The 288358-nt window shown below is 40.2% G+C and overlaps 5 protein-coding genes across 19 annotated transcripts; 2 read left to right on the top strand and 3 right to left on the bottom strand.

The window, feature by feature from the left end:
• Window positions 1-82330: 82330 nt before the first annotated feature.
• On the bottom strand, window positions 82331-88464 carry COX18 (cytochrome c oxidase assembly factor COX18). Of its 2 annotated transcripts, none has more exons than XM_074823376.1 (6): window positions 88160-88464; window positions 86771-86871; window positions 85877-86040; window positions 84690-84802; window positions 83572-83679; window positions 82331-82799 (listed from the first exon to the last, which is right to left on the bottom strand). In XM_074823376.1, the coding sequence occupies exons 1-6, from the start codon at window positions 88430-88432 to the stop codon at window positions 82626-82628; spliced, it is 933 nt and encodes a 310-aa protein (XP_074679477.1). In that variant the 5' UTR covers window positions 88433-88464; the 3' UTR covers window positions 82331-82625. The 2 variants fall into 2 exon arrangements, 1 of the variants encoding a protein (XP_074679477.1); XR_012623170.1 differs by lacking the exon at window positions 82331-82799 and adding an exon at window positions 83876-84136.
• Window positions 88465-90359: 1895 nt separating this feature from the next.
• On the bottom strand, window positions 90360-187108 carry ANKRD17 (ankyrin repeat domain 17). Of its 9 annotated transcripts, none has more exons than XM_074823366.1 (35): window positions 186574-187107; window positions 148068-148172; window positions 141665-141818; window positions 140925-141081; window positions 138409-138556; window positions 137986-138133; window positions 136688-136921; window positions 134607-134701; window positions 129171-129408; window positions 128414-128605; window positions 127932-128041; window positions 127048-127135; window positions 125890-126017; window positions 125085-125228; window positions 124401-124503; window positions 122106-122861; window positions 114345-114493; window positions 112532-112643; window positions 112213-112358; window positions 110024-110166; window positions 109070-109283; window positions 107849-108024; window positions 106274-106436; window positions 105380-105475; window positions 103706-103822; window positions 102707-102878; window positions 101439-101886; window positions 100907-101062; window positions 100523-100672; window positions 98361-100009; window positions 96555-96752; window positions 95232-95480; window positions 93185-93360; window positions 92673-92837; window positions 90360-90946 (listed from the first exon to the last, which is right to left on the bottom strand). In XM_074823366.1, the coding sequence occupies exons 1-35, from the start codon at window positions 186928-186930 to the stop codon at window positions 90887-90889; spliced, it is 7896 nt and encodes a 2631-aa protein (XP_074679467.1). In that variant the 5' UTR covers window positions 186931-187107; the 3' UTR covers window positions 90360-90886. The 9 variants fall into 9 exon arrangements, with proteins under 9 accessions (XP_074679467.1, XP_074679468.1, XP_074679469.1 ...); XM_074823367.1 differs by having other exon boundaries at window positions 114345-114490; XM_074823368.1 differs by having other exon boundaries at window positions 128414-128503.
• Window positions 187109-187323: 215 nt separating this feature from the next.
• Window positions 187324-226253, top strand: ALB (albumin). Of its 5 annotated transcripts, none has more exons than XM_074823361.1 (17): window positions 187324-187576; window positions 191945-192109; window positions 213437-213480; window positions 214989-215049; window positions 215878-216010; window positions 216936-217150; window positions 217868-218000; window positions 219091-219188; window positions 220248-220377; window positions 221247-221461; window positions 221999-222131; window positions 222963-223060; window positions 223217-223355; window positions 223860-224083; window positions 224618-224750; window positions 225764-225820; window positions 226061-226253. In XM_074823361.1, exons 2-16 carry the CDS (start codon window positions 192078-192080, stop codon window positions 225812-225814), a joined length of 1839 nt encoding a protein of 612 aa, XP_074679462.1. In that variant the 5' UTR covers window positions 187324-187576; window positions 191945-192077; the 3' UTR covers window positions 225815-225820; window positions 226061-226253. The 5 variants fall into 5 exon arrangements, with proteins under 5 accessions (XP_074679462.1, XP_074679463.1, XP_074679465.1 ...); XM_074823362.1 differs by having other exon boundaries at window positions 187324-187583; XM_074823364.1 differs by lacking the exon at window positions 213437-213480 and having other exon boundaries at window positions 187325-187576.
• Window positions 226254-248232: 21979 nt separating this feature from the next.
• On the top strand, window positions 248233-260766 carry AFP (alpha fetoprotein). Its single transcript, XM_074821465.1, has 14 exons — window positions 248233-248317; window positions 249768-249828; window positions 250055-250190; window positions 251150-251352; window positions 251898-252045; window positions 252943-253040; window positions 253615-253744; window positions 254367-254581; window positions 255504-255636; window positions 256266-256363; window positions 257555-257693; window positions 258492-258715; window positions 259612-259744; window positions 260722-260766. The coding sequence occupies exons 1-14, from the start codon at window positions 248233-248235 to the stop codon at window positions 260764-260766; spliced, it is 1848 nt and encodes a 615-aa protein (XP_074677566.1).
• A 3729-nt stretch (window positions 260767-264495) lies between these two features.
• Window positions 264496-284456, bottom strand: RASSF6 (Ras association domain family member 6). 2 transcript variants are annotated; one of them, XM_074823359.1, is made up of 11 exons: window positions 284320-284456; window positions 279664-279753; window positions 273429-273507; window positions 272075-272226; window positions 270005-270096; window positions 269350-269534; window positions 268890-268991; window positions 267583-267634; window positions 266574-266692; window positions 266388-266485; window positions 264496-265626 (listed from the first exon to the last, which is right to left on the bottom strand). In XM_074823359.1, the coding sequence occupies exons 2-11, from the start codon at window positions 279732-279734 to the stop codon at window positions 265551-265553; spliced, it is 1026 nt and encodes a 341-aa protein (XP_074679460.1). In that variant the 5' UTR covers window positions 279735-279753; window positions 284320-284456; the 3' UTR covers window positions 264496-265550. The 2 variants fall into 2 exon arrangements, with proteins under 2 accessions (XP_074679460.1, XP_074679459.1); XM_074823358.1 differs by having other exon boundaries at window positions 284272-284423.
• Window positions 284457-288358: the final 3902 nt, after the last annotated feature.

Here is a 288358-nt window from a genome sequence, read left to right as displayed (position 1 = left end):
TACAGCTCAGAATCAGCCCTACCACATCCATGCTCTCCCTACATTCAGACATCAACAGTAACAACTTACTATCATATTCCAATAATACTTCCAACCGTACAAATAAGAGTAGACAAAGAGCCTGACTTACTCCTCTCTTCATCAAGTACAGAAACATTCTTGCTGTGAAGTTTGGTTAAAGGCCAGTTCTTTCAGACTTTAAGAAGAAAAAAAAAAAAAAAGAAAAAAGAACCATTATCTGACTATAACTGTAGGAACATACTGAATGCTAAACATTTTGAAAATGTGCATCTTAATAGCAATAGCATCTGCTCTTTATAAAGTGATATTTTGTGCCAACAATGCAGAAAATGAATACTACACTATGATAGTGCTACTAGTTTCAAGTTGATTATGGAGAGCCTCATGAAGTCCTAAATCCTCCAATGAAACCAATGCTCTAACGTCTTTATTTCTGACTTCAAGCAGTCTGGCTTTTAACCAAAGAATTGCAACTTTCAGATGTATGACTTAAAGGATCCATATTTTCATCTTTTGGGAATCTAATTGAGCTACTGGAAGTTCTTCTCTGAATTTTCAGATCTGTCTGCTTCTTCTCAAAACAACACATCTCATCTAGTACTGCAGTCTAGTTCTGATGCAAAACTCATTGGCAACTGACATAAGGGTGGTGTCTGTGGGCAGGTTAATGAGACTGACTGGTAGAAAGCAATAGCTGATCATGATTTCTTTTGCCTTCACTAGGCTTTCTCATTTCTTTTACTATTCCTAGTACGAGTAACTCTAATCAACACTGCTCCAGCACACACCCAAGAAAACCCAGCAGCATTTCCTTCTTACCAGTTAACCAAGGTGAAATCTCACAGCTTTGCTAATGATGCCCTCCTACAAGGCATAAATCAATTGGATGGAAGAGTGATCCCAATGGATAGATGTATGAAAGAACTACCATTCCAGACCACTTCACATTTCCTTTCAATAGCTTTTGGATAGCTTTTCTTTCTAAAATGAGGATTCCAACCAAGGGGTGTAATCAGCATATGAAATATATATTTGGATGTCTAGAAGATGATGTTGATCAAACTATGCTGCAGAACAAAATGTTGAAAGTTTCATTTCTAAGAAAGCTTTCCCATGGTATTATTATAAATCTATCGATAGCACGAAATAATAAAGACACTATGGGGAAAGAAACAACATCTTTTACATATATGCTAGATCCTGTTAATTTACAAGGACACATTAACATTAAGCCATTTAAAATAAAGCAACCTACAGTATGATGCTTCTACGCAGATTTTACAGTATCACAGCTACATTTACTCAAAAAGCCTTGATGCACATGGTCTTTAGAGACAATGTCCTTAGCATCACTAACATCCCTGGTATCAACAGGGGAAATAGTCCAGTAAGTTCATCCCAAGCAAAATTGTGTCTGGGGATGCTCACTAACTCCAAAAGAATGTGCAGTTCTTGATTTGCATTTTTGAAGGCTGTAGTATTAATCTCTCATGTCTGAAGGCACCTTAAAATTCAGGCTGATGCTTATAAAACTTGGCAGATTTACAGCTCTGTAGCCTAGCACCTTCCAGTGTGAACTTGACCCCTGACATTACTGCTACATCCCACCCTACACCCACCAAAATATGCAGAGGTAGGATAACTAACATTACAAGCCAAATAATTTTTCTGTTTTTTTCTCTTCCAATTGCCAAACACGATGGGTGATTTCCATGATATGCACACTGTACTACCAGGAAAAGAGTCTGGTGTTTCAAACAAATTTAACAAGGCCACAAATCTCTATCACTGGCTATTACTGCAGGTAGAACTACAGGGGTCACTGCCAGTCAAGGCCCTGGGCTTCCCAACAATTTCAGCGACCTCTGAAGAAGATTCCCAACTTTAACTCAAGTAATGACAGCCTCAGATACCACATGATATCCATTAAATGTCTTAGCATATTTAAAATATTTGCAGGGACTGAAGTTTATGGGTAGTTTAAAGCAGGCTGCAGACTTCTGATCATTCTTGTGATGCAGACCAGGGTGGTGCATACATGAAAATGTATAGTATTTGCATCTCCACGAAATGACCAGTTATGGCTAATTGCGATGACTGTTCACTGTAACATACAATGGTTACTTCATTAAGAGTCAAATCCTGACCATGCATTTTTAACAGTTAAATAGACTTCCCTGTCACCTACATGACAGGAACCACTCAGCAAACCTGTCTGAACTGTTGCGTATCTTTTGGGAAAAAAAACCAAACCACCTTCTCTTTTGATAAACTGTTCCAACAGGTATTAAGACAGAACAGCAAGCACAGTGAACCACCCCTGCACAAGAAGCTGCAGGATTGAAGGCTCCCACCCGCCCTTCTCTAATGAACTACTGCATTATTACACATATGAACCCAGCAGAAGTGGGGTGTAACCTGTGCTCTGTGCCAGCAGGGTTTTCTGTTTCCTTTTAATGCTGTGGAACTGCCAAACTACTCAGCAGCCTATTGCCAAGCGTCTCATTCAAGGTATAGAAACATAAAGCTGCCTCCTGTCTTCAAACCATCTGCCGTGCATATGGAAACCTGACGTACGGTGCCTCTAAAAATGAGCGTCGCTGTCCAGGCTCCATGGAATAAACATCCCAGATGCAGAAGCCTCAGACGAGCCTATGAGAAATGCGACACAAAGGAACAAAGACACTCATTGAGGTCTCTTCACAAACAAACATAGTGAAACAACACATGCAGAATAGCCTTAAACTCATATAGACCAGTGTAGTGATGCAATTAAATACCAGCATTAAGCATGACAAGTGTGCATACTACTAATGTTTGTCAATGCAAGGCTAACTGCTCATCTCATGGGTGCCAGTGGCAAAGCCTGACAGCATTTTTTTAACCTTATTTGCACTACAAAATATAAACATCATTTCACTTATTATAAATTAACTTGTTTCATTTTTTTTTTTTTTTTTTACGGTTGACATAGTGCTTAAGGATATGGTGAAGGATAAGCAGAAAGGAAAAAAAAATTTTTCACAGAAAGAGTGGTCAGACAATGGAATAGGCTGCTCAGGGAGGTGGTGGAGTCACCATCCCTGGATGTGTTTAAGGGTCGTTTAGATGAGATGTTGGGGGATGTAGTGTAGGGGAGAACTTTGTAGAGTAGGGCTGATGGTTGGATTCGATGATCCCAAGGGTCTTTTCCAACCTGAATGATTCTGTGATGCTGTGATTCTGTGGTGTAGTTGAGAATGGTCAGTGTTAGGTTAAGGGTTGGACTAGGTGATCTTCAAGGTCTTTTCCAACCTAGATGATTCTGTGATTCTGTGAAATTGGCTGATAAGAAATGAGATTTCTTACTGAGTGCCATGTAAACAGCAAGTCATGGATTTATTTTATTTTTTTAATAAAAAAAATATAACTTGTTTTCCTCTAATCTGTTTAATTCTTTTCTGTGTTTATACGGTTCTTCAGCAGGGAAAAGGCCAGAGAAAATGAGATTTAATTCAGGGAATTGGTTCATTCTCACAGAGCATTTTACAGAATGGAGCAGAAAAAGATTGAAATGGTTATTCCCAGAGGACAGTGATATAATCTTCTTGCACACATTGATAGTATCTCAAGAATCTAATCCTTAGGAGGAAATAATAATTTTTTTCTGGCTAACCTTAAGTGGTTACTCTCTTGAGGACTATGACATCCATCATTCAAAATGAGATTTTTTTTCATGCTGATTTTTCTTCTTTTAAAGAGAAGAATGCAAAATAAATATTTAATCTCTGTTGGACTAAATTATGTCATTATTTGCAGGGTCTCCTATGTTCACCAGCATGCTTCTGAACCCATGTCTATCACTTAATGCTAACCCTTGCAAAATTACTGGCTAAGAGGCAACCCAGCTTGCTCACATGCCTTTGCTTCAGCCCTGAAGACCGTGTCTGATTACTCACTAAGGGAACAAGAATTAAACTACCATGCTTTATTTCCTAAGAACACAAATTTATTTCAAGCAGGGTGAACTTATGGCATGAATTCCCTGTAGAAGGATGATTTAATTTACAACAAGCCAGTGAAGATGAAATCAGGATTCTCTATATTCCTTCGTTGCAAGAAGTGAGAAAAAGGCATCCCTGTAGGATGCACTTAGGGCTCAAAAATCATCCCCATGGACCAATCTCTTACTTCTTGCAACAATGAATCCCTAAATTCTCCTGTGTTCCAGCAAATGGTCCCAGATCCATTGGCAGTGCTTACCCTCTGCTCTTTCAACATCAGTTCTTTCCTATTCATAAAAGAGCTCAATCATGTTTTAACTTTTTTTCCCCAAACAGGAGACTCCCAATCACACATTATTTCTAGTCTTCTCTCCAAAAGAAATGATACTTATGGACTATGATGCTGGTCTGTCTGGGCTCCCACTCCTACACTCCTTTTGAACCCACTGGTTAATCTTAATCAAATTTAGAGTTGGAATCAAAGTCTTTAAGTTCTGATTTATTTTGTAAAAATTAGCAGCTGACACAGCAGAGACCCTATTAATTCCTCCAGTCCTTAATTTACATAGATGTAAGAAAGCAGCAATTTTTCCTTGTTCCTATGACTATGAACTTCAGAAAGATTCAAGCAAACACAGTAAAGTTGCTCAGCATGGGACCCTGCCCCGCCAGGTTAGGTTTCATAGGGATCCTCTAAGCAGCCAATAACCAAAGCGGTAGTGTCAAAACGACTTGTTTTGCATTTATGCAGCTCTTCACACATTTCAGGGGAACGACCTCTGATTTCAAAGCAAGAGAAGAATCAGGTTTAAATCTGTTTGATTTGCTGTTATGACTGCTGGCAGACAAAAAAACTAGCATACCTGCAGAAGCACTCATGTCCCTAAAACCAGGACATTTCCAAGTCACGGTGTTCATTCAGAAGATACTCTGAATGTTCCCATTCAAAACCTGAAAGATGGGCAAATATGTTCCATAATTGTGAAATGATAAAGTTTCTGTACTGAGAGACCAAAGGAGATTGGAAAAGTTAACAAATTAAACCAATTTTGCTCAGGTTTGCTAGCCATACCTCCACACTGCTACCCTTTCCAAGAAACTTCAACACATTGTAATGGGAGGAGGTGAAAGAAAAACCTTGATAAAAAACCCAAAACCCAAAAAAACCAAAATCCAAACAAACACACACCCCCCAAACAAAAAAAACTAAAAAACCCCAAACCACCCCCTCAAAACCCAAAGAAAAAAAAAAAAAACAAAACAAAACCAAGCTGCATTTTAGTCATGAAATACACTGAAAATATTTTGTATACTGGACTTGCCATGAACAGCCATGACAACTCAGTGTCTGTTCACCCCTGTGCAAATGCTGAACCACCACCCCGACTACTGATGCTTTTGTGAAAAAGAGTCAAGGATATATTGCAACCGTGGGCAAAACCACTGCATGTGCACATGCTTGTCTGCCTCATTACACTATCACTGTACCGATCTGTTTGGGCTGAGGGTTTCCAGGCCTACTGAACCCCCACCAACACACTAAGAGAAGAGCCCTCCTCCTGCCACTCCCGACAATCCCATAAACAAGCAGCTGGTGCAGCGCAGCACATTCTGTTCCTGAAGGGTTCCCATCTCCCAGATTGTGAGATCCATGACCACTACGCAGCAAAGCACTTGTCTCTCTTTTAACAAAACAGCAGATCAGAAATAATTATCACAACATTGCCTTTCAGCTGCTTTTACTAAAAATGGAAAAAAACCTGGACATCTCTTGTGAAAGTTAGTCACTGAGAAAAAAAAAAGTCATTTCCTCACTGATAACCTGCACTCACACCCTGATGTGATTATAGGTCTGCAGCTCCCCATTGCCCTTGAAAAATGGACACATCTGTACTTTCTGGTAGAATTCTTTCCCTTACAATTTGGCAGGAAGATACTCAAATTCAGGAAAAATAAGCCAGTTTTATACTTCTGAATATAGTTCCAGAAATTCTGAAATTTCTGAAATGAATAAAGCTGGATTTGTTCTGTGGTTCCTACAAAAACTTCTTAATTTATTGCTCTTAAGTTCATGTACAGATACTGGTAAGAACAACATAACTCCTCCATCCAAACAACAAACAAAACAGGTAAACTCTTAATTGGAAAAAAACTTATGATTTGAAAACAGATGAGGTCCTTTTAAACAACTTTGTGGGTTGTGGGTTGTTTTTTTTTTATATATACATATACATATTACGAACAACCCCAAAATAACAGCCTTTTCAATGTAACCTGATTTAAATATCAGTTTAAGCTAAATCAGCCATGTGTCCTAGATATTAAAAACGTAATTTTAATCAAGATGCAGGAAATACAGTATACTAATACACTCAATATTTTTGGCTCCAATGTTACAAACATTTGTGTATATTCATGAATTTATATGAACGGATAAACCACTTAGTACAAGCCATCATCCTGTACAAGAGTCAGAAACTGCTCCAAACTGAAAATTAAAGTACACCTTTGGGGCACTTAAGATTGTGGGAGAGCATCTTTGTGAATTGTGTAATACTCAAGAATGATGACCAAACACTGAAAACACCAAGTCTGTGCACGCCTCTTAACAAGGGAGATTTCTCTGTTGTATGAGGGAGTCTCTGCAAATTGGATTTAGCTGCAAGAAATACATAGAGTATAGTTGCTTATCTTAGATTGTCCAGACTTTAATGGCCCGGAAATACACAAAGCAGTTTTGCAAGATCAGATTTTTCAAATGAAAATTCCAGTACTGGTTGTGTTTCAACCTGGCTGGAAATCTCTCCAGCACAGATTCTTTTATACTGTTTTAATAGTTTGAGTTTCAGCTGAAATATGGAATTTTAAAAGCATATGCAGACTTTTAAAAATTCTGCTTTAAAATCATAAAGCACTTGGATTTGTGTGTGATTTGAGCAGTGACAAAAAACATACAAAACAACTATTTGCCAGCACTTTTTCCTGTCACAGTCACTTAGCTTCCAAAGTATGCTTCAGGACTGAAGCATTATCTAAACACTGCAATGCCATTTCCCACCATAAATACTTTCAACAAGCTGAAAATATGTCAGACCTCAAGACCTATCAACAGAATGACAATCCTTTTAAGGCAGGTCTGATAAAAATTGACAGTCCTCAATGTAAAACCTCTTTAAGTATCCTTAACAGTATTTTTTTTTTCCCAGAAAATAGCATACTACAGGGTCAGAAGAAATTATTTGGAAATTATATGATATCATAATAAAATATTTAATTCCTATAATAAACTTATTGTACAACTTCTGCAGATTATAGACTGGTCAAACCAAAAGCCCTCCTTTCCTTACCTTCTGCTTAGATGCAGAGTTTCTTGTGAAGTGATTTCTAGTCAAGTAGTATTGCATATTCAGTAGTATTGCATATAAACTGGTGTGAGAAATGTGATGGACCGAGGAAGCTACTTACATACATCTTGTAAGCTCTTTTTAGTATCAGGGTCTTTTCGTACAGAAGTGAAGTTCGCTGTGAAATGGGCTTGGCTGCTTTCTTGCATTCTGTGTAAAAATATCATTAAGGATTTGGGTATTTTAATGGTCACACATTTAAATAAAGCATTCTTGCACAGGACATGGCTGCTAATGAGTTTTTAATTTTGAAACCTAGGCAGACAGCAACTAAGAACAAAGGAAGATCTCCTGTCACTAATCAGAGAGGAGTAGGTGAGAAAAAGGCATCTGGGGCAGGATTAAAGAGGCTGGGGAAAACAGTGAGTAAACTTGTGTTACCAAACGTAAGTGGGGCTGAGGCATCATCTAGCCTACCTAAGGAAGTCCAGGAGATATGGAGAGGCACAAGAGGGAGGCACAAAGGAAGACAGGATGGGGGGCTTCAGTATTCAAAAGCAGCCATGATAAAAAAATTACAATGTGCTCAACTTTACAAAATCTTCATGGCAATGACTGCTTGTCACTGAATATATTGCCCAGACTAAAATATTAATTGTTAAAAAAACTAATGAGCTTTGAAAGAAGAATTTGTATTTTCCAACAGCCTTGACTTGAACTTGATTTTTTTAAGGGGTGCCACACTTCTGTGAAAGTAGAGATATTTATATGTTGGAAAAACGTTATTTGCTGGGCCAGAAGAGGTTCTTTAGTAACAATGAATTCTTGGCAGAAAATAGCAATGCACCATCCTAGAGATCAGAATTTAACTCTTAGCACTCACATTTGGGACAAGCAGCTATGGCTGCTGCATTTGAAATGTACCGCTTCAAAGACATTGGTGTTGCTTTCTGAGACATACTGTCCTGTATTTTGAGTTTAGTACCTGCTACTGTCCCCAAAATGCTTGACCCTTACTTAGAATCCTCGTCAAGTGTAAAGGTGTTCAAGAGCTTTGGTTTCAAGGAAAATCACCAAAGACTCTGTATTGTATGTTATATCATATATATAGAGGGTGCTTTTTGTTAGCTGTTGCCACTCACTGAGGTGGTGGCCCAACTCTGAGTTGTTAATAAAGCAAGCCTAGAGATACCCACAGTCTGGTGAAATCTTTTAACAATGAGCCCTGCAATGGAAGCTAAGGGCTACAACTCATTTTCTAAAACCTGAATCATGTTTAGCTGTTCTACATAAGTTCAATTGAAAATCCTGGAACCAACTATGGATGCTTAAAGCTTTTGAAAATGACACTCCATAATGCTGGTTTGGCAAAATGGCAGACAGATTATCTGAATTCAGGTCTTCCCCCAAGCCTTATAAGAAACATGGGACACTGGAACATGGAATTTGTATTCTATTTTTTTCCAGCTGTCCTACAGAAATTTAAAAGTGCATACCTGAAGACAGGATTGCTGAAAGAAGAACAAACTCCATTGTTTGCTCTCACACTTGTAGCTAGCACAGACAACCCTAGCAATAAAGACACAGCAGCACGGACTTCACCGCTGTGCCTCCAGAGCTTCCATCACACTTCTGCTTGCAGCACATATGTAGCCCAGCACTAGTGACCTTGTAGTATATATCCCAAAATCTTTTGGAAGTTGACTCCATTTTCTGCTCTCATAAATTGCCTGAAGGGCTGAGTTTGACTCCTTGGCTAAATGACATCTAGCAAGATATCCAAGAACAGGTATAGGGAAGGAAGACAGGAAAATTAGTGCTTTTCCCCTCTTCCTTTCATTTTAATCTTACAAATGCTACTATTTAAGCAATGAAATCAGTATCTCAACTTGATTTTATTAAGATTTACAGCCTATTTACATTTTATTAAAACTAGTACCTGTAATATTTCAATTGGGTGTCAGAACTGCAATGTTTTGTAAATTCTCCATGTCCAGCGAGCCATTTCTGGATTTGTCCCCATTAAAACCTCAGTGTCAGTGGACATAGAAATAATCTCTTCAGGAACTAAAAATTTTCTGCCCACAACTAAGCCTTAGCTAAGATTACATACTGCATTTGCTTGCTTCACTTCCTAGTAATTAATAACTTCATTTTTTCATTTATAAACCAAAACACTGCAAAGCTGCAAATCTTAAGAAAGGAAGAACATGCTTGCTGACACTGATCTGTCCTTGCACTTTTTCTTTACCACTCTTAGACACATTTGTCGAAAGATAAGGAGTCTTCCAACATCAGAGAGTAGCTCCTTTGGCCCTGCTAACTCCTTCCTTCCTTCCCTCTGCCAGTTGAGCTACCAGAAGGTTGCCAAGGCTTTGAAAAGGGCTGGGATTTAAAAAAGCACATCCAGAGAAAAACCTAGTATTTCCCAAACATAAAGCACAGGCTTCTGAGAGACACCACAGTCTCAGCATCACAGTGCTAAGTCTGTGAAAGCGAAGATCTGGTTAAGTAATATGAATACATGGGTGGACTCCTAGGATTTTTAATCTATAATTTGATTCTGGTTTCCCTTTTTTTCTTTTCATAATACTTTAAGACAGCAAGGACAAAGGAATATTAGATTATTTACCAAGAAATACTTTTAACTAGCTGAATTCTAGAGGAAGGATTATAACCATCTATTATTCTTAATTATACACTCCTTATATGCAAAACTAGGTAAAGACAATTACTAAAAATAGCAGCTCTTGCCTCAGCAAAACCGTGTCAGTGAAAAAGATGTCCACAAAAAAGCTTAAAAAGAGAAGAGAAACTCAGAAAAAATTGGCCTTGCTTTTTGAACTGCAAAATTAACTCAGTGGACAAACCAACAGACATAGAAGATTTTTTTAATGGTCAAATAGAGCATTGCTAGCACCAGAACTGTCTTACCTATCCACAACTCAAAGAGGCAGTTTAGCCCATGTTTATGCCTAATGTGTATGCCAGTTTATTCCTAATGAGTAGTAATAAAAGACACTTACTATCTGAGCAATATTGTTCGTACTCTTCCCCTCTAAGAAAATATTTGACTTGCTGGAATTGAAAACATTGAAACATCCATGGGAAAGTGGGAGGTTTTTAAAAATGCATACATTTCAGTGTATAAAATATAAATAAGAGAATTTTAAACTCTTGCACATTTCTGAACACACTTTCCCCTGGTAATTCCGTGTTGGCTGATTTTAGAAGGTGACAGCTGTCCAAAAGCAACCATGTGGCCAGTCTCATACACTGAATGATTTGTCCCTTTTGACTAGCCCATGAACAAATTTTGGACAAACATATACAGCCAAGCTCTTTAGTGGACACTTGTACACAAACAGAATCCCAGACCATGTTTTTTTTCCATGATTCATGAAAAAAAGGTCAAAATGAAAATAGAGTATTTTTTGAGTCAGACTTCTCAAAAATCCAGCAGGAACCAAAAATGTTCTGTACCAAAAAATCCAACTATTCTCTTTGGTGCAAAAATATGAATTGGTAGTCTTTACTGATAAGGCAAAATAGTCCATTTCAACACAACAGCTAAAATTTTAGTGTGCCTCCAGAAAAAACTGTTTCAGTTCCACAGAATTACTGGCCAGGTCCTTTCATCTCTGACCCAGAAGGCACAATTCCACAATGTGGCATCTTCCAGAAAAAACTGCAGAAGCAGTAAATCAGTCCATCAGGATTCCAGGAAAATACATTTTACTCAGTAAATAGCACCTTTTGCAAGCCTTCTTTTAAACTATGAAGTTGTACTCTTTGAAGACACATAGCACATACAAGTTATGCATGCATGTACCAGGAGAAGTGTTCAGAAGAACCTGGCAAATTGTACTAGAAAATATAGCTGACAATTATTGAGCAAAGCCATCTTTAAACAATCTTTGCAGCATACTGCATAGAATACATCCAGTGTCTTCTCTGTGCATAATCCCTCCACCTGCTTCTCATCTATCAGGGATTCTGCATATTTGACAATATAGGAAACAATGAATAGGAGCTAATACAGGCCTTGTTTTCAGGCATCTTGGCAATCACAGTAAAAACCCAGGCCCTCAAGACATGTTCCTTTGTTACAATTTGAGGACCACTATTAATCTGTAAATCATGAGAAGATGAACTGTGTAACAATTTCAGAATGTGTTTTAAGAATCTATTCCTGCATATGTGAGCACCAAAGTAGCAAAAAGTAATAAATTACTATTTAAAGTTAATAATTTAGAATGTCAAAATTTTTCCAGACTTTGTTCTACTATCACTTAAAACTTCGTATCAGCTAAGTTTGAAATGTTTTGTTTGAGACTGCAAGGCCCTGACAAAAGTTCAGACTGCTTGGGATCAAAGGGGAGAAGGGAAACAAAGTTCATGCTCATATAAAGGACTGTTAGTGAGATTTGCATAGAATCATAGAATAGATTGTGGGGGAAGGGACCTTAAAGATCATTTAGTTCCAACCCCTCTGCCATGAGCAGGGACACCTTCCACTAGACCAGGTTGCTCAAAGCCTGAATTTTGTTAAGTCTTTGCTAAATATTCCATTAGGCTGGATTTTATTGTGTTTAAAATAATACTATACCATTAGCATCTATTGTTTGGCTATAGAGACTAGCTAGGCTAGGCCTCATATAAAGAGATAATGACTGAAAAAACTCTTAAAGGCTTGACACATCTACACAGCTTTTCTCTGCTCAGGACCACTACAGAGATTTTACATGATCCATCCCTTGTGCTTCAGAGAAGATCTGACTTCCAAGCTTCTCAACTCACAAGAGGAGGTCTTCACTCCCACATGACTGCACAGCTCTAAGTAACAAAATCACCAGCATAAATTTGTCTGACAAGCAAAAAAAGGTCTCTGTTAAGCAACAGGGCCTTTTAGACCGACCAGTTAGCCAGTCTGTCCACAGAGAAACAAGCACTCAGCTAGCGTTATAGGTGCAATTTTCCACAGGAATACAGGTATTGCTGGCTCATGGCAGTGAAAGAAGATTAATACACATCTTACGTGGTGCCTGGCAGCTGCTAGAAAGCACACAAGTATCAACTCTCGCTGATGCAAATGGTTAGAGAACACAGAAGGAAATGTAAATAAACCATCCTTGAAAAGGTACCCTAAATGCAGCAAAAAAATTTAATTTTTCTTAATGCACAAACTGCTGCCAATCCACAAGAGTTCCCCTTTCAGCAGATGCCAGGATAAATTTCCCCTTTGGGCAGACAGTCCGAAACCTGAGCCCATCATGAATGAGAATGTGCAGCTTTACTTGAGCACACATTAAAAAAAACCCCTAGAATTCTGTCCAGGGAAATTAATCATTCTCAGCACCTTCACAGATACAGTCTATCCCTTTAGCACTGACCTACATACTGCACTGACTATGTTTCAAAACAATCTGACATTTAAATCAAAAGTGCCCAACTTCCCGCTCCCTCCCTTCATTCCCAGTGCATGAACGACCAATTGACCGGTTGCTCTTAGAATAACGTTACTTAGCAGTGCTCCAGGACACTCGTAGTCTCCTCTGGATTTTTTTTCACCATGATTTAGGATTGTCCTGAACTGGAGACTGTAGCTATCATCCAGCGTGGAGTTTCAGTTACACATCAACTGCGTCTGAAAGAGTACAGGCAAGGTGGTGGGCAATGCTTTTTTTCTTGACAGGGAATATTTTCAAATAATGCAGTTATAGTATGCGCTGTCATTTTAGAATTCAGAATCAGACTTCTCAGACTGTGATTTTCCAAACAGCTCATGGAAAATGAAGCAACTAAACCCCAGTGACCATCACTGACAGCTGGGCACTTATGAGCCACCTCTGCAACTCTGGAGATACCCCACTGCAGACGGTGTTGCTGCTGCTGCACAAGCGGTACACTCTGCTGCTCCTCTGGGCATGGCCCAGGTCAGCAAAAAACGATGAGCTGGACTGAGCTACACCGTCATCACCTAAACCTTTTGGTGAAGCACTCTATTTCCAACCAGCATGTAAGCTCCTTGTAGCAACCATGGCTGCTGCCGCTGCTCCGCAGCACATGGTGCTGCTTTCAGGGAAGCTGGCACTGCAAACTCTGCTCCTTTCTTCTAGCAGGCTTGGTCCTTGCCCTCTGCAGAAGCAACAGGTGAGAGGGTCCTGCAGACCCACTCAGCTCCAGAAACGTCTCTTGCACCTCTATTCCAGCAGCATTACTACAGCGATGAGATCATGTTAGCAGATGAAACATTGAGTCCTGACAGGGCCCAGGATGACGCTTTACCAATGCAGAGCTGAAATTTGAGCTATGCATCATCTATGAAACCAACCCTGATAAACCCCAACATTCTTGAAATGCTCCTTCACAGCAGAGATGGCCATAACTGGAACCCTTGCATATTTGGAAGACTTAAGCCCAGACACACTGTTTATTGTCTGGGTTCTTCATTACCTTTTAGCCAAATGTTGCATTCACTATACATTCAAAAGCTATTGAGACTTTCAGGTGTTTCACAAGAAAGTACTGTTGGAGCCCCAAATACTTTTTTGACTTCTGGGCAAGCAGGATCAGTCTGCTACCCATTTAAAGCAAAAAAACCCCAAACAACCAAAAACCAAAAAACATTCTGCCATCGCTGTTTTTCTTTTCAGAGAAATCCCCAAATCATTTACAAAATACACTTGTTACTAAAAGACAGTTAATTCCAAGACAGGCCTTGTAAGTTGTGTCACACATTTTTTGAAAGCCCAGTTCCTACTAATTTCAATTTAACTTATGTTAGGGACACTGATGTAAAAATAAATACCCCAAAGCAACCAAACACAAAAAAAAAAAAAAGATACAGACACAAATGAAAATTTATGTAACACCAAAAAACACTACACTAGTATTGCAATGCATACTGTACTTTACGAAACATTCATTAAGCAAAATTCTTTGATGAACAGCTAAAAAAATAAACCACAAAATCTGCATTAATATCAGATGAGCGTAGCACTGCCCAGGCCAGATCCTGACAAACAGAATCACAGAATCACTGGGGTTAGAAGGGAGCGGTGGAGATGATCCACTCCAACCCCTCTGCTCAAAGCAGGGTCAGCTAGAGCATGTTGCTCAGGACCGTGTCCAGTCAGGTTTTGAATTATCTCTGACAATGGACACTCCACAACCCCTTTAAGCAACCTGCTGTGAGAGTGTTCAACCACTCTCGCAATATATTTTTTTCTTACATTTAAACATAACTTCCTGTATTTCAAGTTGTGCCTATTGCCCTTAGTCCTGTCTCTGGTCACCACTACTAAGTGTATATAAATACCTGATGGTATTATACAATGGTAGGATCCTTCTGAGCCTTCTCTTCTCCATGCTGAATAGTCTCGGCTCTCTCAATCTCTCCTCATACAACATATGCTCCAGTCCATTGGACTCTTCCCAGTATGTCCATGTCCCTCTTGCACTGGAGAGCCCAGGACAGGAAACAATACCTAGGTGTATCTCACGAGGGCCAAATAAATGGGAAGGACCACCTCCCTCAACCTGCTGGTGATGCTTCTCCTAATACAGCCCAGGATACTGCTGGTCCTTCTTTGCTGGGAGCATGCATTGCTGGATCACATTAAGCTCCTTGTTCTCCAGGACATCCATATTGCCAATTGTCATGGAGAGCAATGAAAGTTAAGAAGCAGGCTCTAATAAAATGACTTCTGTTTTTTTTTCTCATGTAATTTATCAGTGTGAATTTGAATTCGTCCAATTTTTAGGGGCACCATGTCCCTATTTCAACTGAGAAAATGCTATGAAAAGCCCCAAACCTTCAGGGTAACTCCCAAACTAGAATCTCAAAAATAAAGATCTAAAAATAAGTTGCTGGTCCTAAAAAACTGTGATTACAGTATGATTTCATTGTAATAGCCCAGCAGGCAGACCCATCACAAGAGCAAAACAAGAGTCACAGAGAAGAAGCAAGACAGCAAGCCAAGAAGAGTTTCCATTATAGAATCACAGAATCATCTAGGTTGGAAAAGACCTTGAAGATCATCTAGTCCAACCACTAACATAACACTGACCGTTCTCAACTACACCATATCCCTCAGCGCTATGTCAACCCGACTCTTAAACACCTCCAGGGATGGGGACGCCACCACCTCCCTGGGCAGCCCATTCCAAGGCCTGACAACCCGTTCTGTAAAGAAATGCTTCCTAATATCCAGTCTAAACCTTCCCTGACGCAACTTGAGGCCATTCCCTCTTGTCCTATCACTTGTTACTTCGTTAAAGAGACTCATCCCCAGCTCTCTCCAACCTCCTTTCAGGTAGCTGTAGAGGGCAATGAGGTCTCCCCTCAGTCTCCTCTTCTCCAGACTCATCAACCCCAGTTCCCTCAGCCGCTCCTCGTACGACATGTGCTCCAGACCCTGCACCAGCTTCGTTGCCCTTCTTTGGACACGCTCGAGTAATTCAATGTCCTTTTTGTAGTGAGGGGCCCAAAACTGAACACAGGAATCGAGGTGCGGCCTCACCAGTGCCGAGTACAGGGGTAAGATCACTTCCCTGTGATAGGGAATAGCTGGCCACGCTATTTCTGATGCAAGCCAGGATGCCATTGGCCTTCTTGGCCACCTGGGCACACTGCTGGCTCATGTTCAGCCAGCTGTCAATCAACATCCCCAGGTCCCTCTCTGACTGGCAGCTCTCCAGCCACTCCTCCCCAAGCCTGTAGCGCTGCTGGGGGTTGTTGTGGCCGAATTGCAGCACCCGGCATTTGGCCTTATTGAAACTCCTACAGTTGGCCTTAGCCCATCGCTCCAGCCTGTCCAGGTCTCTCTGCAGAGCCTCCCTACCCTCGAGCAGATCAACACTCCCACCCAACTTGGTGTCATCTGCAAACTTACTGAGGGTGCACTCGATCCCCTCGTCTAGATCATCAATAAAGATGTTAAACAGGAGAGGCCCCAAAACCGAGCCCTGGAGGACACCACTCATGACCGGCCACCAACTGGATTTAACTCCATTCACCACAACTCTTTGGGCCCGGCCATCCAGCCAGTTTTTTACCCAGCAAAGCGTGTGCCCATCCAAGCCACAAGCAGCCAGTTTCGCCAGGAGAATGATGTAGGAAACAGTGTCAAAGGCCTTACTAAAGTCAAGGTAGACAACATCCACAGCCTCTCCCTCATCCAATAAGCGGGTCACCCTGTCATAGAAGGAGATCAGGTTTGTCAAGCAGGACCTGCCTTTCATAAACCCATGCTGACTGGGCCTGATCATCTGATTGTCCCGCATGTGTTTCCCACATCATCTTTCTCAAAATCATTTTAGATACATAAAATAATAACCATGGAGTATATGTTAAGTAAGAAGAGGTCAACCTGGTTACATTTTCACCAGATAAAAACTGCACAAGACAAGGCTCCAGGGTGACATTATTGCAGCCTTTCAATACTTAAAGGGGGCTTCTAAGAAAGATGGGGACAGACTTTTCAGCAGGGCCTCTAGGGATACGACAAGGGGTAATGGTTTTAAACTAAAAGAGGGTAGATTTAGATTAGATACAAGGAAGAAATTTTTTCCAATAAGGTTGCTGAAGCACTGGAACAGGTTGCCCAGAGAGGTGGTAGATGCCCCATCTTTGTAAACAGTCAAGGCCAGGTTGGACGGGACTTTGAGCAACCTGATCTAGTGGAAGGTGTCCCTGCCTGTGGCAGGGGGGTTGGACTAGACAATCTTTAAAGGTCCCTTCCAACCCAAAACATTCTATGATTCTAATTCTAGTACTCTGGAATTAACTGCAACTTCTGTAGCTTGTGGCTTTAGGTGCCTGTTGCAAGTATCTTATTAAAGTGTTGTAACTGCATAGAAACTAGATCAATACACTGGATTCGATCAGTTGTGAATGTATTATGGTAGTGTGCATATAGTCCAAATTTTTGGTTTGCTACAATTGTGTTACTCCAGTGAAAGCTGTCTTAAGTATCTCTAATAACCTATCCTTAGGTACATATCCAGTCCCTGTGGAGGCATACTGAGGCAGTTATTTCACCCACACCTCACACAGACTTCTATATCCTTCTGCTTACAGCTTCACATTTGTGCTCAAGAAGGGAAGGGGGAATGGGTCTGTAGCCACATACAACTCACCACCCAAACATTTTCCCTCTGTTACTTGCATAAACCAGTCTCCTCTTCCAGGTGTTGGGGGGTTCTGGGAACAAAGCCACCCACACCGCACTTGCCATCTGCATGGATGGGCTAAGGAAGAAAAGCCCCATGACTTTCCCCCCACTCCCCTACTTGGCACTGTCCCTCAGGCAGTCTTAATTTACCTAACTAAAAAATCTACTGCTACCAAGGCTTCTGGTATGAATTTCAAACGAGGGGCCAGTGGTTCCTGTAAAGAGAATCCACATAGTTTAGTGCGAGCTGATGTTCAACTGCCTCAAACGGCAGACTCAAGCTAATGTTAAAAGCAATGGTGTCACACCCACCTGCTTTTACAGCGCTCCTTTCAGAAAAGGGGTTTCTCAGAGAAGAACTTCACCATGCAGCACAGAATCACTGCAAAAAAAGAACAAATTTTCCAGTTAAGTCAGAACAAACATGATTAAGGAAGCTTTTTCTGATGAATAAGTAGAAGATAATGGGCATAGGCCAAGGTTAATTAAGTTAACAGAAAGGCTGCAAAGAATGACAAGTATCAGCTTTTTATTTTTCAGTTTTTCAAACTAACACATAAAAGTTACTACTTTAAAAAGCAAACACAATGCCTTGAGCATTTTTGAACAGTAAGAGTGAGACACAACATCAGTAATCGGTCCTCCAAACCAACAAGTAACAGTACTTATAGCTGTGGTTATACCCACAGATACAGATGATTTATCACAACATATGTAGTCATTTTTTTCTAGGGGTCTCTTATGAACAATGAGACAGTAAAACTTTATAGATTTACATTTTCCAATATGTCCACATGCAATATGAAGCAAATATCATCCTAGCAACAAGAAAAGCAGAAAGTGAGGAGAAAGGCACAGTCCTGGTAAATCACTTCTTTCTCCTTTCAAACAGTTAACTGCAAAATACATAAAACTGAAGCACATAAAAATGGCATGTAGCAAACAGTAAAACATAATGGAAGTTTAACTGTTAAATGAATAATAACTCTAGCCAATATGGCTATGATTTCATGCTTTTCCACTGTAAAAGAGAGAGGAGTCCGTCCACATTTCATAACTCCAGAGGGAACGAGTTCCATGTTTTCAGGATTGCCCAGAGTCGTAAGCAAGTCCCCCTTGCTTGAGGCACTCATCTCTGCAAGGAAAAGCTACAGTGTGCCACAGCTGCAGAGTCTACCAGACTGTTTAGACAGTGGCACTCAGGAAGCAGGAAAAAAGTCATACCATGCCACAATCCTAGGGCTAATGAAGAACATCTCTTTCAAAGCGCTTGTGCAGAAGCTGGATACAGCATTGCATAGCATGGCATAATGTGTGGCTCTGCTTTCAGATTTCCAGAAGCACCAGATTAAGCAACCCCCATTACTATTGCTCAGATCCTCTCTTTTTGCACCATGTTCACAGCATCAATCCAGCTACTGGACAACCACACCTCATCAAGGAGTTGATCTGGCTGAAATATCTTCCATGAATTTCTGTGAGGAGATATGTGGAGAGTGAAGGGATGGAAACAAGGAGACACGATGATGCCAACACCTGCTTACAAGCAATGCTCCCAAATATTGACATGGCCATTGTGGTACCAAGGCTTGTCCAGAACAAACAGGCCCATGCCATTTTTGGCTCTGGAGGTATGCAAGCTGTATCAGCATGGTGCTGCAGGGATCTAGATGTCCACTAGCAGTTTCCCTCCTTTCTGCTTTTATGACAGTTTGTCACAGAAACAACCGCTGCTGCACTGGAAGCAAGCAACAGCCAACTTCTCACAACCAGTTGAGTAGGACGGAAAGATGTATTGAAGAAACGAAGCCTTGGGAGAGCTTTTGCTTCAATACAGCTTAGCATCCTCCCAGCTCCTTGCACATGGATACACAGAAAGGAAAGGATTTGGTCTAACTGACCTACCGAGAGAGGAGAATCCAATATGGAGTCTCTGTCTAATGCTCTGATCACCCACCCTCTCCCTCTTGGTTACAATTTTATTATCTATCTTTTTATTACACTACTGCTTTTGGATTTGTTATGAAATAATGCCCACTCCTTTACCCTTAACTTTCAGAGATAACTGCTAATAGGCAAAAATTTACCCTACTTGAGGAGACTGTTTCCTTTCTTGTCCCACACTCTCCTTCCACAAAAGGAAAGCAATAATTGAAGCCCTAGCAGTCAGACCAAGAGTAATGTTTTGGAAAATTATTTCATTCCTTTTGTTTAACTACTATTAAAAAAATGTGTGGCACACTCCATCTGCAGTCCCACAAGAAGCTCTTTTATTTACTACCCTCCCCCAACTTTTGTACAATGAACATCACCGTGAGAGCACGGTATTTTCCTGATGTAGGGAGAGTGAAGATGCATGGTTGCATAGACCTAGTGCATATCACAGATTCCTGAGTCACACAGTGAACTGTTCAGAGCAGTGTACCTTGATAGTGGAACATGCTGTAAAAATTGCTGTTAGTCGTACAAACAGCGACCTTGCAGATAAAGCCTGAAAAGTGTATGACATCCTACGTGTAATGTCTTCTATTAAATACTTTAGGAAGAAAGCATAATAAAATGAAAATTCTATAAAACTTTATGATTTTAATAGTTTCAGTTTTTAATAGTTTCAGTTACTAAGTTCAGTTTTCTGGAGACTTGGCAAGCTTTCTTGGAACAGACTGTGATATCTGAAACTTCTTTTGTTCCTTTTTTTTTTTTTTTTTAAATGTAGCTATTTACAACCGTCAATGAATAGTGGCAAAATAGGACATTTAGAATTAACCCTGAAATTCTGGATCTGTCCAATGATCAAAAAACTGAAGCACAATGCTTCAGTCTTCAAGCCAGAGTATCTGTAATCCTGTTTTAATAACTGGATTTCACTGTGTTAACATATTATATTGTATCAACCCACTGATTGCTGACACATTCCAAGAGCACAACAGAAAGGATTTTTACTGCAATATTTCACAAGAGTTTCATATGGGCTGTAAAGTGTTCTCGCCATCTACATCAAAACATTTAGGTTGGTGTTTTCATTCTATTGCTGTCTGCATGAATATTTTTCATTAATTGCAAATTATCTGCTCATTGCAGGGTGTCCAAATGTTTTTGACCCCACAAATCCAGAGCATTTTAATTTAAAATAAAAACTGCACAATGCCCCTGCTTTTTTTCACAGCAGTTCAGATGTCCGGACCAACTGCACATTCTAACACTTTTGAAAGGAGAATCTGCCTCATGTAATAGCTAATGGAATGTTCCACTGTCGTTGCTGGGGAGGATGCAGATGGCTGTAATGCATTTAAAAAACAACCTGAAAAACCTAGCTCTGTATGGTTTTTCATTAAGTCACCTAAAAACCTCATGTGTTCTGGGTATGTTTTAATCTCCAGTTCTACTTAAACTACTTATAGCAAAATCTCTGCAGCAGCAAGAGAGACCAAATACTGGATAAATTAACATGAACCATTATAAACTCGTTAAAATTCCCCTTGTTAAGAACTCAGCTTCTCATTTTCCTGAGCCGTTCCTTGGTCAGCAACATAGAATAGCAGGCTAAAAGTCTTCCTGAACACAACATGAATATTCACAGCACTGCGTAAACAACTCAGCAGAGTAACTTGTCACAAATGCACGGAAGGTATTGCAATTCATGCCGTACTGCTCACGCAGCCAAACTGCAGGGAACTGAGTCCAAAGCCAAACTCAACCCCTAGGTTTTTAAGTTTTCCCATCACCAAAACATGTAAACATAATGGGATAGAAACTCTGCCTTCACTCATCTGACATTAGATATTTCTGGTCTATCTAGTACAGCCAACGAGTAAATCCTAAGAAAACATGCATGCAAATAGGACAGAAAAATGAAAGAAATAGCTTTTTCCTCCAAGGCAGAGCTGAATCAGCAACTAAGCATGCACAGTGCTCCTGAAGCTGCTATACATTTTGACAGAGGATGCAACAATGATGAGCAAGAATTTCTCAATGGGCCACGTTTGGTTTCGGAAGTCTAAAGCTGGTCCTTGTTTGCTCTGCCAGGCTCACTTTAAGACTTTTTAATTTTCTCTGGTAGCGGAAAGTTCACAGGCAGTACACTGCCCACAAGCCGCAAACCAAAGCCCTGGTTTTCACTCATGTGTTGCAGTATTGTGGCTGAACTTGGTGACTGTGCTCCATGAGATCCACTTCAGAGGTGGCTGCAATCAGGAGCTCATGAAGTAAAGATAACCCTTTTGATATGGAGTTCACTGTGACTTAGAGAATCATTAGAATTGGTCTTTCTTTTTCTAATAAGGAAGCATGGAACAATCTTGAGTTTGTGTTTTACAACTTCCCAGAAATATGCTTACAGCTGGTTATCAAAGTTGCTCCACCTGTTTCTCACAATTATTCTTAAATATTTTTTCTTGAAACGTGCTTCTCATTTATAGTAAAATGTAGATGATCTGAATAAAATATGAAAAAAATCAAGCTAAAAATCTGAAAATGTGTTGCTTAAACTGTGAAATATCAGGATTTTTGTTGCATTCTGTTTTTGTCATATTCTGTTGCCTTTAAATGCCAACATCAGTGTAAATTGTAAAGTATAGCAGTTGTAACAGATTAGTTCATTTTATCATTATTAGAAATGCATAATAGGACCTTTTCAAGAGACATATGTAGTCTAAGAGGAATAAAACCAAGATGTGGTTGATGAGATTTAATAAAGCTCTGTAGAAATTATAAACCTTGACAAATCAAATAATGAAGGTTTGAATACCATTCTGCAAAACCTTATCCCTAAGGATCTAATTTCCTGCTAAATTTGCTCCAGTGATGACCATATGCAGGAAAGGTTATCAATTTCTCTGAATGCTAAAAACCTTCTCAAATGAGAATCCATAAGGAAATGTGCTATAAACTGAAGTAATGCCATTTTTTAGGGAGGATGATATTTTAAACTTACTTTACAGACTCCTTTATTGAGGAACAAAGAAAACAATATGGCTATCAAGGTAGCTTTACAGGCAGTTCCAGGAGCAAGAGCATCCACGAACAGTTGTCATTTCATACCTGAGCCAATGGCTCTGAGAACTTCTTCCCTATTCTCTCATCACTATTACTTTCCTTTCAGTAACTGCTTTTGGCAAGGCACTCCCATTAGCCTGTCTTACAGACAGTGGAAGTTGCAATGGTTTCAGTGAGATAAATGAGGTCATTTTCTTGTGTGCAGGGATGCTGTACCCTGCTGCAGCAGCTATCGATACAAGTCACATAACCTTCAGACCCTTTACCTTCATCCCAGCAGGCCATTAGACAGTGGCAGCTGGGTCTTAACTATGTGCTGCCTTCAAAGAACAGGATGCAAGAAGTCTGCAGTTTCCATCCTGCCTGGATACTGTACTGTCAGCATCCCACTAGTAGGAGCTTCTTTCCCCTGCTCTGCTTCAAACGCTACTCTCTTCACAGAGGGCTCTGGTCAATTTAAATTCAACCACAAGGCTTATGTGATGAAAACTCAACAGTTTTAATGAGACAGGAAAAAGTAACAAGGTTAGCCTACCTACCCTACACACTCATCTACAACTATACCACCTGCCCTGACCTCTGGCGTGAGTACACTGAAAGGCTCAAACCCCTCTCTGGGATTAGTTCTTCACTATCATGTTTTATGAACAAGTAATGTCTAATTTGATGAATTTGTGCAACAAGGATAAACCTCCAAAGGCAGCTCAAAGGGCATCTAGTCTACTACAAGCACCAGAAAATGCTTTTCAGCATCCCACAAAAGACAAACAGAAAAAGACCAAAAGCTGTAACTACAATGTTCCAGAGAAGAAAGCTTTAAAGATGGTTACAATCTGCAGCACAGCTCACCAAAAATGGGAATCTCAACAAACCAGAAATGAATATCAAAATCTCCAGCCCTGTAGAATTTTGAAAGTCTTTTAGCCATGCCTCAGTTTATTCAACACTATACAGTTCACCATATAGGACACATGATGGCTGTGTTTCAGAGAGCACCATCGTAAAATATTCTCAAGCTACGAGGAGGCATTGGGTCTGAGAACAATAGCAGCACACACAAGAGAGGGGTTGGCAACACTTTAATCCATATTTGATCTGCCATTCAAACTCCTGTTTCTCCTGGACCAATAGGAATAATGTTAGAGAAAAGCAGGATTGCTGATAGCTCACATGTTTGCAATACTTTTACTGAAAAGGGCCTTTTAGTGAGTAGCTGGGGATGTGGTTTTAGCAAAGACAAGCAACATGTTTGTAGATGCTGGAAGCTAACATGTCTCTCTGTAACATGGTTCTCTGTACTCAGAAGCAAGACTCTTTCCGGTTAACCACTCCAAATAAAATACAGAGACTGCTGTGTAGAAATCTCTCCCAAGCGTAGCAAAAACCCCAAAGACTTTGGTTATAGGGAGACGAGATGAAGACTATACTAAGCATGTGCTTCATACTCCAGCAAAGACAGTAATAACAACATTATGGGTCAAAGCTTCCTGCTTGTGTAGTTTGCTACGCTGAGTGCTGTGCAACTTTGTCCAGCAGTATCCATGGGTTGGCTGCTTTCGAGTTGGCTGCACAGAGATTTGCTTCTGTAGTTCTCCAACAAAACTCCCACCACCTTGGCTGGGACTCTGCTCCGCATAAGGAACATGAATATGCAAAGTCTTCAAATGTTACTCTCTAGCTTTATGGGAATTTATTAATTCACATTGTGAATAAGGACGCTGAATTTCTAAAGTATCAGAGAAACAAAATATTTGTATCGACTTGTGAATAAACTCCATTATCCCCTTAAGGATATAATGTGAGTGTGATTGTTAAAAAGCAACCCTTCGGTCTTGAAATATTTTTGAAGATCCTCACCAGTTCACAGATCTGTTCTAGCTTCATCACTGATCACAAATAAAAGGCACTCTTTGACTCAGTGCAAGTGTGTGTGGATAGACTATAGACCTATCAACAGAGCTGGAATCAGCTCTGCCCTGATTTTCCTCCCATTTCCAGCAGTGCAATCAGACTCCATATGATTTGGTAGTGTGTGCTTCTGGGCACTGTGCGTGAAAGCATGGTGCCACCTGGGCTGGCCCAGTTTTAACTGTGTTATGAAAATATCATTATCATTTTTTCCAGCTTTAATAGAGCTGATTCTAAGAGCAGCTAAGTTTCCACATAAAACAAATGTTACTTTTCTTTTGTATACTGCCAGTCCTTGCAAATCGTACAACTGAAAGCATAAGTGTTTAACTGATAGAGAGTCATTCACCTAAATCAGAGAAGAAAGGCATAATTTGCTGTAAACCTTTTAATGTTTTACCTCATGTTCGCGTCAGTCTCAGGATAAATAGATGCATCAATCTGCCTAAATATACAAGTAGTTTGCACGAAAGAAGCTTTTTTTATAGCTGAAGCCTGTCAAGGAAATTACTATTTATAAAACGACAAGAGGCATTTTTCCTGTATACCTGAGAGAAATCAGGAAGAAATAAAGACCAGCCCCTCAGTACCTACTTACTATTAGTATGTTCCTATCCTATATGAGCACAGACCAAAAATAAGATACATATGCATAACTTTTGTCAGTTTGTCTCTTTAGCTGCCTTTCAGACCTTACTCCATGTGTGCAAGTCAAGTGAATATGCTGAAAAACACCAGCAAAAAGAATGGAAATATGGCCTCAAAGAAAAAAAGGGAACAAAGCTTCCTATCAGACCCATATATGAAAATTTAATCTTTTCTTATGACAAACAAACAAACAAGCAAACCCCAAACAATTTCCCTATCTCCTACCCTGGCTATATCTGTAAAAATTTCACAAAGCATTACACAGTCCAAAAAGGTTGTCTCAAGTTTTCATGAGGGCAAACTTCCAATCATGCAAATAACATTAAATAACAAACCCAAAGTCATTTGATCTGATATTCACTAAACAGTGACCTTGCCAAATGCTGCTATTCAGAGGCAGCATAACTTGGTTTTGTAAACAAGAGAAACATTCTCTGAATATTAAGTTCAGGCACTGACCCTCCAAGCCCATCAGGTGGGATAACAAGCACCTGAAGTTTGAAGGTGGCACCCTGAAAAGCATGGCCCTGCTCACTCTGAAAGGAGAATGACTTATTCCTTTACAGCTGATTCTACTCTCTAAAGGTCACATTCCCAACAAACCTCCAACTTTCGGATGACTTGACTTTTTGGAGGATGCTAAGTTCGGGAAGCTTAGGTTTTTATTTTAAACAGTGCTTAAAACAGCCATACATCCCATTAAAACAGAGTGGGAGATTGCTGACCTAGGGTGAGATAAACCAGCAGTTTTCATCATGTTTAATTGCCGAGGAACATCTTGCACTTATCAAACAGAGAGGGGAGGGAGAGGTCAGCCTCATATTGCCCCATCTTCGTTTTCAGAAGATTTCTACTCCCTCTCCCAAAGCGCTGTGTAGTCTCACTTTCCCACTGTGTCCCAGCCCTAATAAGCGTGTTGAAGAAGTGGCCGCCCTGGTGGAAACACCACTGGCCACATCAAAATGTCTGGGCCAAGGAGGATGTGATCCAGTATATATAGTTCGGAACGTAAGCTGGAATCTTTCAGGGTGAAAGTTGCTACAGAAATGCACACTACCATGGCCAGTGCTTAATTTCAAATGGAACATATTTTTCTAAGAAATAACTGAATCACTGGGGAATGCTGGAATTAAGTCAGAACATGAGATTCCTGGAATGTTTGCCAATCCTAGTAGCAATCGGAGTGAGGGCCAGGTTTGGCATATAAAAGGATTGTTTTTCAGTCTGATAATAGCAGTGAAAACGAAAATTGGTCCATCAAGTCAAAATCTGGCAATGGTTACCATGGCCCTGGTAGAACACAGATTCTTCATAGTCTGTGAATGCAACACATGCTGGAAAAAGACAAACAAGTTTACATTTTATCCCATCTCTAGTTCTGATGCAGAAAATTAAAGGCCTCCCATGTTGTTCTTATTTGAAGACAGAAGGGAAGGCAAAGGACTGAAAAAACTAGGTACAAACAATATCAGGCCCCATTATGAGTTTAATGGATTTAGAAATTGAGTATTTTGCAGAGATGAAAAGCATACCACTAGGTTACCTAATGTTTAGGTTGATGTTATTTCACTGGCATCAGACTGGCAACGACTGAAGCAGCCATGCAGTTTGTTACCGGTGTGTAGCAGAGCAGATGAAAGACTCAAGGGAAAAGTGTTCATCACTTCCCATCTGGGTGGCTGCATGCAGTATCAGAGGCATCTCCATGCAGCCATGGGACAAATTCACAATGGATTTTACAGGTTCTGTTGAACACTGGTTTCACCAAAAGCATGGAAAGAAAAGAACACGATATGGACTTGGGCCATGATGGAAATCCTGCTTCAGTTTGGATCAGGCTTCCTGGGATTGAGTTTGCAATATATGAAAGTGAACTACAGAAAACAGTAAGTAGGTGTAAGAAATGGTAACCGTTTTTTTTTTCTATCAGAAAGCCGACCAGTGCCTGTCAGAAGAGTCTGTCAACACTCATAGGAATTAAAATCAGGTCCATCTCCAACTATTTACAAGCAAGAAATAAACACCTGGTTCAGAACCAGATATGTAGGATTTACAGACACAAGTCTGGAGGGATTACTGCATATTTACAGGGAACTTTATGAGGACATCCTAAGAGTCTATTGCCCGCAGGTGAGACATGATAACCATCAATATAGACATTCTCATTTTGTTACAAATATCAACTTAAAAAAAAAAATTAAAAGCAAACTAAAACCCATTCTCTGTTTCAGTCTCTTCATTACCCAGAGTGTGGTTTAAGCAAATATCTTTTACTTTGTAGTTACCATGAGCTAGGAGGGTGCATGCTGTGAGTTCTGGCATTTCATTCTTCTCAACAATTCCTCTTCTCTGTTTTAACATGAGTATTCCCCATGAGCCTCCTGCAGTCAGACACCTTGCTTTGGAAATAAATGTCATGGTAAAACGTGCCACACTATACAGTTCCTTTCCAGGCATTTTTGTAGCCTCGCTATGTTAAACTGAATACTTACTTGTAAGGCCAGGCACAGGAGTGCCACATGGCTGGCTCATAGACTTTACAACCACATTGTCTCACTTGTGTCGAGTTTCCAAGATGTGGACAGCCAGGTTTCTCTCTTGCATCTTTGATCTCCTTTAGAGAGCTGGAAGCATGCCTGTGAAGTGTAATGACACTTCAGGTATGGCTGTCACTGACAGCTCGTTCTTTTGATCTCAAAGACCTAAGGCAAGATTGAAGTGGGAGCTGCCAATGCTACTAAACAACATTTTGATCTTAGTTTTCTGTTGTATAGTCAGGGTAATGCTAGATTCCAATGACATGTGGCCTTGTCCAACTCTACATTCCCTCAGAGATAAGGCAGGCATTAACTTTGGCTTTCCAAAGGCACTGTGAGGAAGAAAGCATGAATAAGACAGAACCAAATTCTGTTTGTTCATTCACATCCTAGCACAAGAAAACTCCCTATCCAGACATACTGCCTATTAATCTGGAACAGACAACTGTGATCAGAATGTTATTTCAGTATTCAAAAAGGGATACAGCACAAATGATTTACAAAATGAGATTAATGAACATTGGCCACAGCTGCTGCTAAGACTAGACTGGAGGGAATCCAAAAAACAGGAGAAAATGAGAGCAGTAGTTAAATTAGAAGGGGAGATCAAGAGCTTGCTTCTGTAAAGAAATCCCAGCCTTGAAATCTAAAATATTTAATCCCAACTACCAATGACTCTTCTAGACCAATGGAAGTCATCTGTGGAAAAAAAAAAAATCCCAACCTGGAGTCTTTGCAGACCAGCAAAGAGACATCACAACTTTTCTATGTCATTCTTGAATTGAGCCAGCAAATAAAGGAAGTGCTCATGGTGACTGCTCACATTATCCACAAAAACTTCAGAGCTGGGTATACTCAGAAAATTAGAGACTTTTTAGAATGAAGAGGAATATTACTTACTGAAATTTGTACAGATGGAGCACTGCATGTCACGTGTGGGAGGATTGGGGTCAATCTTGTTAGACATAATAGTACTTTATTCATTATGGATGAAAAGATTCAGATCTCACTATTGTGCGAGAGGATCAGTTCAGCTGTGGTTTAAGAAAAATTACAGGACTTGCAGAAGAGCGAATTAGACTACTGAGACAAACTAGTTAGCAAATTTCAAAAAGCTGCTGGAATATTTATGATTCCACCTCATCTGGTTGATATCTGCAAAACATAAATATAAGTTCTATCATGAAAAGGATTAAATATCAACTGCTGTTAGCTTATATAAAGAATTATTGGGGCTATCAATCCTTATCACCAAGGCATAAGCTGATCACCAGCTGGGATCAGAAAGAAATCCTCTCTACTCCAATCCCACCATGGCTATAGTGTTAGATAATTAACAGTAGTATATTGAGGAAAGGAAGATTAACACCTCTCTTTAAAGCATCCAGAACTGATATATACTAGGCCAGATGGACAATTATCTGTTCTACTAATGCAACCCTTCTACTCCTAAAAAATATAACATTTCTCAGCAGAAATTCCAAATTATAACTGGGTCTGGTGCCATATGAATCACTAACCACTTTAACCACTGACATTTAAGTGGGTTTACTATGGTCTGTAGCTCCTGGGATATCTCAAAGTCAGGCTCTCTTCTGCCACCATCACTAATCACCACTGCCTAAGTAGGGAATAGCCATCTCTGTTTGCCATGGTGAAGCAGTAAAAAGATTCCTGAGCCACAGGATGTATAGCCTTGGTCTGAAGCCTTCAGAAATCTGTCTGGATTACAGCACGTTACAGTTGCTGCCATTATGCTCCAAAAAAAGAGCCTGAATTGTCTAACAGATAAAAGTTGCCCTTTTTTGAGATGAGATGCTCAAGTCAAAAAACTTAAAGAGAATAAGAGAGAGCAAGTATTCAGCCCACATTAAATTATTTTGGCAATGAAACTGATGAAGAAAAACACAATAAAAATGCTGCAAAGGACTTTTCCAAATGTTGCTTTGAAACAATTCGTACACAGCCAAAAAATTCTGGTTCCACACCAGAACCCTATGCCAATCTTTTCTTTCTTTCTTTTTATTTTCTGAAGATTTTATTGGTACCTTTAAATTTTCAAGTTTTTTATAAGACAGAGAGCATACCTTGCCAATGACTTTCCCTCTACAACTCTGAAAGGTTTGTTTTCAATGTTTTGTCATTATTTTAAAGTATTTTAGGTTGTAAGATCTTCAGATTTGTATGACTTAACAGCTGCAAGATTCTACTAAATGCCTGATGCAGCAGTGAAACTGTTAACAACTTAATTAAGGGAAAAGTCACCCTGGTAGAAATGAAAAACATTTATCTGACAGTCTCATAATTACTCATCTGCACTCCATACTAAGGAAATCAACTGCAGCCCTTGGTTCCTAACATATAATAGAAATGTTTTAAAAATTTCAATTCCACATTTTTAAGATAGGAAAAGCTCTGGTAAGGTTGATTCTTTTAAGCATCATCTCACTGAAGTTATTGCTAGTTGTCACCTATTTCCTTTATGTTCCATGAATTTTAGACAACTGAAAGGAGCAATTAGAAGTTTTAAAAAGACAAAACTGAAGCCAAACACTAAAACTTTCAGCTTGCTTTCAGCTGCTGAAATTCTTCTTGGATGTTCAGTTGCAATGAGAATCACTTATGATACTTCTTTTGAACTGTACTAAAACTATGGTTCATTAAGACACTGGTTAGATTTTGTCCTAATAATGTTTGCCTTTAATTAACGGGACAGGAGTTTTCAGACTACATTTGCTTCTGGGAACACTATTTTCTTCCATTTAACACAAAATAAGTATCTGCTTACTTCTATTTAAGTTTTCAGAAAAATGCTTGCGAAATGTTCAAATAATGCCATGTAACCCAAAACTTTGCTAGGATATCCTAGTTGTTTTGGAAACCTCCAAACAATTCTGAGTTACATAGTCTACAGTAGACTATGAAATGTACACAATACTGGGAAAGACATGTTAGCTTTTAATCAGTGTGCGAGACGAGTACAGGACAAGCAAAAATTAATTTCAGAAGATGAAGAGAGGAAGTCACACCACACTTCCTACATACTGAACTTCATAAACACAAATCAGTGCCACTAGGTTTTAGCTAAAGACGAAGTTCCTACAGGCATTGTTAAGATGGGGGCTCCCTGCTAGTCTCACAGTTCATTTTATGAATTGTACGGACAAAGCAATCCTCAGGTAGTCAGGAATGTCTTGGCTACCAACTTTGAGGCACTTGTGAAAACTACTTTTGGGATTTGAATTTACCAGTCTGTAAATCTGTCCCAAGCAACTGAGTTTGCCTTATCCGAAACAGTCAGTCATCCTGCTTCAGAGGACAAAAGACAAACGTTCTTATGTTCCCTTGAGACTGGACTCAAAGCAGTGGAATTCTCCTCCCTCCCCATTAATCTCTGAAGTACAACAAATGACATCTTTCAGGGTTAGGAAAAATCTTTTTTACCCAACAAATCCTATTGTTTGTTTGACTCTTGTGGTTTCATGATGCTGGCTGGAGTCTGGGGACAGTAATAATAACGTAGGCTCTAAATCAGCGAGTTGGCTGGTTTTGGGGCTGCTCTTGCAAGGACACTGAGAAGCCTCTAACCATGCATGCCTTGCAAATAAAGATGGCTATTGCAAAGCAGAAACTCTTTCACAAAAAAAAAAATGTCAAAATTCAAGAATGCTTTCATTAACCCTGTGCATGCCACTTTGAATTCAGGCTCTCTGTAGGACTAGAAACGCTAGTGCAATTCCATAGCAAATGCTGGAAACCACTCCAGAAGCCTCCCTGTTGCAAGTTTATACAGTAATACTGTAAATTCAACAAATCTAAACCCCAAACTTTAAATTATGCAACAATATAAACTGCAGAAATGCTGTATAAAACTTGCTGTTTACATCTGATAATTTTATTGATTAGCAGGGGTTCTTCAGGCAAAAATCACCCAAGTCCCTAAGCAAACAGATGCTTTTTGAAGAGTCTTGGTTTTTTTAAAATACACTTGTGCTTCAGACAGCCTATTTGCTAGTTCTGCAGTTTATAAAACACAGAAAAGGCCAAAAAGTATGAGAAGCAGAGAAAAGCTCCTAAGCAACAGCCCAGCTATTATCTACTTGGATGTAAAGTGGAAGTAACACACAAACCACCCTTTCTCAGGTCTTGCGTTCTTTGCTTCTTTGGCTTTTATTACAATTGTCCAAAAATGAAACTTTCTGACCTGGGGGAAGCAAAATAGCCACTTCAATTCTACTATTTGCATTTCCTTGTAAGTTGTGTTTCAGCACATACATCATGAATGAATAAAGCAATCAAAAAATAACACCTAGTAAGATCAAGTCCGTTGGCTCTGGATCTACTATGAGAATACTGGAAGAGTACTGACACCCTCTGAATGTCATGACCTCCAAAGCATCTTCTAGGGTAGGAACAGGGATAGCCTTTGCCTAAACCATGCCCACACAAGCTTGCAGGATGGGACGGTGGGTCGAGTCAGAGGCAGCACTAGGTGCAGACTATGAGCAGCCAGCCAGGAACGGTGGCACTGCTGAGTGTGGTAACACACCACCCTTACGGACCAGATAACCATGTGGTCCCGCCACACAGGCGAAGGGAGTTAAGGCTGGTGCACGCTTTGTTCTCAGCAGCTAACCAGGACCTCCCTTGAGTGTCACCTTCCCGAAATATGGAATTTTTAATGGAATATAAGGCCATAGAAAAAACATTTAAAAAAAAAAAAAAAAACAAACAGAAGAAGATGGTATATATTTTATAACTAGTTGGCACAATAAATATTAATGAAATTAGTAACAGTCACATTATGCAAGCATTAGACTAATAAAGAGTTCGAGTCTGCTACTCCCCAGAACACGGTTATTTTTCTAACAAATTGTTAGTTTTGGAAGCATTTACCATGCCTGTTGTATTTTCCTGAAACAGAACAACGTTTATTCTACCCTTTATTGGATGAGACATAAAATAACAATCCTAAATAGGTGTGGCCATTAAAAATCATCTGCTATCTTTGGCAAGAGAATGGAAAGCCAGTTCCAGCAATCAAGCCAGGTCCCTAGTGTGGAAAGAACCCTCTCTCTTATCCACTTCCCAGGTTATTTCAGATACTGAGTTAAGTATTCGGCTGATGTTAATTTATACTCTTCCATTCATGATGTGGCTACACTGCTGTATCTCTGGTTCTCTCTCACCTTAAACAGCAGCTTCAATGACTGGCTGTACTAAGCAAGGGCAGGAATTATTTCAGAACGCTACTTTATGCTGCCTTTCCAAATAGTTCTGCTTAGCAGCGTTCGACAAACAAAAACTTTCCAAACAGTTTCCAAACTTTCAGTATGCTACTCAATACTGCCATTTTACAGGCACAGAGATAAAACTTAAAACACCAGGTCTCATTTGGTATTTTATCTTGCTTAATGGTTACTTACAGAATTAACACCATTCTGTACATGTTCTTTCCCTGATCTGCCAGAACACAAGACCAATACCTATGGGCTGTGATAGTCTGGGAAAAGAGCAAGTTCTCCTTCTATCCACTATGTCCATTTGGACACTTAACACTAGCCCTTTTAAATATGTCTTCTAATTTCATCACCTCAGTCTCAGAGAGAGAACTCGTTTCAGTCAGTCTGATTAAGGACAGCACAACCTCTGTGGTCACCAGGAACATGCTGTGCTGGACACTTTTATACACAGTAAGTTAACTTGTGTGGACTATTCTTTTACACATGTCATCATGAACTTCACTCAAATTTACTTTGCTCAGTTTCCCACCTTTAAATCCATTGTTTAATGGATTTAGCTAATCCCAAATCAGTTATTTCTCAAACACTAATACTTTTTTTTTTTTTTGGGGGGGGGAGGGGGGATGGGTAGAGGCTACTAAAATCAAATTAATCTGAAATTTTCAAAAGTGTTCAAAATCCTTCTGAAACTCAGTGGGTAAACTGTATCAGGCTTTGAAATTTCCTTCCTCAAGCTGCAGTCAAATCCATATTCTTATGTGTGGCCTCATGAACAAGGTTAAGTAACCACCTTTAATTAATTTTGTGTGTGTGTGTGTCAAAACGGACAAATGCCCAAGTTTTTCAGAAGCAGAATTCCCACCCAAACGTCAAGATTTACAAAAGAACCACCCAGATCAGGAAAAAATTCAAGAAAGGAGAAGTCCTGGGGTAAAAGCCTTAACCTAGGACCAGGTAACTGACTGATATGATTGAGAGGATACATTAGGTCTTGTCTAACAGAAGTCCCAGACAACCAGTCATACAGTATGGATATGAAAAATCTCTCCCTGTTGCACTTAAGGCAGAACTACCTACCTGGTCATTGCCCACCTTCAGAAACATATCTTCCAGTCAAACGATTAACAAGACATCAAAAGCGCCCCTCAAGTATACCAGCTCAAGCCTGACAATAAGCAGTAGTCAGTCTTCTGGCCCCTGGAAACTGTCCTACATGTAAAATTACAGATGTGCTCATGGACAGACACTGAAAGTGCGTTTTAGGTATGCATTTATACTTCAAGCTGGCAGGGCTTAAACCAGGTCCAGTTCCAGCCTGGAAATCAGTGGCTTTGCCCTAATGAGAAAATCTTGATGCTCAGATTAAACACAGGTAGATAGAGTATATAACCGCACTTGATGACACTTGTATTTCTGAAGCCAAATCTTCTCTCTTTGCTACATCATATCTCTCCTTCCATAGCAAGGGGAAATTCTTGACTATATACTGACATCTGGCATTCACTTCTAATCTATGGGCACACATAATGGTAGATCTTAAGAATGAGATGATTTAATACTACAGAAAATTACTGCTATTAAAAAAAAAAAAATCAACAAAATCTCTCTCTGAAATCTTCACTCAACTACGGGCTTATGCTAACTATTGGCCTACCAGACAAAACTTGCTAAATTAATTCTAATTGAAGCTTAAGAAAAGTCTGAAATAGGTACTGAATTTTTGGTGATAATTTTAAGTCTTGAACTGTATTCTACATAATTCTGAGATACGTAAATGATTTAAGCTTGACATCATCATATATTGAAACAAATACAGAGCGCCTTGTACCTACTCATGATCTATTTGCTCCCTTTTTCATACATATGAAACTGCTGTTCTTTACTTCCAACATTTATCATCTCCTCTCCTTCCTTCTCTTTTTCCTCCTCTGGCCACAGATTTTTTTCATACTATCTGTAAGTCTAACTCTCAGGCAGATTCTTTGTCCTGCTGACCTGGAAGTCGAGAAATACACTGACTAAAAGTCACTTTCCAAGTTTCTCTTTCCTTATTAGCTGACATAACTTTCTTCCCAAGATATTAATTTGTTTTACAAAGACTTGTGAATGACAGCACTTCAGAGAGTCCCCTTTCACAGTAAAGTATCAGTGCTTTAAATAATTGTTACTGAAGAAACTTTAGCTAGACAGAAAGGTAAAACTTTCACTGCCTGTTCGACCATTATATAGTTTTGCCTCTTGCAGCAAGATTTAGTTGCTGTGTTCTTTCTGGAGAGTGGTAAAAACACTGTGCTGTGGAAGGATGAAAATATCTTTTCTGGCTGAGGTAACTGCTTCTGTAGACTGCATTTGCTAAATGTTCTAACAGAGGTTAGAAAATTGCTTGGAATGGCTTGGAAATTTTGCTCTAAATTAGAGACATTAGGTAAAGAAAATAGATTCACGGTAATCAGAAAAGTGTTTACATCCTTAATACATGAAACATTACTTGTTAAGAAATAAAAACTGCAATTTAAAATTGACTGACAGATTTACTCACATGATGGTAAGAGACGGCATATTTTTATTGCTTCATTCACAGTCAGGGATGCCTTATGAAGTAATGAATTAATGTATATCCAGTGGCAGAGAAAAATCATTAAAGCAACACTTAAGTCACACAGATATTTCTGTACTCCAGAAAATGGGAGTAGATGGATTCTAAACATCTGCAAACCAAGGCAGTAGGGAGGAAGTAGAGCAAACACCAACATTATGTTACCCCTGCTTTAGTGATATCATGATCCCATCCATATCTCTCATATTATCCTGTTCTCTGTAGTCAGTGCTCAAACAGGATAGAGAGATGATGACAGCCATGGAACTGAATCTAATTCCTCCTTATGCTTGCAAATCTTGCATTTACATGAGCTGCACTAAATAGGATCCGCTTGCACTAGCCTTGTAGCCAAAGACAAATCGTTCACCCTGGGAGAAACTCCACCTCTCCAAAAGCATACTCCCCATCTGCTGTAATGTAGGCTGCCATTTAAACGCCACTCTCCCTATGCCAAAGCTAAGTCCAGCAAACGCTGCTCCAGATCCACCCTCTCCACTAAAAATCAACCTGGCAGAAACTCTCCCATACACCAATGAACGGTGTACTGAACATCAGCACTGAATTAGGGCTACAGATCCACTAAGATTTAAGCACAGTTTGCCCTTCTTCAGATGGCTCTGATGGCTAACTTTCTTGTCACAGTCACACGCCACCACCACCCAAAACCAAAATCACTCTTTATAAGGGCTCACAGTGGTTCTGTTAAGTCAAAACATCAGCCAACACAGTACTTAGCACAGTTAAGTTCCATGGAGCAAATTAATCAGAATAAAACTCCCCTTCTCTCCATCAGTTCCTGTCTCCATTGCTGATCACACAGAAGAGAAGAGGACATGGGTGCAAGTGCTTCACCTCCAAATGTTCTCTGTCATACTGCTCATTTCTTGCCTGGCTCCCGCCCATCTCCTCATTCCCTGAGACAACCAGTCTCTCTGTTGCCTTCTGCTGCATCTTCTACTCTACCCCTTTTCCACCTGAACAAACTTCAGCTGGCATAATTTATTTTCATTTTGGAAACTGTCAGAATATCTACTGACTTACCTACTTGTCTAGAGTGACTCAGACAGGAAACTGATCTTGGGTGCACCACAATATCTCAAGAGAAAGACTACAAATCACAGCATCATTTTCACAGCTAAAGAGCAGGCAGTACTGAATCCTTCTGGAACTAGCTTGTTCTCACGCTTCTCATCTCAGCATGAAGGTTTCAAAGATCTGGGTTATAATCTGTATAACTGGATCAGTACCTGAAAATTCCACATTTTAAGTGGGGGTCAGAAAATGATTTTCAGATTTGCCTATTGCTTATTCATGCGTGATGTATGTCTTCTACTTGAACAGATATAAATAGATATTTACTTAGGAGGATATTCTTCAACACAATTTTACCCACCTACTTTGTTCTTCTAATGATAAATACAACAGAAAGCAACCAAAGAACGACCACAGTAGTTTTAAAATCAGATCAATTCCATGAGTTAGCATTTAACATATTTGGGAGGCATGGGAAGATTATTACTAACAAGTTAAGCCTTCCCTTCCAACAGCAAACTTTCCGCTGAGTTTTGAAATAAATCAAATATAATTTCTCATAGGCTGTTCCAAATGAGGGAATATTTATTCCTATATGCACATAACAGAGACTCCATTTCAATGCACCACATTTGAAAGGTCTTGGAGAAAGTGAGTTACAACAGTGCTTCCCATTGGAAGCAACTGTTGCAGGCAGGCTTGCCTGATGCTTTATGTGTCGACAGCATGTTATTAATGGCACTATTACTACTTTTTATACTCTATAGAACCAGTACAATAGCTCCATTCATGTCAGCATTTCAATTAAAAGTTCTAATAGAGTATATTCAAAAAAGAATCAGTAAATAAATATTTTAAGAAAGAAGCAATCTCTTACGTTTATAATTCTTTAGGAAAAGCAGAAGACATTTCTAACAATTTTTTTTTTTGTCTTTCAAGACATCAAAAGGGCCAGTCATTTCCTTCATATTTGTGCACCATTAATTTAATGTGGATCTTTTCTTTCATAAATATTATACACACCAAAATTTATTGAGTGTGCTAAATATTAAAAGATTAAATACTTAATCAGTAAACCTACAGATCAGATCACACTTAGCTCAAGATTGGCCTACTTAAATGAAACAATTCTGATCCTTCAGCTCAGTTTCTTACTTTCATAAGTCACTCAAATTAGTAACACCCTTGCTAGTGATACTTGCAGAAAAGCTACGAACATGGATGAAAATGAGGATAAGAAGGTTCTCCTGTTTTCAGGTTCTTCAGTTCAGGGCTCGGGCACAGAGATGCTGGGATTTCAATGGACATCTGGGTACCTTTGGCAAACCTAACCAGTAGGAAATGGACTCCAGTTTCCCGGGATATCCATTCAAGCTAAAACTTATACCTAAGGAGTAAAGTCTAGCACAGCCTGGATTGATTAGTGTGAATTCATTATCCCAAACCAAAGACAAACAGGAAGTTAAAAAGAGACAGATAATGTAACAATTACAATCACAGTAAGCTATTACAGCTTGATTGCACAAAGTATCCCTGCAATACCAAGGAGGGACCTGCAAGTGAAAAGGAGGTGACACAGAGATAGTACAGAATCAGATCTGATGCTGGAATTTTCATTCTCTTCGGATGTGGGATTGCTAGCACCTGCAAACACCTGCTGCAGAGACAAAGGTGTCCCTTTGCTGAGGATTAACTTCTACTATATGACCAGTACTCCAGAGTTTTACTAAAGGATCTATTATAGCTCATCACAGATTAAAACACCATTTTCATTCAGAAACAAGGAACTTTTCTTTAGAGTGAGGATTTAGAGCTTGGTTTGTATTTGCAAATTTTATTTATTATCACAAAAAAGTCATTCATCATTTGTAACCATTAAGACATGCAAATAAAAGCTCTGAAGTGAGCTTTTCAATAACCAGAATACATTATACAGCCATTTTAGTATCACATAATTAATAAGGTTCTAAATAAATTTTAAACTGAATAATTACTCTTTTAATAAAGTATATTGAAAAACTTAAAACTGCCAAACCTTAAGACTGTTAAAAAAAAGCTGAATGCACAAGACCTCTTAACTATGTTTTGCAATGGAAAACTGATTTATTAAATAAAGCATTGTCTGTAATCAGTGAACTAAACACTTTTTATTGTTCTGTTTTTCAGTTTTAGCACTGGTACATAACAGCTTGTTTTTATTCCTAGAGTTGAACTGTAAAAGCAGAATCCCTACTTTGCAAGCTCCCTCTCCTCCATTTGGTTTCCTCAACTGTGAATGAACCAGGTTTTTGGACTAAACTGAATCAACAGAATAAATCAGGTGAAGGAAACACTCTGTTCCTGCAGAGGAGACTCATGTCTAAAAACTAATACATCACTAGCAAACACCAAGTTTGGGTGATTAGCCAGAGACCTGCACCAATGCAGCAGTTTGACTTTCTTGAAAACTTGTCAGCAGACACGGACTACTCAAATATTGTTTCTACTCAGAATACACCAAGGGTAGGTAAGGCTTTGACAGTAGTTAATTTTATCTTTAATTCTAAATTAATTTCTTAAAATAAACCAACAAACAAAACAAACTGCAACTCGATCTCATTGAAAGGAAAGAAATCTCATCTTTTAAATGCCTCTTGAAAAATTATTGCTTTTTATGCCACTGTATCAGGTACATCATTCCTGGCTCACTTTCAGCATGAGAAAGAAAACTTCTAATGCATTGCTTGGGAAACCTACCTTCAGGCTGCTTTGGGCAGGAGGGCCCTCTTCTGGGCAGTGACTCTGCACCTCAAAGCGGAGCTCTCCTCTATTGCAAAAGCTCCCCAAACCCTGCTTCAGGAAAAAAATGGCAAATCGTTTGCAGCTGGCTCAGAAGGGTATATTAAACAGTAAAAGGCACTTCACTGTGTCAGTGTTTTTGAGCAAAGGTGCGCCAGGGTGCCACAAAATATTTGGAAAGCTGCTTGTTTCAGTTTGAAAAATACTGGAAGCCTGACAGAACTCTACAGATGCATGCACATGGCAGGCACAGCGTGCAACTCTGCCTGCTAACATACATACCTGTGCTAGCTTAGGCTAGCTAGAGTCGATAAAAGCAGCAGTGGAAACTGTGCAGCAGCAATCTTAATGTGCTCAGCCAGCATCTTTAGCAAGTTTATATACTTTATTTAGTCTAAAAAGATGTAGTTTTCTTTTTTTCTTCAAGAACCCAAATTCCCTCACCATCACTGTAAGAAAACTGGAACTGACCCACCCAGAAAAATGGAAACAACCCTTTCTTCAAGGAGCTACTGAAATACAGAGAAGTGAATGGTGTCTGCAGCAAGCCCCCCTTTTCCCCTCCATCTCTTCCCCCCCCCACCCCGAACCTCAGAGGGAGAGCTGTACAACCCGCTGGAATGAACTGAGAGCAAATCTGTTTTGGGAACTGGTTACAAATACTAAACTCAATCCAAACCACAAAGAGGACCAGTGAGGGTATAGGTTGGGCTATGATGTTCTCTCCTTTTTTTTAATTTCAAATTAAAACTTTCCTAGTTGGTATTTAGAAGGTTTAACAGAGAAAGGTGAAAAACACTATTTTTATAGAGAAATATTGTTATTGAAGCTGCAATTTACCTTTATTTACAAATAGCATTTTACCTTGTGATTCTGGATAGTGAGCATCCTCTCCATAGAACAGCAAAGTTCAGATGAACAACAGCAACGCACCCAACTGCTATTGATTTCTCCGGCCTACATCTAGGGAACATCTGCTGAACCCAAACTCAGTGGAGCTGCACTGTAAATTTCTTTGCCTTGTTCCAGATTGATGTTGGTATAAATGAAAGAAGTTTGCCTGTTTTACTCAAAAGTACATCATGTAAGCAAATAAACCATCTATAGCATCCAACGAAATGGTTTGGAATTGCAGAAAGGCGATTTTTCATAAATCTCTAGTATCACAGCGTGTTTCTATTGTATGTTAGTGTCATTCACTAACAAAGTAACCATCTGGCTTAGCTGAACAGTGAACTCAGTAACTGAAAAGTGAACCCAGACAAGAAAGATGCACTGTAAGTCTCATAGTTAAACCACAGAAAAGATCTGGTGGAAGATACAGTTGAGCAGGTATTCTGGTAGTCAATGTTTACTGTTAAACTTCTACAGAATAAAGCTAAATCTGCAAACAAATGCCATGTGTGGTATCAACATAAGTTTCTACTACAGTACAATTAAAAATAATTTTTCCTTTTACAGACAGGAATTCACTACCAGATCAGCAACACACCCACAGATTTTCTCAAAGCTAGCATATATATAGGGCAACCAAACAGAGCTAGAGCCTTTCTTCATAATAACCAACAGATTTCATGACAGCCCTTCAGATGACAGAGGAGAAGAGAGCCCAGCAGTTTACTGCCTTCTGTATATCCTGTGCATAAAATATTCCTTTGTGGGCTCTTTCTCCCTCTTCTCCTGCCAAAGGCACTCAATGCTCTAATAATATTTCCAATCACTTCTAATGGGATGTCATTTTGGTAACAGAATCACTGATACACACAAGTACAACAAAGGGATGGATGGGAGGAGTCATTTTAACAGGTGACTGAGATTCCATTTGCATAATCCAGATATGGATTTCAGTATCCTTTTGGAATTCTGTTTCTTTGAAAATATCATGAAGAGAGTGTCAAAGGAGGGAGAAAAGCTTTCAGTTAGAGAATGTTGATGACAAAAGAATAAAGGGGTATAAACTAGCCAGGAATAAAAGTCATGCTGAAAATCAGAATAAAGCTTCTATACATAAGAGGACTGAGGCTGGAACTCATGTCCCAACAGCACGAGTGGTAAGGGCAAACATTAATGTTGCCTTAAGGTAGCACTCAATAGATTAGATGAGGATTTTCATCCTAGAGACAGAAGATTATAATGTACGGGCACCTTAGAACAAACACTATGCCCCTTCCAGTTGTAGGTCCCTATGACATCTTTCCTGATTTGCACTGAAGTCTTACAGTAGATCATCTCCATTTCACATGGTGTTGGCTTGACACGCTGTGATTCATCTGCAGCATTCTTTTTTTGCAGCACAGAGACCAACGTAACTGTAGGAAGAAGCGGCAAGCAGGCAGAGTCAGAACACCTGTAAGCGTAGCAGACGCACTCATTGTTTGCACACCAGTTCTCTGTACTTGGGCGCACTACCTGATCACCCCTACTTCCATCTGGCACATACTCCATGCACAGGGAGAAGGTGCAGGAAGCACTCACATCAAAGACAGCTCTCCCAGTTCATGCCGCCTCAAGGTCTGTGCCTGTGGGTTTGGATTAGCATGACAGTCACATTTGCATATTTTAGTTATATATGTGAAACTGCAAAGCACTTTTAAGTTATTTGCAAACCATCAGTTTCCACAAAGTTTGCTTATTCCTACAGTAACACGCAGCTGCTGCACAAGGCAGCACCTTTCTTCAGAATGGAAATGCTCCGGTTTTACAGAACACACTGAAAGAAGATTCATAGCCATTTTTGTGTGTAAGGTACATAAACACAAATCACAAGCAGCCATCAGTAGGTCTGGAAACAAATAGCAATGAACAAATACAATTCAGAATTCCAAAAGGAGGGAGAGAGCCAAGGAGAGCATAGACACAGGTCTGTCTATATGCATATATAGTTAGGCACTAGAATATACTTAATACACTAGTGTTTTTAAACTTCATTGAAAGCCAAAACATGCCTTTCTCAGCAGTGAAAAGATTTAGACACCCACTGGGATGTACTATGAAAAATGGTGACATCTCTTTGCATAAAAAGACTGTCAGAATGTTCACCCAACTGAACAATACATTTACCTGAGCAGTCAGACATAGCGAACAAAGAGATTAATTCACCCCAGGTATAACTGCAAGAACTGTAGTAAGATACAAAAGGCCAAACATATTGCAAGGTCAATGCAGATTTTTTCAGAGCATTACAACTTTTTCCACCACCCAGGGCTTCTCTCACACAAAAAGACATCATCTGCTATCTTTTTCTTTCCTTTTGTTGGGTTTTTTTTTCCCTCCTTCCCCAAACAACTGCAAAATACAGCAGTTAAAGCTCTTACAGGTAAAAGGTACAACATACACGGGAAAAAGACAAAGCAAGTAAAAAGAGGGAACATAGCTAGGATAAAGGACTGCCAAACACCTACACACTAACTGCCAGGGATAATGAAGCAAGGAGTCCTGGCAAGCTTGTCAGAAGAGATTTTACAGAAGAATCACTGCAAGCCTGTGAACCGTTAGTGCTGACCCAAAGGAGTGAAATCCTAACACAGACTTGATGAGAAGTGCAAGTCAGAGGTCTCTGCGGCAAGACTGTCTCTGCAACAAGACTGTCTCTGCAACATTGTGCTCCGGAGCACAGATGGCTGTGGTCACTCAAGTCTGATGCCAGGAGGTTTTTCCTTAGAGGGATCTTCTGCCTCAGGTATGAATGCACCGTCCTAACTCTTGATCTCTTGCTCTGTATTTGCCACTTCCATGTGTCGTGATTGGTTTGGAACAGCAACTGCCTGATGATAGAAATCCTGATTTGACTTTGACCAGCCATAACAAAAACCAAAACTGAAATACTATGCTGCTGCCCTAAGAAAGGAAAGACAACTTCTTTTCCAGGTTGATTGTGAGTTTCTAATCAATATAACCATTCCATGTCATAAGTTGCATTTTCAATTAAGCATTGAATTTTTCTCAGTTTCAGCAGTTAATTCTACTGGGATAAAGGATAGAACTGGCTGTTTTCTGAGTAGTGGCTATGTTGAATATGCATCACTGCTGGCTCAATTTTGAGCAGCAGAAATGGCTAAGGTTCTAACACTACTGAGGTGCCCAAGAAATTGATTCTCACTACTCTTGGTCATAAAAATCACATATGGGTAAAAACCATTACTCCTGAGAAAGAAGCAGCAGAATGAAAGAGCTGACCAAATAGTCATTTAGCATATTGCTTCATAACTAGTCTCTTAAATCCAGGCATCTCAATTCATTTTTTTTTTTTTTAAATTCAGATTCCCTACTCCTCCTGTCAATGTGGCTTCCAACACAAGAACATGAGAGCATGCACTGCCTCACTGCCCAGGTGATCCCTCTGAGAGGATTACCCACATAGTGTTTGTGAACCTTGGCATGAAAGCCAAGTGCACACACTTGTATGCTTCCAGTCATCTTTGAGTGGCTCCAGGGGCCGGCAGTGGACCCTTTGCACCCTATCACTTTCCAAAGCAAGGTATTGCAGGCTTCACTCTCATGCTTAAGAGCTCTCTGTTCACTGATGCCAACTGAAGAAGACTATATGAACAGATAAAAGATGCTCAGCTATATATTATTTCCACTGAACTGACAGGCTTCTGTCTCTGCTTGTAAATAAAACAGGGGCAAGGCTCTGACACAAACGCTACCACACGGTCTTTCATCCTGGTTCTTTCTCACTCCCCAGCACAATTTTTGCCCATGTCAACTATCACATAACATTGCAGTAGGATTCAGGAAAGCTCTCCTAACAAGGCAGCCATTCCGATGCAACCATTCTCTTCTAGGTAAGAAGAGTTTGGCTACAAACTGCATGGATGCAAACTAAGCAGGGACATATAACCTCTGAGCCAGAGCAGTATCTGTCTTGTTTTCTTTACCTGCATAGACTCAGCTGAAAGGTGTTACCTTCCCAGCTAAAATCATAGTTTGTGGCAAGGCTAGTTTTCTGAGTTTCAGTCCAGGTAACAGGGTAATTCTGGCAGCAAGCTAAGCTGGTAAGTTTTCTAGCCATACCTGCAACACAAGCTAGGTGTTTTACGTAGGCATTTACATATAGAGACAGGATTATCATTGTTTAAATCCCAGGGTCAGGAAAAAAAGAAAAGCAAACGTACATGAAGTGTATCATTCCATAATGAAATACACACTTTTTTTTTTTCCCAAACCACAGTTCACATTTGCAGAACACAGGATCTGTCGATACAATGGGATACTAAAACAACAAATGTAATTCTGTTTCAAGAGAAATGGCAAGAAGGAGGAAGAGAAAACTAAGAGTGGCTTTCCTTCCAGTGTTTCTACAATACCTGAAATCCTTCTGGTAACTAGCAGCTAATGAGGACGCTGGGGATCTCATCCTGCTTCTCGGCAATGCATCCCCAGTTTTCCTCCTCCTTCAGCTTTACATAAACCAAACACGAATTCCATTCACACAGTATGAAACAACTGCATATGAAGTGGGAGGAAGAGCATTTAACATCTAAGAGGACTCTGTGGACAGACATTTGCTTTTTCTATTACTTGAAGTCACATGAGGAAGCTCAGGTAAATCACCCTTCAACTCGCTTCGCTGCACGTGACAGAAGAGTGAGTCTATCTTTCTGAGGAAAGAAATCAGTTCAAATGTTTCCTAACCTGATGGTTTTAATCTGGAATTTACCAAAGAGTGTTTTTGTTGTGGTGTTTTTTTTTTTTTATGAACTTGAGAGAGGCAAATGCTTTGAGCATTTGTACAGATGGCAAGTGTAAGAGAAATACAGAAAACGCCAGAATACTATGGATTCTTCAGTGAAGAGAAGCAGCTATACAGGTAGAATATGGGACCTTCCTTCACATCTGCTATCTCCAGAATGTTTCAATGCATGCAAAATCATAACAGCAGATAGCTGGACTTAAGGAAGCTTAGACAAATCTTACCTTTGTATACCATTTCAGCTAAAAACTCTGAGATACTGTGCTGGGGTTTGGGTTAACCCTCGTTAATAGGGAAGTAGGGGGAAAAAAACCCCAATGGAAACTAATTTATAATGCACATCTCTTTGTCTTTACATGATGCTGTCTTCAGATTTTAAAAGCAATTTCACTGTTTGGTTGGAAGTCAAAAGGATCCATGCAAAAATTTAATACTCGAAAGAGGAGAAAAACTGGCGCTGTGCTTCTTCAACTTGCCAAGTTAAAGGAATGTTATTGAAGACTCTCTTACATAAATGTTCCTTGACCTCAAAATGAACCAACAGGTCTTAAAAACTGCATTAGCCAAAGCAAATTCCCATACCAAATAAAACATTTAGCCGAGTGCATCAGATTCTTCTCTACCCAGCACAAAGAACACTCCAAGACCAAAAGTGGCAAGTTTGCATTTCCTGTTTGGGTCTAAATGAGTCCAGTAAAACTGTAGTAAGCAGTTGCTAGTATCTAGTTAGCAGAATTGGAATATACCATACTGACTCCTCCTGAGATCTCTCACAGCTAGCCAACAAAATTTTCTACTATTTTGCCTGACAGTAAGGATCCTTAGGTCCTTCTTCCTCTTGACAAAGATCTCACCATACATTGTAGCCTAATGGATTCTGAACAGAGTTTGAAAAGGCAAGAAAAATAAACTCCAGAGCTTTGGCTAAAACAAGAGCAAGCTGTGCTGTCTCCAGCCAGGCCTCAAATATGAAAGAGAAGCATCAACAACAGGTACCACTGAAGACAGATATGCTTGACACAAGGAAATGCTATATTTGTTCAAACACTATTAATTCAGTTATCATGCATATGACCCCAAAACCACATGTAAATGCTATGGACTCCAAAGTTTGAGTCCAAATTTAAAGGACAAATCCTATGTAAAATGTAGGTAAAGCTAATGGTATTGTGGGAGCAGCTTAAGACAGGTATGGAATGCAGTCCAGATTACTGTTAAACGACCTTTCACTTCTCAAGCCAGTCAGAGAGCATTAGAAAAGACATCCCACAAGCCCAACCTGGCTATGAGCACGTGCAGATGCTGCTTACACATTCCATGTTTCCAAGGCTTGCCTATTATCAGTGTTTATCTGTTCACACAAAGCAATAATATAATAGAGCAATGTATACAGATACACAAACAGCTCAGGCACAGAAAAGAGACCAAACACCATACCCATCAGTGTAAGGGAGTTCATTAAATGCATTTTAGATGCCCTTTTGAACATAAGTATATGCCATACCTCTTCCTTTGCAGGAAGTCCTATAGCACATGCTATTAGTGTGCTGCAGATATGTTTGGTCTTTCTAGAGAGATTTCTGTACTATCTTCTAAACAGCCCACAGAAAAAATACTAAAACCAGGGGAACGTTCACAGCCACCTCAGCACAAACCCATCCTTTCTGCTGTGTAACTTCCTGACCTACTCACCAGGTTCATTTCAACTTCATGCACTATAGCATGTCCAAGAGCCTCATGCAGTACATAAACCCCCAAACATCAATTATCCTGTGCACTGAGGCAGAACTGCCAAGAATAAAACAGTCTGTGGTCATTTAACACTGCATCGTAACATATATATATACAGGGATGAAGAAAACTGCACAGACAACTTCAATTCTTCAAGCTCTGCAAACCAAGGATTTTTTTACAGTTTTTGGCAAATATATGTGTATCCTTAGGACACATTTCCTTTTCAGGTCTTGAAGTAAGATATATATCAATATATAGTCTATTAAATACAACTTTTTTTAAAAAATCGAAATATTTGCAGGCATTATATATATTGTGATTTGAAGATCACTTCTTCGTTTCCTTTAAATAGTACGGTGGTAGAAAAACAAATATAGGTTATGCTGAGAAGGGAATTTTTATGTGAACATTAATTGTCTAGGTTTCTATTATGACATGCCAGAGTAACAGCCTGACACAGAGGTTTCACCATTCAACCTTCATGCTACAATTTTATCAGCAAACCTGCAGTCAGCCAGAATGGAGAGAGAGTGGAAATGATACAATACTAACCTTTTGACAAAATGTCTTGAGCAAGTCTGGGAACAGGAAAAAGCTATATAAATCTAAGGAAGCTTTATACCAATTTAATGTTGTTTCCGGTGAATACTATACTTTCATTAAAAAAAACCCAAACCAACCTGTACCTGAATCAGTTGTAAACATACAAAAACTGACTGACGGCCAAGCCTCACATTAAAATCTATGTGGATTTGCAAGAAGAAACAGCTTCTAACCACTACAGCAAAAAAATAATAGTATTTCTTTTTATTAGCAAGCCTTCCTTATTTGCTTTTTTTGTGAACAACTGTATGAAAACACATTTGATTCAAAGAACTGTTGGAGGGTGTCCCATTAGAGAGAGCGCAACAGAAGGGTTTCCTGGTTTAGCAAGGTAGAGAGTGACTCTGACAAGCAATAGGAGCTGTGTAAAAGTCTAAATTTGCCCATGGACTAAAACGCTTAAATGAGCCAGGGAACCACTGCTGCTAACAAATGTGCAAGCCTGCTCATGGATACTTCTCTGACCAGAAACGTGCTTGGTAACAGCAGTAGTCTTCAGTTTTGCTTGCTGTCTCTGACCCGTTTCTGACTGGGGAATATTGTGGCCAGAGTTATTGTCCTGTGGGCCTAATGAAATTTAAAGATGAGTTTTGGTAAGACACAAAGTATCATAACCTGGATTAAATCTGGGGTATACCCTAACTGAAACTATATTTAGGTGAGATGTGACAGAGAAGGGAAGCATCATGCCAACAGTATTTAAATGATGCAAGTTCAAATATTTGCTTCAGTCCAGTGAACAAGTCTCACTGGCATTAAATCCAGTTTTTGTCACTTATGTTACCTCTTGTGACAAGATTAAGCTATATACGTTAATACATTATAAAATCATTTTGCAATCACACAGATGCACCAATTCAGGGTGATAGTTGCATGTCTCAGGAGGTGAACTCATGTCACATATAACATTAATGAAGTTCCCTGACTAAATTCCTTAGAGCAAAACTGTCTTCTGTACTTAAGAAAACAGCTCTTTGGAGTCAGATTCTGTTTTGAGGGTTCAGTGGACTCCTATGACATGCAATAGAAAAACTTACGGCTGTCCTCATGGCATGAAGGAGCACAAAAACCACAAATGAAACTTGCATTCCAAAATTCCTTAATTAGTTTTGTTTATACTCCCCCTACACAAAGCTTTCATGGCATCAGAATCAGGCCTTTGACAAAGGCTTTTTAGTAGTAAATGCAAAAGCCAATTTATTGGTGTTTTGTTTTCATTCACTTGAACAGTTAGCTTAATGGTGTGAGTCATATATCAGAATGGCACAAGAAAGGGTTAAGCAGCTATGGTACATACACTCAGATAACTGGAGGGTTAAAATGACTGAACATATGCAGCCAATTGGAAGACTTACATTAGAAAACAATAGCAGGGATAAATTACACACGCAGCTTCTGAGCACACAGTTCCCACTTGGAAGTCATAAGCTTATTTACTCTGTCTGTTGCACCAGCATGAAATGCATGTCAAATATTACTCAAGGAATACTCCAAAGGAAACGCTGACTACTACAAAACTACTGTCATGGCATGTATGTTTCTTCCCAACACAGCATATATCACATCACGCTGTGACTTGAAAGTTAGGAATCCTGAACTGTCTTTATTTCTTCAAACTGTATCTAAGAGCAGAGAAAAGTGGGATAGGAAGAAAGCAAAACTCCTCATTTGCTAGCTTATGTCAAGCAAACACAGTTCTATTTATTGTTCGTACAAAGCTGCATTAGGGTTACACTCTAGAAGTATTCACACCTGGAAAATAGAGTGTTTTAAACTATGAATTAACTTGTATTAAAATCCCACTGTGAATAACTATATTGTAATTTTAACATGGATTGATTGGCCAAAGTGAAGTGTAAATCAGAGAAAGAACAAGAAAGCAAGCAGAAACCCAAAAACTTAGCCACCGTTGAACTTAGGGAAGTAATCACTGAAGGTCACACAGCAGCAAACCAGAAACACAGTGAAGGTCTCCCAGCTCTAAGTCTACACAGCAACATTCTTCCTAACTCCCCCATCTTGTTCAATACAGGCATTATACAGCATGTGCATAAATTCATATTTAATGCATACATTATTAACTCAGTCAATCTTACACATAAAAATTTTCCCACTTTTCTTCCCTATCAGTTGAGGGACTACTACAGATCCTTACTTGAAACTACTGTTTAAAAATGCCACATACAGATATAAAGACAAAATTTTGCAATCGTTCAGCCACTCATTTAATTCTAACAAACCTACAGTATGTCCAGACATGAAACCCACAAAAGCTAACATGCAGTCTATAAAATGATGCTACTGAAATGTGTTTTCTGATGTGGGATGTGCTGGCAAAGAGATCCCTACACCCAATCTGAAATGCTGGTTTAGGCCCAAAGGGAGGGGAATAAAACTATCAGTGTTTCACAGTTAGCCAATGAAATCTAATACCTCTCCTTCTAAACAATACATGTCTGATATCACAGTCACCTGTGTAATACCTGCAGATTCTGAAACAAAGACAAGTGCCAGTCATAGCCACTTCACCCTCCACTTTTATTTTGGTAACCAGGATTTTTCTTTTTTTTCCCTCCCTGCTGAGAACAGACCTGTGGGGAAAAAAAAAATAAATTAAAAAATCAGAAGAAGATCCTAGCAAAGTCTACCTGGGAAACAGCACAGCTTTGTTTTCATGTATATATTATCGCAAGAAGATTGTTACATGGGTATGCAGCACAATCTTGTCTGAATGTAGTATTCAGTGATTTTTTTTCCACTTAATCTCTAGCAAAGAGAGGCCTAGATTGCAATTATACAGTGAAGAAATACACTCTTCAGTACACATTAACACCTTTCAGCCACGCCAAAGGGTTAGTAGCAATGTCACATCACCCCTTTTCCAGAACTATTAGTCTGCAGTCTCCACTTTTTCATATGAAATGATCAAGTTGTTCTCTGCTTTAATTACAAACACATTTCCCTTTTCTTCTAAACCAAAACACTTCTAAGGTTTCCAGTCCCTCTCAAAGAGGCACAATGTTGGAGAAGAGGAGGCTGAGGGTAGACCTCATTGTCCCCTACAACTACCTGAAAGGAGGTTGCAGAGCTGGGGATGAGTCTCTTTAACCAAGTAACAAGCGATAGGACAAGAGGGAATGGCCTCAAGTTGTGCCAGGGAAGGTTTAGGCTGGATATTAGGAAGCATTTCTTTACAGAACGAGTTGTCAGGCCTTGGAATGGGCTGCCCAGGGAGGTGGTGGAGTCCCCATCCCTGGAGGTGTTTAAGAGTAGAGTCGACATAGCGCTGAGGGATATGGTGTAGCTGGAAACTGTCAATGTTAGGTTAATGGTTGGACTAGATGATCTTCAAGATCTTTTCCAACCTAGATGATTCTGTGATTCTGTGAGAGACAGTCTTTGTAGCCAAAGATTTGATGAAGATGTTGCATAATTTTGTCTTGTTTAAGGTAAACAGGGCCAGTGGAAAACTTTATGCTGAAGCAGTTATTTTTTCTTTTGAGCATATGAAACTACTGCGAGGCTCTAATTACCTAGATACTTCTACAAGTCCAACAAGTGCCAAGCTATAGAAGTCTAACAAATATCTGTGCACCTCTCGTTTTACATTGATCTATAAATTCCAAGACCCAGAATCACCCACATGCAAATGAAGCACATATACGGTCCACGAAGCAAGCCACCACATTCAGAAAACATTATTCAGAAATGTATGCATAACTGTTGCTGGAGGGTTTTCTTTTTCCCGGTGATAATGTAAGCTTACTTGATTTTATATGACTCGGTTCCAAAATCATTTCAATAGCTGAATCAAAATGCAGTATACAATAGCTTGCATACATGCCATTATCTAGAATCAATTTGAAATTTTATCTCAACACACAAGAACTATGTGAATTATAATTTGTATTACAGCATCTGCCTTGGAACACTAGCAGTGGTCAGAGGAATTTTCTAGTAGGTGAAGCGTGTACACACACTACAAGATGATGTCCACCATGAAAACCTTACCATTTGATATAAAATCTGAGAATTAAAATGATCAGTAAGAAGTGGGGGAAAGGTACAAAGTTAACCTTTGCTTTGTTAGCTTCAAGTCCAATGACTTTCACCCTCAGTGGCTGTGTTCTCAATGGTTGTCCCAACTTCGAGGCAGCAGGGGAGGAGCATTACCTCGACCAACCACTACATTCGCCACTGCCTCACACTCCAGATATCAGAAACCACCCCAAGTTTAACATGAGGACTTCACCTCTGGGGCAGGGTTTCAAGAGTTGCTGTGCCTGTGCTATTAAAGCCTCCTATGTCCTACCTGTTGCTTTTGGCAAGGAAAAGAGCTGCAGAGATTCTTGTACAGAAGTCAGAGAAATGTGATTAATGAAGCATAGCACATGCTCAGCTTCCTTGTCCCAAGGACAGAGCTAAGCACTCCAACAAGATGGCCACTGGGCAGACGGTATTTGGTGTGAGTAGTTAGTATGTCAAATATTTCTCTCACAGTCCCAAGGAATTGATTTTAAAGGTGTACAGCTCTTTCAGGTAGACTAGCAATTATTCACTGCTTCTCTGTCAAGGCAAGACCAATGCCTCAGTTTCACCAAAAGCCTCAAGCATACATATGTCCCTCAGGTAAATGCATAGAAAACCAGCATACTTACCTGTATTGAGGGGGGTTGTTGACACTGGCCATGATGGTGAGCAGGCAGAAAAGGTACGCCAGCGTGGATATTTCCTCTGAGAGCTCTTCTGTAGTGTTTGGGGATGGGGACCCCAGACTGATGGCAGAGGTCTTTCTCTTGACAAACCCTCCCATATGACAACTCTGGAACACAGGACATGGATGTCAAAGTGGGAGCCAGTACTTGGAGCTTCATGGAAGCTACCTGTCCACTGTGGTAAATGAGGTCTCTTTACTTACAGTTGGGTTTCTTTAAATAAAATCTGTTGATCAACAGTATCTTGTTATGGCTCTGAACTAACCAAAAATACATCTGATTTCACACCACCTGGAAAAAAGGACCCCATACATGTGACAAATGGGACAGCTATTTACAAATGACTGGAGGCATCAATGCAGTGCCTGACTGGTGGTTACTACTAATAATACCATATTACTGCCATCCAGTGTTACAGTCAAAAGCCCACTTTCTCTGCAAGTCATCTGCTGAATTTAGTCATAGTCAGTGGCTGTGCAAATACCAGCATGCCAGCAGAGTCCTGCAATGACTACACCAAAAAAATCCCCCAAACTACCATTATTTCCCATCATATATTTAAAAAAAAAAAAAAAGAAAGAAAGAAAAAAAGAATTATCTGTTGTCGTTATTCTACGTGTGTTATCACATTCAGGAATACCTTCTGATATTTGCATTTGAGTTTGTCATTCTCTCCTGTTAAGACTGAATAAATAAAAGGTGTTTCCATGTGTATGGACACCTACACATGTTCATGCAAGCAGAAATACTAACATATATGTAGTTTCACATTAGGAAACAGTCTTCTGTGAAAGCAGTACATTTTCCTGCTTCTACTGTTTATAGGTTAGTTTATTCTGGAGTTTACAAATATATTCATCATCTCAACATCAAATTTCAGCAATAAAAGATAACACAGGCTGCAAGCTTGGTATACTAATTGAGCTTAAGGAGAAAAACTGTTGCAGATTGGCAACTTCTGTACCCAGCACGACACAGTATCTCCAAATAGGTTTGGGACAGACATACCAATAGAACGGCCATTTGACCCCAACATGAACATTCCTTGCTATCCCAATTTCTATAGAGAGCATCTTGAAGAACAGAGGTTCCCAAAACAAAGTAAAAAGCCTTCCTAAAATAAGCTCTGGAGTTTTAATCTGTGATAAACTTCAGACAAAGCTAATATAGTTGACCTTTCAGAGCAGTTCTTTTGCAACTTGGATATTCTAAACTTTGAGACAGAGCTATGATGATGAGCAGTTTATTTGCTCAACTTCCTTCCATAAACCAGAAATATTTAGATAGAAACAGTAAGAAAAGATTCTACCAAGAAAGCTGGAATGCTTAGCCATAAACTTGAAGTTATGGATAAAAATAAAGGTTTGTTGCTAAATCATTTAAATATTTTTGGCAGTCGTTATACAGATACAACACGAGATGTTTCTTTTCCATATACTCTTCCAAATCATAGCATAATCAGAAGCATGAAAAAAACCCTAATCTTTGTATCGTTCAAGCGCTTCAGATGCTGTATTCATCCTGTTTGACAAATATTAGTTCAGCTTCTGCATGGAGGGCTTTTTGGTACCAATAAATATTAAAAAACCAAAGGTGTAGTAAGGGCAGTACTTATCTCCAAAAAAACCAGTTCACTATTAGCACTATGCCGGCTCCTAGCCACTATTAACATTCCAAATATCGGTCCTCTGCCCTACACACTGCTCTCCAGACAATCCTCCCTCCCCTTTACATTCAGCTGACCAGTGGTTGGAATACTCTGACCCACATTAAACATTTACATGCTCACCTAGCAATAGAAAATAGATCCAGAACCTACCGCAAGTGCTCTGAACTCCTTCCACACGATGACAGCCAGTGAGTGGTATAGCTGGTGGAACATGACGATGGTCCTTTACAACTTTTTCTAGAGTTGATCCTACCTGGACAGAAGCCTGCAGGGTTCTCTGGCAGTGTTACACTTCAGTAGGGTGCACATAGCTACCACAAGCAGACTGTTAAAGAAAGATACTCATGAGCCCTTGAGAAAGAAATACATTGCTCTAAGGTCTAGAGGACAGAATTCATTTAGTCACACACTTGAGCCTTCATGCTTTGCATCTCTGCACTTCACACCATGCATGCACCTTCAACCCCCCACATAGATTATGCACATCAAAATCACTCAGCATCACAAAGGATCAATTTTCAAATGACTTAAAATCCAAACCGGCTTTGTTAGCTTGGATAGGATACCATCCCTAAGGGAGTGCCAGAATACCTCCTCTTAGGTAATCACAGACACAGGCAGGCACTGACAGGACTTGAGAGATCAAGCCTGTGGAAAAGAAGAAATGTGTATATGAAATAAGTATCAATACAGGAACTGAACCACCTATAGCGGGTCCTGCTTGAATTACTTGATATCCTCAGAAGAACAACTGATCATTTTCAAAATGGAAGTAAAAAGCCTGCCCAGTGAAATTACTGAGCTTTAGATGAAGAAAAAAACCTTTTTTTTAGGTATTCACAACTGAAATGCACACTGTTCACCACGTGAAAAGAATAACAACTTTTGACCAAAATTGAATTTTTAAATTAGTAAGCTAAATCTATATTATAGCTTGGTCCAGCTCTGCTTGCTTATTAGGCAGAATCCTCTTTCCCAGGGTTTTCAGACTATTTGAACATACTCAGTTTCCACTGGAAATTATAACTCGCAGTGAACATTCAACATGTTGTTTGAGACTCTCAATCACTAACTTGTAAAACCCTCTCTTAATAAAATTCCATCTCAAACAACTTCAAAACAATACAGAATTAACATCCTAATCTATGCAAACTACTCAATAGTAACATAATATATAATTACCTACACTAAGATAGCAGAAATTAAAGACAATGTTCTAGGTGAATTACCACATAGAATATTGAGAAGTTGACATAAAACTTCATAAATCACAGACCATTCTCAGCATGTCACCGGTATTAATCTGGAGATGCGTCCTCATCTCTCAGTGCCCAATTCAGCACCCCAGTGTTACAGCCGAGAAGACCAGCATGTTCCACAGAGGACTACCACCCAGGCTTTAACCTGTCTTATTAGAAATATAGAGAAAAAGAAAAATAAAAAAAAATAATTAAATCCTTATCCCACTGAAATCGGTCACAAAATTCCTGCTGGCATCAGCAGGTTAAAGATTTCAGAGTCTCTGGAAGGATGAACGCAATCAAGCGAAGCATAAAAATCAAGACTTGGCCAGAATCCTTTTGTAAAAACTTTGGAATTGGCTCTAGACTCAATTACCATACACCAGTTTAGCTAAGGAAAGGGTCTGCATTTGTACATGTGGGAAAAAGTTTAAGTTAATGCACCTTCACTTCACTGTCGTCTCCTACTGCAAATGAAACTGAGTTAGATCATATTGCATCTTCTTCAGCCCCAGAGTTACGTATCAAGGGCATGCAGTAACCGATCATGATGCTGCATGCTCATTTGGGCAATCTGCCTTCATTTTTCAGGTCAGAAAATGAGTGAATAGTAGGAGAGGGAAAAAAAAGTGAGTAATTATTTGAGAGAGGACCACAAAGCTTTCACAACAAGAAAATGCTGTTTGACTATAGGCCCATAACAGGTCATAGTGATGCTCAGTCAAATAGCAACAAGGAAAGTCAGAAACCATGACAACCCAGGGATGCTGAGAGCCATCATAATGCCAGCACAGTAACACAACATCTCCTTTGCTCAAGCCTGCACCTCAAATCTGTGTTTTGCCTTATTTAACACTATAAGAACATCATCTCACCTCACAGAACTTGAAGGATAAATACTGTAAAAGCCCAAAGTACTAAACAAATGTCATTTGGCCAGAATATCAGAATTAGCTTTCCCTATATTTAGGATTTTTAAGACTATATTGTGGTCAAGTCCTCACTTCTGCATTTCAGCACCTCCCAAACTTAAGCCCAATTTTCCACAGAGATCTTCAATCCAAACTTTGAATTGTCACAAGAGCAAATAGCTTGTGACAGCAAATAACATGATATATACTTACTCCCAAGCCAGACTGTTCTTATTTCAGCTCCATTCCTTAAGGGGGTTGGCTGCGTTGGAAAAGCAAACACACCAAAGCTCCAAGCTCTCGCAGTCTGTCAACTACACTCTGTTCCGTTTTGACATGTTCATGTCAACATCTCCATGCTGCAGCAAAGCGAAACAGAAGTACCTGCAGGACTAGCTATTAATAAGCAGGTATGCTGCATTAAAATATTTTAAATCACTGCTGCTCCCATTTTCTCCTGATTTCTACAATTAGTTCATTCTAGATAATCTGCATCTGAAGGGCAAAAGGTCACTGTATATTTTTAAAAAATTATAGTCATGTGTACAGTCAATCTCTTGGGACTTATTGCTGAAATCATTATTCTAAATATCTCCAAATAAAGCTTATCTCTCAGCCTTCCAGTAATAGCATATAAAGTGGAAAAATGCAAGCATAGCAAAGATTTATTATCCAATTAATCAGAGGTTGTTTACTTTGTAAAATAAAAGAATTATTAGTTGCACTCTCTGGAGCAAGCACTTATTCAGGCAGTAACCAAATAAAAACCATGAACTGCACAGCAATTACAGACAAAAAGCAGTGCTGCTTTGCAAATGGCACTATTTTGGAATCAATGAACCTAGTTCCAGTCCCTCACTATTTTCCTTCTGACAAAGCTGGATCTTCTCCATTTTCAAAGGCTGATAAGGACCTAGTGACTCAACTGCAACTCTGGCAATGTATTAAAGAAATTCCTAGAAATAATGAACAGAAATATTTTCAAATAGCAGAATGTCAAAAGTGTGTTGTATTGTAAATAGCAAATAACGTGAACCACATGAACATCTACAGAAGAGGTAAAAAGCCCAATTCCTGGCTTGAACACCGAATAGCAAGAGAGACAGTTTTAAAAAAACAAAACAAAAAGTGTTTCAAGAAGGCTGGCTTTCTGCAAAAAAACCCAACACAATGGTATGACGTGAAACTCATGGGAAGAATGGTGTTGTAGGCAAATTTAATTGGAATTTGACCAAGAATGATTCTTAAGTTTGAATAATAAAGTTACATTTAGGCATAAATGAAAACTTTTTCAGAAGCTGTCTCATGTTTTAAGTTCCTCTGCTTTACAGTACCTTAAAAAAAAAAGATAAATCTTGTTTCATTAGACAGACTGGCCAGCTAGACTTTAACAAAATGCACAAAGAACATGAGTGCTCAAAAAGGCAATTCCCTTCAGTTGAACCACAAGATAAAAGGCAAGGTTTAGGCTACATCGATACGAAACCTCTAAAAAGTTCTTCTTTGCCAACTTTCAATTTCAAACTCTTCCTCTAAGCAGAAATAATGTGCCTACAGAGTACTGGCACTATTTGTATTTTATTAGATACATTTCTAAGCAACTGATTTTCCCTATTAGAAGATTTTATCATTTAACCGTTTTCTAGACAAAAAGGGCTCAAGTTCTTGGCCATAAAGAGAGTTCAACTTCCAGGTTTCTTTTTCCTTTCCTAGCCTAACTGTTCAAAAATTCATACAGAAGAGAATTTTATCTGCCTGCAGCAGCTCCCATTAAAACACACTATTAGCTGCCCAAGGTTAGACCACATGGCATTTTTACAGTGCAGACCCTCTGACTCTCACTTCCTTAAGAAAGTATGTTTCCTGACTTACATAAATCCGTAGTTAAGCAGATGGAAATCATATTGAGCATATGTCAAGCATGTAAAACAAAAAGGGCCTCAGTTTTAATTTGAGCCCTTAAGGGCAATTATGTCTATTATTCAAAACAGAATTCCTGCATCTCAACTTTCTTCCAGCCAGGGTCACATTGGAATACAGCTGGTCTTTTTTTGGCCACTTGCGTTTTCGACACGTGTTGAGTACGAGAGGACCCATGACCTGGCAAGTGGTACTTTACTTTCTCCTTAACAACAGGCTGGAAGTCATACCTGAGCATCTCTCTTCCTAAGGCAAGCACAGAAATTTCAAACAGTTTCTGAAGCTAGTCAATCCCACCCGATAGACACAGAATCTAAATACAGAGCCCCAAAATACAAGACTCAAACAAACTGCTCCTTGTAACATAACTTATATGCATCAGTAAGGTGTTCTGTCAAGTACCTACAAACCTATCCTGCTATCACAGAGTCGACTCAGAGCTGCCAGCTCTGCCACAAGCATTGCTGCTGGAAATATTTCTGAATGCAGGATTGCCCTATCCACATCAATTCAAGCATATAAATAGCATCAATCACCTTACATCATTTGTTACATTCCTGCCACATTTGCTCAAATCAAGCTACTTCAGTCTTAAAACTAACAACATACTTTTCTGTAACATACAATCATATTAAAATGAACATATCATCCCCTGCAGTGTGTCCTGGTCACTCATTTTAAGTGAAGCTGAGTGCCATCTGGAGTCTGCAACACCATCCAAGTCTTTGAAAGGACAAACCCATTCCTGCTCCTGGCTAGGAGACTGCAATTCCTGCCTTCACCAATGTGGTGGTTTGACCTTGGCTAAATGCCAGGTACCCACCAAGTCGCTCTATCACTTCCCCCCCCCTTCCCCTTTTTTCTCAACAGGGCAAAGAGGGGAAAGAAAATAACCAACCCTTGTGGGTAAAACAAAAGCAGTTTTAATATAAGCAAAGTGAAGCAAAGGTCCACGCGCGGAAGCAAAAAAAAAAAAGAAAACCGATTTATTCTCTACTTCCCATTAACAGGCGATGTCGGGCCTTCTCAGGAAGCAGGGCTCCAATACGCGTAGTGGTTGCCTCGGAGGACCAAGGGTGACCCCCCCCTTCCTCCTTTCTCCCAGCTTTATACTTGAGCAGACGTCATATGGTCTGGAATATCCCTTTGGTCAGTTCGGGTCAGCTGTCCTGGTTGTGTCCCCTCCCCAGATCTTGCCCACCCCGTCCCACTGTGCGGGGGGAAAATGTCGGAAAGAGCCTTGGTGCTGTGTAAGCACTACTCAGCAGTAGCCACAACACCAGTGTGCTGTCAACACCCTGCCAGCTCCCAACATAAAACACAGCACCATGAGGGCTGCTACAGGGGAAAACCAATTCTGGCTCAGCCAGACCCGGTACAGTCTCCACCCCTTATTCCATACCATCATGCCCAGGTCCCACATAACACATTTATTCATTCCGTAAACTTTCTTCACTCCTCCAGATGTTCAGTGACTTGGCTCCCATCTGTCAAGATGGATGTTCAGGACAGGAGCAGTATGTTTGACTGTTGGACTCCAGCACCGGCTAGGTTTGGGTCATCATCGCACGTATCTGGTTCACTCTTCGTCGTTCCTACTTCCTCCATCACTTCCTGCAACATACAACTCAGCCCACAGATTATTTTCCCCCCAAGGTTAAATCTCCTTGAGGCACACACTGAGTAGCCCCATTCTCCCGCATTACCCACCAAGCACATCCAGGTCCCTGAGCAAAAACAAACCCACGAGTGGGCTTGCCTTTTCCCAAGGGAGGAGCAATCCACACTGCCTTCCCCAGCCATTTCCCTGTGTGTACTACAGGGACCTTATCTCCTCCCACAGTATGAAGGGGTTTTGTTTGGGCAGGACCAGGACGGTTAACAGATCCTCTGGTGTTAATTAGCCAAGTGGCTTCAGCTAAATTTATATCCCAGTGCTTCCATCCCCCATTGTCCAATGCTCTCAACATAGTCTTCAACAGTCCATTGTATCTTTCAATCTTTCCAGACGCTTGTGGGTAATAAGGGATGTGATACACCCACTCAATGCCGTGTTTCTTTGCCCAGGAGTTTATAAGATTATTTCGAAAATGGGTCCCATTGTCTGATTCAATTCTTTCAGGAGTACCATGTTGCCATAAAATTTGCCTTTCAAGACCTAAGATGGTATTTCGGGCAGTGGCATGATTTACAGGGTACGTTTCAAGCCAACCAGTAGTTGCTTCCACCATGCTGAGTATGTAGCGCTTGCCTTGGCGTGTTCATGGCAATGGTCCAATATAGTCAATTTGCCAGGCCCCACCATATCGAGCCGTCGCCCTGTGTTCCAGGGAGACTTTACTCACGTGGCTCACTTGATTGCAGCACATGTTTCACATTCATGAGTGACCTGTGAGATGGACTCCATGGTCAGGTCCACCCCTTGATCACGAGCCCATCTGTACGTTGCATCTCTCCCGAGATGCCCGGACGTTTCATGGGCCCATCGAGCTACAAATAGCTCACCCTTGCACTCCCAGTCCAGGTCCAGCCAAGCTACTTCAATTTTAGCAGCCTTGTCTACTTGCTCATTGTTTTGATGTTCTTCGGTGGCACGGCTTTTGGGCACGTGGGCATCTACATGACGTACCTTTAGAGCCACGTTTTCCACTCGGGCAGCAATGTCCTGCCACAGTGCAGCAGCCCAGATGGGTTTACCTCTGCACTGCCAATTGGTCTTCTTCCACTCCTGTAGCCACCCCCACAGGGCATTAGCCACCATCCAGGAGTCAGTGTAGAGATACAGTACTGGCCACTTTTCTCGTTCAGCAATCTTTAGGGCTAGTTGGATCGCTTTTACTTCTGCAAACTGACTTGACTCGCCCTCTTCTTCAGTGGCCTCAATGACTTGTCTTGTGGGACTCCACACAGCAGCTTTCCATTTCCGATGGTTTCCTACCACACAACAGGATCCATCAGTAAACAGAGCATACCGCCTTTCATCTTCTGGCAACTTGTTATATGGCGGTGCTTCTTGGGCATGAGCCACCTCCTCAGGCAGTGCTCCAAAATCTCTACCTTCTGGCCAGTCCATGATCTCTTCCAGGATTCCTGGACGGTTGGGTTTTCCCAGTCGAGCTCGTTGCGTGATTAACGCTACCCATTTACTCCAGGTAGCACTGGTTGCATGGTGTGTAGGTGGGATGTTTCCATTGAACATCCAATGTAATACAGGCAATCGCAGTGCCAAGAGGAGCTGTGCTTCTGTACCAACAACTTCTGAAGCGGCTCGAATCCCCTCATATGCTGCCAGTATCTCCTTTTCAGTTGGAGTGTAGTGGGCTTCTGATCCTCGATATCCCCAGCTCCAAAATCCTAATGGTTGACCCCGAGTTTCACCTGGTATCTTCTGCCAGAGGCTCCATGTGAGGCCATGCTCCCCAGTTGATGTGTAAAGTACATTTTGCACATCTGGTCCTGTCCGAACAGGCCCAAGAGTTACTGCCCGAGCTATCTCCTGTTTGATGTGCTCAAAGGCTTGTTGTTGCTCAAGACCCCACTCAAAATTGTTCTTCTTTCGGGTTACTTGATAGAGAGGGCTCACCAGCTGACTGTAACCTGGAATGTGCATCTTCCAAAATCCCACAAGTCCTAAGAAAGCTTGTGTTTCCTTCTTGTTGGTTGGTGGAGACATAGCTGCTATCTTGTTGACAACCTCCATAGGCACATGACGGCGACCATCTTGCCATTTTATTCCCAAGAACTGAGTCTCCTGTGCTGGTCCCTTGACCTTGCTTTTCTTTATGGCAAACCCAGCTCTCAGAAGAATCTCAATTACTTTTTGTCCTTTCTTGAACACTTCTTCTGCCTTGTTGCCCCACACAATGATGTCATCGATGCACTGTAGATGTTCAGGGGCATCACCCTTTTCCAGTGCAGTTTGAATTAGTCCATGACAAATAGTGGGGCTGTGCTTCGACCCCTGGGGTAGTCGATTCCAGGTATATTGGACACCCCTCCACGTGAAAGCAAACTGTGGCCTGCACTCTTCTGCCAAAGGAATTGAAAAGAATGCATTGGCAATGTCGATTGTGGCGTACCACTTGGCTGCCTTTGACTCCAGTTCATACTGGAGCTCTAACATATCTGGTACAGCAGCACTCAGTGGTGGCGTCACTTCGTTCAGGCCACGATAGTCTACTGTTAACCTCCACCCTCCATCAGACTTTTGCACTGGCCATATTGGGCTATTAAAAGGCGAATGTGTCTTACTGATTACACCTTGGGTCTCCAGTTGATGGATCAGTTCTTGGGTGGGAGCCAGAGAGTCTCGGTTCGTGCGATACTGCCGTCGGTGCACGGTCCTCGTAGCAATTGGCACCTGTTGTTCTTCAACTCGCAACAGTCTTACAACAAAAGGATCTTCCAAGAGGCCAGGCAGATTAGACAACTGTTTGACCTTCTCTATGTTCACACTGGCCACACCAAAAGCCCATCGGTATCCTTTTGGGTCTTTGAAATACCCCCTCTTGAGGTAGTCAATGCCCAAGATACAAGGGGCTTCTGGGCCAGTTACAATGGGATGTTTTTCCCACTTGTCCCCGGTCAAACTAACCTTGGCCTCCAGTACTGACAGCTCTTGACATCCCCCGGTCGCTCCTGAGATCCAGATAGGTTCTGCCCCTCTATAACCTGATGGCATTAATGTACACTGTGCCCCGGTGTCGATTAAAGCCTGGTACTTCTGTGGATTTGATGTGCCAGGCCATCGAATCCACACTGTCCAATACACCCGATCATCCCTTTTCTCCTCCTGGCTGGAGGCAGGGGCCCTCTATTCCCATTCTTGGTCAGAGTATTCACTGTCTGACCCTTGCCGTGCCAGGCCGGAAACTCCTTCATCAGGGCCAAGAGAGGTGATCTCAGTCTTCCTGTGTCTGGGAGATCGCTGATTACTTTCTTGCGGTTTCACACCAGCTACATTAACAATCTTCTTGGATGTCTTCTTCTTGGCAGGGGTCTTTCCTCCCAATTCATGTACACGAGCTTCCAACTTGAAGGTGGGTTGACCATCCCACTTCCTCATGTCCTCCCCCTGGTCACGCAGGAAGAACCAAAGTTCGCCACGTGTCATGCGCCTAGGTTTCCCTTTCCCTCTGACTGGGGTGGAAGAGAACTGATTTCTTGGGGTGCTCCTGACATCTAAGGCACTCACCCGTAGAGATGAGGAGGTACCAAGACTCTCTTCAAAGTTCTGAAGCCAGGAAGAGACTGCCTCCACAGTTGGTGTACATCTTAGTCCCTCTCCCACATCCATTTCTGGATAGTACATCGCAGCCAAGCCGGCAGAATACGAGGATGGTGCACCTTTAATCACCTTCCTCCACATGGCCCGTGTGCACAAGACATCCTCTGGATTTTTAGGGGCTTCATCATTATCTGGATCACTATAGATGACTTCCAGCACTGCTAGTTCTCTCAGGTACTGGACACCTTCATCTGCAGTAGTCCACTTCCCCGGGGAGTTGTCCATAAGATCTTCCTTGAAAGGGTATCTTGCTTTAACACTTGAAAGGAGCCGTCTCCACAGACGGCAAATTCCTGTTTCTTTTCCAATTCCCCTTTCAATTCCTCGATCTCTAGCAAGGGAACCCAGCTGTTGGGCTTCCTTACCTTCCAGCTGCTGAGCATCAGCCCCATTATCCCAGCATCGAAGCAGCCAGGCAGCAATCCGCTCACCCGGCTGGCGGCTATAGTCTTTCCGCAGATCTCGCAGTTCTGATGATGTCAGGGACCGGGTAGTTTCCGCCTCCTGTTTGAGTTCTGTTATTCCCTCTTCTGACCCCTTTGCTGAAGGACCCGCTTCTTCCTCTTCTTTCTCATCCTTTATTAATCGAGGGTATGGACCTGTTGTTCTCCTTGTCCACTGTTTCTTTTTTACTACTGGGGCAATCTCTGCTGTTGTTGTTTTTGTTTGAGTTCCCATCTCCACCACAGAGAGCACTGAACTGCAGCTCGATAAGCACAGGCCAGGCCCCAGTACCGCGCTAGGAGTTGCTGATTTTCATCGGGATAGACAAGGCACCCTTCTATCAGGTGTTGTGTCAATTTTGCGGGGTTGCTTGCCTGTTCAGGGGTAAGATCCCAGGCTACAGGAGGTGATAACCGTCCTAGGAATCTGCCCAAATCCTTCCACTCCCCCTGCCACCCAGGGACAGACCGCCTCAGGGCACATTTTGGTATTCTCTCACCCAAAATTTGCCTTCTCTTACACCAAAAACTTAACGAGCTCCACACAGCCCACAATAGGCGAATAGCATTAATGAACAGTATCAAAGAGCTAAGGATTAATAAGTACTTTGGGAGCCTGCAGAATAAAACCACTCATGATGTTCCCAATTTTTTTCAGCATGTTCCCGAGCTTAGCAAAATAAAGATAAGCAGAGCAATAAACAAACCCGTGACCAGCACAAGAGCTTGTCGCTTAATAACTGCTATAGCTACAGCACAATTAATATAAAACTGCTGTTGTCACAGCCCCACGTTGGGCGCCAAAAAAGACTGTGGTGGTTTGACCTTGGCTAAATGCCAGGTACCCACCAAGTTGCTCTATCACTTCCCCCCCCTTCCCCTTTTTTCTCAACAGGGCAAAGAGGGGAAAGAAAATAACCAACCCTTGTGGGTAAAACAAAAGCAGTTTTAATATAAGCAAAGTGAAGCAAAGGTCCACGCGCGGAAGCAAAAAAAAAAAAGAAAACCGATTTATTCTCTACTTCCCATTAACAGGCGATGTCGGGCCTTCTCAGGAAGCAGGGCTCTGATATGCGTAGCGGTTGCCTCGGAGGACCAAGGGTGACCCCACCCCCTTCCTCCTTTCTCCCAGCTTTATACTGAGCAGACGTCATATGGTATGGAATATCCCTTCGGTCAGTTCAGGTCAGGTGTCCTGGTTGTGTCCCCTCCCAAGATCTTGCCCACCCCGTCCCACTGTGCGGGGGGAAAATGTCGGAAAGAGCCTTGGTGCTGTGTAAGCACTACTCAGCAGTAGCCACAACACCAGTGTGCTGTCAACACCCTGCCAGCTCCCAACATAAAACACAGCACCATGAGGGCTGCTACAGGGGAAAACCAATTCTGGCTCAGCCAGACCCGGTACAACCAATGACCATAATGCATACTGTATATAGACATGTTCACAGCCCGCTTGTGCTCTTTCATTCCAACATGTCTAGTTACACAGACTGTGAGATTCTCATGCCGCAGCCACCGCCACGGCAACTCCTTTACCCTGCTATAGTACTCAAAAAGTTCACAGCTTCTGAGGGTAAGTGACTGGGGCAAGTAACTGCACTTTGCTTGAGGCAGTAGACTAAGGTGGAAAAAAGCCAGACTATAGCCACTTGCTAGGTAGTAGTTCCACAAGGATGTGGAAAGGCACTCTCACTTCCTTAAGGAGCAATATTCCATGCCATACTGAACTGTGTATTTATTAATACACAGTGTGTCATGAAAGCAACTATACGAACAGTGGAATTGCACACAAAAAGTGCACATGAAACTATAACAGCAGTTTTCCTTCTGCTCTCCCTCTCTCTACCCCCTCCCCCAGTTTAACAGTATATTTGTGACCCAGCTGGCTATCTTTGCAAAGAGACTTTGGAAAGCATTATCTCGCATACCAATAGCTCAACTTTATCCAGGTTTATCCAAGTACAAATCAGATAATTACCCGCAAGATGTAAGACATTATTTAATATAGGGACTAATGACAGTGGAAAGACCGTGGAGGATCAAACCACAGAGACCGATCTTTTACCTCCCAAAGGCTAAAAGTGTCATATGATACAGTATTGAGTACAGAAAAAAGGCTCATTTATTTCAAAATTAGGTCTACATATCTGCAAATCCTAATTCTGTTTGTGCAGCATTTAAGTGGAGTTTGTACTTTCTAGGATCTCATTTGAACACCTGGATATTTCTGAAAGAAAAGTGAAATACAAGGCAGTATGAGACATGGATACGTGTCTCATAAAAAGCAGTACGTGGATTTCGTTACAATCTGTGTATGGAAGACCGAACTTCCACTCACAGTTCTGCCACAGACTTCCTTTGAGCTCCTCTGAGCAGTTATAATCAGTGTTCATATTCCCCTTTCTGATGTGCAACCTATGACCCTTCAGGAACTGAGTGTTTATCACTTCTCCTGTTTCTTCCTAGCTGTCTTCTGAGTAATTCAAGCTCCATTGCCCAAATTTAATGGACATCTTTTAGTGTAGGGACAACAAACATAAAAATAGCTAAACATGGAAAAAAAATAGTGTGTCACTACCTGTTGCAGTGGTTGCCTTGACTTCTGGCAGCTTCTAGGTTACACATCACAGTATGAACCCCTACAGTTCAAGTACTGAAAAAAATGGACATATACAGTGATGTTGCACCTGTGGAAAATGTTTCTTAATCTCCATTTGCCTCATTTGCTGATGGAAATAATACTGCATGAAGCTGTTTAAAAAATAACTTTCAGTGGAAGTTGAACTGATGTCAAGAAGAAAAGGAACACTATCAGATTTTTCACTCAGCAATTGCAAAGAGAGTAAACTTCAACCAAATGCTGCGTCAGAAGGAAATGTGTTCTGACTCGCCTGGGACTCCCCACACCTTTAGTGAAAGGAAAACGGTTTGAGTGTTCCAGTCTGTACTTATGGCCTCTGAACTACTTGAAGCTATGCGTTTCTACCCAAGATTACAAAACTACAGTCTCCTGCAGAGCTGATAAAGAGCATGTCAACAGTGACATTACTTACAGTTCTGTGAAAAACAAGATGGGTAGGGTAGCCAGGGGTCTAAGCAGGATATATGTGCTTGCAATAGGGCTGGGGGAGACATCAAGGACTTACAAGGTAGTGTGTATGTGTAATATTTAAGATTATAGCTCTGACAGCCCCATCTGAGTTTAACAAACCATATTCTAAAGAGACCACCATGAGATAGTGTTCCGCTCTCATCTATCTCTCTCAAGCAGTAAAAAGTAATATTCTTTCTTACCACTTCCAATTAGCAGACCAACTACGTGCTCCTGTCAGGAACAGGATCTCACCATGTTCACACTGAACCAAACTCCAAGCATGTAACCTATGTGAATCTACTATCTAAATTAGTAGCTGTACAAAATGTGTTGCACAGGTAGCACAAAAGACATGAAGAAAAAATGAAACACTTAAGTACTCATCCTCAGGGAAATGAATGTATGTATGGCAGAGCCCTGTACCATACTCAGAACATTGTCTCTCTACAACTCTGGCAATAATTCTTTTTTCCTCACCAGTGGTATCAGCTCAGTGAAGGTCTAGAAAAGGCAGGGTCCTTTCAGAGGAACAGTTAGTCCCCTGTGCTCCTGACTTATTTGTCTCGGTAAGTTCTGACTTTTCTTACCTTCATCATGCCCGACAGCAACATGAAACATGGCCAGAAGGTGGGGATGCTCTCTAAGAAGCTTCATAGACAAACTGCCTTTTCCTGTCATTAACAATGCACACTATAAATTAACTGGCAAACAGTAACTAACTTACTAATTCACCACCTTGAGCTCAAAAAACACCTTTATGACTATTTTTTCCTCTGTGTCAGCTATATTAACCAAGAATGTTAGGAAAGCCCCTCCTCATCACAAGGCTTTTCATCAACAGTGATGAAACTGAAATTGTGCAAGAAATTTGCACGGAGAGAAAATGATCTCTGAACCCTTCTAACAGTCTGCTTCAACAACCTATCCTGCAATTTCTGTTCTGAACAATAATGTTTCAGACTCTTAAAGGGCCTCTTGTCCTCGCACACATTACTCATCATGTTTGAGAAACTTTTATCAGCAACACCCATCAGTATAGAGGTCAGTTGTCTGTTTAAACACAGGTGCTGAAAGAAAACCATTAGAATTAAGAGCTCTGGTACCTCAATTAGACCTCTCAAATCCAGTTCAGCCTTTCAAAAACTTCAAGTGTATTTAAAATGTTATCTTGTCAGAAAAAGTTCATGGCTCACCATTTTCTAGAACATGTCCCCAAAGTGAAAAACACACAATGACAAATGGTCATCCATCACAGCCCTCAAATAGGAACGAAGACCAAAGCCAGTCAGATGTTCTCCTCTACTGAAGTTCAAGTACTTCAAAAGTTACCATTTCTCTGCCTGAAGCCCATCTCACTGTGAAGTAAAACAGGTCATCTTAAAAGATTAGAGTGGAAAAGCAGCTTCTTGGCTTGCTCTATCTTGGATGGAAGAGCACATTTTAATTATGATCTAAATATCTCTTCTCACCCTCTTGCACTTCCAAGGATCAGTCATTTACCACAGTTTTGCATTCTATCCACTCTGGAACAACTGCACACCACTTTTATCAGCACTGAGAAACAGTCCCCAGGCAAATTCAGAATAAACACAGTAAGGCCCAAACTCCCATATCTGACAGGCCCTTTCCTCAAAACTGGCTGATGCTGACGGCTGGCATTTGTTTTTAATTAACAACATTCCTCCCATTACAACGTGTGTGGTACCCATCAGCATTCCAAATGGCTTTTCAACCTTTCCGGTGCCTCAGACTCCTAAAGCCAAAATCAAGCTTGTGATAATATCAGAAGTTCTCAGCTGTATGCTAGTAACAAGTACCAAAACCATCTTTTTACTGTTCAAGTGCAGATGCAAAAGTGTGATTTCCTTGAAAGAAGACAGGGTACTTGGCACAGGTAAATGTGTTATCCTTCCCTACCTCTCTCCAGGCCTAAAAAGGCCTGGTATTATTAGACTTCAGAGCATACAGTACAAACCCCCATTTTTTCATGAGGGAGTTGAGTACCAGGGGTTTTTGGAGCTGGAAGATTTAATTGCTTTTATGTGTGCCACGGTGAAGATTTTGTTATCTGCAGGAACACATTTGTATTCAAATATTTGATGTTGGTAGGAGATGAACACTCAGAGCTTGACAAACAATCTAAGCACAGGATAAAAGCCTTGCTTCAATCTTGGGGATCTAAACAAATAGCTGAGACTTTTTTCTGCACCATATTTGTTCTATGAAGTCAGAACATGAGATTCCAAGTGATGGTCAGTAAACTTCATGAATATTAAAATTTGCTGAGAATAAAAAAATTACAACAAAACTATTCTGGACAACGTAATCAATGGAGCACCATATAAAAAGCTGCCTTTGGAATTTAAATGCCTTCGAGGCTTCATCTGCAGAAAGCTAAACTGGAAACAGCTGACTGCCATGGCATACCGGTGTGAGAAGTGGAAGGGTGCAAACAGGTGAACTGAGGGGACAGGCTTCCAGGCAAAATGAAGTATGACAGTTCCCACACAAATGCTTCCACCCTGAAGGACAGCACAAGGACTGTCACCCTCACTTTCCTCCATCCTTAGCTTTTAGCAATATTGGTGACGGCTGGCTTCTTTCAAGGCCAGTCAGGACCATTTGTTATACGTTAAGTTTTACCCCTGGAATCTGCAAGAAATGAGAGAATTCCTCATCGCTAGCTTCACTAGGCTGTCTTTACACTCCAATCATTATAACATCTGAGGACTGTAATGACAGGACAGTTTTCAGAGCAGGAAAGATTATCTGGCACTTAGGGGGAATTGTGATCCTTAAGAAAAAAAGCCTCCATCATTCTGTAAATATGTGACACACATTAAACAGCAGAGGGACCTCTTTGAATCATCTCCAGCACAAACAATTTGGATAACTTCCAAGTATGCTGTTTAACCGAAACTAGCTCCCCAGCATTTAGTATTCCATCACTTGCATATCTGTTTGCTCCAGGAGTAGAGAATTACATTTGTTACTTGTTTTTGTGAAAATGTTTGCCAATCCCCAGAAGTATGTTGGCTTTTTGTAAAAACATTAATTGTCCATCTGAAAACTTGGAAATGAGTACTATTTGTCTCCCGTTTTCCAGGGGCTTCAAACCACATTCATTTAATTGATCCAGAACAAACTATTTTTTGTCCAAGTGATTCATCACATACCCTGCAAACAAGCTAAAATGTATATAAACAAATAACAAGATCATGTACTTCAGTGTATTTTATCATGCTGCGCAGGAAAAAAATAATACAAAAAAAATGCTGGAGATCAGCTTGAAGGAAAAAAAAAAAAAGGCTCAAACCACAATGCTAAGGATTCAGAGGAAAGGGTTTGGTGAGTTCTAGTAGTTTCTTTAGATTTACACTAGTCTACATGGTCCTTAGCCTCCCCCTATCAGTACTGTGTGGAACAGGATTTAACCGCTTCAGAGAGATGATGATGGTCTTAATTCACTAATCTAAGTATGAAATTAGATGAAAATCATAGGCTTAAATTCCAGTTCTCACTCACTGCAGTTGATAATACTGGAGATTTCTTTGCTATTTTCTACCGTGGAACTAAGTAAAAGCAGAGACATCATTTTATCTACTCCTGGTCAAAACCACAGAACACTGAACAATTTGGTCAATGAAGAATTTGCAAAAATAACTGTAGTTGGGAGGGACAGTCATGGAGAGAATAATTACCAAATTTAAGTATCTGAGCCTACACATGGCAGCAATTTCTTATTGGTCACCTTGCAAGGAGACCCAGAGAGGCATCCTCCACACTGCCAGAGGGGACCCTCATTTCCCCAAAGAAGGGAAGGAGTGGGCAAAAATGAGCCATCTGGGATCTGTGGCTAGCTATTACCCTCATCCAGAAGCCCAATCCCTATAAATAAAGCAGCAGCGGTCTCTCCTGAACAACTCTTACCTTTTTCTTTGAAACAAAAGTAGGGGATTATATTAAATAGAGCAGGCTAAGTAAAAAATGTTATTTACTGTTACTTCAATTGCAAAGTTAATTAAGGCATTCAAATTATGAACTGGCAGTTACATAAATGAGTCTCCGAAGCTCAACTCTTTATTTAAAGGAACATACGACGTGTGCGCTCACATTAAACTGCTCTAAAGTTAGGCACCTACCTTACACAGGCTTCTTTAAAAAGCCCTGCTCAAACCAAAAACCCATAGCACCACAGGATAATTGTGTGCACCAAAAACCGATCAAAAACATCATGACAACACAGATGAAAAGCACCAATCCATTATTATGAACTCACTTTGCCGATTTACATGTTACAGGTTAACTTTGTAGCTTCAGGCTTGGAGCACGTAGTGTCCCTCAGTGACTTTTTGCTAGATCTAGTATCATCTGTCCTCTCACAGCTGGCATGACGCTGGCAAGAAAAAGCCCTGATATCAGCATAAACTTTGTATTTGTGTCCTCTAATTGGACACAAATACAACTGCATAGTTCAGCTTGATCTAGACCATGCCTGTACTGCTGAGAGATCCAGCAATGTCTAGTTCTAATATTATGAAATCATGGCCTAAACTAGTCCTAAATCTACAGAATAGAGGGGGGAAAAAAAAATAATGAAAAAAGGGATCAAGGACACTTTCTCTGCCAGTTTTTATGCGGTGCAGATTTCCCATTGCCCTGTTCCCCTCTCTTTTAAGGTACTACTCATTTAAGAGAACAGCAGCTGCTGTTACTCTTAGCACTATGCTGAGCTTCAAAGGAATGAGAAGTATTTTATTTACTATTAGAAATAAGTCAGATTAATTAAATACAGGTAGTCCAACAACAAGTGAAAAGAGAAAGAGGAGTTCTCCTGCCAGCTGGCCACACGGCTGCACAAATGAATGGCTTTGCTAAGACAACTAGGCGGTAAGAGGGATTGTCCCAACACCTGCCAATTTCCAGTTGGCATCCCCAGCCCACAAAGAGGGAGCAGCTAGCAAGTTCCTTTCATTATTTTGAAGATCAGCAGTGTTAAACACTGGGTTACTTCAAAGGGACACAGCAACGAGGTGGAAAAGCAATGTACACTGCAAAGGGATGGTCTGATTAAGTTCTGAAACAGCGTCAAGATGAAAGGCAGAAGAAAACCATTTTGATCCGAGGCCTGCCTGCTTGCCCTAGATTTTAGCACCCCAACAGCTAACAACATGAACTATAGCTTGAGCACCCCCGTGTGTACAGCAGCATATTCAAAAATACTGAAGCACTTTTTTCCTTCCAGAAACCATGGAACTGAAGTGCCAAAAATGACACTTTGCCCTTGAAAAAATTCTTGTACTTCAAGAAATCCAGCTTAGTTACCCAGCTTTGAATTAAGACTTTAGATTCCCCACTAAAACAACCACAAAGAACCACCAGGTGGACTGGCAAAGTATCAAATTCTCTGGCAGACAGCCTTCCCCTCTAGCACCCTGTAAATGGGGTTATATTATACTGATGTGCATCTTGAATGTGACACTGCCCAACTCATCTTCCTTACAGTACTTCAAGCTAATAAGCAAAGGGAAGTTAAGAAAGACACCCTCTCCTCCTTTCTACAATCTCAAACCTTTTATTACTGGCAGGGTTTGGTAATTTACTTACATTTTTTTTTGGTTTTACTAAAGCCAGAATGGGAAGCATGCAGAATAGGTGAAGAAACAGTTATGTCAAATAGAGCTCTATCTCACATTACTTAAACAATATGGTATCAACCAGAAAGAATACTATACAGACTTTTTCAAGACTCTTCAGTTTTGTTTCTCAGAAAACACCGCAACAGTTTTTCTGACTTCTCCTCCAGAAATCCACCCCTGCTTGCTCATTCGAGGAAAGCACACCCTCTAACCTGACCCGACTGCTTGCAAGGTTACTCACTCATAAGGTTAGCATAAAGGATAAAGCAGATGTCTGACTGGGACTACTTCCTCTCCACAGCTGACAAGCTCATTTGGCCTGAGACAGATCATTACATCTTTCTTTGCTCCATCCTTGTCTCATCAACATGGATTGAAAACAAATGAATTATGTTATCATAGGCATATATCATCGGAAAGGAAACAGCAAATCTCTGATCCTCTTCACTAAAACCAGCATCAAACATCAGGACAAGGATTTTAGTGCAGAGAAGATATTTTAACAGAGTAATTACCATCACTGAGAAAGGAGGTAAGCTTTTAGGCACACAGCCTTCTTTTCCAGGTCAAAACTATTAAAGCTAACAAGCATCGCAGCCCTATTTTCAAAGTTTAGGGTGTATTTTCAAGACAGAGAATGAAACATATATATGACCTGTAAAAAATTATGGTTTTAAATATCATTAATCCTAAACGAAGAAGGCAAGTATGCAGTGTGTGCATGACTAGGCTCTCCTGGCTATATGCATATAAAGGAAACCCCACCTGCACTGGCTGGGCAGGGGCAAAGTGCATTTAAAATGAGGGCTTTTTTTTTTTTTTATTGTACATTGATGATATTACCAACAAAACGAGATTTTTCTATTACCTCACTCTCATTTTCACCCTATACCCTCTCGACTAGCCTTTGAAGAATTATCTTCTCTGTTGCATTAACAAATACTTCACAATGGCTTGGATTACGTGCTCTGGATTACGGCTTTGAAATAGAAAAGCAATATACACACTGAAGGCTCCAACTTCTACTCCATACGGGATCTGTGCCAGGATATTTCAGCAATTTTGAGTTCTATCAGAACAGAACCCCTTCAGGGATTTGTACTTAGCTGAACATGACCTGACTGATTTTCAGTTCCTCGAGTGTAGTCTCCCTCCTAGGTAGCTGCATTATTTCAACAACCCTCTTCCAGACACAGGTTTCACCTAAATAATGCTATAAAGAAATCCACTTTCAAATACATTCATGGGAGGAACCTTATTCTCTTTTAACTTGCACTGGCAGACCTTGGGTACAATTTTATAAGAGAAGCAGAATTTAAAGGGTGTAAAACAAACATGAATAAATAGAGAACCAACCATTTAGATTAAGAGACCATTGTACCCACATATTGCTAAAATAGCTCTGAAAATTTGCTCGTATGGTAGAAGCAATCAAATTGACTGACAAAGTTCATGCTAAAGTTTTATGTAAGTGCAAACTTCAATCTCTGTACAAATTCCCATATTTATCTATGGTGCACAATTTGCTCAGACCTGAAATGGACTACTTGCGATACAGAAAACAGTTCACAAAAATCACAGACAATAGCTAGGAATAAGCTGGCTTGAGTTCAGCATAGCAATCTTTCTGCCTCAAATGGATTCATGGGGATTTCAGCAATAAACAAGAAACAAATGGTACCTGATGTACCAAATGAATTGTTACAAAGCATTTAATATAAATACTGCTGACAGCAGAGTCCCACATTTAAGACAGTGGAGTCCCGCATTTAAATCACTGCCTGACAAGTATCTGCTGGGGCAGCCATTATGTGTGCCTTTCCCATACAAGGATCTGCTAACTCTTCAGCATACACACCATTAGCTGCATATAGGAATATGTATTTATGAAAACATATGGTGTACATGTATCTATAGATCTGTATGTAACATGACTAAATATGCTGTTTCTCTTAATGTATATATGCCACATATTGCTTGCTCCGCATAATGTCAAAGAAAACAAAGCTGCTTCTTCCTCCAAAGCCTAGGGTGACTCAAATCTTAGAAAGTAGCAGACTTACAAATACTCCCAAAAGAATGGCAAATCTAACAAAGCCAGTTTCATGTACTAATCATTTGTTGTCCTGACAGAGCTGTTAAGCTGGGTGAGGCATTTTTCAGCCATCAGATTCAAGGCCCTCTTTATGCTTCCCAAGGAATCTCATGTTATTTTTTTACTACAAAAAAAAAAAAAAAAAGACATCTCTGGTTTAAGGCCCTGTCCATAAGCTTCTGCATGTCTAGTTTCCAAGCTGGAAGCATGAACACATTTCCAACGAAGCCTGCTGAGGGAGGTGAAGAGGACTTTTCTTCTGGAGCTGCACGGAGTCCCAGCTCCCCCTACTGCCAGCTCCAGCCAAAAACTCACTCGAGTTTTGCTCACACTCTTTTTCCAACACCTTCAGCTGAGACAAAATGGCAATATGACATTCAGAAAGATCTGTAACACCTTCTAAAAATCCAGAAGGAATTTCCTGCATCTGATGCAACCCTGGAAAATGCCTTATCATATCAGTTGTGACCCCTTGCCACGACCTCCTTACCTGTGGTTTTTGAGTTGTTAGGTATCATTAGACAAGATGCTTTTCGCTGCCTCGTTTAACTTGCAGTTTCACACACAGAAGGTTTTTTTGGCATAAGAATATCCTGGCAGCATACAGATGTAGCTATATCATTGGTGTTCTGTGATTCATAGCCAGACAGTGAAAACATCTCCACGAGTGAACCAGCCAACTCTGTGCAAGCACAGCATTATTAGTACGATGACATCTGCACTTTTTCTCATGAATTGCTGTTCTCAGTCAGAAACCGCATCTCAACCCTGTCTGTAAAGTTACAGTTGTACAAGCATAGCTCTATACAGTAGGCAGAATGTTGCACCATAATGGTATCAATTAATGTCCTCATATGGAAAACTGACTTTTGATACCCTTTCAAAAGCCTAAATACGTTTGCCAAGGTGCCAAAAAGCAACTGTAGGAGACACAGGATTCTACAATTCCATCACACAACAAACAGTTAAGTGACTGACCCAGGAAAACAATAGCAAGATTAAGACACACAAATACTGGAATTGGTAAGCATATGGTACAATGAGCTCTCCTTGAGTTTCACTAACCTATCACCACAATTCAGATAAATGCTTCAAATTCTGTTAAAAACTTTGCTTCCAATTTTTTGTTCATTTAGTTTATATCAAAGCAGTAACTCAGCATCTTTTAAAAACTTAGAATAAATAATTACTTCCTTACCCTTCATTTTAACAAAGACAAAACTTAGGTCAAACCCAGTATTTACGTAAAGCACAGAAGTCTATAAATACTTTATAATCATAGTGCTTTAAATTCAGAAATATTGCAGTTTTAGGCATAAGGACGACACGTACTTGAAACAAAACTTAAAAAAATCCACATACACATCTTCATATTAATCTACACAGTTATTAAAGCACTTCAAGAAATCCAGGCATTTATGAATTAAAGGGGGAAAAGAAGGATCAAAGACATATGGATAACATATGATTAACTAATGCTTATTTAAAGGCCTAGAAAAAAAGGCTAGGAGAAAATTTCCTACAAAATAAAGAGCATGCTCCTATTCCTTCTCCCTAAACAGAGATGAAGTTTAGGCAATTTATGTAAAAAATAGTTACCGGTTTTGGATTTCATTTCTCTTACTAGTTAAAGAATGATATCCTGACAGATATACAAGCACAGGTTATCACTGTTCTCAGACAGGCTTCAAGATACTTCAGGAAGCATAGTTAATAGACTTCTGGGAGAAAGGGACAAAAATTATGGAACAAGTAAGCAAGCTACAGAATAAAATGTAACATTCAGTCTTGCAGTGCCACATGGCTATTCCTCATGCTGATGGTGTCATGTCTTGACACTAATAAACCATTAAGTGCTATGAGCTCACTTCTGCTCTTAGCCTGTTACCCATTTAAACAGCTGGTGCCTGCAAAGGAAGGCTGCCTACTTGGGACTTGCTAATCTACACGTGAAACTCAGGTCTTGTTTTAGGTCTGTTGGTGCATAGCCCTTGGAGCCACAGAAAAGCACTGAAGCACCAAATAATACAGAACTGAAACAAACTACATGGAACAACATTATTTTCTATGTCTCATGATGTTGAAACACAAATTATGGCTTTCTTCAAGGACCCAACCATGATCATTCAGCACCCAGTGTCAGTGTTACTTTTAACTCAAAAAGAATCTGGAAAAAGTTCACTCTGACAGTAGTAATACTTTCTTACTGGAGTTCAAGTTGCTGAACTGCCACTGCTTTTAATCTGAAAAATATCAGCAAACATAAAACTGTTTTCTTAAAATCTGTGGAGAAAGGCTAAAGGAGAGGGGTGTGTGTGTGTTCGTGTATACATATATGCCTGAAGGTATATATACTGTCTCTCAACAAAAAATATTTTTTGCCCCTTTCCAGCCTTCTTGTCTTTTGCTTACTACGGGCTTGCGGTATCAGCTCTCAGACAAGACTGAAGCATGTCTGAGGCATGCAGATTTCTTCAACCCTGGCTGGAACACTTACTTCCTGTCACATAGTTTATTTTACAATTTGTCCCATCTCTTTCCTTCAACAGCTTTCAGACAGTTTTGTGGCTGAAATCCATGAATCTTCTTTTGTGCCTGGGATGTTATTTAATAACCCCACTACTCTATCATAGTATGGTAGAGTAGAAATAGTTACTGACTTTTACTTATTTCTGCTACTGTTTAAAGGTCAGCTTAATGTTCCTGAGAGATCCCTAGGATTTATGATACTTATTTTTACTTTTTGGGGTTTTTTTCCAGCAGTGCTAGGAAAAACAATTTAGAAATTCCAGTGCTTCTGATTGTACTGAAAGTATGTAAAGAATTTGTGGAGCAGGATCTACTGACTGAAGTTCAGAAAAGATACATAAATTAGAAGTTTGTTTTTATTTTACAGAAAACTTATTGTTAGGGAGTATTTTGACAGATACCATTAATTTAATCAAACGTAGAAATTTCTGGGATCTGACTCACTGTCTACTCCAGTGATAGACAAACTGAAAGGTTAAGACACTTCTTCCATCGGCACAATACAAAATCAGTTACAGCAGCTACTGTCGTGCAGGGGAGCGGCTAGACATGGGGAACTATAATCTGTATTTAGGACTGCAGCATCATGTCAACTTGCATTATGCCTGGACAACGGCTACATAATTCAGAAATAAAAATACTAGTAAAAGCTATCAGTGCTTTTTCTTAACGGGAGAATTACAACTTCCATTCTGTAATTATTGCTGTTTCCATCTGTTCCACGAACAAGACCATCCCTAGTTATTCTCATCTGCTGCCCTATGTCAGGCAGTGAAAGGAAGACTACCGTGCAGAACATCCTTAAGCAGTTCTTTTTCTCAGCGCTCTCTTTGGTGACAAATTCCTTGTGTACCACCATATTCACGGACTGAAGGGAGTGAAAAAGATAAAAATCCCCAAAACGTTCCTTTTATCCACTTTTTCTCCCCTCTATTTGAGGGACATCTACAAAATAAGTCTTACACAAAATTGCTAACATTTCTGTCAAAGATAAAGCGGTGGCATTGCACAAATGTCAAATTTCTGAGTAAACAGAAGATGCTGAAAATGCCTGGATTCTCTAGTGTTAGCCTACGCAAACAGGAATGGGCAAAGAGGAACAGTTCCTTTACGCATGTTTGATAATGGTAAAACAAGTATTCCTTATTTTTAGAGACACGCTACTTCAGGAAATAACTATGGATTGTCAACTTGTAACCATATCAAAATTTTCCATTTAACCAACAGAGTTCTGAAAAACACAGAATTTCTGCTTTTTTTTTCCCACCCAAATATACAGGTGCACCTCTTATCTTGGCATATACAGAACACTAAACTACAGCAAAATCTAGAAACTTTACTCTGAACACAGCTAAACTTGTTAAGACAGAGTTTTATCACCTTGGTATCTGGCAGAGCCAAAACAAGATACATAGTACAGTTTATTTGCTCCTGGGAAACTTATGGACCTGCAGATAACCAAAACCCAGAGCCCTGTGAAATTTATTTCGGCAATCCACTTCACTCAAAATAGAACCTTCTCACGGACACATCTCAAAAGAAATAAAGTTACTCATAGTATCTCTTAAATTAGAAGTACAGTTGCTTTCTTGAATTGCCAAGTAAATCCAAATTCTCATCTTCACAACAGATATGTTGAAACTAAGCACTCCTGCCTGACATTTCAAAGGAACAGAACACTCTTCATAAATTCTTTGTGTTAAGTCAGTTGTATGAACCAGGAGCTGTGCTGTGCTCTCCGTAGTGACATACCATAGTGCTTGGTATGTTCTGTGTTTCTGAAGAATAGCAGTTTATCTGTGATAGCATCTATCCCATGAAAAAGATAATCAACTGTTATATGCCTTGCATGTATTTTACCAGATGTTGGTCAATTTTAAAGTCCTTGGTCAAAGTACTCCAGAATGGTTTCTTTCTAAAAGCCAAGTGGTGAATGATTAAATAGTTTCACCTCGCATCTACTTTTTAAAAATAATATTTAATGTGTCGGGTTTCTTCTTTTCAGTTTTAGTCTGAACAGTCTGGATTTTGTTGACCTCATATCCTTATTACCAAGACACATTTCTTCTCCAACGCAGAAAAAATAGTAAACAAAAAATAGTAAAAAAAAAAAAATCACCACCATAAAATAGCTTCAATCTTTCTGGACTTCTACCACATAGATTGGGGATCAAGGATGCACAAGTGAGAGACATTTCATGCCAGCCTCCTATCTCAGACTCTTGACTACTTAACAAAGGAAGAAGCAAGGACAAAAAAGAGTTCATTAGTAAGAGTTCATTACTATTTTCCAAACTCAAAAGTTCAGCCCAACAAATGCAAGTATCTTCTAAATGTGATTATGTGTTCTTGGCAATTCAACTGATGGAGTAAATGAGACAGAAGTGACTAACCCGTCCGTCACAGACAGCACTGGAGCCCATCAGAATCAGCATGCAGAATTCCAACTTGCAAAACTACAGGTGTGGCACGTTTCCAGGTTTCCATGCCAAAACTGTCACAGATGGCTCCAGCTGTACCAAATTGTGTCCTGTCATCCTCCCCAGTGCCTCTAGCAACACCCAAAACCAGGTACTTCAGAGCAAAGTGCAGGAAACATGTAACACATGAGTGTGGAGTAACCCACCTCCTGAGCACTTTCCTATTAGTCCTAATAGTCTGAGTTTGGGTTTAGTTAGTAGATTTTTGTTAGATTTGAAAACATTCCAGCCCTTTCTTACCCTTATTCTAACTCTAAATACATTTATCTGAGGCCAGTTACCATTAAATCTAACATCTTATAGTCCTTCTGTATATGCATTTGAGTTTTTACTAACTTTGATTATTTTGTTGTGCATTTAATCAACTGCTAAACTTAGCACCTGAACACTCAGAAAAAGAAAAAAAAAAATCACAATCTACCTTATCGGACATTTATGAAGTAATTATAAATTCATTGGAAATAAGATGGGCCTTCTCCTGACATGTTTAGTTACATGAGACCAATGACTCCGAACATAGGAAAATTAATCAACTGTGCCCTTGAGATCTTACCCTGTTGCCATTTTAGTCAAGGAAAAACTTGCCTTTGGCTTCAGTAGGAGGATTAATAACTCACTGAGTCCTGCTATGCTATTTGAGGTGACAAAGAATACAAAGCCACTCTTTCTATGATTTTGTGAGCAACATCAAGAGCACTATATCTCACTGAGCTTCATTGCCTCGTTTTCCCATGAAGCCAGACCTGGTATCAACATTGTGAATGAGTCATTCTACAGCACTAAAGACAAAACACAAGTCCAAATACCAACACTGAAAATCTTGCACATGCACCTCCTTACTATAACAACTAACCTATTTTCCTGCACTTAAAGAATTGCATACATGTGTGCAAATGAGACTACAACCTCCAACTGAAATCTCAAAAGGTAAGGAAATCTTTTTTGGGAGAGAAACCTTATTAGAGTAGCAAGCTTGCCATTTGTCTTGAGGAAACAATAATCAATATGGAGCAACAGTTAGAATTCAGAACTATACCTTTTCAAACAGTGCAACTTAAAATTTCAATTGCTGCTCCTCTCTAAAAATTACATAAATTAATTCAGTATATTATTAAATAAACTGTACATACAAGTGGAAGAAAATGTGCAAGTCAGTGATTCATAAGAATAGGTAGATAAAAGCATCACTGAGCCCCTGATGTGACATGAGCCTACACGATCAAGTCGGATGGGATGTTGTCAGAAATTCAGCAATACCCGTCCAGGAAGAGCAAACTGCACTATCATCTGGATCTGTACAGTAACTGGCAATACAAATCCATAATACTGAATATGCTCCCAGCTGTATACTCAAAAAAGGGTTTTTTGGAAGAATCTGTGATACTTATGCAGATAAGGCACTAATATAATCAAAGAACCACCAGCTGAAAAGGGAATTCTGGGGGTGTCTAGTCCCACACCCTGCTCAGCAGAGGACCCATTGAAGCAGGTGACTCAGGGCCTCGTCCAGGTAGTGTTTTGAGTACCTCTGATGACGCATATCCCCACATTTCCTCCAGGAAACCAGGTGTTGGACCATGCACAGGTAAAAACCATGTTTTTATATCAATTCTGAAATGATTTGTCACCCAACTTGTACCCGTTGCCTCTCATCCTTCCTCTGTGCACTTCTGAGCTGAGTTTGGCTCTATCTCCTTTGCCACTTCCCACTAAAGAGCAATAAATCTCCCCTCTCTCTTTGCAAGGCCATCTCTTTAGAGGCTGTATGGTAATACTAAATTCAAATAAAATGTAATAATAGAATTTATAGGAATTTTTTTAAGCTTCTCAAGCAAGTGTGAGAGAATGTGTCATGCATTCCCCTAGTGAAAATACATTTGCTAAAAGACAATTTGAAGCGTGATATCAGGACTGAAAATTAGGAACATTTAGTTTCAAACATTTATGAAAAAACATCACTGCCCTATCTACACACCAAACCTTGATAAATTCCTTTAACCCCATCTTTTTCTCAGGGGTCAGGGCAACAGGAAACAAACTAACAGAAGAAATAACAAAAGACTATAGATTCTTTCCACCACAACAAAGGCATGTGACTGTTGGCTTGTTACTGTTGTCTCCAGTTGCCTGGTATTGCACCTCATTCTATCTTTTCCAGTGCTAAATAGTTTAACAAAAAAATCCCAGTTAGTTTAAAAATCACTTCCTATTATCAAAGATTTATAGGCACTAACAGTTAAAACATGAATCATCCTGACTCTGCACTATGATGACCATCTGAGAGCAAAGAATGTAAGCAATGCTTTGCCCTCTATCCTGATTTCTGCTTCTCTAAGAAAAAAAGACGGCCTTTTATGAGACCAGACTTGCACAGACTTCTGTGCAAAGGGATATTCATGTGCAGAAGTTTCACAACATATGTCTGCTGACTTAAGGAGTATGCAGAGCGAGGTGAGATCTGAATCTGAATACCCTTACAGGAAGTGTCTGCATGTAACAACACTGATGTTTACATGAAAAAGTATCATACAAAGGTCCTTTAAGGCATAAAACATTTGCACTTGACCTTTAGGATTTACGTTAAGAAGAGATTTGATACACAGTTGAATGAAACATTTAATTTCTTATCATCACTGATTCTTTTTTCAAGGTGCTACTTGCCTCATTTTAGTATATGCAGCCAGAATGCTGTCACTCAGAAGGTGACCACCAGAAACAATAAAAGAAACTTGTCCTCCTAACACCAAATCTAACGCATAAGAGACTGACGACAACCCAGTTTACTTAGCAATTACAGGAAATCAGCTATCAGCACTGCTATGAAGACTATCACATGAACCACCAGAACATCAAATGACTGTACCTGATTACCAATCAATCTGCACCAGTGTCTTAATTTAAAAAACTAATGACTACAGCACCAGTCCATCTAGCCTTTTCCCTCACCTCAAAACTTGTTGTTTGCTAGTCCATAGGTCAGATCAGCTTCGCTAGAAGAAGGCAGCCGAGGCGAGTCACAGTTTTATTTAACATTCATCTGCACAATTCCTTACGATAATTCAGGAGACAAACCTGTACTACAGGAGTATTTCAACTGCAAAATGCCCACCCTTGAAACAAAACTTCACAATAAACATACATTTGTGCTAAAGAATCATTTATGGCCAGACAGTCAATGCTTTATTTGGAAAATAAATATAATTCCAGCTGCAACATTTCACAGTAAGTACACCTCAATAAAATAGCACTACTTAATTACCCATGCAACATTTGTAGGACAGCTCTTCCGACAGATCAAATGACATCATTTCTTAAAACTGTATTTGGTAGTCAAGGCAGACACAATATCCTTGTAAGGAGTATCCGAGTCAGATTTGGTCCTTGGTATGCAACACAGTCGACGAAAGGTCGGAGAACGCAGCAACAGGTTGTGCGAAAGTCCCAAGAAGCTCGAGGACAGCCAGTACAACGCCATGGACTGCAACGAGACAAGTAGTGAAGTCAGCCTCCCTAGGTGAAATGAAAACACTGCAATTTTAGGCAGCTCTTCACAAACCACAACCACTGCTTACTCCCAATTATCAAGAAAAATAACTCACCTAAAACCACTCCTCTCAATAACAATAATGGCTTCCATTTCGAATGTATTTTTCACTCTTTCTCAACTCTTCTAGGAAAGAGTCATCTACACTTAAGTCTGACAACAGTTTATACATAAAATTCCTATTAAACTTGCTTAAACGTCTCTATTTCAGACTATAAGTTGATCAGCCAAACCACTAGATGCTTTATTGTGCTAACCAGTGCAAAAATATTCAGAAGTAGAACACCTGGTAAAAATGAGAAGTGTTTTAAGAAGATTGTGGAAAATTTCCTAATCTAAAAACTACAGTTTTCCCCTTACAGCAAGCAAACACTTAGCAAACCTTTGTCTATATGTCCTTATATAAAATCTACCTCTCATTTTTGACATCACAAAAAGGATGCTAACCCTCTCTGAATGTCCTTCTAAATCCTAGTTTGTGAAAATGATGTTTAGAAACAGTAAGTTTGGAGACTCTTCCCTCTTGAACAAAAATATTCCAAACGTGTCAAGAATTTAAACGTATACAGAAACAAAACATCTTATGTTTTTGGGCATGCTGTATTAGAGAGTGCGGTCTACTAAATACACGAAGCATTTCGGCTGCTCTTTACGCCCTAGGAACATACTGGAGTCATGGGATGCACCATTCAGCCTCTGTACTTACAGAGGGGACTGTTGCAGCAACTGGGATCATTACTACCGACACCACTCGAAAGAAATTCGTAGCAAGCTTCTGGAACTTGGAAACTTCCTTTTTTTGTGAAGCAAAGATCTGAAAGGGGAGAAACCCACAGTTATAAACAAATTCTTTTTGAGGCAACAGTGGGGGTTCCTGTAACCCAGCACACTTGTTCGTGTAGGACTTTCCTTTTATATTCTCCATTTTAATCAACATACTACTGCAATCTTTTGTGTAACTTGCTTGATGTTTTACATGTTCAGTCCTTTGTAGGAAATACCGTACCAACCTAGCAGAGTAGCTAACAATGATTGCACGGTAACGCAACTTTTGCACATCCATCAGTTTCAACGCCTCAGCCTGAAGCACAGCCAGCTAAGGAAAGGTTGCCAACAGGAAACAGGCCAAACGCGGCTGATAGGTAGCTGAACAAAAGCAGAATTGGGTCTACAGTCACACACTTTTCTTCTCTAAGACAGTCTATGTCAGACATGACATAGAAGAAAATGCAGTAAGAAAAATCCAAAGGGTTAGAGCTTGATGAGGACACCTAACAGAAAAATGGAAGAAAAAAATTTTCATTAAATTACCCCCCAAAATGGGAAATGAAGACTTCTTTTTCCTTTTTTCTTTTGAATAATCTCCCCAACAATCTTAAAAAGGTCTGGATTTTTTCATTTTACTAAGAACACATAGTATTGTTCATTTTGACCACAAGGCTGTGACAAATAACTGGGGGGGTGGGTAGAACAAACCAAACAACCCCACATGTGCTTTTGGATCCTTAACACACAGAAAGCTCATCTGAACGTCATTCTAAGAGAAACATCACAACCAAGACTAAATTTTACTGAGGCTCAAGTAAAGCCAATAAAGTGTCTGAGACATATTGCATCAGAATTTGTCATCTATAAACAAGATGTCCACACATACAAACACACAGAACAATTAAGTTATTTTTCAATTCTGCCCAATGCATTTAAAGCAGTGACAATCTGAAACTACCCTTATGTTACCATGTTTTACAACTCGGTAATACTGTCTTACAATTCTATAAAAAAAATTACCCTTTTGCAATCATCCTATTCATTCCACCAACGTACCTCCACTATCAGGAAATTCACAAGCCCAAGTGAAACTGGCAAAATCCAGGTAGAATCTGGCGCCGTGAGGTCTGTAAACCACAATGCTCCGCCTGATGAAAACTGTTCTTGAACTACATGAATAGTTTAAAGAAAACATGGATTAGTCAGAACCATCAATGTACTACAATCAATCAGCCAAGTTTCTAGGTACATTTTATCTACATGATAAATACCATTAAAGCAAAAATCTCTGGTTTAACAGGCAGTCTGCTATCAACACAAGTCAAAAATGGTGGGAGATACAAGCTGAGATCCAGCATAGCTCATGACAGCCACTGATTCAGGTAAACCTGGGATGAATACTACCTTGATCCCAACCACCTTTTTACAAACCAATGACGAAAATATGCAATGTGGTAACCTACAGTGACTACGTATTTTGTGGTTTTGAAATAATTATATTTTTCTTTATAACTACATATACATTTTTGTTTAGAACAAGCTACCAACTCTTTTCTAAAGGATCAAAGTATCAGTATTTTTATTTTAAAAAAACCCCATTCACCTTGTCTATAGTACTTCATGTGAAACTTCACATGGATGAAAAAAATAGAGATTGATAGCGAATGTGCTGTGGTATGAGTAATATTACTTGTGAAATACACTTATCTTGTGAACCAGAAAAATCCCAAGACAACTTTTTTTTTTCCTAGTAAACCTGTCTTCAGAAGACCACAAAATAAACACTCACACAGCCTAACAAAATGCTTCACATTGTTCCAAGAGCGTAGACCCTGACAGTGCTTTTAAAGAGGCATCCCACAAAGCTCACACCACTATTACAAATCATGGGAGTGCATAAGCAGTGATCAGTGATGCTCTGGATCCTGCAAATACCTGCTGGAAGAGTTCAAACCAAAGAAAAATATAACCATGGTCCAGATGCGAGTTCTTTGCTTATATGAACTGTAGTTTAATCTACTACAACGCGTACAATGTACCTAATCAAAGTCTTTGAAATTTGTATTTATTTTTATCTATGCTTAAACTATATTAAGTTTAAAAACTTAGTAGTGGAATAATTTTTATATCAGCTGATACATCAAGCTGAGGAGACTGTGTTCTTTAACCAACGAAGGGTCTGTAAAAACAGTAACTGAATGAAAAATGACTGTTAAAAGAGCGTGTCTGTTCAGATTAATCACCTTCCGAGCCTATGGCACCAACACTGCAGTTGCGCAAAGCGACGGACACGCAAACCCACATTGGAATCTGTACCCACACCAGTAAAGTGGCTTTGAAGGGATGGCAGTTGTCTCGAATGTACAGCTCTGTAATAATCCTCCGTAGGTTCTTCTTAAAGTGGAACCTTTTAGAAAGAAAAAAAAAGTCATCTCTCAATACCTGTTACAGAGAAACTTCTCAAATTCTGAAATAACAATTCTACAGGCTGTGCCTGTCAAATTGGCTTCTTTAGGTGCAATTCTGGAAAACCTGAAAGTCTTTCCTCTTCAAACATGCCTCTCTCCTTTGCCAACACCCTTCCCTTACAACTTTTAGCCCTGTTACTATAAGCAGCTTTTCACAACAAAATTCCCCCTTGTCACTGGCATCTACCAGTAACTTGTCTGCTATTGTATTTCATGGTGCTTTTTGTCTGAACTAGAGTATAACCTTCTCAATACAGAGGCAATCAGCCCATTACATTACCTTCAGTATCCCAGCTCAAACACACTGCTACTGCACCGCATGCAGTACTACACTAACAAATGAACGGGACCACAACCATTCAAGCCTCAAGTTCCAGCAAGATTTAGATACCATACTAGCTAAAGTAAAATTTAGCCACAAGTAAAGACAACAAAAAAAGTCCTGGATTTAGCCCTGTAATCATAAACCTATCACAAGTTCAGAGCTTTAAAATGGATATATTCTGAAGGGTACTATAACAAACACAAATAAATCATAGAAGTGGTACGAAAATCTAAGCTTTGGGCAACAGCAGAATCTTTCTGTAAGACCGTTGCTTGTAGGACTTTCCCTCCCACTACCCCTCAGTCTGGAATTGATTTATAAGGTACATACAATTGTCATCCTACCTGGCCACCTTTTCAGACCAATGCAGTTGCTTTCCACGAACAGAAACTTCATAGCGAAGACGCTCAGCTAGTTTTTTAATCTCAGGCTGCAAATTTTCCAACTAGCTAAAGAAAAGGAAAAATGCTTATACACAGTTATATGTAACAACCACTTCCTCTCGCCACCTGACACTGGACAGCCATTAAAAATGGCTGTGAAGGACAAGGCACACACCTGTAAACACCTTTTATCTTGAAACAAAATGAACATATGAAGATACTAGTGAGAAGTATTTACAGTAACAACCAAAGATACTATCTTACTACTAAATAAACAGAATCAAGATTTTATATTTTGTTCTTTGTAAGTATTTTTTTGTCTTCATTCATGAATCGCATCCAGCTACTTCACTTAACAAAAAACCCTTTAATGCCACTTCAAAAAGATTTAGAGCCCAGCAGGACACAAAATTTTGCAGTCACCGACATCACTATCTTGAGGAATGAGACCCCATTACATAAGAGTACAATACAACATTCGCTTTTGCAATCAAAAACAAAGGAAAAATGAACAATCACTACTAGGAAAACCAAACCAATAAAAAATCCCCCACCACGAACACACTGTAATAAAAGAATTAATTTATGCTGCTTCTGCAATAATGCCCATTGAGTGACAGTCACTGAAGAACCCTGTTCAAGAAACACATCTGCATTTACCAGTCTGAGCGGTGAAGCACCACCCTAAAGCCCTCCCGAGTTGGTAATGAAACAGCATAGAAAAGGAGAAACACGCTACTTAGTACCTCAGCACTGCAAAGGCTCCTTTACCCCTTCGGGCACAGCATATAGCCTATTCAGTAACTTAAACCGTTTTCCTCACTTCTGAGGAAAAATGGATATTTAGAGACTCCCAAAGGTTAATTTATTTCAAGTTTTTATTGGAGCAGCAAGAGCTTTAAGTTAACACAGAAAGTAACAGGAAGTACGCTGAAGACGCCATATGACTCTCCCACTAAAAGAACTCGATTTCCATGTAGTTACCTTTTATTTAGAATTCGTGGGTCCAATGAAGGACCAATGCAGGTTTATAGACACTGAAAAGCCTCCCATGAGCTCCACGCGACCAATCGGCAGCACAAGCAAACTCCTGCTAAAGGGGGAAACTGCGGCCATGACCACACAACCACAGCTTGTGGAAAAATACCAGCATCGCCCAAAACACGCTACCCCCACTGCTTTGTTCCAAAACACAATTCACCGGGCGCGGCTGACCCGCCGTCGCGAAGGCCCCTCACAAGCCGGCCCAGAGCCCGCTGAAAGCGCTGGCCAAGTCCCTCGGTCCCTCCCTCACACAGGGACGGGGCTCCGGGCCCGGGCTGCCCTCAGGACAGAGGACCAGCAACCCACCTTGGCCAGGAGGCGGCCCTGGTGCGCGGCCAGCGGCAAGGTGACGGCGGTGCGGAGCAGGGCGGCGCCGCCCACGATGGCGGCCCACCACGGCAGCCCCGTGGCCGCCTGCAGCGCCACCAACCCGTCCTGCGCCCCTTGCACGGGCGCCGACTGCGCCAGCCACTCGTACCAGCCGCCGAGACCGCCGCTCGCCGCCGAGACCGTTGACCGCCCGCGAGCGGCCGCCGTTAACCGCCAGCTCCGCGCGCCCGGCCGCGCCAGCCGCCACATGGCTAACGGCGTACGCCAGCGGCGCGTGACGCCCCCCACCACCCTGCGCATGCGCCGGCGGGGGAGTGCGGCCTCCCGCCGCGGCGGCGGCCATGTTGAATGAGGGCAGGAGCGCGGGCAGGAATGCGGCATGCGAGTGGCAACGAGCCATTGCCATAGAGCCAGCATCCACGTGCGGCTCGGGGAGTGCGGAAACGCCTGCCCCCACAGCTGCAGCGCCCGATTGGATTGCTCCACCAGGTGCACTGCTTCAGCCTCAAGAGACACTTCCTTTTTCCTCAATAAAGATGACATAGCAGGTCCCCAACGACTATGGTCCTCTTTTTATTTGACCAATACAAAGTATGACAGTTTAAGTACCAAAAAAAAAAAAATCTGGGAGAAAAAAAAATTATTCCTCTATTACTTTCAAAACCACCCAGGATGTCACTGAACAAACCAGATGCCCCCAAGGCAGCATCTAGCCTAGATGCCCCAGCCACAGCTTCATTTTTCAAGGCAACAAAACCAAGGTAAGAACCCACACTCTCCAAAACTCTGTTCTTTTGACCCAAGGCATTCAGGGTTGTAATAAATACTGAGCAGTATCTGTCAGTAGGATTATTTCAGAATAAGAACACAAATAATCCTGATGAGCACTTGAAGCCTGAAGCAAAAAATTCTAGAAGAGGGCTAAAGGTCATACAGAAGATGCTGATCAGCACATGAAGGTGCTGAAATTGAATTTCAATCGTTTTTGTCAGCAGCTCAGTAGTTTGGTGTCCATTACGTTGGTAAAGAAACCATCCACACCATCCATCAGTTCTTTACACAAGGTTATTTCAGGTGATCAAACAGCAAAAAAAGGAGCTTGCTTTTATGCAGAGCATGAGCTAAGGGCATGTGTATGAACATCGGTATGCAAAACCCCTTCTGGACACCACAGAAATACCACAATATTTAAAAGGCAGATTTCTTTGGGCTTTCAAAGGAGCACCATAATAAATACAAAACAGCACTTCAATTCCAGCCCTAACAGCAGCCCATTGAACTCATCTGGGTTATTTCTTCGCCAGGTTGTAACTCCCAGACTAGTAACTTATAACAGAAGGGGTGACTCCAAGTGACACAGCATGGAAAAAACAAGCTTACTTTCAGCTTTCCTCCATGCAGACTAACTAGCAAGAAATCACACTGGCCCTCGCTTGTCCTGTGCAAAAATACATTTGACTTGAGTATCTACTTTAAACCATACAAACTGTATGATGTGTCACTGCTGAGTCGTGCCTCACAGGACCCTGGAGACTTCACCTCCGTATAATACTGTTGGCTCCAACCAACTCTAAATGAAGAAGGTGAAAGCTCCTGACGATAAGGAAATTCTCACTTGGACCTTCCCAAATAAATCTTCATGGGCAGTGACCCACTTTGGACCAAGATATCATTTCCTAGAACAAAGCCACTTGTCCTGAAATAAGCCTTCCTTTGGAGCTGGTTTTCATCAGTGAAGCTCTGCTAAAACTGCAAGTGAAGAGTCTCATTCTTGACTTAACACACACCACAGATGTATGGTCTGAAATGACTTGTATAGGTCAAGGAAGGAGCCATAGGAACAGAAGCTCTGGGAGTACTCGAGGAACAGAACAGACCTTGCTGCACCAACCCAACTGTAAGAATTATTTTTAATAGATGCTGCAGCGTGATACATTTACCCCGTTTACCGGGCAAGTAGAGGAGTTCAGTGTGGAGGCGACTCAGAATGTGCCAAAAGGCTGTTTTCTCAGACGCTTTTTGATGAAACACCTTCCACAGAAGGAAAATGGAAACTCTTAGTATCTGGTTACATCTGATGTATGCCTTCTCAAAAAAATCCAACACACATTTTGAAAAAGCCCTCTGATAATGCCCAGGTTTTTTATAATGTACTTAAATTACACAAGTAGAAAAGTTATGCTTATTAATAGTTTAATGTATGAAGGAAACATCCAGATTTCTGAATATGAAGGTACATATCTCACATTAATTTAAGTCTACATAAAGTAGAGCCTCTATACTGACATATTGAAATTTACTTTCTGCTTAGCCATTTGTTATGTAAACAATTGTACATTTATTTGCCATTCTAAAACTTCAGGATCAAGTTTACATAATTTTGCTAAATTTCTGTGTTTGCTCAGAAGCAGTTTACAGTACTAAAACCAACCAGCCAAAGAACAGCTTCAACAGAAAGTTATGTCAAAAAAAAAAAAAAGGAAAGAAAAGAATAAAGGCTAACTAAGTTGAAACGTATGATGGTGGGGAATGGGCGGTCACAATGTTCACAGAAAAAGGTCAGTTAGTAAGTTCTTCTGCAAAAAGCCTACACACTTCAGTCAAGCACATCAGTAGAATGATCTGGGAGCACATAAACTGTTTCTGCCATTTGTGTTTTCCTCTGCAAAAAAAGGAATCTCAAGGCTAGCAAGTTGATCCCACTCAGCCAAGCTGGTTCATATGCACACTGTTCATGTGAGGTGTCCAAGTTCCAGTCCACACCTGAAAGAGAAAGTTTCATTTAACACCATGCTTCAGGGCTACTCGAAACAGTTCAGAAGTTGAAATTACACAACAGTGCTTACACTGCACCCAAGTAAAGCTCAACATCAGACAACATGGCAATCCATCCTCAAACTACACTGGGTCCCCTCCAGCACTTGTTTTACTGCGCTGTAATTCAGGTGAGAAAAAGAGGGAAATGGCGTTTTAATCTTTCTGCCTGTACTTTTTCCACCTTGGCTAAAGGGTCGATCTTCCTCTACCTTTCTACTTAGTGAAAAAAAAGTATTTTCACCCAGTCTGATTACCTTCCTTCATAGCGAAATCAAAGAGAGAAATCAATGCTATTTATGCCCACTATAACGACACTGATGTAATATATATTCTACTGTTCTGCGAGAAAAATGTATCCCTTTAGACCCAGGGAAATAAGTACTCCCTCTAAACATGCCAGGCCCGCTGTCAAGGAGAATTAACAGGACTCTGTATGTGTGCAAGGACAGTGCCTGAAGACCTCCAGCTTTCAGAGCAAGAGACTGTCTTTTCTCTTTACCTCAGGAAGTTCAGACAATCAAGAACTTGATTTCTGGCACCTTGAATTATTTTCCCCCAACACATACGAATACCTCCAGCTCTGGGGAAACCCAAGTATAACAAAGTAAAGCCTTCTTAAGGGGACAAAGTTTTCCCACTAAACCAGAAGTTGCCTCACAATGGTCATGAGCCACTTCAGAGCGATACATGAACTGTGGCCAAACAGCAGACCGCCTCTTCTTCTGCACACCTACGGTCTGCCAGAGCTGGGAGATGCTGTTTGCAGCCTGGATGATTCCCAAGCAAATTAAATCCAGAAATACCTTTATTTAATAACAGTATAACTGAGTTCACTGCATAATTAAAAATAAACACAGGATATAACAAGAGCTACCGATGATCCATTATCATATTAGTTGCTGGCTGAGTACAAACAAGAGGTTTAGGGGAGCATAATCCCTATATCTAAACCATATTTAGTGAACAAGCCTGTAACCCAGGCAAGATCAGACCAGCAGACAGAAGAGCTACTACCTCACTTCCTACACAAACTCCTAACACAGTGAAGACATCATGCCTTCCACAGCCCAGCAACCACTCTCTAGACCTAACGCTGTTTTCCCGCTTTTGGGAAAGGAAAAGCTTACGTAACAGGAGATAAACGGCTTTTCTCACAAAAGCAAATTGGCTGTGTTTTCCCAAATGCAGAACTGCACAGACAGAAATCATCATCATTTTGAGTAAAATATACAGTGTAGAACTATCTTTTCTATCCAGACTTGCCTATAACACATCACCAAAAGAACTGATCTACAGTAATTAACCAGGTGTCTACTCTGATTAAATAGGTGGCTTCTTTAAGTTCAGCTAGAAGCAAGCTTCCCAACTCTCAAGCACAAATACTTTTACAGAAGTAACAGCAGCACACTCATTTGAACTGTGTTAACTTAGTGATGCTGATTTTTTCTCAGGACAACTTACACTTATTTCTGGAGAGATGACTAATGTTTAGGAGTTGTTAGCAAGCACATACAGCACTCAGTGCTGTAGTGAGTAGGGGGCTGTATCAGCTCCTTAGAGACATGAGAAAAAAAGATACAGTACACTTTTTCCATACTTTAACAGCGAGAATCTTATGTTCACCACAGTTTAAGTTAAAACAAGATGGCAAATGTAAAAATTGAAAAATTACCGTCTGAGGCCCATTATTTTCTGTGGAATTTGAAACCATCTTTATCAGCGAGTTCCAAGATGGGTCAGCAGCATGAGGCCCATTAAATATAGGGCCTCCAGTACCATCTGTGATGGGGGCTACAGGAGGAATCATTGCATTCCCATACACAGAAAAAGGCATACCCTTCAGAGGAAGAAAAAGCAAGGATCAGTATGTATTCATAAACACTGCTACTACTGCACATACAGAATGACAACAGGGGTTTCGTGTTAAAGAAATTCTCCATCTTAAAGCAGTAATGAAATGCCTGAATTTAAGAAAAACCTTTCTATGCTTGTATTTATTACATCATGGACAAGATATTTTTTATTACATCTAAGCTTCTGCAATACTGTGGGGACTAGTTAAGCATTTTAACTTATGCATGCTCAACCACACAGTGAATGATACCTCAGTGTTGTTCATCTGCCTCATGCACTGACAGGGAAATTGAGTGGTACCGCGTGTATTGAGTCCAAGAAGGTCATTACCCCAACTTTTGGGAAGTCCATGTATCCTGCAGGAACAGGCTGATGGAATGTACCGGAAGGCGTTACAATTCCCGTGCTGTCTCTCTCCATGGCTTGGTGCGAGAACACCCCTGGGTCAGACATGGGCCTGTGGATCATGTGGCTCCCCATTCCGCTGTGACACCAGTCCACTTTATCTAACACCACAGAAGACACAGCAACAGCATTATATATCACAGCTGCTAGGCATCCCTTTTGCAGCCCAAATGTTTGCACACTGTAATGTTCCTAAAAGTCGCATTTGCTCAGCTTGTAGTTCCCGTGCATTTAACTACATGCATTAAAACCTAAGTGCCTGTGGGACGAAGAGCATCAGAAATGGCACCTCCATGCAGAATTACTCCATGGCAGGAATCCTGAGCCAGTGCAAGGAATTTTGAACAGTTATATGCAACCAAAGCATCACCTCTGCAGTTTTCCTTCATTTGAAAGGGAAAGCTGACATTTGTGCTAACTCTTCCTCCTCTAAAAACCTATATTCCTTGCTGTGAAAGGGGTAGGTATGCTATGAAGACTATTTGCTCCACTTCATTACCATTCTTTCATGAATTATTTAATGAAGTAAGAGACAGAGAAGCACTTTTGAAAAGCAAAACCAGAAAATGACCAGCTGGAGATGTGTGCTCTTGTTCTAAATTACATGAATTCATTAGAGGCAGCCTGGTATTGTTACTACAGTTCAAATCTCAGACATCCAGAAAGCCAATTTTTCAAAATAAAACATAAGGAAATTACATTTGGAGGGGCGGAAAAAGAATACAGAAACATTTCTGAAGCCATCCTAATATTCAAAAAGAGAAAAACATATCCCTTTCTGAACTGAAAATCAAAATGTTGAAGTAATTGAACAAAGTAGAAAGGAAGCAGCATTCCAAAAGCTAAGACAGACATAAAGGGCAAGTTTTGCACCCAGATAATGCAAATAAAAGTATTTAATTTCTAAAGCCTTAAGGATGAATAGCCTCTCACTATATAGATGGGGAGAAGACCACTAGTGAAGTGAAAAGAGGTTTGGATACAGCCTAACTATTTTGTATTTGGGGAAAAAACCCCAGGATGGTATACTCATTGCATGCAAAGCATGTGCACAGTCAGTCTATTAAAACCTTAAGCTGTTTGGACCCCTCAGTCAAGCAGTGGAACAGGTTGTTCAGGGAGGCTGAGCAGTTTTCATCTTTGGAGGTTTTCAAGATCAGACTGGATAAAGTCATGAGCAACTCAGTCTGACCCCCTTTTGTGCAGGAGGCTGACATGACCTCCACAGCTCCCATCCAACATGGTCTCATGATTCCCTTGCCCTCATCCCAAGCAAAAAAACCACCAAACCCCAAAAATACCCAAACAAAACAAAACCAAAAACCAACAACAAGAGATGACTTGAAATAAATTCAGCAGTCTCCTATAAACTGCATCCAAGACTCCTGAAGTGTTTGCTGAGAAAAGCTGTCCCATCAATGTCTTAAGTTTTTAATGACTTCTGAAATATTGAATTCTGTGTGAATACAGGAGAGCCAAGAGCCTGGCCTTATTAAAATGCAAGTGGCATGACTGGAAACAACAAAGAAAACTCAAATGTGGAATACCACCAGTTCATAAAAACATAAATTGCACGATGCCCAGCAGAAAAAGCTCCATCTTGGCTTGAAAATTAAAGTTAATATTTAACTGCTATTGTACAGAACAATCTGTTTATTAACAGAAAGAAACTATACCATTATCTTGAGACATCTTCATTTCCCCTCTTCCTAAATCCAGTGATCCACACTCAGTTCACCTCTGTAAACCCTGTGGGTTTATTTCCCTGTTATTTCTTGCTTCAAGTAACAAACCTTCCCAACCAGGGTGTTTCAGAACGTCAGAGGTTTTCTGAGAACTCAACTCCTATGGAAAGAGCACTCCTACATTTTGAGGCACGCACTCCTGCAAAGTCCTTCAGCTCCAAAGACAAGTTAGGAAAAGACAGTATTGTGGTCAACTGCAAGCGCAAGGACATATTAACACTACATACCTTGATTGCCACCTATACCTTCGAAGGACCAGATCCCACTATGTCCCACTGGAGCAGCTAAGTTGCTCCCGATAACAGATGGAGTAGAAGTTCCAGTTTGTCTAATACGTGCAGACCGTTCAGTCCCAATTGGAACAGGAACTTTTCTGTCCTGAGAAACATTACTGGGTTTTTCTGATCCCAAGGACACTGCTGAAGGGGTGGGAGATGGTGCTCTTACTCCCGAAGACACCGACTGAGCAGGAGATTCTGCAAGAAGAGTAATGAGAGCCATCAGTAATGGCAGCCAGATCCTCTCAGGTCACCACAAACCTATCCTTTAATGTCAAGCCATACATCAAGCAAGTGAAAACGGGTAGTTTGTTAATGCCAGATTCATACAGCAAACACTTCAGGGTAATTTTAGCGGGTTTACTTTCAGATCAGAGACACATTCACCATCTATTTAGTCTCTTACATAAAATGATTATCATGCCCTGTCAGCTCAGCTACTGGACATACACCACAACTGACTACAACAGACGGTTCAAAATCTTAACTGAGCATTACTGTGTATCAGCAATAGAGGATTTGCGGATTATATCCAAAAGCATAGCTGAAATAAACCCATGTTGTTGTTGGGCTGGTTTGGGTTTGTTTCTTCTTGGTTTTGCCTTTTTTTTTTTTTTTTAAATCCTGATTTGTTCTCTGTGGAGTTTTTTTTGTGGGTTTTCTTTGTCATTATTTTTGCCAGTATAACAGACTAACTTGTTCCCTGAATAAGCCAGAATTCAACAGTTTGTTTTCTGTCCAAAAAAACCCCCGCTGCATAGCCAAAACTGCAGGGGCCAAACACGGAGGAAGGTACCAGAACTTGCCACAAGTGTTTTCTCCTGGAATACATTACACAGTTCTGTTTTAAGAACATCAGAAAAATGAAGCCATCGCCACTGTCAAGCTAGCTTTAGTAAAACATCGTTACAAGGTTTACGAAACTCACACTTGGAATATTACCTTCACAAACCAAAAAACCAACCTTTTCTTTGCAAAATGACTGAAAGAATGTCATATACGTTAACAGGCCAAAGTTAACTGCAGCAAGAATAAGGAACTCCTCAATAGCATGACCTTAGCTGCTAAAAAAAAAAATCACACTGGAGATCAGACCTTGCACAAGAAAGTTTTATCTCACAATCTGTGATTGCATAAAGGTTTAGAAAATATCTAAAAACCTGAAGTTAAAAATGGACAAAACTAGAAAAGCCTATGTGAAACAGGCCGTGCATGAGGCCACTTTATTTGTACAATAGCTTCTCAATTAGTTTCTCACTGACTAGAACTCACCATTTGATGCTGATGAACACGGTGGCAATAAACTAAGCGGGGAAAAATGCTGTCTGTTAAAATTAGCAGCTGCAGGTGCTCCGCCAAGAGGTGTCCCAGGCGCATATATCTGACCTCCCGAAAGGTTTGAGGCAAAATTACCCAGGTGTGTAGAAGAAGGTGTTACAGAAGCATACGGTGAATCCATACTGACAATACCTATGACAGAAAGTGGCACAAGTGACTCCCAGTACTCAAAGATCTTCATGAAGAGGTCATCCATCTCATGGACATAATAAAGAAAGAAGGAAAACTTTTATCCAATCAATTGTCTATGGGCTCTGTGTGTGTTACTATTTTCCAAAGAGTACTGGGAGTCTTAAGCTTCATACTCTGCCAGTCTTGACAGTATCTAACAGTTGAGCTGCATATATAAATCAAGAACGATTCTTATTTTATCATACAGGTACCTTGAACACAAATAAATTAACGTATTATAATACACATTCTGATATAACTGAACATCAGAAAAGTAATTTGAGCATTTTCTTAACCTGTAATTTAAATTTTGTAGGTTTAGAAAGTATGATTTTGTACCAAGAACAGTGGAAATAAACTAAAGATTTGAAGACTTTCTTCATTTATTTTTTTATTTGAAAGAATGAAGTCTATATACACCATGATCACACTGAAGCATTTTTTCCCAATCCAGGGACACATTTTCACTTGCTTAAGAAAATTTTATTGGCACCAAATTAGCCAAGGTATTCAAAATACAATAATTACTACCCCTTTAATACTTTCCTCAATGAAGAAAGGGGAAAATAAAATGTTGGAATTTTAAGTTTCAAAAGCCATTAAGGAAGCTTGTTACCACCCGACTGCTGTGGCACTTGCATCCTTCTCCCACACATAAAGCATGTGACAAAAGATTTAAATTTGTGCCTGCAGCCTTCCAAAAGAGAAATTGCTGAGATAGGAGTAGGACTGTGGTTAAAGCACTGCTTTCACTCAGGAACTGACAGGCATACTCAAGTAATACACAGTGTACAAGTGTGCCCAAGTCAAAACGTTAAGAAGCATATTAAGTTGACAAAATTCAGAGAGCACCTCAAAAGCTACTCAACACCGTAATATTCACAAAATAGGAAAAAACTAGCTGTTGTATCTCTCAATTCATACACAAAGTTACATAAGCAACTCACGGGTCCTACTAAAACAGGCACAGAGCATGTGTACTTTGTGGAAGCTCACAGAACAAGTTCTTGGCCTCTGCTGGTGCAGAAGGCTAAAACATCTTGCTACAAAATTCAGCAGGTCAATGAAATTAAGCTTTTTGATCGAATTTAGTAGTTAAGAGAACACGCTTCTTACTACAATTTTTCATTAAACCAGTATTTTTGTTTCAATCATCCTAACACTGAAGATACTGCATATTTTCCTACAGCCTCAGGACAAGAAGCAAGTTACCACAAACTAGAATAGTTACTAGCTGGTGGTAGGGAAGGGAAGTGGAAACAGCGAAGTGTTTTATTATCTCAGCTATCGCAGAAGAGTAGACTGGAATAGCAAAAAGAATGCCTCTTCTAGACTTTTATCATCAGCTGCAAAACAGTTACTAGATTTGACAGGTTGCACTTAAAAGGAAGATGAACTCAACTTTGCTTACAGAAACAACAAACTTTACTACAGCACCCTTTTGTTGGAAGATTTACTATAAATGACCACAAAAGCTGAGGCACAAAGTATTACGTGTTCAAAACAAAAACATGCAGCAGTTATTATTTAAATATATTATTAAGGTATGAACACAAAGCACAGGCTTACCTGAGGGAGTTGGAGCTGGCCTCTGTAACGGTGGCCTAAAACCTGGGGCTTTGGAAGTATCAGACTGATGTAAAGGATCCGAATTTGGCAAAAATGAAGACTTTCCTGATAGCATAGATTCTGGTGTTGTCTGCGATGAAACGACGGAACCACCCCAGAAGGCATGAGCAGACGTAGGACTGTTTTCAAACAATGTACTAAAGGGCCCAAATGGTAAAGTAGCACTGAAATTGTTACCCATAGACTTGTTTGCTGGATGGGCTGAATTCTGAGAAGCACTTTGTGTACTTAAGGTAGAAGGAAGCTGCACTGAAGAAGGAACACTGTGGGGCCTTTTGATGTGATTAACGTTGAGGACTGCAACAGAAGAATTTTGCACAGGAGCTGGATTCTTATGGACACTACTGGTTCCGTGGACAGGTGGTCTGATGGCCGGGGTTTCCATCTTAGCTGCAGGCTGAGAAGACCCCATGGATGTCTGAGACATGGGATAGGTCATCGGGGCATTTGTTGGACCTGCCACAGGAGCAGATGAGCTTGTTGCTGCTAAATTTGGAGGCACAACCATTCGAGGATCGGGTGCAGGAACCTGAGGTTGCTGAAGAGGGGGTCTCGCCTCTTGCAGAGGAGCTCCTGGAGGCTGCTGATGAGCAGGGTGCACAGATGAGCTGCCGGTACCAGAACTGGGCTGCCTACTGCTGGTCGAGCTGCTCGCTTCCACTGCTGGCGGACTACCCACTTCTGGATCAGACGAAGGTGCACCTTTATTGGGAGAGGTTGCTGTGCAGTCCGAAGGACTGCTTCTGGAAACACCCGCTGGCTGCGCAGGAGGAGACGGAGATGAGGGGGAAGATGCAGGGTAGTGTTCTTTGGCAGTAGGAATTGGATACGTGGCATTCGTCGGCGCTGTGCTTGTGTTACTCGCCGTGGTTGTCACTGTGGTCGTTGTGGCGTTTGATGTCTTCACAACCGTGACAAAAAGCTGTCTTCTGACTGAAGGTGAACTTGGGCTGCCGTTTGCAGAAGAACCAGGCACAGTAGAAGCCACCGAACTTGTTGTAGCTGTTGGACTAGTTGTCAAAGAACTCGCTGAATTCACCTGAGAACCGCTGCTGTTCTGACTGTTATGGCGAGGCACCATGTGAGGTTTCGGTGAGTTGGTAGCTCTTGCAGGGCTCAACGGCCTAACAGGAAACGGACCCCATGTGGACTGAGCTGGTGGGAAAGTACCTCCAAAGTGTGTCATGGGCAACCGAGGCGGACGGATTTGCTGGAAAGTCTGAGCAGCCAGTAAAGCATGTGCAAACTGCGGAGGAGGATATGCTAATGGAAGAGAAACTTGGAAACCAGGCCGCACATTATTCACTGGGTTCTTAATGGTTTTGTGAGTGGATGCTGAAGAAATTGCAGGCACAGTGAGTGCGGAGGCAGTCTGAGATGTTGACGAAGCAGCTACAGTGGTCACTTTGATGCCCACGAGAGAACTGTTAGCAGCTGTAGTGGTGACAGGTGTCGATGACCCTATTTTGGAGTTTGCAGCCGAACTTTTCAAACGGTTCTTTGGAATAAGTTCATCAATTTCCTTATCTGGATCCTTAATCAAAGCATTAATCAACTGTGTGGCCTGTCTTGTTGATTCCGTACCACCCCTATAAAAAGGAAGGAAGGGAAAAGGGGAAGTGCATCTAAAGCATTTACACACATTATAGCGAAGTACCTCCAACACATGATCCAGCCTGTCTTCTGTCACGCTAACACCAACAGAAAAACAACTCTCGATCTGAAGACTGAGCATGTTCTTGTTGCTGACAATTTTTCAAGAAGTTCAAGTTGAAAACTAACTTCCAAAAAGCCCAAATAGTTAAAACATTTGCTTCCCTAAATACACCTACATATTTAGCCATGTCTAAACAAGTCTAAACACAGAATATTAACATATATGCTCCACCTTATCTGAAGTCTTCTTTTGTACTAATGCAATGATACCAATTGACAGTTGTTCTTAATTTCTCCACCTCATTTGTCTCCCCGGCCTCAAACAACTGACTCTCTCAAAGTGATCTTTCAAGGGACAATGACACCTAGCCTTTTCATTTTTCTATAAAGTGTTCTACAATGAAAAAATCCCCACAGGAACAAGGAAAATCAAGCAGCCTGCTTACCTTATTGTTATTATTCTATCACCAGTTTTGTCCTTCTGTTTGTCAATGTCTATGTGGGCTCCTGTGCACTCACGTATCGCATTGATATTACATCCTCCTCTGCCAATGACTCTGGAAATTACAGTTGATGGAACAGAAACCTTCTTGGATCTATACAAAAAACAAACAGTATTAACTGGGAAATGCTTCCATGGCACGAAGCAGAGGGCAGGTTGGTCAAAACAATGTTATAATTCATCATTCAACCTATGTAGCAGTAATTTTGTGAAGCCTATCCAGTCTGCTAAGAAAGAGGTCATTCAGTAACCCCAGAGAGGGCTATACTAGATAAAACATTCTGAAAAAGGACATCAGCAAGGGGAGTTAGGGGAATGTTTTGCTTACCTTCTCACAACTTCTTTCCATCCTTCTTCCCTTTTCTGACCACGTTTAGGACTAGCAATGGTTAGCTTTCCATTTGGAGAAGAAAGAGGAGAAGGACCAGATTTTGTGCAAGTAGACAAGGAATTACTTGTCACTTCACTAATAACTTCAGACAACCTTTAAAAAAAAAATAAGCGCTGTTATTATGCAATAGAACACCAACAAAAAAAAATGATATGCATTTTTCCCATTGTCCAGCTCCCCCAACACCTTTTTCTTTTAGCACAAAAGCACTACTTACATCTCAAAATATCCAAACAGTTCTCCAATTCCAAACCCACAGTAATGTTTCTTGCTTCAGAATCTACTCCTAAATTCAAGTTCACACTGCAACAACGTTTATACTTCTTATATGCACTAGAGCAAGGACACACTGCCTCATCCACTTCCTAATAACTGATTTAAGAATGCAAGCCCACGAAGACAAGGGCACAACATTCAAACATAGGGCAACCACCACTTTAAAATGGCATGCATGGTCACAGCAACTTACTTTATGGAAGATTTGCCAGTAACTGCTTTTCTCTCATCCTTTGGACAAGTGACAAGAACTGATGGTTGCTTTTTGTTGCTCTGCGTGTTAGTAACGGCTGCAGAAGAATGATTGTCACTTTTGTGGCTGCTGTTGCTATTGCTGCTTTCATCGCTACAGCTGGAAATCCTCATATTGTCACTATCACCACTTTCACTAGTACTGCTGCTCTTAGATTCACCATTCACTTTTTCTGGTTGGCTATAGGAAATTGGGAGTTGATCATCAAATATAATCTGAACATTATCAGGGGTTACTTTGTTTTTTCTGTTTTTCCTTTTGGAGCTTGTTGTGGTGATGGTATTATTCCTCTTCCCATGGGAACCTGCTAAGGTTGTCCAAGTTGCAGATATACCTATGGTGGTTGTAGTGGTAGCACTAGGAGGCTCCATTGGGACCTCTGGATCATCTGATGGAAGAATAAAAAAACAGTACTAATTTAGCTGGATTGAGGAAACTTGCGTGGTGTTGTTTTCCAAATCACACATGTCCTATCAAATGACTCCTGATCAACTTTACAAGACTCCAAGAAACATGCAGAACCACAAACTATGCAGACATCTGTAAAGCCATGATAGATGTCACATCATAGAGCCTCTCCCCTTGCTTATAGTAACTCACAGAATTTCATTCTTTTCTTGGAACAAATACAGTAGCAATTTAACAAATGTGAAATTGAATTCCGGCGTGGAAAGGCAGACACAAGCAATTAGGGGACATAAACAAGCATATGAAACAACAGGAAAAAAAACCTGTCACATCTTTCCTTCCTTTGAGCATATCAGAGTGAGGGAACAATCACTGAAAACCATTTTTCAGTACACCACATGAAACTCATTGCCACAAGATACAGGAGAGCCAGGTTTCGATGGATAAGAGGAGAGTAATACATATTTGGAATTTCCATGTTGCCAGTTTTTTCAGTTAATCATTATTATCATTCTGTTTGTAAGATATTTTTTTTTAAAAACATGACCTGGTTTTAAGTATTGGAACCTAGAAGAAAAAGAAAGAAACAAGCCAACACCAATCCCATGGTAAAGCTAACCCATAACTCTCCCTGAAGCCATCAAACTAATCTATGGGCTTAACAGAAAAGGTAAACAAAAGGAAAGCTCAGCAGGTCATAAAAAAGCTTGTATTCAAGTTCTGACAAGAAAAGCAATGTTTAAATACTGGGAATGAAATCAAGGCTGTGTTTCAAAAGTAAGGCAAATACTTCAAATCACCTTCAGCTTTTAGCTTCTCTTTCTCCTGAGCAGCTTGAAGTTCAAAATTCTCTTTATTTTTTGCTTCTATTTCTTCTAGTTTTCGTCTTTGTTCTTCTTTTTTCTTCCTCCTTTTCTCCTTTCTTTTCTCTCTTTTGGCAGCCAAAGCCAGTCTCCTGCTTTCTTCCCTTAGCTACAAGTCAAGCACATGGAACAGTATTACAAGATGCCCCATGCATTACAAGAAATGTAAATGCTTTCTATTTCCTACGAAGCTGAACCTGCATTTTAGACCAGCATATTTACAAAATAGAAGCTAAATTCTCTACAATCCATATTTTTACGTATTTACTTCTTCCAAACAGATTGTTCACTCATCTTAACAGAAGGTTAGTGCAGAAACAGAGGACAGACACCATACAAACTTAGGTCAAGTGTTTTCCAAGACACATTTTCAGGATTCTTCGTGTAACCTTGTGTGTCTCAGCAGTACAGTCCAAACACCACCCATCTCCCTTTCAAATATTAGAACATGAAATGGTTTCCGCTAGCTTGAATATAAACCATGTGCTCATTTTACACTACTCTTGTACTTTGATTTTTCTATTAGATTTCTACTCTGGTACTATGGTTTCTAGTAACATCATTGGTATAGTTTTTTAATGTTTAAGACACAAAACAGGGTGTAGACCTAAATACACACCAATGTGACTGAAAAATGCCCATCTACCATGCACTTGACAAAAAAATTATACTTAGAAAGCCGTCTTTTGGTACAATATTATTCCAGAAGAAATTGTTGTATCAGAGTTTTTTGATCCAATTTCTCTGAACAGTAGTTAAAGTAAAGTTTCAAGATTACCTAAACAACCAGGTGCTCAGCTCTAGACACTCCAATTATGGTAATTACACATACTCCTATACTTCAATACATACTTTCACTGATCTTATAATCTTGAAGGAACGCGAAATTTAAATTTTACAAATAAATATTCACAGGTCCAAACTCTTTGAACTTGCCTTCTCCAAGTCCAGTTCCTCTAAAAGAATGCTTGCATTTTTGTTGGCTTCTGCAGCCTGTCTATCTTTGGCTTGAACAATTGATTCCATACACAGGTGGCACTTCTTCAGCATCTCCTAAAATGACAAAGTGCATCAACCCTCTGAAAAATTAACACTGCATGCATTTGAACATATGATCTCAAGCTTACACTTGTAATTCAGTAACTGTTGCATTACTTGCACAGGAGTTTTTTTAAGGGAGAACTTTGAATTCCCCTACAGTAAGCTCCTCTTCATGCCCAACCTTGCAAACTGATATTCCAGTCACAAGTGGGATATGCAATCAATAACTTATGTCTCAGTGTGCTATAAATGGTACAAAGACAGTTCATAACCTATGCCCATTATCAAGGCCAAAAAATTGTATGAAATAAAAGGCTAAGTGCAGAAATAAAACACTTTATTTCTGCTAACTGCAGAAATAAAAATATCATTGTCCTGGTTTGAGTGGCAGAGGTTTTTGGTAGCAGGGGATGGGGCTACAGCAGTGGTCCCCTGTGAGAAGCTTCTTGAAGCTCCCCTGGCTCCAAGTCAGACCTCCCTTTGCACCAGGGCCAGGCCAGTTAGCTGTGCCTCTGCAATAAGGTATTTAAGAAGGGAAACCTGGGAGGAGTCATGAGGAGAACATCTGTGCGAACATCAAGGTCAGTGGAAGAAAGGGGAAGGTGTGCTGGAGCAGAGCCCCTCTATATCCTGTGGTGAGACGTCAGGGCCGCCCCACCCCGCCAGCCATGGCGGTCTCTGGTGGAGCAGATACAGATTTGCAGCATGTGTGGTGCCCCACACTGGGACAGGTGACTGCACCCGAAAAAGGCCAGGACCCTGTAGGAAGAACATCCTGCTGTTATAGTTTGGTGCTGGGAACACTGAAACACACGGGGGTGACCCCACATGCCCATGGGAGTGACTCGTGTTGGAGTCGGTTTGTGGAGGACTATCTCCTGTGAGAGGGGTACAGTGTCACTAGTTGATGCCCAGAAAGAAGACAACTCAATTGCAGCGCAGTGGATCAGTGAAAAGGTAGAAGCATTACGACCATATTTCTGCACCAGTTGCTATTCTCGTTTCTCTTACTACAAAGTAGTTTTTGCCCTGTTCTTCTGGACTGAAGATAAACCAAATAAAACTGAAGCTACACAGGAAAGAGCAGCAGTCAGCTTAATATGCCACAAGAAACCACTTTACTGTCAATTATGTTTTTTATCTTCTTTCTAATACAAACTTTTTGTACAAGATTGTGAATCTCCATACTTAAGCTCACATATACTCTTAGCAGAAGTTTATTCTGTTACCCCCACCCCACTGCAAAAGCCATCATAAGTTCAGTGCAAACTTACCCAACAAGGAGAAATGCAGAGCAGAGTGTGGTAATGACTGGGAGAACACTTGAAAATAAGCATGGATAATAAATAACACCACCTTTACTACTGTTCTCACAGCACTAAGGCACACAAACTTACTGTGGCCACATGTTCCCATTTTTCACACTGTTTTTTCTGAAGAATTCCAATGGGACTCAACATTTGGCTGAAATCTAGTGTGCCAGGAAGCTCGAGACCATTCATAACATCAGCTCTAAAGCCGAGACACAGCACAATTCCTTCTCAAGTATTTTCTTTCTTACAATCTTACCTTATCAGTAATTGTTGCTATGTATCTCATGCATTCAGAGTCTGATGGAAACTGGTTTACTTCTTTCACTAGGTAGCGCACCACTTTTACATGACCCTGTAAAAGAAATTTCAAGGACGAGATTTTATATAAGGCCAGCTGCTTCTGGTTTGCTAAGGTACACTTTGGAGTCCAAGCACTCATTGCAAAATATTTATTTTCGATTCCTTCAAAGGATGCACTTAACACCTTTTTTTTTTCCTTCCCCCCCGCCCCCCCCCCCCGAATCTTTATCACCACCTAAACTAGTGAGGCATGTTTCTTCATATTTGTGACAGAAGAGAAAGGAAGCAATCAGAGTACCTGTTTGTCAGGTTGCACTTACTCCAGCCATACTTTCACAAACTTCTGCCTTTTACTTTCGTAGTTTATAAATGCTGGGCTCCAGCAACTTAGCAGTTGCAGGTTCCTACCGTCATTTATGATTTTTCAAGTACTGCAGCACTTGAACTACGCTCCCTTGCTTACAACAACTATCTCTTAGAGTCAAATCGAGCTAAATTGCACCTTTTTTGGCAAAAATGCTTGTCCTCTCTTACTTAAGAAACCAATCCAATTTCCACCCAGTTCTACCACATATTCCCCCTCTCTGCACAAATACACTGCAATTTCCACCTCTCAGACCCATGAGAACCAGTCTCAGTAAAGTGGCTATAAAGCCAATTTCTACCAGAATTTAACACAGGTATTACACAGGTGACACAAATACCTATTTTTGAAGATTCAATGCCAAGTATTAAAATTAGATGACATATTTTTAAGTACGTAGTTTTATCAGCTATGTTCTATTTATAACAACTGTGTAGGGATGATCAAGACAGTATTAGCTAAGACCAAAGCTGAACTTCATTCTACCTTTCGAAAGGCTGCCATAAGAGGAGTTATTTTCCTGTTATCAGCAGCATCCACATCAGCTCCAGCTTGAACTAGGAGTTGGACAACATCTAGATGCCCTCCATTTGCTGCCAGCCACAGCGGAGTATTCCCCTTCTTGTTACGCACATCAATGTGAGCTCCTCTACAAAAACAAACATGTTCAATCAAAACTCTGGACCAGGTTTTCATTTCATCTATTAATTTGGACTGGCAAACTGGACATGCTACACCAGAACAATAGGCTAAAATTCAATATGCATTTTTACATCAAAGATACATATTCACAGAGTGTTTCAGTTTCCAGAATTATTTTTTCGTTTCTTTTGATGCTGTCAAGATCTTGAACTCAGCCTCTAAACACTTTCGATACTCTAAATCATGATGTTTGTCAGCTGTCTCTGAAGCTTCTCTAATTCCTTCATTAACTCCCATCCATCAGTACACTGTATTCTTTACTAGCTTACTCGGAACAACCTATAACATTGCAAGTGCAAGCCAACCACCAGTGCTACTACTTGGAAAAGAACATATCCAAAAGCTACCCAGGAAACATAATTACACTGAATGTGCATCATGTTCAATCTTAAAAAAAAAAATCATTAATACCTATGTTTTGTGTGCATCTTCTGTTGTTTAAAGACTTAACACTACCATCTGAAATGGCTGTGTGTCATGGTTATGAGTACCACATGTAAACTTTACAAGAAATTGTTTATTTCCAACAATCATGGTTTAAACCTGGCCAGCAGCCAAACACCACACAGCCACTCACCCACCTTCCCCTGCCCTGGGGGATGAGGGAGAGAATTGGAGGGGTAAAGATAGGGAGACTTGTAGGTTGAGATAAAAACAATTTAATAATTGAAATGAAGTTAAAATTGAAATAATAATGATAATAATAGTAGTATCTACAAACGAGTGATGTACAATGTGATCGCTCACCACTTGCTGACCAACACCCAGCCTGTTCCTGGCTAGCAATCCCAGAGAAGAGAAAAATCCCAAAACTGTCATCCCAGGAGAGATGGCCAGCTTTCCGCCCAGCCCTCATCTACATACTGGACATGACATTACATGATATGGGATATTCCATTGGCCAATTTGGGTCCAGTGCTTTGGTTATGCTCCCTCCCAGCTTCTTGTGCACCTGCACACTACCAGGACATGGGAAGTTGAAGAGTCCTTGATTTCTTAGCGACAAGTAAAAACATCAGTGCATTATCAACATTCTTCTCATACCAAATCCCACACCGAATCCAAACCACAGCACTATTCTAGCTACTATGAGGGTTAATTAGCTCCATTCCAGCCGAAACTAGGACACTAACGTCCATGATTCAGTGAGACAGGAAAAACTGCATTAGTCCCTTTGGGCAAAAGCAAGAACCACAGAGAGCTTCGTTTTACTGCTTTTGATAAATAAAAATACATAGTAATGGTTGACAGACATTGTAGTGTACAATGGGAAATATTATTGTACATTAGGAAAGATCAGTCTAAGTAAGGTCATATTCAAGGTGTTTTTCTTCAAGCAGCACACTTCCAATACAGTACCTGCTAATGAGAAGCTCACAGAATTTGTAGTGCCCTTTGTCTGCTGCAATGGTTAAAGCTGTATCTCTCGAGGAAGGTACTGGAGGAGCATTTACATCTGCACCTTTGTCCAGCAGAACTCTGCCCACTTCTGCATACCCACCAGAAGCTGCTTCCATTAACGGTGTCAGACCAGTCTAAGACAAACAAGCAGGAAAAATAAGCAATTAGTTGGGGGTGGGGGAGTGTTTTACTTGAGAGTCAGGATTTACTTCAACTTCCAGCAACATATTTCTAGTTCTGATGTCCAGATTCCCATTGCTACCTGGCCAATTTTCTAACAGCTTAGCCATATTTTGAATGCGAACTCATCTTCAGCGGGCTTGAGAAGAGCTTTCACCAAGCAGCACAGTGCAGGGTAGCCCTCTGCTACTGCACACTCCTTAGAGGGATTCAAAGCCCACTGCTATCAGTTTCTCAAAACTAACCCAGCCAACTTTAAAGGGACAAGAATCATAAGCATTAAGTCCCATAAAGTGTTATTACACAGATGTTGCAAATCATATTTCCTACCTTCATTACAAGATCCTACATAGCAACATCCAGAAAGCACCTGGCTAGGTCAAGGGGACACATAACTTTAGCGAGAATACTCAACAGCAATCAGTACTGCACAGGTCCTTTTGAGCTCCTCTGTGGCAACCATTACGTACAGAAGAAAAGGAGAATGGAATGCCAAATTTGTAGGAGGTCTCTTCCCCCCCCCCCCCCCCCCCCCCCCCCAATATTCTATCCATTTTTTTAGTGAACAGCCTTTCTTCCCATTTAAAGCGTTGGGGTCAACTAACAACACATTCCCTTTCAATTCTGTGGATATAAGCAGCTGGCCAGACAGAGGAGATTAGACCATGAGCATACCTAGGCCAAGAATCTAGCTATTTTTTAATACATTAAAATCTCCTATTTTTATTAAGTTAAAGGGTTACTATTCTTATGCTTGTAAGCACCTGAAGATTAATTAAGGCTTCAGAAGAAACACCTATTTTTTGATGAACTGTGTAACCACCAAAATACTAGCCCTTAAGTGTAGCTATTATTTTTCTTTACAATATATGGCTCAGTTCAGTTAACTGAACTAGAGAAATTAACTTGCACAAAAGGCAAGAAAATCAGATAACCACAGAGAAGTGATGACTTACAAGCATCTCTTTTTGTAGACTTATTCAGCTATTTACTCCTTACCTTAGCTCTATGCTCCACGTTAGCTTTTCTATCAAGCAGCAGGCTAACCACTTCAGTTCTCCCTTGGAAACAAGCCAGAGTCAGTGCTGTATTCCTGTTGGTCTCTATCTGGGCATTTATATCAGAGCCCATGTCCAGTAATAGCTTGACAGCAGCAGTGTGCCCATTCATGGCTGCCAACATTAAGGGAGAAATGCCCAATTTGCTACCAGTTCTGAAAGAGAAAAACCAAACCAAAACACTCTTTAAATCACACTTGCACTTCTGAAATTACTAAGAAAACTAGGGAAGGCAGAGTACTTAAAGACAAAAAAATCAGCTACACAGCAACTATCATCAAAAGCACAAGAGGTTCTCCGTACTAGCATTGCTTAGGACAAATATTTCTAAATAGAGATACTATGCATGTTGCCTTTTAATTGCTGTAAATTTAAAAGGCATCTCTTATGAGGAGTCTAACTTTTGCTTGGACTTTTCATTTCACTTGTGCAGTGCACGGCTGAGCTATTTTCTACCTCCCAATGGATGCAAAAGCATTACATACATGCATGCGCACATAGAAAAAGCTTTCCTTAAACTACACAGGGAAAACAAAGGGATAAAGAAACCACACATACTTTCTTCACATAACCCAGAACTAATTTCAATTCAGCAGGCCAACCAGAGCAAAAAGAAAGATTTCTATCTTTGACAAAGACGACTGATTGTACGATATAGGAAAGAAGTTAACGAAGTGCATAGAAGGAGATGGAAGTTGAAAAAGCATTAGAAAAGCACAATCAAAACCTTTCATTTTTGACTTAAGGGCTTACTACAAATTAGACAATACATTGGTTGTGATCATGTAAGAACAGTAAGATTTTGCTCCACATAGCTGTCAAGAAATCCTTCTGGAAAGGGTAAAAACTCAGGACACTAAAAAACCATGAGAGAATAGGTGAAAAGGGAACTTGCCTGGAATTTATTTCTGCCCCAGCATTTAGCAGAATCTTGATAATGTTCACGTAGCCACCAGAAGCAGCGAGGCTTAAAGGTGTGTAATCAGAAACATTCCTGTGCTCTTTGTTTGCCCCTCGAGCTAGCAGCAACTCCACCACCTGCAGTGTTTTAAGAAATAACATCTGGTTTTCTCCCAAACTTGCAAATCTATCCAGGGCAAATGTTTCTGAAGCTTAAATATACCGTTGACATCTTCAAACAGTAAAAAAGCGATTTTACTCAGTTGCTTCTCTATACTCATGGCCTCTATGAACAGATGAGGCTGCAACTATGTTCCCAAAGCCACTGTAAAACTTTCTTTAAAAATCAATCATGATTACTCATTAGCATTCCTAAACCACTCGTACTAAACTGTGTAACATAGCAAGAAAAAATTGGGATATTTTATTATTATTTCAGCCATCTTTGAACACTGTCAAAACCAGAGATTGAGTCTGAATACAGTATACAAAGTACTCTTGCTTTTTGTCCTCTCCCATTTTCATGCTCAGTTCACTATCAGGTTAAAAACTCATCCTCAGACTGAAGCTGCAGAAGCACACAAGAAAGCAGGTGCATGCTTGTATCTTATGTTCTCTATTTACACCACTACTTTGAACTGTGTGTACACTGTACACAGAAATCTCATGCAAGAGACATCAGAAAAATTAACATTTGCATCTCTTGCTGGTTTTCTCTGCACATTAATAAAAACAAACACAAGTATTTCTTACATTATTCCTTCCTTACAGATTCATTTACAGCCCAAACCAATTCACAGCTTCCCATATTCTACATGAAGCTTACATTCTGTAATGAAGTTTCTGCAGAAGACTTGACAAGAAACTAAACTGTCTAGCAACGTAAAATCAAAATAAATACTGAGGTGAAAATCCACTGTGTCCTCTCTAGTGCAATGTTTAATTTGCTCCACTTTCAGCGTTTAAGCGTAAAGCGTGTTTAGATTAGACCCACACAACTGAAGCCAAGAGCTTTCAATCAGGACATTTTCCCGTGAAATCACAGGACAAACATACTGCCAAACACAGAAATTGGGGTGGGAGGGCATCCCGACATTGTCTCTACTGCCCAAAGCCTTGCGTTTTCCCATCAACTTTCCTCAAAAACATGGAAGAAAACAAGATGCCATTCCTCCAAGAAACACTGTTTGAGAACACAGATGAATCAAATCTCTAAAAAGGTAAGCATAAATTCATTTTTACTGTATGAAGTTGCTGGCCACAAAGGCTGCTACGACACTTACTAAAGAGGAGGCCTTTCCCTTCACCAGAGAACATATGACTGTCATTGCAGCTAATACCCCCAACGTCAGAAATCTTCCAGATGGCACTAAAATAGGCCAGAAGAGCTCAAAGTTTTCAGTAAGATATTGCCTACGGAAGTAATCACCTTTTAAATGCCACAGTATCACTGTTAAGACAACCTACGGAAGTTGGAGACATGTCTCCAAACTCATTAATTTCCAGATAGTCACAAAGGAAGGTGATCCTACACCAGATTATACAGCTTCCACTGTGGCTTTTGCAATCCAAATAGTAGAAGCATTAACAGAATTATACACTTAAGATTTGTAACAACAATTAGAAAAAAAAAATCAAAACAGATTTCATAATTAAGTCACAGAATACAGTATTTCACATAACATTCAAAACAACTTCCCCTACATTTACTTTTGATCAATCATTTGAAAAATGTTTTTTAAGTTTTTAGTCAGAGACACTAGAGTCATCTGCAGTACTCCAATATCCCATGGCCTATACAGAATCCATTAGAAAACCCTCTTGGCTCACATAGAACTGATACGTGTCTAACTCTAGCTTCTCAACAAGAACACTCACAGCATTCACTTTCACATGTACATCTAATTACACTGGTAAAAGTCCCATAATGAGCCACTAATGATTACAAGTCATGAGGTCATCTGTGTAGCACCAGTCCAGCTTATAGGAAGACAAAAAGCAATCTATGAGCAACACACTGCAATATATAACTTAAAAACGTGAAACTCTTTGTACCCTTTTTAAAATACACCATTGTGAAATAGAATGGTGAATTAAGTTACTGTAACTTTTCTGGAAGATTGCTTTAGTATACTGACACAATAATCTACACACTGCTTTTGAAGTTTTGAAGTTTTACTTCACCTCTTGTCTCCCTCCTGAACAAGCCAAAGACAAGGGAGTGTCCTTGGTTCTTTCAGACTGGGCTTCAATATCAGCTCCATTATCCAGTAATATTTCAACAACACCCACGTGGCCAGCTGTAGCAGCCAAAATAAGCGGAGTAAAACCTGAAATGAAAAAGAATATTTGAAGAGTCCACGCTCAAAGCTTATGTGATATAAGTTCAACCACCAGAAAAATAAGCCTAATAGCTTCACATAAAGATTACGCTTATTGTGTATTTAGTGTGATACACTGGAAAACCAGGGAGGGTCTGTACTGCCATAGTGAGATTACCTACCTTTCTTGTCCCTGTGTTCAATATTAGCTCCTCTCTCCAGCAGTGTTTGTACTAGTTCTTCGTGGCCACCAGCACAAGCAAGTGTCAATGCTGTGTCATGATTACTCTCAGTCTAAAAGAAACAGACATCATATATACAACATAAATATTTCCTTTTTTAAGTATAACCCCTGTTATACTGCATATTAGCCCAAGTACAACTGTACCTGTGAGAAAATAAAAAGCTTCTATAAGCTAAAGACATGTCTACTGATTACCTCACAGTTATCTTTTGTGTTCATGTTCATAACAGGATTCTACTTCTCAAGACAGCTCTGCTGGGAGATTCGAGAACAATTCCTGATAGGAACTGAGACTTCACCTGTGCTTTGCCAACTAGATCAACTTCTTTACCACTGCCTGACTGTGACCTTCAGACAGTATAATGAAAATAAGAATTCTATCTTTATTTCTTAACACTCCAGTTAAACCAAAGGGGGATAAATTCCCAATCTTGCACTACTGTTGCTGAAGCCTCTGAACAGTAAAAATCAGCTACAGTGAGTCCACAAATCACAGTAATCAAAAAAAGAACTAAACTGAATATACACAGACAACTTTGAGCTTAAACTTTGTTTTCAAGTTTTTTTCCCTTGAGAGTGCTCACACACTGTCTCCAAGTGAGCATGTCTAGTGGTTGGTAGTTCACGGTAACAGCCATTATCAACCTTGATGTTGCCTATCAATCAACTGCAATGAAACAACACACTTAGTTTTTCAGTGTTGCCAGGGCCCATGTAAATGACCACCACACCATCCTATTTGAAAGAGCAACTGAGAAACTCAGAGGACTGCTGGCACTGTTAGTTACAGCATAGGGACTAAAATGACATTTCTCTTTCCGTAAAAAACAAACAACAAAACAAAACCACCCAAAACCCACAAACACACACACACATTTCTTAGCTACTGTGAGAACTTAGGGTTTTTTTATTATAAGCCACGGTAGTTGGCAACTTATCATAGTGTTCTTCTGCACTGGTGTCTACCAGCTAACAATGAGGTTGGCCAGGTTATGTCAAGAGCTCCTGGACATGGTCACAGCAGAAACCGAGCCAGGTGCCACAAGCAGCTAAAGTAGCCAAGACTGGTTTTCCAGAGGTTTTTCTCCACAACAATCTCACACCCTTCCTCTTCTCCATATGGCCAACATGTTACCTATGTCATGTATAGTCTAGAGCTATGCATATACGTATGCTAGTTAGTATATGCACACTTCTTTTTTTGATGGCCAGTTATCTGCAAGTCAACAAAGCAGACCCTTTTAAAATTACATTCAATACAGAAATGCCTTTTCTTCAGTGGAATTGAGAACCTGTATTATTTCCTCGTTAAAGAAGTTACAGAAATTATTAGTTTCAATACTTTCATACGTCTATCAAGCTGGGTGATCACTGGCCAACAACTCCAAGCACACCAGAAAAAAACAGTGTGCAAGATTTTAAGGCTTATTTTTGTCTTAGGATATCAGGCCACAAAAATATTTAAATTCTGTCAGGAGACAACTTTGCTGTTTTTCATAATCACTCCCACAACAAAGAAATAAGTGATACAAGTGTTTAGTCATTCAAAGACCTTCTATTCCGTTCAGCAAGAGCACAGAGGAAAGTGGGTTGCAACTCTCCAGAGAGTTGTACAGGCTTTCTAAAAGCAGCAATTCAAGTCTCTAGAACCCAATTCATTATACAGAGTTGTTAACTATCGTTGAATTATTCAGGATGCAGAAGCAAAATAGTTTCATGCATCTGTGCTGCAGTGACAACTGCAGGCTTACCTGTGCATCGATATCTATAGCAGGGTAGATTGGTAGCATGGCTGAAGGAGAAATGATAGGACTCGGAGTTGGTGTCTGAGGTTGGGAGACAGAAGTTGCAATGCTGTGGGTAGGAGTGTTTGACATTGCAGATGCTCTTCCGCTCACTGCTGTTGAACAGAATAATTACACTTAGTAAAAGCAAAACACTTTACTTCAAAAGTTTAATGTGACAATAAATGGACAGTGGGACAGAACTCCCACTGACAGACAGAACTCCCTTAAAACTTTATTTTCCAGATATGTATTTTCCACACATTTAACCCAATCTTTGAACCTTTAAATCTTTGAATTTAACAACTATGAAAAAGGTTAACTGTATTCAATCAAAGAAATAGGTAAGTTATCAGATTGGCATGTATTCTAGAAGCCCTCACAACAACAACAACAACAACAAAAATACTTTTTTAAACCAAAGAGCTTTCCTACAAGTCAGTCATTATTTGGACCAGGAGTTCCATACCTTTAGAAGCAGGACTGTAGAACAAGTCCAATCAATTGGATATCTATGTGATTTTTCTTAAAACAGTTTAAAGATTCTCATACAACAGTCTGTCCAACATTCGCCTCCCATCCCCCATAAACATAACGAAAAAGCAACGCTGCTAGTGTCAGGATGCTCACACGGCAGAATTTGTTGAAACCAGAGAAGTGGAAGCTTCTTAACAGCCATTTTGCAGAAACTTTGGTCAAGGTTGTCAGGATAAGCAAAACATAATACCATTTTACAACTCATGACAGTGTATCGACATGACACAAAATAGCACTGACTGCCACACTTCCCTGAAATTCATTTCATACATATGTTTAAAAGTACAGAGCAAATTTGAATCTAAAACAGCATTTGGGGAAAAGCTCCCGTTTTCCTACTTCTTATTTTATTTTGTTAAAAGAACTCAATGTTTTTCTCCCTGCCTTTTCTCCAGTATTTCTACAGGTCTTTATCAGGTGTGATCAGCAAAGGAGAAAGTGAAGTACTGTACACTTCTCCTGTCAAGTTGACAAAATCACCTTTAACTGCAAAACGAAAGAAATGCAGTTCCCACATAATTGTCAAGTGTTCAGCTAGTACACACCACCAAGTAACCTTATGGAACATCAAAATAATGCCCCTTTATCCCAACTTTTCAAGTCCAGTTCATTTTTCAAACAGCTTCAATAACCAACCTCCCTAACTTCCAGCCACTGATAATTAGCTCCTATATTTACTTTCAAGTGGTAAGTTTTTCAACAGATGCCACAAAAATAATGTGTCCTGACATGCCAATTGCTGTACTCCCTCCTCTGCAAGGCAGCTATTTTTTTCACCCATTACTAATTTAATTTCTGGACTTTCTATAGCAAATCCCAGCAAAGAAACTAATAAATGTCACTGAGAAACAAAGTACCCCCAACTTTATAAAAGTACTTCATAGAAAGTATGATTAACATCTTATTTAAGAGTAAATCAAGATTCAAACTCCCTTGATCTTTATATATTAGAGTGCCTTTTGAAAACTTTTCTCATCTTACAAGACAAATCACACTAGGTATGGATTAAAAGAAACATACAGAAGCTAAGCAAAAATATTCTGACATAAGGTCATAACCTATGGCGTAAGCAAGTTCTGTATAGAGGAGAACTAACCAAAGATCATAATGCAGTATCACTCAGTGGAGCATCTAATTTAAACTCATCTCATCCCTTATTCTGACTGTAAATTAGAGATATAACCTAAAAACACAACTTCAAATTCGTTTCATATAGAAGGGTAAGAAGTTGTGAGTTTCAACTGTTGCTTCCCTCTTCACATATATGGCCATAACAAGTAATTTTTTTAAAACCAGCATGTTTACCTTCTTTCTATGGGTTCAAAAAGGAAGTTAAAGCAGCATAAAACAGTAATGGAATTATAATGAATCATGACTCTTGACTCTCACATCTACTCCAAAAGAACCTGATAAAGATGGTAAAATGGACTGGAAACTAACCAAATACATTTAACTCAGATGACATAAAAGCATGACCATCAAATAATCCATACATGAAAAAAGTTAACAGTGCTACAGTAGCACATGTATTTTCAACAGTTGCTATGAAGTACTGCTGTAGCCCCAGTATAGGGGTGGGGGAGGATCTACTGTATTATAGGAAGCACTATTCAAGTTCTTAGAATTTAAAAAAACCCCAAACGTCAAGGTAGTTAGGAAGGTCTCAATTCAGGTAAAGTCTATTTTTTATACCAATGGTGTTACAGTGAGGGGTAGGAAAAAACCCAACAAAAAACAAACCCAGAAGACACATGTTTAAAAGGCAACACCCCTCTTTACACAAGAAAGAAAACCTTTAATGTACAATCCATATACAAGTGTTTTTATGCATGGTAGTAGAGGAGAATATCCATGTTGACTTAGTTATATTAGATGTATTTCAAGTGTGTTTCAGCAATAATTCATGGTCAAATATAGTTCATATGCCTACAGCACATTTCACTGAGACAAGGTATTAATTTTTATGGGTAATGACTGATTATATTTATTTCAACATCACCTGTGCAGAGTTCAAATTTGTAAGGAACATGCCAAGGGCAATGAACAGAATCCAAACAAAAATATTAGACGTTTTCAATAAGCCAAAAGGTTTTCACAACAGTCTTGAACAGTGAAAAAAATAACCAACTAGTTTGACCATCAAACCTAAATGCACTGACAACCAATGGTTTATCTTTTCCCTCTACTCCTCCATCTACTCTAACGGACCAGTGGCAAAATTTAGCTAAAGGTCTGTACTTCAACATTAAATCCTCATTATTTCATGCCTGGGATAGCAAAGACTTCAAAGCCAGTTCATTATTAAAATATTTTACTATATACATGCCTTGTATATACTAAGACAAGCTACCAGTCTTAATCACATTACAAAACAAGGTTGAGCTGCTTTGTCAGAATACATCACTCCAAGCACCATTTGACTATTCTAGTCAAAGTCTTTTGCATTTGTTTGGATATTAGACAACCAGTTTTGTGCTTATTGATAATTAGGAGCATAGCTGCTCTTCATATTGATTTCTTTCTGGACATTTCAACTTTCTCTTAGCTTAAATTAAAAAAAGTACATCCTCACAGCTGCTACCTTCTCTCCCATGCCCAACAGCCTCACCATCCAGAGAAGCAGCTGGCTTACAAATGCAGCCCCAGTAACAGGGGAGGAAAGAGAACAGTCAAACTGACAAATTAAAAAAACATGAAAACTTAACACAAGATAGTTAACCTTTGAGCAAACAGGATTTTTTCCTCACTGATTTACATGTCCTAAATCAAAATGTATGTCTGGAAAAAAGCCTGACATTTTAAAAGGAACATGGGGTTGTTCATGATACTTATGTTTGCTGCTTCCTTGAATACTTAGTGAAAATACAAAGTGCAAGATGTTACAGAAACCTTTAGAATCCCATTTCATCTTTATGTCAACCATTAAGTTTCTCACTAGTGTTGTCTGACTGTGGGCACAGCATTGTTCTTACGCATTTATTCCTTATCTCCTGTAATGTCAACAGTAGATGTATAAGAGAACTGTTTCACATTATATTGCAATAAGCAAAGATGAGGGACTGGAAAAAAAAAAGTCACAAGAAATATATTAAGATACCTCAGCTTTTTCCAACTTGTTTCAAACCAACTCAACAGGCTTGTTCTGCATCAGTTTCTTCTCCTCTCCCTCAAATTCTCTTTAGTATCTTAAGTTACTAAAAGCTGTGTTCCTGCCACACATGCTCAAAATCAATACAGAACACTTCAAATGCATAACAAGCCTTGAATTACAAAAGTCCAAGTTGTGTTCTGAATTTGAATACAAACACACACCATTGCTTCTATGTACTAACAGCTCCACAGATGAAGCCTGAAAACCACACACCTGTAGTCTTGATGATTATTATAGTCTGAAAGGTGGACCATGGCAGGCTCTGTCCCACCCAAAACCAGCTGTCTAGCAATAGATGGAAGTCTCTTAATGTTCCAAGGATAAAGGTCTAAATGCATTTACCATCCATTTGCAACAACAGTGTAGCCATTGCCAGCAACCAACTATAGTTACACCAGTGCATAAACACTTGCATCCTGAGTTTTCTGTGGCTCCTGCACGGGTGGCAAGTGAGACAGAACCTTCTGATTTTTCTGACGTGGGTGCTCTATGGTAATTTTTTCAGTACTGAATTTCTGTGAAGAACTTACAGTCAATGCATATTCTTTCTTATGTGTTAGTTTAGAGAGTTACAGTTAAAACTCGCTCATCCCACAAGGTAGCTTCCAGGAATTAATCTTATCAAGTACTTCAAGATTCCTGAAGTTCTTTGTGAGGCTGTGTTACTGGAGATAATCCTTTGAGTAGCTACTACTTTAAAAAAGTTAGCTATTAAAAAAAGGTATATAGTTTTTCTTTATACCCTTAACACACCATTTAACATATGCAATGTTTTCATTAAAGAGTTACATAACTAACCCTAAAAAATACTTTTATTCACTAGCCTCACAGCAAGCAAAGAACTTATACAACATCTGAAGCTGAAGAGCAAATCTTTTGCTTGCCATCAATCCCAGCAGGATCAGCAAGGAGCCTGAAGTTAAAACTGAAAGCTTATTTACTGCTCTTTCAACTTATCCTATTTCTTTCTTTAAAAAAACCCAAACAAACCCCTTAACTCAGGCAAATTGCTTAGAGCTCTGGTAACAGCAATTAGCTTCTCTAATAGCAAGGAAACCTACTCTAAAAGTGCCGGAGTTGATCAAGCAAGAACACCTGACCTCTACAGCAATACCCATGTCTTACACTTGCCTTGGACAAATACCAACATTTGCACACCTGGTCTTGTTTTAAACAAGTACTTAAAATGGATGGAAAAGTTAAACTCATTCTTTGCAACTAGTTAAGCACAGACATAAACATTAGATAAAGTTTGCACAGTCAAGGTCAAACTTTGTTTTTCTCATCAGTGCTGCAAGTCACAACTCTAATGGAACTAAACTGAAGTCGTCTCAGGAACAGAGACTTAAATCTATGGGAATACTCTAGAGGGTTCCTACTGAAGCAACATGCAAAGCTACTGATAAAATATTTAGCTGCTGCTTAAATGTTTTGTGTTACATTGAGCCCATTCCACATCCACACTAACTTATGATGTGTGGATTCAAGCTGGTACTTAAGTTGCTTACTCAGGTCTGAGTCTGCTCTCACTTAAAAACCCCCTAAAATTAGCCGCTTCACAGAAAAGCAAAGATGGAATTGCACCTGTACAGCTTTTAACAGACTTGACACAAATGCCTTCCAGAGTACAATTTGCTAGGGCATGAAGGGATTGAGAGCAGCCCTGCAGAGAAGGACTTGGGAGTACTGATGGATGAAAAGCTGAACATGAGTTGGCAATGCATGCTCACAGTCCAGAAAGCAAACCATATCCTGGGCTGCATCAAGAGAAGTGTGGCCAGCAAGTCAAGGGAGGGGATTCTGCCCCTCTACTCCACTCTCATGAGACCCCACCTGCAGTCCTGTGTCCAGCTCTGGGGCCCCCGACAGAAGGACACAGACCTGCTCAAGTGTGTCCAGAGGAGGCCACAAAGATGATCAGGGGGCTGGAGCATCTCCCTTATGAGGACAGGCTGAGAGAGTTAGGGTTGTTCAGCCTGGAGAAGAAAAGGCTCCAGGGAGACCTTAGAGCAGCCTTCCAGTACTTAAAGGGGGCCTGCAGGAAAGATGGGGAGGGACTCTCCGTCAGGGAATATAGTGATAGGACAAGGTTTTAAACTGAAAGAGGGTAGATTTAGATTAGCTATAAGGAAGAAATTCTTTACTGTGAGAATGGTGAGACATGGGAACAGGTTACCCAAAGAAGCTGCGGATGTCCCCTCCCTGGCAGTGGTCCAGACCAGGTTGGACGGGGCTTTGAGGAACCTGGTCTAGTAGAAGGTGTCCCTGACCATGTCAGGGGGGTTGGAACTAGATGGTCTTTAACATCCCTTCCAACCCAAACCATTCTGTGACTCTATGAACTTAGACCTCATTCCCAACTGCATGTGTGCATGCACACACTAAGAACTGTGATTAAGTAGTACAAAAACATTCACTCAAATGCACATTGGAAATACCCGACCTCTCCAAAAAGGCATGCACAAGCATATGGGTATGTGGCAGATAACCTAAATCTGTAGGTTCTCAAGATGTTATATGCAGTTAAACACTTAACAAATGTCATAACTCAAAATTTAAGTTATATTTTAACACAACTGAAGTGCATTGCACAGAATCTTTCTAAGTAAGAGCTGTAATTATCCCATCTCTTGAACTGAGCAGCTGGTATTGATTTGTATCCCAGCAGCTCCATGGGAGAAATCTTCACTATCAATGCATGATGGACATAGTTTCATCTACTTTTTCATGCATCGTGTTTTTTATCCACTGACAGGTTCCAATCTGTATGTTTCAGCTTCAATTCTAATAGCAGATTTTCAGAAAAGAATCTCTGTAGGTCCCGTAAGTTTCAGTAATCTTTAATGAGGCTTTGCCTGAACATCAGGTTACTCATTAGATGCCTAATTTGAAAAGTGATGTTCCAAGTACTTTAAATCACCACCTGGTATTTTTAATCATTACTCTATCTTCTATTCACTTCGCACCATTACTGTACTCCAGTAACTCTTGCAGTACATGCAGGACTAGCTCCACAGCTCTGGGCTATAACATTCCTGGAGACCTGCCTTTCCTCTGGCAGACACCCCTCATCCTAACATGCTTGACAGAGCAAACTTTTCAAAACAGATAGCACTTTTAAAAACAAAACTTCATCAGCTTAACCAAAAGCACCTCAGCAAATGTTCATGAGTAACGTAATTTTTTTAACACTATGTCCTAACAGTTAATCTGTATTCAGCTGAGTAGTCAAAATGAGTAGTTTATTTTTCACAGTATTTTAACACTGAAAGGGGATTAAGTGCAACTCAAACGGGTGTAAAGGAAAGCAACACTAACAACTTGCATTTCCTATGGTATTTAAAACCTGTTTCATTCTTTTGTTTTACTACTTAGGCCTTAAAGGACTGATGTCACTGGGTAAAGAATTCTCCAAAGTGATTAAGAAGAATTTGGAAAGGCTAAATTTGTTTTTTGCTGGCTAAGCAGTCATTTTTATGAGTAGACATTTTTAGAAGTCATAGAATTATAATCTTTTTCTCCCAAACGCTAGTAAGAACTTGCGATAGGTAGACTATTGAAGGCCAACTAGAGCAGCTCTCAGAAGACAAGCCTACAGGTTCCTTACACATTATAGGCTTAATGTGGTGCTATAGTTGCTCAAAGCCTGAGTGCTCCAAGTCAGTTTGCAGTTAGCTAGTCCGAAGTACTAACCAGTATCATCAAGATGTTGTTCTTGAGCTACAAACAGGCCGAAATAGAACTGTGCTAGACCCTAGCACATCCCCCCCACCAGCTATGAAGAGCTAAAAGTGTCACTTCTGATATACCAACCTGACAAATAGGCACCAGTTAGCTCAACAAAAGCAAAGGCAACCCTGCAAATTGAAAAATTAAAACTAGTTCTCTGAACTCCTCAAGACAGGGATCAGTAGGCTAATGGTACTTGCTGTAGAGCTAGCAGGAATACACAAACACACACACACACATACATAAAGAAGTGGACATACCCTCAACTGGTCAAGCAAATATTATACCTGCTCATAACAATATAAACCCACCTGCCATGATGTCATCCAGCGTGTCATTGAGCGTCTGAGCAGGGCTGGCTACCATTAACCCTTGCTGTGTTTCTGTCAGTATTCCTTGCCCCAGCCCTGCTAGTTGTGCTTGGCCCAATACTGGCTGTCCAACTATAACACCTTGCAGTTCTGTAAGATTTGCGATGGACCCTGGAGGTAAGGAACCTGCTGCCAGAGGCAAAGCTTGTGGCATCGCCAGAGGCTGAATTGGTGCAAAACCCGTCTGCGCAGCAGCTTGCTGAGGATCATCTTTAAGCAAGATGGGGTCCACTTGCTGTAATCGTGCATAGTCTCCCTCTGACAGTTGTTCTCCTACCCCAACAGGAGTCAGTAGTCCCAGATGCTGGCAAGATTGTTGCTGCTGCTGCTGCTGGAGCTGAATTCTTTGCGCTTTTACCTCTAGATATTGCTTTTTTAGCTGCTGCTGAGTTTTCAGCTGTAACTCTCGCTCCACTTTCTGCAGTTCCTCCAAAATCTTTTGCTTCTTCTGAATTTGTTCCTCTCTCGTTTTGTTCAGCTCCTCAATCTTCTCTTTGGTGAGCTGGTCAGCGTGTGCCAATTCCAGGGACTGCAGCTGAGCGTTCTTCTCTATGGCTTCTTTTATCCTCTGCTCCAGCTCTGTCAACTTGCCCTGAGCCTCTTCTACAATGCTCTCTGGAGACTGATTGGTGATGTAACCCTGTACATCCTGGTTGTTTGCTGGCAAATGACTGCTGGACTTTTGTTTAGAAGCAGCTGTGTGAAAAAGAAACCCCCTCAGAACCAATGGAAGTGCATATGAATGGCATCCTCATTATAGAGCTACTGCTGGGATGCTAAATGGCCGGTTATGCACCAAGACACAGCACCCACAGAAGGTCAGCGTGTACTGTAAGGCCCTCAAAGAAAACCCTATCTTTCGCTATCAATTTTAAAGCAGTCAGACTGCAATTTAACAGTACCGATTACTGCGCATACATTCCAAATAACCCTGTGCTATGTTGACATATTTACTCCAACAATTGTTATACTTTTGCCAAATGAAGTGATTGTCTCAAGAGCCGCTGTTATCAAGTGGTGCTACAAGAAAAATGGAAACAAAAAGAAAGGATATGCTGTCTCTTTACTTGATGTTTTGCGTCTGGTGTCATGTTAAGACATAAACATATGGTTACAGCCCTGAAAGCACAGCAAAAGTGATGCAAAAACATCTCGAGGGACAGGTGACTTGTTCTAGCCACGAGCTTTGTGAATAACTCGGTACATTTTAGGAAGCACTACACTTTCTAGGACTACTGAATCCTTTCGCTACAGGTATCCAGCTTTGCTCAGTTGACAAACAGCGCTAGAACCCAGGATAGTCATTTATATTTAACAGAATCTAACAGGGTATGTTTAGCCACTACGTTTTATCCATAGCAGACATGATTTTGCCTGTGTCAAAACTCAGCTCTCTGCCCAGGCAAGGCAAATATTTCAGCCTTCCTGTAAGAATGAGTGATGGACTCATCCAATTCATCTTTTATGAAGAAGTCCACAGTAACACAGCTGACATGGTCTGCCATACCAGTTGGAGAAGGAACAATCGGTTAATTTTGAAGGGCGAAAGGTAAATCAAAACTCAGGATTTGAGTCAGTGGAGGTGCCCAGTTTCTTCCAGTCATCCTTGCTGTATTTCCAGAACAATACAAGTGTACACACAGTATTAATTTTATGACATGCACGCCTGTATTTGCACTATTGCTGATCCTTGATAAAAATTGTTTTGTAAGAGAATTCTTAAGTACAGAAAGAGTTAAGTGTCAAAATGGCGATATCAAAATAGATGCAAATTTAGTCCTAGGAGGACCTGAGCCACATCAAACTAAATATTTTATAGCACAAGAAATTCCGCCTTCAGTCAAGTTAGTCAAACCCACTCCAAGACTACTATTCTAAGTAAACACAAGTTATCAATTCAACTATGATATGGAGATTAACATTGTTTTTACAACTTGCATTATCAAATTTATATAGGCTTCTGGGTGAAATTTTGCATTAGTCCAGTATGTCAGACTAATATATTTTAGCGTATTTACTTAGGCAGATTTCTTGACGCTTTATGATTACAGGGTTAGATGACTGACACTTCATATTTGGCGGATAAGCAAATCCTTAAAAAAAAAATTAAAAATTGCAGTTTCCTTGTCTGAATCCATAAACACTCTTCATAGGAACTACTCTGCTAGAAGTGCAACCCTCTATCTTCTACCTAGGAAGGATATTTAGAAAAAAAGCTCCAGAACTAAGACTGACCTTTATTTCTGATGGGAAGGGTTGTGGCGACATTAGCAGGGGGTTTGTCAGGCTCCTGGGGTGGGACGACCATGGGCAGCGCCTGCACTGGTACACGAGGAGCCTAAAATGTTGGATACTAACAGATTACTTTTCTCATACTCTAATCTAGTTATAATTCAATAGAAGGTAAACAAAACCTGTTAGAAAAGCAGACTTTAATGGTGACTAATAACATTTAATATGTTTTTTAATATGCTGAGTTCATTAGTTAACAATTTGAGATCATCTGACTTTTATATACTTTGCATTTTTAACCTATGAAGTTACTTGCCAAACAAGACTCATTTCAGCATGGTACAGTGCTATACTATGGCAAAGCAAATACAAGCCACAACGGGCTACAAATGTAATTGTGAAGAGACTAATTAAAGCAGACCTTTTAACTTGCTGGGTTTTTTTTTTCCCCCTCATTTTTTCCAATAATATTTATAGAGCAATAAGAATGATGAAAGCACTACACAGTGATGCTCAAAGCATCTTCACCATTATCACAACAGCTCAAAGTAATTTTCAGTGTGTTCACCTACAGTTCAGTAGTTCGTGAAATGATGTGACACTTCTCATCTTTGAACTTGAGTAAACTGCAAGAAGAAATGCAGAAAAGCCCCACAAATCCACATATAACCAGACCTTAAATCTTACCCTATTTAAATCATGGGATGGTGGGGTCAGCTGAGTAGCATCAGGTGGAGGAGCAGAAAGCAAGTTGTTTGGGTAATCTAGAAGGTAACAAACCACGCTGGTGTGACCACCTTTTGCTGCCTCTATTAACATAGTTGATCCATCCTGAAGAGAGAAAAGATCGCAATATTAGAAAACAGCATTATCAAAACATGACAAACTTAAGCATTTTGGGAGACACAACAGTACATATTAAGACTGCTTTAATAGGTATTCATTCAATCTGCAGTAAGTCTATATCTAAACTTAAGGACTCTAAGTATTTCCAAAAAAAGACCTAGTACTTTTAAAAAGTTTCCTTCCTCTTGCATCATTAGGACTTACAACTGGCGTGCAACGTTTACATGCATAGTAAATGCATAGACTGCACTCACAGAATCACAGAATAACAGAATCATTCAGGTTGGAAAAGACCCTTGGGATCATCGAGTCCAACCATCAGCCCTACTCTACAAAGTTCTCCCCTACACCATATCCCCCAACATCTCATCTAAACAACCCTTAAACACATCCAGAGATGGTGACTCCACCACCTCCCTGGGCAGCCTACTTTAGTGTCTGACTCCTAACTCCAACTTCTGTAACTATGTTCATGAGCATAATATCTGCTGTGGAAATACCATTCATTCATCTTACTTCCATTTCAATCATGACATGTTGGGTCAGTTGCGGAGAATACAAGAGGAGCAAATTTGCTTGGGTATCATTAGTTTTAAGATTAATGAAAGACTACCTCAGAGGAAAATAAGGTAGCTGAGTGACAAACCTTTAATCTGTGTGTAGGATCAGCACCATGAGCTAGCAGTAACTCCACAACTGCCAAATGACCTCCAGCACAGGCCAGCGACAATACTGTATGATCGTTGTTAGCTGTGGTCCTATTCACATTTGCTCCTTCAAAAAGAGAGGTGGAAATATTTAAGAAGTCTTCAACCCAGTTTTCCTCTACCTGAAGTGACAGAAAGCTAAAATTTTGTCTTAAAAATGAAAGCGTAGCTCTCCGTGGCTGTAGTCTTACAACTGATAAATAAAATTGAACAGTTAATTATTACTATCGTTAGAAGACCATTTACCATGTCAGGAAGAAAGGCAACCCTGTCTGGACTAGTACTCCAAATTGACTGTTCAAATGGCTACGTTGTAAGTATGGAACGTCATGTACCAGGTGAACCTACTGCTTTCAAATTCGCCATCAACTGTGCCAGGGTTATGCCTCTTTTTTACAAAGAAAAACCCCAAGCAACATAACAAAACACCACACACAAATAGAAACAAAAAAAAACCACACCAAAAAAAACCCCAACAAAAGCAAATGCTAAGATCCAGCACATGGATCCATGCATCTTAGCACCAGCAAGCAGGTGATTAATTGCAGCTCTGCTTCTTTCCTCTACAGTCTACACAGGGAAAAATGACATCGCACTGGACACTCTAGGCCAGTCATGCTCCATATAAGGAGGGTACAAGAAACATCCATCAGTTTCAGCTCAAGAGAGAAAATAGTAATTCTGAGCTCTGTATCAACTCTATGCATTCATGTGATGTAAGGCTGGAGCCAACAGTTCTGACAATATCAAGCAAGTTATAGTCAAAACTTTGAAACAAACAGGCACTTGAAATTAAACTTCTGAAAGACATGCTCAAAAGCTACACCATGAGCATGGAGACACCCCGTAACTACTACTATTGTTGCTACTTTTACTAGGAATGAGAGTCTGGGATATAACTACTTTTAGAAGTAGTTGCAGTTTCCACTAATCTCACCTGAAACCAGAGGTGATCATTACATGCCTAGTTTGAGAATCCATGACTGACTTGAGTTACAATATTTGAAACAAATCCAAGGAAGTTACACTGGTACTGACATATCTTAACTTTGAGAACTTCTAACAGCAGGAAAACCAGAACCTTTTCACATTCTTACCTTTGCTAATCAAGAACTGAACAGTGCAAACATGACCTGCCCTTGCAGCTTTCATCAGAGGAGTTCTTCCACCTTCTGATTCATGCTCCTAGAGCAGATAAAGGAAGGCTTAAAATTCAAAATTCAAAAGTAGGCCATGTGAAATGATGCAAAATTCAGCCTCTTGGTTTTTTGAATGGCAAGACACCAGACATGGAACACCTTTTCAGTGTTTCACAAACCATCAACATTAAAATTCATGTAACATTTGAACCAACTGTATCTTGCAGACAGATGAAACTATCTACCTACCTTTGTACAGGTCTGATACTCCTGGACAAGAAGCACTCAAGCACATGGTGGAGATTTTATTTAAATAAAATGTGTTCTGTCATGCTTAATTTTACTTTGATAAGATACTGGTGTACAAGCCTACTGAAATGTAAAAATCAATTTACCTCCATCATCTTAATTCCATTATGGTACACCAAATAGATCACATCAGAACTATCAACAGTTTGCTGCGTAAGGAATAGAACAAATCTGCAGGTACACATACTAACCCATAATCAGCTCAACAATTCAAAGCTGAATACCGTTCAGGACTGCACATGACAGAAGAACAAAATTCCCCTTTTTTTTCCTGTACAAGCAACCTTGAATGGCTTCAAAATGCTTTAGACAATCGCCAAAGTACTGTAACTGACCTATGCACTTTGAGGTCATTAAACAGCCTAAAATCCATTAGAAAAGCATCACCAGTTCTCAATTAAAAGAAAGGGTTAGAAGATAATTAAGACAATTAACAGCAAACACATTATTTTTTCAGCAGTGAACACAGGACCAAAGAGACATTTATAATTTCATTTCCTAAGTTAAATTTTTTAAAGAAGGTAATGACTTACCAGATCCGCGCCTGCCTGAAGTAAGACATCTGCTACATCAGTGTGGCCATTTTCACAGGCGTATGTCAGTGCTGTGTCACCTGTTGCTGTTGTTGCATGCACATTAGCCCCTGCAGCAGTAGTAACAAACATACAAGCTTTATTAAGTTCATTATGGAAAACATGCAAGACTCTTCATAATCTTTACCGGATCAGATAGCATATTTTGAACTTCCCCCTTCCAATCCAAATTCTATGAAACTGACAACTTAATCATACTCAAGAGGAGTAAAAAAACATAAACAAACTAGAAGTTCAGTTCCAAGTGAGTTTACATCAACTTAATCTTCAAAAGCTAAACTAGTAAAGTACTTAAGGTTCCACAAATCTTTGCAGTCAACTTCAAGAAGCTGCTAATGAAAATGTAATGAGTATGGAAAAACTGTTTTTCTCTAAAGGTTACATTAAGCCTCTACAAAACTGTTAACAGAATTACTCCATACCTGCAGCTAATAAATATTTAACCAGCTCCAGATGACCCTCTTGAGCAGCCTCCATCAAAGGTGTGGAACAACCAAGTTCTATGTCAGCTCCTGCTTTAATAAGAAAATCAGCAACCTCCAAAAAACCTCCACAGCAAGCCAGAGTTAATGCAGTTTCCTGTGTCTCCTCTGTTTGAGCATTGATGTTTGCTCCTTAAAACAAAACAAAACACCAAAACCATACATATATCAGAAAACACTATTAATGAAACCCATGTCAGCAAAGCCATTTCCTGATGCACAACACATCTTATTACCCATCTCATTTTTAGGGCTGCAGAAATTTTCTTTTAGAATCACAGTACATCAAAGTGAAAGATTTCAACTTCATGGAACTACTTTGAAAACCCCTCTGAGGACCTCAGTGCACTTCTCTACAGCTTTTCAGCAATAATGCCATCTCAAGATAGGCCAAGTCCATTGTGCAGAGTGCAAGTTACCCACATTAACTGTTCACTATTCAATGTCTGTCTGAAAATGCAAAACTGTTCTGAAGAACAATTCAGAATAACTATTTACAAAGTAAATGAGTAGAGCAAAAGATATTTTGCTAACCCCTCAACTATCCCACGAACTGCTCAAAAAAATAGGGAGGGGTGGGGGAGTTCAGAAGCTGTTGAAGAAAACAAAAATTACAATAACATAGTTTTTTTTCCTCCCCCTAGTCTACACAGATGCCTACTGAATCACAGTCCACAGAAGCCACCACAATAGTTACCTTGACCAAGTAACAGTGCCACCATCTCTTCATGGCCTTCTCTAGCTGCTTCCATTAGTGGTGTGTATCCTTCATCGTTTACCTCTTCCAAGTTAGCTCCACGTTCAATTAACAGAGCTGCCAGTTCAACATGCCCGCCACAGGCTGCCAAAGTCAATGGAGACTCAAAAGAGTCAGCAGGCATGTTCACCTGAGCTCCACTGTCAAGAAGTAATCTTGCCACTTCCACGTGGCCATCCTAGGAATTAAAAAAACCAAGATCAAAAGACTGTCAAAATGGAAAAATCGCTGCTCTTCTCCAAAGCTTTAAGCAGTCACTAACTCAAATTACCTTAGAATATACAGTAAGCAACAAGGGAATAAAGGAGTCCAAACATATAACAAAACTTGCTAAACAGTCTTCCTAAATAATTTTCCTAAGTATTTCCATAAAGGCTAGAGATCTAGTATTAAAGCCACCTCAAGAAATTTCAAGCATGTTTTACTGAGTATGCTCAATTCAAAAATAAAATATTGTGAACCACATATTAAACTTTCCTGCTGATGGTCTAAGTAACAAGCCTGTCAACTTCTTCATATCATATTCAAGTTCCAAGCGTTTGGGATCAGCTTGGGGGGACGGGGACGACGGGACACCAAAACAAAGCAAACTCCAAACAGTTGAGAGGGAGCTTGACACTATTTTAGAATCTTGCCTCCTCCACAAGAACAATACGAAAATCCTCAACATCCAGTGATCCTCTCTGCTAAAAACTGTAGACACAGAACTGTATGTACGAAATTATCTAAGGAACTCAAATGCTATGAAATAAATTACCACTCAAATGTGTTTTTTCTTTCATTCTGCCAACAAATTTACTAACAACACTAGCAGTCTAATAAATAAAGGAGTATTCAGAGAATTTCAGTTAAAAAAAAAATCTTATCTTGGATATAAGAACAGGCTTTGATCTCCTTCCTAAAGACTCTAAAAACCTTTACATTGCAAACAAGTCACGCAATGCCAATGCTCCCACTTTGTCAAATAGGGAATTTTGTTCTCAATTCAACATGCAGTTGTGTTATTTATTAAATAATGTGTATTTTAGTTATAAAAACAACGCATGTCAGGAATGCAGTTTGTCCTCGCATCCATGGAGACTGTTAGTGTCTCAGAGTATTTATGTTACAGATTCCCAGCTTTTAGGGACAGAGGTGGAAGAGAGGACAGGATTTAAGTTTAACAATTTTGCTTCCCTCCTTTTTTAAAAAGCAGCCATGCCTGATGACATTGCTTGCCTCGACTCCTGCAAAACTATTTCACTGCTCAATTTAATAGCAGTCAGGACTGACTTTCTCCCTCCAAAAGAAAAACCAAAACAAGCCCATTTGTCAGGGGTTCATCACACATCACAGGAGCCACCTGAACTACAGTCTCCCCTTGGCAGGACCTTGGCATGCTGTCAAACTCATTTCAGCAAAACGTAGCTCCTAAGTTTGCTTTCTTCCTTTAGAAACAAAGAAAATATTTGAGCATATGATCTTCGTCATGTTTTTAGTATGCCATAAATTCAGAAACTATTTGAAGTGGCTTTTCGGCTGTATGTTTACACTGGCAGCCTGACAGTGACACAGCCAGCTGCCATCCAATTCTGCTTTTGTTCAGACTGAAGCAGAGACTGGCTTGGTCACTGCAGTCCAACAGAAGCACAAACTCTCCAAGCTGGTTTTCGTCATGAGGAAACTGTCATAATTCAACCTTTGAGTAACCATAATGGGAAAAGGTCTGACACACAAAACACAGAAGGGCTACACAGAAAAAACTGCAGCTTACCAGGAACTCAAGCCTATCCTGAGGTTGTCACTGAACAAGATAAGTACACCTTGATCCCAGATTAACTATTAAGTGGCAGCAAATCGCAGCCATTGCCATCCTCACCAAGGTAGAACCACACCCCAAAAAGCTCTTTTCCAGACAAAATATGAGAACACACCTGATATCTTTGGGCTTCATTTTCTTAAGTGTTTTATACCTTCTTCTGATATCCAGGGAGCAAACCACTATTTCCACTCAGAAAAATATCTAGGACATTAACTAGGACATATTCACCTTTTACATGAAATGACAATACTATTTTAGGGAAAAATTCCAAGACTCCATAAAGAATTCTTCCTCAGGGAAACAGAGAGACAGTGCCTCAACATCAGGCTCTGGCAAGACAGCTCACTAATCATCCCTGATTCACGACAAGTATGGCAAACAGCAGTATAAAGGTATGCTTCAAAGCTTCTTATATGGGCCAAGCTGCCTTGAGAATAACTGCTGGTGTTTAAACACACAAGATTTTATCTGTGCTTTAACAAACCTTGCAGTGGGGTGGTGCTGTTCAGCTCTTCTACAACAGCTAGAAAAAGCCTCATAACTGCTATTAGATCACCAAAAGTCATCTGACCAATCTGCATGAGCACACCAGGTGTATTTTAAAGATCAACCACTGTGGGCAACCAGTACTCAGCCGTCACTGTGCAAGATTAGGTTACTTCAGTGAGAGGAAGCACAAACTAGACAAACCTGCTTTTTGCTCCCACAAGGCAAATCCCACAGCCCAGCAGCTCATTTGCATTAAACCAGTGGTAACTGCTGTCTATAAAAAAAAGCTCAGAAGTCTTCCAGAATGCATCGTAGGACAAAGTTTGAACAGTCTCACTGGCTCGTATCTAAGTAATACGCCACATATAAACGATTCTATAACATATATTCAAGTTCAATGCAATTTCTCCAGGAAAAAACATGCTGAGATGAGAAGCCCCTGCACTGCTTTATTTCAGACTGCAAACTTTCTAGATACTGTTATAGAAAGCTGTTCCCTCTTTTAATCAGATCTGAAGGTACTGAGACTCTCAGCTATCTGTCAATTCTGAGCAGCAGTGTGGAAATGCCTACTTAGGAACAGTTTCCTGCAGAACTAAGTTGTGGTTTTTTGCTATTGCTCTGTAAGTCTTAATAAAAAAATGGGTCTCAACATTCCTGCAAGTCCGATGGACTTCTGTTAGTCTGTTGGTGGAAGGAAAAGGGGGGGAAGAGAGTGGCAAGGAGAAGAGGGTTTGCTCCATGAAATCACTGCTTTCTCTGTGAACTTCTGATCCATCAAGAAGCCATCCTGATTGGAAGGATACTGCAACATCCAACAAGGTAGTTTTATCCTCACTTTCCAGGGAACTCACTGCAAGGACAACGCCCATAGTATTTATATGGCTAATCTATTAAGATTTCAGAGTGAGATAAACAATAGCTGAAGTCCTGTTTATCTACATGCCTTTCTTTCTAACGACTTCTTAAAAAGTAGAATGGTTTCTGTTAATGATTCCCCTACCTGAAGCTATTAACTTCCTCGAATAGACATAACTGACTGATTTTAGAACCATTACAGTTATTTCAGGGAAGGGAAGACTAAATAAAGACTTGCGGTACTCCTCTATGGCCAGAGATTCACAGCTTGATACCACACAAGGCTAATGACATGAATAACCCAAACCACGGGAAATCTATTTAGAAAGGAGACTAAAAAGGAAACCTAAGTTTTCAGTTTTACATTTAAGTTCCATATTCAGATGAAGGATTTGGAACGTGTTGGCATAAGGTATAAACAAACTACAGACCTACTTAAGCATGCTGCAGGTATGCATGCAGCAAGCCCTGCACAACAGTCTACTGCAATTTGGGGTCACAAAGAAAGCAGGGGGGCCTGTCTAGCAATGGAACCTATTCTGCTCCATTTTGTTTCGTTTTCATTTCTCCAGCAGGAAAAGTCTCAAAACACTCCCAGTTCTATAAACACAAACTGACCCCTGCTGGATTTTTCACCCTGCTAGCTTACCCCTGCCAACCCTTGGTATGGTGCACAGTTACTAAACTCAAGGCACCATATTCACTTCTCTCAAAGGGGGTACCAAAGTCTAAACAATTCCTGGGAGGAGAAACAAAGAGAATAAACGGGCACATTTACATTTATACTCCCTCATCAAAAGAAATCTCCAAAGAATAAGGCCAAAGCAATTGGATCCTATTACCTCAGATAATATGTAGGAAATAGATTTTAAGTCGGATATGGGCTTTTAAAGAAGATGCAGATACATGACACTTATATAGCTGTTCAAGCCTAACAGTACTTCAGACAGAAAAAACTATCTGAAGACATCAATTTACCAAGATTTTTTCACCGCAAAAGCCTGGAAGAATCTCAAGTCTAGCATCAATTATACCATTCCAGCATTAAAATATACCTGTACATAACCTTTTCAAGGGAAAGGTTCACATATATTTGTGTTCTATGGCAAAAACCTATTATTCAAAAATCAGAGTTGTTCTCACAATCTTACTAAGTTTTGTAAAAAGGTAATCTATTCTACACTGTAATTTTACAATTGTCTCAGATGGGGAAAGCAACAACATGAAAGTACTCTTGTTAGCAGGAAGGTAACAAATTCCCCTTCGATCTCCTAGCTGCTTCCCAAACAGCTTCCGATCCTGTGTTTTCAAGGAGCACATGGCTATGTGAATCATACTAAAGTTGCACATGCATAACTAAACATAACCACCTACACTGAAAGAGAACTTAGCTTACAAACTCCTTAAACATGACATAGGTATGTTAAATGCCTCCAATAGCCAGGTTAGGTCCATACTCACTGCCTATGTTTAGCACATATTAGAACTGTTAAAAGCATTTCAACAACCACTGAGAATCTTCCACTTTAATTTATTTAATTTGGAGATTCCTGGATAAAGGACTTCCCCACCGTAAACTGAAAGCTGCTCACCCAGAAGCCTGCAGAATTACACAAAGCAAAAAAAGGTTCTGTTCAAATACATTACAATTATGTACTTGAATTACTATTATTTACTTTTGGCTATCTCTTGAAGTTATTAGTTTCTCTGAACTGAGGTCACAAAAGTATCTGTTTCAATCCAAGCCTCTATGATTATCAGAGGACAAAAAGCAAAGAGCAAGTCATATATAACACAAGAGAGAGATGTAACCTACAGAAGCTGCTTTGGGACAACAAGAACAGTCTTATGACTTCTGCCACTTCAGGAAAAAATAAAGTGCCGCTGGACATACGGAAGCCTACTTATCCAAAGGATGGGTTAATAGAGCTCTCCTGCTAATATTCACATGACAAGTTTCAGATGATGTCTCTTAAGAATCCAACTACTTGGTAAGCCACAAGAGGAACAAGTTCAATTTTGCTGTTTTAGGAAGTACTGTTTTTCAACCAGGTATTCCCCATTCCCCTGATTTCTTCCACCAAAGGGCCATCAGGCACACAGGAGAACCAAAGTATCACATAGTTAGGTTCTGTACCAAAAAAAGACCCAAAAGAATCACTTTGTTCGTCTTCAGGAAGTGAAGAGAGAGGACATATGCCTCACTGCTCAAGCCATACATCTCTTACCATGCAAGCCTCCATGAGAGCAGTATGCATTTCATCTGTCTTGTGTTCCTGGTCTGCACCAGCTTCCAGCAGAAATCTCACCATTTCCAGATGGCCTGTATGAAGGAAATACTTAACATATTAAAAACTACTTTAAAAAGAGCATTTCACAAGTCACAGAAAGGGTCTAACATACATAATGAAGGTTACAGAAGGCTGTGTTACAACATTAAAAACAATCCCATGAGACACTCTTGAAAGGCCTGTTCGTATCTACACACTCAATGCGCACAGAAGCTTAACAACATAGTTACTACAAATACAACCCAATTCACTTAGTTTCTAAAATCACGTCTGAACTACATGCGTTCCCTGAGGTGACATTAGAGACAAGTAGCACACACTCCAGAAGCTTTACCAGGGTGATTTTATTTTGTGCAAACATATTTGGATTTTTTTTATCTATAGAATTGTTGGGTTTTTTGTTGGGGGTCAGGGTTTCCCCTCTACTTTCTTGACATTAAGGATTTAGGGTTACTATTTTTATAAATGGCATTGTAACCAGTCCCTGAGCTCACACTGACCCCCAGACCATAAAACACACGAAGCAGAGGTTCGCCACACTTCCAAGCATACTCTTAGGAATTCAACCAACGACAGGAATCCTCAAAAGATAAGGACACCTAACAGTTTTTTGAAAGTACTTGCTCTCAACCACTCCATCAATTCATGGCTACAGTTCACCAGGTCCTGTAGGTGTGCCAAGTCTAGTCAACTTCATCATGACCAACACAATATGCAAGCATATAAAATCAAGTAAAAAAAAAAAATCCTATTTTGTATTTCAACATGACCATGGCTAAACCTTAAAACTAGAACTACACCTAGCAACACCATGAATAGCACAGATACTGCCCAATATGAGGCTACATTGATTTCTGACACCCTTGCCCCTTTATTTGGGAAAAGTTAGTGACTTTCTTGGTTGCAAATATCACATGTCATTCTACACAGGAAGCAAGCAACATGAGAAAATTAAGAGTTTATTTTTTATGCTCTAAACATGAGATCTGAAGCAACACAAAAATGCCCAAGAGACAGACAAATCATATATGGGTAAGGTGAAAAACATAGAAGTCTGAATATGTTCACTTGTGTCCCATACATCACAGTGAACAATTAAGCACAGACTTTCAATTTTTCATTGTCTGCTTTCCAATCTCAGTTTAGGTTTCAGAGCCCAAGCATATTTTCTCAGGGAGAATATGTTTCGGGGTCCCATGCCCCTCTTTCAAAAAGCCTTTGCTCTGACAGCCACCACAAAAGGAAATTACCATGGCTTATGAGGGTGTTCAGCAACATTGAACTAAGAATTTATCAAGGCAGATAAAAGAAACATAAATGAAAGTCCAAGACCATCTTCTACTGAGATGCCACAGAAGTACCTCTGCTACCAACATCAATTACTCTGTGATGCGAAGAGCCACTTTAATAGCTTTAATAAAACACATCTTAAGTGACTATAATAGCAACTGCTCAACTGTGTGAACACATTTGTCCTCTTAATTAAACACCATCAACCCTTGCTTGGGTGATGCAAGACAGCTGCCTAATACTCCAGGGGAGGCAAGAAAGGCCTGTTGCCTAAGCATAACACCTAACAGGCAAGGTCCTAGATTTTTCCATGTTTTTCAAGTGCTAACTCCTTTCAAATTAAATAATTTCTCTAAGCAGAAGTATCTTGTTTAATATAGCTACAATACAGAAAGTTTACCACTCACTATGATAAAGCCTATTAATTCCTCGTCTCCTAATTCATTTAATAGCAAATCCTTTAAAGCATCATAATGACTCAGACAAAAGGTTTATACATTGATACTTACACACTCCATACTGATAATCATTTTACATACGGCACATACATGATATGTGCTATCACAGCCAGGTTAAAAGCATCAGAAAGTGTCTATTCATAGCCCTTGAATTAACTTTGTCCTGGACAGCAAGGCTGAATAAATTCATGTTTAAATAGACTTTTCACGCCTATCACACTTTCCCACATCTGTACACCTTTGTTGCAAGTATGGTATTTGGTACTATACCTTTGTAGCAAGCCAGAGTAAGCGCGCTCTCCTTGAATTCATTGGAATGCGTATTTATGCCTGCTCCGTTTTCTAGCAGCACTCTGGCCACTTCCACATGGCCGGCACTTCCTGCTTCCATCAGAGGAGTGTGACCATTCTCATTGTGGTCCTCAATACTAGCACCCGATTCCAGCAGTACTTTCACAACATCTACATAGCCTCCAGCACAGGCATAGGTAAGGGCTGTATTGCCTAAAGCCAGAAGAGAAAAAGGTTTGAAAACAGCACTTGATCACATTTCTACACTGGGAACTTCAACTAATGCTCCATTTCATCCCTTTTATCTGGCTACCTTACAGAACAGGTTTTTTTTCAGCTACAGACCAAGAACTACAGGGAGGGGGAAGAAAATGTAACTGCACAAAGTAGCTCAGTGCTGACAGACTGAAGACCTCCCTGTGCCTGGTGACTGTACTGATGCACTTCTCGTCTGATTTCTATCCTGGCTAATCCCAGCTTCTGTCATAGAACCCCATCCCTTTTCCTCTCAATTAATAGGCACATACTATGCTGTAAAAAGGAAAGCAACATAAATCAAGTCTTAAACACCTCTAAAGGGCTAGTTCAAAAGTGCCCATTGTCTTTACAAGGAGATTTAAACAACCTCCATGGAAAAGCCACAAAAATGTATCTGAACAAAACAGTCAAAGAATCTGCCTTTATGAAAGATACCTTGAAAAAAGTTAAGTATCAAAGCAGTATTACTACTCAGAACTACTTCACTGAAAAAAAAAAAAATTAAGGCATCTTCTAGTATCCCAACTTTCCTTATCATTCAGGGTCAGTACTCCACTTGTGAGTGACTGTTAACTACGCACAATCTCTCACTTCAAGGCTGACAAACTAAGAAAACATCCCAGTTTGGTCACTTCAGCACAAATGTCTACCAAACTGTTACGGGAAGGGGGCCATTTTCTTATGTTTACTATTTTCCCTTGGTTTTCTAGACCTGACACCAAGTAATTTTCCATGTACACACAAACTTCTCAAACTGAGCCTAAAATGCTATGTGACAACAAATCCTACATACACAAATACCTTTCACTTACTAGTTCACTTTATCCACCTTTGTACATCTGCAACCAACTAATATTTTATAGCTAATTCAAAAAAAAGCAGAAGCTAAATAATAAAACCACAAAGAAGCACTCTGTTGCTTGGCTGAGAGCCATTCCTCCCAAGTTTCCACACAATGTTTCCCACACACTACAAATGCCAGCTTTTCAGTTCTTTTCAACAAGCTGTAACACACTTACCTGTTGATGACTGTGCATTCACATCAGCACCATGAGCTAGCAGCAACTTGACAATTTTGACATGTCCGCCATTAGCAGCAGCCATTAAAGGTGTGATGTCTCCTTTAATACCACGGTCCTCTACATTAGCATGCATTGCCAGAAGAACCTGCAAACAAATCAGTGTGTCAAGATAGTTGAAACGCTACACAAAGCCCCCACCTTCACCAACACACAGTTTTGGGTTAGAAACCCTTAGAAAAATTAAGCACAAATAATGCATTAGCAACGTTCAGTTTACATATAAGTAAGTCTTCATTTGCCAGTTAACTGACATTTTACACTACCTTAACACCACCTTCCAGGTGCATAAAACTGGAATACATTAGTTCAACACTTATTTTCATACAGTACACACATACTAAAACCAGCTAGGAAACCAACCTGCGCAAGCTCATAATATCCTGCTGAGCAGGCTAAACAAAGGAGGCTTTCCCCTTCTTCTGTGTGCTCGTTCACACTTCGGCCTTCAATTAGCAACTTCCGCACAGCATTTACATCTCCTTCTGAACAAGCCTCTGCCAAGCTGCGGCTAATAAGATAGAAAGCATTTAAAAGTGAAAATGGACTATGCTTGAAATGCTTTCTCTATGTGCAGAGTAAAAATCCAACATGCCATGAGGATACAGTCAACAAAAAAGGAAACACAATCTAAAGAAGTGCCAACTGCTAATTAAAGAGGTGCCATTTTTACACTTGACATTTTCCACATAACTTGTCCGAAAATTGAGTGATGTTCATATTCAACCACTCCTGTCCTAATTTTTAACAGTAGTTTAAAAGGGAAACATCTGCAGGATGACCATTTAGGATACCAAATTCTGCACTGTGTACTACTGAAGCAGAAAACATGTTGAGAAAAGACATGACCACGGACCTGATTTACTGTCTGAGCACTATACCTGCAGCACAATGTTATGCCCTACAGAAGTACAAAATGTCTTTTGGTAATCATTTAAGAATCTAAGAAATAAGTAGTAACTTTTCCTTTTGAAAGGCTAATCATATCGCACTGCAAGCAAGTCACTGGTGGTTTATATTACTAATTACAACATAATATACAGTCTCAGCTTCTTCCTGCTTTGTAGTTTCAGTTTGAAAACACAGATTTTTGTCCCACTCATTTTCTGAGGTAAGGTTCAAAGACAAGGAGAACTGATTAAACCACACTAAGTACAAGATCATGAGTATTCCTTTCCAAATCAGCAACCACTACTCAGAGCTGTATTCATATTCTCTTTTACCTCTGGGTCCAGAAGACACAGAAATATCTTGTCCATCGTAACAAAACTTTAACTTTTGTTCAGCACTGTAACTGTTAATTAAACTAAAACAAATCACCTGCATCACTCTTCTCCTACAACAAAATTAACCACTTCCCTTCTATCCCATGCTGAAAATCCCAGAAGTTTGTAATGCAATCTGTTGTTTCAGTTGTGGCCCTAACTCAAGCAAGTTGAGAAGTGTAAAATTCTCCTTGTTTGGTAAGCCCTAAGAGTACTTGTGGTTCTCATGTCACTCCATAAGTTCTTCACTTCTATCACTCCAATTCTGTTTCAGTCAAAAAAGGGTCTACTAGAAGCCTATTTTCAACCCTGCCAACTCTGTCTTCTGTCTACATTGCCTTCAGCGCAGAAGTTATTTTTTTGTGAGAATAAAAATTCAAGTCTGACATATTTCTTTATTCTGCTCCAAATAATTGGACTGATAATAATAAATCCAAGACAACTGGCCTCACCCCACCTACTACCCTTTCATCTCTTTTTCATTTAGGAAGTCCCATCAACATAGAATTAACTGAAAAGGGAATGGAAAAATAAGGTAGTTGACAGAAAACTCTTGCAAACCGTATAACTAACTCAACACAAATATGAGGAATTCTTAAAATACTCAAGATGTAAAAGTGGTTATTTGTGTAGCAAGGACTTATACTTGTATATTGTACCCAGGACTCCTATTTAATTTGTGCCACCAGACACAATCTTAATATACGGAAAATTATTTCTCCAATGTGTCTGTTCATTGCATTTCCCACATTTATTTTCAATTCCCACATCCTCTGTCCTGGTAACAACTTTGGCAACAGCCACTGTTCAGAAGAAAAGAGATTGCTGGGGGCAGGCAGGGACACACACAGACATAACACCAAACTGTTCTGTTCTTCTTGCTATGCCCTGATCAACACACCAAGAAATGTTTCTTTGGAGTTACACAGTATACAAGGAACAAACTGCCAACTAGCACAGCAGCACTTGGTTGTTCCTGCTAACACTCTGTTTCTGTTGTATTGAAGCTTAATGACAGCCTAGAAGGCAACCTTCTTTTTCTTTCCCTCAAACATCCCAGTAAGACAAAAACCACAAATAAAGCCCAAAAGTCCAGCTAAAAAGTAGCAACTTTCTGAGCAAGGCTCTGTCCAAGGTCCTACCCAACACAAGAAGGCTGCTGACCACCACGAAGCTCCAGTCCCTCAAAAGTGTTTTCCTTCCTCAATTAAAAAGGTGCTTTGAAATTGTCTAAAACAACAGATCGGGTTTGGGTGTTTCTTGGCCCAAAGTTAGTTTCATGCTATCACTAAATGACCCATTTTGGCATTTGCTGTTTTTTGGTACAGTTCTAAGGCCCATAGTATTTAAGAGCTTAGAAATCTCGTTTCTACACTTGGTCAAGTTCAATTGCTCGACGCATGATTTCTGAATTCTAAGCAGTTTTAATTGCTTCACTCTCCATTGCAAGACCTCACAGTCCAGGAATATTTAACAGGAGTATCACAGGTGATAACCTGGCACTAATTCCACCTGCATAAGAATTTCACCATCCCGTAATAAGAAATGATACAAGAGAAACTGCTTCTAGAAGTAGCAAACCACTCAAGAAATACAGTATAAAAATTGGCTTACTTGTCCGTCTGCCCTGCATTTGCTGTGCTTTCTGCTCTCATCCGTGTAAGTGCAGCGGCAGCTTCATCCAACGCGCAACTGACCGAAGAAGTCAGTCTGCGAAGCACCTCAGGATCTGCAAATGCTTTACCATCAGCTGTAGACAGCTTACCTATTCCTTTCATTCCAATTTACAACAAATTGGTACGCATGCCAGAAAAGGAGAAAACAGAGAAGTTGAAATTGAGCCTATGAGATCTGTTGGCAGAAACATTCCAAGCATAATGAACTACAGCTTCCAAAATGAAGGAATTAACTGTTTACAATACTAAGTTAAAAGCTGCACACAGATGTGATGCGCATGAATGAAAGCCTCCAATCCACAAAAAGCATTATTTCACAACAATTGACAACTACTTAGTATAAGCAACTACTAAAGCTTTTCATACAGTAACTGCAATGTAGTTTTTGATATAAGGCTGCAAGCCAAGGTCAGGTGTCAATTGTTCCTCAGGATTTTAGAAATCCAACATTGAAGAAATCTGATTAGAAGCACAGCCTTCACGTGAAACTCTGATTTTCCAAAATTTGAAATGCTTTAATGAACTTTACAATTACTTGCACAACCTTGCCAAGTTCCCACTGCCTTACACTCTGCATTTTTATCATGCTCACATGGATTAGACTTATGCAAGCAGTTGCAGTATGGTCTCATGTGTAAGGACTTCAGGGTTAAACCTGTATGGGACATGAGTACTTACCTGCAGCTTCAAGTAAAGCTTCTAATCTTGCCTGGGTTTCTGGATCTACTGTTCTCAGGTCAGCACCATCGGCAGTACTTGACAAAAGCAATTTGGAAGCTGTTTCCAACATAGGGTTTTCAAGATCATCCTGATCCAAGATAAACGATTCCACCTGAAAAATAACACATCTGGTTTAAGAATGATATAACTGACCAAAATATACTTAAAACACAAAATCCACAGTTGTAGTTATCACTTAAGCATCTGCTTTGAAGTAATTTGTTAGCCAAACTATCCTCGGTTGACTCAAAAGGATATTATTTCATCAACGGAAGCAATGAGATTTTCCAAAATGACTTATGAAGAACGTGCCTTTTATCACCTTATCCATTTGCTCTGTGACTAGAAACCACATGATACACTAGAAAAGTTTAAGATTGACTTCACTTCTCCACACTGCAGTCTAAAGTTTTCAAGATCAACTTCACACAGGGAGGTAAAAGTGAAAGAATACATATCACTCCAGAAGGCATAAAGGTAGGAGCTGTCATGAGTTTCTATGCAAGCTGTTGGTTTGAGTTTGGTTTTTTTCCACGTCAAAGCATGCAAGACACATCTAACAAACACAGATATACTCTATTTCACACAACCCAACCATCTTTCAAAGAAGTAGTCTGCCCTCAAATGGTATTAAACTCTACTAGGACACAAAGCCAGAAAACCTAACAGTCATCACTATTTTAGCGTCAACTGTTTTCTTCTGACATGCAGAAAAATTCTCTCAACTATCTCACTTTTCTCAAGTCTGGTATCTCCTAATCCAACATTTAAAAAAACCAAAAGGACCAGCAACATGTTCCAGATATAATTAACTCAGATGCAACATACAAGGGTTTCAGAGAATCTTTCTCAACAAAACATTTATTTAAAACATTACCTACAGGATATGCAACCCATTATACCTGCCTTTTTCAGAAAACAGATGCTGAGCGGTCTAAGTCCTTCTAAAGATCCTATTTTCCTGTACTCTCCATTTGTTTTGGTTGTGAAACAGAAATTACGGAAGAGATCAGTGTATTAGAGAGAAAAACCCCTAGTATCTGTTTGTGCTTTACTGCCTGTTAAAGGAGGACTAGGTCAAGTAGTTTGGAGAAGACACTCTAAGAGTTCCATGAACACATCTCTATGCCTATGAACTAGCCATTGAACCATTTATTAGATTATAAAGACCAAGTTTAAACACCCCCCTACAAGGCTCAACAGCCTCAAAAATCCGTACCTTCAAAAATCCAAGAAATCAAAGAGAAATAATTCCAAACCAAAACCAATCCAAATGCAAGTCTGCCAGACAAACAAACCACATGTATCAGCCACCTCTACAACATGATTAAAAACTTCCATCATCTTTGGATAAAAGCAGCTACTGTCTACAGTACAGCAGTAATCTCTTTCCACATGTAATATCAGTTCATAAAGACAGAAATACGATTTATTTTATTCATAAGATGCATGTGTGTCTCCAAAGCTTAAAAGCAGTCTCATGAGCATCACAAGTTCAGAATCCTGCAGATAAATGTCTTAAGAATCCAAGTGATCAGATAAACCAGAAGAGTGACCAATTCATCTCAGGACTCCTGAAAGGTCTCCCTCCATCCTCCCATATATTCTACTGTCACAAGCTAAGAGCTGACACAACAACTTTTCCTTCCTCAGTCTGTCTGCAGCTCAAAACTTACGAGTATATTGTACTAACACACAGCTTGAACCCAAGCACCTTGTTTGTTTAGGAAGGTAGGCTAAGAACTACTTTTGAAATGACTTCAATTTATCACTTCAATGACACCACTGAAATCTCCCATCATACAGCTTTTGGCAATATCCAAGTACACATCTCAAGGGCATCTCTCAAGCCTCCTTCCGCTCCTCTGAACTCTCTTTGCCATACCTCAAACCTCAGAACACAGCAACCTGAAGGGAATGACTTCCAACTTCTGATGAAATTGGCTCTTATGTCAACAACTGCTGACAAGGGGCCAGTCCTGCAGTATTGCATGGTGCTCCTCAGCACTACTTTTTCACAAGTGATACTCACACAGGCTGCAGCTTTCCAGCTTGGCAAACTGGTGAAGGCAACTCCTAGTTTCCTCCCCAGTCCTAAAGAACAGTTCACTCCTGCATTGCCAGGGTCTTCACTGGTTACTGTCAGCTCTGCTTCGTGCATCTACAAGGCCATTTTTAGGCCAGTTTTGGTTCATCTGAGGACTTGCCATTTGTCTTCTTCCAGAGGACTAAGCCTGCTGCAGCATGCAGTAAGAGAAAGGAACCACTCCACTGTTCAGGAGCCAAAGCGACAGATTTCACCACTGGAAAGGCAAACTACTGAGCAGTCAGAAGGATTCTTGGCTCACTCAACTCATGCAAAATCCCTACTACTAAGACTAACTAAAAAAAAAATCTCATCTGAGTGAGATATTTAACAGCTGGTCACAGTTCTTCCTAACACTATGAAATATTTGCTAAGAAAAAAGTCAAAATAGGAAAATGTCTCTCCCCCACTCACATCCTCTCCCCTCAAATTACGTCTTTTATGCAGTTTAAGTTTCAAATGGGAAATTTTTCCTATTTTCCTTCCAGCTAAGAATATGAGTGTGGCATGATTAAAAAAACAACTATAACAGGAGAACGGGGAGAAAAAGCAATCCACCTACAAACAATACTGTGCCAAGACAACCACAAGTTATCAGGAGAAAACTTCTCCTGCAATAAAGTTTTGAAAATGTTTATATTATGTGCTGTCATTTAAACCATTTCAAAGCGACATCAAGAAATTGACTTATTAAATAACAAATTTAGACTAGTTTATGGCATTAAGTATAACTGGTTTTCCTTTTCTAAGCTAGAAGAGACAGATCTTCAACCTGCAGCTTGTAGAACTTTTCATCAAGCCTCCAGTTACACTCTTCTGTGTCCTCACAATTGCCTTTTAGCTTAAGAGTTTCGTTAGATCTACAGTCTTGTCTTTTCAGCTGGTTCGATGTGACACAATACCATACAGGGTGACAGTGACAAAAGACATAGTATCTGACAGTCATGAATAAAACTGTATTTTGGTAGAAGTGAAAATTCAATTTTCATTTCTCAGAAAATACTGCCTTCTCTACAGAAGCTACAAACTGAAGACAAAGCATTTCCATTTACCAGGCCAAGTAAACAGACATTTCCTTTAATGGTCTACAGATGTATTTTATTTCCCTTAACTAAAAAAATGTGTAGCATAGTATACAAATGCTCCACCTTGCATATCAGAATATTTAATCTGGGTTCTCAGTAAGTATTTCTCTGATCAAACAATACTCTGACATAATCCAATTGTTCAGAGAGTCCCCAACAGAAAGCCTTTTTACAAGATTTCTCCTCCTCTCTCATCCTGCAATAAAGTCTCATGTTCTGTACTTGCCCAAGTTTACTGCCCATAATCACTTCTAGTGCATTTTATGCTTCTACAGTCAAAAAAGATGCTAGAAGTACAAAATTACCAAGTTCTGACTACTCTCAAACAGAACAGCCTACAGTTTTGATGCACTGAATACAACTGCAAAGAGAAATTTAAAAACAGCTTAGAAAAGCACGGTTTTAACAGGTATATAAATCCAAACCTCAAGATTTCAATGTTACATGTACGTTAGCATACATTCCGAGTCCTATTTTTCTATGCTAAATTCTCCAGCTATTATAATACTAAACCTGAATTTTCAACTTTACATGCTTTTATCACCTCTTACTAGAAAAAACGAGATCTTCCCTACTTAGAAAAGCTTTGCAATGCCACCAAATTGGGTTCTGCACACCCATCCTCTCCCACAGTGATCCCTTCTGTCCTTTTCCCTGTGCACGCTTCTCAACTCCCACAAGGCACGCCGCTGTGTGCGCACACTCACGCAGACCTACGCATTTTGTTTTCTCTGTTTACTGAAGTACAGATTCAAAACCCTACCTGTTCTTTCCTCCTCCAACCTTGGGGCGATCTATTTGTTCCTTTTGTTTTCCCCATTAAGTAGGAAACTGAATATCGAAGGATTTTGTCTTTACCAGACCATAGCCAAGAGGTGTAACTTTCTACAAAAACTATTCTATGGATGGGGCTGTACCTTTTCTTTCATAAGGAACAGTACTTCTGCTTTTTTAGTGCTGTTTTGCCATCTGGTACATGAACGTACAGATAAAAGCTGATCCACCAGGACTCATGTCTATACACCCTGAACACAGACCTGCAAGATGTCAGTAATTTTATGTTTTGACTGCCAAATGCCAGATGCTGAACATACTTTTTAATAAATGCTAGGTTAGAGCACAGAAAAAAAGCAGAACTGCGCTACTTTGCTCTAACTGGTATGGCTCTTTCCACCATGTGATGCTAGATCAACTAGACACATAATTCAGTTCTTGACGCTAACTCAAACTTCATCAATCTCTCACCACCAAGCCATATGCATGCAAAACTGCTATCAGCATTGATCCCACCCTGGACACACTGATGTAAATATATCCCCACATGCCTGTACCAGTGTCTTCCAAGTCCGTACATATGTCTCCACACGGTCTCACACAGATATAAACAAAGGTCAAACAGTAGACTTCCTCCCATAGTTTCCCCTCACAAAAAACCACACCCCACCATGTGAAAAACCCCAAATCCTTAATGCATGAAGAGACTGAGTCAGTCACCTATTGATTTCAATTTTACTATTTAAGGCTAAACACGAATTAGCATCTTTCTAAATTTATGTCAAGTCATGGAGGGAGGGAAAATACATTCCACCTACAAACAACTGTCTCTTCACATCTTCTACACTTATGAGACAGAAATCCAGTACTCAACACCAAAAAACTCATCTATAACATCATCATCATCAACTAAGGTATCAAGCTAGTCAAGTCTCTTTACTACCGAAATTGGCATTCACTATCTAAATTAACATTACAAGCAACTCTATTCTTACTCTCAGCAGAAGTACCTGTCACATATTAGCACTTTACTACGAAAACTCTTCATACACATTAAAACATGAAAAACAGTACTACACGTGACCACAACACACTTCAACTCTGATGACACTGTACATCTTCACTAAGAAGTTCTCATCTTGTTTGGCGTCACGTAATGAAAGAACACAAGAGCAAAGCTAAGCTTTTTTGTTACACTAGTGACTTTGGTACCTTTACAATGACAATTGGTTTAGTGTCCAAACTCCCTCTTTTCATGCACATCTAACACTGTAATACACTTTACATCAATATAGTCATCCAGAAAGCATTACCAGAGAGCTTTATGATTAGCTAAACCTTATTAACAGTAAATAACAATAAAAGCAACTATTTAAAGTTTCATTTATGAACAATTGCAGAAAACAGTTTCCAGCATCCACCACCTACTAAGACCCTTAATGCAGAATGACAAAAGCCATTATCTATCCATCAAATCAGTACATAGCTGCCATGAATAGCTCTGGTCATTGATTTACACAGCACTACTAACATTTGTTTATCACTGTTTTACAGTTTTTCCTCAGTCACAGCTGTGCTATAAGGACAACCCAGAGTCATTAAGAAAAGGCTGTAAAAAGTCATTTTCTCCTTATCTCAGGTTCCCCACCTGATTTCAAGAGCCCATTTTGCCAATTCCATTCCCTAGTCCTTCTCTTTAAGGCCATCCTGCAATCACACAGTATTTATGTGCTACTGTTTTTCATCATTTAGTCAGAAATTAACACAGAGTAAACATTGTAAGACCTAGATTCTATATAAATTACAAACATTAACATCATAGTACTTCAACATGTCATCTGAAAGCATATGCACAGAGATAGAGGGCAGCAGAAAGTTAGTTAATTGTATGGTAGGTACATTTAGGCACACAGTGTCATTAAGCCACCCAGAACACCTGCCTGCAGGAACCCACACAGCACCCTTGGCCAAACACCCAGCAACAGCTTCCTGGAAGCAACGCAAGCTGCTAGCTGTGTGTACTGGGTTTGCGTGGCAAGGTTTTGGTAGTGGTGGGGCTACAGGGGTGGCTTCTGTGAGAAGCTGCTAGAAGCTTCCCCTATGCCCGACAGAGCCAATGCCAGCCGGCTCCAAGGCGACTCACCGCTGGCCAAGGCCGAGCCTGTCAGCCACAGCAGTAGCGCCTCTGTGATAAGCTATCTAAGAAGAAGGGGGGCCGGGGGAAACACAGGAGAACAGTTGCAGACAGAGAGGAGTGAGACTATGCGAGATAAACAACTCTGCAGACACCAAGGTCAGTGAAGGAGTGGAGGGACGTGCTCCAGGCGCCAGAGCAGAGACTCCCCTGCAGCCTGTGGTGAGAGGGCAGGCTGTCCCCCAGCAGCCCATGGAGGTCACTGGTGGAACAGATACCCACCTGCAGCCTGTGGAGGACCCTACGCCAGAGCAGGGGATGGCTGAAGGAGGCTGTGACCCCACGGATACCCTGTGCTGGAGCAGGCTCCTGGCAGGACCTGTGGCCCTGTGGAGAGAGAAGCCCACACTGGAGCAGATTTGCTGGCAGGACCTGTGACCCTGTGGGGGACCCATGCTGCAGCCATCTGTTCCTGAAGAACTGCAGCCCATGACAGGGACCCCACACTGGGGCAAGGGAAGAGCGTGAGGAGGAAGGAGCAGCAGAAACTACCGGTGATGAACTGACCACAACCGCCATACCCTGCCCCCCTGCACTGCTGGTAGGGAAGAGGGAGAGAAATGGGGAGCTAAGCTGAGTGAGCCCAGACAGAAGGGAAGGGTGAGGGGAAGGTGTTTTAAATTTGTTCTAGTTCTCATTATGCTACGCCAATTTGATTGACAATAAATTAATTTTCCCAAGTTGAGTCTGTTTTGCCCATAACAGTAATTGGTGAACTTTCCCTGTCCTTATCTCAACCTTTGTGTTATATTCCCTCCCCCATCCAGCTGAGGAGGGGAGTCCAGCTTTGGTGGGCATGTGACATCCAGCCAGGGTCAACCCACCACAGTCCTTTCTGGCACCCAAACAGGGACCTGAGGAATTTGAGATAAGGATAGTAATCGGGAGACATAATGGAGAAAACATGGACTGAACACAGCTGAAGAGTGAAAAGTGGAATGATCGTGGAGAAATCCTGTTGTTGTAACTGTGGTAAAGGAACAAGGGATGGATTGATTGCAAATTGTCCACTTTCCTTTGGTGCTGTCATAATATTACTTTCATTTTGGTGTGGGGAATTTTTTGTTGTTGTGAGTGAAGTTTGTGAAGGTTGTGTGATGAATGTGGATTTTAATGATAATTCTTAAGTATGTGATTCACAGAGGCAAGGGGCGAAACACTGGGTTTGCGTGGCAAGGTTTGGTAGCAGGGGGACTACAGGGGTGGCTCCTATGAGCCATTCTTTAGAGAAATATTATATTGTCTGTTTTCTTATATCTTGAAGCCTTACATGAAGATATGCTCAAAAAAAAAAAGGAGTAAATGACTCAAAGTATCAAGTAAACAGTGAAATCCAGTTTAAGTGTCTAGCAGTCAAGTTACAAACAACAGATCTGGAAGGCTGTGAAACAGCAAGTTGTACTCATTAACCTAATAGGATGAAACATTTTTAAGCTTCAGTGTTTTTAAGCTCCATAAACAACAGCATGTGAAACCCAATTTCCATGAACCACAATAGCCCAGACAACTATTTTAGAAGGCCCAAAAAAACACCTTTCAAGAAAAAATATTTTCTCTGCAGGTTTTTTTCTTATTCTTGGGGCTGACCCCTATTTTCTAGGCTTACAATCCAACAACAGATTTGTTTCTCAACTGCTGTCAGATGACTCCCATGATTTTTGCCTCATATTAGGCACTGATTACAATTTTAGAATTTGAGAAATTTTTACCTTGATACTCGGGCCTTTGATGCTTCATATGCAGAGGGTGCCAGATGGATCCTACGAGAATCAAAACTTCACACAAAGCCTTTCCAAAGAACCTAGCGTACAAGGAACGGCTAGTGGCTATTGCCACATAGCCAACTTCACCTCAAATAGACTTTAACCAACAGTCCTTTTGTATTATTTGAGGTACAGAAGGACTTGCTGCCAATTTGCCAGTAACAGTTGATTTCTTCCCAGCTCCCACGTTTTTGGAGAGCAGCAGCAGGTTTTTAAAGACAAAATGAAATTTAACAAGGATTTTCAAGTCCATCAGGCATTGCAAAGCCACCTTCAGATCAAAACGACAACCATTACCAGGTCAGTTAATAAACTTTAGTCCTACTACATGACAAGTTACTAGCTTTGAAGAGCAAGGAAGCTTCGGATTCTTCACTTTCTCAGCTGAAATGACTCTCACACAGTGAGCAGTTTTAATCCTGATATACATGAGGAACTCATGTAAACAGCAAAGTCAAACCCAGAGTTGCACTACCTTCCCCTTGAGCTCTAGCATCTCATATCCAAGATTATCTCAGCTTTTGCTCCACAACAGTTTTAGCTCTCACACCTCCAGGCAGAGAGCTAATTATTTCTGTCCCTGTCCTTCATCTCAGTAAAACAACAGATTGTTTTTATAGCCCATGTAATTTACTTATTTAGAGCTGGACCTACAGCACTTCCATCTCACAAACTGAACGTGCAGGACTGGACAGGCAGGGAGGGGGAATGAGGCTAGCATACAGACAAATCTCTTCTTGAAGATGACAGACAAGCCCATAAACTCCCCTGGAGTCTGGGATCAGGATCCCTGTCAGGATTTTCTTCTGCCCATTCTTCTATGAAAAATGGTTCCCAAGTATTTTTTAGCTACTGATCAGTTCCACTGAGCATCTGCTGATCATTTCTGACAGCCTTGGGGATTACTGTGAAGTTGTTCCAAGTTATTGCAAGACACCGCACCAAAACTATATATATATAGATATCTACATAGATATATCTCTCTCTATATATATATATATATCTCCATCTTTCATACAACTTTCATGAGCATTTAAAAGAAAATATTTTCCACTGTTCACTTCATGAATATACCCTACGAGTCTGTTTTACACAGAAATAGCAGCTTTTATACTATTACCTTGCAAGTGGAACACACAAGAGGAAATAAAACAACAGTCCCAGTGCAAGAACAAAGTCCAACTCTGACTAATAACTCATTAAGTTTTCTTTGCACAACACTGCTAGGTATTTTTAATGTCTTATATCTAAACATTCAATGCACATCAAGGGATTCATGAGGTAAGAGTGAATCAAAACAAAGCGATGATATATTTGGAATGTGACAAACTGGGCCAAGTATTTCAAGCACCAATATTTCACTTAGGCATTCCAAAACCTAACATACAAATAGGCAACCCAAAACCTGCAAAATACTATGCATAATTCCATTGTGTTTTTAACCTTAATGGGCTATATCAAAGTCTTTATATGCAGTTTTCAATTCTAAGTGTCAAGAAATCATTTGGAGTCTTAGAAAGACAAAACGTGTTACTCCAAACGTACTTCATAATGCCCATACAACGTACATGCACTGCATTTTTTGTTCATCTTAGTCACTCAGCTCAGTGTAAGAAAGGGTAGGAAATTTTTTCAGCCCCTCACATGTCCCATACTAAAACCAGAACTTCATGTCTGCTCTCCCTTACCCTGCAGCTTTTTAGCCCTCAGAATAGCACCTCTTATACTTTCAAAATATGTTAAACCATCTCAGTTCAAAGCCAGCTTACTGGAAAAAATACTCTGATCTGAAATACCAAGACAAAGCAATCACCTTACACACATCTTGAAATAAAACAGGGGGAACAGATTACCAAACTAAACTTTAAGGCAAAGTGTATGGTTCTGCCTATTCACCTAAGGCTACATATTTTCAGGTGAAGTTAACACAGGATTCAAGTAATTTTAAGATGTAGATCTTCACATCATTAATAACACATTTATTAAAAATTCCACACAGACTTTATTGAAGACAAGCCTCTGGCATTGCCTGCCATTTCTGTGGGGACAAAACAGAACATCACAGCCACCTTATTTATATGACATAGCTCTGAAGTGAAAGTGATGGTTTACTGGATGGGCACAATACATCATTTTCTTTAGATAAAGATCAACTTCCTGGTTACGGAAAGGCAAAGCAGACACTGAAGCCAAGTGAAGCAGACTATTTTGCCTACTCAATTTCAGCCTTGCAGTTTTTGTGTTTTTTCTTCAAATCTATTTTGAAACAGGAACAAGCTGTGCAATTCTCCCTCCCCCTACCCAGCTACTACAGCAGCACTGTCACTGCAGACACAAAGTCTTACAGCAGCATTTCTTCCCTGTACAGTGAGGATTGCTTCCAGTTATCTGGGATACATAATCAGATCTGTTGTCTTTCGAACATGCAATGACCCTCCCCAAACCTAAATGCCTTGTTCAGCAGAAATCTGAAGTCCAGCAGCTGGAATGTCTCAACAGTGTCTTCTTTCATTTTATTCCATCAACTATACACGCCATTTCTCTCGCTGCTGCTAAAAAAAAAAAAAAAAAAAAGAAGGGGGAGGGGGGGAAGAGAGGGAGGGAGGGCAGTGAGAAAAGTAACAGTCCATGCTGCTGAAATGGCATAACACTGTCCTCATGACTGGCACCAACAGAGTCTCTGCTGCAGGGACACCTGCATTATTACTGCAGTATTACTGTGTTTCTGATGACGAGACAGGTGCTGATGTATTCACAAGAAAACTCCCTCCTCTCCTCCATAGTCCGCATGCCCCAGCATTACAAACAACAATAGAGATACAGGCAGACTGATTACCTATAGCTACAAGAAGGTTGTGAAACTACAAGGAAAGACACCTTCAGATTAATATTCTTCCCCATTTCAAATCTTCATTCCAAACACTTGGCATATTTCCACATTAAGCAAATTTATGCATTAACCGGTATTCAGCTGCAATTGTTCCTGAGAGAAAAATTTCATGCCAATGTAAGAACACCACCTCAACTCATTATCTTATTAAGTTCCCTGCCCCAGTTTCACATTTATGTTGGGGAAAAAAAATTAGAAGTTTTAGCCTGATGTGAATAACAGAATATAAAAATCACCAAAAAAAACCCCACATCGAAACACTTACTCTAAAACTGCCTGCCATCATGCTTCCGAAAGCTCAGCTTCATACAACACTTTCATATTAACAAAAAGCTGACCTATTCCAACACTTGAACACAGGTATGCCCCTTCACTCTCCCTCCAAGCCCCACAAAAAAAGCTGAACACAAACATTTGATAGAAGCCATCTCTTTTGGGGTGGACTTGGAAAGAATTGACCATAGAAGCTAAACTTTCTTGACAGCATATGAATAACTCATGTAGACTGCTGCTGTCTCTGGATCAACCCTGAGATGGGCTGGTCTACACCAGAGACACTGACAAATAGGTAGTATCTGTAACAAAGGTTGTTCCCATACTGTAGCAAAACCAAAACGGAAATGGCTTTCTGCAAAGTAACCCTGACAACTGAAGGATACTGAACAGACAACCTCATCATACACAGGCAATTTTTGCTGCCCTTGGCAAGTAACCTGTCATGTCTCCCCAAACAATAAAGATCTACCTATCAGAGACACACAATAACAGGAGCACATAACCATGAAGAGAAGATGCAACCAAGCCTCCCAGAATCACCCTCTCCCCTCGTCACTGAAATCCCCCAATGTCACACTTGAACAACAACTGCAGCCCCCTAAGACTCTCTCTCAGGTATCTGAGGTAAGCACCACTTAAGCTACTTAGCAAGTTACTTACAGGGCCACACAAACCAGAGCCTACTCATTACAGCTGTAAAAAGCTTAGAGGGGTTATGCTGCCTCTGACCACCTAGCCAATTCTCCACTGAGACCATATCACAGGCTCTTTCAGACAATCCTTCTAAGCTGTATAAATGGCATTTTAGAGTTTTCCCACCTCTCCTCCTGCTGAAGGACAGCTCAAGGACTCTGAATCTCTCTGGATAAGCTTGCACTTAAAGCACATCTTGAAGACCATCACCACAGACTCAGACTGACGCCTAATCACGACATGGCCAGCTTCAATGGATCTAGTAGTAAGAACCAAGGAACACGGAGAACATAACAAGTACAGAACAACGTAGCAGTATGAAAGTCTTTTCAGTTCTGTCATTCAGTATGTAAAACCTGGGAAGTACGTTAAGCATGACTCTGCTCTTAACAAAAGATTCAGGATGTTGACCTGAAGACCACCTCGATTCACAGTAACGCTAGCATTTCTGAACAGTGTATGCACTACTGAAAAAGGACTAAGCAGCCCTGCTGTGCACTGTTACATTCTATTCCTTACTGCCCTACTTTCAAGGGACTAATTATTCTCTTAAGCCTTGTTTAAGGAAGGTGAGCTCACAAGGAAGATAAAATCCTTCTCTAACAGTTGGTCATGTTCCCTTTCCACTGGACTCACCTTTTGCTTTGACTATATACTCCAAGGATAGATTTAATGGATGCATTCTCAATACAAGCATTTCCAAGCCCACAGTGAAGCACCTTACTACACTGATAGATCCACGTCAACTGATTTAGTAGAACCTTCAAGCATCCTCCTTTTAAATGACACCTAAAGGAAATAGTGAAAACTTAAAAAACAAATCCTGAGCTGTTAAAAGCTCAAATGCATTGTTTCAACTCTGCTATCTCTACAAGCACCAACCTTGAAATACCAATGATAATTTATTATCTTTATCACTGGTTCACTTCAGGGAGCTTGTCTGCATGTTTGTTGCCTGAAGAGTCTTCAAGGAGAAGTCACTTCAACTTTCTTTTCACAGCTCAGTAAGTAGCCATTTCTCTGTCACACTCAGGCTTTTTTTTAACAGATCAAGACCCTTAACTGCTCCTTTGAGGAGTTTAGAGCAGTCTAGCACAACTAAAGGTGGCCCAACTTCTCAGAAGCTCTTTTTCTGGAATATTTTTCACCTCTTCCATTTTGCTGGCCCGATGCACTTTGTTGAAGTTTCAGTTCAGAACTGTGCACACCCGTCCATTTCCAGCTGAAACAAGTTGTTATTCTAAGGAGTGTAGATCAGCACAGCCAAACAATGGAAACACGACATCATAACTTTTATGTAGACAAAGCTAGCAGCAATAAAGCTTTATGCAGAAACGGCGCCATGGGGCCTTGCCTTCAGCCAGATTTTCTAACACCATGGTTGAAGTCTGTTAATAGAAGAGCAGTCCTCTCAGATTTGAACACACACTTATTTCTTGCAATGAGGCCAGGCCTCAGATGACCCAAAGCAGTTTCTCTGCAGTCCATGCCAAGGAAGCTGCTGAACTTAGCAAACTATGCAGATTCAGAGGAAAAAGAGAACAAGCATTTATAGCTATTCATGTCAACCATAGGCAAGACCACCCTCTTATCCCTCAATACATATGATATGAAACACTGGAATCGTATGTCCATTCAAAATAAATTTCCAAAAAGAAAGCCTCCACTAACACTGCTACATGGTGAGTTTTCACTGACAGATCATGCTTCATTTGTAAGGTTAAGAAGAGGGAAATGACCGACTTTTCCAGCCTTCACAATGAGATGCTTCAGATTTGCTATGCTAAATCTGCCAGAAAGCATTTCTCAGTCAGCACGACTTCCAACAATTAGCCTAGTCAGCTTGGCTTCATTCCTCCCTGTATCTGCAAGTGACTACAGTGGTGGTAAATCAGCTACAAATCCCACCAGTTTACTCCTGTTCCCTAACTGTTGTCATATGACTTATTTTCGTGTGTTTCTTAACTCTGATCTTAAAGCCAAGCTTAACCCTAAAACAGAGGGCAGCTCACATGCTCATTTATACCACAAAACCTCCGAACAGAAGACTACTCTGCTGCACTGGCTGCAATGTGACGCAACAGGAAGACGTCCACTCCCTGAAACTTCTGACATGCAGACAAGCTACTAAGTCAATCACACTTTGCTTCAGTAACATAAGGCAAGTGATCCATGTTTGTCTGCATATTTTCATCCCCAAACACAGATACTGAGATTGATCAGTTCACATGACAAGAGAAATAATGGGAACAGAAATAAAGGATTAAATAGCTTGTATGATGTCACCAGTTACTGTTACCCTCAGGACTAAACCTGAGATCTCCTCATGGCTAATGCACTGCTTTTTTAACTCACCATGTCTCCCATCTCTAGAAAACTCCTCCCTCTCCCCAAAACTTCAAAGGTAACAGCTCTGTGTTCTGCTGGAAGGAGGCCCTCCTGACAATGTTTGTGGAACCCTCCACTAGCACCCAGTGCTACCCATCCAGCAGGACCAGCTGTCCTTGCCTCTGCAGCCTTGATGAATGCCATGCAATGATGAACTTCTGGGAAAAGGCACCCACAAAGCTATAGTTCCATGAAAACATGATCAACCTTTGCGAATCCAACAGACACTTAAAAGGCTCTGTGCATCACACCAATTTACTTCAAAACACTACTACTCAATTTGGATCCAGGGTGCACAGAAATCTGATCCTTAAAGCTTTCCCTTCCCAAACACAATGCTGTTCAGCTACCAGCAAAACAACAGAAAACCAATTTCCCTGCTCCACAAAGAACTCCAATTTCATTTCTGTTAACAACACCTTGAACTCCGTCTCATGTCTAAAAACCACCAAGAGAGTTCTCATTCAGAACAGCTGGGGGGGGGGTGGGCATGCAGTGGGTGTCACTCAACTGCATCATCTCAAAGCTTTAAAAACACCTGTACAAGATCAGACTAGCATCAAGGTAAGAAGCAAAGACACACAGCTTTTTTTTTTTCCCACCTCTTTTTTTTTTTTATGGTCAGGATCAAGATTACATACCAGGCACCTACATGAGCTGCTTCCTGGAGAAATCGTAGCAGAAGTGCAATATTTCAATAGTGTCCTGCCTAAAACCAACTTCCCTCAAGGAGAACCAGAAGCTGTATAGCAAGACTACCTGTCCGGAAGAGGCACAAAATGGCTCTATGCGCTGGGGGTTTACTGGAGCAGTCTGCTTTTTCAGATATGCTTTTCACAAACCTGCACTAGTGATGCTGTGTTGCAACAACGCCAGTTATTTAACATGTTGCTTAAAGTGCTTAGGGCTTATCTGATCACAGATCACAAACCCCACAGTTCCATTACATCAGCTGTTAAAAGGCTAAGAGAAGCTTGTGGCAGTTATACCAATATCATGGTATATAACCACCACAGACTTTTTACCAAATCACTTGCACAGTAATGAAGGTGCATACCAAAAACAACGTTTTTGAGTGGAACATACTGAGCAGTAGAAGACTTAAGTTTCCCCCCCCCAAAAGCATCCCATTTTCTCTTTTTAATAGAAGCTGATGTGGAAGTTACCATAAAGCTTCAGAAACAACAGCCAACTTGAAATTTGCCATTTAAAGGATGATATACCAACCCTGGGGCAGCAAAGTCACATTTTGTGGTAGTAGCACAGTGGGTTGGTGGTGTAGGAAACAGAGCATGACAGAGGCTCTCCCACCCTCAGATGAGGCCTGCACCGCACTGCACTCACCAGGTCTCACCCTGCCTTCTCTGCCACAATGTTGGAAAAGCTACAAATCAAAACCAAGAGTCCAAAATCCCATCAGGGATTGAAGAAACATTTTTGTGCACTACAAAAAAAAAAAAAAATACTGTAACTCAACACACTCCCAACCCCTCCCTGTCTGTCCCCTCCATGGCAGCAGACTGTCTCTTTGCTTGCACTCAGAAAAATGAAGATCTACTTGAGAGGAAAAGACATGTCAATGGCAGACATCCATCTCTCCCAGCACAGCAAGAAGGAAAAGCTGTTTTTGCCTCCCACTCCAGTCTGCCTGTTTTGCCCACTATGTATAACCTATACTCCCCCTCCAGAACCTTTTTTCTTCTGTAAGACAACATCAGGGAATAAAAGCCTTGGAAAAAAGAAAAAAAAATGAAAATTCAAAGGTAGCAATTTTAGATAAACAGCATTTTCACCACCCCCAATGAATGAATGATGCTCAGCAGCACTACCACTCCTTTTCACCTAAGTTGCTTATTTCTTCCTCATTGTTCCTATTGAAAGAAAAAAATCCTTTCAGCTTCTCAATTCTGATCACTCTTGTACATACTCTGACATGTGCATTCCAGGCATCAGGTCCACAGTAACCAAAAGGACACGCAAATTTATTCTATCATTCACTGTGACTACTGAGCATAAAACACTGTGAGCAAGTGGCCTGAACTGCATAACACCAGTTGGTTTTGAAACAGAAATAGTTTTAAGCTGCCCACATGTTTTCTTACACAAATTTGGCAGGAAATCATTCCCTTCTGTAAGTAGTTTTGGTCATCTGTTCTTCACAATAGCAAGCAAGCACTCTGAAACGAAAAGATGAAGCAGCAAAAGGGAACGAGGACATGTGGAGGAGGGACAGGATGAACGCACAAACAGCTATTCTGTTTGAGTCCAACTCAGAATTCCCTTTGGCATGAATGAAACACGATGTGTGCAGGGGCTTGTTCACAGCGATACAGTATCAACGTCTGTGCAGAAATATAAAACAAAATGCAGGAACGCTAGAATAATTTTTTTCTTCAAGCAATGCAGTATGTAGCTTAGCTCAGTCACAGCTTTCCCTTCCCATCATCAAAATGATTAGAGCACCAGTCCACTGTATAGGGCACTGTACAAGTATAAGACGACTCCGTCCCTCTCTTCATGGTCTTAACGCAATATGCTATTCCAGGGACTGAAAAAAAAGAAACGTCACACATGTCTCACAATTCATCTTTCTTGACGCTAGGTGGTAACTCCTTTAGTCAAGCCATGCTACACTAAGTGACAAACAGACAACGAGGTGGGGACACTAACGCACATTAGAAACAAGAAATATGATACAATACAGGGAAAATTATAGTTACTAGAAGGACAGAATTTTCAAACATTTTTCTACTAATAAAAAAAAAAATTGAGACATACCAGACATTTGCATTTTGTTTCCAGCCTCCTCAATGTTTAGGTAAAATTGCTATTCTGTTTAGCATATGCAGGTTTTAGCTACCACTCCCTCCTACCCTAACTTCCAACCCTAGGAAACAGCAAAGAAACCAGCCATGCAGCTACTGCTTAAAATTCACCATCACAGCAGAGCCAGAAGACTGAAGAACGGCTCCTTAAGGAAAGTGCTTAAAGATCAGTGAAAAGGGTTCAAATTAAATGCTACATGCTTGTCAACTGCATAGCAAACTATAGAAATCCCCTTTTTTTTTTTTGTCCTGCGCAGATGACGCTTAAGAACTTGCTAGTGTACTTCCTCCACAAGTTCTGCAGCCTTCATCCAATTTAACCCATCAGGATCACGGAGGGGAAAGTAGAAACTAGAGGTTCTTAGATGACATCTACTTTTCTCCATGTAATTATCCTGCTGAAGTCTCCCTTCAGTATCTCTCATTATGCAGCATAACCAATTCAAAGTATTATGTAGAGACATTTATGAAGTTAAGCAAAAACATTTTGGGAAGATATGACTAGTTAGGTCACGAAGTCTGAAATTACTTTAAGAGATTCCAGTTTTGTTTACCGGTATTTATTCTTGTCCTATCAAGTTAAATGGAGAAATAGCTACGCAACTGTCCCAAAACTACCAACCATGCTTACAGGCATAAAAACTGAGCCCAACAAAAATGTGAAATGGAACCAACTGAAATGTAATGTGGACTTCCTTTCCTTTTTTGGCATTTACAGTTGAAGTCCTTTTTTCAATAAAGGAATGGGCATGGCCTAGTTTACCAATCTTCTCTTTTGATGAGAAGTGAGAGGATAAAGTTACAGGAGGAGGAGACAGTTGAATTCAGTATCTGATGAGAATTCCCAGTGTTAGCACCTGGGGAACTGAGCACAGAAAGAATTATTTCTAATAATTTCAACTCATTGGGTTAAAATTCTGACAAGCTTGACAGTCACTGAATTCTTCCTTCAATACAAACTACTGTTAGGCATACCTAATAAATCATACCTAATAAATTAATTACTTTTTTTTTTTTTTGCTCTATTTGGCACACCCAGCTGAAAGATTCTGCATATTGAAGATCTGAACAGTTTTTACATATGGTAAATTAACAGACTTGGGAAGGTAGCAAAACAATGCACAAGTATTTGACTAAATCCAAATATCTTCTCCCCTCTTATAAAGAGGTCCTATTAAAACAAAAATCAAGGTTCAAGGACAGAACAAAGACAGCAATTTTAAGTGGAGTCCTTCCTTTTTCACTACTTGTTTCGCATGCTAGATATAAAATCGTGTTCCAACTTCCTTCAAATCACTACCACTATTTTGATTTCTACTCTCCCCTTAATGCTTGTCTTCACACCTGCTCCATGAAGATATTTTACCATATTTATTGAATGTTTACAGGAACATACATAGCTCCAGTATCAGCTTCTCAGTAGGACAAGCTGCATCATGACTTGTTTCCTGTCCTTCCCCGAGCACAAACTACCTTCAGCTATATTCAGATCACAGATAAAACTACTAGTACAATGTTCCTTTTCTTATTATAACACACTTGTTCACAGTGAGAGGCAGGACCACCACATTTCTTCTAAGATGTTCAAGTCCATCACCTACTAGCAGGAATGTTGATGTTTTAAATGCAATGACACTGAATAAACTGTCCAAGAAATGTGCAGCACAGGGGGTGGTGGCCATAAAGCAACAGAGAACAACAATTTATACCAGCCAGTTATCCAGATTTCCTTCTCGCATGATTTTGATGCTGAGGCAGTGTAACAGGTTGTTTTGAGTGTGGGTTACAGCTTTAGAGCATGTGACTTCCTATCAGTCAACCCAGCCAGAAAATTCCAGCAAGGCAAAGATCTGAAGAGATTTTATGCACATGCAGGAAAAATGGGAGACAAGTACCTTAGCTGTGAGAAGAACCTTTTTACACATTTCTACAGAAGTTTGAAGACAGGACTTATGGGTAAAAAAAATCTAAATAAATTCACCTAAAATGTCTCTCGATTCTCTGTTTTCATTTAAGTACCTGATTTGAATGACAGCTTAAAAGACAGAAGAGCCTAGGTTGGCAGAGACCTTTGCAGATCATCCAATCTCATCTGATAGTCAAGCCCTTGGTTAAGGTATCCCAATTAGCAAGACACTCACTGGCAGGCACAACCACTGAGTAACATCTTTTAAACAGCAGTTACCGAAGTACAAAGTTACTTACTTCCTTAAATGTTTCTAACACCATATTAACATTTCATATCACTGTACCAAGAACAAACCATTACTGAAAAAGATAAAATAAAGCAAAAAATAACAAAAATGGTTTCCAACTATACCATCAAGCTAGTAATCTCTTCTTGCAAGTCAAGGATAAACAGGTCAAGACCCAAAGAAACCACATCTACCAGCTTTAATTCTTGCTTGTCACACAAGGGAACCCAGATCCAGCAGCTGAAAATTAGCTCCCTGCCCTGCAAAACAGTCTTATCAAATTAACAGAAAACAAAGTGGATTTGCTTTTCTGGAAGACTCAACATACACGCTTGTTCTGTAAGGTCTGTGTCTCAAACCACACGAAAAAGGGGCAGGAGGCAGCAGGATTACGGGGAGAGCAGTTTCAAGGGAAGGGGGAATTGCCTTCTTATGTTGAAAATACCAGACAACGATACAGAAAGAGCCCTTGGAAACCAGCCAGGCAGCTTCACTCTAATTTCCCCTCACCTTCATGAAGCTGCAAACTCACAAGCTAGCAGGGCCTAGGTGACTGCCATCACTGCTGCTTGGTCAGATGGCAGCACAAAGCTTTTCGCTACGTAAATAGTGGCACAGTAGGCCAGTAAGCTGCATAAGTATCTTGGCCAATAAGCTCAGAAAGGTCCTCTTTTCTCCAGCTGATTCAAGAGAGGAAAAAAAAAAAAACCACCACAAAAACCACCTTGTATGTTTTCCTCTAAAATTTCCTAGAACTCCTGTGATATTACCAAAGAAGGATACAGTACAAGTTCTAGCATTCTGGTCTTCCTACTCATCTTCACCGTGCATCACTAGGGGTATCAGTGTCACCCCCTGAATAAGACAGCTGATGAATTTTAGCCTCTTGTGTTAGTATGTTCAGCTCGCTTTCCTTCAGGCCAGTTTTCCTTCCTGAACAATACTTCAGACTACATTCAGTTCTCACTCACCCAGGGAGCTCCTGGAACACAAGTTCAGCTCAGAACAATTTAGTTCCTACAGCCTGAAACAGCAACCAAAACCATCTGCTTTTCTTAAAGTTTGGGCAAACTATGGCATGATCAGCTAGCTATTGGCTGACAAGTGCACTGACCAGATGCAAATGACTAACAAAACATAAGGTCATACCTACTCTTCAGCAGAACACACATCCTGATAAAAGTCCGTTTCTGCTTCAGACTATCAGACAACAGAACAACTTCCCAGCACCGCAGCAAGTAAAAGTTCGGTGCTTGACGTACTTATAGCGCTCCATACTGCGTTCTTGCTGCCTTGCCACCAGCTTCAATTAAACCTTTTAAACATCATTGTGGGAGATGACCTCACAGCATTTAAGTGGGGGTCCTCTTGTTAACATTAGCTCAATATTTCTTAAGAGTAAGCCTTAGAAACCCTACTGCCTTAGACCCAGTCAGTAACATAAGCTTCTGATATTCATCACCTGGGGTTGGGATTAGATGCGGCCCAGACTTAGTAATGATGCCTTAATAAAAGCGACATTACAGCAGTGCTCCAACTTACTTCTAAGTAACACATGAAGAAGTTGTTCTGACAGTATATGAACAACTGCTACGAATCAGTAGGAAATGCTGGAGCACATTAGTAGCCAACACTGACTTTATATAGGCAAACCCTTTGAAAAGATCGGAAAACAGGTAAAAAGTAGAACAGAAAAGATTACCAAGAGAAACTATGCGAAAGAGAATAGGGAAAGGATTAGCCTGTTTAAGAGCTGGAACGTGGAAAAGCTACTAATGCCCTGAACAGAAATACTATAACCTTGATTTTAATCTTCATACTGCAATATTTATAAATATTAAAAGCCTTGGCTTGTTCAAAAAAAAAAAAAAATTGCATTGCAGAGGCCTCCCTGATCTGCAGTTAGCAAATATTCCCAACATCACAATAAGAAATGAAGGTTTGTTTGCAATGATTTTGAGTTTCAGTTCAAGATAGGTGAAAGATACTTACCTTCAAGCTACAAAGTTCAAGGAAATTTTTCTTAAATTCACTAAGGACATCAAGAAACCGCCACATGGGGGCTTGCATTATACTCCAGTCTGCTCCTCTTAAGTCAAGCACAAACAAGCTTTCAAAGAACCTGAAGGTCAGAACACATGGTTGCTTCTCTTAAAGAGTCTCAAATCAACAGAGGGAATATAAGTTTACCCCTCTACTGTCATAAGCTTCCTAAGTGGATTTCTGTGCTGTCAGTCTGAGTTCAGCACACAACAATACAGACCACATCCTCCTCTGTCAGGACAAAACATATCTACTTTTTTCCCACCTGAGAAAATGTTTCTGTTGACTAACTCAAGCATCAAAAACACAACTACAGGTTTATGCCTCTCTTTGAATACCATGTACTGAGTTCCCCTGTAGCTTAATTATTCCTTCACTAGCACATATGAGCCAAATCCTGAAAGGTTACACCAACAACAAAAGCCTTGTTGTCAGTTAGGTCACACATCAACAACGAAGTATGGCCAAGATACACATATCAGAACCACCAAATAAGCAGAAGCTAACTGCAGATTAACCCCACTTTACTTCCATTTTCTTGAACCGTATTCCCAAATGGTGCCTTCAATACCAGATTCAGGTAACAAGAGCCAAGCCAACATTCATCTTCAGCTGGCAGTAGCAAAGCCAGCTCAAGTTCTGCATTAAGTACACCTTCGTTGAAGGTGGCATAAGCACACAGCAGCCAGGACGCCACATGAAATCCTCTAGGCTAATGACCATTTCTGCCTGTAGTTGCATTAAATGCAAGTTATTTTAGTTTTACCCTCTGATAGGAAAGAAATACTGGGAAAGATAATTTCTAATGGACTCCTGCAACTTCAGTAATGAAAGAAGCAGAGACTATGCTTTCACCTCATCTTGTTTCTGCTTCTCCACAACAAAGCAGCCTTCACACTAGGGCAAGTCAGAACATGTGAACTACAAATTACTTGATTACTATCTACCTTTTTAACTCAGAAGTGATGTTTGCTCAGAAGCACCCACTTGCTTCTTGCAGTAAAGACCTCTAACACAATTTAAACCTCCATCTCTACGCTGAATCAAGATAACTAGCACGCTACAGGAAAAAATGCCTTTTCCTCCTGTTTTAAATTATAACCAACTTCAGAGGTGAAAACATTTTTGAAAATTTTATGAAGAGGCAAGAACTGATCCCTCCAAATTTAATGAAATACTGAGCAGCACCAAGTCTGTCCAATAAAACAGTAACCAGACATAGATACTGCTGTCTAAGCAAGAGCAGTTCTCTCAATCATCACACTGCTGTCTCTGAATGAACATCAGAAACTGCTCCACAGGAGAAAAAAAAGCCCTAAAATGGGGAAAAAAACCCCCACACACTGTAAACACAATGTTCAAAGTTACAACAGAAACAAGTTTAGAGTGAACCAAGTTTTACTTCTGGACCTGTACTGGGAATGAAAGACAATTACATTGCTTCTACTGATTCAGTAATAAATTATCAACAGCCTCCACTGCTACCAGAGTATTACACACATTCATGAAAAACTGATTCAGTCAGTTTCACACATCTGAAGTCAGAAAAGTCACACTTGATTTTTGAAGATGTTTTACACGGATACAGTTGGTCTCATGACCAGGATGAGAACGTGGAATGAAATTATCAGAAGTCACCATATCCTACTCTGAGAAACAAGATATAATTGCTTAGTTCACACACACAAACCCAAAACACTGCTATACTGACATAATTAATTCGCTAACTACCTTTCCAAACAGGACTATTAGTAAATACTAAGTATTTTATTAATTTCACATAGTACAGAGTTGCACTTAACAACTGGAGTTAAAATAAAGAAAGGCAAAAAAGAAAAAGCTTTCAGTACTTAATAAGACAAGTGAAGTACTGAAATATTTGTCTGATGGCAGAAAGCCCAGTTCACTTTAGGTCTTCTTACCTCACCACAGTAACCCAGCCACACAGACAGATACTGGTAAAAATATCTTGTTCATACATCTGTACCAGTTTAAGCACAGACTGAGGAGCTGTGTTAACATCCTGGGTGTAATGATGTTAAACAGTTCCAAGGTTCACAAGGAAGTTAACAGCAACACTAAGTATTTCTATTTATTTAAAATTTTAGAGGATCATAATAAGTAGCGTAAGAACGGCCATTAAGGGGAAAAAACCTAAAGCACAAGCATCACTGAAAGCACCGTTTTCTTTAAATTTTGACAGCAGGTAGTAAGGTAGCAGCTTCTTGTTACAGTAAAGAATACACGTAAATATTTTGAAAAGTCATCTGGCAATCAAAGTATGGTTTTGCTTGCAAAACCAGAAAAACCACAGGAACAGCAATAACAACAAAAAGTATATTTCCTTGAACTATAATAGCTGATACAATCTGGAATAGAGATCTGTGTCACTTTGAGCAGAAGTTTCACTTTATGATTCCTAAGCACGCTTCTCCATTTGGCTGAAAGAGCATTTTTAAGTTTCATTCACAATAAGGGAAAAGTGTCTTTATTTCATACTGCAGGATCTACTTCTTCAGAGGAAGTAAAAGCAGACTATACTTAAGATGACTGGAAACACAGTAACAGAAATTATATCGGCCTAATGCACACTCAGTGCAAGAAACAGGAACAGTGACAAGGGAAAAAAAAAAAAAAGAGTTATGACAAGCAGTGGTTCTGCAGGACGGCTGAAAGCTGCAGCAATCCCACCGCCGTGTCGGCTCCAAGCACACCCAGGGACTCCAGCACACACTCACCGATCACGCAGCTCCCCACAGCCTCTCTCCTCCCCCAGCAGCACGCCGGTAATTGCGCGTGTGTCCCTCCCCAGTTAAATACGCGGAGTGCCGTCGTCCCCCCGGGGACGGCGGGGAGAAGGCCCGAGCGGCGCGGGGGGCGGCCGCCGTGGCGGCCCGACGCTCCAGCCTAGGCCCCGAGCGCGCCTCTGCAGCCACCACCGAGCCCCGGCCGGGCGCGGGGCCGCCGGGGCCCGCCTGCCCTACGCCGGCGGGCGAGGCGGGAGGGCGGGCAGCCGGGCTCCCCGGCAAGCCCCGGCCCCGGCTCGGCCCCCCGAGGGCCGGCGCTTCCCCGGGGCTCGGCCGCCGCCGCCTCCCCCCCGCCGACCCCGCGCCCCCCTTTGTTCTGCGGCCCTCTCCCGCCCCTACCTCCAGGATGTCCTCCAGCACGTACGCCTCCATCGCGGCGGCCGCCGCCTCCGCCCTGCCTCACCGCCCGGCCATGCCTCTCGCCCTCGCTGCCGCCCCCCGCCGTCGCCGGGACGGACGGACGGACGGGCTGCCGGCCGCCCGGCAGCAGCACGCTCGCTCCCCCCCGCTGTCAGCACGGGAACAGGAAATGGACTGTTCCACCCCGCGCAGGGCGGGCACCTACCACCCGAGCGCGGGGGGGCGGCCCCGGGGCAGCACCGCCCCGCTCCGCCCGCCGGCAGCCCCCGGCCAGCGCCGCCGCCCGCCTCCTCCTTCGCGCTTCTTCTGCTCGGGTCTCTCACCCAACACACGAGTATTATTAAAAAAAAAAAAAAAGAAAGAAAAAATAAAGAATAAAAGAAAACCCTAACGAAACCAGCTCCTTGTTACGTTTTCATAATGCATTTCACCACCCTTCCCCAGCCATTAACTCAGCGGCTGGCGCGTCTCCTCGCTCACCTCCTCTGCCACCCACAGGCCCAGCGGAGCCCCTCAACCCACACACACAAAACACATCACCAGGAGCTTCCAAGTGCGGCCAAGGCCTCGGCCACCTCACCCATCAGCCCCCAGACTGGGCGCACTGGCTCAGCCAGCTGCCTCCACCAGGTCTGCTCCCAGCAGGAGCTCCAGGAGGTCTCCTCGACCAGTCTCTCCAGGCCAAGAGGGTCCGACAAACCGTGTGGGTGCACAGCGGGAATGCTGGGGACACTTCAAGGTACCTACTCATTCTGACCCAATCAAGTTCACAAATCCACTCCAGGTGGTTTTCCTCGAGTCTATTTATTGCCATCCCACCCCAACTGCTCTTGGTAACAAAGCACACTCCTCAAAAATGTAAAAAACCAAACAACCCAACCCTTAGATTAAGCAGATCTATGGCATGCATGGCCCACATTTTTTTCTGTGCTGTGGCGTGGCTTCCCATTACAGCAAAACCTCCTAAAACCAACTAAACCATCTTAAGTGCAGCACTGTCAACTACTGCATTTCCAACCACTCCATGCTTTTCTCCTCCACTGCTCAAGGGCAACGCAGGATGGCAAGAAATCCAGAAAACAGCCTGTGACACCAATATCAAAAGGTACTGACCATGTAAAGCAAGGTCTCCACAAGGTAGTTCTGAGTACCATCAGCATCTCCACACTTCTCCGCTTCACCCAAAACATCAATCGATAACTTGGACCAAAAAAAAAAAAGAAATTTTACACACTGCTTCAAACACTAGCTGACAGTGATATCCATTCTGCACATAGCAGGTCACAATTACTGAGCAATCATATCTGCAGCTTTCAAAGTGTTAATTTTCCAGTTCAAAGACTACAGCATAATAAATCTTGCCAACCTCACAAAAATCTCCTTCCTCATTTTAGTAGAGCACAGAAGGGTCTAATGGCCAAAGAAACTGAATTCATATTTTGACTTAACAGACATGCTAGTAGTAATCACTGTCTTTAAAAATCAATATTATCTTTTTCCAAACAATGCTTTATTTGTAATATATACTCTCTTAACAGTAAGAATATTCTTACCAGGTTTTAGACAGCTGACCAGGCTGACTACTAACATCTCAAAGAGAATTTTTTATTCATCAGTCTAAATTTTAGGCACAACTATATTTTTCTGCTAAAAATTCTGTTCTTTAACCAGAAAATTTGGAAATACATCCTACTCACCTACCAGGAAGTCCCTCACTTTACACAAACTCGACACCTGCTCAGACAGTCCATAGTATTTTTCCACTTTAGGAAACACTCCCAATCTTACATTGTTTTACTAGAATTCATTCAAGGAGCACCTCCTCTAGGGGCTGTCCACCTTTGATACTGTGTAACTTGTCTTAAGCATGCTGTCAGAACTTAATATGTCCCACATAATTCATATCACAAAAGAGTTTTTATTATATTTGTCATATTGATTATGGTATTAGTCAAACTGAACTCTGAACTTTGCCCGTTCAGCTGGGCAGGTTTCCTGTCAGAGGTACTATACTGGAAGAGTTAACTGATAAATCCAGCCATTACTATTTTGTCTGCTATTCATCCAGTTTTGGGTTTTTTAAGTTCTAAACAATATAAAAAAAAAAAATCTAATGACTGATCCTTATAGGAGGTTAACTCTGAGGACAAAACATTTGCCAACGTTGACCATAGACTTCAACCCACTATCTCAACAGTACTTTCTGCAGGATCACTTCTAGCAATGCCTTCCTGACTTCCTATCAAACTTTAGTGGCCATTTGTACCTATGGAAGCAAAAGTTCAGCAGTCTAAAGTTAGTCAAGAAGATTCGTAGACATCTTAGCTGCCTTGAGGGAAATGAATCATACAGACATCTACATACCACAGCCTGCTTTCTATAGGAAACTGTTGTCAGTGCAAAGAATCACAGGACAAAATTCCATGGTTCCTCTCAAGTACTGCTTTTAGGTCAACATTTCTAATACCCTTAGCAGCCCCTTGCAACTGATCCTGCGTACATGTAACCCAGCAATTATACACAAATGTTAGCCCAAATACAAAGCTATCCCTGCCAAATTGAAGGATTCCTTTATATATATATACACAAATATATATATATATAAAAAACACCAAACCATCCACCACCTCCCACGTAACACTCATGTCTCAAAAGACTAGTTATTCAGTCTTCTGAACATCGGCAAGAATTAACAGATACCTTACATCACACCAAAAAAAAGCATAAGACACACAACTTTGCACTGAGATTAAGTTACTTTACATATGACAACACTGAAAAAAGCATTTTCAAATGAAAAGGCAGCATAACACAGGAACAAAAGAAGTTGTCTGTTCTGCACAAAGCAAACTGAATAACATCATCTTCTCCATTTTTACGAAACAAGTGAAAGATTTTCAGGAGAAGGAGAAACAAGTTCACCTCATGAGCTGAACCATTTCCCATCCAACTTAGAAGACGAGAGTTCTGTCTGCAACAACATAACTTCATTTACAAAACCATAACTGAAAGAATAATTCAGAGCTTCTCAAATTATTACACAATCAGACACACCACAAGGAGTCAGGTTCTACACATGATCAGTGAGAGTAGCAAACAACCTAACCAGCTAGATACTCCACTGAAAGCAACTCAGCATTTGTTAGCTTTCACACTCAAAATCCCGATACTGCAAACCTCTTCATGACCCTGTTACTGCACCTCCGCCCGTCTCCCAATCTACAGCCCTCTGGTGCAGGCTTCAAAAGAAGCATTCCTTTGCCAAATGACATTCACTACTTGACAAAAATTTATAGTCTGGAATACCAAATTCCAAGAAGTCCATTCCAAACACTTTATTTTACACCACTATGAGATCTTCAGTAAAACATAACGGCTTTAATGCAGGCTTCCGTTCTGTTCCTGCAAGACAAAAAAGAGGTATCCGGGGGAAAAAACAACCAACAAGAAAACAAGAAAACCCTATTTAGACGTCTATGATTAAATTCCATCATATTTCTACTGTGCAATTGTGGGTTTTAAACACAGGTCAGGAAATGTATCTTGAAGTTTTGCGAAGGTGAACACAAATCCATTTGTTCCTTGCTTCCAAGTCCAGCTCTATGAATTACTTGAACTAGCTGTTTTTTTCCAAAAAAAAGTTACCTTTTTGAAGTATCTCAGCTTCTATTTGAAAGCATATCATCTTTATTTTGCCTTACTCTGAAGGGCATGATCTAGTCAGTACTCTCATCTATTACTATCCACTACTAAAAAGCAGCTTTTTCTTCTGAACAAGTGGTACCTTAAAACAAAGCAGCCATTCAAGTCATGCACATTCATCATGTTTTCTTATTATGGTCCCTTACATTCTGTAAGCCTAAAACAGAGAAAAGCCCTTATGTTCCCCACACAGAAGGTGAGAGAGTAAACATTTGAAGTGCAGCTCGAGGAGACAAACTTAGAACAGCACTGCTTAAAAACAAGGGGAAAAAGATTCCTATTTCAAGCTACGCTGAAGCATGTTAGACCAAAGGGAATCCTGAGACAGTATTCTGTGAAAGCCAACACCAGCGATGAGTACAAATCAAGGTCGGTTTACTCTATGCCACGTTTCCTATACAGCACTGGTAACTAAGTGGAAAGCATATGATTTGACCAAAGGGAGAATAAAAGTATCTGAAAGAGCACAGTCATTCATCCAGGATGAAGTACATAGCAGAGCTATAAATGCCCAAGAGCTAGTCGACAGTTTTTAAGAAGATTATTTCAATATTCTAGTACCACAGGCCACCACGAATTTTGAACAGGCATCTCTCAGATTACATCACCCTGAAACGCAACCATTTTAACAATTGATCCAAAACAGATTCTGGCACCCAGAAATGTAAGCATTTGAACAATTGATCAGACAATTCCCACTCTTATATCACAAAAGCACATTGTTATCTATTTACAGCTGATCAAGCAGTACTGGTCACCAACTGTCCCAAAGCATATAAACACACTTTTTTGTGTGTTTTCAGTCACACAGCTCAGTGTCAAGGTTGGGTTGTTTAAACTGCATCCCACACGGATGCTAACACCTTATTCAGCAGAACCATGAAGTGCATTCATTACTAAAAAAACAAATAATTCTGAGATGGGGAAAAAGAAGTTGAAAATAGCCCTTCAATACAGTACAAAATATCACTCAGTTATCCCCTTCAGCACGGCTTTCCCAGGTATTTCTCTTTCCAGAAGTAGGTACACAGTCCTAACAAGATGACCTCACAAGAATCAAAAAGTTTCTGAGACAGTTAAGGCCAAAAACCAGGGTGGGTTTCCGGGCAAAATTTTGTGAAATTGCAATTTTCTGGTAAGTGTAGAGTGCCAAGAGACAAAAATCCCACCATTTTCACATGAACTACCTTAAAAACAGAGGCATCTATCACACACAAAATATATTTAAACATGTTGAATATGACAGGATACACTTGCAGAGAGAGGACTGAGATTTCCCATGGATTAGAAATACCCCTGAAATCAGAACACTCAATCCATAAAGTTGAAAATTCCACCATTAAAACTTTCAAATGACCAAAACTCCTCTTTAACACAAAACAAAAAGCCATTATAAGATACATAAGCAGTTGTTTATGTGCAAGAGAAACATTCAGTGGTGCAAGTAATATTCAGATAGCTTTTCAAATGCTGCTTCAAACTCGTGTTTGAAAGATTAAGTTGCCAAGAAGCACATCCAAGTTAGCAGCAGTAAAGCAGGGGACGTGGTGGTATAGTACCTAGGAATTCAACCCATTGTAGATTCTGTCCTGAGCTTCATCATCAGTACTAGGACAGCACTCCTATTACTGCTTAAGGGGAGAGCAAAACACATGTCTAAGACAAGAAATTATCTCCAGAATAATCAACCAAAAATCCATCAGATGTCTTCACAAGTCATCGCCGGCTGAAGAGATGACCTTTTCTAGTCTGGACTTTTCTTTATTCTGCCTTAGAGGCTGCAGAAGTGGATCACCAAAACAGCACTTTGAATGCAACAACATCATAAAAAATCTAGGAAGCCAGTGTTCCTTGAAAACAGATGCAGTTACTGTATTAAAGAATATGCACTCACCAAAATTACCTTAAAGATAAGACAGGGAAAAGGAAAAAAAAAAGGGCAAGAAACCTAACTTAATTGGGAGACACACTAACATGTAAACAACTCAAAATGACACACTAGAATTATCCACCACCTGATGTACATTTCTTCCTCCTTCTGCTAATACTAGCTTTCGGCTTTGCATTGGGTCCATTTCTTCCTTTTTTTAGAGAGAGTGATGATACTCCTACCGACATTCATTTTGCTGGACTGAGCCAAGTTCTTCCTATCTGCTCTGAAAGTAAAAACAGTTTTTCAAAAACCTCTGCAACTAAGTCAGAACTGAATGTTTCCCCAGACAGACACCCCTAAGGGTACACATTACTCCAGATAAGCTCACTGCCTTATAAAATTGCAGTAGTATTTATCAACCTTCATTAGGAACTACATCCCTACCTGTGCATAGACCTTTCATCTCTCCATCATATCATTAGCTAGTTCAGATAATCACTAAGACACTAAACATGTTGTTCTCTGCTAGTTCTCGTATCAACTCTTTTTTTTTTTTTTAATACAAAAATGCTGTTACACCACAAAATTTTTGCAGGACCTCTACTTCTTAGTAGTTTGCATCAGTCATTACTTGGTGCAGTTCTTTAAAGTTCCCTTAGTTGTATGTCAATACAAAAAAATGAGCTTTAAACCTACTGTTTCAGCTTCTCTCTCCAAATTCATCAAACTCCTTACTCCTGATCCTCAGTGGTTAGTGATTACATAAAATCAAATCAGTCCAAAACCAAACCTCAGGAACCATCTTAAGTCATGACCCTCATCTGCTTTTTCTATTTTCACATAGTATATTGCTTTCTTTTTCTTCAATTCTTACAGCAATCGCACCACCGCAGTTGTCAGCCCGACTAAATTTCCAGCATCCTTCAGGTAGGTGCTTTAGTGTATTTCAAATCAAAGAAATCTACTTTCTTCCTTTAATTCTTATTATTGGGGTGGGGGTGCACAGGGATGACTGGCTCTAACCGGATAAAAACAGATAAAAAACTACGAGTTTTAAACACATACTCTATTTTCTTTTTATTCCCTTATCCTTAAATTCTGTGTCTCTTTCTGCACATTTCAGACTTTTCTGCGATAAACTGCAGTGGAGCATTCAATGAGTTTTACAATCACATGATGATCTTTGCTGCCCATCTTTACTATCACACCACCCTTGTTTCAGCTCTGTTACCTCCCACAGATAGAGAAACTTCTGTAACAAATCCATGTATTTTTATTCCGTAACAACTATGTAAAACTTTTTTTTACTGTCCAAGATTACATTCCACACAAAAATTAAGCTTTCTCCCAACACAGATCTTTCATTTCTGTCCACCATATTCTTCACTTGGCCTAGGGCAGCAGTGAGACCCTTCTGCCACATTCGGTGATCTGGTGCTACTCCTTTTGGTAAGCATATAAAGGCTGGAGAGGATGAAATTCTATTCCTTAGAGGCCTTAACATGGTATTCTTGAGACCTAGGTTTTCCACAGCTCCAAGGAAACTACTATTTTTGAAAGGTGTCTGTACTTAACTACCTTTGAAAGTGCCAAGATAAACACATCCTGAGCTTTTAATGTCAATTTAAAAGAATGCATAAAACTAAAAAGCTTTAGAGATGGACTGTTGACAGGCTCAGATGTTTACGACCTGTCTGATGGAATAACGCTGCCCAGTTCCCTTCACAGATCTGTCCTCCCTTAACAGAAGCACTACACTAGCTTGTCAGCTTGCATGAGCTAGCAGGTTCTGGTGGGATCAGGGAAGATGATGACTCTATATTCAGAAAACCCTTTCCAAATAGATAGTATCTCCTCTGAGTAACAGCTGGGGGATTTCAACATTCACACTGCAGTACCATTTCACTGAAGATTTCTCGTTCAAGGGTCAGTAAAAAAAAAAAAATAAAACAAAATCAATCACTTCCACAAGTGAAAAAAAAAGTTTGAAAAAGTTTGCAACCTAATGCCAGGAAGGTAAGGAAACTATAAGGAATCACCAACAGTGCATACAAACTCAAAGCAAAAGCATTCAGCTTATAGCACTTCTTCCAGGAACTCTAAGACAAGGGACACCAAAAGCTTGCTCTGTCTAAAGTAAGACTGCAACACTCAAGTCATAAATTCATAGTCTTAAATTCTACTAGCAGCCTCTTATCCTTACACCATTAATTTCTAAACAGAGGTAGATGCACAATGCAAAAAAAGTCTTCATCTACGTCTAAATGAAAGTGACATCAAAGCAGAGTTTTCTAGTCTAGAAAGGAAGCAGCATTCTGGCACAGAGCAAGACCTTCTCATCGGCACAGAGCCCTCTTCCCCATTAAGCGCTTACATCAGCCCTAGGATTTTGGATCTCAATGCCGTAAGGCAAATCTAAGCATGGAAAAAGGAGGAAAGAAAATCTCTTTACACATCTATAGCACTGCCCTGAAGAAAAGATAAACTAGAACATCATAAAAAAGCAACTGTGTCAAGATACATTGCTGCAGCTCGGCCTTCTCGCTTGTTCAGTGCATTTTCTCTTGTACTAGGGGAGCCTCTATGACTTTGCCACAGAGGAATTGCCCAATGCCAATTCAAACACAACTAACACAAAGCTGCACAAGCGAGACTAATTTACATAGCATTACATAAGCATTTTAAAGGGGTTTTTCATCAGAAATGTAAGATTACTGACACAAATTTTTGTCTGAGGGGAGCTTTCTGTAAGAGAACTTCATTTAAGTTCTCCACTTCAAGTAGTCCATGTTTCCACTGGGTTATACTATGTTCCATGTCTTTAGTCTAAGAACTTCCAATGCACTGAAGAAATCTGATTTTGGGCTAAACACAAGTAAGACACAGAATACGTTCAGAAAAGACAATGATTTGGGACAGCAAGGATGATTCTTCAAACAAATTAGAATATATTCCTTTCTCATTCCACATGTGAAATATTGGTGACAGGAAAACTCTGTTTAATGTATGCACCATCTGAGTAGCCTCTAAACAGCGTAATAATTTCTCACATGTAGGAGTCACGTACAGTCCAAAAACATTCATAGTTACACCTCATGAATTCCAAGATAGGTACTAATCCAAGGTATCTTCACATTATTATGCGAAAATTTGAGCACAAGGTCAAAACCATTCACATTTAACATATGCTCTATCTGTGCACTGTATTTGATATGCAAGTAGGAGAACATGTCTACTTCAGGAGAAGTTGCTCTTTATTGGTATGCAAGCTCCCAAATACAGACACTTTCTCTTATACCTGCTGTAACACAATATATTTTTGGCAATTTTGGCTACATACTCGCAGAACACAATGAACAAAAAACATAACACTCAGTAACCATAAAAAGGACTGAATGTAACATGCAGGAAGCTAGTTCCTTATTTCCAGTTGTTCAATCATTCAGCTTACATTAATGTACATCGGAACTTGTCTAATGTTTTAAATCAGAGCACTTTTTGCAGGTAACAGCAGTAAGCCACTGGAAGTTCTTGAATAGTTTAAGCGCCAATATATTCCCTGCAAAGTTAGGAAACCTTCAACCAGAAAAAGTCACTTTCTAGTACAGTCTCCTCCTCCTTTTTAAGTGGCCTATTTCATCATTTTGTTCTATGCATAACAATCCATTTAAGTGGACATTGATATAAAGTATTTCCATGTCAAATTCTAATCCAGGATCTGCTGGCTCGGGATGTCCCTTGTTACCCTTTTCCCAGCTGTGAACAAGATAGTTTTTTCAACAGCTCTACATTCAGGTAGGCTGTTTGTAATGAATTTGGACTTGGTTAGTATCAGATTGAGACCTATCCTAACTGCTATGGAAAAAAGCAGGACTTGTAACAATGTACTTCGTGTTTCTTTCTTTTACAAAGCTCTCTATAATCAGAGTAATTTAGCTGACATCTTTAAGTTCATGGACTACAACAGCTAGAAAACTTGGTCTCTTCATTGACACTGACACCAAGATTGGAACAGAGAGCAAGCTGTTCGGAAAGGCTAAAGAAAGAAAAACTGAATAAAAACAGTGAGAGACTTTTGAGTGCTCTATATTCTTTTAATATGGTTGTTCAACTCCTGTTTCATCTGAAGTTACTTTGAAGATCGAGACAGACTGGGGACACCACAGCAGAACTCACAGCATTTACTACCAGTATAGCTGAACCAGCTCCAACTTCTAGCTGAACACTGCTTGTTCACTGGAGTTCAACACCTCCTGTTCCCCATCTCTTCTTTGTTGGGTCTTCAGAAATAAAATTCCAGGTTCAGTTTATTTCAGATTACCAAAAGAAAGATAAAACAATTAACTCACAAACTCCTGCCCTTGTCAATTCAAGATGCACTCACATGATTTTAACCCAAGACTAACTCTGAAGTCTTTCAAGAGTCCAAAACCAAAAAACCTTCATCAGTTTTCAAAACCATAGTTGGACAACTCACCAGCCTGACAGGTGTGGTTGAGGTCTCCTTTCAACCCAACATACGTGCACCCTTCTCCCATAGCAGAACCTCTCCCTCTCCCTGAGCATTTAAATTAAATCATACACATGGAGCCTAAAGGAACTATTTTACTATGAAAAAAATTTAGCAATACCATTGGCAGTTCACAAAAAGTTAAAAATTTAAATATGTCCCAGACTGTGCGCACAATACTTCTGTTACAAAATCAGTTGCTCAAATTATTTCTATTAACAAGTATTCCAATGGTTTGGAAAGACTGCATTCGCTGCAATACCCATCTCTGGATTACAATGAAAGCCACCACCAAAGACATCTGCCTTTCTTGAAAACATTTAGGTGGGGGGGTTTGATGCAAAAATACTTTTTTTAAAATTAAGTTCATTGGGAGTACTACTACTAACCTTATTTCAAGTCTAACTCACTCAAGGAAGCACTTACTAGGTGGCACTACTTCACACACTTCTTCAGAACCAGTAACACTGGTAAAATTACCAAAGGGAAAGAGATTTGCAACCTAACTGAGGTTTTGGCTGACATAACTAAACGATGCTGGGACAGATCAGCACACAACAGTTTCAAAGTACAGGAGGAATTAGCATCCATATCAAGTTTCATAACAAACCGTGCACTTGGCAGAGCTGTTTCATCAGTGCTCGGCTAAAGAGGGTATATGAAGTCCCACACAGGTGAACTACACAATGTCCTGAGCTGATATAACACCTCAGTTCCAGACTCAAAAAAACCCCAACTGAACAAAAAGCTCCACACAGCTCTCTCTCCCTTCCCCCTTCATAGCCACTTTACCACCTCTCAGACAGGTCACAGGCCAGTGACCAGCTAGAGAGATAGCTGGCAAAACATAAGCAGTGTAAATGCACAGCCAGGCAGAGCTCAGAGGAAGAGGCTCCCCTCCTTTTGGCAGAGGTAAGCTATCAGGGCAAGTCATCACTTTATGCCATCCCATACCCTAAATATTTTTGCAGAACCCAGCTTCTATGCACGTACTAGCATGTTTCTAAAAAACACACCTCAACTCAGACACAAGTACATGCAGAGAGATTTTACAGAGAAGCATAAACATTTCCCCCACACGCAGGGTTCAGAAAAGCCTTCTTTCAAAGTTTAGCACATAAAGTTTGACACTATATTTATCACTGAGATCCTTTATCAAGCTGATGCTTCACAAAAATACCAGCATGCTGTTATGCCAGCTTTCACTTCTGTTAGTGACTGAGATGGACAGAAGGCATATGTTCATCTATCTAGCATGCTGTTACATTTAAAGTGCTCTTTTCCTTTAAACTAGATTGGTTATTTGTATTACAATTACCATACTGATCACAATTGTGCCTTATGACTATTTTATGGTAGTCAGTGTACAAAGTGACTCCTTTGCTGCACTACACTAAATGACACAAAAGCGGTGATGGCAATACTCAGAAGTGCAGCAACGTTTTAAGAAAATACTACTTTGTTCCTCTCTTTCTCCCTATCCTTAATACACTGGTTTTAAGAACCTTAACAAATACTAGAGACAAAAAAAACTCAGTGCTGATTTTATCTCAAGAAGCTTTCAAGTTTTAAAGTTCCATGCAAAAAAAAAAAAAAAAAAAAATTCTGCATGATTTATCTTTCCAGGACTGTGCCAGCCACTTTCAAATAGAAGATTCAAAGGAAGTGTCAAGAGGACTACATTGCCCTTTAATACAAAAATTCTCAGAGAGCTGTACCATTCTTAACAATTCGAGTCCTCAAAGACAATGCAAGTGTTTCTTTGACAGGCATTTAAATGAATAGTTCCACCAAAAAAGGCAGTCCTCATCCCTCCTCCCTGCCCAAGTTCCTGGCTCTTCGCTGTGTCAGCACAAGCTCTTATGTGACTGCCTGACAAACTGGATCAAGGAATTGATCAACTGTAAACATGCTTTCTCTGTTGCTGAGGTTTTTTCAGCAAGATCATTTCTCAAGTGGCTGGGAGGAGCAATGAATGCCTTTTTTTCTTTTTGGCAGTGTGCTCACTGCAACCTTCCTACAAGCCCAATTCCCCCAACTTCAGTGGGATTAGAACCCACGCTGACAGAGAGGCTGAACAACACCAAGTACTTGAGGAAAAAAAAACCTAAGTCACATCATGACTTTAAATTTTAATCTTCATTAAAGCATTGTTCACCATTCTGTGGAGGAGAACAATTCACACCTGCAGAACAGCATAAAAAGGAAAACTCTGCTGCCAAAGCATTTCAGGACAAAACTGAACAAAAGGAAAGAAATACCTGTAGTTCTGAATTGGTAAACTCAGGGACAGGAAAACACGTGAGTCACCAGATACCTGCCAGACACAGATGTACTAGGGACCTCCAGCTTCTCCTTAAACAAAGTGTTTAGTTCTGTTCTGTGTGTGGGAAAAACTGGGAGGATAAAGACAACCTTCCTCCACTTATCTCTGAATCACTCCCTGCCCTAGAGAGAGGTTTCAGATGTTCCCCTTCTGCTGAAGCTGTGATCCACAAAACAGTTCCTGCAAAGGGCAGATGTACAGGCTTAGAAACAACCATTTTTTTTTTTTTTTTTTTATTAGGGCAAGGGGAAACAAACCTGAACTCAAATACAAGGTTAGCCTCCTTAGCAGTAGAAAGAAGTCAAATTACTGTGCGAAAGGTGCCTTTAATTTTAACCTAACAAAAAAGGAATCCAGAAACTTGTCAACTGTTTCAAGTTGAACTGGAGGAGAATGGAGGCCAAAACCCCAACCTGATATTCTAAATAGCGACATTTCATCATACTACTTAAAAATGCATACTTGTTTCTAGCTCTGCTTTCTAGCATCTGAACAGCTGCGTATTTGGACACATTATCGATTACAGATGATTAACACCACGAAGACCTAAGATATTGGGGTGGGACAGGGAAAAAAAATAATAAGGCTTATTTCAGCTCATTTCCTAGAATACACCATTATACTCCAAAGATTTGAGGATTCAGCTAAAACACAGCAGAGGAACACACCTGCACATCAAACACCAGTAATTTCAATTTGTCAAAAACTCCTTTGGGTAACACAAACAAAATCATCCTAATTACAACGTTCAGCCTAAAAGAAAATACTGCAAGCACCAAGAAAGATATACTGAAGACACACTTGGTTTCGTGGCTGATTTTTAGCCTGGTATACAACTATTACTTAATGTGAAAATAAGGTGACACAACAGTTAAGTAACACCTCCACATGGCTTTAACTCTTCAGATAGTTATGAGCTTAGGATTGCATATGGAGGGGAAGTGGCTGAAAAACATCTGGAACACTAAGATAACCTCTCTGAGTACTGATTAACCCAAAGCACTAACTGCTTAGTCAAAACAGAGGAAATGCTGCCCTTCACTGGTCAAGCAATTTTTTTTTTCCCCAAATATTCCTGTCAACACTGCACAATGACTGCATAGAGGTCACCAGAATTCACACACTAACACCACGACATATTTGCATTCACTGGTAAGGCTAACCACACGTTAAGGAAGACTTTTTCCCCTACATATATATGTTAGTTAAGTGACCTTATACAAACCACTTGCTAGCATTAAGCCCTTTTCCACCCACACCATTAATACCCTTTCTTGCAACATCAAAAGTTATTGACATAACAAAAAAGTCCCACAGAAGCTCTACAGATACAGCACATCTTCAAGATGTTATTACAACTTAGTCACCAAAAATGCCATACCATGTGCTACCAAACAGCATGTCTACCAAGGCAGCCACAGATTCTGCTCAAATGGCCTAAAATACTATTATAAAAGTTGTTTGGGTTTTTTTGGTGTTTTTTTTTTTTTTTTTTTTACGTTAAACAGGTTTGTTTCTTTAACCTTGGAAACAAAGCTCTCTTACTTATCTTGGATCTGCAGTACTGATTTTTCAATTCCTAAATCCAATTTCCAAATCAGCTATAACCTAAATAAGCACAAATAGTTTCATTTTCAAAACAGATAGAGAAAAAACACATACATAATCCCATTTGCCTTCAAAGTTGACAGATGAGGAAATTCTCTCAGCTAAATCTCTTTCATAGAAATCATTATCTTTAAAGAACTAAATTACTAACTGAAAATATGGTGTGTTTGGCTCTAGCCTGCACACAGGAATTATGTTTATAAGGAAATTTCCTGAAGAAGTATCTGAGGAAGTAAACAAATTCACGTGGCGCCACCAGTACCTAACTCCACCTTCTGCAGTGGGCATTTTATGCAGGGGGCTTCTTTTTAAACCCAGTTATTCACTAACTTCAATTAAGTAGATCAGACAGAAAAACTCTGTAAGATTTTTTTAAAAAAAAATAAGCACTACGTCTAAACAGACACCATTTATCAGCTCTGCATACCTAGGCTCTTTGCCATGCACATACAGACACTACTTAAATCTTTGCTTACCACCTCAGCCAGTTCACAGTACACTCCATCTCCTAACTAGCGTATGAATTCCTAGTAACCTAACTCCCTCAGATAAGGGGGCATATGCTAGTCATCTCAGCTATAGGGTGGTGCCAGTAATGACTGAAAGGTGGTTAGCAGGGAATAGCAAAGCCAGCCAAATCATTATTCTGGTTTTCCAGACTGATTTTGCTGGAACCCAGTCTAGGGAACAATAAGGGAGGGATGTTAAACGTTTTTGGTGAAGATTTCACTACTGTGAAACTTGGTTGCAGGATTCACCTATGAACAGCCTTGTTATTTTCAGGGATTTTTGAGAAACATCCTTTCGCACTTCCAGGCCATCCCTAAGTTCTACTCATCTTCAGATGAGACAATTAATGGCTGCTAACTCTTGACAGTTGTATTACATCATACTTACCATATCCCTCATGCAAGATAAAACAAGGATCTCGCCTGTAGCACCAATGCAGTTAAAATGGTTTCTCTAAGAGCAGGATCTGTGTTGGGAATACGTAACACTGAGGTGAGAACTGGTGCTTCTGAAGTGTCATGACAAGGTTCATGCTACAGATGGAAAAGGCGGCTGCCACAGACCCTGCTGCGGCTCACCTGCTTTTTCAGTCACATCAGTTGAACTGATGTCAGGTAATTATTGCTATACAAAGCTATACATTGTAGTAACTATACTGATGAGGAAAATGACAAAATTGCCTTAGGTCTTACAGAATTTTGTTTTTTTCCCTAACGGATTTCACTGTTAGTTCTTCTTTTGAAGGGAAGAAACAAAACAATACAGGCAAAAAACTGTCAAAGTAGACAGAAAGAAAACAATTACAGTATAACCAACACAGCAGAACACAAGACTGAACTATATATACAACAGGGTGTCACACACTAACAAGGACAGAGCCCAGTTACTTGCATGTTCAGTCCCATATTTGAAGACACAAGGAGATGAAAGTAATGGTAGTACAGAGAATGTATCGTACAGCAGCCAGGCGAGGCATACTGGCCTTTCAGCAGCCCTGAAGAATCCAAAGGCCTTATCCCAGGATTTTAAGTCAGTCAGCTGGGATTAAAAAAAATAAAATAAATTCAGCGTTTCAAATCAACAGCTTGCTTTAACAGTTAAGCTGTTAAAGCCTTTTACAATTTAAGTATTACAACCATGTGCCCATGATGCTCTTGAAATGACACCAGTAAACCCAAATTTTCAGATTAACACCTTATATGTAAAGCTAAAGAAGAGTAGCTGCTTCTGCATGAAGAAATTTTAGAGGACCGGTGGTATTCTGTTGTTTTATTTACTTCATCTTACTAGTTCAATTCAATGACTAATTCAATTGAGCTGAAAAAACAAAAATGAACTCTTATTTACAGCAGCTACAAGGCCCAAGTAAAAACAAGAATGCTTAAGAAACAGCGAAAACATCTCAAAAACACCCTTTGCATAGGTCAGTGCTTTCAGGTATAGCTAACATTATTAAGGATTATGTTTAGGAAAGCTAATTTGGACATCATATGAGAGTCCAGCAACAAACTATACCAGTCAGAAAAATCATATGAAAGAGAGAACAGAAAGAAACACGCACAAATCCTAGACTGATCTACATCTAATCATCGTGAGACTTTTTGCTTAAGGAGAAAACTGAACTTACAAACTCCTAAAATGGATACAGTATTAGGAAAAGCAATTATAAACTTCACTGCCAGCAGCAAACATCCTGTAAGTTCAAAGACTTGAAACAAGCTTGTAAACAGATTTTATTGTACAATTAAACCTTTCTGTGTTTAGTAGGAGAAGCCTTAATGCACTCCGGACACCAGATTTTTAAGTAGCAACTTGCTACTATGACTTGCTCATTTTTTGCACTACTTCACTATTTATTGAAGACCAATCTTTAACAAAATCAGTACACCCAAGAACACTTTCAAGAAACCTGTACATTTATGGTTTTTTATCTGAGCCTGTTCAGAGGAACCGCTAAATCATATTTTCACCAAAAAAACACCAAATTATAAAGTTCCCAAACAATAATAATGTTCCCAAGCTTCACATTATATGTCAGCTTTTATTCAACTAACCTGCTCCTTCCTGATCCCCCACATTTTTTTTTTTTTTTTTTTTTGATTCACATCCTGAAAATCATTCTTTTAAGCAGCTCGGAAGACAGACCTTTGACTTGACCGTAGGCACAAATTTGACAGGCAGCTTTCTTCATATTTGTTTTCACATACATACATATCATTAATAAGCCATGCTAAACGGGGGGTTCACGGTACACTGTACAAAGCTCCCTAAAAAGTAAAAGCAGCTTCCCATTACGGATGCAATGAATAGACTGGTCCAAGACTATAGTCTTCTTCAATGACACTCCTCATACAATTCTGATCGAGAGCAAAGATGCACCTTCATCTCACCCTTAAACATCTAACACATCAACCGATTAAATTTTCCATGTGTCACTGCACCGAACGCAAACTCTGTGAGTTATCACCCAATCGAAGCACCACTGCAGTCCTATTTAACAATACAGTTCCTTAAACAGCTTAAGAGACTACCTCTGTGAAAACTGAACAATTTTGCCTGTTTTATGTGATCCTTCATAAACTAAGGCCAGAATTCTGTCAGGAAGCATGCACCTGACCTCCCCCAGTATGCAACCTCTATTGTCATTTTTCTCCTACCTTAAGGTTCCTTTTCCTGTGTACTGAAAAGAGTTGCCATTTTTTTATTAACTGGTGGTTAGGGAAAAGGCAATTTGCCACTTACAGACAATACTGGACCGCACTACCTAGAGTCTTATTTGTTTGACAAGCAGCAATTTGCTGTCATTTCAAAAGCACCCTTGGAGGTTGCCATGAACACTGTAGTAGGAGCTCATGAAGTTGTTGGTATGAAATTTCAATTTAACTTCTCCCAAAGTTCTATCCAGTGCCTATGCTTCTACACCAAGATCTAATGGAGTTTGGAAACAGGCCGAGATGAAAACATCTGATTACAACTTTTTATTCCATTCCATCAGCTCAGCAACAACTACGCCAAACAATGTCTTTCCACTCATGGGGTTTTTGTGATTTAATATCTGCTGGGTTTCCAATTATAACTCCTTTGACTTGTTGCTACTGTGCTCCTGATTTTTAGAAGGTGTCTCACTAGTAGTCAAATCTAGAAGTACTTCACTTCAGAGATTAGAGAAGTCTTAATGTATTAAGCATGGGAAGGGCAAAAAATAGCCTAAGACAAACTGTCTTAAGTTGACAGAGATAATGAATTGAATGGTTGGGAGGGAACACCATCTTATGCAGTGTTTCCACAATAGTTTCCATTTACAGCAAAACCATAAACTTAGATTTCTTTGTGCTTTCCATTTTACGTGTCTTCCAGACTGCCAGTGGTCAGAAGACCACAAATCCAACTGCTGAAAGCCACACAAGCTATGCACATCTCAAGTAAGTCTCAACTAAAAAAAAAACCATATAAACCCCAAATAAAAATCTCACAGTAGAAACAAACCTTTTCTTTTAAAAAAATAAAAGCTTCTAAAAGGCAGAACATCGGGTTGCTTTCAGACAAGGAAAACTCCCTTTTGTTGAGAACACTCAAAACACATTTCCTCCCCAGGAGCTGCTGGGAACTACTTTGAAGTTAGATTCTCTGCTCCATTAATCAGGCCATCCTCACGTTCACATTCCTAAAAACTGTGATTTCAGCTGCACATATTCTACTAAGCTGTATCTTTTGATCCTGAAGTCACTGGGAGAAAGACTAGAACAGTTTTTTGCAAGCACTCTGAATGATCAAGAAAGAATTATTATAAATGAAGCTGATAAATGACAAAATGTATGCTATCCTGAACTTAATAAACTCAGTATTTATTAATTTGTTTATCACTTACTTACCCCTGCTTAATATTTAATCTCAGACCACCCAGACTGAGAAAGCCCTCACTATGAGTAAGATAAAAACATCATGGAAGCTTCCAGATGCCAAAACTGCCTTCCCAGCTATCGGTATCTACAGAACATGTTGTTCTGAAAAAAAAAAGTGAAGTATTCTTCTGCTGCCTCATGACAGTTTAATGATCATTTGTTTTTTTATCTCTCTGTAGGTCTTAAAGCATATTAAATAGGTACCTATGGCTAGGTAAGACACAGCACATAAGCAAAGGCTCACCTCACCTAAGACTACATATATTCCTCGGTTGCCTCTGCCTTTCTTGTCACGTCATACACTCTATACCATTTGAAAACTGTCAGTATAAGGAACCATTTGGAAGAATGGCTATGGACCACAAAATAAATCTGCCTGTGATTCTGCCAATAAGCCTCACTTTACACAAAGTCTGTTGAAGGTTGCTGTCACATACAACTCATCTCAGTGCTTAACTATCAACTGATACATCCGTTAAGTCATTTGAGGGCCTTTATCCCTTCACCACACACCACCTTAGTAAACTCCACGGGCTCTGTTGAGGAGAGCAAGAGAGTTCTTCAAGTTACCTGTACAACTGCTAGATAGCACAGTTCAGCACGCAACCATGGCTGTCTACTTGCAAGTTTTACACCTCAAAAACTTCTACCTACATGATGATATTCACTTCCCTACAAATAAACACTATGGAAACAAAATGCCAGGCATAATTACTTGTTAACCGAGACACTCATTGTGTGCAATTTACCTCACAGAACTTAGATAAAATGCTTCTTGTATCCACTTCTGCAGAAATAAAATGCAGAGTGCATCTTAGTGGAAAAACCTACCACCATCTCAGCCCAGCCCTTCCTTAAAATTATCAGACTCTTCCTTCCCTTTCCTCTTGCTCATTTTAATTTCTAACACAAAGCAGATATACCACTTAAAAGGCAAACCACTTAAAAATAAAGTTCAAAGAAAAGCCTACAAACTTGAAGCGGACTTTTTTGAGGACACAATTCAAAAAAGCGGAAGTGAACATTCAGCTTCGAAGGTTACAGACTCAGCAAAGAAACTCTGTGTGACTATGTATGCAAATAAGGGGCTTCACATCTTGCTTGACCTTTTTCAGGGATACCTACCTGAAAAACCTAACAATAAATGAGAGCAAGTTAATAATGCTTCCTTTCAATGTAATGTTTCAGCATTACATTGAAACAGTGGCTGCTGTCAGGTTCGGAGAACAGGTCGGATGGGAGAAAAAAGCCCAGGGCTCTACAGCAGCCTTCGCTTTACCTCCACCTTCACCTCCTTTTCTTCAAGATGATCTATTCCCGTGACTGGGAGCGCAAACAGCTTTCTCAGCACACACCCGGAGCTCAGGCCTATCTCCAAAGCCTCAGCCCGGTCGCACCAGCAGTATTCCCACCGTTATGCTCTCCCGCTCCCGGCTCCGATCCGAATCCCACTATGGCACATGTGGACACAAAACACGGCGTTGAGGGGCACCTGCAGCATTTCTTGGGCCCTCTCCCTTCAGCAGCGCCTGACAAAAACCACAGACGCCCAAAAACACAGATGAAGGCCCTCTCTGGCTGAGGCTCCCAGGGAGCCTCCCGCCCCCGGGGCAACCCCGGGCCCCCGCCGCCCGGGACACACCGGCACCCCCCGAGGCGGAGGGAGGGAGGGAGGGTGGGCACCGGCGGCCTCTCCCGCCGGCTTCACCGAGGCACGAGGGGCGCGGGGGCCTTCCGGGAGGCCCGGCTCGGGCCGCGGCGCCCCGCCGTGCCCCGGGCCCCGGCCGCCGGTCCCGCCCCGCCACAGGGCCGCCCCCGGGAGGCGCGGTGCTGCCCCCTTCCTGCCTCTGCGGCAGGGCCCCGCGGGGGCGGGGGAGGCGGGAGCACGGAGGAATTATGAAACCGGATCAGTAGGGCAACCCCTGGGCCCCGCCGCCCCCCGGGCCTCCCTTCCTCGGGCACCGTCCGTCCCGCCCCCCCGCTCCCGCCGGTGCAGCCCCATCCCCGCAGCCCCCACCCCCGTCTCCGCATCCCCGTGGCGCCCGTTCCCGCGGTACCTCGGAGACCTCCTCTTCTTCCTCTTCCTCCTCGTCCTCCTCCTCCTCCTCCTCCTCGCTGCCGTTGTTGCTGCTCTCGCTGCCGCCGCCGCCGCTCTCGCTGCTGCTGGCCGGCCGGCCCGCCCGCCCGCTTCGCTTCGCCTTCGGCGCCGCCTTCTTCTTCAGCAGCAGGTCGCACACCCGCACCAGCCCACGCGGCGCCGCCACCGCCCCGGGCGGGCACGACGGCGGCGAGATGCCGGCGCCGCCGTTCAGCCCCTCCGGGGGACCGGGCCCCGCCGTGGCGCTCCCGGCGTCGCCGCCGTCACCGCCTCCCTCCGCCGCCGTCGCTGCCGCCGCGCCGGCCGCCTTCTCCATGGCCGCCGATCCGCCTCGCTCAGCGCCGGCGTCCGGTGAGGAAGAAGGAGGATGAGGAGGAGGCACCCGGGGCCGCCGCCGCTGTCTCGGTCACCTCTAGCGCCGGCGCCGCGCCACCTCTCGCGATACTTGTCGTCGCCGCCGCCTTCAGCCGCGGCGGGCGCCGCTCCCACCGCAACGGCCGGCGCCGCCCCGCGCCCGCCGCCCCCCGCCGCCGCCGCCGCCGCCCGCCTGACTCGCGCGGCCTCGGCTGGGCCCCGCGCCGCGCTCCCCCGCCCCTCCCCGCGCCCGCTCCGTCGCGGCACCCTCCTGGCGGCGACCCCTTCCGTGCGTGCCTCGGTCACCGCCCCAGCGCCGGAAGCGCCGCCGACGTCATCATCCGCCGCGGCGGCGTCGTGCGGCCGCGCCCCGCCCCCGCTAGCGAGGCGACCCCGGCCCTCCGCGGGGGTGGTGGCTATCCCCCATCCTCGCCTCGCCTCGCCCCGCCCCGGGGAAAGGCCGGGGGCTGTCAGGGCGCCCCGCTCCTCCGGCGGGTCCCGCCGCCCCCAGCGAAGCGAGAAGGGGGTTTGGCAGGAGCGGAGCGGCGGCCGGGCCGCGCGGGGGGCTGCTGCTCGACGTTGAGTTACTTCGTCAAACTAAATGCCCGGTATGCGGTAAGACTGGGCCTCGTCAAGCACGGCTCTCTGTGGGGCAGTGCTGCCCCTTCGGCCTTGCCGGCCTCCGTGTGTGTCGGGGGGGGGGGGAAGCGGACGCCGTAGCGGCAAACCTGCTCAGGAAAGAGCCACCGCTGGGCACCATCGATAAACCACAACATACATATTTCTAACTCCAAGTGATAACTCTGTCACACACTGCGTACTCACTGGGCACTGGTGCGTTCAAAGGCAACCTGCTAAGCCCTGTTTTAAAGGAAAGTTACTGGAGTATCACCAAAAAAAGTAGGAAGCATCAAGGTGCCTGTGTCACTTTGCCCATAATTACATCCTTTGCCCTTTAATTACATCCTTTAACTGTGTCACTGTATCCTCTTTTCTCTCTCAGGCCCCCTCCCCTGGACTTTAACCCCCAACACGTACTTGGGACATTAACATTCAACTGGTTTTTCATCTGGAAAAACACCATCGCCTCCACTGATGCCAGTCAGGTCCTGCAGTAACAGAAGTCCTGGGGCAGTTAAATAGAAGCAGTCGGTGCATGCTCGTTGAAGGAATGGGCTTTTTTTTGCTTTTTTTTTAGACCTGATGGAAACGAACAAGGAAAATATTTTTAACCACAAAAGCAAATGATTTTAAAGGCTAGTAATGGCTCTAATGTGCTGGTACACTACAGATGCTTTGGAATTGGTGTTTCAAGCCAATAGCGTCTTACTCCAGTTGTATTTTACAAAAATGCAAAGAGTTTGTCATTACTTGATTACTTGTTTGGATAATGTTGGAAAGCACCGGTCATGTCTGCAGCACCTCTGAAATGAGGCAGTGCTTTTAAAAAAAATTCTCAAAGTTTAACTAATGCTCGTCATGAAAGCAAGTCTGCACAGATTTCCCCCCCCCAATTCTTCATGTTGCTTACATCCCACCAAAACCTACCTCTTGTTACATACCTCTATATGTTCTTAATAAAAGGACTGCATTAGTGGTAACAGCACCACAACTAAGTTACGTTATTTCTAAGTCATCCAGGTGTACTATAGTTCTTAAACTTTAATCATCAGTTACGAGGTCTAAACTGAACAGTACATTTATAAATACCTCTGTAGATGACAGTTAGATGTGATCCAGGAGGAATAAACTGAATGTTCCAGCCACCTACCTACTACTTCCTGGTATGACTGCACAAAAATCTCAAAACCAAAACAGTGCAAAATGCGTGATGGCAGATTAGTGAGAATAATTATTTTGTCCTCTTGTGGCAAATGCATCAATTTTTACTGATTTATATCAAGATACAAGCACAAATTAAATATTTGTTTGCTGTAAATCGCAACAAGCAGAAAGCAGAATTGTAAGTGAATATAGGTAACCTCAGGCTTACCACCTGAGATTCATGGTGTGTGTGTGTGAAAAGGATGTCGCTTTTTTTGAGTGATAAGCCTGAAAAAGTGGCCTAGTCTTCATCGTTTGATCCAAGAGGTGACTGACTTCTTTAAACAAAACATATCTTTGATTTCTTTGCTGTACAAGCTGCCCGACAGAGGAACACGTTGTCCAAATGCACCAAATTCACCCGCTTGGACTCAGGAAGGGCGGTTGCAGGACTGGATTTTACCCTTGGCACTGTTAGCAACGACTTGCCCCCTCTGCCCCTTTCCGGTGCAGCATAAGGTTGGGAAATGACATCGAAGGGTCGGTCCCCCACAGAGCTGACCTAGGCCAAGCGGCACTGCAGTAATGCTCAGTTTGATTGTGTTACAAATCTGCATTTTTAATACTGGGCTACAACATTTGCACATTACTTCAAGTATCCATTTAAGTTGTTAGGCTTGGAAAGGGTATTTTGAGCCATCCAGTCCAGTTTCTTGCTAATGAAAGCAACCGTATTATTTTATCACTCTGCATTGTATTCTCAAGCCCTGAATCAGATGGAGGAGTTACAAAACACCGCTTTTGTTGGCACAGGCACCATGGCCTATCTGAGACTATTTGTTCAGTTTCTTTTATGATGGTGACCTCTGTTCTGATCAAAGAGTTGCTCCTTCTAATCTTGCAGTGTAGAGCAAGTCATTTTCCTCCATTTTTATAACATAGAGTTTATACCTGCTCTCCCTACCACCCTTTCTGGTTTGAGCCTTTTGTGAGTGCAACAGCGATAAAAGCACTTGTGGTCATTAGAGAAGCTTACTGTTACATTCACTGGGCTTATACGCTTTGTTTTTGTCATGGGCAAAAGCTGCTAACAAAAGTCAGCTGTCAATCTTGTGGTAGTTTGAATGGGAGAACACCTTGGGAAGGTGCAAAACTTCTCCAGGCTGCATAACAGCGCTTTATATTTTAGAAAACCAAAATAAAACATTCTTGTAGATACCATGATACTCATCAAGATGGGCTTATAATGAAAGAGTAAGTAATTAAGATAATTTTTTTTTTTATCCATTTCCCTATGGGTGGGTGACCCAAAGCTGTGTTTCCCATTCATAGTGCTCTTAGGTAATCAATTACATAATGATGGAAAGTCAGTGTCGGCCATAATCAGGGAAGTAATACATAACAAATACATTTCCTTTTGTGAGTCTGTGAGGTTGATTAACTTGGGGCATTTGGGTTTGTTGCTACCATGAAGCTGCAGGAAATCTTGAGAAAAGAAATAATAATCCTTTGTTATCTCCTTGATCTGTAACTTCTGCTTCAGTGTTTATTCAATTCCCTTCTGGTTAGTGGTCACTCCACCGAACACTCAGTATGAATAGTGGGTAAACCTGAGGTTTGAATTCAGGGAATGCTTTCAGGAACTGTCTCGTGTGTGCCAGAGTCTTTAAAAAGTTCTATGGGACAACTCACATGTTTAAACTTACGCTGTGGTGTAATTATCTATACAGATCTGCTTTCAGTTTCATTTATAGATGCTGAAAGCAGTATCATCATCCAAGTCAGGAAGCAGGGATGTTGAGTTTTGTTTGCAATGACGACTAATACAGGAACTGAACAAAGTTATTCCTGGTTTGAGTTTTAGAAACCCCTCCAACACACATACACGCACACGTAACATGCATATTTGCACACCCCAAAAGTCTGACTTTTGCCTCCACCTGCCCTTCTGCCCTGATTTACAAGTGCACCCTCTCCTTCCTGGTTCATACACGTCTGCTAATTCAGCCCGCCTGTGCTCTCTGCCATGCCATCCAGCAGTCCTAAACACACTCTGTTCACACTTGGCTCTTATTTCCTAGGTATTTTTTTATCCTAGAAGCTCCTGAACGACGATCAGAACTTCTGAAATTATGAGTTGAGGGCTGGAGAGAAAAAAGGGTGAAAGAAGGTGTCTCATTCTTGATATGCAAAGACTAAATAATACAGCTTTTAACTTTACAGCTTTTACTGTAATTACACTGAAATGAGTCACTGAAATAATTTTCTTTTTGGGAAAGAGTGAATCTATTTTCTCTTTGTACTTGTTTTTGGGAAAACTTCTTGAATTTTTAACCCAAACTCAAGACTGCTACAATTGCCACAAGACTACCTTTTCCTGTTGTCTCACTAGCAGTTTCAGTGTTGATTTTTCTCTTTTTGTGACTACAACTGCTTCAGTTGAGATCCTGTAACTGCTAAAGAGCAACTGCCTCTTAGAAAAGGTGAATACTCTCAGTCTAAAACCACACCCCCCACGTTTTTGTCTCTTCATGTCAAGACTGAATATATCTGGTTTTAATATTTGTCACAGTAGGAGGAACACAGGAGGAGTCCAGAAGTTATACATCTCCAGATGAGATTATTATCCAAATGTGCTATGAAATTAATGAAAAAAAAAAATCATGCCATTCTTACAGGTTATAGAATGAGTGAATTCATTGGTTATCTTTGACGCTTACAGTTTTGTGGTTCTTGCAGCTTCTATATGAGCTGCAATGTTTTTATTCATATAATTCTGGAAACTGTGAACCCCAAATGATTGTATTCCTTCAACACGCATACCAAAAGGACTGGCTTACTGAACCTCCCTGATGCATAGTATTGTCTCAAAAAAAAAAAAAAAGAGGTCCATCTGAAATGGGAGACAAGACAAACAAAAATTAGACCATCATTAATTATTTTAAACAGAAATAATAAAATTGAAGTTGTTCAGCAATTATGCAGTTACTGCTGTCCAAGTCAAAGGGAGAAAGAAGGAAAAGAACACAAGTATCTCTACATTCAGAGAAGTAGTGTTTTTTGTGATATGTATTTTAAGGTTTGTCTAAAACACTGAGTTTCAATAACAGTAAATTACACATGGAAAAAAATGAATAACAAAATTGGTTTTATGCAGCCATGGCATTTTCTTTAAATTACATTTTTTTAGTATCTGTATTTTTCCATTACAGCAAATTTCCTGTGAGCATCTCAACTGGTGTGGCCTTGTGAGTAAAGAAAGTAAAGAAAATCCAAACAGATTCAGAATTTAACAAGAGCGGTGCTAGCCTGGAAGAGCTGCGTAGAGTTACAGCAGCCCTGTTCATGAGGGGACAGCACCTCTGTATGTGCAGAAGGTAAAGCATTTACATGCATGCTAACACTCAAATACACCCAGTGTGAAGGCTCATTTGGAATTGACTTCTGCCTGCATTTGGCGTAGAAAGCCAGGTGATTTTGCCATTTGCTATGCTTACCCATCATCAGTGTCAGTTTGAAATACATATATATCCTGCTTGAGTGTCTTGGAAGATATTTGTATTCCATCTCAGATACTAATGTTACACGTTCTCATAGTTGATCTTAAACATTAATACATCATGCCAGTTTTGACCACTTCCTCACAGGGAGGACTGGGAAAGTAAAAACAAGTCTAGAAAGCAAAATCTTTTAAAGATTGATTTGATGAAGAGATACGCAAGTGCTTTTTTAACAAAAAGTGCAGTTGTTCTGCAAGAAATGATGACATTCCATCCAGTTAAGCCTTTGCTAGCAAAGACTAGCCTTCTCCTTGTTCCTTCATGATGTCATCACTAGAAGCGATCAACTAGATCTCAAGGAGCATCACCAGTCACATTCATCCACCCACAAGATGTCAAAGTCCAACGTGGTGAATACCAGGGCATTTGCTGGGAGGCCAGTAGGAACGTTGGAGACTTTCAGTGGCATGGAATAGTTCTGGTTTGGGTCTGAATGGGATCACATCTACCAGTGCACTTGGAGTTGATTCAGATAGTTTAGTGGGACTTACTGCTGCTTCTGATGGGTTTTTGAGGGAAAGCATTCCCAGTTGGGGGTGCAGTTTTTTCATCTTGCTGTTCTAGCTTGAGTGTTTTGGCAGAGGCACGCATGTTAACATAACAGTGAGTTAGCTAGTTGTGGCTGTGCTGGTCTAGTCTTTTCAAAGAATCTGGCAAGTCTTAAAAATACAATAATGGGACAAGAGTAAATACTGATATATAATACACCCCTACTATTTTGGGGTTGGAAATTCAGAATTCTAGTTAGAGATATGAGATTTGGAAACAGTCTTCTTGTAAGAGTACTGCAAGCAAAAGACTACAATGTAAGATAGCACTTGAGAAATCTGTGTACAGTGTAGCTGATACAAGATGCTTGACTCTGACAGAAGACTGGGCTGAAACACTGATGGCCCCAGACAGACATTAGGCAGGCATCCTAAGCTTCATGAGGCAAAGGGAAGCAATACCTTTTGTTTTAAAATTAAGGTTTTGGTCTAATTTTTGTACTTTGTATTTTTTATGAGGAGTTTTACAAACTAGTCACTATTTTATACCCTTCCCTATAGTCCCAGTACTACCCAGCATATAACAGTATTCTGAACTTGAAATTCTAAACGGATGATTAGTTAAAAATTGACTTAAAGTGTTAAGCTAGAAAGACATTTATTCTGCAATGTACTTAGTACTTTGGGAGTCTGTATCTTATTTAAGAAATGGCTTAAGCACTTGGAATCCTAAAACTTATAAGTACTCTGTGAGACTTACATTTTTACATGCATCAGTGATTTTTGAAAGTAGGTTTCAGGTTCCTAATTTGCTTCACATGCTTTCAAAATGTTTACCATTTGTGTGTATAAAATTGAAAAATCCCATGGCAAATAACATCTGCATGACATTCTGGATCTCTTTCTGATTCTCTTCAAGTGCTGTAGAAGAAAAAAAAAAAATAAAAACAAGACAAATTGTAAGATAAAGAGAAGTTCTTGTGTATTTTATGTATAATGGACCTGTAATCCAAAACTGTGAATGAGACCTCTCAAGCCAAAACCACCTGTGTTTGAATATTAAAGTTTACTTGTCAAAGTAATGTTTTGCTGTTTGGGTTTTTTTTAATTACTGATGTTTAAGGTAGCATCAACTGTGGACTACACAAGAATCATTTAGGTGGTTAAACATTTCTTACATTTTATGTTTTGCTGGAGTCCTGCCAGTCCGTAACAATAATTTCTATAGTTACCATTTTTTAAGTAAACAATTGATTAGTTCTGAAATTAGTCCTTGAAATTGCTTCTGTTTGTGCAGCTCAGGAGATCTTAATGCAAGCAGCCTTCTGCTGGCATGCAGAACAACAAGATTCAAGCTGTTGCTTCGCTATCTTCATATAAAGTGTGCCTAGAAAATATTTATTCTACTAGGCTAGTTTATCTCTGGACAGTAAGAGGGGTGAGAATCTCCATGTAAAACTTCATGAGATCTTGTTTCCAGTGAAGGCAATGTAAGAAAATGATAGCTAGAAAAATTGTCTAAAATCCCTCAACTGTCTAAAATTATCAAACCACCCCCCAGGATCCTGCGAAGCATCTGTTTTTCAGAACAGAACCTTCCCTACCTTGTTTACTGCATGCTGTTCTACTTCTTGGCTCATGTTATTTGCCATTTTGCCTTCACTTCAATGCATTTCCTTTCAACAGCTATATATTGCTGATTCCTGATCTTCTGTTTTAGGCAGAGGTTGGGATATGGTTTTTTTAAAAAGAGGAAAGATCAATCTTTCTGTTATTTCAGTTTGACACAGTAGATGGAGCTAGAAGCTGGCAATCCATCTTCATCTAAAATTAATCAGAACTGAGGGCCATGAATGACAAATTCTTACTCTTCACAGTATTCTGGAAATGAAATTTTACTAAAGCATTTGCTTCTTAGACATATATGTACTAGAAATATTTTTTTCCCCATGCAACAGTGATTTTTTTGGTCATTTATTTCCAGCAGGCTAAACAGGGATTTTTTTCTTGTGTGACATTTACAATAGCGTTGACTTTAATGCAAGCTAATTACAAAGTTAGGTGCAGCCTTGAATAGCTTTGTGTTCCTGAATAAGTGTCCTTTTCAAAAAGTGTTTCATGTACATGGGAGGAAAATGCTGATGGGGTGAATTTTCATTTTGTTACTTGTCATTCTCTTACTTTCTCATTCATGAACCTGAATTCAGTTATATTTCTAAATGAGGAAGTACCACTAGACAATACTTGAAAAGAGGGCAAATACACAAAATTTACAGTCAAAATACACAGTTACTTATAGATGTCTGGTGAGTGAGCTTATGAGTGTGTTAAAAGGTAAATCTGGGTCATTTATTTTCATTCATGAATTTCGATGCACAGGCTCAGCCTAAAATAACTGATTTGTTTCCTCAAGTGTCTGATTTTCAATTATACACAAGATACTACTTTTCAATTCCAGAAATCAGTTTGGACACAAATTCACAAGCTTACCTTCAGACATTGCTACAGTCTCTCCATGTTTGGCAAAGCTCTTAAATGCCATGTAACTTCAGTGAGATTTAAAATATCTGCTTCAGCCTACTAGCATTCAGCAAAGCACTTTACATGTAACCTTCATGTAATCTAATTCCAAATCTTGCAAATTGCACAAACCTCTGTGTTAGCTAGTGACTATTACTAGCCGGAAGAGATGTTCATAATTTTTGGAATGCTATGCTTTATCAGTGTCACCTAGTATCTTAAAGAACTTTTCACATTCTAAATTTCAAATATCTTTCTTTAATTTAAAAAGGCCCATGTAAGGACAATGAAAACATTTTTCCATGAAAGTACTTCCGAAAGTCTTACACAAATACTTTGCAATAAAAGCACCAAATAAATCGCACCTACTTATTAATCTACAAGTGAAGCTTTCTTTATGTTATTAATCAAAATCCCAGTGAGAGCCGATCCCTTTGTTACAGACTTCCTTATGGCAATTTTCTAAGATTGACACTGGAGTATTAGATGTGGTTTTTTGTTTGGTGTGCCAGAATATTCTAAATAAGGTACACTACTTAACCGCCTATGTGCACTGTCAGTCCCAAGCAGATATACCTGTTTTGTTAAGCAGATTACATTAGAGACAATTGCTTACTTAATGACTATTCCACTCTGAATTTTAACCTGTCATGAAATTATTTCCTATGTTCTGCTCATTTCTTGTCAGCATCTGTATGTGTCAGAAAACTTGCAACTTCAATGCATTGCAGACAGATCTGTGCACTGTTAGCTTTTGGCTTTTATTTTATTTTTGGATTCCAACAAATACACATCCACTTTAGGCAGGCAGATATTACAAAAATAATACTTTTTTAGCATGAGATACTCATGCTAATCAGTGCAATGGTTTGACATTTTGTGTTGCGATTTGATTCACTTGTTGACAAGCTAGGGAAGACTCTATTCCAAACTATGCATGCTGCCTTTCAGCCTCCAGCAATGACAGAGACGAAGGTCCATTTCAACCTCCTCAGCCGCATTCAGTAAAAGTGTTGTCAAAGTGTGGTCAGCAGCTTGCACTCAGGTCTTTAGCTGGCCCAGAATGAGTTTGAATGCAACGAATCAGATCCTTACAAGGAGCTGGTTAGGAGAAATGTGTGTTTTAGGGATATAGTGTTCTTCCATAATGTGAAAAAGCTGTGTGATGATACCTGACTCAACCATGGTGTTAGGGAGCTGAAATTCAGAATGAGTATGTTACAGAAAAAATGGTTAGTGTGGTAGTGGTTACTTTTTTTATATGATGTCTTCTATAAAGCATTTGAGTTTAGTGGCATTCAATATGACATTTAGCTAATAATAATTGTAATCATTAGGTGACAACTTTGCCAATGAAATTGTTGTGATGTCTGAGCATTTAGAGAGGTCTGAGCTTAAGAAAGCAGTCTGAGCCAAAATTGCAGCTCTTTAAAAAAATTAAAAAGAAAATCTCATCTTCTGGCTCAAAGAAAGACAATTTAAGAAATCAACAGACAACAACTTCATAGCTGAATCCTTTACTTTTTCCCCCTCTTGTAACCTTATAAGCTATTTCTGTATTTCAAATTGAAATAATTTTCCTTTTCTAACCAACACATGATTATTCCCAACAGTGTTTCAATAGAGTTCAATTTCAGACCGCTTAGCTGTAAAAGAAACTGCAACGATTTAGAGCTAAGGAAAAAAGTCAGATGCTTCCCAGTATGGTGGTTTCTGCTCAGTGTTTGACAAATATCTTGTGCTGCGTGTATTCCCCAATGCCAAACAAAAGGAAGCTAAACGTTTTTGCTATCAGCACTAATGCAGGAGATTTATGGATATGAATGCTAGTTTCACTACACATTGTTCTACTTCTCTCATATAAGATATCCCTTAATCCCTTAGTGACCACATTTTTAACAGATGCTGTGATGATAGGGACATGAACTACCTGTATATTTTTATTTGCTGTGTGTGTCGTGCATATTCACAGAAATGGACGGGTAAGAGCAGTGTGGTTTGTGAACTGCTGGCTCTGCAGACCTAGATAAAAAAAGTCAGTGGATCCTAGCTACAGTGTAGCTCAGGTAGAGTAACAATATTTACATTTCTTTCCATCTTTTCCATGAGGGGAAAAAAAAAAAAAAAAAAAAAAGGATAAAATCATGACATATTGAAGGGGTATTTTATTCTGAAGAATGGACAGCATTTCTGCAAGGAGCCTTATTCCATCAGGCTACTGCTAGGTGTTGGTACTGCTCCCTGCACAGCCAAAGAGCAGAATGCCAAAGGCCCTGCTGGCCCAGTGAGAAAAGGGAAATTGCACAGATGCACCATCTTTATGTATTTCATTAATGTGTCATGCCCCTAATATCATTATCTGATGCTTGTTGAATATAAAGTAGCAAACATTTCTGCAAAGTTTTTAAATTAAGAACACTGCCATTCTCAGGCACCTCAGGATTTCTCTATTGGTACCATAGAGATCCTTTCTGATAGGCAGCCATGGCCACAAACATTTGTGCTATAAACCGATAAAAAGTTAAGAGAGGGAGCAGACACAAAGAGATCTAGCTAAGTAGAAATGGTTGCACAGAACATAAATGGCAAAGCCAAGAATGGGCATTGCAAATGCTTTTTCTCTCTGGTTTTGTTCCTGTGCTTCTACCTTTGACTATTTGCTATAGTAAGTAGCTTGCAGGGTTATTTCAGCAGTATCGGTCTGATTATTTGTAGCCACCTGTAATGTGCAATTGTAGATTCAATGTTTTTTACTTACAGCAGCCTGAATAAAAGAGGAAAGAAAGTACAATTAGCGTAAAGCAAACTCTTAACCCTGGTGTAATAGTATGGTCTGACTGCTGCAGTACCTATCAAAGTAGCAGAATTAATCTCTAGATGTTTTTAGATGTTGCTGAGGCATTCTTATGTTTCCACATCTTTCACCAGTGCAACAAAGTAAGGAGCATCACAAGCTTTTTATCCTGGAATAGTTAGTCACTAACTGGGAATAGTTTGTAGCAATGACGTCTCCGATTAACTGAGAGAACAGCCCTTTCTTTGCCCACGGGAAGATCACGTTTCTCTCAACGTTGAGCTGCACGGCTTCTCTGTGCAGAAGAGTGTTATTAGCAGTAGGTGGCATGCTTCTCCCGCCTGAGGACTCGGAAGAGGCTTGCTGCTTGTTAACCCAAACTAGTTCTTACCGAATGCTGATACCGGTTTACTTCAGGACGCATAGTAGCTTTCTCTGCCAGAGCTCTCTGTTAGAAAAGGATTAGGCTTGAACATCGGTTTTAGATTAATCTCAGTATAACCTGAGATAGACCTGCTTTTTACCGTCTATACTGTGCCTTTTGCATTTATGCCAGAGCTCCTCCCAGCCTGTACTTTTCCCACAGCTCACTGCAACAGCCTTTCCATCTATTAGCGCTGTCCCATCTGCACTAGCCTTCACCTGCAGTTTTGAGTGGATTGTTTGACCTCACATGCAGGAGGTAATTAAACCCACATTAATTCTTTGCTGTGTGACATGGACATTTTCTGTTCTTCTGCTAACCAGACTAAAAATACTTGTGTAATATGATGTGAAATAACTTCCTTAAAATATTGTAGAGAGTGACTAAAATCCATATGGAAGGATCCAAGATATTATATCTGTTGGCAGTTTTGTAAATTAGTCCCCTACCTTCCAAACCCAAGGCCTAATAAAAAGCCTTTTGCATGAAGAACAGCATCCCAGTTGTATCCACTTGTGTAAAATAAACTGTTTCTGCACCATTGTTGACTTCAGTGGGGCTATACATTGTGCACACAATTAAGCTCACTTGTAATTCTTATCTTTGAAGATCCACTGATATAAAGGCTTGCTTGCACAGACCTCATGGCAGGATAAAGATTTCAATTTTGACCTGACATGAATGAATCTGTGATTTTAGATGTTACTTTACTCAAAAAAAGTTTGATTGTTGCTTGATTATTCATCAGATTCTCATCTTCTTTTCTTAGCTATCTAGTTCTCCAATCACAACTAGAGTAAATAAGCAGTGCGGTTTTCAAAAGCACACGTTTTTATCTAACTCAGTTTCCAGTGAAGTCAGGCGAGTTTTAGCACTGACTTCAACATGACCAGAATTAAGCCAATGCTGATTATGTTTCAAAATCCTACACTGAGGACCTGATAACCTTATTGAGTTGTCAAATAGCTACTCAGGCAATATCAGTGCCCAATAGACAGGAGTCTCTAATTTGTCTCATTAAATCTGTACTTACCCAAATTAAAGTGCAGTTATATAGTAAAAGGAAGAAGGGAGTACTTGATTTTCCTTTCAGAAGTGGAAGTAGATAGATTCCTACTTCATAACCAGGAATCAAATAAAATAGTCTCCTTTTTCTTTGGAGAGAAAAACAAAACAAAAAACAAACCAACAAAAACAAACTACACAGAAATTCCTTGGGAAGCCTTAGTCTAAATTTCACTTTCTCCACACCATAAGTTTTAGGTCCAATTTTACATCATTCTGGATTGAATATTATGACCAGCTTGATCATGAAGTGTTATTTATGTGGGTAGCAAGATAAAATGACCTAAGGCCATGTCAGTGGAGTTTTTGTTTGTTGCCACATGGTACACTAGCTGTGTGTTTTTTCCAAAGAACAGAAAATTCAGTGCAAAGTTTCATAAATAAATGCCATGAGGACTGATAAAAAGACATGTTATCAGTAAAACAGTGAAGGTTACTAGCCAAGGCTTCCCTATTTGTTGTTCTAAAACCATGACAACTACAAATCTTTTATAGGGTCTGGTTCTGTAGGTCTTAAAAAAGAAAAAGTAATTCTTGAATTTCCATAGAGATGGTATCTTAATTTTAGAGGCAGACCTGGTGACAAACTTGTATCTTTTTTTCTCTTGATTTTATACTTGGTTTACATGGTCATATTTTTAATGGAAGGTCTGTTTACAGGGTATCTTCTTACTCACATCTGACTATTGCATGAAATCAGGTGCCTACCAAAGCAGTTCAGTTTTGCAGGTATAATTCACATCACATCATTCTCTCTTCATTCAGTTTCATGGGATAGTCAATGTAAGACAAAATGAGGCCTGCAGGATCAGAAATATTGTTCTATTTTGTGTTAGTGGGAACAGCATTGAGGATTCTGAACTTACACTGCCAATAACAATGGATCCTTCACTTTCCATATGCAGGATTTTAAGTGAAACCCCACTTCCTCATGTACAGCCAGTTTTGCTTATGTTGTGCTCCTTTTTATACAGATTTTCTGACAGAAATGATGTTCACAAGGAACATGAGGCTTGGTCTTTTTAAGTCATATTGAACTTTGTATATTTTCTAGTGTAAGATCTCCAGGAAATCTATTAATCATCTTTTGGGTGACTACTTCAATCCTTTCAAGTTTTTAGATTTAAGATTGTTCTTTATGATTGGCAGGATAAATTCAACACTCAGATTTGCAGCTTGGAAGACGTGGAGTAGGAGTGGGTTTACAAGTCTAAGAGTGTCATTGGGACTAATACAATCTAATACAATCTGATCTGCACATTCCTAGAAGTCTGAAGAGAAAAATAACCACCACTCTAAAGGCTAAGTCTGTCACAAATAGCCAGTCTTAGTCTCTGAGAAGAGACATCAAGGTCAGATGGAGTAGCTGGACTCTGTCATTCCTAGTCTGAGAAATGGGCATTTGTCCGTGTAGGTCATAGTTGAGTACTATGTTGAGTAGGGTAGTAGTGGTGTAGTTTGCTAATTTGTGTTGAATTTTTATTGGACATAGGTCAGGGTTAGCAGATTAAAAGATGTTTGTCATTTGAAAGGTCTGAACATTTTAAACATTCGCTCTTTCTTGAACTGCTTTGGTTGTAGATCACAAAACACCATCCCCAGGGACAACAAATGCGTTCAGAGGGTAATTTATCATGGATTTGGTTCTGACATAGCTCAGACTCCTGTTGGGAGTTTTACTGTTGTCTTCAGTAGGAGCAAAGATATGCTGGTGATATTTCTGATCAAGCAACCATTATGACATAAAATAGACCTGGTCTACCTATTTACCGCACAGTTTTCATATAAAATGTCAATTAGTTGAATCCAAAATGGCTCAGTGGAAACATCAGAGTTCTGATAAACTTTCATGAAATCCAAAGTTATTTTTCATGTAGAACCATACTGGCTTTAACAAACCTGCAGGGAGGCAAGCCCTGTGCTTCTAGGATTTCTGGCTTTGGGGCACTCAGTCAAATGAGCCAAGAATATCAGTGTTCTGGGATGCCAAAGTGTCCATCCCAAAACTCTTACAGTGCTGACAGCAATGAGGCTACAGTGCCTGACCATGAAGCAGGACCTTGGAGACCGTGAGACTTGTGTTCATGTCAGGCTCTCATTTTTCAGGCTTCCTGTTCTTATACCAGGAGCTGCGTTCCAGGTCTTGGCTCAGCACTACGCTCTTCACTCTGCTAGTAGGAACTGTGAGAAATTTGGTTCAACACATAATTTGTCCCAGGTCTTGGCTCAGCACTAGGCTCTCTGCTCTGCCAGTAGGAACTGTGAGAAATTTGGTTCAACGCATAATTTGCACAGCTTCCAACTTCCTTTCCCAGGGAGCCAGGAATGTGACAGCCTTAGGTAACGCTGACATGGAAAATACTTATTAAGGCACAGGAGGCAGATATAACATATAAATCAGGTAATATGACTAGCTATTTATGAGCAGCAACAGGGGGATATCTCCCCCTGTCCCCCATTACCAGAAGGGACACAGGGCAGGATTCCTCTCTGAATCAAGCACCTACTTTTGGTTAGATGACACGCGTCCTTCACTCCATGGCTATATTGACTACATCTGCACTGCCTTGAAAGGAAGCCTCGAGTCTCTGTAGCGAGAATAGCTCAGGTGCCTGTATTGGGGACACCTGAAGCTTAGTAAGACAAATCCCACTCTGTGTTTCCAGCACTCATAGTTATGGAGAAAAGTCAGAAACCTAAGTTCATTTAAAAGTGCAGGAGCCAGATAAGGGCAATTCTAAATTAACTCTTATCGTTTATTTTCATGAGTTATTTCTGAGACCTGTAGATAGATTATGAATATGCTTGACTGGCAATATTGAACCACTGTTGGTATTAGAATAAAAGGCATTTGAACAGAAAGCAAATGTCAAGGACTGCCAGCATGGGGTTGGAGGGCAATATAGAGGAATGGCCTAGCGAGTATAGCCACTGGCTAATTGATCCAAAAGACAACACTAAAAGCTTCATGTGCAAAGAATTCGTTAATATTTCTTTTCACGAGTTGACAAGGATTCTTGGGTTAGCACTCAAATAAAACAAAACAAAACAAAACAAAAACCAACACAATTATTCAGACTTTGCAATGCCACAGATCTATCTGGTGCCTCTTTCTAATTCCTTTGATGTGACTGTCTGGACCAATCTTTTTATTATTTAAGAGAACCACATGAACTATTCAGATCTTTGCTAAGCTTAACCACATTTTTTGGTCTTGGATGAAATTTTTCTGATTCTTGGAATGTAATGAGGAAATTTTAAAATCAGGTCTTCCTGAAAGCTCTCAAATTAGGTACCCCAAATCACTCGTCTCCTTTGAAAATCAGAGCTTGCAAGCACTACTCTGAAGAAAAAACAAACAAACAAACCAACCAAAGAAGCAACATTTCTTCAGTTTCATACTATATTTTAGTCACTTCTTTAACATTGGGAATCTCAGGTTTCTAGTATTACATGCTGTATGGTAACAAATACAGGTAAAGGAGATCATAGGAAAGAAAACAACAAGAAGGAGGACATTTGTTGCTACTGCTGCAAATCAAATTATCTTCTAAGTGATCATTACGTGCTGATAATATCATTGGGAGTTTGATTCATGTTTAAGGTAGTACTGGACCTGGAACTACAAGCCAGAGATCACCTAATAAATGTGCTCTGTTTGAATGCTGCTTGATAAGCTTTTAGCTGTTAAAAAGAATTGATTTTTCAGACAGAAAAGTACACATGCTTAGGTTTGACTAATTGAACTTTGCTTCTGAGACTAAGGCAAAAATGTTGAAATATTTCACTGTGGTTTTGAATTTCACCTGTGGGGACAGAAAGCTTCACATTTAATTCATGGAGCCTCAGAATTCATTACAGCAGAATAATATGCAGAAAAGGATTATCTTTCTATGTCAGTGCGTAGATGACAGTGCCAACTTTCATTTCTTAACCTGCCTGCTTTAAGAGAATGGAACAGGCTCAATCCCAGCTGCAGCAGGCCTGCTTGGCACGCTGCAGAGCTCTGGACCCCATTTCTTCCTGTTTGTCCTTACTCCTCTGCTCTAAGAGTTTCAGAGTTCCCTGCTGCTATGTCAGGAGGCGGGTCCTACCTCTACCCAGATGCTGACTTTGAGGAAATTGAAAACCTGGGTTCTGATAGGAGTGCTGAAAGGAGCAGTATTTTTGAATACAACTGTGATAAAACTTTGTTAGGTATATAGGATGTTGAAAGGATTCTTCCCTACATGTTCATCTATCTTGCTACAAACATTCCTCCAGTGATGAGGACCTACAAATGGCTCTACAAATGTCTATTCTTCTGTTAAAGGTGCCCATTCAGGCCCTGACTCTTAGCTAAAGAAATTCAAAAGGCAGTAGGGGATATTGGAGGCAGAAAATGCTACCCCTACTCCAGGGCTTCACTTAAAATAACTATCTTTCCATTTTTCAAAGTTTTGAGGGCTTTACCTCCTGGAGTTGCTTACTCAGAAATGGAGGAAAGAAAGAGAACAGGATCCCTCTCTTTTTCTCCTTAATGCTTGAACATTTACAAGTTGTCTTAAATAGATGAACTGGCATCTTCCCAAGAAACAAACCAACATTAAAAAATCCAGAGGCCATAACAGAAAAACCAGCACAAAATCAGGGAACAATTATAGCAGTGACACAGATTCTGTTTCTACGGAGATGGACATGAAAAAGAAAATATTTATCAGTTCTGCAGTTTTTAGGCCAGAATGAGAAAACCGAAGGTTTATGATGAAACTAAACGAAAAATAGGACAAAGTAAGAGTATCAGCACTGCTGAGGGGCAAAGGCTGTCAGTGATGCAGTAACATCTGGGTGTGCCAGCTGCAGAAGGGGGAGTCCAGAAGTCCTACAGCCCCACTAGACATAAAGCAATTTTTTCAGCTCTTGAAGTGTTTCAATTTGGGAGCAAAATCAATGGCTCCCAGAATCATTAGTTCATTTTCAACATGCTTTTCTTCTGATTTTAGCAAATACACCTGCTTATGCTTAGAATAAAGTTTGTAGCCATGTTTTTTATAAATTGGAGGTCACAGATAAATGTCTTAAAGGAATTCAAAACAAAAAACCCCAAAAAACATTTCCTGCCTGCCGTTCCTCAGAAGTTTTCAATATCTCTTTCATTGCTAAACCTGAAGTATGTCAAACCTAGGAAAGAAGTATTAACAATCTGTTGCCAAACAAAAGCCTTCAGCTTTGGCTCTTGACTGAACTGTGTTCACTGAATGGTTCTTCTATACTGCCAAAGACCATCAAGCTGCAGTTGACTGCAGTTGCACTTTTCCAGGCACAGTGCCACCAACAATTTCTTTGAGGTCAAATGCCATTTATTAGCTATCAGAAACAAAATAGCCATGATGGAGGCAGACTGTTGAAAAGGATGAACTGCAGAGACTCTAGTGAGAATTTTCAGAAAACTTACAGCAGATCTGTTAGAATCATTAGAAATATATCAAGTAGGTCACAGCTAAACATAAGCATAAGTAGAGCAGATTCAACAACAGTTTATCAAACATGGAAGCACATGAAAAATATATCAAAACTGGTGGAAAATGAAACACAGAAACAACAAAAAAGGGTTTAAACAAAATCAATGCTTCATGTGCTATTGAAAAAACACACCAACAAAATGTATGTTTCCACATATATCAGCTATGCCAACGGTTTTTAAATGGCACCTTAAAGAAAAATGCAAGCAGCCACTAAGAATATGAACTTCTGTGGAGATATGACATCAGCAGGATATAAAACAGAAAAAATAGGTAGATCATAAAACTCAGAAGAACACAGCTCATGCAGCAGCATGGAAATTGGAAACTGAGTGCCAAAAAGTTTCTAGGGCACAAGTGAACGTACTGGATTCCAAAGGCCTCCAGAGAATTATGTAAGAGGAAGAAAAAAGATCACCACTGACAGTTGTATCATGAAGCAAACATCAATCACACCACTGCAACAATTTAAATTTCAGATAGCATATCAAATTTATAAAAAATACTGAAACAAAAGGTTCTTTCTGATAAGGACTTCATGAACCAAGTAATGCTGAACCTAGGATAAGTCTTTCCTACATCTGTTTTGTAATTAGATGTGCACTTCACTCATGCCACAACATCACTCTGATGTTTTTTGAGGGATCTTGTAACTAGAAATGGAAAAAATTATCAAGCCAGTACCTTATCTATTTTGCAGATTACCTAGTTGTATTGACAGAAAAAAAAGTCATGGGGACATAGAAAAAAGAGACTAATTCAGAGAAGTCACAGAACTTGCCAGCTGATAGCCCTCACAGAAAATTGAATGCTGTATATTTGGGTAGATTCAAGCAATTTAATGCATTATAGAGGAGTCAATATGAGTCAGTCAAGGCAAAACAAAACCGTTCTTGTACTTGCTGCCAAAGGATGATATTGGCAACTGTTACTTGATAACAAAAACAGCTACAACACCACATTGTGGATTTCATGAGACAAATTGTTAGGGATGGTAGAATGCCCCAGGGATCAAGTGTACAGGATTTGAAGAGCAGGACAGGAAACAAGACTCATTAACAGGACTCAAACGCTTCAGACCTTAATGTTGAAATGGAGAATATTTTGGATGTAAAGACAGCATAACAGGAAGTGTAGCAAGGTATGAACTCAATCTCTTCTCTTTGATCAACGTAAGCAGGAAAGGTGGAAGAACAAGGCAATTTCTGGCTCATTGCTGCACCATATATGATATACTTGCTGACTTATCCTCAGCTTTCTTTCAACAGGCAAAACTAACAGAGAAGATGTCCCACATCTAAAAGATATTATTACATCATATCAAAGCCTTCATTAAAAAATATTTAACATGTTTTTTTCCGTGTCAGTCTAGTGTATACAAACCCTCAGGATGAGTAAAAGATGGAAATGCAAGAGACGCAACTTGTCTAAACGATAAAGCTGAGAGTAGGGACTAACGCGCATTCTGAAATTCGGTGATATTCTGCAGTGTGAATGAGTAGACAGCTGCAAAACACTTTGCCACCGAGATGGGGATTGGGACATTGTTTCTGGAAATATGGCAACCAGGAGCTTTCATATTAATGTTACTAATACTCACAGAAAAATGTACATGCAACTGAAGTATCTTGTGTAATAGGCTCCACCAGCATAGCGGGGAAGGAGAGTCTTCAGAAAGTACTGTAAATAATCAGAAGGCATTTTTATGAAGTACCCTATGCATCCCCAGAACACTGATATATGTTGTTCTTGGAATAGCAAAGCTAAAACTGAGATACTATGAGATGCATCTAGATGATTTCTCACACTGCAGTTGTATATGATGAAGAGAAAGCTATGAAAAATGCATTTTTCTTCCTAAGGGAAAGGATCATTTAAAGCAACTATATAGGAGATTGAAGGCAGGAACTTGAAAGAACAGTAAGCTCTGATCAGAGGGTCACAACTGCTACTAGCATCCTAAGGATACTTGGAAGATCTGCTTATGAAAAAAAGGCATCATATACAAGCAACATACTATTGAGAAAAGTTATTCTTGAAAACATTAGAGTAATTTTGACTTCTCATATGCAGATAACTGTAAGAGAGATGAAAGACCTGGTAAACAGCTGTGTCATATATTGGAAAATCCAGGACCAGACAATGAAAATGTGCAACATTCCCAGTAGAGATCAGTATACATCAGGAATGCACATAAATTATCTCATGCCATAAACCGTCATCCTGGTTTTGGGAAGTGATATTTTCAGATACTGCTGCAGTGATTACTGTAAGCAAAGCAACATAGCATTTCAATGGATACTATACCTACACTTCAGTAATTGTTTTGGAGCTGTTTGGTGCAACTTGGCTGGAAACAGACATTTAGTTGCATCTTCGTTATATCGCAGCCTGTGAAATAGTAAAGGTAAACTACTGGGTAAAATTCTCAATACTGTTGTAAAGAGCACAGCAACAAAGAATTATACACAAACGCTACAGTGAATAGGAAAAAGCTGACTCACAAGCCTGATGCTGGAAGTCTTAATATCACTACCATTGCCAGTGAAGTAAAGGACAAAATAGAAAGAACAGGAAAAGTGTGTATTGTCTGAAGTGTGATACAACGAAGAGATGAACAGTTAGCAGAAAAATTCAAGCATAACACCATACATGAATCATTTTCAAACTGTGCACTTGACAGTAAGTGTCTGATGAACTGATACCAGCTTCTTCAGGGGAGGCAGCACTGAATTCACTTTAATGAGGCTAGAAGTCCTTATAAACCCCTTAATGAGGAACGGTAATATTGACAATATAGAGCATAGTGAAATAGGCAGCCTACAGAGATCTGCTCACCAAGACACAGAAAGAAGACTGACCTGCACTGGCTTCTCCTCCATCTGCTCGGGAGGCCTTCCCAAGGCCTTTAAGGCTAGCATGGTGTGAAAGAACCTTTTTCCAATCCTTGCCACAGTAAAGGCCTTGTTAACAGGTAATTAGGAAACTACCTAAACAAAAAGAAAGGAATAACTTAAAAAAGCAGAGTCCTTCATATGTGTGTGTGTGTCTTAAGGCGGACTTTGGAAGGTATAATGTGAAATTATGCAATCAGATTACCAAATTCAAGCTTAATTTTGCAATGTGGAAAACATACATCCACCATACGTAACAATAGATATACAAAACATTTCCATATACATATGAAAACCATTTTTTTCCAGTATGCTTTCAGCATAATTAAAAAAGTGCCTGCTTTCCAGATGGACTTGATGAGTGTGTAGAGGGAACAATGAGGTCTGCACCTTACCCTGCCTGAGGTCTTTCTCCCTCACTTTGCAGTAAGCACCAAATACTGCATATTCTGGCCGCTCTTGTCTGTGTTCTGGATTTTGGCATGAAGTTCAGGTTTGCAAAACTATTTAGGTGTTGAGGATGCAGATTTGTGGTCTTGAATCTGTTCCAGCAGAGGACTACAGGAATAAGACACTAAATGACAAATTAAGCTTATTGGAATTAGGTGTTTGAATCATTTAGGTGCAGTGAGATTGTGAATAGTCATTCTGGTTGATTTAAAAATGCTTATTTGAATGAGAGAAGACTGTAAAACTGCAGATGAGTGGCTGATCACCCAAGATGCATGGCTTAGCATCAGAACTGAGGGTGTGTCCAGAAGATATGCCCTGTCGTGGAATGCTGTTAGCTACACCTTAGCAGGTATCTGCCTATTCTGCTACAGTGATCAAATCCTTACCATGTTTATGTTTGCTCATCAGATAGGCCTTCTTGCTCATTTTATATCTATGAGTCCATCTCTGTTCAAATAAAAGACATATATCTGTTTGAGATGTTTGACTTGTTTTGCATGGGAGCCAAACATCAGTGATAAGAATAGCAAACATAATGCACTAGAGCAGGAAAAGACTGGTACTTGACCATGTGTCCAGAACTGCAGACATTTATGTTCAAATAAAAGGTATATATCTGTTTGAGATGTTTGACTTGCTTTGCATGGGAGCCAAACATCAGTGATAAGAATAGCAAACATAATGCACCAGAGCAGGAAAAGACTGGTACCTGACCATGTGTCCAGAACCGCAGACATTTATTTAGACATATACTGATAATTACAGTTATTTAAAAAATGAGCTACTGCCCAATGGATAAAAAATATCAGCTAAGCCACATGTCTGTAGGCACAGTACTGGGGACAGGAGATGGGAACAACTTTTTCAGCATTATGTTACCTCCACCTGCAGGCAGGTGAGAAGTAGCATTCTTTTTGCTGGTTCCATCCACTTTGGCAGAAGGCTATTTTTCATTTTGAGGAAGAAAAAAAATTGCTAGTTGGCTGCCCTCCTTTGTGTTATCATTAGATATGTAAAAAACCAAAGCAAAACAAAGAACAAAACCACCTCCAAAACAGAACTGCTGTTACTGGCAGTAGTTGTGATCCTGGCACATGAACATCTCTAGGTTTGGTGTTTATGTCACAGTCCATTCACACAAAAAAACCTTTTGGACTTTAAAACAAAGAAACTGCAGTAAATAAAATTGAGGGCCACAAAATTAGAGAGTTACTAATAGTTGTTGAGAGGTCACTTTGAAAAGGACTTACTTTCCAAAAGTGCTCTGGCAGTTGTTGTTATGACAATATATCAAATTTGTTGCTCAAAAGTCTCATGCAATTTTAGTACATTTTGGTCCCCATGTGCTTAACCTTTAGTAGGAACATTAATCCCAGTGAAATATGAAAATCTTTCCCTTCAACTTCTAAATGCTTTCCACAGTTCAAGGGCAAACCACCTGAACATAGAGGTGAATGGGTGGGATTTTTCTGTTAAAGGAGATGTTATTGTAAAATTCATGTCTCAGAAATTCCTTAAGAGCTATGGCTCTACCATGGCATCTCTTAGTCCTTACTAATTATGCTGCATCTAGCATAAGAGAGTGCACAGCACAAAATGAAGCCTGGTCATATGCAGACAGAAGCTGGTTAAATAGATATCCCTGAAAGTATTTCTCCAGTGGGAGTCTGAGAATGAACTAATCCACTTTGTATCTACTCTCTCACTTTGCACAGCATGGTATGATGGAATATTTAAAAATGATGCATCCTTTTTTTCCAGGTCAATTACTCTTGGAATTACTGTCCTTTTGTCCCCCACATCTGAAATAACACTAGTTACCATCTGTAACTTTAGACATAAATGTGTGTGAAAATGCATTCATCTTAAAATGCAATTGATATGTTCCTTTCTGTAATACCAGCACAACTTTGTTGAAAGTGTGCTCAACACAGTATGGAAGAATTGAGTAACAGGAAGCTCAGTATAATATTTAATATTGTTAAACAAACATCAGCATTGGAGTTCAGATCTCCCTTTCAGCAGTTATATGAAATGTTGGCATGAAGTACAGGACAGACAACAGAAGATATCTAGAAATAAACATGGACCCTGTATTACAAACTTACATATTAACTCTAGGGGACCAGCAGTGTTCTTGCTAACACTGCACAATGCTGCAGGGGAAAATTCCAGATAGCTTTCAAGATGCAACATTACATATTGAGACTTTTCCTTATGCTAAATTTCAGTGTAACAGAAAATACTTTCCCTTCTCAGTCCTCAGCTGTCATTTTCTGAAGACTGCTTTGCTACAGCCTGAGAACATTTCACGAGCTGTTCTAAGGCATGATTTGCCACTACCACTTTTTTTCACGACTTTGACTTGGTCAGTGTTCCTGTCTGGTTGCCTTTTACAGTCACTTTGTGGCTATCAGCAAGACACCGAAATGTGTGCTTATATCTCACTGAATGCTCTGTTAAGATTTGAAAGGAGACACAGGTTCAAGGCTCAGATAAATCAAGCTGATGTTTGCAGGAAAGTTATATTCCATTTTTACAGTGGCTTTCATTGGGTGAGAAGGTACTTGTCAGATTGCTGAGTTAGCTCCTTGCATTCATCTTACCTGAGATCTTGGAAAAAGCAGTGTTAAGCCCCTGTATCCACCATTCTACCTCTCACCATTTATATCAATGCAAAATGTGTGCAGAAATTTCCAAAATCAGACTGCCGATACATCCAAATGTCAGTGATTTAAGGGACTGTGCAAAAATATGCTAGGTAGTCTTCAGTCATTCTGAAGGTTACAGGTTAGTCAAAAAGATCCACGTTTTAGTGATGGGTTCTTCTTTGACAGAGGGATGTGGTCAGTAAAACCAGTTACAGACTGAAGTGTTTAACCAGCTCTTTCCCGTGATTTTGTTAGCCTCAAGCAGCACAGGTCTGAAAGGTCCAGACAGTTCATCATAATTCCCATCATTCTCCAGAAAGTTGGGATTTTGCTACAACCACCTGAAAATAATCCCTATTTTTAACTTTATGACAAAATCAGGGTGCTTTTCTGCAAATTTGGCTTTCCCCCACCATCCTTCATGTAAGAGTTATCCAGATAACCTTTAATTCCCAAAATAGAGCCTTGTTCCTTTAAATCACTAACAAGTATGCTGTTTTTTGCCTGCAAAGATGTCAGCAGCAGACTGGGGAAAATGCAAAACTTTTTGGCAAAAGCAGCAGCTAGTACAAATTTCATTGTATCAAACTATTCCATAAATTCATCTAAGTTTTATGTGGTTATTCATGGAGAACAAAATAGTCTTTCTGAAAGTTAAGATGCATTGCCTTGACATTTTTCTAAATGAAAATTGCCTGCAAATATGCTTAGACACATCATTTGATTTATTTAGGACCTGTTTAAAAACTCAAGTTCAGAAACAAAGGTTTTTTGGTGTTGTTTTTTTTTTTTAGTATTTTCAAATTTCCAGAAAGCTGAAAATTGAATTGTTCATACCACTCCCAGTAGGAATAATACAGAGTTGTGGTAAAACTGCCTACTTGAGGAAAAAAAAAAAAAAAAAAGAGTAGAAAATGGAACCTTAAAGACTAAGGAAGTGTTAGAAGACCTCGTTCTAAGTGATACCAGGTGGGTACTTGCTACTGGAAGCAATGAGTTGCAAGGCAGAGCATGGCCTCCAGCAGCTCACTGAGAATACTTGTGTGGGTTGACATCCAGCCACTGGAGAGAGACATTCATTAAAAGAAAATCATAGTACTTTCCACTGTGGATCTACATCACTTTGCACGCAGTAAGGATCCAAGCTCATACTTGTTATTTTTTTTGAAGCCTCTCACTGAATGTTCTGGAAAAATAATTTCAATTTTATTCCATGTCCCGGGGCTCCATGCAGACTTCACAATTATTCCTGTGTCTGATCTCCTAAGTTATCAACTAATCAATAGAAAATTTTTGAAGAGGAGAGCAGTGCTTAAATAAGAAATTACTCTTGGGAAGATGTCAGCACAATTGCAAAAATTATGAAACGACAGCTCTTGCAAATGTTTACAAGTGTATCTGGCAGTTGTTTGGATCCTGATGAATAGCAGTATCCACAGAAAACCAGAATGGGACCTAACAAATCAGGTGCTCAAATCAGCCCTTTGGCTGTTTGAGCAGCCTTCCTCTTGGATGTTACCCTAAGTGTATGTCCCAAAATTCGAAGTGAGATACAGTCTTATACAGTGTGAAAAGGTCAGTTCCAACCTACTGATACAGCCCCACTGTCTGCATGAAATTGTTCCACTCTGGAGCTACATATAGTGTGAGATTTCAGATTCCTTGCTACCAGTTCCCCACTTTTACCTTCTATTTCTTTAAGAATTTGAAAGCCCATTGAAATTGGAGGTGCTGTTTACCTGTGTCTTTGTGCTTGCTGCTGTATTTTAGCAATCTGTATTTTTTATAGAAAAGTTTAGATGAGCCGTCTCATCTTTGTAAAGTGATTTAAAACTAAAATTCTCTACTTACAAGCGAGTATGTCGACTGGGTCCTATCTGGTTGAATTATTACTGTACAATACCAACCTGCTTTGCTTTTGAACAAATACTAGCAAAAAAAAAAAAAAACAAAAAAAACCCATGGCTATAGGATTAGACTTGATGACTTTTTTGTCTGATGCCTTGAACTCCTTGTTTGTCATTTGATAAGGAAATTTACGCAAAACTTTATCTGGTTGGGTGCTGGAAGGTTCAACCTTTTCAGGACAAAAAGGCCCAGAGTAACACATAATAAACAAATAATATCAAATTCATTTTTGGCAAGGACAGACCAAGTTTTGTAATCTTCTTCAGACTAAATGGAAATCTACAAATGCCAACTCTATGGTTAATATTTTACAGATACTGGTAGTAAAATGTATATAAGCAAATGCTTTCCCTTCAATCTTCCTAGCATTTCTGAGCAATTTTGCCCACACCATAATTTGCAGCCATGAAGTGGGTAACATTAATCTCATTTATTTTCCTCTTAAGTTCTGCCAGATCCTGGAATCTGCAAAGAGTTGCTCGAGACACAGGTAAGAAAGGACTAATTAGTTGTCTTTGCAGTCTTTGTTATATCAATTTAATGTCTTTAATGCAATTTCACAAACAATTCTTGCAAGCCTGATCCAAAGAGAATAGAAAAATTTGGTTGACTTGAAAAGAAACTAAATGAAGAAGTTGTAAGGAGATGGGTAGAACACTGAGGACAACTTAACTGAGCGAGTAAGTTCGGTGACATCCCTTTGCAACATCAGTGTAGTGCATGAACAGGTGATGTTGATTATTCAGAATCTTACTTTCCAGCATGGAGGAAGTGGAAGCACTGTGCTTTTGGAAGTGCTGTCTTTTGAATGGTAGTTCATAAGCAAGCTCCTCACCAATTAAAGGCAACAATATTCACACAAGCAGGTCAAAAATCCAAAAATCTACATCTCAGTCTGGGCTGTAAGAAGGCTAGCCAAAAACTCCTCATTGTGTCATTTCTACCTGTACTGTAAAACTTTAGACCTTGGTCAAACAAATATTTCTGCAGGCAGTCCTCAAAATTTTTCCACTTTTGATTTTTGTTTGAAACATGAAAATACTCAAATTTAACAAAACTGAGTTTTCAGGAGCTGGCTGGAAATGCCAGTGAACAGCAGTAAAAAATCTTTAAATTACAATTTTCTGCACGGAAGCCCTTATTATCACAGCAGGTATATTCTGTTAGGTAAAGGAATTACCCTTCATGTTTTCTAAATGCTCCTGAAAGGTATTTCTAGAACAAAATTTCTAGCTCATTCATTAGTGTGACCATATGCCTCAGTATCTGTTAGGAAAATCTTGTGGGAGTCTTCACCAAGAGCAAGGTATAATTGCAACCTGTATTTGTTACTGTCAGGACCAAGTGAAGGGATCCTTCTCATGAAGAGCACAGATGATATGTACCAAGTGGAACAAAAATATGAATCTGCCAAGTTAATAATTTTGTGTTCAAAAAGAGAAAATTCTCCTAATGTTTGCTCTAATCAAACTGCAGCTGCATTCCTTTATTTGTAGTGTAGGCTTGATAGTCTTGTTGGTTATGCGGAGGACATGTTTGCTAACCCTTAATAGTAAGCTACAGAAATAATTTTGAATGTTTGTACAAGTATGTCCTTACAGAGGTAAATATTGTGTTAGAATCCTAAAAATCACATGATTGACTTCTTTCAGAAAGATGAGTGTGTGTAAGAGTTAGGTATCTGCAGACAAACGGACAAGAGTGGTCATCTGAGACAGCAAAGAGTTCAAGGTGGCCTGAAGAAAGCTTTAGATTGAAGTTCCCAGAAAAACAGTACAGATTACCCAGGATGGTGTACCAAAGGTGGGATTTTACAAGTGCTCAGCATTAGCTTGCTCTGTTTCAAAACAACTATATTACTCCCTTAAGTATAAGAGCTGGGTGAATGCTGAACACTTCTGAAAACCTGGCCCAAGGTGCCCAGAATGTATACTTTAAGGGGTCCAGCACAGGCAATATGACCATGAGCATCATTGTTCTTGTCGTTTTTCTTCCTAGAACACAAGAGTGAAATTGCCCATCGCTACAATGATTTGAAGGAAGAAACATTTAAGGCTGTGTAAGTGAATGTTCAGCTTACATTTTCTGATTGTTTTCCATCTCTGTTGATATTGGACAAAAAAGGGAAGCTAAAACACACTGTATGAGCTAGTGAAGTGTATATGTCTCACTGAAGCATGGCACTGAGTTAGCCTTCTTACTGTTAGTATACAAAGTCTATAAATATTTTAAGACCTGCAAAAGTCACGATGACTGTCTTGCTCTCTGGGAAAAGAACTCCCTGCAAACCTTATGAGAAAACCTGTGTTCTTTATGTGAAAGGAAAATAGGTATGAGTAATACAGTCTTGATAATCTTAGGATGGAGAAGAGTTATGCTGGATTGAGACATTACCAAAAAAAAAAGAAGCCCTAACAAACCACCAACCTCAAAAAACAAACCTGTGACAGGTTTTCTGAGACAATTCAATGATTTTCTTTTGAAACTGGTTTTGGGAATGGCAAAGGGCCCTGACACAAACGTAAATACTTTTGAAAGAAGGCGTCTGAAGATCATAATCGGTAACAATGGCGAAAACCAGCTTAGTTTTATCAGCATATTTGTGAATGCCATAAAGTGGCAGAAAACTCACATTGTGGTCTTTTCTGTTTTGTTTCTAATCTATTATTCAAGACTTTTGTTCTTGGGAAGTACAGTTATACACATTTTTCAGAAAGGAGGTGAGATGAGGAAGGATAGGGAATCCAGTACTATGCCCTTCATGGTACTCTGTTTAAGCATTTGTGCATGTCATTTGAACAAACAATTTTGAATCCAGAAGCATCTTTGAAAATATTGACTGTTATGTTTCTTATCTCCATATTCCAAAATGTGCTTTGTATTTCAGTACCATGATCACATTTGCCCAGTATCTCCAGAGATGTTCTTATGATGGATTGTCTAAGCTGGTGAAGGATGTTGTTGATCTGGCACAGAAGTGTGTGGCCAATGAGGATGCTCCTGAATGTGCAAAACCACTGGTAGGCAGTGAATCCTTTGGTACTGTGTTTCTCCTGGCTCTCTGCAGCTACCAGAATCATCCTTGCTGAGGATTTATACCTGATCCTTTCAGGTGTTGCTGTTGTCATTGACCAATGATCAGATTTTAGTGCTGAAACAAAGAACTTATTTTTGTCAGGTTCTGAAAGTCTGCCTTTCAGAAGTGCCTAAATGTTCTGTGGAGCCATGTATTGCAGCCCAAACACCACACTTTGGCACATTAAGTTTAGCATTGCCTAGAAATTAACATTAGCATTTAGTACCAGTACCCCAGCTGTAAAATACAGGTCTAATTCTTGGTATTAAAGCGACCAAAGCGTGTTGTGGGTTTTCACACTGGTGTGACTTGAAAAGGTAAGTGTGCTAATTTAAGGTACTTAGTTTAAGAAGTTTTATAAAAACTCCTCTAGGACCAGGTAACAAAAGAAGTTCATAGGTACATAATATCCCTGGATGTCTAGCAGGTTCAGCCTGGCCCTGCAAAAAGTTAGGTGCTTGTTTTCTTCCCAGCTCTAACATTGAGCCCAAAAAACATGACTACATTAGTTCTCCCTAAAGGTTTCCGAGGCCAGTCATCAAGTAGAATATCAAATCCTTCTTCAATTCATCTGAAAATTCAGTTTAGTCAGATTATAAGTAAAAGGAGATCACTGTCTTGCACAGAGTATTTTAAATTATAATTAATTTTTTTTCAATAAAACGTTGTAAGAGTTTTGATATTGGACCACATGAAATAAAATTTTATGAAATTGTGTTGAAAACAATAGACTGTTCTGATCTATGGTCTAAATTCTATCTAGTAAAAATGTATTTACTTTTCAGTGTGGGTTTTCTTTTACAGATAAAGAGAATGTAGATTACACTGTCTATAAACAATAATTCTGACCCTCAGCATCTCCCTTATAGCCCTCCATTTTCCTGGATGAAATCTGCCAAGTAGAGAAGCTCCGCGACTCATACGGTGCAATGGCTGACTGCTGTAGTAAAGCTGATCCTGAAAGAAATGAGTGTTTCCTGTCATTTAAAGTTCCGCAACCAGACTTTGTTCAGCCATACCAAAGACCAGCTTCTGATGTGATATGCAAGGAGTACCAGGACAACCGGGTGTCATTGCTGGGACAGTAAGAAAAATGGCCATTTTGTACTGTTTAAGTATTTGTGGAGAAGAGGGATCCCCAAGCTATACAAAGAGTGTGGACATGCAGGACATTTGGAAAAGTTGCAAGTATTCAACCTCATATCTGCATGTATAAAACAGTTGCTCAGTCATTAAATAAGCAAAGCTCTCATCATGATTTTCATTCTAAGCTAGAGCAGGTTTTTCCATTCAAAAATGGTCTTTAAGGGATCACATTTTATAAATCTTGGGGGACTCTTTTTTTTCCCCCAAAAAAACCCTGAAAAAATAGTTTCCCGTATTAATTTAATAATTTATTGCTCCAGCTTCCCATTCCCCCCATTGTAATTGGAAAGGATGAAGAAAGATAACAATAAAAAGAATAAAAATTGACAATAAAATCTTGGTGAAATGGCCATAGATCGATTTTTCACACTCAAAATCAGAATTTTCAAGTATTTGACAATGCATTTTAAAAAAGCATATTTACATCAAACTAAGTGGCTGACAATATAAGGAGTTCATCCTTCCATTGTTGTTATTGAGTCCTGCATTGGAAACAGTTGAGATTTAGCAGAGCATCTACCATTAGTAGGCGTTACATCACTAAAGTAGATTACATTTCTAAACTAGAAATAAAAGTTATAGAAACTGTAAGAGATTTAAGGCCATTTGCTCTTGTCATTGGAATATGTAACTTATGTTTTCCTTTTCCTTATAGTTTCATCTATTCTGTTGGAAGAAGAAACCCCTTCTTGTATGCCCCAACAATCCTCAGTCTGGCTGCTGATTATGAACATGCACTTCAAACCTGTTGCAAAGAGAGTGACGTTGGTGCTTGCTTGGATGAAAAGGTATATCAAATTTTTCACTGTGGATGAAAACTAACCAACCGGTCTGCTACATAAAGCTCTCCTCTCATCTTAGCAGCAATTCTTTTCAATGTGAGAAGTGACTTTAAAAGGCTCATGTTAAATTACAGTTTATATTTCCAAAACTGTGTTTTCCTGGGGTGATTTTCAGTAAACATTTGTATATGGCTTCATAGAAACTGAGATGGTAAAAAAAAAAAAAAAAAATCACATTTTGATTTTTTTTTTTAATTGAAAAAATAACAGAATCAAACTGTAGGTAATTAAGCTTGTCTTTTTGTCCCTTTGCTAACACATTATCAGGCAGCTGTGAGTATTGCACAGATGTGCTGAATCCAAATAACGTGTAGCACTTGGGATTTTTCATCTGTGGTAAACTGTAGCGAGAAGGCATGCTACTGAAGAGGCACTAGGGCAAGACAGATCTCACTTGGCAGCCTAACATGCCATCCCCACATCCAACGTGTAGGTGTACAAGAGGTCTCTCTGACCCTTCCCCTATTTTTTGCCCAAGCAAATGGAGGAGAAAGAGTGAGAAGCAGGTAGAATCTTCCTGTTCATGCAAATCCTTGCATGAAGAACTTGTAGAGAAGTGTCAGGATTAATCATGTGTTAGCCCTATGAATCAACAGCAGATGACTTCCACATAGCTTTGCTTTTTAGAGAACTGTAGCAAATATTTCATGTTAACCTTGAGAATGGCATGAGCCAAACTTTCCCTTTGTCGCAAACTCAGTCCCAGTGACTTCTGTGTAATCACTGTGGTGCTCTGAAAGACAACTTACACTCCTTTGAAGCCACAGGGTTTCAATGAAATTAAAGTATTTGGTGAACAGCAGCATGTCCATAGAAGAATTGCACCGTATAAGATATAGTGTATAGACTAGAAGTTAAGTGCTGATTGCGAACTGGTTAGAACTACCTAAGAAGTTCTCGGTGGACTTTGCATTTTATCAGAGCTAACTGGACCAGAACCTGCTGTGTTTCTGAAGTGGGATTTTCAGATTTGCTTTTTTCTCCATCCATTAGATGTAATGAATCTAATGTGACAATGTTCATCCTGTTACTATAGGCACTTGCCATAAAAGAAAGAGCCAAGAAAGTAAGCATGAAGCAGCAGTATTCTTGTGGAATCATCAAGAAGTTTGGTGAGAGAACTTTCCAAGCAGAGTAAGTTCCAATCAGTTTTTTATAAGAAGTAGGCTTGTTAACCTGAACTTGAAACTATTCAAGAGGAAAACATCAGCATATACAATTCACTTCAGTATGCTGAGTTTGAAAACTGCATTCATGGTACTTCCTAGCATGCTTCTGACTGAGGACCACTGTCCAACAGAATAGAGATCAGTGGGTCAGTCCTTCAACACTAGGCGATTTCTTAGCCTATTTATTTAAATGTGGAATTTAATTCTGATCAGGTTTCTGCATAAAGACTGGACGAAAAGGGAACCTATGTATTTCAGGCTGATAGGGAATATTAGTAAAAAGATCAGCCGTGAGAGTGACAGAGAAGAGCACCATCTCTAAAACCAATCTAGGAGATGCGGAGTTAACTGAGGGAGTGGCACTCAGAACCAGGGATTCCAGTGTGTTTAATCCACATTTTTGCCAAAGCTGTGTGCCAATTCAATGCCTACAGCTTTTAGCGATAGGCACATCAGTAATCAGCAAAGTAAGTTGCTTGTTCGAACCTTAAAGCCTTCAAAGAGTCAAATTTGGTGGAACCACAGTTGTTGTCAAAGGTGCATTTTTAAGATTAAGAAAGACTTTTGCAATTAATAAGGATCACCTGCCTAAGCATAAGAACTGCTTTCATTCCACAGCTAGTCTAATAGACTAACATTGGCTATGATTACTTTACTAGATATAGTCAGCTTTGATTTAAAGGTTTAATTAGGACTACATACACCTGTGCTAAGTAATCTAGAGATGCTTTACAGTCACTCAAGAGCAATGGGGAATTCTAGGGTGTGATTCTTACATAGACAGCTCGGATAGAACAGAAGAATCACTAATGTGTTTCTTTCTGCCTATTTTAAAGAAGCACTGGGTTACTGGTGCAGATGTCGATGCCCTTTTTCTCTAGCCACCAGAAATTAGGTGAGAAGAATGAATGAATATTTGCTTGAAACAGTGCTGATCTACGGTATCATAAGTGTTAGTGACTTGCAAGGTTTTTGTTCAATATGGAACTTTAAAACAAATGTATTTTTCTTCTTTTCCACCTAGTAAACTCGCTCGCCTGAGCCAGAAATATCCCAAGGCTCCATTCGCAGAAATTCTTAAACTTATACATGACACTAAGGCGGTCTACAAAGAGTGCTGTGAAGGCGACATGATAGAGTGCATGGATGACATGGTAAGCTAAGTATTTTTCAAAAATCTTTACATGCTTGAAAAATATTTAGGAAGAGAATAATTTGTGCAGCTCTTCATTCACAGTCCAGGGAACCTGTGCTCAATGCTGCTCGAAGGTTCCTCAGCCCCTGAAAAACTCATGGCCAGCTCATCTGACTGTTACTGGAACTAGGTTTAGGACCAGTTCCGCATCTAGCCCTTTATGATCATGAGGGCAAGGAGCTGTTACGTACAGTATAGCGTGTGTGTTTGGTTGAAATAAAAACATCAGGGAGATTGTTTGATGGTATTTACTCACTTCAAATCAATCATAAACAAAGCAAAAGAAAGCAGAGGCAAAAAGGTCACAAATTCTTTCCTGTTCTGTTGTGTGTACTGTCATTAACCCAGCTTTCCTGTGGTGCCAATGAACTCTAGAGAACAGCTTGCATAGGAGTATTAGCAAAACTGTGCAATAGTGACATGATTTAAAAATTGTCCGTCTGGCTGGAACTTAGACACACTTTTTAAACCAGCTGGTGTCCAAGGCTGGCTTTATGGAGCTCTGGGTTTTTTCATGTTTTGTCCTCTATGAGAGCTGGGCACCTGACAGGACTGACAAGATCAGTCAGGCAGCCTTGTGACAGACTACTCAGTGACTTTCCTTGGCTTTCCAGAGTTTGTCTTCCCAAAGTTTCTGAGATTTGAAAGGGAATCACATTCTCCCCCGCGCCTGTGAACATCGTGCTCAGAGACAGCATTTCTTTAGGAAAGTACTAAGTAAATAGATGACCTGAACGAAAAGGGAAGGGTCTGAAAAAGAGGGAGGACATGAATTAAACTCTCTTTAAATTATTATAGCTTGTCTAATAACATGTTTTAATTTTACAGGCAGAGATTATGACCTATATGTGCTCTAAACAAGAAGTTTTCTCAAGTAAAATCAAACACTGCTGTGAGAAGCCAGTTGTGGAACGAAGCCAGTGTGTTATTGAAGCAGATTTCGATGACAAACCTGAAGATCTCCCTTCACTAGTTGAAAAATACATACAAGATAAGGAAGTGTGTAAAAGGTTTGAGGCAGGCCATGATGAATTCTTGTCAGAGTAAGTAGTGCCAACAGTATGCATACTTGTATTCAAACTTTCCTGCAAAAGATCCTCTGTCTTTTCTGGGCTTCAGACTTTGAACCACTGGAAAAACTGTCCCTTTGGGTGTTGCAAGTGCATATGGAGAAAAGAGATGATCACATGGAAGTCCAATGTAACTAATGTAGCTTCGACCCTATCTGAACCCCTAATTTCTTATTCATGCTTTGTAACACTTTCTGTTTGGCATTGTCCTACTTAAAGCTTTATCAGTGCCTTTCTTTTATTCAAGGGCTTTGTGCATGCCCACATATGTTATCTGCGTAAGAAGTATTCTGTTCTGGGGAACTATTTTGTTCCTCTTACATATGCCCTGTTGGCAGACAACAGAGCAACCAAAAAATTCTACTAAAACAAGCAAACAGCGTTCCAAGCTCATTGTCCACCTTACCTGATCTTATCTGAAGAACTGTCATCGTCAGTTACTGTGTTGTGCATGAAGAAAGCAGCATGTTACTCGGGACCTCTAAATCTGTCAATTTGTGTGTCTTCCAGGTTTGTTTATGAATACTCACGAAGACACCCTGAGTTCTCCACGCAGCTGATTCTGAGAGTTACTAAGGGATATGAAACACTCCTGGAAAAGTGCTGCAAAACAGACAACCCTGCTGAGTGCTACGGAAATGCTGTAGGTGCAAAGCTTTGTTTGCAGATAACTAGAATGCTTGGTCAGTACCTATCATGAAGCAATTGGGTTGAGAAGCCCCTAGGGAAGAGCAGACAGAAAGCATTTTGAGACACTAATCTCAGGGGACGTTAGTGTTCTGATGGGAGATGAAGCAGTCCAGGGCCCATGACAAGGATAAAGTTTTCTCAGATCACAGAGTAACTTTGTAGGTCACCTTATGAAATTTCAGACTAGTCTCATTCAACTGCCTGATGCCTCAGAAGTGATTCTGCTTGTCCTTAAGAAGACGATTAATAGCTGGTTAGCTGAATTATTCTATGGGCTCCATCGCTTATACTGAGTATGGCTGCTCATGGATTATGATGGGAAGTTGTATGGCCAGCTCACACAGAGACGCCTAAACTTAGGTCTCCTAATCTTCGACTGAATCACAAGTCACAGTACAAGTTGAGTCACTGACAGCTTTGGCCCAAGGATAGAAAGAGGATGTTCCACTCACGGCTGATAGTCCTATACTTGAAAAATATTAACCCGATTTAAACAAGCAAACAAAAAAACCCCCATTGTCTAGAAAATAAGTCCAATAGGTAATTAATTTAAATTAAATTTCAAAAATCTTGCTGCATTTTTAAGGGAATTTCTGTTCAAACTTAAGACTCACATAAGAATCAAGTCCTCCCTAAACCATTCAGGCTATACAGAAGTGATTGGTCTTGCAAAATGGGTATCTTATAGTTACTAAGATTTAGAAGAGGTCAAAGGGTGTATTTGTATGACTGTTACCAAGATGTCCTGCTCTAACATTACTAATAAATTTATACTTGTTTGCAGCAAGAGGAATTGAATAAACATATCAAAGAAACTCAGGATCTTGTAAAGACAAACTGTGAACTTCTCACTACCCATGGCGAGCAAGACTTTCTTAAAGCGTAAGTACTTTCTGATAAATATTCCTGAGTGTAAACAATGATGCTGGCTTCTTTGGGCAAATTTATTTGGTCTTCACTTCTGTTTTCACTTCAGTGGTCTAGCTCAGTAGAGCATTCTTCAAATGTGAGCAAACAGTCATTTTGATATTTTTTCAGAATTCTGACCCGCTACACTAAGAAAATGCCCCAGGTATCGACTGATACCTTGCTTGAGATTGGACAGAAAATGACAAACGTTGGTAAAAAGTGCTGCCAGCTTCCCGAAGACAGACGCCTACCTTGTTCTGAGGGATATGTGAGTACATTTGCTTATTCTCTCTACTTCTCCTGCAGACTTCTTCGGTTCTCAAAAATGTTGAATCCTGGTGAGATAGTAAACTCACAATGATAAACCCCAAGCTGAACATCTACCTACAAGAATTCAAAGTCTGTTCATTTTTAATGGATGTGAGAACCTAAATAGTTGTCTGATTGTAGCTTGTGAAAATTTTAGCTAAACTTCGCTCTCCCTCAGAAAACAAAAGTAAATCAGTTGGGTCTGTGACAGCTCGCATTTGGAAAAGTCACTAAAAAAGTACTTTTTGGTTGTAGCACAATGGACAGACTGTTTGCAGATTAAGAAATGCCCAACTGCAGGAATACATATTTATTTTAAATTTTAAGACCATGCCATTTCCACAAAGGTGTTTAGATACAACAGCTTCCACTTCCAGCTATGCTATTGTGACACAAACATCACATTCTTCTGTTACTGTAGAAGGTGTAACCCATGTTTGTCCTTCTTTCCTTCTCTTTTCAGCTGAGTGTTGTGATTCAGGAAATGTGCAGGAGACAGGAGACCACACCTATAAATGACAATGTTTCACATTGCTGCAGCGACTCCTATGCTTACAGGAGACCATGTTTCACTGCCATGGAAGTAGATACCAAATATGTGCCTCCAGCATTCGACCCTGAGATGTTCAACTTTGATGAAAAACTGTGCACTGCTGCTCCTGCTGAACGGGACGTAGGGCATATGAAGTAAGCTAAAAGAAATACCTTGTTGAAAAACTTTTGAAGTGTAACAGTCTAAGGGGGGGTGGGGTGGGGTGGGCAGAAGGCAGCTACAAACCCTCTGTTTTGTCTTCTGACTGGGACTTGATTAACGACTGAAAGAAAACTAGATGGAACTATGTGTTTGCACTGAGCTTATCAGTGCATAACATCATGTAGTTTGGAAGACGCAAAATAAGGTATTTTCTTCAAATAAAATCAGTGGTTTAGCTGACCAGTTTTATGCAGGTCCACTGCCAGTGCAAGTCTTAAGATGTACTTAATTAAGACAGCATACAGATCATTTCAATAAGTTTTTCCCACCTGTAACCAGGATAACAAAAAGCAAACAGATGGTTGTGGTAGACTGGAAGTTTGGAGTACAAATAGGCACAGACTCCTCTAGGCAAGACAAAAACCACCCTCATAAATGAGCTGTACCTGCATAGAATGGCGCATTTTAAATTGAGGACTCAAACTACAACAGGTAGCATTAACTGTGTATTGTGGCTTTGTTTTCAGATTGCTTGTCAACCTCATTAAACGCAAGCCCCAGATGACAGAAGAACAAATAAAGACAATTGCTGATGGTTTCACTGCCATGGTAGACAAGTGCTGCAAGCAATCAGATATCGAGACATGCTTTGGGGAAGAGGTATTTCCTATCTCCTTTAAAAAAAACCCAGACATATACAGGAAACTGGAAACTCACTAGGAAACCATGCACTACGAAAGTTGTTCTGCAGACTGCTATGATTACTTGTCTGCGTGCCCTTAAAATAAATTTGCCTGGAGAGTATAATGTCTATCTTGACTGTACAGATTATAGCCACAGGTTATAGTCATTGAAAAATTTCAAGTGGAAAGGTTGTCTGGAGGTAATGTAGTCCAGTCATCTGCTCAAAGCACAGCTAAATTCTAAATTCAGTAAGGTTCTTCAGGGCCTTGTCCAGAAGAGTTGAATATCTACAAGCCATAGTTGAAAAATATGTATGTGTAGAATTTAAACTATATCTCCAGCATATGTAAATTTCCTTTTGTGCTACAGATTCTTGTAGAACTCTGAAGGATTACCAGTAAAAAGTGCATCTGGATTAATTATCAGAGACACCTAGCAAATATAGATAGATTGGCAGGGTGAGTCCAGCTGATTATGTCCTATGAACAGTTGTTCCATTTTTTCCAAACTCATCAACCACAAATACATTAATTCATTCAACATTTACTTCTCTTCAAAATGACCACAGGAGAAGTTTATCTGTAGCCATAATGCTAGGCAAGTGCAAAGCATTTACAGGAAGTATAAATGACCATTTCCACAAGCAACATCATTATCATTTGAAGCATAGAACTGTACTACTAATATCTTAAAGTGCATATTGATTGAATCCTTTTTTATTTATAACCAAAGTATTGCATAGGTAAATGTATTAGGAAGACTTAGGAAATAATTATTTTGTCTCTAATTCACTGTAAAAGTTTATTTTCTACCTTTGCAAAATTGAAATATACCCAACATACAGGAGTGCACAGATTCTAAGGTTAGGAAGTACCATTAGAATTATCCTCTGAACCATAATGCAGACACAAGTTTATAAAAGTTCCTGCTCAAGCACTACCTTGCTCCCTTGGTTTCTCTCTCACAACTGTTTGTATTCCTTTTTCTAGGGTGCAAACCTAATAGTCCAGAGCAGAGCCACACTGGGAATTGGCGCTTAACAGGTGGTAGGTAACAGCAATAATACATATATATTGGATCATCTATCTACCTACCCCTCTCTGCCCACCCTTCCACCCGTTTAACTCCTTCAACTCAAAAAAGCATCTAGCTTCCCTTTAACCACCAGGCATTTGCTTTTTCCAATGGGTGGTTTACCATCTGCCATTACATAGCATACAAAGAGTTGAAGTACTGCTAGTATGCTACTATTTCACAAAATAATCCTTTTTGTTTCTCCCATCTAGGTTGCCAATAGGAAAAATATGAAGAAAAATACTTCTGTGTAACTTCTCCCACCCATTACCTTTTTTCCTTTGGTATTGAATGAGTATTTCATAAATCTTCAGTGTTTTGTCAAACCACATGCTTCTCCAGAAACTTTCCAATTCTATTACTTTGAAAAAAATGAATAATAAATAAAAGCTTTATAAATCTGCATCTGTCCTTGTCTGCTGGTGATTACCATAAGGCAAAGCTCTGCAGCGCTCCCTACACAAAATGGTTGCTCTAAGTAGTATATATGTAGGGCAGGGATTCCGTTGTTTTTTTTCCTTTTTCTTGTTCTTGGAAAGTATATATGAAAGAATATGAAAGGTGGCAAGACATTTAGCTAGACTTTAATACTCTGATTCAACTCCAGGTTCATTTTACACTTCACTTGAGCAACTATAATTACATATTAAAAGAACGTTCAAAGGAACTGTTCAGTCTAAGTAAGATGACTAGCAATGAGCTCTTATAAAAAGGAAAAAAAAAGATTTTTTTTTAACATCAGCCACAAATCAAGCATCTCTTTGCTTGCAATGAGTTGCAAACAGATCTGCTTTTAGACACTTCTTTTCATAACTTCAGTTTTAAAAACAGCTTTTGACTTTAGAGATGTCTCTTGAAAAGCCTACCATCTAAATCATGCCCTTCATTGCAGGAAGCTCCCAAGAGAGAAACTGTTTGTTTCTATGCTGCTAAAGCATCGCAATTTTGTAGTAGATATTTAGTTTCAGTCCATGAACACAAAACCCCCAAATCTTCTACATTTTAACAAGGACCCTTGCATAATCCTTGCATCGTTAGAAGAGCCCTTGCATAATAAGGCATTTCATAAGGGCAGTTTTCTTGGCCTTGAAACTCCTTGTGCCTGTAGTTCATGAACTGGGAATCTTCTCCAGAACCATAGAAGTACACTCCCAATGAAACAGAGACATTGGGTTGAAAATTTAAAAGGAAGAATCATCAGTCTTGTTATGATTGAAAGGTTTGAACATTCAATCACTGTAAGTCATAATTATGTATTGGTTTAGAAGAGTTATGTGACCCCAAGGCATTCACAAACATCTCATTCAAGATTTAAAGTTTTGTGAATTTGAGCAAGAATCATCAGTCAGTTGCAGTTAAGCACCTTTCCCCTTACTTTAAGGGAGCACAGTCATCATAAAGACCATTCCTATTATCTAATTTGCCATCCAAAAACCTGACAATCATTCACTGCAGCTAAAACTAACCTGCTCTAGGACAGTGTAAGCTGTAGTTTATTAGGACAACTTAAACTTGTTCAAGGGAGAGGTTTGGTGTCAATTCTGAGGCCCAGAAATCAGCACTAGCCCCACAAATCTGTCAAGAAGTGTGCGTTTCTCATTAGATTTCCAGCTAATCCCCACATCACAATTCTTACGTGTTCTGGTAATCTTCCTGTCACATCTCGTATGGCTTTTCAACTGCATGATGAATAATTCCAAATACAAAGCAGGTTAAGGATTCCATTAAGATTTAGTAATTGAAAATGTGTTTATAATTAATGTGTTTGTAATTTTGCTGGCTCCAGAGAGATACAGAATTAATATATACATTACTTCCAAGCTTCATTTATCATTTATCAATGCTGAAATGAGTAATGTGTCAAGAAAGTAGCATCGAGTCAAATATCAATATACCAAAAATATGTGAAAATAATTGATTTCCCTCCACCCCACTCCCATTTCTACAATTCAGAAGAACCCATCTATTTCACTCTTGCATGTCACAGTGTCTTTCAGTTTGCATAGAGACTGCAGCCAAGCTGCAGCACTTGAAGTATCTCAAGCCTCAGTGTTGATGCAGTTTTGAAAATTACTTAAGAGCTTTTGCTCCCATGCTGAGCAATCTTCCTTATATTCCTGGGCTGTGGTTTTCCACAACTGATACGGTTTTGTCCATCTGGGTTTCTTTGTAATGAGGTGACTTTCATTTTTTTCCTTGTAGAATCTGAGTTCAGAAGGAAAAGGAATAAGCACACCTGCAGCTGTAGCTAAGACTGCACCTGTACAAAAGTATTCTTTAACCACTTAAGCATCGCCTAAAGAGGTAGGGAAACCTCCCCCTAATTACCTGGAAGATACTCAAATTTCTGCTACCAAACCGGAATGGTGGCTTCAAATTTCAGAAAGGTCAACTGTTATGATAACTATTAGCATGACACCTGTGACTTGTGTTCATGCAGTAGCTTTTGCTGGGTTATTTCAAGAGCCTTTTAGGTTTTATGTTCCTTCTACTGCAACTTCCAGTCCCTAGAACTCACTGAAAACTACACAAGTATTCCTGAGTATTCAAGGGGGAACAACAAAACAAAAACCAGCACATCAATTTTAAGGCAGACAGGAGTTTTTTGAAGGCCCCTCTCCTTGCCTGCAAAGGACTGAGTTTGCCCCATCAGCCAGAGCACTGCTGTAAGCACCCATTTCCTGTACCGTGACAGTTCCCTTGGCAGTTCTGCTGGTATGGGATCTGTCCTGGAGAGGCTGACAGTTAGTGTTGCTGTCTAGATAAAAATAGAAACGCCTTCCCTGCGAGGTGGTGTCCCAGGAAACAACATGATACTGTTGTAATAGATCAAGATCTAAGCCAGCAACACCTTGTGGTACTGAGTCCTAGGAGGAATTAGACACCTTGTAGTCTGCTTCTGTTTGTATGCCCCATTGGCCTTCTTTTTCCTCTACAGCACAGTATAATGGATGAATATGTAGTTGTAGTTTGTGATCTACTGTTAATCCTCAGTAATACATGGGCTAGTTTTTACTTTCTCCATTTTCATTTTTTTGTATGCCCACATCTCTTTCTTATATATCCTCTATAAATGTTAGTGCAGCCATGACCACTGAACTTCTAATATTCACAAAAACTATTCCTGTAAATAAAGTTTTCCGATCTTTGAAGAAAGCATGATGGAAACTACACATCCATCTTTTACAAGAAACGGAATTCTGACAACATCAACAACTAATACAAATTGATAGAAACCTCCTCAGACTCAACTCTTCTAAATTAACTTATTTACTATATGTAGGTTCCTTATGCTAAGACAGAGAAATAAATAAAGTTATTAATTTTTAACAAATACAAAACTTACCATTGCTGGGCAAAGAAGTTCTACCTGCAGATTCCAAAGTTTTCAAAGTAACAGCCAGATCCAGGTGTTAGAAATGCTACTTTTCTCTGAGGTGATTAGAAAGCAAGGTCTTTATTTTACTGCTCCTAGTGTGAAAGGGTAAGGCTACATCCATTTCCTTCTGCCTTCTCGTTCAGTCTTTAATTCCTTCAGCTGACTACACCTCATCTGCATCCATCAGACTCCCCTCCCACCTGCCCTAAACTCCTAGCTTTCTTCATCCCTGAATTATTCAACCACCCTCTCTTCTCCATACCTCTACCACACTCTGAATCATAAAGCGACAGCTGTCCTGCCTGTAAGCACAGTTTCCTATATCTTTTAAAACAGCAGGTATTGGTAGTGGTCTTCTTAGGGGCATCCCTAAAAGGTTTTGTCATCTCTTGGTCATGGCATTTTGTCTTACTTTATGATTTCTCATGGTCCCTCTGAGGTTGATGAAATGTCATGACCTTTAGGCCTCTGTTGCTCTGCATTCATTGCTGATCTTTGGGAACTAGGGTTAGTGACATGACTCTGGAGTGTCTCTTGTCAGAAGGCTGCTAGCTATGGCTTTAATGTATGGGAATTCCTTTAATACATGCGTCAGCTTTCACCTGAACCTTTGAAACCATTTATACCTAATTCATGACAAAGCAAATACAAAAATGATTGGGTAGCAAAAATGTTGTTCCAGCTCTCTGCACCAGCTTACAATGCCAATCTCACAGCACTCAGCCTTAGTAAAAATACAGTAGAGCATGTCCAGGGCTTGGTAATGGGCAGTGGCTTTGGGCCAGGGCATATTGCCGGGTTTCTGAAAAATTCTTCTTGGTTACCCAAGTACACAGCCCTTTTCTGCTCTCAGATAAGCCTTGTGAAACCTTTTTGACTGCATCACATCAAAGACGCGCAAAGTTTTTAAGATATGCAGGGAAGTCCACTAGTACATTTGGGTGTACATTTTCTTAATATAAATCTTTACAACCTATTTGACTGCCTAGGGCTGTTCACTGTTATCTCATACTATAAGGGTTTCGCTTGCCTTGCTGCCCAGCAGAGGATATGTCTTTTGTGTTAATTATGAGTATGCACAGTTTAGTAGTCAATGGTGTCTAATTTACTTCATTTTTGGTGGTTTCTGATTCATGATTTTTTACTGCCTTTGCCCAAAGACCAAATGTGACTTTTCTGCATACTAACACTAGTAAATTGCATTTCAGCTAACATAAAGCTACTATATGCCAGGGGTACCAGTATCAAAACACATGGTATGTCACTTTGGGTTCAGTCTGGGAGACTTTTACAGCAATTTACATTTGTATGGTTGATTGTTTACAGACACTGGTTGATAACAGCATACAAATTATTCCATTGTCTTCAATCTTCTTTGTTTCCAGGCTCCCCAGCATGATCTACACCTACAAATAAACCACAATAATCAAGTGGATACTGTTTATTTCTTTTATTTTCTCCAGGTTTGCTGCATGCAAAAACCAGAAAAGCTTTGCTTGAGATGCAGGTAGGAACACTCTAGTTGAATTGCCTTCCTTCTTATCATGTCCTTACAAGCTTTGCAACCATGTCAATAATTGGTTGGAGTTAATTGTGCATAATTTCATAGGGAATATGAAATGAAACACCCCTATATTCAGCCTACTGGAACACATAAAATATGCTAACTATGATTAATTAAAGATTATAGTTTTGGGGGTTTGGTTTAGGTTGTTTTGGGGGTTTTTGTTGTTATTTTTTCCCCAAGCAGGATGAATCCATACTTCTTTGAAGATTCTACTTTCCCATTAAAAAAAGATAACAACAAAAAAACTCAGTGAAAGGTAAGAAACTTAATTTTCAATGAACATTCTCTACTTCTAGACAAAAATATGGTTTTAAGTAAAAAAAGTTTACAGAAATCAACAAAAACCCCAGATAACATCATTTAAAATTGTATTTTTCAGCATGTGGGAATCCTCATTATCTTACAAGTAATTGCTTTCTACATGTTGAAAATTTTTCAATGAATGCTAAAGGGCTTCAAATTTACATATTGATACACATTGCTGTATGCGAAGTCCTGCCTTTTTTAAATGCATGAAATGAATGTGGGACAATTGAAAACTGCCAATTGATCCTATCTCTTACAGAAGTCTTATGGTCACGATTTGTATCGAATCTAACCAGAATCCAATCTAATAGTTCTTTATTTTCAGGATCTCTAAAATGAAAAACCTATCAGTGTTTTCCACATAAAGTGTGGATACCTGAGTTTATTTGACACTATTGGCTAGAGTAGCACTTGTGTGTGTAGGGGGTAGAAAGAAACAAAACCAATCATATTTGTATATAGTCCTTGCTGAGCTGCACCAGTCATTTCCTGTAACTGTATTATAAACATTTTGAGGGTGGGCTTGAGCTTTTCCAGACAAGCACGCAGATACTCTGTCACTAGAGAGCTCAGGGGACCTGGAAAAGCCTTTAAGGACATAGAGTTAACAAACATGAATGCTTTAGGACTAGACAGTACAAGGGTGACATTCTATAATATACCTGCGTATATTTATAATATACCTATAATAGGCCTGTTTGGTCTATACCAGCTGAAGGTAGTGGTACTATCCCTTCAAAAGTTGGTGAAAAACTGGCATTTTTGTAAACTGTAACCCAGTGCCTTACTTTATTCCCAAAAGGAGCAAATTCATGCATTCCCACAGCAACTGCAGCACAAAGCCTCATTTTTCCTTCCTTTGTTCCCTAGAATCTAAATGTGACTTTGTCTGGTGGTTCAGAAAGTTACAGGAAAGAAGTTTTAAAGCAGTCTAAGTGAACCATCAATTTAACATTTCTCATTTCAGTAATATTTTTTCCCTTTGACTGATGCTTCTGCTTTTCCACAGCACAGAAAATGCTCAGCTCAGACAGAAATACCTAAAGTTCCGTTGAAACTGGAAGCGGTGCCACCTTGCACATCCTCACAGCACAACCCTCTAATATGTGCATGGCAGGGCCTTGGCAGATCACCCCTCCATGACAGAGAGCACAGCTTGAGACAGGACACATTGTCTTTTCTGAGAATATTAATCCTAACCAATAGATCTTAGTAATGAAGGGAATGCAAAAAGAACCTTAAAATTATATCACTAACCATGCTGAGGTGGAGGAATACTATCTGTTATCATTAACAATTAAGAGCATGAAGCACCTAGAAGCTTCTTGGATTCAAGCAGTAGAAAACACACAAAAAGGAGTCCTCATCTGAGGTATTTATATTCGACATAAAGTTTTGGATAGGAAAACAAACAAAAATAACCCATTGGAGAAGAGAATGAACCTGGAAAGACACAGATTTCTGGGACCACACCTTACCATTTGAATGAACAATTCACACTGCTGGACATGTCCTTTGGAGTATGCACACAATTATGTGCAAAAGCATTGAATTCCATTGGAAATTTTAGTCCCAATGACTTTATTTAGCTTCTTGTAGCCAGCTGTGGTCTCAGCCCAGTCCTTACAGAGAGTTGCTGAAGTCTTAAAGTGCAGAAGTCAGAGTGCCTGGAAGTCTGAAACATGCCTCTGTTTCACAAAGTACTTCTCTTTCAGGGCCATGGTCTCATTTTATCAGTATCTCCAGAAGCGCTGTGACAAAACACATAGCTCACCAAGTGAACAGAGTTGCCCATGTTGCACGCTGGTGTGGTGACAATGAGGTGGCACCAGAGCATTTTAAACCACCAGTAGGAAATTAATATTTATATTATATTCCCAGCCAACCCAGACTGACAAGTAACCATCACAGAAAAATCTGTCCCCAGAGTTAAACAACTTATGGATTTATATACACACATGTATTTTACAGGAATCTGAATTGATAGAATCATACATAAGACCTCTATGCAGTCCATCATTCTCATGTTCTTCCCTCTCAATTCTTTCTTCTAGCCCACCACTGGATAAAATCTATCAGGAAAACTTCACAAAGCACGGGGTGCAGCAGCTGACTGCTTGTGCTAAAGCTGACCCTGAAATAGATCAGCATTTCCTAACTTTCAGATCTCCCAGTGAATATTTCCTTCAATCACACCAGAGGCTAGAGCCCAGTATGGTGTTCGAGGAATATTAGAATAACAAAGTGTCATTCCTGGAATAGTAAGGAAACTGCTCATTTTGTACTGGATAAATACTTTTTAGTCAGGTAGAATAGGGCAATTTGAAGAAATATGGGTATGTGCTTAGAAAAAGCTGCACACACCTTTCAAATACTGAGGTCTTTCACCCACTACTGCCAAATCAGATGATATTTCAATCAAAAAATACTAAAAGAAAAACACCTTTCTTCAGAAAATGCTATATTTTCAGTTTGCAATATTCTAGTAAACACACCTGTATTTTCCTACATTTAATTCTCTACCTTCCTTTCTTCGCTGCTTTCCCAGGAAAAATAACAACTCTCAAAAAGCCTTTAATTTAAGAAAACACGAAGGGGAGAAAAATGGTAAGTATGGGAGTGAAGATTTCTCCATTGTAAAACTCTTGAAATCTTTGGCTATCATTATATTTTTATATTTAAGTGTATAAATATGTATTTTTTAATATGGAATGTTGATAACCGTTTGGGTCTGAAGACACAAGGAGGCATATGGTGACTTTCATGACTAATTGAGGCCATTAGCAGACACAAAAATGGATCTTATTTTCTTAGTAAAATCTTGCTGCTTAGAAGCTTTGTGTAGCATTACAAGGGCTTTAAAATTTTCTTTTCATTACAATTACATTCATATGGTTGCGAGAAGGTCTGCTTTTCTTCATGCTCCTACACTTTTTCTGGTTATCAACTACAAGTGTGCAGTTGAAAACTGCTGCAAACAGCACAGTCCCAGCACTTGCTTGAATCTAAAGGTATTATAGTTTTCTCCATTCAAAAAAATTGTATTTTTGTTTTGTTAAGTGCTTCCATATGTTGAATTTTTTCAACCTTAAGTGCATTTTTCCCCCTACTGCGATGATAAAAATAATTGAACCCCTCTAGATCCCAATAATGTCAGACTTACATAAGAAAATAAGTTTTCAAGGGGTTGTCTCTCTTCCTTTGTGAAACATGCTCATTATTGTAGCTTGTTCAGATATGAAAAGGAATCAAAGAATTAGGCAGGATTCACAAGTAGAATTGCAAGATTCTGAAGAAGTTTGGAGAGACAGGTTTCACAACAGACTAAGTGTCCAAACACCACTTAAGAAAGCAACATGGACAGGCTGTCCCCAGATTTGAAAATACGGTGAAGAACAGAGATAAGGAATAATCTGCAACTCTTATACCATTCTTAAGCAAGAGACTTTCCAGAAGTGTGCCCATGGCTCCTATGCTGCTTTCTGAGTTAAGTCCTTCTGATTTTAATGTAGAATAAAACTGATGCTGAAGCTGTGTCTGCAACTGTAAATGAAGGGAATAGCACATACTCCTAATTAGAAATGAATGTTACAGAAGTATCAACTACAGCAGCTAGTTTTAATCAGCTTTGGAATCCAGATCCATCTCTCATATAGATAGCATCTGATAATTCCTTATAATACTGCAACACTTATTTTACGTTTTGCAACTACTGTATGTAAGAATCATATCAAAACCTTTGGTCACTTCAATAGAAAACCAAATAATTAAATTGCAAGTCACCCACAGATGAGAACAAGTATGTCACACACGACAGAATTATACTTCAGTTGCAGTTCTTGTCAATGATGGAGCATATTGTCAGAAAATCTATCAGGATGACTCAGAACACCTGTCTACAAACTGAAAATAATTTTATTTTCTGAGAGAAATTAATACATCTACCAGTCTCCACTTTTTCCAAACAAAAATTGTGTCTGATCAGAACTCAAGGGTCTCTTTTTTTTTTTCCAAATTTTTGGCATCTTGGATCACATTTCTGGAGACTAGTAGGCCTTATAGTTCCCAGTGTCTCCAAACACCACTGCCTTTAGGAAGTAGTATTCAGCTGAGAACATCTGTTTAGCCAATAACACATATTGTTTCTTATCAGCGTAAGTATCTCGGTTGACTAGACTGAAGTCTATACCCTAGCAGAGGTAGGTCCTATTGACAGGCTTACCTAAAAATATCAATGTGTATTCAAGAATACTAGAATACTATTCCACTGCTCCTCCTACTGTGAAGGAAGAGAAACAGAGAAGACAGTTATGGGAGAAGTAGACATAAAGTGAAATAGAAATAGAGCCACAGGTGGCAGCCATAGTGTATGTCCTTCTGGACATAGAGTACAGTTACAAACTTCAAATGATGTTGCAAATCTGTGTGTCAAGTTTCAGTGACTAGCTCTAACTCTGCCTTTGACTTCCTTTCCAGATTGCTGCTTCTTCTCATTAAATGCAACCCCCAGATGACAGATTGACAAGTAAAGAAAATGATTGCCAATTTTACTGCAATGACAGACAAATGCTGCGAGCAAACAGATGCTGTGACATACTTGGGGAGAAAGGTATTTCATATCTTTACAAACTGCTTGACGACAAAAACTGACATAGCAAATATCAGTGAATGCATTTAGATCAAGTAATTCAGCCAGCTAGAGTGGCCATTTGTACAGCTAGTTTTGCCATGCATTTGCCCACAGATAAACTACACTTCTATGTACAGACTACTTAATCTTTACATTGCACTTCAAAACATATGTCACTTGTGACACATGTAAGGTAATTTCCTCATGACTGATCCACTTCAGGCATCTCACACAGGAAAGAGGAAAATTATAGGAAAAGTATGTGTAAAAGGAGGGGTCCAAGCCAAATAATTAAAACAGATGAAGAGCTGAGGTGATTGTGGTCTCAAGTTACGTAATCCATTTTTTTTCCAGTTTCAACGGCATTCATTCCTTTAACCTTACTATCTCTGCATGCTACATCAGAACAACTCAGCAGAAGTCAACATTTAAAAAATAAAAAGCCAAAACAAAGCTATGTGCAGCAGTTGAGAGGTCTCAAACCACAGTTTCAGAAGGTATAAATAGCGGTTCCTAAGCCTAAATTCTGCTCTGAAAGGAAATTAAGAACTTGACAGCATTTCAGACTTACCATACATTTTGGTTACATTTTCCATATTATCATCATCCCCTTCAGTGTGAACTCATTAGCTCCAGAGGAAGTATTCCCTATAAACAATTAAGAAAATTATTCTCTCTAGAATGGTATATTCTGTGTTTCTTGACACCAGACTAATAGATATAAACTGTATGAAAGGTTGTGCTCAAGGTCCCTTTGACCTTCTCTTTCTGCTATGTTTGTAGTCTAGTCTGCAAACCCCATAGCCCTAAGTAGAACCATGTTAGGAAATGGTAGCTAAAGCACTGCACCTTACAGCAGCAACGTCCCTCTACCACATGTAAATATTCAGACCAACTAGATATATAATTATATGAAAGATTTCTCTGCTATATTATCACATGTGAAACCTAATGTCATGAGACACAAGGCCTCAGTCCTAGAAAAAGATGACTGCAAAACAAAACTGTAGAAGATTTCAAAACGTAGCATAAAAGACAGGAACTCTCTTGGCCCTTAAAGAACTCTAAGTTTGAGACTATGAACAAGTCATCTTCCTTGATGAGAGTGCTCCTCTAATATCACTGGAACTAAAGGTTTTCAACAGCTTTGACTCACATAATGGATCAACACTCTGTTGAGATGCAGGTTCTGACAAGGCATCCACAAGGTGGATCAGGAACATAAAACATGCCTTTTCAGAACACAGCATACATTAAGGACGGTTTTTATAGCTTTTTTTTATTTTTTGGTGTTACAGTCCCAATTCATGAACCTAGTTACTTTTGGAAGTTAAGCTCTGAAGCAGGGCTCATCTTGCTTTCTTTAGGTCAGAGGCAGAGAGAACCTGGGTGACTAGCACTAACGCGCTTAAGCCTGAACTGCACCTTGGACTTGTGACTCACCAACTTTAGCAAGTGACTTCTCAGTGGTTTACGTAAGCATTAGACTTGTATACTGTCTTTTCGGTTTCTCTCAATTTAGGTTAACAATGCTAATGATGGAAAAGCCTTCTGCTCAGCCTCTACTTTTCTTCTTTCTTCCTGGTGGTAACAAAGTCACTTAAATTACTCAATGTCTGAGAATCCATGACCTTTACGTATCCTTTTCAATTCTGTTGTCTTCTTTAAATGGGCAGTAAAGGAATACTTCACAAATCTTCATTATTCCAGTTTACTGTTTAATTCTATAAAGCAAAAAAAAAACAACTCATGCAATGCAGCAGTGGTTTAATGTGAGAGCAGACATAGCAGAAAGGAAAGCCATTGCCTCCTTACTTTTCCATTTCCTTTCCTTATAGAACACCTATATAGGTTTGATAATCAATTGTAGCAATTGTGGCTACTTCCATTGACTCATTTTTAGGAGGTAGGCTATTTTAGACTCCTGTCACTATTCTTTTTTTTTCCCTACCATGTATTTCTGCTAGGTAGACATACTCGGACAGTCCCTTGTATGAGGGGAGCAATTTTATGTACCTTTCCCTCTACAGACGGAGAAGCAAACCCTTAAGTCTCTAGAAGCCTAAGGCATCCTAAGCTTTCCTGATCATACAGACATGCAGAAGCTACAGATATGATTCAATTGTCTAAAAGTAAGCGTCTAATGCCATTTGAGATACCCCAGGTAACCTGTCTGGTCTCTATCTATTATTCCAGAAGGTCACAGGTCTTTTCTGAGCAATGTGCCATCCTAGCCAACCCACACACAATACCGCAACTACCCAATGACATGTCACACTCAGCTCCTGTGTTCAGGGAACTCAACCCTACCATCTGTGCTTCCATCTTAAACCCAAGATGTGCACACACAGGGAGTGCTAGTCCGTGGAAAACAAGAAAATGTGAAAACTGGAAAAGTCAACATATTTTTCAAAATAATTAAGTAGAGGCTTTAGTCTGAAATGACTATTTAACAGGGCTTCACAACTATTCTTGAAAATTGTTTATTCAAACATAACCTTACTTATTACATGAACAACCTAAAAGTTGTCAGGAAAAAAATGAGGATAGGATAGGAGCCAACAACCCATTACAGTGTGGCCTGTTTAGGGAAAAAAGGATCTGAGAGACAGGGTCTTTGACTGGAGAAAGCGTCCCAAACAGAACCTTACAGAAACCTGGTGGAGTGGAAGAAGAACTTTCTTGTTGCAAGTGCAAGGCAAAAAGAGCCACTACGTGCACTTGACCCAAGGGAAATCCCCATCCCTTTCCAAAAGTGATACAAAATATCAGGCGGCGTGGCTTCAAAAGGGGATTTGGACTTGACAGCTCTCTCTGCTCTGTGGGGCCACCGTTAAGTCTCACGCCTGAGGGGTAAGCTGCAAATGGAGTCATCTTAGGAGTATACAGTGTAGAAAAACTGAACCAGTGAAAGGATGACTGTCAGAAGAGAAAGCCTGGACAAGGCAATACCAGGCACTTGACTCCAGAACTTAAGGGAGCATTTATACTCCCCAAAATTAAAACTCCACTAGATCCAGAGTGAGCTGTACAATGCTCAACGTCTTGGGAGCAGTGGCTTTCACAAGGCAGCTGCAACGATTTAATTGGGGCCTTCTCAAAAGCACACGTATATTGTTTTGATACCTGAGGGAAGATATAGTAAGTTCCCTGCCTTACTCTAAAGTGCTGCATAAGCAGGTCACTGCAACCTAAGTTTGCCTTGTGTTAAGATAACAGTGGTCGTGTTGTATTAAGATAACTTGTTTGGACATTCAGCAATGGTGTTTCACTTGGCTAGACCATCACACCTACAGGTGCCAGATAAAGACAAGGACAAGTTGTAAATGTCACCCTTTGTACTTTGTTGTGTCCAGTTCAGTTGCAATCAACCCACGGTGGGATTTGGAACACAGATAAAAGTAGGAGTGTTTTGCTTAGGAAGTTAAGGGGAGCCTGGGTGGGGGGCAGAGGATTTTAACTTGAGGAATTCCTTACTACTTCCATTCCAGATATTCATCTTATGCTCTCATAATTAGCTGGCATATAGACTTTGCTTCCCAATAAAGGGCATATTGTGTTGTTAACAAAAATGTATGCAGCAGCCTCTACAAAACATGACTCCTTTAAAGCTTTCACACTACATACCGGGCTGCAGGTCCCACTGCCAATACCCAGAAACCACCCAGAATCAAGGATTACTTCTTTCCTCCCTCTTCGGGGGCAATAACTACTTCAGTCCAGACTTTCCAGAAGGACATTCATTGCACTGAATACAGAAAGGGGAAGAACCTCTCCTGGAATAATCCTCACCTAAGGCAGAACAAGGTTATACCCAATGAAACCCTTTCATTATGGTGTGAAACAAACATCTTACAGAGCAAAAGCAGACACTCAGTTCTCTTGATGAAGCCATCCTGGCACCAACACCACCCCCTGAACTAGACTGGAACTGGAACTCCTCAACAGAGGTGTCAGTCCTCCAAGTTCAAAATAGGTATCTGGTTTTGCTCCTTATTTTACTATCAAAAATGTTTGCTATAAAAGAGATCACCTTTGAGGCGAGCAATAAATCCTGGAGTTACCAGAATGTTTCTTTTCTACTCCACAGAAGAGTATTTTGCTTTTGACATGGTCCTGGAATTAAGTGGAGGTGGATGAGTAGGGCAGGGTGGAAATCTGAATAGTAAAACTCACAGGGTACAACTCAGTCCTCATATCATGAAGGTGACCAAATTGCACTTCAGATGGAAGTTTTGACATCCTGTACTTGGAAAGAATGAAGTAAAAGGCTGATTGCCTGCTGTCTGGAGGAAGTGGGACCAGTGCCATGGAGCTCCACTTCTGCAGGCAACAGTGGTGGGATGGTTGCTTTTTCCTCTTATGCTCTTGTTGCTTAACCTGGGAGAAAGGCACAGCTTCATGCAACTGAAGCCGGGAGAAGAGCCTAGAATACAGATCTTCTCTTAGAAGCTCAGGAGTAGTTACGTCAAGAACAGGTCACCCAGGAATCCTTCACCATGTATAAACAACAATCACATCTGTTAGGGTAATAAGGTGACTTTTCATGGCATTTCAGTCACTGACTGAACCTCTTCAAGAGAACTAGCTGGCTCTGTCACCCTGCTACCCACAAGGTCTTACACAGTCTGCAGACATCCTGGAGAGCAGCCATCCCTCTTTCAGCATCCTGTCAGTGTCACAGCAAAAATAAAGGGGAAGAGAAAGGGCATGAAGGGAAAGAGAAGTCACAGTGCAAGAAAGGTTCTGACTTTTATGTTAATTTATCTTGCAAAGAGAGCTATAGAATCTGTAGCAAATGAATATCCTGTATGTGAAGATTTAATCTGCCAGTTTGTTAAAAGACTGTGTTCCTTCTTTTTTCTCTGTTATACTCCAGAAAAATTTACCAGAATCAAAGCATCTGAAGACAAAGTAAGATTTCTAGTGCTTGACCTTAGATGCAGTAACACTGAAGGACCAACAGCATGACTGGCAGCCCACTAATCTTCACCAGCTCCTGTAATGGGCCAGGTTTTACATCTGGTGCACCAGGACAAAGGAGGATGGCTGGGTTGCTAAGACAAGACTTCCTTGAAGCCCCTCTTAAGAGTGATCTGCCTTTGACACTGTTGTATGCAAGATTTTGCCTCTCAAAAAGGAGATCTGTTTAACAGAACTGGACTGTAAAGAGAAGTAAAGCTTTCTCCTATGTTGGCATGCTAAGAGACCTACATTACAAACACCCACCCAGACAAGGAGTCCTCAGACACCCATCAATTTATTTCCAACATGGGACCACGCAAAGCACCCTGTGTACCTTCCAGCCACATGCCACTCTGACACAAAGCACGCAGCAAATGTGTCCTCGCAAGCCCAGAGATAAACGGGATAGAGAGAAGCACTGCCAGAAAAGCAGTGAGGAAAGTTGTTTCATTCCCAGCCAAGTGACTCAGAGGAACCAAAGGACGGAGGATTTTGTTGCCAACTTGTGGCAGCACGTAGGCATGCACGGCCTGGGCGTGCTCTCACCTGCACTGCAAGAGGTTATCCTGTCTCCTGTGCCGACATGCTTATACACCCACGGGGTGAAGACTCCCGAAGACTGGGACTCGAGGAAAAACTGTCAATTCATATCAAACCAAGGGGCCACACAAAACTCCTAAGAGTTACTAAAAAAAGGGGAGAAGCCAGACATCATACATTAGTCTTTTTGTTCCCTCAAGTTAAAAGAATTGGAACAGGATCCTTTTAGCTATACAAATTATGGTTTGCATTACACCATGTACATCTTTTCAACATATATGAGCAAAGAGGCATGGCTGGGGAACAAGAGAATACTCTAATACCATGTCAAAAATAGCCTGGTTTTCATGAAAGAAGTCATACTTCGCTATGTACTGACAGTCCATGAATTCATAAAGCCTTTTAAAAATAACAAGGTCTGGATTACATATATAATCAGAAAAGAGGTTAGGGCATACACTGTAGGCAAAATATACACACTCAGGAAATAATCTCCAGGTCAAACAAAAGTTCATAAATTATTTTGATATAATTAGTCATTTGCAGGCACTGAAAAGAGCAAGTCTTACAATCAGACTTCCCGGCATAGCCAAATAATATTAAATCATTTGCAGTGATGAAGTGAACAACTTGGATTTCCTCCCTTGTATTGCCTCCAGGCTACATACACCAGAAGAGATTTTCTGAATATACAGGTAATAAAGCTTTATATAATATCTCCGATGCCACGCCTTCAGTTCTGAGGCACAGATTCAGCAATGAGTGCCAATTGTCATACTGTCACAAGAGAAAACCTTCCACTCTCTTCAACAAGCTTCAAAGTAGACCCTTGTTGCATTTAGGGTGAGAATAAATTTGGTAAGAGATAAATCCCCTTGCGTTCTAGCTGGTCCTCAGAGATTAGAGGGGCTAGGGGTGGCTGGACTTATCTCTTAATAGGTATGCCAATTGGGGCTGTAACTCTAGCTCTGACCCAGACGCCCGAACAGCCTGTATGCTGTAGGTCAGTTGCGTTCAAAAGAAGCCGTCAGATTCATGAATAGTGCGGATTAGTTGCCATCACTATAGCTCTGACCCAGCCCAAACAGCCATACACTGTAAGTCTGGTTGCATTCAAGAGAAGCAGATTCACGAATAGTACGGGTTTTTTTCATGCAACATCTACAGATTCTTTAAGATTGCCTACAATAAATGCACAAACTGCAGGTTGGCTATATAGCACTACACAAAAGAAAAAGGATTGCAATCACACACACAGTTCCCGGGTATACACTTGGCGTAGCTGAGGAAATCTTACCAAAAGGCGTCCCTTCGGGGGTGGGGTGGGGAGATTATCGTCCCTCAAAGTTAGGAACAAACTTGGGGTACTATTTATCTTAGTAGGTATGTGTGAGTGGGTGGGACTGTAGTCAAGTCATTATTTTTTGAGTAATGACATAATTCATTTCATGGTGCCAAGGTGTACAGCTGTTTTTTGTGGGAAAAAAGAAGGAAGACAAGAAGCAAGGTTGACTTGGTGTGAGGGGTGCCACTGGGTTGTGTGGGAAAAAAGGGAGGATGAGGCACAAAGCTGGAAGGTTGCTACAAAAATCATCTTTCAAGAAAAAAAAGAGTAGAACAGGAGATAAATCTGTCCTTGAAATGAAAGACTGGGACTGCACAGCCTACGCCCCGCTTCATATTCCTCCTTGGCGCCACATCCAACACAAATCACTGGACCTCCATCCCATCCTGTGCTTGCTCTGGGCACCCTGTGTCAAGGAAATGTGTGTTTTGCAGATTTCTCACTGTTTTGCTTTTCTCACGTTTCAACGCTTAACAACCCTAAAAGCCAAATACAAGACTCTGCTCTGCTTCAGTAAGGTTCAAGCTGTAACACTCCAGCCAAAGGCTCTCAGGTGAATGATGCTGGATCTGGGCCATACTGTGACTACGCATGGTAAATTCAGTGTATTTTAGCAAAAGGAGCTGAGCATAGTCCCAGTTCAGAGTACTTGGAATGTCATTCACACACACGTATATGAGGACACAGGACTGTTGCTTTTTGAGCTAAGTATTTGCAGGAAAGACTCAAATATGTTTTATGAAAGTGAGTTTTCTTAGGGATTCTGTAGTTAACTAACTGAATGACATGGAAAAGCTGAAATGATTTTGGCTTTCCATGGAAAACTGTGTGTGTTCAACCAGAAAGCAATTACTGGAAGATGAGGAGGAAAGGGGTCAAGGTCTTCAATGAAAACTGAACAAAGCAAACCTGCAAGAAAACAGACTTTCTTTGTTGCATTTTTAGCATTTAAAACAATACTTTTATCCTTTTATTTTTAAATCCAGTCATTACAAGTTCTTGTTCCTCATAGTAGGGAATTATTCCTCGTTTCCCAAAAGGCAGAAGGTTCTGCTGTTAGGGCAGAACAGCTGTCACCCACCATCTTAACAGCAACTCTGCTACTGCTGTGGGCAGACATGCTCAGCGGTTCAACAAGTGCAAGCTGCATCTTACTTATCAGGTGTATTTCTTGAGCAACAAGGGTATATGTAAGCTCAAGTCAGTACAGACAGGACAATCACAATATTTACAGTCAGTGCTAAGATGCCTTATAGACAACACAGGCTGTTTCTGTAGGCATCAACCGACCTCCACACCAGCTGCTGGATTCTTTATTTTTAACAATACAGAAAGAGACTCCCCACAGATGAGATTTTTCGAGGGCCATCTGTGACCACCTCAGCTTTACAATCTTGACAGAGTAAAAGAGTTAAAAGAACTTGGATTTTTTAAATATATGTATACATATACACACACACAAATCCATCTCTGTGTGTGCATGTAAGTATTTATTTACTTTCATCTTTTGACACAACTGTTTACAGGAAGGCAGTGAAGAACCGCACCAGCAACCTCTCAATCTCTAATGGTCATCTTAGATGTCTTTCTTCCCTTTCCTTGAAAAGCCAAAATAGCACATGATGACATAAGATTTATGAGCCTTTACTGAACACAGAGGTGGCAGGGTCAGTCCCACAAAGACAGAACTAAATTAGATATAAACAAAGCTTTTATGAACAGCACAACAGTCATACTCCTGCTCAGTGGAGCAAAAGGCATAAATAGAGAGATCTCCAGGGTGAAACACAGACAGAGAGCATTAAAGGGTCTGGTTCTATCAGACCATCTCTCCAGTGTATGATCGAATCCTCATTTTTCTTGGCTGTGCAGATAAATGGTTTGAATAATGAAGGTTCAATAATCTCTAGACTAAAGAGACACTCATACTGTAAGGCCTTCTAGAGAGATAGATCCACAGTTACAGAAATGTTAATAACCTGCAACTTACCTCCTTATCAAGTTTCCAACTTCTTTTTCTTTTCTCCCCCTCTCTCCCTTTCTTTCTTTTCCAGGTTTTTTGATTTTATTTAGTCAATAAACTTCCTAGGGCTTCATCTTCTGATGCTTACAATACTGCAAACAATGTCTCAGTTACCTGCAAAGACTGCTTTACCAAAAACATGGTAAGTTACAAAAAGATTTGTCTTTTACATGCTAATGTATTTGCAGTTATTAGAAGAATGCTACCTCTCACTGCTATTTCCAGCTCTCCTCTGGCCAGCCCATGCCTCAGCTGACCAGCAAAAGAAAAGCATCAACATCAGAAAATTTGGCCTAGACTCTCAGCTAATGTGCGTTGGGATAATTACATTGCCTTCGGCAGAACCAGTTTACACAAGCTGGCACTGTCACTCTTCATAATTAGCGTACATTTCTTCAGAATATAATTGATCAAATTATATACATTGTATTATATATTACCTTATACATTTCTGTAAATGTAAACCAGCCACTCAGCCAGGTACATCAGTTTCACAGGGTCATAGAAGAGCACAGCCTGACACACTGAAATAGATGTCAAGGCAACCCATAGAGATGCTCCTCTAGGGCAAGGGGGAAGGTGCTGGAAACTTGTCCTTGCGACCACCAAATGGCTCTGCACACCAGATGAGAGATATCAGAGCTGGAGAACTGCTGATGTGCTATGTACGCGGTAACCCAGGGCCAGCCAAGCATCAGACTATGCTGAGGTTAGCTACCTGCAATAGGCTCCTCAGGATAAGAAAAGAATTAAGGAAATCATAAAGCCTGTGGTGATTTGGGTCTGCAACAGAGAAAAACATTGGGAAGGAGGAAGGGGAAAGTCACCAACCCATGTTTCATAACTGTTGCTGTATCGTATCTTCTCCAGGCAAGAGACACCAGTACCAAAACAAGACTGATTCAAAAAGACATAATCACATAAAATCCAGCCAACTTCATTTCATGATATTTTGATCTGAAAACACAAACGATGTTTTCTTTATAAAACAGTTTCTGAAGCTCCAATATGCCTCTTATACAGCCCATGCCAGTACTTGAGGTTACTTACAGGAAAAATAACTCCAAATATTGCATCAGAGCAGTTGAGATTTTTTTAAAGACAAACCTTCTTACTACTTGGGAAGAAGCTGAGCTCTTCCAGGTGCATGAGCTTCCTATGACCACTACTCTTTTTAGAGTGAATACTCAGGAGTTGACAAGAATGATACTCTCCAAGTATAGAGAAAGGATATATTGAATCCAATACATGTACTACTTACCTTACCAGAAAACATCATTGTTGAATTTCAAGAAAAGGGATTAAAGTATTGATACAACCATGAGGACACTAACCCAAGCAAAAAGGAGATTCACAAATTCTGTTCTCATTAGTAAGAGCAGAAATAAAATAGCTGAGCTCTAAACACACACATTTCCTCTTTGTTGACCTAGTTTGAGAATAATCACTGAAGTCTATCAGAAGCATACACCAGTCTAAACCACAGAGAACTTCCCCTGAAATTGGTGAATATCATCAAAAATGAATATCTAGTAAAAACTGAGTTACCTATCTGCTGTGTAACACACAGAGCGAAAAAATCCTAAAATTCTAAAAGTGTAACTGCCCAGGCATTTCAAGAGTGTATGGAGAATACCTCATCAACCATCCCCACCTGATGGAAATTCACAACCCTGAGGGCCATCAGCTGCTTTCAGCTCTCTATTGACCTTGCAAGACAGTTTCTAAGAAGTTCTGGAAACAGCTGGGTCCTCAGTAGGTGTGAAATAGAATAGGTCAACATGGTTTGGGTAGTTTGAAGGACAACGGGAACTCTTAATGAGGACCTAAGCTCTTCATTGGATCTCATCTCTAGAGTTTGCCACACTTTCTTTCCAGTTAAATACTACACATAGGTTTCCTTCCTGCAAATAAGAGTGGTTTCACTGTAAATAGGAAGATTGACATCAGAATAGTGGCAAGTATTTTCAAAGAAAAGTGAAAAGTAATTAACCATCCTATTGAGCATGCAAAAGGGCAGTGGAGAAACTGAGTTTAAAGGATTTTAAATGCAGCAGCCAGAATTTTAAATACAGCTACCGGAAATACTTAGGACAACACATTACACCTATATAATCTCTGAAACACATTCTTCTGGGCCAAAGAAGAACCTGCTATACAAAGTCTCTGACATCAGTGCCTCAGCTGTTTCTGCAGCTCTACCTCAAGTAATACACCCCCACTTCCTTTATTTTTATAGCTTATAGTAACAAGGTTGTGTTAAGGTGTTATTCTGCAAATGAGAGGATCCATCTGCATCTCTCCCTGCTACTTCTGGGTAAATGGAAGCAGGAGCACCCCGGATGGTCCCCAGGTTGTGCCTGTGGGGACTCTGCTCTGGCAGCCACAACATGGAATGCTGCTGAGTCCAGGGGCTGGAGGCAGGAATCTGCAACGAGCAGACATGAGATCAGGCTGACTCCCAGCAGCGTAAGGGAATCACCTGTTTGGAAACAGCTGGATGAGAAAAGCTTTCTCTGATCTGCTCCTATGGACTAAATGAGGATCATATATGTAGAAATATGGTCCATAACCTCCAGACCTCTGTCTTTCAAGTAGACTTCTCTGTTTCCTATGGGGCTTTTTAGTTAACAGTGGGGCAGAGCTTATCTGTGTCTTCCTCAACAGATGTGGCTTCACCTTTGATTTCAGATCTCCTTCTCTGATGACTGTGCTCCCATTTTCCCACTCAGAATCCTTTTTCCTTTTGATACTGTCTCATGTGATAGCAAGCAACTCTCATCATCTTCCTGCAGCATGGAACAAAGAGTATTGCCATTTTCTCTCCAAAGAAATAAAAAGCTCTGTCTTTGCCTCTTCTTTCAGACCAAATACATGTAACCTTGCCCACCTATCTCTTTGTTACAAATACCTGTGGGTCTCTAAAGCTATTTTGTCTCCAAAAAGTTGTCATTTTTATCATGCTGATGCTTACAGCATACTTTTTAAAAAGTCAGTAAAATAACTATATTAACTGGAATTTTTCCTTCATTCTACAGTTTTGGAGTTGATTTTTGTTTCAAGATTTGGAGACATTTTGATGGCAACTGTTCATGCTGAAAAAATATTGCGGGGGGTACTTACTTCAGCCTTTTTACTGTGACACCTTGGGATCTGGGAGCAAGAGAGAGCTTCTACAGCAAGGAGGGATGCAAAAACATCAGGTTAAGAGCTGAACTTGGGATTTTTCAGTCAACAGTGTGTTACAAAGACATCTTCTGTGCAGCAATCACCTTTGAACAAATTTGTAAGTAGATGAGATGCATGATAAAAAGCCCAGGGAGTGTTTAAACTTCTTGTTTGACGTGTGATTTAGAAATGTCTATTTGTCTAAATTTCAGGAAAAAAAAAGAATCTCCAAGGTCTTTTCTTTGCAACAAACTGGTCAGTTCATCATACTGAGCAAATACTGGCATGTCTAATTATTGTGAGAATATTCCAAAAGGGCTGATGTTATATATGACAGTAAAAGGGTTTTTATTAACCAGAAATCGTTTGGGAGAGTATAAAAGTAACTCTTTCCCCTTAATTCTTTCTGCCTTTCACAGATGAACCAAGCTCACCCCAGGCCCCTGCTAAAATCTGACAGAATGAATTGCAGAACAATAATTTATGTTGTTCTATTGGTGAGCCTTACTGTAGTCAAAGCCGTGCCTAGAAGTTATCCGAACACAGGTAAGAATATTTCTCATATTTTTACTCTATTCTTTTGTATAACAATGATGGCTGTAACTTGGCATGCACACTTATTTGGTAGCTCACTTTGCCACTGGGTATTTTCTTATGAGTCAAAGGTATACAATAAAACTGTATCTGCATAAATTTTTTGTGATCAACCTTAGATGTGTTGCTTCTTTATGGCTTGAGAATCTTTGTAGAGTGCAGGATGGCCAGTGGTTACTGGGAGGAAGTGTACTGAAGGGTAATTTAATCCACAGGGATGTGGGTGTGCCACTGACTTTAGGTACTCCCAAACCTGCAAGTAAAGCCTCTGGTTGTTCCAGCTTCCCTCCATAGTCCATGAGGAAGTGAGACAGAGAAGTCCCAAGAGGGGTGCTACCTCCAGGTGGCCACTCAGAGTAGCTAAGTTATGCTATTGCTCTGTATTATCTTTTGGAGGGTTTTACTCTCTCTTCACTGACTAATGGAGGAGCCTACAATGACCACACTTCTCATTAAGGTTAAGTGCCTAAAATGAGACAGCTGAAAACCTCCAAAGTGTGCAGTTCACATGCTTCTTTCCCATTACATATTGTTATCATTAGTCAACCTTTTCTTCCTCTTTAGGACTTCCAAATGCACTGAATGACTCAACAGTGTAAAATAGAACCAATGTTTGTGTTATTTATCTCATGTTTTATCGTCTCAGTTGATACCCCCACAGTACTCAGAGGGAGACTCTGGCTTATTTCTTTGATTTGTTTGATCCTTTTACACTGATCTCCACCCTACCAACATGAGGGTGAGACAGTAACATCATGATTTGGGAATAGGCCCCTTATTTTAAAATTAACCTCTCAAAATATCCCCTGATGAACAAGGCACTCAAATTATTGCATTTAGGTTTGTCCATTAATAAAGGCAAAGGAAAGATATTTGCACAGAAGTTTCCCATAGATTGGACACATTTGTTTTCCTCTGGGCCAGTTCACAACATGAAGAATGCAGCTCTGTGAATTTCTGAGCTTTGCCTACCACTGTAGTCCTCAATTTATCCCATGTTTTCTGCACAGAAAATCCTTCAACTGTCGCTAAAGAGTGGTCAAGCACACCTCTAAAAAGCTAAGGCAAGATTAAATGGTGTTTTGCAAGGTGCTTATTTAATCATGTGAAGTGCATCATCAAAGTAGCTGAACACCCTCCAGATTTTAGCATATTCCTCCCCGCAACACTTGAGCTAGGCAGGGAAATTATATTGGCCCTATTACATTGTAGGTCAAAACCAAATAGTTTCACATCCTCATGCTTAAGTCAAATAGGAAGTCCAACCTTATGCCTTCCTCTCAGTGCTAGTACCCCAGGCACCAAATTATCTTACTCCAAAGCTCCAGTACCTAAAAAGCCCAAAAGGTATTTGATGAAGCATTTAGGAAACATTTTTTATCCAAATTATCTTGTTTTTCAGAGGAAAAAAACAGCATTGGCCAACATTTTTCTCAGCTGCAGGAGAATAATTTTAAAGCCATGTAAGTTGTCCAGGTAAAGCGTCTACTTGCAAATTTGCTGCCACTGATCCTCCTTGTGTCATTTGGAAATGAACATGTACCGTGAGTCAAACAGTCACCCATTCTGCCAGCCCGTGCCAACTCAGCCCGGGGTGATACAGATCCTCTTTCTGTTTCACATGTAAAAGTTATATAATTAGTTTTTAAGTAGCCAGCTACAGGTTTAATGCTGTGTGTTCTTCTCTAGTGCCATGATCATGTTTGCTCAGTATGTGCAAGGAGGCACATTTGGCAAAGCAGTTAAAATGGCTGAAGATGTCACAGACCTTGCCAAAAGGTGTGCTGCTGCAGCCAGAGACAACCCGGACTGCCTGAAGCCTTTGGTAAGCACATTTATGCTTCTAATGTGGCAAACGTTTTCACAAGTGACTTGTCATTTTAGCACCCTGGTATGTATTTTTCCAAAGAGGTGTGAATACATTTATTAAGAGACGTGACTTCCTTGTATAGGTATGTTTGGCCTTATTGACTATTTTGTTCTCCAGGCTCCCATCTATAAAGCATCTCAAGGTAAGTAGAAGAAAATAAAGCCCCTCTCCTCCTCCTCCCCCACCTGTCCCAAATATCACAGCATCTTTCTAAAAGATGTTCAGAAAGTTGTGCTTTTATGGGTGGCGTAACAAAATCCAGGAGAAGCCAAATTAGGTATTACTAGCGAATGCAATGTTTATAGGCATTTGCTCCACTCCATTAACTCACATCCCTGGTTTTTGATGGTGTCTGCTCCAACACACTTTTGGAGCTGGCAGATTGAATCATGAAATATGAATGTCAGTCTGTGTTACGGCATGTCAATCTGTGTTAGACACATTGAACCCAGCCTTCAAGTAAAACTGTTCCCAGCTGAGGTGTAACCGACAGCTGGACCTGAGCACCGCTACTTGATGAACAAGAAACAAGACACTTTGCATTGTACAAACCTGACTGTAATTATAAAACACAGATCCTGTTATGCTGCAAACTGCAGCATACAAATTGAGCAATCATCTCGATTGTTATCAAGAAAAAGGGTCTGAATAACATTATAAATTTAGAGTTCTTGAAAACCATTCCACTTCGAAGTCTGTCTTGGCATAACAGTAGATACCAATTTGAGAAATCATCACTTACAGGTTTTAGAAGTCAGTCTGATTTTTACTGCAGTCAAAGCAGGAGGTAATAAAGAGAGAAACTGTGAGTTTATGCAAGTCGAGGCTTGTTGGCTTAAAGTAGCCTCCTCAGAGAGCTCAGAGGAGTAAGATAGAATTCACACACAAATTATTTTTTTTCTAATTTTTCACAGGACAGGATTTTCCTTGATACAATATGCCAGGAGGAAAATCTTCCCAGGTTTACTGACTGCTGTGCTAAAAAGGATCCTGAAAGAAACGACTGCTTCCTCTCCCTTAAAAATGCATCAAGAGGGTTCATTTCTCCTTTTGAAAGGCCAAATGCTGAAGCTGCCTGCAAAAATCATTCACAGCATCAACACCCATTAACAGGATAGTAAGTAAATAAATCATAGATTCGTTGCCTAGATATGACAGTTATGAGTCTGGAGACAGCAAATGCAGTATCAACCAAAAAGTTCAGTCTAAGACTCTCTGTCATCTCATAGTCATTTCTCTTCCTAATATGAATTATTTGCATAATTCATCGAGCTGTAATTGTCATTATGTGAAGGCTGTTCTGCCACCTCCTGCTTTGAATATAGGTCCAAATGACAAATGATCTGGCCTATTTTATTGTGGTCTATGTAAAGGACTCCTCTGAAACCAAGGGCCTCCCTTTAGTCCTTAAAAGCCAAGCAGAAGTTTTGCTGCCTCTAAGCCAGAACTGGCAGGATTTGAGACTTTAATTTCCAGGAAAACCTCAGTCCCATCAGAATTTTCCAAGATAAACACCACTCTATACAGCTTGTCACAATGACAGGAAAGCAATCACTTTTAGTAGCTGTCATTTTAATATATGGCAGATGCTGCACTAACACTGATGTCCCCTGCATGTAGGGGCTTACTCCAAAACTAAAGACATTTTTCTCTCGGTTTTAGTTTTATCTATGAGGTTTCCAGAAGGCACCCTTTCCTCTATGCCCCAACAATCCTTTCTGTCGCTATCCGGTATGATGAGATGATGAAGAACTGCTGTGGAAGTGCTGCAGACCCCACTCATAACCTGGAGGAATGCTTTCGGAGACAGGTATTCCATCATAGGGTTTTGGTTTATTAATGTGCAATCAGGGACTTTGCTATAGCTGAACAAATACTGAAGCAGAGATATCAGCCATTTCTTCTGCAGCAGCTGAACCTGATGTTAGAATACGCCTTGTTAAGGACAGGCTGAAATCAGACTTAAATGCTCTCTTGAATATAATTCAATATAATTCCATGTAATTCTTGAATATAAACTTGAACTCCTAAATGCAAATGCCCGACCGTGGGGTGTCAGGCAGATGTAGCTTTAGATGGAGCTGAAGGCAGCCCCCACACCCTGTGACTCCATCATTGCCCACCCTGACTCTGCTACCTGCACTGGGTTTGTTGTAAGGATGCCGAGAGAGGACACGGTGCTATGCATAGTGCAGAAGTCTGAGGGTTTTTCCTGTTGGTAGCCCCGTGACAAATCTCCTGCTCGGCTGAGTGTTTGCACTGCAGAGACACGACCCACACATAACCAGTGTCAGAAGTTCAGAGCAAACTACCTGTAATGGTGGAAAATAAGGATGAGGAACCTGCCCTTGCTGCATGGCTGAATACACCTTTCAGGCAGCTTGGCTGGGCTGCAAGTGATGGCACAGTTTAACATTAGCTCATAGTAATGCAAAGCCAGTTACATAGCTCCCAGCTGACGATTTCTTCCCCTGTGCTAAAAACACCAAACTATTGTCTACAAGGGTTCTGGTTTCTTTTCACAGAACACTTAATAAATGCTGGTGACTAAAGAGCAAGTGCAACAGTTAGTTCCTATTGCAGCTTGGACAGCATTTTTCTTTCAGTATTAAAAAAATCCCTGTTTAAAAAAACATCACTGCAGTAGTTTCAGCATAAAGTGTTGTCTTTTCTTCCACTTTCGTTGTCTGCATCTTCTTTCTACCAGGCACCAAAGGTGGTGAAGCCAGTAAAAGAAGATGGCCTGAGGCAGGAACACACATGTGGAATCTTGAAGAAGTTTGGAGAAAGGACTTTAAAGGCTCTGTGAGTCTTCCCCAAGTTTATCATTACTTTGAAATAAAGCGTGGGTGTTGCATGTTAGCTGTGGGTGTCTCCACAGCTGCACACAGCACAGTGACCCCAAATACCAGCCATGTCCTTCTTGTTTGCAGGTCACTAGTAGCATCTAACAGGGAGGACAGATTAGGAATACAAATGTACTCAGGACAGCCCTGTTTCCTTACAAACTGCCATTAGCTTTCAAAATCTAAACCCAACATTTGAAATGAACACATCCCTCTGTGATGAAAGTTAGAGTGATTGTGAGCAAAATACAATTAATCTTTCTTAATCGTTTTTGACATGAGTTTGCTCCTATATTTTCATGCTCCCCTACCACTTTTCTTTCCACCATCTTACACTGAAATTCACCAAAGATCCTTAGATAACTCTGATAATCTCAGCTTTCAGCTTCAAGGGACATTTATTTGTTAACTTCAGTGGGAGCAGGGAAGGACCGTTCCTGCACAGTTTGGATACCCCCTCCACAGAAAAATGATGATAGCTATCACAGTCTCACACTGTGAACATAAACAATAACTATTTGTCTTTGTTGTAGGAAACTTGCTCAAATAAGCCAAAAATTCCCTAAAGCAGATTTTGTTACCGTTAACAAACTTGTGATGGATATTGCTAACATGCACAAGGACTGCTGTCGTGGAGATATGCTGGACTGTATGCATGATAGGGTAAAATTAATTTAACGTTTATATGTTTGCAGAAATTGAATGGGGGATTTTTGTTGTTTTCAGATCTTTTCTTTCCTCCTGTGCTGTACTGATTGCTCTCCAAAACTGGAATTTAACTCTTCAGTCTAAAAACCTGGTTGATTTTCCCATTTGACTTTTCCTGGTGTGAAGTCATCAAGAGGGGCAGAAAGATCATGTTGCGACTAAAATGACTTAACTTCATCAGCTTTGGCTGCAGCTCCTAGCTGTGCCACTTATTTTCTGTGCAGCTTTTGGCAATATCTGCCCGTCCTCCCTTCTCTGCCTTCTGACATACACAATCCATTTATCTCACGGCTTGTCTGTGGTGTCTAGCTGCACAAGCTGCACAGCAAACTTCTCAAGTTAGGTGGTTACCTACTAGCACCTATCAAACAGCAAGCAAGGGACTGCAGCAAGTAGATCAACAGGATTTCAGCCTTATTCCTTGTTCTGCCAGATGTCTGCTGCACAGCTTTGGCCAGGCACCTCTCTTTGGGACTCACTATCTGTAAAATGGAGATAAAAACACTGATAAAAAAAGGAAAAAAAATACTAACATCTGGCAAAATGCCCTTCCTTTCTTCCCTTTTTTGCTTTACAGGAAGAGATTCTACACTATGTCTGCACCAACCAAGACATCCTATCAAGTAAAATTAAGAAGTGCTGTGAAAAGCCTCTGTTACAAAGAAGTGAATGCATAGTTAATGCAGAAAATGATGACAAACCTGCAGACTTGTCCCCTCACATCAGGGAGTTTATAAAAGACAAAGGAATATGTGAACGTTTTGCTCAGGAAAAAGATACACACTTAGCCAGGTAACGTGGGTCTTCCTCTGCTCTTCAATTTTGCTGTTTCAATACTTGGGTCAACAGATGACAGTTTGAATGTTAAAACACAGCTCATAAGCCTCAGATTTGTCTGCTCTGTGAGTACATAGGCTTGGGACACTGTGCAAGTTGATCTTAGTAAAACACCACTCAAGCCTGGAAGGTGTGGAATGGGAATAAATGCAGAACAAGGCACAATTTTTATGTCAGAGACACAACTGAAGAATGTAAAATTTAGTTCTGATCTCAGGCCCAAACAATAGCTTTCATCCACTCTTAAGTGGAAATTCAAAACCACTTGTTTAAGTCAGACTTATGTCTTGATTCAAACAGGATTGGTCCATTTGTGTTCTAGCCGTGTTCCTTTGTGCAATGAGGCCCTGATCCTACCTGTAGTCAACTTGGGCAAGAATGCCATAGGCTGCAACAGAAACAGCATCAAGCCCCAGGACAGAGAATTCACTTCAAATAAGATGTATACTTCCATTTATGAACAGTGCAGCCAATTGATTGGGAATGACTGCTCTGTTGGGTGACTGCTTCAGCAGAGCTGATCTTTCCAGTGTTTACTGTGAAATGGGTCTCTTACTGGAAATTATTTTGTTAACATTTAGATAGGACTAAAAAAAGAGCAAAAGCCCAAGCCCCACCAAGCTCTAAACTATGCTTGACCCAGGCTAACACTGAGCTGGGACTGTTATGTGCACAGGACTTGCTCAGGCAATGCTGCACTCTGTCAGCCACGTTTGGTTCAGGTTCAGTTCCAGGCCGAGATGCTGTGAAATTCTCCTTGTTCTGCTGGACGTCAGACAAAAACATCCCGAAAGCACCCCTGCTCTCCTTAGCTCCTCTGACCTCTTAAGGGCAGTTTTTTTGCCTTATCTCTAATTCCTGATACTCCACGTTGCAGGTTTTTGTATGAATATTCCAGGAGACACCCAGAATTTTCTGCTCAGATGCTTTTAAGAATCGGTAAAGGATATGAAGACCTACTGACAGAGTGCTGCAAAACCAGCGCTCCAGACGACTGTTGCAGCAGAGGGGTGGGTGCCGTCGGGCTTCACAAGACATACCAATGGATTCAAGCATGTGACTGGTTCTGGCTAAATAGTGAATATCCTTGCTCTAGGTCTAGAGCGAGTACCCACAGCTCCTGTAACAACCCCAGCAATTACTACAAAGCCCAACTGATTCCCATATGGAAAAAGCCCCAACAGAGCTTTCACAACCTTCAGTTGTGAAGCAATTCAACATGTATAGACAGAGATACCGGAGAAAGGGATGGAGCTCATATTTCTGTGAGCCCTGCTCTCTTTTGGGCTCCCTAGCAGTGCCAGTTGCCCTCTTGCACATGTAAATGCCACTTACTGCCTCAGAAAAAGACATTGGCATTGCAAATATCTGAAGTTAGGAGCCACCCTGCATCACAGACCTAGCCTTCCAGCAGTGATGCAAAATTAAATATTTCAAGGTGATTGAAGGTGGACATTTATCATATTCAGGCAATTTATAGAGGTTTCAGACAGATGAAGACTGGCTAATAGAATTATAAATGGGTGGTATAGATGAGGTGAGAGGTAGCTATAGATATCCAGGCCTCAGCATGAGGTAGTAGGACGTTCTGCTTTCCCCTTGGTACAATGACTCCTCAAATTAACTTATTTTTTTTCAGGAGGAAGAACTGAGGAAACATATTTATGAAACTGAAAGTGTCATGAAGACAAGCTGTGACATTTACAAGGAGAAAGGAGATTACTATTTCCAAAACGAGTATTACTTTTTTATATGCTTACATTACTTCTGTACCAGCTGGGCATAACTCCAGCTGGAGTAAAGCCATGTGTGTTAGAAAAACTAGGCTAAAAGACACCACTTGAATATTTGGACCAATACATTCAGGGCTTCTAGAATTTTTTTCTCTTTTCCAAGACAATGCTCTGGCTTCTCATGAGTTCTCTCCTTAACCCAACTCATGGAGCAGTGAAGTGACAACTTGATCAATCTCTCATCCATGTTTCCTACGGTGTTCTTGCTTTATAGCTGCATTTTGAGCTGTAAGCTGTAACTTAAGTCATAAATTTGGCCAAAAGACAGTTCCTGTGTCTTTTTCAGATGACTTTGCTTTATCCAGCTCCTGCAGCAGACATAAACAGTAACAATTGTAACAAAAATCTAACTACAATAGGCAGAGCAAAGCCAGACTAGCTGAATCATATACTATGCTTAAATGCAACATGCAGGCACAAGCCTTCTGGAGGAACTCTGGCCCTGATTTGCAATGTTAATGAGCACATGCCTAGCTTAAAGTATGTAAGCAATCTCAGTGAAACCTCTAAAGTGCTTCAGTACTTCAAGTTAGGCTTCAGCTAGCCTGCTGGGTGGGGGGGAGATATATTGGGCTTTTTGCACTCCTGTGCATGTTTGAGCTTTAAAAGACCTTTGGAACCAGAGGTTTCCAACAAACCTGGAGGGCTGCTTCTGCCTGTTGTAGCCGTTGTTAAGGTTTTCCTGGCCGTGATGATTAGTAAACACAGTTTTCTAAAAAGAAAAAGCAAGTGAACTTTTTTGAGCTTATCTTCTGCCCTCATTTAGTCTGTCAAGAAGTCACTTGAGTTCCATTTTGCTCTTAGACAAGCTCCCTGCATTCCCAGTGAAATGAATACGGGAAAAACATATGTACCATCTGGTAAGAGGGTCCACCGACATATAACTGGCAATGCTATCACTAATTTTATTTGTTTAACCTGTTAAGAAACTGGTCAGAAAAAGGAGAGAACTCAAACAAACAGCGCACATTTACACTTGCCTATGTGAGTTTATAAACATCAGGCTTAGTCCTGCCCTTGTACTATTGAGTGTTCTGTGGGGTTTGGCTGGAGATTTGTACATGTGAAGGCAGGGGCTTGCTCACTGCTGTCTGGTGGAACAAAACTGCTAATATCAAGGAAAATATCGTTTCAGACTTCTCATGAGCTTCACCAAGAAGATGCCTCAGCTGACATCTGCAGAGCTAATCAAATTCACCAAGCAAATGACTACAATCGGCTCCAAATGCTGCCAGTTGAGCCAGGACAAGCTACTGCCTTGTGCTGAGGAAAATGTGAGTATTTCTCTTCCTTATCCTGGTTCTACTTTTTCTTGAAACTCTGCCACAAATGCTGCTGCCAGCAGGGTCCAAGAGCTTGGAGTAAAGGTAAATGAGAAAAATGTTCACTGAGCTATGGAGCTGGCCTGAAGATGTACTTCCATCCCTGAAGGTAAGCATAACTCAGCATCGTCGAAGTTAATGCTTGAATTAAACTACAGGAGGACTGGGAAATTGTCAGGCTAGTGCTAGGCAGTTAACAGTTACGCAGTGTGGGCAATCCAACCCTGTTCCCGCTGAAGCTAATGATCTCTTGTCTGAGTCCATCCTTCTGAGGTGCCTGAAGCTGTAGTGCTCTATGAAAAGGATCAATTTTGTATAGCTCTTCTGTAAGAATTCTCCAGGCCTGTAAACCTGTACATAAAAAGCTTCAGCCTGTCCTCCAGCCACCCATTTGTACACCACCACATTTAAAAGTACAGTCAGACATAACCACAGAAACCCTGCTGAGGAAAACAAATCAAATGCAGCATGGTTGTATGAAGAAATCACAGCATTTTTATGGGCAAAGGACAGTCCCTAAAACTGCATGGACATGCCCCTAAAACTGCATATTCTGAAAAATTGGAGCCATTTTTGCACTGACAAAAGTCAGCATTCAGTAGAAATATAAACTGTTATCTATCTTACGACCAAGGCTTAATTTAAATTCTCAGTTATTTTTTATAATGTTACTAAGCAACACGTGTTTCAGGGATTTTTGAAAATGAAAAAAATAATGTTAAATTGGTTTTTTTACTTCTCTTGGTAAAGCTGGATCTTGTGCTTGGAGAAATATGTAGAAGACACCTGACAGATCCCATAAATGCAGGAGTCTGCCACTGCTGCAGTAGCTCCTACGCTCTCAGGAGGCCATGCATGGGGAAACTAGAAATTGATGAGAATTATGTGCCCTTATCATTGACTCCTGGGCTGTTCACTTTCCATGAAGAATTGTGTACGACTGAGGAGGAGAAGTTACAACACAAGAAGCAGGAGTAAGAGATGCCTGTTTTACTCTGTTACCCCTGTGTTTCTTATTGTTACCCTGCCAATGCTCACCTTCCCCTTGTCCACTCTGTCTGGCCTCCTTGTTCTGCAACGTGTCATGGGGAAAACAGCCACACACCCCTCAACACCTCTTCCAAACTCCTTTTCTTTCCTCTCAAGAGAGTCCCTGTTTCTTCTGCTATTTGCTTCCACTTATATTTACTTGCCTGAGATTAGAAGAAAGTTGTTTTCAGAGCCAGATAGCTGCACTGGTATACACCCCACCCAAAGAGAAGCAATAAGTGTCCAAAGTTAGGTCAGACAACCATGCCCTCCTGCCATTCTTTATGGGAACTGTACAATTATCACAAAGAAAGACTGGAAGAGCAAGGAAGCTACTGCCTCAAGTACTGCACAACCTTTATGGCTTAACTAGGGCTCGTTTCCCAGAATGGGAAAGCCCATACATTTTTCCTCACCCCATACACTCCACCAGTTTCTGAAAAGCTCTGGTGTTTGGTTGCCTTGGTCAGAGAAAACTTCCATGCTGGACCCTCCCCCCAGTCACTGCAAGCCAAGAAAACCTCTTTGGCCATTAATATGTGCTGTGGTGAACCCATACTTCCCTGGACCCTCATAAACAAAACCATCTGCATGGTTTATTCATGGATATTCAAGGTGAAGCAACTCCAAAAATTGGCACTGACATTTTATTTCCCAGGGGAACGAGGTGTATCTTTGCTCCCTGCTGCAAATACGTATCTGGGTGGTGAATAAAAAAGAAAAAGCTGTAGAGAGGAAGTAGGCAGTAACAAAGCAGGGACTTTGCAGGACTAGTGTTTGAGCTTTGTAAGCCATGTGCTTAGCTCCCAGCTTCACAGGGCATGCTTTGCTTCCCTTGCAGAATGCTCATCAACCTCATCAAATACAAGCCCCAGATCACACAGGAACAGCTGACCTCCATCACAGCCGCCTTTACTGCCATGCGGGAACAGTGCTGCAAAGAAGAAAACCGTGAGGCGTGTTTCGTGAAAGAGGTATCATGTCTGTTCTCATCCACACCTTCTGAATCAGAAACATGGAGTATACGCAAGAGTGTAAATTTCTACATGAAGCTGCAAAACCAAAGCCTGGTTAGCCAGAATTCCTGCAGTTTCATTCCCAAAGACAAACTTCATTGCCTGCACAAGTAGCTATGCGTACCAGTTGAATGATGACTGGAGAACTTATCGAATTAGTCTTGTGTTTATGTGCAGCAATTTCTAGACACAGAGCTCAGCCACATCCAGTGCTCCTGGGGAGTCTCTGGCACTTGCAGTGTTGATGGATACGAGCAAAGTTTTCCCCTGGCTAACAGCTCTTAACTGAATTTCTCTTGAAAAGTTCCTCTGCAATAGAGAAAGGATATATTCATGTTTTAGGTCAAAGCATTTTCCCTGTTTATTCTCCCTACCTCTGTTTTTCTCTTCTTTCCTACGTTATTTTAGCTCACTGAACTTCATATGCAGAGCTCCTTTGAATTCTCTTTATCCTCCAGTATATCTCCTTCTGTCCACCTCTCATCTCTCTCTCTTCGATATCGCCCTTAACTGAACTTTAACAAACCATCCATGACCCTTGAGGCTTGCTTGCTCTTTTCCTAAGTCTTTGCCTTGCTTTGCTTTAAATGATAAAATACACAAGATTCTGTCTTTTACTAATCAGAAATTTCCACCTCTGATATACCCAAACATCCTATCTGCAAAGAAACATTCTACTAACTCTTCCTAATAGAACTGTATTTCATATTTTTACTACAAATACTGAATCTTCTAAGGTAATCTGAGCTGAACAGTAAAAGCAAAGCATATATTAAACATAGTGATATATGTATATGCACTCTGCACCTACATTGTTTGTACACAACTTGCAAAGATTATAAAATGTTACTTACTGTTGCCATACTCATTTAACTTGTTCACAAGTACATCATCTTCCTAACTCTATTGCTCATAGTTATTTTGCTTTTTTCCAGGGTCCAGAACTTATAAAAAGAAGTGAAAAAATGTTGTCAGCATAAAGAGCTTGCATAGCATATCGGAAGATACTTGCTGAATGATAGGAAGTCACATAAGCTTAACCGTGAGCATATCTTTTCTAAATGTTCATGAAGTATCAGCAGGAACATCGGATTTCTCATAGTGCAGAAAACTATGTGGTGGCTCTTTACTCACAAATCTAATGAAGTCATGACAGTTCACACCAGCTACAGTTCTGCCATTGTCCCATGGGCCTCTGTGAACAAGGTCAAAGAGGTGCCTCAGAATAAAACATCAAATTCCCACATAGAATCTGCTGAGCTGTGGAACTGTAAACCCGGCCTGCTCGCAGAGCTCAGCTTATCCGACAATTAAATGTGTGTATCAAGTTTATTCAGATGGGGGAGAAACCTGTATGCAAACCTCGTATCTGACTCCTATCACTTTGATTCAAAATGATCAAGGGTATGTAAACTTTAAAGCCAACCAAGTAACTTAAAGCCAGTTTTAAGTCCAGAGAGAGGGTGCATCACCTTAAAGAAATCCACCAAAAGAATGAGTTAAATGGATGGAAATTCAGGGTTTAGATGTGGCCACCATCTTATGTTATGGAATATTATTTTCCTTATACCGAATAGTCACAGACACCAGAAAGAAGAAAGCTGTTTTAAATCTTAAGCTTATGAAGCATAAACACAAATGAGATCAAATTAAGAAAATCTGTCTGTAACCACTTCTAAATTATTTTTCAATCAATAAATAATACTCTTTGCATTTTTTTTATACATATGTCCTTGAAATACAACACATTCACTCAGTAATATGGACTGCTCTAGGGGAGTTGTAAAGTTGCCTTTAAGCACAGAAACAGATGATCTTGGGCATCCCAAACAGGGTGAGAAAGAAGAAAAATTAGCAAAGTGTCACAGAAAGGACAGAACATGGACTGCTGAAACTCCTGGTCAGCAGACAACTGTTTACAGAAAGCACTGGGAGGCTGTCAGATTTACACTCCAGGTGGTTTAACACACAAACAGCTTTTTGGGTTTTAATTTCTTTTTACATTAAAAGAAATTAGAAGGCATGTAAAAAATCATGTCAAAAGCAGTACTAAAAGAAATTTAAAAATTCTCTAGAAACCTTTGGCTCAAAGGAAGAGACACCCAGGTATCAGATTCTTTTGGTGGATGTACTTAGCAGTAGTTATCCTAGGAGCATTTCAAAATATCTGTAAGATACAGAAACATTGCTCAAACGAACATCTCATAAAATGCAAACCCACCTTAAAGTATTATTATCAGAGAGAAGGTTTCACAGTCAGATCAAAGAGGGGTACCAAAGTGAGTCCCATTGGAATCTACCCTGTATATACTGCCAGGCAATATTTTCATTAAGGATATAAACAACGAGAAGAAAAACCATTCGTTAGATTTGTGGCTGACAGCAAGTTGGAGACACACTGTTTCAGGTCCCTTTGCAACATTTTAAACGTCGAAATCGTCTTAGCAAATTAGAGAAATAGCCTAAGAAAAAACAGCTATGTTCTACAAGGACAAATTTAACGTACGACATAGGTACAATTAAGCAGCTGCACCATTTCAGTAGGGGAAAACTACTCATTAGGGAGTTGTGTGGGTAGCAATGCAGTTCTAACAAATCACAGGCTGATTAAGAGTCACCAACGGTTTGCAGCTAATTAAAGTCTAACTCTGTGCTTGCATACCAGGGGTATAACAAGCTATGTAACACACATATCACGGTTTCATTTTCCTCACCTCTGGTAAGGACTTTGCTAGAGCATTAGGACAAACCTTGGGTGCCTCACTTCTAGAAAGCATTTCACTGGACAACAGTAACAGTGATCCAAAAAACACAAAAAGGAAAGCTCAAATAGACTGTGGTTGCCTGGTTTAACAAGAAAGGGTGCAGGAACTTGGAAATCTTTGTATACCAAAAGAGACTGATCCCAGGACAAAAAGCAGCCAGTTGGTGCCCAGTAAGGGGAACAAAGCTCTGGGATTGACTGGGAAAGGCGGGGAGCTGACAGACACACAAATATCAATACCAAACCAATGATTAGATGGCCATCTGGGGCTTCTCTTAGCACTGTGTTTTCTTAAGATATCATGGTCTGATGAAGATCAGTCTTCTGGAATTCTGGAATCTGGTGGTTGAGGTTTTCAGCTCTTTTTTTTTTTTTTTTTTTTTTTAAGTCCAGTGATGACTTTGAGTTTGTCTCCAGAGGTAGCTTGGTAGTATGAATTCAGGTGAGATCTGTAATTGCTGTCTTCAGGGCTAATGGCTGAGTTCAAAAGCAAACCCCATTTCCTCTGTCACCTGTTTTTCATTGTTGTAGTACCTTGAATAACCAATAATGCTTTGTAATAAATTCTTCCCCTGTTCTTGCCTGTATTTGTCAGAAACGATTCATTTCAACGAGCACAGTATTCACACAAAACTAACACCACAGCAACATTGCAGCTTACTTTATTTATTTCACTAGCCCTTAAAAGCCAGCAGACTCTAGCTAATCTGTGCTATGTACCACAGGTATTTTCCAGCATCTTTCAGTCCTCATTCAGCAGGACAAGTGAAATAAAAAGGATTCAAGGATTTAACATCCGATGGTGGCAAAAATGGCTCAATTTTGGAATTGTGTACATACACAGAGGATTGTGCTTAAAACCACTTTCTTTTCCACATGGTCTGTGCATTGATTTCTTTTAATCTCAGACCAAGGAATTACAACTATTCCATATTCCATGGTTTTCATACTGTATCTTCATACAACTCCTCAAGCATTTACAAAATGGAACATGTAATAGAAATAGCCTAATCTGCATAAAAATACTTAAATACTTTTTCCTGGTTCAAATGAGGAACAGGTGCCACAGCACAGGCAGAGATCCCTGTGACACTTGTCCTTTTCTAAGGAGTGCAGACTAGCTTATCTCCCTGCTCATGAATTTGAGCTACCTGAACATTGCTTTGCCAATGGGTTGCGATTTGTTCCTGAGAGCAATTTCAACAGAACAAAGCCAAGAATCCAGACCAATAGGTCTGTTCCTATTCTAACTCAAGCATCAGATCCATTGTGCTCCGATAGAGGCAGCTGGTGCTTGAGACACATCTGGCTTCAGAGGAACTGAATGCTCCATCCATAAGATGGCTCAAACTGCCAAATTCTGCTTGAGTTTGGCCAAGAACTTGACCATGGTCTGCTTCAGACCTCACTGAAATTTGACCTTACCCTGCAAGTCTAACCAGTGATGTTTTAGGGTGAGTTTCATACCTCCTAAAACTTGGCTAACACATATATGAATGGGTCCCTGGGGAAATTCCAGTAACACTTGTGTGCACTGTTGCTTCCTGGAACTTATATTTGCACCTCTAAGGCAACTGGTCCTTACTACCATGCATCTTAACTGCTGAATTATTTTTACTTCTCCCCTCTGTGTTCCCTTGCCCATAATTATTTTCCTGGGCAGGATTATATTAGACTGTACATTAAAATAAACCCCTTGCCCCAACCACAATAGCTTTAATTAGCACACTAACTTTTCATTTTTAAGTTATCATCCAAGTAACATCATCTCAGGCAGTGTAAAGTTTTTCATGTTTGATTTATTCCACATGATTTCTAGGTAACATTTACTGCACACTGATTTCCTCCTTGTCATAGTGTTTATCTTGTTAACTGTGTAAATCAAAGGTCACTGAGGCAAAACACAGATACCATGTAAAAAAGACAAATTAGTACAGGAGGGCAATTAATTGTGCACCAATTGGATTTTATTTAAATCTCTACAAATTGAGCTTTAACATTCAGCACTACTCAGCCAGACAGGACCTGACAGCTGGCTGCTACACTCTGTGCTGGTGCCAGGCTACACCCAAGCTGCGTCCAGGGAAGGCTGCCGACACAGCCCCATCATGGCTGTGATATTCAGCCTCTTGCACCCAACACTTCTTTTTCACCTTTAAATACAAACCACAGGAAGTTACCAGGAATCATTTGTTTCAGCAACAACAAATGCTGAGGTGCCTTCAGGACCCAGTCAAGCAGATATAACAGTATTTAGTGAGAGTTCTTACTTTGTAGTTCAAGAGATATTTCAGAGATAAATTCCCTCTTATGTTTAAGAGCTGAGTAGCTATTAAGTGGGAGGGTTTCCATTTATATTTTCCTAACTGTAGCTCAAAGCTTAAGCAAGTCAGGCATCTACCAATCTGAAGCCAGTGGGATTTCAGGTCTATCTTGTGCAGGCTTTTGTTTGGGGTAGTTTTTTGGTTTGGTGGGTTTTTTTTTTTTTTAAAAGATAAGTAACTGCAATCTTAAGATTCATAAGTACCTTTTGCAACTTATCTCTACTGAAGAGCTTCCTCCTAACATAATTCAACATTCCTCTAACAGAAGGAAAACCATATACTTATTTTTCATATTGTCTGTACAATTTACACATTGGTTATTGCAATATTTTTCTTATATGCTAGACTTTTGGTAATGGTTTGTAAATGAGCAGGTTTTTAAGCCTTATGCTTTTCACAGGATTTTTTCCCTATCTTATCAAACTAGATTCAGCATCAGTCTTCCAGGGGATCTAGTACATCTTCTTAGGTGGTTCCCAACCTGTATTTTCTTCAGTGGTTCCCAACCTGTATTCCAAAGCTGTAGAGGAGCGGGTTCAGTTTCGGTTGCATAATTAACCAGGATAAACTCCAGCATTTTGAACACCCCTGTGCTTTAAGTGCTCTTCAGTCACGGCACATTCAAGCAAACCTACTGGCTTCCCTTTGGCGAAGGCAGCGCGTGGGGCCATTCACATCAAACAGTAGTCTCTGTTTTTTTAACAGTTCGACTGTGAAGGTGCTGGCATATCATGCTCCTCTCTTTCACATACCTGAGATGAAAAGAGAGAGAATGCATTTAAATAGCACAGAACTCTGCAAAAATTCAACCCAAATTCTAACATGTTAGTTGAATGGCTGAAAAATGTTGTAATGAAAGCTCCTCTGATAGAAAGTGACAATTGCTATTCATTTTTTTCTTTACATTTCTTGGCCACTTATTCAAAGTGATTATCAGACAGTCATTTGATAACAGATCCACAGCTGGTACAGACTCACATTGCTTTTGACCTCAGGACTCATTTTCAGAAATACCACTGTGTTGCTAATTTGTACCTGTTGTGCATTTTGAGCTACCATTGGAAGAACTCATGTTATCAATCAGAAGTGAAGTTTTAATGGAACATCAAGAATTTGGCACTAATCTAGCTTAAAAACTACGCTACCTAAAGAGTACCCCAGTATGTGTCCAGAGAAACACACAGCCGCAAGTAGGAACTGAGGAACTGGTCTAACACTCAGAAAACAAATGAAGTAAACAGGAGTAACCCTGAGTGTTCAAATTTTCTGAAAAGACCCCCCCCGCCATGTGCATGTAGTCAGTATTTATTCTGGAATCTTTAACAGCAACAGCTCATCTGGGTTTACCAGATACAGAAAGCATTATAAATCCCACAAAGTTTCACTTAAGTTGTGACAGCACAGTGTTCTATCTGCACTCTGCCACACAAATGTATACACCCCTTGAGCCAACCCGTAATTGTAAACACTCTCCTGGACTCCAAGTGACCCCACTCATTTTACTTCTATTTACCTTGCAATTGTCTGTTGAATCTCCTGTTGTTCTTCTTCATTTATTCTGTGCAGAATCGATTCCAAAAAGGGAAGATGAAATTGAATATACTGAGCAACCTACCAAGAAGATGACAAGAAGTGCACCTTAGCAACTATGCTAATTGGGAAAAATACTGTGAACTATTAGAATTGAAGATATACGTACATCACTGCTAACCTCTTCCACGTCTCTGTCCATGAGAAAAAACTTGGCAATCTTCTCCGAGGGCCCCTGCAAGAGTCTGTGTAGTAAGGGAACGTCTCTACTCCTCAGCTGCTTCTTTTCTAGGATTTACAAGAAATGTTGTGATGCACAGAACATACAACAGTGCCTCTAGATACCTCATTCAATGAGTAGTCTTTTTTCTTGGCCAATATCCTGTATTTGACTGATGTGCAATTATTAGATATCTAACAAGTCTTTAACACGTGTATGCAGGAGGATGTGGCACTTGACTTATATTATGCATTTTGAAAGAAACTGGTAGATGCAACACAAAGGAGTTGCAATTTACATAGTTGAGTAAGCATTTAAGAGACTAATCCCAGGCCTAGCATTCCTAAAACAAAGTCTACTTCAAAATTTTCAAACATCCTTTCAACTTCATATTTTGACATTTAAGGTACATGCCCATCAGTTCTCTCCCATTCTTTCAGGTATTCCTTTTAATAAAGATCAAATTTCCTTTTTCCTGAAGAAATAAAATCTGTTGCACAAGTAAACGTTTTCCACTGAAAAATGAGTACTTTTAACTAGGCATCTGTGATCCAGGACTATCATCCAAAACTGTCAACTAAAATATCCCACAACACTACCAGCAGGAGCCTGGCATCCCACGGCTGCAGTGTGGCTGTGCAGAACAAAAGTTAGAGCAGAAGAGCATCTCTAACACAGCCTTTCAATAAAGGAAAAATGAAGGCCTGTTTAGCTGAACCACCCAGACCGGTAGCATAGGGAAAGCACCCAGAACACAGTTACTCAGGTTTTCATCTCCATCAAGGGACCACACATCTCTAAGGGGTCTCCAGAGAAGCCAAAACACCACGCCATGCTCACACTGACTCAACTAGGACAGATGTCCGTGACAAATCCTGTCGCTCCAAGTTAAGCAGTCCACATGCACACACAGAGGATAATTAGGGACGAAGTGGTCATGCAGCTGTGTCTGGCTTACCTCCGGACGCATGGATAATATAAAGTGCAAATTCATGTGGGCTGTTTTCTATCTGTTAAACACAAACAAAAAAAAGTATTCAGACTGACTGATGTACTTTCCTAGCATTTCACTGTCAGCAGATACTCTGTGCTTCTCAACTCAGATATTTAGTTCAAAGTCTGAGACTGGGATCCTGTCTGTGGAAAAGTTAAAAGATACGGGATTTGGATAAGGTAGAAAGCTGCGCTGCCATGTTCATGTCCTGGTACCCCGCTACCTCATGATTGCTTACATTACCATACTGCCCAAATCAGTAACATACCATCTTGGACAATACCAGATCTTTCCAGTCTTGTTTCCTTGGAGCACCCTTAACTACTTCATACAACTTTCTTTTTGGGTGACCCACAGATTTGCCAGGAGTATTACCAATAGGGTAAAACCCTGTGATCTCTTCCTATCCACTTGTCAGCACAACCACATTCAGAAAATAGCAGTCCTTTAGAACATTTATTTTTCAGCTTATTCTGTACAACTTTACAACCTGCTCTGTAATTCCATTCCTTATGTTATTATTCATAGAAGTCAACTTCTCCTTTTAGTATTACACTGCCAAGTCTTATTAACTCTATGAAGTAGTTCTGCAATAGCAAAGTCTCTAGGCAAGCTAAATGGTGAATTATCAAAAATTGTACACTAAGGAGCTACATAGAATAAAGATATTGGAGAAATACACAGCACCAATGGTAAACATATTTCTGACTAGGTATAATCATGTTAGTGGAAGATGGTACCAAGGAAAAAATAAAAGTAGTTTCAGACAGTATGGCACTGATCTTGAGCACTAGTTCTAACTGACTTTCTGGAGCTTTCCATGTGCCTGGATCTAACAGAACGCATCTCCCAGACACTTGGGCTAAAAGAGAATTCCTTATTGTTTTAAGCAAGACACGATTACTGGGTAGCGTCACTAGAGGGAAGCACGGCAGCACGCATTGAACAAACATCCTTTCTTTGGGCTAGGACACGTTGAAAGTGCAGCAGCATTTCCTCCTCCTGTGCGTAACTATATAGAGAAGCAGTTCTGTAGTTTTTCCTTCACTGCACACTATGCGCCCAGTATAACTTTTCTAGACTCAAAAATCTGTGAAACATTTGTAAAATAAACCCAACCCATTCCTTAAAAAATGGCCCGCGTGGTTTGTTGCTATGCACTATCCCCCCTCCCAGTTATTTCCTGCCTTTCACACAGCACTGGTGGGACACACTTGAGTTAACGTTTCTAAAACAAGACTGCACTTGCTTCTGCAAACACACAGAGTTACCTTAAACTTTCGAAGCAATTGTTCTATTACTTCTCTTGTTCTCATCTGACTGTTTATTCTTATTTTGGTTTCTGATCCAAAAGCTGGAGTAAAAACTGATGTCTAGGAACAAAAAGAGCAGCAGAAGGGCATGAGTATGAGCACTCAATAGAATACAAACCAGCAGAGCTCTGGGACAAAGCAAGCTGTCAGGTGTGCTGCCACTGCTGCCATTCAGCAAAGGGCAGGCGATATCCTCAGGAGAGCACCCCAGGTACGCAGGACCGCTGTGGACCCCACTGCACGGTGGCCAGGCACACTTGAAACCAGACACAGCGGCACTGGCCTGGCCCTGTTGTGGGGCCAGTGAGGACTGAGCCTTGGCTAAGGGGGTGCAGGAAAGTCCAGAAGCTTGCTGGACATTTTTACCTGTCCCAGGACTCAACCTCATGTGATGAAAGACAAGCACAAACTTTCATACCTCGTAGTTGTAGAAGTGGCCATTAATTGAAAACCTGTGAGTTTCTACTTCTGTCCTCGCTACCATGGGGAACTTGGTCCTCTTCCGCACAGCTGCAGCATTGCTGACAGCCCTGGGCAGGGTAGCACAGTCATGTTCCTGCTCGCTCACGGACTTCAGAGTGCGGCTTTCGTAACATGAATAACCTGGACAAAATGAAACCGCATCAGCATGTTGCACAGTTGCTCTACCCTCCTTGCCAGCACCCCCACAGGAAGGAAGCTCTCAGTGGAGGGATTTTTTTCGTTTTTTTTTTATTTTTTTAATTATTGGGGGGGGGAGGAGGGGCTGAACGGGAGAGGAGCAAGGCATAGACATACGGTGAAGAGCAATAGGCTGTCTGCAGCGGTTACAGTCTCCTATTTTGTTCACTTCTTGGGAATGATTTCTTTGGTGAAAGCGCAGCCCACTAGCACTGGCCATTTGGAAAGTTACCTGCACAGCAATGCTTTCACTAACCAGTCAAAAGTCAATGTTTCACTAGGGTTTAATAGATGTTAAACAGAGACAGAAGAATATTTCCCTTTACTGGTATGGGAGGTCTAATGTGTCAAATTATTTTTGCACAGTCACAGAACAAGGAATTTTTAATGAACGTAAGAGTGCCAACACTAACTTTTCTCAAGGTTTGGCTTTTCTTCAGTAGATTTCAATGTCTCCCCGCTAATATGATGTAGGTCATCAAACTCTCCCCAGCGTGTCATTCCCCTGAAATACCAAACATATATTTATAGGTGATTACTCTTCATTAACTCAGTGATTTCAATTTATCCTGTAGCCAGGCTTCATGTAACACATTCCTATCCCTGTTCAAAACTCTATAGAACACAACTACAGACTTCAACATGGTAAATGAAGCCAGTAATTTTAGTTTATGTCATAATAAAATTGGTTAGTAAAATGTGGTATGACTACGGAACCCAGATGTAACACAATCCTATTTAGAGTTTGTTGAACATCAACCATGATGTCCCTTAAATAATTTGCAGTAATTCTTTATTTATTTTATGGCAATGCCATGGATTACTCACACGTAGGATATCAGGCAGGCATACAGAAAACACACACATATCGAGGTTTAAATAGTTCCAGGATGCATCAAGTCTGTTACACAGATGGGGACATGAAAGTTTAAAATTACCATACTAGCCCCTCATGCTATCCAAACCAGTTCTGTATGAGAACAGGGAATTCAATCCATTCTGTTTTAAAACTCAACTTTATGACAGTATTTACATAATTCATTGCATAAACTCTCTAGCAGAAAGTCTTTGGCCAGTTACTGCTCTGACTGAGAATAAACCAATTTGTAAGAAAATATTAAAAATTCATTTCCTATATATATTGAAAGCAATATTCAACTAACTCCAACAAACATGTCAAATGATGATCTCAGTTGTGTTCCATGCATTTAAAAAGTTCATTTAAGATCAAATAGTCAAGCTGCTCTACATACCTTAAAGCATGTCAGGGCAACTTCACATTTCTGTGATCATGAATTATTTACTTTAAGATTCAGATCTCCACCAGTCATAAGTTTTTTTAAGAAATAAAAGGCAAAGCAGAACTTTAACTTCCAGACTGGAACCTATCCTACAGGCCACACGCAGCCCATATCAGCAGACCTGGTCAAGGTGAACAAAGAGAACCAGATTTGCCTCAAACTTGAGTTCATTGCTGGTTACTCCTGTCAGGTCACATCCCTTAATTTCAACAGCAAGAAATAGGGAGGAAGACTGTCCCTGACTTTACTAGAGCTCCACAGCTGCAATGATGGTAGAATTAATTCCACAATCCAAACACGCACCACATGCCATCTTAGACAATGGATAATTAAGAAAACAAGCTCTGACTCCCTGATAAATTCCATATTTCATTCAGGGTAAACATTGGCTGAGCCTCCATATTACACATTACTTTGCTTCAGCTCATCAGACACAATTCAAGAGTCATCAACCAAGGCTTGGGAAATAGCATTCAAAACAGGAAGAAGAAATACTCTGAGAACCTACATCAGTTTTTAAAGATATGGCAAACCTAGCAGGAGTCAGAACAGCACAATGCGCTCAGATATGAAACATCACAGGCGGCAGCTGGAATGAGCAGCTGATCTGTGCGTATTTCTAAGGGGCTTTAACATTAGATTTTGCACAGACAAAGCCAGTATTTGTTCCCTGGCTTGAACTTTGCCCTGAGAAACAATGGTTTCACACCTGAAGTACTCGGGAAGGTAATCTGCAATAGACAATCACTTAGCACTAACCTACCAGCTTTATGCTTGGTGCTGTAAAATGTGCACCGACATGAGGTCTTCCAGGGGCTACCGACGTTTTGGGGAGTACATATATACATGTGGGTTGGGGTTTTTTTTGTCAATTTTTATGTGTATAAATTTGCCAGTACTTTCATGGGAATAGTCAGTATAGACAAGAGCAGCCCTCTCCACCTTCTCAGCTGTTCTTAAGTCGAAAGCCAAAGATGTAACAAATATGCTACAAAGATGCATCTTCATGCCCAGAAGAAGCTGTCAAAAGGCCACACCAGTTACACCGGGCACAGAGTACTGCTGGGCAAGGGACCACCACAGCCTTCTGGGATATACAACCAGCTATATCCATTGAAGCCACCTACATCAGCTGTCTTGAAATACTAGCCTGCCTCCTCCTCTTGGAAGTTAATCCATTACCTTTTACTAGGGAACAAACCCACGTTCTCTGTTGTCTTCAGGGTGACAAAAGAGGGTATCTGCTTCTCATCCTGAATTTTTAATCGGATAGGATGTCGGACTCCCCAGAATATTGACAAGATTCCTTCAATAAATATTCTGCTTCCTTCTTGCTAGAAAAAAAAAGAAATACAGTGTTGCTTAATAATTGAGCAATAATAAGTAATAATAACTGATTTCCCCTCAAAGTAATAGGAATACAATGAAATCTCTGAGGCAGACACAGCCCTGGAACAGGTCACCTAGAGAGGCTGTGTGACCTCCATACTTAACCTATTTTCAGACCAGCTAGCTACAGCCACAGCTGACCTGACCTCATGTCAGCATTCGTCTGACTTTGACCAGGAGATTTTCCAACCAACATGTCTGTAATTCCATACAATTACGAGTCCAATCCTATTTATTTTACTTGGACGACTAGCTCTTCTGAAACCAGGGTGCTATGAAGGTGGTAAAGGGGAAGAATAACTGCTGGTAGAGGAAGAAGCAGTTAATTAAATCATCCTTGACGCAAAGCACAGCATCAATCCAAAACCTGTTATCAGTCCCCATTCTCGCTGACATAGAACTCTGTCACTGCAGGAAGAGCTGGGAGAGAGAAGTAAGGACTGCCTGTTTTCAGACCATTTTTGCCCAGAATTGCTCTAATATCCTTTTGGGTCTTGATATCAGCAAAACAATAGAAATGCAGCTTGTAAAGGAGAAGGAAGTTCAGACCTCTGAACCAGGGACTCAGGTATGAGAGTCACGATTCATGCTTTTATCCATCCTTCAGCTACACAGGCCCTTCTGGTCCCCCCCAGAGGATGCACTCCCGGGGCTATGCTTATGAGCATTTTCTCTGTACTAACAGTTTACATTTGAGGACAGAGCGGCAGTCTCTCCTTGATGCGAGGGACAGCAGTCCTGCCATTACACACTGTGGGTTCAAGCAGAAGGGGTAAGGGGAACTGCATCCCACAGAAATATTTGCAGTACTATGCTCTCCCAGCTAATGATATAAGATTTGAGATGTCAAACTAAAGAATGGTTTCCTGTGATACGCTAACAAATGGGATGGAAAGAAGATCACACTGTTAAAAATCTGAAACTCCCACTAGTCTGAACATACCTATTTCTGCTCTTTTCTCCTCACAGCATTTGACTGTAGCACTTGCTGTGGCATTTGTATTACAGTGATATATTCCATCTAATATACTAACACACAACAGATATCTTACACTGTTCAGTCTAGCCATGCTAAACATCAGCACCCATTGGTGCTTTTCCTACTATTACACTGTGCTTTTTATATTATTATTACATAGATCCTTACCTGATTATGTGACAGTTGCAGGTTTTCTTGATCAGAATAGTAAGAGTTATAAGTCTTCAGAAGAGAAGTGAGCTGCTCTCTAGAATAAAAGATCCCAGTGAAAAGAAGAATAGTTTAACATCTTTGTCACTGCAAAATCCAGGTGCTAAGTGGCAGGGTAACACCCTGCATCTGTGTTACCCACTGCACCTTTGTACAGGTTTGGTAACAATCAATTTCCAAGAGTAAAATTTTGTGAGGATACTGGGTTGCTTATAAGTTGCTTCTTTAAAGACCTGATACACAGAGGAAATTAGACAGTCATGATCTGATGTGAGGTTAATTACACTGCCCCAGAATAACTTGTACTTTGAACTTCTGTTATAGTCATGAGGGGGAAGCAAACAGGAACAACATTCCCATGCACCAATGTTGCAGATTATTTTAGTTAAGTTACAATTTGTTCTCCCCACGTGATGGTTTCTATTGGGTTTTTCTATTTTTTCAGATACTCTTCTTATTTTGAAGTATCTACAGTATGCTGAGACAAAGTATTCCGTTTCCTTCTGTCTGAAGCATAACGGCTTTGCACTAACTCTTTGGTCGGAGGAGAAAGGATGGAGATGAAAAGAACCTCTGGATTATAAACTTGCCTATTATCTCAGCTTTCAAACAGAAATTCATGATGCAATTAAAAAAAGAAACATAACATTCTGCTTTGAAAACACTGCATTGAGGCAGCAAGGCAATGTGAGGCACACTGGTGCTAATGTTGTTTAAAACTTAGTAATAACAATACCTGTCTCCATCCTTGATAAACTCACAACACTGCAGAAGAGAGTTTCAGAAAATGTTTCAAGTTTGATGGGGTTTCAAAATAACCAAGTTAGAGCTAACACACATCCCAGTTTCTAGGCCGCAGCCACCTCCTTTCCCCCTGTGATAACTTTGGAAAGAAAGAACTGTAGCTACTGGATTTTAACTATGTGATTTCCAAACATCCTGGGAAGTGTCACTGGGCTACTCAACACCCTGAAACCCTGAGCAGCCTGTGGGTGCACAGATAGCACCCCAGGTAGGTTGAAGTCATAGTGCAGGGCAGCACCAGCTCTCCGCTCCCTCCTGAGCAAACAGCCCACATCACCAACGCGGCCTACACAGCCCTTGTAAATGAGTAAGAAGCAATAAATGCCATGTTGCACAAACATAGGCTGGGGGCTGATTGCTTCGGCACCGGCACTGTGGAAAAGCACCTTTCGGTTACTGCTGAGCAAGTGCTGATCCCAAGTCATCAGTGCCATGCTGTTGTATAAGAAGTAACCACCATACAAGGAGATACACACAGGAATATCTTCTTCAGAGCAAGGCTGCTTGAATTACAGCTCAAGGCCAAATCTGGTCCAAGTACTCTGCCTTCTTAGCACTACTTCTGAAGAAGGATACACACCAAGTTGACAGAGTCCAAAGAAGAGCAGGGGGAGTAATAAGGGGCATCAACCATGAAGACAAAAAGCAAGTTGCAGCTCAGGCTAAGGAGGACTGAAAAAAGGCAGAATTAAGTGGTATGTATTTCAGGACCACCAAGAATGAAATGTTCTTCCCCACACCAATTAAACAGCAAAGATTGTTTAGATTGTAATTCAATAAAGCAATTTCCACCAGCAGAGATCATTAGGCATGGGGAAACAATTGCATGGAAGCATATGAAGTCTTCCTCACAGAAAGCACCAACTAAGATGACTAACAGTCACAATGGTTTAATGTACTGTCTTGCAGTGGTAAATGAAGACACCAAGTTTTATTTCCAAATAGTGTATTGTTTCCATGGTTTTGTCTAGTATGAGACACTAGAACAGCTGAACCACAGGCAAAACAGACAGCATTTGCAAACTTCTCACAGTAAGTTCCACAGAGACCTACTGAACTCTTCCAAGATCCATGTACAATCAGAAGTACTATTAAAACTCCTAAACCAATTTTAAGTAAAAAAAAAACCACAACAAAAACAAAACCAAACAAACCATCCAACCCACCCCAAAACCAAAAATTGACTTCTAGCACTGTCACTGAAAAACAACTCACACATTGGGATGACTCTCAGTAGAACCTGCATTTTAATATTTCAACTGTCAGAGTTCACCAAGAATATCAAAGAAATAATGTTGGAGGTGCAGGAATATATGGACCAAGATTATATGCAAAGTATTACACACCACCTTCTGTGAGAGACAGATTTAGAGAAGAACTTTACAGTACAGCCTTGGGGTGTTGAAAACACTGGCATGAATAGTTTCAGTGGAATTTTTAACATTTGTTTTCCCGTAACAGTCACAACACACCCACAACCCAGAACACGAGTACATTATCAATAGTGATAGTGGCACCCTTATCAGAGATGACAAACCTAAGAGTGATCTGTCCCCTAGGAACGGGATCAGCTTGTACATCACTGCAAAGCAGTTCAGAGGGATATTTTCAGGGGTGAAATGAATATTATTTCAAAGCATCTCTCTCTGATCAGATTGTGACTCAATTTACTCAGACTGTTTAAATGGCTGCACAGTTAAATGTAAACTTAAAAAATAAAAAAAAGTCAGTGTTACTCAGGGGATCTCACCTAAAATACTAAGACACTCCAAGAAATCACTGTGAGAGAATAGGAGGAGGTTGGATTACACAAAAAAATACAAATAATTTTGGTTGGAAACTGCTATGTATGATCTTAAGTTAGACAACAGAAGTATCTTCTCCTGGGACTATCACAGTCTCACTCCAGCAGCATACACCCTCTTCTATGGCTTATGACAAGGGCACTCTTCTTCCACCTCCAGCCTCCCCTATCTACAGTCTCGGAATGCCCAAGGCAGGTGCATTACACAGGGTTGTGTTTCCCAGTCACCTCATCATTTTTACATACACAAAGCGTCTGGACAACACAGTGTCTTTCAATAACACTAAGCAAAGCTATGCCATGATGTGAGTCTCTACATGGGATGCAGACCTGTAGCACCTGCTTCATCCTTCAGGGTGAGGCACACACACATCTGACACTGCGTTGAAGCAGAGTGGGACTAATGGACACTGCTGCCTGAGAACCCAACACGGAGACCAGTCAGTGGGAACACAGCCTTCCCCTGGGCTTGGCTGCTGACACACTGGAGAGGGAAGTGGGGGGAGCAGGGAGGCCAGTTAATGTGTCTGCTGTACTTAGGGCTGAGGGGCACGCACAGTGTGCTAGTGAAAAGCTTACCCTGGCATACCCTATCCCTCCCTTGCTCCACTTAATGAGCTGAACTTGGCAGTGTCCTGTTACTTGGTGAACCTCTTCCTGTGGTGAGAAGGGAAGAGATAACAGGGCTTTTACTCAGCAGGTATCATTAGGACAAGGGCTGAACCACTAAACTCAAGAAGGTTAACTGCATTCCCTTCTAACACTCTGGATGTATATTATTTACTTTGTTACCCTACTGCAACTCCCCCAAAAAAATTTTTAAGTGGCTTTATTGACAGAGTGCTAGGTTCCAAAACAGCATTTTCAACATTTCCTTCAAGTCACTTTGCTCTTAAATCCTAGAAATACAGGTGGTGAAAGCCTTTCTCTCCACTGTGTTGGAATAGCTCATTAGAGGTTCTTTGTGTCCCATGAGCTATGAGGGTTTGTAGTCAGGTCATACCACTGAAAGGGAAAGTTTTAATAAACTTCAATATGAATCAGATACAACTGAAGTTTTGATGATGCTGGCTAAAGGTAAGCAAGATTAAGCATGTCTTTGCCTCATACATGGGCAAAATCCAGATGCTATGTAAGATTAACATGCAAGTAGGAGAGAAGTAGTTTTGTTTGACAGATGTTGTGATAGACCTGCTGATCCTGCTTGTGAGGTGCTTAAAACATGAGTCTTTTTATACTTTGCAGCCTAATACATTGGCAATCTTTTTATTGTCAGCTGTTATTTTGCAAGCTTTTTTCCAGGTAGACAGCTGGGGAGATCAGTTCCCTGAAGACAGATTAGGAATAAATAAGGACTTGGATCACACTGAGGCCCATCTATTACTCTTAGTCCATGTTGGCTGCAAAGGCAAATAAGATCATAGGCTAAAAGCACCGAGTGATGTAGTAAGGGTTATCTCCAAGGTAGATTCTGTTTCTCAGAACAAGTTCTGAAGATTTTTACTTGGTTTCTTGCCTTCTCTAGAAGAATGCCCCATTAACTTCCACAGAAGTTTGTACAAATAAATCTTTCAGGTTTCAGTCTTGCATTAGTGCAACCAACAGTGACGAACCACACAAGTGATTAGAAAAGCCCTGAGGGAGAGATTTAACAGCAGCTCACACTGACTTGTTTGTCCTTGTGTAGTGGAGACATTAGAAAAGAAAATCTTTCATTACTTCTTTCAGTCCCAGAAAGGAATAACACATGCACCAGCGTACTACTTCCAGAATGATTCTTACTGTAACACATCCTCACCACAAAGGCCCAAAGACTGCCCTAACCAAGAGGTACATGGTCATCTCTTTAGAGTTACACTGCCAGAAAATCAGCAGCTCTGCTATGTTGCAAAACTGTTCCTTATAGCACAGCTTTGTGACAACAGCCAAATGCAGCCGTTAATGAAAGCCAAAGCTAAGTAACTGGTAGAACGACTTAGAGACAAACCCCAAAAAAAGGTAACAAATACTGCAGATTCACCACTTTCTTCAGTAACAAGGGCAGGACATAAGGGAGCTGTAAGGTCAAGTGCCCTGGTGGTAAACCACAACAGAGCCCAGACTGTGTTTACTTGAAACGCTAACCCAGGAAAATTCACCTGTGTCCTCTTCTCCTCCAAGCCCTACGCATTTGCCCATGGATATTTATGGCAGTTGTGCTTCAAGACACAATAGTTCAGTCAGCCAAATAATCCCACATGCTTTGGTCAGCTTTTTGATCCAGCTATTGTGCAATTCCCAAACAGCAGGCTTGCCACATCAGCAAGATTTGCATGATACAACTGGAAGAGGAGTAATGTAACAGCAGATTCAAGGTATATATGAGGAACTATGGTCTAGAAATTGCATTGGAAACAAGTTTGAGTGCATATGGAATATGCTATTGATTCTTGAAACACTTATTTGTTTTTTCACAAGGCAAAGAAACTTGAAGAGCACTTTAAACCATGACTGTAAAAGCAGGATTGACCAGGATCCACATTTCACCTCTTGAACAGGCAAATACATAAGGGACTAAAAACTCAGAGACATTGGTTTATCTGGTACATTTCCAAACACTTTTGTATGCCAAGTATATGAAAGTTCACACAGATTAATTACCTCTGACACAAAAGCACTATGTCCCAAATTAGTAACAGTATAAAAGGAACAACTCTTTAGGAGAGGGGGAGGAATGCATTCATTGACTCTGTGCTTTGGGCAAAGCTCTGACACCCTTCCTTAAAAAGGGAGAAATCAACAGCACTACTCGTGTCACATATCTAACCATCAGGACTCAGATGCAAATACCTATTAGTGCATGAGAAATTCTATGACAGGCCCCATCCTTGGGCGTGTTTACAGTTAGCTTCTTCCCACAGGAAGATCTAGAGGGGTGAAAATGAAGCAAGAAAGGAACTCCCTCTTCCAGCTCCTGTGCTCTGGTCAACAAGGGAAAAATTAATCCCCTAAAAAGGGGATGGAACTTTACATTGGCAGCTCAGGCTTTATGGCAGCATCAGGTAAAATTCCTACCAGCCAGATTTAACTGTGAAAAAGCATCGTACGAAATACAGTTTGAGTGCAATTCCAGGCTTTTACAAATAGGTTAAAGAACCACTTTCACTCGCCACAGAATAGAGCTGGCAGCCCAACAGGTCTTTCTGCAAAGAAACCCCGACATCTGGGGCTACAGACCAAACCCCATGTCTCAAACAAGTAGAGCTCAAGTTAAACACTGGAATTCCTGTTCAATTCCAAAATATTTCAAAGATAGGCAAGCCTCCTTCCCTTATTCGGAATTTTATTTCAGTATCCTCTAAAAGTGCTGTTCTACCTAACAAACAAAATCCACAGACCAAAAGGTTTAATGCTCTGTTCTCTGAAATCCACATAAAGAGCAACTTTGTTCTGTAGACACTTCACAGCAAGCAAGTTGTAGAAATTGCTGCTGCTACAGATTCATTCTCTACAGCATCCCCTGATAATGAATAAATACAGCGTAACTTGGAAGAAAGCAACAAAGTCATTAAATGTTTGGGTTTGGGCTTTTAAAAAATAATTTACCTGGTTATGAACTTCTCCTCATTGATGGAAACAGAAGGTAGATGCTGTGCTTTCATAGTCACTTTCTTCATTTATTCAGAAGAGATGAATCTAAACAAAAGGTTAAAAACTGATTATATGCACTAATGCCACTAAGAAAGACTAAGTGGTAAGCACAACAACAAAGCCCTAGTTTGCCAAGTGAAACAGGCTTGGTGACTCAAACTAAGAGCTAACTATACTATATTTTGACTACTTTGTACTTAGCCTTAATACCAAAATATTTCCCACTTCTACTAAAAAAGTCATAAACCATTCCCACCAAGTATACCATGGTGCCTTAAATCTCAAGTACCACATATACCAGGACTTTCTCAAGAAGTTTTAAGACTACTCTACAACTCCCTGATTATGCTTCACTTGTTAGTAGACTGAGACTGCAACACATTTACTGGTTAGGATTCATTTGTTAATTATGGATAGAGCATTGCCCAGGGTCACCAAAAAAAAAAAAGTGACTCAGCAAACCACCCTTAATCAGGTTTGTAAAACAAGACAAGTGGAAGTGTTGATCACTGGCAGTGTCCCACAGCACACAAAGAAAGCAGCTGAGATATTAAAGAGAGAAGAAGGCTATAATTAAAGTGATGTAGCAATATAGTTTACAGATCTCTTGAGTAGTGATTCCAGCACATTGTGTAGGCAACAAGCCAGATCCATGAGACTCCAACAATGCATTGTTCAACAAGCTTAATTACAGAGTCGTGGCTGCTTTCATTCCCCCTCAGGTACTAGAAGAAGAGGCAGAATGAGGAAAGTAACTGCAGAAACTCAGAGATTCAAGATTGACAACTGACACTGCACTGGAAAAAAAATTAGTCTCAGCCCAAGAAGTGGCACCACACAAATGGGGCAAAAAAATTAATCCCACTGAAAGCAATAAAATCTCCAAAGACTATATTGGAAGTTGATCATTCCACTTTTATTTCTCTCTTATTTGGGCATGATGACAGAGGAATTTGCTTAACAGCACTTGATGTTATGCTGGGAGATTGACTCGAGTCTAATATCAGATTGTATGGGACAGAGCCTGGACAAAGACATCTGAAAAGTCATTTATTGTCTACAATAGTAATGACAAGTAGCCTTTAGAAAATCAATTCAGAAAAGAAATTCAAGCTTGGAAGGATCATGGCTAGCTAGAGAGTCAGTGCCTAGCTTCTGCACAAATGATCCTACACTACACCAAAGCTTCTTTTTTAGAAGAAGTTACATAAAGTTTCCATATCATAGATGAATGACTTCTAAAAAAATATATGTGGCAAAACGAGAAGCTATGCATAAAAATACATTATCTTCACCCTACAAAACACATAGGAAGTTATTTCATAGCCTCTAAAACCAGAGTGCACTACCAAAATGAGCTTTACACAAGCAGCTGGGGTTTCTACCAGCACTTGATCAGAAGCTCACTGAAAAGAGCAGGAAGGATCTCCCATACCCATTGTCCTTTGGGTGACATCCATCAAGGCAAAAACATACCTGAAAGCCAAATAAGCCCAGGGATGTCTGTACAGACATGAGTTTGTATATAAGAAAGAGATTGCTGTATGCCAGTATAATAGTGTTGTTTCTTTGCCTCTGAAGTGAGTTCAGTAACCATTGGCCGCACCTTGAAATCTCATTTTATGTGATTTACTAATACCTCTAACTGAATCAACTGCCTATGCCAGTGTAATTTCAAAACGATTTTAAAAGATGCAGAGGAGTTTATGTACACTGGCACTTGAACAACTGGATATACACTTAAGCTTCCTCCCATCTGTCAGGAAACAACATGTTAAGAAGAGTGGATAGCCAAGTCACCACTATTAAACCTAGAGCAATAACTCTAGCAAGCTCTAGCACCGCTTCATTGCTCATGGTTGCATTCTTTTCCATAGAATTTGTTCTTAAAATGAATCACATGAAAGAAAAAGCTGATCTCTACAGATTGAGAGAAGTGATCTTTACACAATAAAAAGATTATCACTGAACTACCTGTTCTGTTACACAGAGAATGGTTCTTAGTAAATTATTTGCCTTAAAAGCCTTGAGCATACCTTAAATCAGCTAGATGCCATTAAAATGCTTACAATTAAACAAACTGGAAGTGTAGTTGTCAATGGAAACAATTTGTCACCAGTGCCTCCCCATTTTCTCTCCCTTGCTGCCTGATTAGCTTGGACAAAGACTGGACTTTTCACCTATAGCTGGCTGGTGCAGAAGCACAGAAAATGCTCATTACGTTTTCCTCAGTTATGTGATCGGTATGGCTTATCAGGCTTGTACAAAACATTTCCACACCTCCAGTTCACCCTAGAACTAGAACACTTCTCCATGTACCCTTCTCATAGGCACGTTTTGGCTACATGCATCGTGCGGCCTTTATTTTTAGTTCACCCCGAAATCTGAAGGTTGAGAACACACAGTGACTTCCCTAGCACAATTACTTGACACCATAAATGACAGTATATTTACACTGGCACTCCACAAAGCTGCCACATTTTTTATCACCTCCTGGTATTTTATTATGTTCCATGTAATTTCCCTGTAGTTCTTTTGAGGAAGCAAAGAGAAGTGAAATGTGTTTTTTCCATTGTTCCCTTTGATTTGAACTAACAAGGACGTGCTAATTTTCTAGCTCTTCCAACAATATATGGTTGTGGCCATGTATTCAAAGCTGTCTCCTGACTTGCTTGCTGTCAGACAGGCATCTCCATCATGACATTAAACTGGACTAGAACCTAACAACTCCCTCAGATAGGTAAGACCTTGAAAGTAGGACCTTGCCTGGACTAACCTCCTGGCCTGAAACTTAACTAAGAAGAAACTTACTGCTCAAAGGAAGACTGACTGAAGCCTAAAATACTCTTGGAAGGAAAGAAAAGAAACAGAAGAGAAAAGAGTAAATGAGAAACGCAGCAGATGCAAAATGAGCACCTCTAGAGGGAGACTGCAACTATTGGAGAAGTCTGGGAAAAGGAAAGGTAAAGAAGACCACTGCACAATCCCAAAGCTGCGAAATCCCAAAACATTTTTTTTCCAAGAAAGTCAAAGTGTTAGTGGAGAGGCAGATGAGAGGACTTGGTTAATTTTATTAAGTACAGTGATCTTTACGTTATTTGCTTAAGGGGACAGCACAGGAAGAAGACAGTAGAAGAATGACAAAGCAAAGGTAAGAGCAAACAGCCACACCGAATTTTACACAAGGATAAAAGGAGGCAGCTGCAGAGGAGGGCTGGAAGGAGAGGGACACCCGGCATCCAGAGTTGAGCCAATCAGGAACAGCAAAGCAGCATTTTAATTTCTGCGTTAACAGCCTGAGTGTGCTTTTTGGTGCACCCTTATATTAAGATGGGGACTGCAGAGCAAGCAATGTGCTACACTGAGCTCCTACCAGTGTTATGAAAAACTAAAAACCCAAAATTCCTCAAAGATTACCAGGTATTTTGACCCAGTGCTTCCCAAAGCTCTTCCAAAACCAGAGGAAGTCCGGATGGGGTGAACTTTCTCAGTTTCTTCTTTAGGAACCACAAGGCTCAGCTGTCCATTAACTTAGCTATCAACAACATATACATCCAATATTTTGTACAGCACAAAGAGCTATGCACTGTAGGCACAACAGCACATATACCCAAGTCATTTTTTAAACTCAGAAACGTCTGGTATTTAGCAAAATTTTGGACCATTATCTGTTTCTATAAAAATCAGTTTAGGATTTATTCACATACATGAGAAATTCAGTATCAGCTGAATAATTTTACTAGTCTTTACCTAGTCACATGCTCTAGTTACATGAACCTTCATGTTGGTTTTATTTGGTTTTATTTTTTTTTAAGTTAGATGTCCTCATCACCAAAGCAAAAGTCTAATCAAAAGAAAGTACTTACTCCAAACATTTGCCTTTTCCCTGCTGAAAACAAGAGGTTTTTTATCTTGCAGGCTTCTTTACACTTTATTTTAAATATTCACTGCTACAGCAGGGAGCAGTAACAGCACTACTTGAATACAAAACACAGTGTAACCCTCTGCTCTGGCAGGTTCAGAATGGGCTTCAATTACTGAAACCAAAAGTTGGTATTTATCTGTGAATAGAGCCCCTTAACTTTGAATCACGAAGAGATACACAAGCTCCCTCCTTTCAGGCAGCCATGGCTTGCACCACATCTATTTCAAACACTAAGTAATCCATTATAATGAAGAGAAGTTACTTTCTATTTCAGGTTGCTTAGGAAAGATAGCTTTTACCCGCCAAAAAGAACAGACAAGGTCACTGACGTAACCTTTTAAATCACACCACTGATTGAGTGAAGGGCAGCGAAGGCTTATGCCCATGTACACACCGAGCAGCAGCACTACCTATTTTCTGACCATTTTAATCACAACTCTGACTCACGCAAGACACCTTGAGATTTAGGAACTTCTTTGACGAGAATTTCTGACCCAACATCTCTCCTTCCCTCCGGCACCCTAATTACCCGAAAGGAATCCGACTTGAGCTCTGGGTGACTGCAAAGGACCTTGTTTCCCACTGACACTGCAGGTTACACAGCAAGCAGAACAGCTCCAGCTTTACATTTCACTTACCTGTGCATACGATCAGAGAAGGAGAAGCAGAGGAGGAGTTTCACATACCTTTCACTGAGCCCTGGGAGAGGCATGACAGCATTGCACTGGCTGACAGCTACCTCTGCTACTTCATGGAACCCACAGAGCTGTTAATTACTGTTTTGCTTAGCAAACTGGGAGTGCTGGAAAGCCAGGACACTCCCCGCACCTCGGTGCATGTCGGGAATATTTACCTACCCACTTTCCTTCCTCTTAACGGCTGACAGAAGTGCTCCCTTAGTCATGGTTACACCTACGGGAAGGCTCCAGTTAACGCTTTAATCACTAACTTTATAATGAGAGGCAACCTGCTGACTTAGTAATCATTTGCTGACAGGGCACACCCTGCAACATCCCGAACTGGAAGCACTGTTACACTTTTAACCTCTTGTCTTGTCTGGTTTCTAATTCATAGGATGAAGTCATTTTTCCTCCTCCACAGATACGCCAGTCTTTAGTGTTTGGTAGAATAATCAATACATACAATCAGATTGTACCTAAGTACAGATGTATGGATTTATAACTTCATGACAGAAGTTGTGACAACACAGTTTGATCACTTAATCACATACAGCTGTATATTCAATTTTTTGCTTAACTGTATAAATAGCCTTGTGACTATAACTTGCTGGGCAAGAGTTGTGTTTGTAACAGAAAGCATTACTGCTTAGCTTAATTGCTCAGCAGCTAATCATGTAAGCAGATGTTTCAGCTGTAAAAAATATTTGAACCAACACAGCCCTTCCAAGTTCCTACTCTTTGCCCATCCATTTAGAGCAAGTAATTCATTCACAGGATCAAGCCAAAAACTGCAAGTTACTGGGCCACAGACAGAAGAGCATGAAACATACTGAGCCTGAATTTGCCTTCATACCCATCTTATTGCACTGTGATTTATATCAAGTTACTTCCACTTTATATAATTTTCTGTTAGGGAAGGGCAGTACAGACCCATAAATATTTGATTCCTGATCACATCATTATCCTCTGGTGTACTCCTCAAGAGCTAGACTCACTGCTGTACACACAGCACAATATATTTGATATTTGGGATTACAGTTTATAGCTCTGCACCTGAAAAATATTTAAGTAAGGATTTCATTGGTACATATAACATTAAGGAGTCCCTCAAAACACAGGAAGGAGTCAACACAGGACATTTCTGCTCAGTTCACAACAGCATAGAAGCTCCATGCTGTGGTGGTCTTGGAGTTTCACGCCAAGCTCAGCCTCTGGAGCTGCTCCATCTCTTCTGTAGTTGTTTAACACAAATCCATACAACTTCCCAACTTGTTTAAAACCAGAGGTTTGATTTTTCCTGTCACAGCTTCAGACATCCGAACACTCTGCCTAATGCTCTTGGATCAGAGAGCAAGCACAGCCTTGGTCTCTAAACCAAGATAAGGTCAAATCTATCCATTTCTGACAAGTATGCCGCCCTGCTGGACACTTATACCATAAAGCTGTTGGTATCCAAGTATTTTTAGAACTGAAGACCCCATTATTAGCTTACAACAGGGCAATGGGGTGTTAACCCTTCAGTGTAACTCAAGCTTTGTCCTGACTCCCAATTTTTAAGGTTTTATTTGGTTTTTTAAGATTAAGTTTTTAGAGATAGCTTTAAGTTTACAAGCAAGTTTTGACAACCCAATGCTTAAATTAGAATCATGCAGAGGTGTCTCAGTAAGAAATTAGTACAATGCAGCAGTCAAAACCCAACTGTAATAAAGGACTACAGTTCTCATTTCCAGTTAAATGAGGTGCATTGATTTCTACATTGGCTTGGTGAACATGGCTCAGGTTTGCTTCTAGTTTTCACTCTCACACTTGAACTACTGCTACAAATGGCCTAGTTCTGATCTCACTGACTCATACCCAATTACCTGCTAAGTACTTTGGGGAGACTGGTCAGTACAGACTAGGAATAAGTATCACAGGGGGAAAAAAAAAAAATAAAAAAGGAGGTCTTAGGGCCCCCTAGCAGGAATTAGTTTACTGTAAACTCCAAATTCCTTCCATAGGAAAGTAAATAATCAATGCATGAGAGCATTATTTTTTCATCTTTCGTAAAAAAAACATAGTTTATATGCCCTGGAAATCTAAGAGCAAGTCACAACTTGGTTATACTATTTCACCCCTTAAATGAAAGGGTAATGATTTCTTTAGAACAGTCAGGGAATGTGATGATCCTTGAGTCTTTAAAGGCTGCGTTACATTTATGGCTCCTTGCATGATTAATATTCAAATAACTTTAAGTTAATAAATAATTGGATGTTGGAGTTCAACTGTTTAATAACTTAGCCTCAAATCATTAACAGACTGCTGAAGCTAGAAAAACATCTCAAACAGGAAAAACTAAGAGATTCCTGTTCTATTTTCGTAGTACACAATCATAATAAGCAGGCTGGCCATGGCAAGATCATACATGCATGCTGGACTTCAGCAGAAGTGTTTCGATAAACACAACAGGGTACATATGAGCTCACAACAGATTTCTCTGCTTTATAATGAAAAGGTAAATCCCCAATATTGTTTGCAAACAGCTGTTTCTGGACAACTCCAGATCATTAACTCCAAACATGAAAATTCTGCTTGGACTTTCTGAGCCAGCTACTGCAATGCAAAGGTAGAGCCTCAATTGACAAAATCTGAGGTTAATATAAAAGAAGTGATCAATTCTTTCCTTTGTAATTACAAACACTACCAGGAGGATTGCATCGACAACAGCAACAAATCAAGGAATTTAAAGCAATTTGATTTACCCTGCAAAGAGCCTCCCATTCTTTACCAAGATTATTTTCTGTCATCACACCAAGGTGCCAGCAGCAAAACTTGTGTGCCAGGACATGTTTTGCAGACACAACTGATAAGTACAGAAAACAGAAACTAGAAAACAGACAATTAGCTGAGATAATTAAATATGCAATGCACACATACACTACAGTGCCTTATAAGCTATCACAGGACACAATCCCTCACACACAGACCAGTTTGTGAATTTTGGGGGGCCACAAATTTAATGAATAGAAAAGAACCAGAGCCAATGTTTGCAGTAGCACATGTGCTAAAGGCTATGGTTTTTGACACCATTTGAAGATCTGGAACTTCTCAGGTACTGACCTTTGCCTGCACAGAGAGCAGCTTGCAGATATCACTGTCTTTGTCCTTGAGAGCCACCGTTAGAGGGGCAGGTCTTACCTAAGCATCTGAAACACTAATGAGTCATGCATCGTGGCTTAGCATTGATCAAACACACCCATTAGGTCACCCATTTGATATTATAGAACATTATAAAGCCATACAAGGATTTTCATTGCCTGGAGCTACAAAATAGTGTAAAGGGCAGAACCAGAAGGAACTGCCCTGTCTCAGTCATATAGCTTCTCACTCCCATTAGAGCTCAACAAGGAGTAAAATCACAACCTCACCACACCCAGCCAATTTACACGCACTTACAAGCCCTAACATCTCCACACTCAAGGTTTCCAGACTCAGATTTTTTTCAAATCTGAAGTTTTCCATAAGCCATCGCTTCCTCAGATTTCTTTCTACATGTCACTCTTTATCTCTGCTCTTCTATCTTCAAGATACAAAACCCCTAGTTTGCCTTTCTTTTGAGAGTTACAATCAAGACCTCTTACATTCTCACCAAAAAACATCCTGTATCTTTCCTCCTGTTTGCAATATAGGATCCTTTTATGCTCAAGTCACTCCTCTGTAATGGTCAGTTGAGGGTCATGTGACTGTAGCACCTGACTACAATTTCTTTAATTACTTCTTTCTTAAGGCAGTTGAGTCACAATGTGATCTGTCTCCTATTTTCTATTCCTTTTAAAAATATCAGTCTAGTACTCTCCACAATCAAATGGTCATACTAGATCTAAACTAGAGATATGGGGAAGCTTCAGATCTAAATTCTGACTCAAAGCTGTTACCATCATTTCTGTGAAGGTGTACCCACTTGCTGCAGTTCAAACTACCCTTGAAAAACCACCAGTAATTTTTTCTGTTACTTCTACATTTGCCTTTAGATTGTGCACAAATGGGAAGATTTGATTTGCAAAGT

The sequence above is a fragment of the Strix aluco genome, chromosome 4 (genome assembly GCF_031877795.1).
Source record: "Strix aluco isolate bStrAlu1 chromosome 4, bStrAlu1.hap1, whole genome shotgun sequence".
NCBI lineage: Eukaryota > Metazoa > Chordata > Aves > Strigiformes > Strigidae > Strix > Strix aluco.
The sequence above is the reverse complement of the archived record's forward strand: the minus strand, read 5'-3'. Positions and strand labels throughout refer to the sequence as shown.

What these genes read in the sequence shown, in the direction of transcription:
- RASSF6 (XM_074823359.1), bottom strand. Translation starts at nt 279,734, where the DNA reads ATGAAGAAAGTGACTATGAAAGCACAGCATCTACCTTCTGTTTCCATC. An exon ending in GAGGAGAAGTTCATAACCAG is followed by an intron (nt 273,508 to 279,663) that starts GTAAATTATTTT and finishes CTTTTATTCTAG; the next exon opens with AGAGCAGCTCACTTCTCTTC. An exon ending in GGTTTGTTCCCTAGTAAAAG is followed by an intron (nt 270,097 to 272,074) that starts GTAATGGATTAA and finishes TTGGTATTTCAG; the next exon opens with GGGAATGACACGCTGGGGAG.
- ANKRD17 (XM_074823366.1), bottom strand. Translation starts at nt 186,930, where the DNA reads ATGGAGAAGGCGGCCGGCGCGGCGGCAGCGACGGCGGCGGAGGGAGGC. An exon ending in GATATTATGAGCTTGCGCAG is followed by an intron (nt 138,134 to 138,408) that starts GTTGGTTTCCTA and finishes ATTTGTTTGCAG; the next exon opens with GTTCTTCTGGCAATGCATGC. An exon ending in AGAGAAGCTAAAAGCTGAAG is followed by an intron (nt 101,887 to 102,706) that starts GTGATTTGAAGT and finishes TTCTTCCATCAG; the next exon opens with ATGATCCAGAGGTCCCAATG.
- COX18 (XM_074823376.1), bottom strand. Translation starts at nt 88,432, where the DNA reads ATGTGGCGGCTGGCGCGGCCGGGCGCGCGGAGCTGGCGGTTAACGGCG. An exon ending in AGGGCCGCCTCCTGGCCAAG is followed by an intron (nt 86,872 to 88,159) that starts GTGGGTTGCTGG and finishes TTCTTTAGCTAG; the next exon opens with TTGGAAAATTTGCAGCCTGA. An exon ending in TGGTGCCATAGGCTCGGAAG is followed by an intron (nt 84,803 to 85,876) that starts GTGATTAATCTG and finishes CTATTCATGTAG; the next exon opens with TTCAAGAACAGTTTTCATCA.
- ALB (XM_074823360.1), top strand. Translation starts at nt 213,396, where the DNA reads ATGAAGTGGGTAACATTAATCTCATTTATTTTCCTCTTAAGTTCTGCC. An exon ending in GAGAGAACTTTCCAAGCAGA is followed by an intron (nt 219,189 to 220,247) that starts GTAAGTTCCAAT and finishes TTTTCCACCTAG; the next exon opens with TAAACTCGCTCGCCTGAGCC. An exon ending in TAGAGTGCATGGATGACATG is followed by an intron (nt 220,378 to 221,246) that starts GTAAGCTAAGTA and finishes TTAATTTTACAG; the next exon opens with GCAGAGATTATGACCTATAT.
- AFP (XM_074821465.1), top strand. Translation starts at nt 248,233, where the DNA reads ATGAATTGCAGAACAATAATTTATGTTGTTCTATTGGTGAGCCTTACT. An exon ending in CAACACCCATTAACAGGATA is followed by an intron (nt 251,353 to 251,897) that starts GTAAGTAAATAA and finishes TCTCGGTTTTAG; the next exon opens with TTTTATCTATGAGGTTTCCA. An exon ending in GAAAGGACTTTAAAGGCTCT is followed by an intron (nt 253,041 to 253,614) that starts GTGAGTCTTCCC and finishes TCTTTGTTGTAG; the next exon opens with GAAACTTGCTCAAATAAGCC.